The 288358-nt window shown below is 40.8% G+C and overlaps 3 protein-coding genes across 18 annotated transcripts; 1 reads left to right on the top strand and 2 right to left on the bottom strand.

Annotated features, from left to right (window-relative positions):
* Positions 1-5074: 5074 nt before the first annotated feature.
* Positions 5075-55888, bottom strand: LOC121289052 (monocarboxylate transporter 13-like). 10 transcript variants are annotated; one of them, XM_041208002.1, is made up of 9 exons: positions 55744-55888; positions 32052-32097; positions 21234-21331; positions 20825-20915; positions 18325-18579; positions 16525-16668; positions 10531-10836; positions 10033-10428; positions 5075-5569 (listed from the first exon to the last, which is right to left on the bottom strand). In XM_041208002.1, exons 4-9 carry the CDS (start codon positions 20838-20840, stop codon positions 5343-5345), a joined length of 1344 nt encoding a protein of 447 aa, XP_041063936.1. In that variant the 5' UTR covers positions 20841-20915; positions 21234-21331; positions 32052-32097; positions 55744-55888; the 3' UTR covers positions 5075-5342. The 10 variants fall into 10 exon arrangements, with proteins under 10 accessions (XP_041063936.1, XP_041063930.1, XP_041063935.1 ...); XM_041207996.1 differs by having other exon boundaries at positions 10033-10836; XM_041208001.1 differs by having other exon boundaries at positions 5075-5479; positions 10033-10836.
* Positions 55889-69159: 13271 nt separating this feature from the next.
* Positions 69160-90847, top strand: pcsk9 (proprotein convertase subtilisin/kexin type 9). 3 transcript variants are annotated; one of them, XM_041207995.1, is made up of 13 exons: positions 69160-69288; positions 69498-69619; positions 71454-71645; positions 72490-72613; positions 73707-73840; positions 75463-75604; positions 76853-77049; positions 77521-77704; positions 82729-82899; positions 84577-84725; positions 85463-85640; positions 87188-87351; positions 88380-88858. In XM_041207995.1, exons 3-13 carry the CDS (start codon positions 71568-71570, stop codon positions 88581-88583), a joined length of 1725 nt encoding a protein of 574 aa, XP_041063929.1. In that variant the 5' UTR covers positions 69160-69288; positions 69498-69619; positions 71454-71567; the 3' UTR covers positions 88584-88858. The 3 variants fall into 3 exon arrangements, with proteins under 3 accessions (XP_041063929.1, XP_041063928.1, XP_041063927.1); XM_041207994.1 differs by lacking the exon at positions 69160-69288 and adding an exon at positions 89830-90847 and having other exon boundaries at positions 69333-69619; positions 88380-88506; XM_041207993.1 differs by lacking the exon at positions 69160-69288 and having other exon boundaries at positions 69333-69619.
* A 1385-nt stretch (positions 90848-92232) lies between these two features.
* On the bottom strand, positions 92233-287506 carry usp24 (ubiquitin specific peptidase 24). 5 transcript variants are annotated; one of them, XM_041207988.1, is made up of 67 exons: positions 286946-287506; positions 259262-259427; positions 258344-258411; positions 257823-257966; positions 253949-254071; positions 251061-251096; positions 249290-249355; positions 248651-248716; positions 248374-248448; positions 247202-247360; positions 243625-243739; positions 241752-241855; positions 241170-241277; positions 232818-232913; positions 232507-232668; positions 225307-225414; positions 212449-212598; positions 210375-210506; positions 209918-210029; positions 208183-208259; positions 204677-204817; positions 203868-203921; positions 203668-203783; positions 201400-201466; positions 200172-200282; positions 198575-198673; positions 193749-193907; positions 193097-193182; positions 190337-190430; positions 188117-188281; positions 187113-187210; positions 180302-180397; positions 178122-178353; positions 172562-172724; positions 171641-171796; positions 170696-170766; positions 168108-168268; positions 167644-167705; positions 161780-161971; positions 154031-154148; positions 153750-153894; positions 152291-152410; positions 150462-150590; positions 148335-148433; positions 148169-148251; positions 146503-146644; positions 144087-144206; positions 142132-142352; positions 141820-141944; positions 137108-137249; positions 136011-136161; positions 133925-134020; positions 130990-131093; positions 125747-125860; positions 123294-123390; positions 121312-121428; positions 120632-120721; positions 119921-120023; positions 117641-117741; positions 117053-117169; positions 114372-114437; positions 113622-113688; positions 110719-110797; positions 103076-103151; positions 102540-102626; positions 101338-101448; positions 92233-100313 (listed from the first exon to the last, which is right to left on the bottom strand). In XM_041207988.1, the coding sequence occupies exons 1-67, from the start codon at positions 287261-287263 to the stop codon at positions 100251-100253; spliced, it is 7791 nt and encodes a 2596-aa protein (XP_041063922.1). In that variant the 5' UTR covers positions 287264-287506; the 3' UTR covers positions 92233-100250. The 5 variants fall into 5 exon arrangements, 4 of the variants coding, with proteins under 4 accessions (XP_041063922.1, XP_041063923.1, XP_041063924.1 ...); XM_041207989.1 differs by having other exon boundaries at positions 188117-188278; XM_041207990.1 differs by having other exon boundaries at positions 287090-287506.
* Positions 287507-288358: the final 852 nt, after the last annotated feature.

Raw genomic sequence — 288358 nt, 5'->3', positions numbered from 1 at the left:
TTTTGTGTGGGCATGGGGTGGTGCCATAGGTGGGGCTTGAGGAGTAGGGGGTGATGGAGGAGTGGACCAGGGTGTCCCGGAGGGAACGATCCCTATGGAATGCTGACAGTGGGGGTGAAGGGAAGATGTGTTTGGTAGTGGCATCATGCTGGAGTTGGTGGAAATGGCAGAGGATGATCCTTTGAATGCGGAGGCTGGTGGGGTGATAAGTGAGGACAAGGGGGACCCTATCATGTTTCTGGGAGGGAGGAGAAAGCATGAGGGCGGATGCGCGGGAGATGGGCCGGACACGGTTGAGGGCCCTGTCAACGACCGTGGGTGGAAAACCTCGGTTAAGGAAGAAGGAGGACATGTCAGAGGAACTGTTTTTGAAGGTAGCATCATCGGAACAGATGCAACGGAGGCGAAGGAACTGAGAGAATGGGATGGAGTCCTTACAGGAAGCGGGGTGTGAGGAGCTGTAGTCAAGGTAGCTGTGGGAGTCGGCAGGCTTGTAATGGATATTGGTGGACAGTCTATCACCAGAGATTGAGACAGCAAGGTCAAGGAAGGGAAGTGTCAGAGATGGACCATGTGAAAATGATGGAGGGGTGGAGATTGGAAGCAAAATTAATACATTTTTACAAGTCCCGACGAGAGCATGAAGCAGCACTGAAGTAATCATCGATGTACCGGAGAAAGAGTTGTGGAAGGGGGCCAGAGTAGGACTGGAACAAGGAATGTTCCACATACCCCATAAAGAGACAGGCATAGCTGGGGCCCATGCGGGTACCCATAGCCACACCGTTTATTTGGAGGAAGTGAGAGGAGTTGAAAGAGAAATTGTTCAGTATGAGAACAAGTTCAGCCAGACGGAGGAGAGTAGTGGTAGAGGATTGTTCGGGCCTCTGTTCGAGGAAGAAGCTAAGGGCCCTCAGACCATCCTGGTGAGGGATGGAGGTGTAGAGGGATTGGACGTCCATGGTGAAGAGGAAGCGATTGGAGCCAGGGAACTGGAAACTGTTGATGTGACGTAAGGTGTCAGAGGAATCACGGATGTAGGTGGGAAGGGACTGGACAAGGGGAGAGAGAAGGGAGCCAAGATAATGAGAAATGAGTTCTGTGGGGCAGGAGCCAGCTGAGATGATCGGTCTACCGGGGCAGTTCTGTTTGTGGATTTTGGGTAGGAGGTAGAAGCGGGCCGTCCGAGGTTGGGCGACTGTCAGGTTGGAAGCTGTGGGAGGAAGATCCCCAGAGGAGATGAGGTCAGTGACAGTCCTGGAAACAATGGCTTGATGTTCAGTGGTGGGGTCATGGTCCAGGGAGAAGTAGGAGGAAGTGTCTGCGAGTTGACGCTCAGCCTCCGCGAGGTAGAGGTCAGTGCGCCAGACAACAACACCACCCTTGTCTGCGGGTTTGATGAAGATGTCAGGGTTGGATCTGAGAGAATGGAGTGCAGTAAGTTCAGAGAGAGAGAGATTAGAATGGGTGAGAGGAGCAGAGAAGTTGAGACGACTAATGTCGCGCCGACAGTTCTCAATGAAAAGATCAAGAGAAGGTAAGAATCCAGAGGGAGGGGTCCAGGTGGAGGGAGAATATTGGAGATGGGTGAAAGGATCCGTTGAACGGGGAGAGGACTCCTGCCCAAAGAAGTGAGCCCGGAGACGAAGACGGCAGAAGAAGAGTTCAACATCGTGCCAAGCCCAAAATTCATTAAGGTGAGGGTGTAGGGGTATGAAACTAAATCCTTTGCTGAGCACTGAACGTTCAGCATCGGAGAGGGGAAGGTCAGGGGGTATAGTGAATACATGGCTGGGGCTGGGATTGGAAGATGGGGTGGGGACGGAGGGACAGGCAGGGGTGGAGGGTCCTAGATGGGTGTTGGTGTCGAGTTGTTGGATCTTGCGTTCCTTAGCAATTGAGAGAAAGAGAAAAAGTTTCTTGTTGAGGCGTCGGATGAGACGAAGAATAAAATGAAACTGGGGGCACGCACAGCTTTGATAAAGAGTATGGCGGTGCTGCTGGAGGGAGAGGTCGATTGTGTTCATATGGCAGCGCATGGCACTGAGTGTGGATCTCAGGATGCAACGGGAACAGCAGTCCGAGAAACGTTTTATGTCCCGGAAATACCTGTAATCCTGGGTGGGTTCGAAACATGAGGGGTGGAATTTCAGTTGAAATCCACGTGGGGTAATTTGGAGACGGAGACAGTCACTGAGAAAGGAGATATGGCTGTGAAAGCGGGTTTTAGTAAACACCTTGTCAACCTGTAAGGACTCCATCCCATTCTCTCAGTTCCTTCGCTTCTGTTGCATCTGTTCCGATGATGCTACCTTCAAAAACAATTCCTCTGACATGTCCTCCTTCTTCCTTAACCGAGGTTTTCCACCCACGGTCGTTGACAGGGCCCTCAACAGTGACCGGCCCATCTCCCACGCATCCGCCCTCACGCCTTCTCCTCCCTCCCAGAAACATGATAGGGTCCCCCTTGTCCTCACATATCATCCCACCAGCCTCCGCATTCAAAGGATCATCCACCGCCATTTCCGCCAACTCCAGCATGATGCCACTACCAAACACCTTCCCTTCACCCCCACTGTCAGCATTCCATAGGGATCGTTCCCTCCGGGACACCCTGGTCCACTCCTCCATCACCTCCTACTCCTCAACCCCACCTATGGCACCACCCCATGCCCACGCAAAAGATGTAACACCTGTCCCTTCACTTCCTCTCTCCTCACCGTCCAAGGGCCCAAACACTCCTTTCAAGTGAAGCAACATTTCACTTGCATTTACCCCAACTTAGTCTACTGCATTCGTTGCTCCCAATGTGGTCTCCTCTACACTGGAGAGACCAAACGTAAACTGGGCGACCGCTTTGCAGAACACCTGCGGTCTGTCCGCAAGAATGACCCAAACCTCCCTGTCGCTTGCCATTTCAACACTCCACCCTGCTCTCTTGCCCACATGTCTGTCCTTGGCTTGCTGCATTGCTCCAGTGAAGCCCAACGCAAATTGGAGGAACAACACCTCATCTTCCGACTAGGCACTTTACAGCCTTCTGGACTGAATACTGAATTCAACAACTTTAGGTCTTGACCTCCCTCCTCCATCCCCACCCCCTTTCTGTTTCTTCCCCCTTCCTTTTGTTTTTTTTTTCCCAATAAATTATATAGATTTTTCTTTTTCCCATCTATTTCCATTATTTTTAAATATTTTTAAATCTTTTATGCTCCCCCCACCCCCACTAGAGTTATACCTTGAGTGCCCTACCATCCATTCTTAATTAGCACATTCGTTTAGATAATATCACCAACTTCAACACCTATGTGTTCTTTTGTTCTGTTGTCTGACATCTTTTGATGATCTGCTTCCATCACTGCTTGTTTGTCCCTACAACCACACCACCCCCCTCCACTTCTCTCCCCCTACCCAACCCACCCATTCCCCACACCTTAAACCAGCTTATATTTCACCCCTTCCTTGGATTCACCTAGTTCTGTCGAAGGGTCATGAAGACTCGAAACGTCAACTCTTCTCCGCTGATGCTGCCAGACCTGCTGAGTTTTTCCAGGTAATTCTGTTTTTGTTTTGGATTTCCAGCATCCGCAGTTTTTTGTTTTTATCTCTGGTAAAAACTGTGATGGTCGGGCTCCCACCCACCTCTTAACAAGTCAGTGAAGTAGCATCACCATTGTTGACAGTCCTTTCACAGCCATCAAGGATAATTATCAGCACTACAGAAATAATTGTCGCCTACAGCTTTAAAACAACTGGACAAACCTAAAACATGTGCATATTGGGCTGCTGTTTTTGAAGTCAGCGGCCCAGTTTTTGTGGTCCCAACAGTGGTGAGCGCTGATTTGATCGTCACCACAAAAGTGCAACTTTCAAGGAGCTCATATACCCTCAAATCTGCAAGCTGCAGTTTGCCAAAGTGGGCTCCTGGTCGGGTGGAGGGGGGGTGGTGGGGGAGCAGGGGGTAGCGCACTCTGATGGTCCTGCCCAGACCCATCAGCATAAAGTCTTGCGTTTATCCAATACTTACCCCAGTGCTTTCCAAACTTTCTCCCACTGTGACCCCATTTAAAAGCTTGGGCCTCAGAATGTATTTCAATTAGGCAATGCCAGCCGGGCCAGGGCAAGGTAAAATTGTGCGCGCATTATCAAGGGGCCTCGAAGCCAACCCCAGTGCTGTCTCATCTGAGTCTCCGCTCCACAGTCACCATTGCTGCCACAGAGCAGTGGGCACTCACTGCCCCAAATGTTCCGACTACAGCCATCAAAAAAGGTAAGAACGTGATTTAAAATGCAGTCAGTGGAATGAGCCACAGCTTCACCGCTAACCTCACGAACCGGACCAACGTGTCTGTGCTACAATATACATTGGAGAGCTTCCACAGTGGAATGCTTCAGAATATAGATCTCTGAGAATAAATGCATTGTTTTTCTTGGCTGCAAATTAACACCCATTTTGTAAAAGTTAATGGGACAGATTTAGCGTGGTGGCTGTCACATAAATTTGGATGCCCTGCTTCAGCATGCAGCCACTCAGCAGCAAGTTTAACTCTAGGCTGCACATTATAAGCAGCAGGAAGTTTGCATGCTGCCTACATCAGAACAAACAGCTGCAGACTACTCGCCCAACACAATCCCTGCAACAAAAAACAGAATTACCTGGAAAAACTCAGCAGGTCTGGCAGCATCGGCGGAGAAGAAAAGAGTTGACGTTTCGTGTCCTCATGACCCTTCAACAGAACTAGGTGAATCCAAGGAAGGGGTGAAATATAAGCTGGTTTAAGGTGTTGGGTGGGGGGAGCCCCTCTTACCTGTTGTCTTTTTTATAGGTGCTGCTGCTGGTGTTGGTTGCTGAGTTGCTGCTACTAATAGTTCGCATGTTTAGCACAGGAAGCTTTGAGTATGATAAACTAAGAAAAAGTATGGAAGAAGTGATCGAGGAGTTGGAAATTCAGACGTTAACCAGATCACTAAAAGATCTTCTGCAATAAAAAATGCAGCATGGTTGCAGGGAGCTCTTGCACAGGCCTACTTAAATATTTCAGGAGGAATAAAAAAAGTCCCATCCAAACTTTTATTTAAATAAATTACATTTTGTTTTAATTGTGCATTTAGTGAAATCATAAGACAGCTGATCTTCAAACTGGCCTGCCTGGAACTCACTGAAGACCCTTGACACTCTGTAGTGATCTGAGTTTCGATATATTTCATAGCAAGTTGACCTTGCATCCTTTTGTGCACAAGGATTGTCCCACTCAGCCTCCAGCCAGTGAGATCCCCAAATGGAGGGATTCATCTGAAGGGAAGCCCAAAACATCGAGTAGATCTTCATTCGAACACTTTATTCATTGGTTTTCTGTCATTCTGTCGGTTGCAAGCGTCTCTTGCTCTGCTTCTTCCCGAGGTTGGCTTTGAGAAGTAAACTTTACCATCTCCTCTGTATCTTGCCTGGAGCTCTGCTCACGACTCAAGCAGTAGTCAGCTAGGACAAGAAAGCAAGCTGCAATAAACAGCCCCCCTCCAGCAACATAGAACCCAATGCTGTAGGCTCCTGTAATGTCCACCAGAAATCCTGCAATAACAGAGAAACACACACACACACACACAGTCACTCCCAATTTGAAATAAACCATTTTTTGTTTTACCAGGTAGAGCTGGGAATGTTGTGGTATTGATATATTTTGATCTCTTTTACAGAACTAATTCTGTTAAAGACCTTCCTTCATTAATAAACTCATTAAAACAAAAATCTCTATGGTATATCACAACAACAACATGCATTGTGATAGTTCCTTTAACATAGTAAAACATCCCAAGTTGCTTCACAAGAGTATTATTAGACAAAATTTGGCATCAAGTCACAAGAGATATAATGACAGCTGATCAAAAGCTTCTTCAAAGAGGCAGGTTTTAAGGAGCCTCTTAAAAGTACAGAGAGACGGGGCTGGAGAGGTTTAGGGAATTTCAGAGCTATGGCCTAGGCAGCCTAAGGTTGCCAAAATTCCAACATTGGTCCATGTCTTTCTATGTACAATGTCCATCCCTAAATTATACTTCATATGCACACCACAAGGAACTTCCTTTGCCCCACTTACAGGATTATGTGTGAGAGAAAAAAGTGCAATGATCACAAGGATGGATGAATCCACTCTACAATCTCTTGTTCAGCACCTTGGTGCAGATCAATATCTTTGTCAAAGTCACATACATAACAACCTACATTAAGTAGTTGTCAACAAGCAAACCTAGTACTTAACACTGGACTTGGACATTCAGAAATCAAGTGACTGGTATGCCACAAGTTAATCTTCACAAGCTTCTTCACCGTTATATCTTGGTTATCTAGGATTGGCAGCTGCTGGAAGGCTGATCATATATCCCGTGCTTACGCTGATTGGATTATAAAGGCAAACAACCACTACTGAAGCTCTCCGCCATTAACTGGTGGAACATTTTCTATTGAGATGTGCTAAACAGGAGTCATAGAGGCAATTAGGCACAGAACAAGGTCATACAGCCTATGCCAGCTTTCTGAAAACCAATCCAGTCAGCACCATTCCCCCGCTTTACCTCCATAGCACTGCAAGCTTCTGTCCCTCAAACATTGACTCTTGAATGTCTCATGACCAATGAATGATTAGATTGCTGGTGAAGGGAGATATTTGGGGGGGAGGGGGCGCTGGTGGTGATTGCAGGCTGGTAATGAAGGCTGCTTTGGGGTCAAGGTGTTTCCAAGTTAACACACTTGACAATGGAAGATAGCAACCAAGTCAATCTCATGGCAAATCATTTGCAGGGAATTTCCCAGAGGGTTCTTGAGTTCCAAAATTTGAGTTGAAGAGACACAGAAACCCCAAAAAATGGCATTAACACTGTTCACTTCCTATTCTTAAATTGGGGTTCCATCATCCATCCATCAACATTATGGTGGGCTGTTACAGTTGCAAAGGTTCAACGCCCTTAATTCAAAATCTGACCCAGGCAGGTGGGCAGTTCTTCAGAACACTTACCAAGAAGCATGCTGCTCTGTTAGAACCTGGACAAAACCTATCACTAGAGGCTGGGATTCTTCCTCCTTACCTGAAGACAACCATACAAGCCAATGCTCCAAACATGTAGGGCAGTCTTCACTAGACAAGAAGTGAGAAGGTTCATTATTAGGCAAGAAATGAGTGCTTCCAGTAGTACCTCTGTAAACATTTGGGTGTCCCTAAGCCTTGGCGCTGGTTAACATTGTTCCAAATCCTCTGGGCTTGGGGAAGTCAGGTATATCCTCATTAGAAGTGTATGCATCTGCACAGCAGATTAACTGAACTTCTCCTTTACCTGGAAATCTTACTAATTTGATTGGAGAGGTTTCTACAAGTGTCAGTCAACACCCAGCTGACCAGAAAAAAAAATTACATGCCTGCTCCAAAGTAATTTTAAATTCCATTATCATCAGTTGAGATTATAATTCTATGTAAATAATTTCAACAACCTTCTCTTAGTGACATTGCCAAAATGGTCCAAGCCTGTTATCCTCATGAGGTCATTGCCTTGCCTCCACCTCTGAATTTAGATATTCAGGGAAAGAAAGGCATCCCTCATTTAGGTCAAGGAGGCCATGGGCTGGATTTTCCCATCCCGACACAAGGCAGAAGTGCATTGGACAGGCTTCAAAAATAGCCTGTGGGACCTGGATCCAGGAGCTCCAGCCATTTCTGGCACCAAAAATTTTCATCTTGCAGGAAAGGGAGCAGGTTGGGAGTCTGCACACTGCTGTTCCAACATTGCTGGCACCATTGCAGAAATGGACATTTTGGAACTTCTGCAATTTTGATGGAATGGTACGAGTGTTGGTAGGTGACGTAAATCATTCCAGAGAGGTTTCAAGAATCATTGTCGAACCATGGTTTGTAGGTGGGAACCGTATGAAGAGTAAGTACAGATGGTGTTGCTTCCTTCATGGTGAGTGTCATTGTGAACTATAACATAAGCTAGATACATCTTTACTATAGTGAGTGATAATAATGCTTTGATTTGTAAAAGGTAAGTGACCATTAAATAATGTGGTTGCTGGGTTGTCACTTCTGACAACTGGCAAGCTGGCAAAGGAAAGAACAGTATTGTGAAAGTGGAAATCTTTTCAGATTATTCTTGAAATGAAGTGCTATTCTGCACTGAAAAATTTTGAAAGACTAGCCCAGTTTAAAATCTAGACCTGATTGTTTAAATTCAGCTCAGCCATCTGTTTCACTGTTTCAGAGTTTTGGCAGATGGTTGAGCTTCTGACTATCTTCAAACGCTCCAGTGAATTCTGCTCATGAGGGTTTGTTTACACAGTTGTTCAGGGGAATGTCATTACAAATGCTTGGTTGCCTTTCAAACCACTAATGGATTCTGCTGAGCAGAGATGGTTTACATGACTATCTAGGGGAATGCAAGCTTGTTTTTTGATAGATAAATGATCTACTAAAGAGGATAATGTTTTTATGCAAGTATTCAAGTTCTGTTCATTTATTTTGACAGATTTAGGGGTTTTGTAAGACTTCCAACATTATCATAGGAGTTGAGAGTTCTGTTTATAGTGGCTACTGGGTGAAAGGGGTAAGGGAGGTCTTAGGGATGTTGAGGGGATATGGGGGTTTGAGAGAAGTTAGGGACTGAGGGAGTGTTGGGGCAGGGGCAAGGGAAATTAAGGGGGTTTTAGGGGAGTAACAGTGGTATTGAGGTAAAGGGTGAGTGGAGTAGGGGAGATGAGGGGTAGAGGGATGAGGGTTAGGGTGGCCTCACATTCATCTGCAGATCTGGGTCAATACCTCTGCGAATGTAGGTAGACATTTTAACCTGGTCGCCTCAGCCAAAGTTGGCCTTTGCCTCCAACTCAGACCTGTTGCTGGATTCTAGGTCATTCCTGTTATCCCACTAGCCAGCATTCCTGGGTTGGAGGCAGGATCGCAATGTCAGGAAATTTCCCTACTCCTGCCTCAAACATGAAAATCTAGCCACAGGACTCATATAGGGCTGTCCTTTGTCTATGGCATTAATTTTCATTCTGGACTATGATAACCACATTTATATTCAACATATTCCTTCTGGCTGACTTGGTGACAGGCCAATGATACAGGTTTACCTGCACAATATGTATTTTCATCACTATCATTTTTCCTGAAGAGGAAATACTTTTTAAAATGTAATATGCTACTTCTTAAATACCATTTCAATTCATGCCCAACACCATGAAGGATACTGATTCACTTTCACTGTAGCCAGATGCCACAGAACTCACTGGATACATAATTCTAGAGGGTCTAACTGGCCAGGAAAAGTCAAAATGACAGCTCTCTAGTTGGCTCATTTCTAACAGACACAAAAAGTAAACTCTCATCTCATATAGCAGACATTTGAAAATGTATTTTTGGATTAATTAGTGTCAAATTCTGAATGCAATACTTTTCACCATTTGGCCACCCAGTGCCAATGGAACATTACAGAAGCACTCCATTAAGAAATTCAATCCCAAATTTAAACATCCTTTTTCTGTACCAGGGAGAACTTTTCCACCTCCAGTGGAAATCCAAATTAACCATTAGTGCTCTGCATTGAGTAAGATTACCAGTTTGGTCAAGTGAAGAGCAGCTCTGTGCAAGAAGAATATTGATGCTGCCTTATACAGCCCAAACAAACAGTCAGGTGAAAACTAGCCCCCAGAGGTGAATCAACTGCATAAACCTCACAACGTCACACGTTCTACACTGGAATAGCTGTAATAGCTGCTGTAGCTGCAACATCACAGAATCACAGAATTGTTACGGTGTAGAGGGAGGCCATTCGGCCCAGTGTGTCTTCACCGGCTCTCTGAGCTTTTTAATTTAGTACCAATTTCCTGCCTTTTCCCCGTAACCCTGCACATTGCTCCTAATATCAACATCAGGATTCTGCAAGAGGAGGCAAAGAAACCTCCCTATCACCCTACTTGACTGTTTCTCATCATAGATTATAGAACCACTGAAAAATAAAGGCAATCTGACAGTTAATAATAAAAAAAATTACCTGCCAGCGGTGGTCCAAGAAGGCACCCAATTGTCCTGAAGAACATAATCAGCCCAAGGGAATTGTCCAGTTTCTCAACTCCCATGACATCAGTCAGGACCGTGACAATAATGGCCAACATGGTCCCGAAGAAGAACCCACAAATACAACTGAAGATGATGATCAGCATATAACTCTTAGCTACAGGAAAAAGCATGAGACCTATGCTTAAAATCGTAATCATTATTGTTGTAAGACGGATTGATTTCATAAGGCGTAAGTTGGCTAGCCAACCACACCCGAGTCGCCCAAAGAGATCCCCAGCTGACCAGTAAGACATCAATAAAGCTGCTTGAAAATCCGGAATCCCAATGTTTTGAGCATGAGGAATTAAATAGATGGCAGGAATGATGAATCCTACGACAGAGAAAAACCCAAAGAAGACCATACAAATAAACTTTGGTTGTTTCAGAAGGGACAAATCAAAAAAATTAGTGAAGTTCTTCTTATACTCTGGACCTGTGCTACACAAAGCTCTCTGAGAGGTTGAGGCAGATGATGTTGTAGAATTCAGGCATTTCCTCTGTGGCTGATACGGTCTCATCAGAGCTCCACAGACACAAAGATTCAGCTGGATACCAGCAATGATCATCATTGCTTGCCGCCATGACATTAGATCGACAAGCCACTGGTAGAATGGTGTGAAGATGAAGGTGAAGACACATTCTCCACAACTGGCAAGGGCGTTGGCCAATGGCCTCCGTTCTGTGAAGTATTGGGTGACCAGACTTACTGAGGGGATCCAAGCAAATCCATTACCTAAACCTGAAGGAAGAAGAACAGAAATATACATTTTGAAATATCTTACAGATTTGAAAATGACAGGAACTTACAGGAAAATTAAAAATAATTTCAAAAGGTACAAGTTTCGAAAGAAGGTTTGGTTGTAACTCATTTTTTCAGAAAAACCCAACCATCTTGCCATCCAACTGCTCCTTAAGTAACTCAGAGTTTTTTTTAACTGCTCTACCTTGTGCAGAACTTCCTGGCCGTCCCTATATAACAGTATTATTAATTCGGACCCATGCCTCCTTGTCGAGGCAGTGGAGTATGGAAAATGCAGGGATGAAATTAAAATGGAAATTAGGAAAGCAAAGTAAGGGCCTGAAAAAATACTGACAAGTAATTTCAAGGAAAACCCAAAGATGTGTTATAAATGCGTAAGGACACAGAGGATAACCAAGGGAAGGAAAACATGAGCATGATTTCTCAATGAGTACTTTCTGTCTCTCTTCACAAAACAGGGGACAACATAAACATTGTAATTAATTGTAAAATATTGAATGGTATAAATATAATGAAAGTGGAAATATTAAGATGATTAGCATCTTTAGAAGCGGTTAAATTGCCAGGCCTGTATAGCCCAGACTGCTAAGAAAAGCAAGGGAGGAAATAGTGGAGAATCTGACCAGCATTTCTGAACCTTTTCTGGCTACACGCATGGTGCCAGAAGACATGAGAGTCACTAAAATTGCATTGCTGTTTAAAAGTGGAGGAAGGGATAGACTGAGTAATTAGAGGCCAGTCAACCTAAGCTCACTGGTGGGCAAGTGGCTGGAAAAAATCTGAGGGACAGTATAAATTGCCATTTAGGAAGGTACAGATTAATCAAGAATGGTCAGCATGGATTTGTATAGGGAAGGTCATGACTGACTAACTTGGTTGAACTTTTTAAGGAAGTAACAAAGAAGGTGATCGAGGATGTCAATGACAGTGCAATGAAATGGCACTTACTCAGCAATAACCTGCTCACTGAAGCCCCATTTGGATTCTACCAGGATCATTCAACTCCTGACCGCATTCCAGCCTCGGTCCAAACATGGACAAAAGAGCTGAACTCAAAATCTGAGGTGAAAGTGACTGCCCTTGACAACAAGGCAGCATTTCACCAAAAGTCCTACAATCCCCCCATTACGGAATCCAACTGCTCCTCAAGGAGCCTAGGAAAATTGGAGCCCATAGGAAAAGGGGGAAACTCTCCACTGGTTGAAGTCATACCTAGCACAAAGGAAGATGGTTGTGGTGGTTGGAGGTCAATCATCTCAGTTCCAGCACATCGCTGCAGGAGCTCCACAGGGTAGTGTCCTAGTTCCAAGCATCTTCAGCCGCTTCATCAATGACCTTCCTTCAGAAGTGGGGATGGTCATTGATGATCGCACAATGTTCAGCACCATTCGCAACTCTTCAGATACTGAAGCAGTCCGTGCCCATATGTAGCAAGACCTGCACAACATTCAGGCTTGGGCTGATAAATAGCAAGTAAAGTTCATGGCATACAAGTGCCAGGGAATGACCATGTCCACCAAAAGAGAATCTAGCCATCTCCCCTTGACATTTAATGGTATTATCATCACTGAATCCCCCACTACCAACATCTACAGAGGTTACAATTGACCAGAAACTGAACTGGACCAGCCAGATATAAATATTATGGCTACAAGAACAGGTCAGATGCTGGGAATCCTGTAGTGAGTAATTCACCTCCTGACTCCCCAAAGCCTGTCCACCATGTACAAGGCACAAGTCAGGAGTGTGATGGAATATTCTCCACCGGCCTGGATTGAGTGCAGCTCCAACAATACTCAAGAAGCTTGACACCATCCAGGACAAAGCAGCCTGCTTGATTGGCACCATGTCCTCTACCACCAATGCACAGTAGCAGCACTGTGTACCATCTACAAAATGCACAGCAGCAAATCACAAGGCTCCTTTGACGGCACCTTCCAAACCCATGACCTCTACACCCTAGAAGGACAAGGGCAGCAGACAAATGGGAATACCACCACCTATAAGTTCCCCTCCAAGCCACTCACTATTGTGACTTGGAAATATATTGTCATTCCTTCACTGACGCTGAATCAAAATCCTGGAACTCCCTCCCAAACAGCACTGTGGGTGTATCGACACCACGTGGACTGCAGCGGTTCAAGAAGGTGGCTCATCATCTTCTCAAGGGCAATTAGGGATGGGCAATAAATACTGGCCTAGCCAGCGACACCCACATCCCCTGAACAAATAAATATAAAAAAAAGAGCATCAATGAGGGTGGTGCATTGATGTAGTCTACACAGCTTTTAGAAAAGCTTTTGACAAGGACTCACATGGCAACTGATCAGAAAATTAAGAGTCTGTGGAATCCGTGGGAAAATGGCACAACTGCTTTTCCATATTAACAAGAAAGGTCTGAAAAATGTAATTTCCTAACTATTTCTGATATATCAATACTTACAATTTCATTATAAATAGAAAATTAAGAAAATTCTATGCCTAAGTTTCCAGTTACCTAAACTATATATTCTAAGGATAATTTAAAAAAAGAGAAACTTAAATGAGACTGAGATAAAGTGCGAGAAAGAATGAGAGAGGAAGGAAAGGAAAATGGAAAACAAAAAATACTTCAGATAAAATAATAAACACAAAAGTGAATAGTTTAATAGATAAATAGCTTGTGGCTACCTTATTTTATATAAAATGAGCCAGCAAAGACTGGGTTGACAATACAATTTTGTCATCACGTTGCTGACTTCATTTGGCACTACTAGTGTATTATTCAAGTCTAAATTAATTTGAGGTATGGTTTCTTGTTTTTGCTAACTTAAGTGAAAAAGTGGATGTGTAAAGCAATAAAACTACAATGGCATTAATGAACTAGTTGTTCTGAAGGGTAAATAATGATGAAAGACAGGTACATTTCCCAAACTCTAGCCCTTTATAGAATTCAACAGCACAATAACAGGCCAAACACCCCATTAAACCTATGCTGGCTCTCTGGAGCAGTTCTCCATTTAGTATATTTCCCCATACCCTTTATCCTTATTTTTCCAAATCTCGTCCCTCACCACCCGTCAGCATTCCATAGGGAGTGTTCCCTCCGGGATACCCTGGTCCACTCCTCTAACACCCCCAACACCTCATCCACTTCCAATGGCACCTTCCCATGTCATCGCAGAAGGTGCAACAATGGCCCTTTTACATCCCCCCTCCTCACCGTCCAAGGGCCCAAACGCTCATTTCAAGTGGAGCGGCACTTCACTTGCACTTCCTTCAATTTAGTCTACTGCATTCGCTACTCCCAATGCGGTCTCCTCTACTTCGGGGAGATGAAGCGCAGACTGGGTGACCACTTTGCGGAAAACCTTCGGTCTGTCCGCAAGCATGACCCAGACCTTCTGGTTGCTTGCCATTTCAACACACTACCCTGCTGTCATGCCCACATGTCTGCCCTTGGCCTGCTGCGATGTTCCAGTGAAGCCCAACACAAACTGGAGGGACAGCAAGTCATCTTTGGGTTAGGCAATTTACAGCCTTCCGGATATAACATTGAGGTCAAGAACTTCAGACCATGAACTCTCTCCTCCATCCTCACCCCATTTCTTTAATCTCCTTTTTTCTGCACTCATTTTTATTTTTTATCCACTTATTTTTATTTATTTATCTGTGTTTTTATCCCCTTTTTTATCCCCCCTTCTATCCCATTTTTGACTTGGCGTGTCTTAATTGTAATCCACATTGGAACATTCCAGAAACTGATTAACTTGTAATACCATATGTCAGGTGACCTGGTACCCATCTTAAGTGTCTTTACTTGCTGTTTAAAAAGTCCTTTTAAAGCAGTTCAGTATATATTTGACCAGCCAATGAAATGAAAGACTAACATCACACATGCACATGTCACATCATCGTGACACTTCCACCTTACAAGGAATAAAATGCGAATTTCAATACAGACGTCTAAATATTCAGAGAATTAAAAAATAACACATGCACACCCATTCTCGCTTTTAATCTAATTGCATCCATTCTGCTCTAATATGATTTTGGTACCCAGATAATTCTACACTGAGTGAGACTCTGGATAGCTTGGCTGCTTCTTTGCGTTTTCCTTTCAATTGGAAAAGATTAGGCTTGCATCAGGATTCTGAATTTATGTTATTCTTTTAGTTTCGTTAGAAATCCTCTGCCGCTTCCCTGCTATAACTTCAAATTAAGCATCGTTAAAGGGTTCAGTCCTTTCACATGTGTTGCCGGTAACAGCTAACATGCTCTGCATTACCTACTGGGCAAGAACACTATGGGCAGAATTTTGCCCTCAGTTGGCGTGCAAGCCCCACCAGCTTGGCGGCGGGTGGCCAGCTGACCTCCGCCACTGAAATGGGACCCACTGCCATTTTAAGTGGGCAGGCCAATTAAGGTCCGCCCAGTGGCCTTCCCAACAGGTAGCACCATGCGCTTCCTGTGGGGTGGGGAATCCCCATCTGTCAAAGTGCGCTCTTTTGCGCACATCGCGAAAGAGTGCACTTCTCCCTGAGCCAAAGTCTTGTCTCAGGGAGAATACTGACAGTGGAAAAAAGTTTAAAAATAGAAACATTAAAAAATTATTAACATGTGATAATGTCACACGAGATGGGACATGTTAATAAAGAACACATAAACTTTATTAATTTTTTACAGAACGGACATGAAAATTCATCCCGCCAGTGGGTGAAGTTTCATGAGTAATCGGGAGCCTCCTGGGGCTCCTGGCCTGCCCGCCAGCCTTAAGCTTGGCCAGGCAGGTCTTTAGTTACTTTAATGAGCCTGTCAATGGCCTCAATTGGCCATTGACAGGTCAGCGGGGGGACAGCTGATTTCGCTGTCCACCTGCCTTCCTAAAAATTTAAATGGCCCCGGATGACATTGTCATCCCATGTCATTTTCCCCTCAGCGAGTGAGCCCCGCCCCCAAATCGCCGAGGGGAAAATCCTGGTCTATGTACCTCCCATTGGCTCCACCTCCGAGCTGCTTAGCACTGTGACTTTCATGGTGCAAATGCAAATTTTCCTGATTGCTGGCCTGGTCTGCTCTGATCAGTTTTAGCCCCTTGCTGTCCACCTCATTTCATTTACCAGTGGTCAACCCTGCACCAGTTTTCCTGATATTGCCCTTGTAGTTTCCACAAGTGTTGTTTGTTTGGGGGGTATGTTCCCTCCCCTCTTCCTTTGCTTTAGGAATGGGCTTCCCCTTATCCTATTCCATGTCCCCTGAAATGCTAGTGCCCCCCAGAGGAATTTCATCTCCTGCTGTACTCCCCTGTGGCTCTTCAACTGAGAGGGGCATCTTTCAAAGATTAATTGGAGGGACGAAGTCATCTATCTTCTCCATGGTGTAACTGGGAAGGTCAGATGAATGGATATAAACATGGCTACAATCCATTCAACTCAACCACACTTAAAATGTTCATCAAGATCATTGGAATATGAATCCACTTGAAATCAACTAAGGTAAACTTTGATTACTACATTCTACAAAATATCAGCACAACAAAGTTATTACGAACCTGTACACCAAGGGGTCCAGATATACTCAAGGACACTGAAAGGTTAATTTGATTGCTTCTTAACAGTCAACTGAAATGACTCCATTTACAGAATTTCACTCCTCAGATCCACATGTAACCTTAACTCACTCATTTACCTGTGAGAAAACCTGTTGTGAGATACATTGCCAACAGACTGAAGCCAAAGGATCCAAGCAGTAGCCCCAATGAGGACAGTATGCCACCGATGATGATGACATTCCTGTGTGACAGCAGGAGACTGAGAGCACTGGCTACCGGGGCTGCAGGAACATCAATAAAACAGTTAAATAGCAATGCTTATTTTTTTCAGGTCTGTGAAGCATTAATTTTGAATGAGGTTAGAATTGATAACAAAGTTTAACATAACTAGCAAACAACCTGACTGAGTTGGTGTGAATTATTGTGAAGTACAAGATTGGAAGCATAAAATAATGATCATAGAATGGCAATTTTGACCATTGGGTCATGCTAATGTTTTTTCTTCACATCAGCCACCAAGCCTAATCTCATTCTCCTAGTTAGTCCCCATCTATTGCAGAAATGTTAAAAGGGACTACAAGTGTTTTAAGGTCACAATCATACATGCAGATTCTCCTGCATGTACAGTTGCAATTTTTGCATAATTTTGTTTCAAAGTTGATGCCTCAACTTGGAGGTAAAATTACACACAAGGAAGCAAATAGTGAATGAAATCAACAGACCATAAAATGTAATATTTGGTGGGCCTTTCAACAAGAGGACTAAACGTTGACTCAACCGTGACTTCATTCAAAACTGTAACCATATTTTTCTCAATCATAACATTAATGCTCCTTAAACAGGAACTTAATTTGTTGAGACCCATGGAATAAACGGGACGTTAACAACAGGGATTATAAAGATGGCTAAATTGCAGGAAACAGAAGTGGTGAACAGTTGTTTTTCAGACTGGAGGATGGTATATAGTGGGATTCATCAGGGGTTGAGGTCCATTCCTTTTCTAGACCTACTTTAATGACCTAGACTTAGGTGTGCGGGACACAATTTCAAAATTTGGAGATGATACAAAACTTGGAGGAGGATAGTGATACACTTCAAGAGGACATGGACAGGCTCGTAGAAGAGGCAGGCAGGTGGCAGATGAAATTTAACATAGAAGTGTTAAATGATACATTTGTGTAGGAAAGACAATATAAAATTAAGAAAACAAGCAGGGCTAGAGGGAGTATATGTGCACAAATTGTCAAAAGTGGCAATGCAGGTTAAGAAAGTGGTTAATAACGCGTATGGATCCTGCACTATATAACTAGGAGGCATAGAGTACAGAAGCAAGGAAGTTATGGTGAACCTGGGTTTGCCTTAACTGGAACTTTGTGTCCAATTCTGGGCACCATACTTTATAAAGCATGTCAATGTATTGGAGAAGGTGCAGAAAAGCTCAAAAGAATAGTTTGAGGGATGAGTGACGTTAGTTATGAGGATAGATTGGTGAAGCTGGGGCTCTTCTCCTTAGAGAAGATAAGGTTGAGAGGAGATTTTATAGGGGTGTTCAAAATCATGAGGGATCTGGACAGAGTAAATAGGGAGAAACTCATCCCATTAGTGGCAGTCAAGAAACAGAGGACACCAATTTACAAATCTTGGGAACAAAACCAAGACATTTTTACATTGTGTGTGGTTGGAGTCTGAAATGCACTGCCCGAATGTGTTGTTGAGATAGATTCATTTGCAGCTTTCAAAATGAGATTGGAGAATCTCAAGAGAAAAGATTGGCAAGGTAGGGGGAAAAGGATTGGGACTAGCTGAGTTTCTCTCATAGAGAGCTGACACCAAAACAATGGGCCAAGTGACATCCTTCTGTGTTGTAACCATTCTATGATTAATGTGAAGATTACACTTGAAAAGTTATAATACCACGTTGAGTCACTAATACTTACAACACATATGAAACACGGCCACAGTGATCGCAGTGATCCAGGAAACCTTAAAGGCAAATACGTTGAAGTACACCTGGATGTCAAGGAAAATGATTCCAAATATTTTCACAAAGGATGCTGATAGCCCAGTTATAATGAAGCACGATGCTAAAATAACCCATCCGTAGCCACCATCTGTATATTTTGGAGTGGGGGGGCAATTAACGGGCTCCTCAGCAGCTCCAAGTTCCTGTGGCATTGCAATTTCCCTTGAATCTAACAAATAAAAATATTTGTAAGGCAATCATTCAGTTCTGTCGAGTTGGCTCTGATGCAGCGTCACCCAAGATATATTTCTCGGTTAGATGCTGATTGATCTGCTGCTCATTACCATCATTTTCTTTGTGTTTTTCCTGATTTTCAACATTCACTGTTTTTGTTTTATTTATTCACCCGGAATTTCCTTGACATCAGTTATGTCATTGCTGGAACGGAAAGTTACACCGTTCGCCTGACACATGTTTCTGGGATTGGTTAGTTTAAATATTTTTGCTGCCTGCTGTGAATCGAGTGCAGAAACCGTGTAAGTTGCGGAAGAGCACACCCCAGCTCCCATCCCTTTTCCAGGAATTATCTCTGTAACAACAGTGTAAATCTCTATAAGAGAAACTCAGCTAGTCCCAATCCTTTTCCCCCTACCCTGCCAATCTTTTCTCTTGAGATTCTCCAATCTCATTTTGAAAGCTGCAAATGAACCTATCTCAACAATGCATTCAGGCAGTGCATTCCAGACCCTAACCACTCACAATGTAAAAATGTCTTGGTTTTGTTCCCAAGATTTGTAAATCGGTGTCCTCTGTTTCTGAACTGTCACTAATTTGATGAGTTTCCCCCTATTTACTCTTCCAGACCCCTCATGATTTTGAACACCCCTATAAAATCTCCTCTCAACCTTCTCTAAGGAGAAGAGCCCCAGCTTCACCAATCTATCCTCATAACTAAAGTCACTCATCCCTCAAACTATTCTTTTGAGCTTTTCTGCACCTTCTCCAATACATTGACGTGCTTTATAAAGTATGGTGCCCAGAATTGGACACAATGCTCCAGTTAAGGCAAACCCAGGTTCACCATAATTTCCTTGCTTCTGTACTCTATGCCTCCTAGTTATATAGTGTAGGATCCCTATGCATCATTAACCATTATTCAGGTGTCCAGCAGCACAGCATGGCCCAACAAAAAGGTATGCAGAAATCAAATGGTTTGCCTGACAACTTCCATCAGAACACCTGATAGCATCTCTCACAGTTTCAGCTCAGATTAGCACTATCATCCCCAGACTGGTGCCAGCTGTGCCCACAAGACACCAAGCTAGGCAGCTGGCACAAAAGCATAACTGGCTTCTCTGATGAAACCCTCCTTTAAGAGGTACAAGACAGGAGCTTCACACTCTTGAGGTGTTCACCAAACCAGATACCGCACTTAGCCTGCAGGAAGTTGGTTCCCAACTCCCTTAAACACAGGGCTGATCAATAGGGTGGAAAGAAGAGAAAACACTGCACAAGGACAGGTAAGATGGTGGTGCTAGTACACCACCCCCCCCAACTTTTTTCTGACCCACTATTGGCAGGAAGGATACAGGAGTAGATGTAGGCCATTCAACCCTTTTGGGCCCATTCTGCAATTCAGTGAGATCATGTCTTATCTGTATCCTAACTTCACTTCATCTTTGCTCACCTCCCTCAATAACTTCAACTAGTAAATAATCTATCAATCTCAGATTTAAAATTATTAATTGAACTAGTATTCGAACACCTAAATACCACTTCTACCACTCCTTGTGCAAAGAGGAGTTTCTTAACTTCTCTCCTGAATGGTTTGACGTTGATTTAAGATCATGTCCCTTGTCTAGGCTAGTCTTCCAGTGGAAAAGGTTTTTCACTATCTAACCTATCAAATCCTTACCAAATCCTAAAATTCTCAAATTAATTCACCATTGCTGATAACAGTGGACAAATGTGTGGTATACTTCTAATGGATGCATTAATGAAATTTTTCTTAGTGTTTTTCCTTAGAAATGTGTGAAAGCACGTGTCCACTATTACCTGTAAAAGTAATCTTCAGCCCTTGGACTTTTATAAAGGTAATGTAAAGAGCAGGTAAATCAAACGCCAGAGAAACTGATAGCACAAAAATAATTTCTACAATTAGCACTCAGTCTATGATAAATATAATTACCACTCATTCCCCCAATTGCCTCTTGCGGAATGAACTGTTTGGACAGAGAGTTGAGGATAACACCAAGTAATGGGGATGAGGGGATGAAATCGGAAATATTCTTCCAAAGTCAAACCTTACAACGATTGTTTTTCAAATGTAGAACTACATGAACCATATCAGCAACAGCTTTACTAAGCCCCACTTTCTAATACCACGACAGTATTTCCTAAACATACCAAGTGCTAAGGCAAAATTGCACTTAACTTTAAATAATCACTGGCCTGTGCGGTGTAGTGTCCCTTACCTGTTGTTATACTCATTTAAGTTAAAGGCTTTGATAGCTATCCAAGTCCTTGCTGATTAAATGACCGAGTCTGATTCAAGCAGAATGCCTTCTAAGAAAGAAAGAAAGTTTGATTTTCAGAGCCTTTTATGACTTCAGGACGTCTCAACCCACTTTTCAGTCAATTAAATATTATTTCAAGTGTAGTCACCATCCTAGTGTAGGAATCACACCCGCCAATTTGCACATAACAAAGTTCCATGAACAGCAATATGACAAATGACCAGATAATCTGTTTCAGTGATGTTGGTTGAGGGATAAATACTGACCAGGAGGAATACACCAGGAGGAATCTCCCTGCTCTTCTTCAAATAATGCTATGGGATCATTTACATCCACCTGAGACTGCAGACTTGCTTTAACGTCTCACCTGAAAGACGGTATCTCTGACTGCAGCACTTTCTTAGTGCTGGAATGCCAGCCTTGATTCTGACTCAGGATCGAGAGTCACTACCAATTAAGCCAGAGCTGATGCCAGTTTTGTCGTATCACCAGGGGAAACAAACAAAAAAGAGAAACCATTAAAAATTACATCCAAAAGTTTGTTAGGTTAATTTACACTCCCTATACAGCAAGTGGCTCCATTCCAAGTCTGTCAAAATCTGATAAATCGGTTCTGATAGATGCTCTGTTCATGAACACCATTCAGAGGAAACCCCCTAAGTTGTTAAGAGGGAGAGGAAGTGAGGGGACGAAGGTAAATGGGTGGAGCAAAGGACAAACCACAAGAAAGATTGCCATGTTAATTTACAGATAACAACTCCTGATACTTACTGCACGGTACTGATTTCATTGAAAGGGAAACTCTATTTCTCCCTGATATTGCTTCCAGGCCAGAATCATTTGTGTAATCTCACCTACTCAAAGCCAGTTTCGAAGTTAATATTTTCCCATTGCTGACAGCACCATCAGCTGTTCACAGCTGGTCCTGATTAAGTGCGAATGTCAAACTTCTGGCTGAAATCAGAGTCCAACTACAAATGTAAACAAGGCTTGGCCTAAATAGCCAAGTGGTTATGGTACTGGGTTTGTAACCCCAAAATCGAGAGTTCAAATCTCCCAATGGCAAACTATGAAACCATGTAACTTCATCTGAAACAGATGGAAACGGGCTTGTACTCGAAAGAGTTACAAATGTAAACAAATATAGGCAACCCTAAGTAGAGCTAGTGCAAACCAATAAAACAGGTGATTTCAACACACACAATGGAACCATTCCCTTTTACAAGCTGCAAAAATGTAAGGTGATTAAAAAACTGTGATGGTCACGCAGTTCCCAACCAACTTTTTACAAGCCAGTGAAGAGCAGCATCACCTTTGTCAGCCTGTGCAGTCTTTCACAGCCATTAGGAATGATTATCAGCATTATAGAAATAATTGCTCCACCATCTAATCTTGGTTTTTTTTCCGCTTTCCAGTCTGTTCCCCTTAACCATCGACTTCCCTATAATTTAATAATCTGTCTAATTCACCTTGAATATATTCATTGCACAGCTCCCGGAGGTAGAGCATTCCAAAGATTCACGATCCTCAGAGAGGAAATTCCTCCACATGCTGTGCCATATGTTCATCTTTGTGGAGGGAATCAGCCATCTAGCCATCCCAGGCATTGCAATCCCACCTGCTGACCAACAGTCCGCACCTACGCCATCTGATCAGGTAGAAGGGATGGACTGGAGTCAAGGCTGCCGCCTGCTGCAGCAGGCCTGAGGCAGGCACAGAAGCAGGTCGATGCCAGGGCAGCCAAGTTAAAAGGCCCGCCTCCATTTGCTGGGATATTAGCCTAGTTCTGGAGTTAAGTGTGAGGCCTCCTAAAATGCCTACTTCCCCCGCTTCCTTAACCCCCTCACTCCCGAACACTTCCCTCAACCTTCCCCATACCTCACTCATACCCACTCAGACCCCGCACCACCTCCCACCCCCGACCCCCGGCCCCAAATCCCCTCATACAGTAGCTACTATATGTAGAATTCAAGTGCTCTATAATAACATTGGGAGGCCCTTGAAAAGCTTATAGAATTGTCAAAATAAACAAGCGCACAGTCCCCTTTGTCAACTGTGTCAACAGCCCCTGTTGAGCTGAATCCATTAGTGGGTTTGATAGTCAGGCAAGCATCCATGAGATTCCATTGCACAACTTATAAGCAGCCCCTGCAAGCTGAATCCATTTGTGAATTTAGAAGTCAGCCAAACATTCATAATAAGATTCCATTCAACAACTCTTAACAACAAAACTTCCAGAGCTGAATACTTTAAACCTCTGAAGTCAGCTAGAAGCTCAGTCATCTGTCCAAGCTTTGAAACAGTCAAACAGAAGGCAAAGCTGAACTTCAAAGAAAAAATGAAAGCAGAGGGGACAATTGACATAGTTAGATCTGAATTTCAATATTGTCTAATGCAAAACAGCACTTTATACAGGAATAATGTACTCTAATGCATCTGAAGACTTTTTTACTTTCACAATGCTGTTAAATCCAATAGTCACTTACCTTTTCAATACAAGAACTCTAACATCCATCACTGTATTAAAACTTATGATATAGCATTTCCTTGTGACATGGCAAGTTGGGAAGGAAGAGCAATAGTGATAGGGAATTCATTGGTTAGGGGAACAGACAGGTGTTCCTGTGACCGTACACGTGACTACAAGATGGGATGTCGCCTCCCTGGTGCCAAGGTCAAGGATGTCACAGAGCAGTTGCAGAACATTCTTCTGGAGGAGGGTGATCAGCCAGAGGTCGTGGTCCACATTGGTACCAATGACTTAGGTAGGAAGGGGGATGTGGTCCTGCAGTCAGAATTTAGGGAGCTAAGTAGAAAATTAGTAAGCATGATCTCAAATGTAATAATCATCAGATTACTCCCAGTGCCACGTAACAGTGAGTGCAAAAATAGGAGGATAATGCAAATGAATGTGTGGCTGGAAAGATGGTGCAGGAGGGAGGGCTTTAGATTCCTGGGACACTGGGACTGGCTCTGAGGGAGACGGCATCTGTACAAGCCAGACTGGTTGCACCTGAACAGAGCCTGGACTGAGTTCCTTGTGGGGTGTTTTGTGGGACAGCTTTAAACTAACTCAGCAGGGGTGTGGGAGCCAAGAGAAAATATTAGTGAGGAATACCAGGGTGCACAAAATTCTGGGAGGGACAGATAGCACTAGTATAGAGAATAGTAAGTTAATAGGTGAATTCGGGTGAAGGAGAAAATAACAACATCTAAATCAGGGTTACTATGCATGTATGTGAATGCACGAAGTATAGTAAATAAAATTGGGGAGTTACAGGTGCAGATTGCCTTGTGGAAATATGGTGTTGTGGCGATAACAGAGATCTGGCTGAAGGAAGGGCAGAACTGGGTGTTAAATATTCCCGGGTACAGGGTGTTCAGAAGAGATAGGAAAGGAGGAGGGGCAGTGGTATTGGTTAAGGAGAGCATTGCAGTGCTGGAGAAAGAGGATGTTCCAGAGGATTGAAGGACAGAATCAATTTGTCTAAAGTGATGGAACAAAAAGGATGTAACTACATTGCTCAGTGTAGTCTATAGACCACCAAATAGTGAGAAGGATGTAGGAGAACAAATCTGCAGGGAAATTAGAGAGATGCAAGCATTATAGAGTAATTATAATGGATGACTTTAATTGCTTGAATGTAGACTGGGACAGTGGTAGTGTAAAGGGCAGAGAGGGACAAAGGTTCCTTGATTGTGTTCAGGAAAATTTTCTACAGCAGTATGTGTCCACTCCAACAAGAAAAGACGCACTGTTGGACTTGGTTCTTGAAAACGTGGTGGGCAAAGTAGATCACGTGTCAGTGAGGGAACATTTAGGAGACAGTGATCATTGTATTATACATTTTAGGATGATGATAGAAAAGGACGATAGGTAACCCAGAGTGAGAATAGTTACTGGACGAGAGCCGGCTTCGATGGGGCAAGAACAGAGCTGGGGCCAGATAGGCTGAAACAAAAGATTGGCGGGAAAAACTAACTGAACAGTGGGGTCCTTCAAAAAAGAACTGGTTCAGATACAGTCAAGGCATTTTCCATCAAAAGAGAAAGGTAGGGCAAACAAATCCAGGGCTCCCTGGATGAAAAAGAGATAGAAATTAAGATAAAGGAGAAAAATTGTGCTTATGACAGGTGTCAGGTAGAAAATACAATTGAGAACCAAGAGGAGTACAGAAGATTCAGAGGGGAGGTGAAAAAGCAAATTAGAGAAGCGAAGAAGAATTATGAGAAAAGACTGGCAGCCAACATAAAGAGGAATCCTAAAGTCTTTGATAGGCATATGGATAGTAAAAGGGTGGTAAAAGGAGTAGGGCCGATTAGGCACCTAAAAGGGAATTTATACTTGGACAAAGGGGCCATGAATACTTTGATCTGTCTTTACCAAGGAGTTAGATGCTATCCAGGCCATAGTGACAGATGAGGAAATTTTGTCACCACAAGGGTTCAAAATTGATGAGGAGGAAGTGTTGAATAGATTGTCGATACTTAAAGTTGACAAGGCACCGGGACAGGATGAGATGCATCCAAGGATATTGAAGGAAGTGAGAGTAAAATTTGCAGGGGCACTAGCCACAATTTTTCAGTCTTCCCTAGACTCAGGGGGAGGTGCTAGAGGATTGGAGAAATACAAACATTACGCCCTTGTTCAGAAAAGATTGTAAGGATGAGCCCAGCAATTACAGACCAGTCAGTTTAACTTCAGTGGTGGGCAAGATTCTAGAAATAATTATTCCAGGTGGAATTAGTAGTCTCATGGAAAAACACAAGTTGATAAGGAAGAGCCAGCATGGATTTCTAATGGGGAAATCGTATTTAACTAACTTGCTGGAGTTTTTTGAAGAGGTAACAGAAAATGTCAATGAAGTTAATGGTGTTGAAGGGTGCACATGGACTTTCAAAAAGCATTTGACACAGTGCCACACAACTGACTTGTGAGAAAAGTTATTGTTCATGGAATATAAGGGACAGTAGCAACGTGGATACAAAATTGGCTGAAAAATAGGAAGCAGAGAGTAATGGTCAATGGATATTTTTTGGGCTAGAGGAAGGTTTGTAGTGGAGTTCCCCAAGGGTCGGTATTGGGATCCTTGCTTTTCCTGATATATATTAATTATCTAGATCTTGGTATGCAGGGGACAATTTCAAAGTTTACAGATGATACAAAGCTTGGGAGTGTTTTAAACTGTGAGGAGGACAGTGTCGAACTTTAAAAGGACATAGACAAGTTGATAGAGTGGGCAAATAGGTGGCAGATGAAGTTCAATGCGGAGGAGTGTGAGGTGATGCATTTTGGTAGGAAGAATATGGACAAACAATATAAAATGACGGGTGACATTTTGAAGGGGCTGCAGGAGCAGAAAGACCTGGGTGTGTACGTGCATAGATAATTGATGGTGGCAGGACAGGTGGAGAGAGCAGTTAATAAAGCATATAGCATCCTGGGCTTTATTAATAGGGGCATAGAGTACAACAGCAAGGAGGCTATCCTGAATTTATATAAGACACTCGTTAGACCTCAGCTGGAGTACTGTGTACAGTTCTGGGTGCCACATTATAGGAAGGGTGTGAACACATTGGAGAGAGTGCAGAAGAGGTTTACAAGAATGGTTCCAGAGATGGGAAACTTCAGTTACAAAGGTAGATTGGAAAGGTTGGGACTTTTCTCCTTGGAGAGAAGGCAGCTAAGAGGAGGTTTGATCGAGATGCTCAAAATCATGAGGAGGCTGGACAAGAGATGATAGGGAGAAGCTGTTCTCGCTTATAAAAGGATCAAGAATGAGAAGCCACAGATTTAAAGTGATTTGCAAAAGAAGCAAGTGTGACGTGAGAAAATACTTTTTAACACAGCGAATGGTTTGGGTCTGGAATGCACTGCCTGGAAGTGTGGTGGAGGCAGGTTCAATCGAGGCATTCAAGAGGGCAATCGATGGTTATTTGAACTGAAACAATGTGCAGGGATACAGGAAAAAGGCAGGGCAATGGCATTAGGTCATAATGCTCATTTGGAGAGCCAGTGCAGACATGATGGGCCGAATGCATTAACCTGCTCTGTCAGTTTTGTCCATTGTTGCTAGAAATTAGTCTACCCTCCCTTTGCCAACCTTCTCCACGAGCACTTCCAAAGCAGCATCTGAAAACCCTTCCAGCCTGCCAAAGTACTATTGTTCAAAATGAAGCTGATTGTAGCCAAAGTGCTGCCTCTAATGAACATCAGTGCTTCTCAACTCCCAAACTGAAGGATTTTGGTACTTGCTCTCCATAACTACGTAAGGCCTATGGTATTGGAACTGTCAGAACACTGCTGGTCCAGGGACCATGACATGGATAAAGAAATGGACTCAAAATCCTAATTAGTGGACTGAATACGTGGTAAAGGAGTATAATCTGGTTGGAAGCATGAACAACAACTGAAGGATAACTTGTGCAGCCAATAAATCAAAGCAAAATTGTAGGTACTCAGCACTCTCAAAAATTCCATTTATATGACACTTTTAAGTGTCAAAATCTTTTCATAAGTTCCAACAGAACAGGACTGCTGTCCATCCCCTCAGTATCTACCCAACCCCAACCCATTTTTCTGACTCAATGTTCATTTCTTATCCATGAAGGTTTCCAGGTGAGGTTCTGACCAAACAGAGGGAGTTTGTCACTGCAACACCAGCAGAAGCAACCTGAAGATGGCAGCAATGCTACCACTGACTTAGGCCAAGGCCCTCAGTAAGCAAGTGCTGTGCCAAATGAAGGGAAAGCAGGCTGCTACTAGGCCCCATCTTGCCACTTAGTGCACAATCCCAAGCTACTCCGTTTTTTATCCATCATCGATCTTTAATTTTGTGATTATTTTGGATGATTTCTCTGCACCGTGCTTTGTATTTTGGTAATAATGCTGACAATCTGGCAATAATAATGAACTGTGACTTCTGCTGTACCTTCTTGTGATGACATAAATTAAAAGGTTGGCATACATTGTATTGATTTTTTTGTGTTAGGGAACATTCTAAAAAATTAATTATTAAGGTTTGCTGTTGGAATTTCTGCTTCCTCCTCTGTTTCTCCTAATCCCAAATGGCAGGTTGAGGTTGTTTAAACATTAGAACCAGGTTCCTACACCAGCAGCAACATGACTGCAGTACTCACGATGTCGACCTAGCAAGATATCAGAACATCTCCTTGTCACATTTTCAGAGAGAGTAACCAGCTGGTCAGGCCAAAGACCTCAAGTAGCACCATATTTTTCTAGGCAGCTGCTACTTCAGTGTTGGTTCCATATTTGAATGGGATTCAATCCCCCTGGGATCGACTGCAACTTGAATATCGCACTTGATTACTGGGGCCCCATGTGCAGCTTTGTTTGGCACATCCGCAAGTTCCCTTCAGGTGCACCATTTGTGCCAGAGATGTTCGAAGTGGGATTTTTCAGAGGAACCAGCTTAAAATTCTCTAGGGGTGCTTTGTCAGCACACCCTCTGGGAAAGGGTAGAATCACTGACAGGAATTTCTGGATTTCCAAGTTATTGTGCACAAGTGCAGCTTCCAGAAGTTGCAGTCAGTAATGAAAGTTAATGCTGATAGTTTAATTGCGATTACCACAACAAAATCCCAGCCAATAATTTATCTGGCAAGTCTTTCAATTTCAATCTAATTTACCATCTCTGTGGCATCCCATTGAAAGTCAACAGTCCATTGGAACCATGCACATGATGAAATGTTACAGTGGCTTTAATATTTATTTTTAACCGGCTGCTAAATTCAGTATTCTGACCCTGATTAACCCTGTCTCATTACACATTACCAGATCTAAAATAGCCAGTTCCATTATTAGTTCAACAATGTTTTATTCCAAGAAGCCATCCAAATACACTCTATGAACTTGTGCCTGTGTAAATTTGATTTGTTCCTCTCTGGCCATGGGGGAGGTGCCAGAGGACTGGAGAACAGCTAATGTGGTTCCACTATTTAAGAAGGGTTGTAGAGATAAGCCAGGGAACTACAGGCGAGTGAGTCTCACGTCAGTGGTAGGGAAACTATTGGAGAAAGTTCCGAAGGAGAGTATCTATCTCCACTTGGAGAGACAAGGTTTGATCAGGGATAATCAGCATAGCTTTGTCAGAGGGTGGTCATGCCTAACAAATTTGATTGAATTTTTTGAGGAGGTGACCAGGTGTGTAAATGAGGGTAGTGCAGTGGATGTAGTTTATATGGATTTCAGCAAAGTCTTTGACAGGATCCCACATGGGAGAATTATAAAGAAGGCAAATGCACATGGGATACAGGGTAATTTGATAAGGTGGATTCAAAATTGGCTTACTTATGGAGACAGAGGGTGATGACAGAAGGATGCTTTAGTGACTGGAAGCCAGTGTCCAGTGGCGTACCACAGGGGTCTGTGCTTGGTCCCCTATTATTTGTCATTGATATAAATGACATAGATGACTATGTGGGAGATAGGATTAGTAAGTCTGCGGATAACACAAAGATTGGTCAGGTGGTTAACAGTGAGGTTGAGTGTTTTGGGCTACAGGAAGATATAGATGGGATGGTCAAATGGGCAGATAAGTGGCAGATGGAATTTAACCCTGAAAAGTGTGAGGTGATACACTTTGGAAGGAGTAATTTGACAAGTATTCAATGAATGGCACGACACTAGGAAGTTCTGAGGAACAAAGGGACCTTGGCGTGTGTCCATAGATCTTTGAAGGTGGAGGGGCATGTTAGTGGGGTGGTGAAAAAGGCATATGGGACACGTCTTTATCAATCAAGGCATAGATTACAAAAGTAGGGAGGTCATGTTGGAGTTGTATAGAACCTTGGTGAGGCCACAGCTGGAGAACTGTGTGCAGTTCTGGTCGTCACATTACAGGAAGGATGTAATTGCACAGAAGGGGGTGCAAAGGAGATTCACTAGGATGTTGCCTGGGATGATACATTTAAGTTATGAAGAGAGGTTGGATAGACTTGGGTTGTTTTCGTTGGAGCAGAGAAGGCTGAGGGGTGACCTGACTGGGGTGTACAAGATTATAAGGGGCATGGGCAGGGTGGATAGGGAGCAGCTTTTCCCCTTAGTTGAAAGGTCAGTCACAAGGGACATAAGTTCAAGATGAGGGGCAGGAGGTTAAGGGGCGATGTGAGGAAAAACTTTTTTACCCAGAGGGTGGTGACAGTCTGGAATGCGCTGCCTGGGAGGGTGGTGGAGGCAGATTGCCTCACATCCTTTAAAAAGTACCTGGATGAGCTCTTGGCACATCATAACATTCAAGGCTATGGGCCAATGGGGTAAATGGGATTAGGTAGGTAGGTCAGGTGTTTCTCATGTCAGTGCAGATCGATGGGCCAAAGGGCCTCTTCTGCACTGTGATTCTGTGATATGAAAGTTGTCATCCAAGATTATTTGTAGTACCTTTCTTACAAGCCTCCACTATTTCTTGTTTTATACTGTCTTACTGTATAGCTACCATTAGGAGGCCTTTCGACTATAGACTACACCTACCAGTGACTTATTTTCTTTGCTACTTCTCATCCCCATCCAAACTGATTCTTCACCTTGTTCTTCTGAGCCTAGATAATTTCACACTAAGGTACTGACCACATCTTTTATTAACAGAGCTACCCCACCTGCTTTTCCTTTCTATCTATCCTTCCAAAATGTCAGGCATCCCTGAGTTTCAGTTCCCAGCCTTGGTCACCTTGTAGCCTTGTCTCTGTATTGGTTATTAGATCATAACCATTTATTTCTATTTATGCTATCAATTAATATACCTTGTTATGGATGTTGTGTGCATTCAGATAAAGAGCCATTAATTTTGTCTTTTTATCATTTTTTCCCTATTCCTACTCTATATGCTACTGCACTCTTTTATATGTAGGCTTCAAACATTCCTGGTTATCATTCCCCATAACGCACCCCTATCTTTTCCTTTTTCATAAATTTTCTTGATTTCCCTCTTTTGAAACCTCGACCTCACTATATAGTTTAACACCCTTGCAGCCCTAGCTATTTGATTCACAAGGATGCTGGTCACAGTGCGGTTCAAGTGAAACCCATCCCAACAGAACAGCTCTCTTACCCCACAAGTTTCTGATCTCCCCGATTCAAAACTCATTTCTTCCACACCAATCTTTGAACCATGCATTCGACTCTCTGATCTTTTTTACCCTACGCCAATTTGCTTGTGGTTCAGCTAGTGATCCAGAGATTATTGCCTTTATGGTTCTGCTTTTAAATTCAGCCTCTAGCTGTTCAAACTCTTTAGCAGAATCTCTTACCTAGTTCTACTTATGTCATTGGTAACTACTTAGGCCATAACAACAGGATCTTTACTTCCCATTCCAAGTTCTTCTTCAGACCCAAGGAGACATCCTTAACCCTGGTACCTGGCACACAACACAGCCTTCGGGGCTCACACACTCAGCTACAAAGAAGAGTAACTATCCACCCTAACTATACTGTCCCCACTTCTACATTCCTTTTTACTACCTCAGCTTAAGGGACCCCCTGTATCACCATGCTGTGCTCAGTTTACTCATCCTCCTTGCAGTCCCTGGTCTCATTGACACAGCCTACAAGAACCTCATACCTGTTGGACAAGTGCAACAGGTGAGGCTCTTGCAGCACTACGTTCTGGATTCCCACACCTGCCTCACTCATAGCCACATCCTCTTGACTCTGACAACAGACCAAATCTAAAGTACTTAACCTAAGGAGTGTGGCTCCCTCCTGGAACAAAGTGTCCAGGTAACTTTCTCCTTCCATGATGGATCACAGTGTCTGAAACTCAGATTCCAGCTTGTCAACTCTGAGATGAAATTCCTTAAGCTACATTCGCTTACTGCGGATATGGTTGCTGTGGATCACATTAATGCATCACATCACCTGTCCTGCCATCTCTATTGTATTTTATTTTTAACTAATTATGAAATATCACTCAATTGTCTAATTTGTAGTTTTCAATGTTGGGAATAACTTTGTTTAATTTATTAAATGCTTAAGTCTTTACTGTAACATAGCAGACAGTCTTGATTTAACCTTGCTTCTTTATATTTATTTTTTATATATCAAAGAGCACCCACCTCCCTGATTTTCCATACTTGCCAAATTCTCTTGCATTCAAGTGAAACCTGTACTTGGGGTGAAGCTGCTCTGTGTTATCTCTCTTATCAGCAACTCGCTTACTGTTTTACTTACCACAGCTGAAGATTTTATTTCCTGGCTCTTCATTTAAACCAACATCCTAGTTTAGAGAGAGAAAAAAAGAAAGTAAAATACTGAACAATAAAGATGTTATTTACTTAGCAGTTGCTATTCTTTTTATTATTGGTTCATGGGACCTGGTGCAGGAGGTTGCTGGCAAAGCAAGCATTTTTTGTCCATCCCTAATTGTCCTTGAGAAGGTGGTGGTGAACCGCCTTCTTGAACCTCCGCAGTTCACGTGGTGAAGGTACACCCAGTGTGCTGTCAGGGAGGTGAGGCGGGGGTGGGGTGGTAGAGTTCCAGGATTTTGACTCAGCTACTGAACAAACAGATATTTAAACATTGGTTGAGTAGAGATTATGTAAAGTGGGGTTCACTCTCCCTTGGGCTGCACATCCTTAGAGATGTTGTACCAGAGAATCATTTGAAGTTCTGGCAGTGGAAGAGAAGGACGCAGTCTCACAAAGGACATCAGCAATCAGCACATCAACAGGCAGCTTGAAATCTGTAGGTCTGAAAAAAAGACAATTGGGATGAGGCAAAAGAATTAATATTGGCATGGCGAATATATTTGGCAAATAACATTTTAAGTGACAGCAGTTTTGAATCTCCTCAGCCTCGGGCACAAAGACACAGATATGCAAGCAAGGATGAAGAAATTGGGATTGGCCCCAGTTATGTTGGGTTGCTGCTTTTCCCTTTTGGTGAAATGCCGCCAGTAGTTAGGACAGGCGCATGCTGGCAAGTTCAGGCACCTCAGAAAAGATAACAAGATTTCCAGGACCAGGGAGCATCTTTCAGACCATTTACTATGTACCATATTAAAAATATATCCTCAGCTATAGACCAGGAACTACAATGGCCTCTCTGGGGTTGTGAAAGCCACAATATAAATGCAAGGCCTTCTTTTGTTATTTCTAAAAGTACGCAGATCAAAATTGCTTCCAAGTGTGTTTCCATGTTACCAACCAAAGAAGATTTTTTTCACTGGAGCAGAGAAATGCAACTGATGATACACACTGTCTTAGAAAACTTCCAGGACTTGAAGTTAGGGTGCATTGCAGATGTCAGACTTAAAAGTTCACCCATTGTCATGCCATTCTCCTGAACTCAAAATACACTGGAATTCTCTGCTAATCTAATTATTTGGCTGATTTATTTTTGCATAAAAATAAATCAGCATAAACAATCGAGCCCCAAACAAACAGACAAACTCACATCATACATTCCTTCCTCAAAGATGTATATTTCTTCTTTAAAGCTGAAAATTAGAGTTTCAACTACTCCAACTTTTTTTCCAGCACATTAGGGGCATATCTTTAAGAATATGCAATTGGGTTTTCATTAATCGAAGAGCAGAATACTGTGGATGCTGGGAATCTAAAATAAAAAGAGGAAGACCTGGAAACACTCAGGTCCGGCGGCATCCAGGTTGGAAGCTAATCTCCGGGCAAACGTGACACCAAAGGACATTTGAGGATGTTTGTCACAATTAGAAAAAAGTTTACTACAAGGTCAAGTTTGCATTGTAGGCCTGTTGCAGAGATTAGCGGTTATCCTCCTTGCTAGTCAGAAAGCCCTATAGTAATGGTAACCCCCCTGTCAGGAATCAGCTATGTTTCACTGTTTCTCAGCAATGGTTCTTATCCATTAATGTCATTCTGCCTCCTTATCTGGAAGGCATCAATGGGGCCTAGCAGCAGGGTGCACTGGGACGAACTCATGTCCCCTGATGACATAACAAACTTGAAAGCAGGCCCCTCAAGGTCAGTCCTCAGTTTAATGGCAGGCACGTGTTTTATTAGGAGTGTTACATACTCTTAAACACTGTTTTTTAAAACTTAATACTTTTAAACACTTTTGTGAACCTTTTAAAAGCTATTATCAACTTTTAAATACTTCTAAACATTTTTAACTACTTAAAGGGTTTAAACATTTTAAAGTTTTAAACAAACTTTGAAGGCACAATGACTGTTGTTGGGAACATCTGAGGTTAAGGAGTGCTCTACAAAACTGCTTTCCTTTAATTACTTGTATCCCATGTTTATTTTATGCCTTACACTTGCAACATGTGGTATGTTTCTGTAAAACACTCTTTTCCAAGGCTTTTCAAATGACTTCCTGCACTTTTACAATCATGAACTATGTGACTTCACAGTATGGATTCGCAGCTCCTGTGGAAAACCAAGCCAGTTTGTCCAAGATGTTCCCAGCAACTGTCATTGTGCATTCAAAGTTTGTTTAAAACTTTAAAACATTTAAACCCTTTAAGTATTTAAAAATGTTTAGAAGTGCTTAAAATTGATAATAGCTTTTAAAAGGTTCATAAAAGTGTTTAAAAGTATTAAGTTTTAAAAAACAGTGTTTAAGGGTATTTAACATTCCTAGTAAAACACATACCTGCCATTAAGCTGAAGACTGATCTCGAGGAGCCTGTCTTCAGTTTGTAACATCACGAGGGGACACGAGTTCATCCCAGTGCACCTCGCTGCTACACCTCGCTGATGCCTTTGATGTTGAACCGTGCTGCGGCAAGAAGTTCTCACTGCAGCCTATGAACTAGGCAAGGTCACATTTCTTAGGGCAGTCAGAGAACTTCCCTGGATCAATCTTTTCTGGTTTCACCACTGACAGGAAAATCCAAGCCGAAGTAGTATTTATGCTATGCAGACTCTGCAGCACCAGGTGACACCATCAGATGGTGTTATTGTTCCTACCATCCATTTGAATGTGCTGTTAGGGGACCCAGTCTTCAATTTGAAAACTTTCACCCCAATTATACCCAATTAAGTAACTTGTTTTTATTTTTTTGATTTTTCATTCTTTGACATTCCATTATCCCCATTTATAAAGCGCCGAACCACATCTGTATTCCATTTCCATGTTCGTGAGTAATCTCTGCTTTACCACTTCCATTGGCTACTGGCTCCACTCATCCTTCAGAATCTCTCCATCAACTTTCACTGGCATGGGATGCACCTTGTCCTGCTGTTGCTCCAGGGCTCATGTGCTTTTCACCTCCCTACAACGCTTCCTCAAGACCATTTCCCTCATCTGCACAGACTTGTCACTGCACAGAGGATGTGGAGGAAACTGTTCCCTTGGTCCTCAGGTTTCACTCTCACTGCTCCTGACTCCTCTCCAGGTTTGTTAGACCTGTGGGTTCACACTGCCAATATCCAAGTCATCGACCAATCCCTGGATCAATCTTTTCTGGTTGATGGTCACCTCCCAACTCTGACTTGGCCCTAATCTCCACCGCTTTCTGTCCCTCAAGCAGCTCCTCAATTCATTCCCCCTCAACAATACTCTCTGAATCTAGATACTGCTTCACTGATGTTCCAAACAGATTCCTCCCTGGCTACAAATCAACTTCATCCCACCACAGGACCTGGAACACTTTCTTATCATCTTCCTGCACTGTTTGTAATCAATACATGTCCCTCCTAATCTTTGCCATGCCTATGTAACTTAACTTTCCTGTGTCTATTCTCATGCCCAAGCCTATTGCTTTGATTTCCCTTTCTTTTTCACTTTCAGCCCACACCAGATTCTTCTCTCCTGTCTTGTCCTCTTCCTGCTACCCATGCCACCTTTCATTCCTCCTGGGGTATTTTATCCTCCAAACCCTAACCACAACCTTCTTACTTTCCTGCTGCCATCACAGGCTTGAATCCCACTTGAATAAGCAGGCAGCTACTTTCTGTGTGTCTCTTGGCATTCTCTGAAAAGCCCATTAAGTCACCCATCACTGCCATCTTATGATCAGTAACCCCAACTGTCCCATTTCCCTCTCTCACACTCCAGCCTTCCCACCCAGCACATTGGAAACTAACCTCCTTTCTGTCTCACTCACCACATCCATCCACTCCCTTGGATTCCTCTCGCAGATCAACAATCACCATTTCCAATGTATTTCCCTCCAGAATATCCGTTCACTCATGGACAAGGTCCTTATGGATGAATGTATTGACTTTCACTGACAATTGGCTCTTGGATGACAATAACTAATGCTACACTTAAGATAGCTAGGTGGTGAAGGATAGAACTGGAGCATGATCTTTACACACTTCAGTTTTTATTTACACAGAGGCACATATTTATATCACACAAGTAAATTCCTTGTTAATTCCCAGCAGGTGAAGACAACTAGTTTACAATTAACAAGATGCCCCTTACTGAAACCTCCCTGCCTGGCTGTATTATCCAACTGTTATAACGATGGTATCGTCCTTATCACCAAATCAAAACTTGATCTCTCTCGCTAATCCTGTGGTGCCTTGTCCTCAAGATTGTTCCACAATCACCTGGTTCCATTCTTATCGATCTAATCATAGCCAGAGAATCACCAGAAGTATTGACTCTTCCTGTTCCTGCACCATTACCTTTGGTGTACCACAGGATCTATCCTTACCCCTTTCCTATTGCTCATCTATCAGCTTCCCCGCAGCAACACCATCTGAAAACACAGTTAGTTTCCACATGTACAATGATAATACCCAGCTCTACCTCGCCACCACCTCTCTCAACTCTGCCACTGTTGCTTATCTGAAATCCGGTACTGGAGAGGTAGAAATTTCCTCCAACTAAACACTGGAAGGACTGATGCCATTGCCTTCAGTTCCCGCTGCAAGCTCTGTTGCCTAGCTACTGACCCCATCGTACTCTCTGACAACCGTCTGAGGCTACACCAGACAATCTCAGTGTTGGTGTCATATTTGACCAAGAAATGAGCTTCGGACTACATATCCTAGACATTAGTAAAACACCTATTTTGACCTCTGTAACATCGCTCCATTCTGCTCAACCTCAATCAGTTGATTAAAGGGGGAAAAAAAAGAATATGAGAGTAAGCTAGCCAGGAATATAAAAACAGACTTGTAAGTTAGGGGAGTACTGCACTGTTGCAGGTCCTCTCTCTCTGATGAGAGATCAATCTGAGACCCCATCTTTCCTCACCAGTGGATGTAAAACATCTCAACGCACTACTGCTGAAGAACGACAAGGTTCTCCCAGTGAACTAGACACCATTTATTCCTAAATCAATGCCGTTGCAAACAGATTAACTGGCCTTTTACCTCACTACTGTTAGTCAGACCTTGCTATGCACAAATTGCTGGTCCCATTTATCTAAATTGCAACAGTTACTGCAATGGGACTAGTAATCCATAGACCCAGGCTAACGCCCTGAGTAGATGGGTTCAAACCCTACTATGGCAGCTGGTGGAATTTAAATTCAGTTAATAAACCTGGAATATAAAGCTAGCCTTAGTAATGGTGACCATGAAACTATCTTTTGAAGAGCAGGAAACTATCTTTGATTGTTGTAAAAACCTATCTGGTTCACTGATGTCCTTTAGGGAAGGGTGTTTGCCATCCTTACTTGGCCTGGCCTACATGTGTCTCCAGGCCCACAGCAATGTGGCTGACTCTTAACTGCCCTCTGAAGTGGCGTAAGAAATCAATCAGTTCAAGGGTAATTAGGGATGGATAACAAATGCTGGCTTTGCCAGTGACCTCCACATTCCATGAAAGAAAAAAACCTTCAAAAGTGCTCCACTTCTTATGAGGCACTTTGGGATGTTTTGAGATTGCGAAAGGCATTACTAATGCTGGACATTATAAGACAGTTATGTTTTAAACTGTCTCCTTTAACTCAAGGTAAAATGGAGCAACTTGGAGAGGGGATGTGGCCTATTACAAAGTCTGCCCAGACACAAGCTCATTGGAACTCAATTAAATCTGTCTGGAAACAAATCAATGTGACCTGTTTATTATAAGAACATAACACATAGGAGCAGGAGTAGGCCATTCGGCCCCTCAAGCCTACACCACCATTCAATAAGATTATGGCTGATCTACCCCAGGCCTCAACTCCTCTTTCATGCAAGCCCTCAACTCCCCAATATTTCAAAAATCTATCTACTTCCTCCTTAAATACTTTGTGGTATAGCCTCCATAACTCTCTGGGGTAGAGAATTCCAGACATTCTCTACTCTCTGAGAGAAGAAATTCCTTTGCATCTCAGTTTTAAATGAATTTCCCCCTTATTCTGTAATTATGTCCCTTTGTTCAAGATTCCCCCGCTAGTGGAAACATTTTCTCAACATCTAACCTGTTAAGCCCCCTCAGGAATCTTGTACATTTCAATAAGATCGCCCCTCATTCTTCTAAACTCTAATGAATAAAAGCCGAACCTGCTTAGCTGTTCTTAATAAGTCAACCCCTTCATCCCAGGAATCAGCTTAGTAAATCTCTTTTAAATTACCTCCGATGCCAGTATATCCTTTCTTAAATACAGGAACCAAAACAGTACTCCAAGTGCGGCCTCATCAACACCCTGTACAGTTTTTTTAATTCATTCATGGGATGTGGGCTTCGCTGCCTAGGCCAGAATTTATTGCCCATCCCTAGTTGCCCTTGAGAAGGTGGTGGTGAGCTGCCTTCTAGAATCGCTGCAGTTCATGTGGTGTAGGTACACCCACTGTGCTGTTAGGAAAGGAGTTCTAGGATTTTGACCCAGCGACAGTGAAGGAATGGCAATATATTTCCAAATCAGGATGGTGAGTGGCTTGGAGGGGAACTTCCAGGTGGTGGGGTTCCCATCTATCTGCTGCTTTTGTCCTTCCAGATGGTAGTGGTTCTGGGTTTGGCAAGTGCTGTCGAAGGAACCTTGGTGAGTTCCTGCATTGCATCTTGTAGATGGTACACACTGCTGCTACTGTGCGTCGGTGGTGGAGGGAGTGAATATTTGTGGATGTGGTGCCAATCAAGTGGGCTGCTTTGTCCTGGACATTGTCAGGCTTTTTGAGTGTTGTTGGAGCTGCACTCATCCACGCAAGTGGAGAGTATTCCATCACATTCCTGACTTGTCCCTTGTAGATAGTGGACAGGCTTTGGGGAGTCAGAAGGTAAGTTACTCATTGCACGATTCCTAGCCTCTAACCCGCTCTTGTAGACAGTGCTTATATGGTTCGTCCAGTTCAGTTTCTGGTCAATGGTAAACCCCAGGTTGTTGATAGTGGGAGATTCAGTGATGGTAATGTCACTGAACATCAAGGGGTGATGGTTAGATTATCTCTTGTTGGAGATGGATTGCCTGACACTTGTGTGGCGTGAATGTCACTTGCCATTTGTCAGCCTAAGCCTGGATATTGTTCGGGTCTTGCTGCATTTGGAAATGGACTACTTCAGTATCTGAAAAGTTGCGAATGGTGCTGAACATTGTATAATCATCAGCGAACAGCCCCACTTCTGACCTTATGATGGAAGGAAGGTCATTGATGAAGCAGCTGAAGATGGTTGAGCCGAGGATACAAGACTCATTGTAACAAGACTTCCCTATTTTTAGACTCCAACCCCCAAGCAATACAGGCCAAAATTCTATTTGCCTTCTTAATCACTTGCTGCACCTGCATGCTAACTTTTTGGGCTTCATGCACAAGAACACCCAGGTCCCTCTGTGCTGCACTTTTTTGGAGTCTCTCTCCATTTAAACAGTAGTCTGCCTTTTGATTTTTCCTATCAAAGTGCATGGCCTCACACTTTCCTACATTAAACACCGTCTGCCAAGTTTTTGCCCACTCACTCAACCTGTCTACATCCCCTTGCAGACTCCTTATGTCCTCATCACAACATGCCCTCCCACCTATTTTTGTATTGTCAGCAAATTTGGATACATTATACTCTTCCCCCTCCTCCAAGTCATTATTATAGAAAGTAAATAATCGAGGAGTAAAAGTAGTAAATAAATGGAGGTAGAAACTCAAATCAAAATCTACTGAAAGTAAGGTACAAGTTTTAATACCTTGACATAAAGGAGGAGGCAGTTGGCCTTGCTGCGTACAGTCTCTCAGAGTCAGTCAGACGGACAGGTTTGGGAAAGAAGACCCATGACTGGTGCATTGCCAAGCAGAAGAAACAAACTGCTGTTGTGTCAATCACCAAGCTTTATGCTTGGGGTTTTTAGATGCGTTAAGAAGTTAACGGGGAATACTATAGTTTAGTGCATCAGTTGCTTACGAGGTAATGCTGAGTCAATGTTGATTTTTGTTGGTTACAGCAAAAGTCTTAAAACATGAAAACGTCTTGGGTGAATCTTTGCATTGATCACTGAGAAATTCATATAACGTTTTAAAAGTTAAATCGGTCACTACAGGAATTGTAACATAGGCGCTATAGAAATGCAAGTTTTTTCTTACAATTACAGGGAACTAAATTAGGATTCTGAACTGATGAAATAATATTAAATGTATCATTCGATAGATCAAGGTCACATAGCAATGAATAGTAGGCAGCACACACACAAGTATTCAGCAGTTACCCAGCAGGAATTATATTTAAGCAATCAGAGCACCTGACAGGAACAGGCATGATTTCCCCCTCCAATCGCAGAACAATTGCAGGGACTCTGCAGTCAAGTGGTGGAGATTGACTAACAACACAGAAAGACAACCTGTGGCCCTTGCTATCTGCACAAAACTACATTTTGCCACTGAAATCCTGGTGATGAAGTGTCAGCCTGGTCAATTCACCAGATCCTTGTATAGGTGAACTTTTCCCAAGCATGTCCCTTACATATCCACCCACATTCCAGATATCTTGCATAAAACCCAGTAATTCAATCTAGTAGGAAGGATAAATTAAGCACCAACTTGTTTGCAAGTGCTTGAATTGCAGCTTGTGTGGGGTCCTATGCAGGGTAGAGCGGGAGAGTAATTTTTGGTGGAGCAGGCAACGGCTCAGACTCTATCTGATGGGGGAATGTATGTAGCAGATCTTCAAAACTCACCAACAGAACATAGTACATATCTAAAGTTAGGTTTACTTAAATGATGCAGTTGGACTTCCCTCCCACACTCGGCTTGTAGAGACTCGTGCAGCCAGGACATGACACTTCCCTCAGCCTACACACAATTTTGATTGGCTTTCAGAAGTCGAACGAGAAACACAAATTAAATACAAAATAATAATTATTAACCCTGTGAACCCAGGCTCATAAAACTAAACTTAATTTACCCCCTCCCTCACCCCCAACAACGGTCACCCTCTCCCTCACCCCCAGCAATGCACACACTCTCCCTCACCATCGGCAATGTTCACCCGTTCGCCCGACAATGTTCACCCTCCTCCTCATCCCCAGCAATGCACACCCTCTCCCTCGAGAATGCTCACCCGCTCCGTCATCCCTTACAATGCTCACCCTCTTCCTCACCCCCGGCAATGCACACCTTCTCCCCCACCCCTGGCAATGCTCACTCTCCCTCTCTCCCAAAAATGCTCACCCTCTCCCTCAACAACGCTCACCCTCTCCGTCACCTCCTACAATGCTCACCCTCTCCCTCACCCCCAGCAATGCACACTCTCTCCCCCACCCCCAGCAATGTTCGCCCGCTCCCTAGACAATGCTCACCCTCTCTGGCACCCTTACAATGCTCACCCTCTTCCTCACCCCTGACAAATACTCACCGCCCCCCCCTCACCCTGCACATGCCGACATCAGTTGGAAAGGACCCCTCATGGCCTAAGGAAACTAGCAGACACCCGCCAAAGGTCATCCCAGGCAACAATGTCAGCAGCCTGCCTCCACTGCAGCGATCAGCAATGGGGGAGCACCATGGCACAGCACCCAGGAACAAATTAAGGAAACTTGAGGTACAGGGGTGTAAGCTTTTGCAAGTGTTTCATATGAACCAACATTATGCATTTATTAAAATGTGACTTATTGAATAGGAGTGGCTCAGAGCACTGAGGGGAATCATGGTTGGATGATTTTGTGTTAGCCAACGAGCTTGTAACCGCCTGGGGTTATCCAAGGCGTTCTCGGTCATGGGAAGCTCCGCACCTAGGCGTCATGCACTGATGTTCTGCGCTGACATCGCCCAGATGAGGTTGTGGTGTGCCACAATGCAGACCCCCTGGTGGGGCTAATGGCAGATGTCATTCAGCTCATGAGAAGCACCTTGTACGAACATACAAAATAGGAGCAGAAGTAGGGTTATTCGGCCCCTTGAGCCTGCTCCACCATTTAATAATACCATGGCTGATCTATTTGCGTTTCGAGTTCCATATTCCCATCTACGCCCAATAACTTTGATTCCCTTGCCTAATAAGAATCTACCTACATCTGCCTTAAAAATGTTCAGTGACCCCGCCTCCACTGCCTTCTGATGCAGAGTCCCAAAGTCACACAACCCTCGGAGAAAACAATTCTCCTCATCGCTGTCCTAAAAGAGCAGCTCCTAATTTTAAAGCAGTGCCCTTATGATCTGGACTCATCCACAAGAAGAAACATCCTTTCCACATCCACCTTGTCAATACCGTTCAACATCTTGTATACTTCAATCAAATCACCCCTCACTCTTCTAAACTCCAGCAGAAACAAGTCTGTCTAACCTATCCTCATAAGACAACCCGCGCATTCCAGGTAGCAATCTAAAAAAACCTCCCCTGAACCATCTCCAACATATTTACATCCATCCTTAAATGAGGCCAAAACTGCACACAGTATTCGAGATGCGGTTTCACCAATGCCTTGTATAATTGAAGCATAACATCTTTTCTTTTATATTCAATTCCTTTCGTAATAAAGGATAATCTTCTTGATTACATGCTGTACCTGCATACTAACTTTTTGTGACTCATGCATGAGAACACCTAGATCTCTCTGCACTTCAGAATTCCGCAGTCATTCTCCGTTTAAGTAATACTCTACTTTTTTATTTTCCTGCCAAAGTCAACAACTTCACATTTTCCCCACATTATACTACAGATTTTTGCCCACTCACTCAATGTATCTATATCCGTCTGCAAACTCCTATGTCTTCTTCAAAACATACTTCTACTGCCTATTTTTGTGTTGTCTGCAAATTTAGCTACCATGCCTTCACGCCCCTCATCCAAGTCATTGATGTAAATTTGTAAATTGTAAAGAGTTGAGGCCCCAGCACAGACCTCTGCGGGGCTCCACTCGTCACATCCTGCCAATCAAAGACCCAGTTATGCATACATTCTGTTTTCTGACAGCCAGCCAATCCTCTATTCAGGCTATTAAGCTACCCCTTATGCCTTGAGCTTTTATTTTCCACAATAACCTTTGACGTGGCACCTTATCAAATGCCTTCTGGAAATCCAAGTACAGTACGTCTACAGGTTCCCCTTTATCCACAGCCATATGTTAATCCCTCAAAGAACTCTAATAAATTGGTTAAACGTGATTTCCCTTTCATCAAAGCATGTTGACTCTTCCCGATTACCTTGTATTTTCCAAGTGCCCAGCTATAGGGCAGAATTTTCCAAGCCACCAATGGTGGGCTGCGTTTCTTGCTAGTCAGCGGGGAGCTAATTGTAATACATCAGCATATAATTAACAGGCCATCCCGCCAGGCTCTTGGAACCCCATCGTATCGTCCGTCCACATCAGCGGGAAAGCAGGCCGATATGGTTCACAACATCATGCAGGCGACGTGCACTTGGCGCCCTTCACTTTGGGGGAACTGAGGTGTGTGAGCAGCAACGTTCTCCACAGCTCGCCCATTGTTTACAGGCTTCAGGGGCGCCAGGGGAAAAATGATGCCTGGCCCCAGAGGCGACTTCTGAGGGGGTTGAGGTGTCTGGGGACAAGTGCTGGCCAGCCTCGGAGGCGACTGTTGTCGGTGGGGGAGGTCAAGTGCTGCCCTGGTGCTGCATCCCACGCACAGGTAATTGAGGTGGGGGTCAGGGTTAGCAAGATAAGTGGCCACACATGAGAGACGCCTGTATAAACTGATCATGCCTCTGCAACTGAGGCGGATCAGGCGCAGCCACAGTGATATGATTAGGGTCAGGCTCCTAGCCTGCCCACCCGTGTAAGTAATGCGGAAGTACCAAAGGGCCACCAAGTGCTCCATACTTTATCACTCCCACCACCCCCCTGCCCCTAGCACAGACTTAGAGTCTGCCATCACTTTATTGGAGCGCGAAGCAATTGGACTGCACACGTTGTACAATCTCCTCGCCAACCCTGACCATGTAGCAGTCACTGCTGGAGCCACTCTCAGTCCCTTGCAATCTCAACATTCCAGTTTGGACCAGTGTCTCCATGTCGCAGGTTGACAGGGCAGCCATGCAGTGCACTCATCTCTGGCCATCCGAGGGGTGACCATCACTCTCTGGGAAGCATTAAGGGGCAGTTACATAGGGCCAGGAAAGGTGCTACATACAGCCATGATAACCACAGCTCTCTCTCTTTCATGCTGCAGGAGGACCACGTCAGGACCTTGGATCCTGGTGATCTAGCTGTATGCCTGATGGCCTATAGAGACCACAGAAGACGGAGGAGAGAATGACTGAGGCTCCTGGCTACGCAAAGGCAGGAGCAGTAACCTCAAGAAGGGGCAGCAAGGACTCCTGCACACGCTGCCCAGGAGCGACAGTGAGCCGTGGCTGGTTGGTGCCTTGCGACACCCAGGGTCTATAGATGCCGCCTGCCATTCCTGCGGATGACCAAGAACCAGTGTTGCCAATGACTGCGTGTGTCAAGGGACCTGGTGGCTCACATCTGCCACTTACTGCAGGACTTGGCGCCAAGGGGACTTGAAGGACATCCACTGCCAGTTGTTGTGAAAGTGACCGTGGCACTCAATCTCTATGCCAGTGGCTCCTTTCAGGGCTCCACAGGTGACCTTTGTGGGATTTCACAATCTGCCACCCACAAATGCATACATAAGGTCACGGATGCCATCTTCTCCATGGGACACAACTTTGCGCATTTCATCCGGGACAGCCAGGATGCAAGGGCCATTGGATTTGCCCTGATTTTGGGATTCCCACAGATGCAGGGTGCGACTGACTGCACTCGTGTGGCGCTCAGGTCTCCATCGCTACATTCAGTGGACTTCATCAACTGCAAGGGCTTCCACTCACTGAACGTGCAGCTGGTAGGCGACCATCAGAAACGCATCCTGCAGGTATGTGCACGGTTTCCAGGGACTGTGCATGATGCCTACATCCTGAGTCGCTCACAGATCCCAGAAGTATTTTAGGCTGCAGGGATGGCTCCTTGGGCATAAGGGCTACCTGCAGAGGCTGTGGCTGATGGCACCCGTGTGGCAGCCTCAGACTGCAGCAGAGCAACAATATAATGAGGCTCATACAGCAGCTCGCAACTTGGTGGAACAGACTATCAGGATGCTGAATACACAGTTCCGGTGCCTGGGCTGGTCTGATAGAGGGCTGCAATACAGTCCGCAAAGGGTGTCATGCATTGTCGATGTCTGCTGCATCCTTTACAACCTGGCACTCCAACAGGGAGATGAGCTGGCTGAGGAGATGGAGGAGCTGGAGGTCTCCTCCAATGAGGACAACACCAACAGGGATGAGAGTGAGGGGGTCTTCAGTGGTGACGATGATGGGGATGAGGCTCTCGCACTGGCCAGACAAGACAGGCACACTCAGGAGACCCTCATAGCTGCCAGATTTGTGGAGGATGATGACGACATGCAGTGAGGTGTCCCCATAGATCCTCACATCACAGTTGTGAACATTTGACTCCAGTCTGGCTTATGGCAGCACCAATACCCTCTGTGAGAATGCTCCTGTCATGGAGATGCAGTGGAGGCCCTAATAGTCACTCGATCATAGGAGGATGATGACAACATGCAGTGAGGACACTCCTTAGATCTTCACATAGTCTCTCAGATTGTCTGACTCATGTCTAGCCGAGGGCTAGATGCTGGTGCTATCACCTCAGGCTGAAGACGAATGGACTCCTCCATCGTGCCTTGTAATCTGAGGAGGGCAGTGGACATCCCTTCCTGATGTTCCCAAGCTTGCCTTTACAGCTCCAGCAATTGTGACCTGACCGAGTCCAGAGGCTCGTCATGTGACTCAGACTCAGCAACGTTCTGACCTCCTTCAATCCTCCGAGTCTAGAATCTAGCGAATTTTGGAAAGTTAACACCAACACATCTGCTACTTCATTAGCCACCTCTTTTAAGACCCTAGGGTGAAGCTCACTTGGACCCAGAGACTTGTCAGCCCACAGTTCCATCAGTTTGCTCAGTATCGCTTCCCTAGTGATTGTAATTTCACCAAGTTCCTCTCTCCCCTTCACCTCCTGATTTATAGCTATTATTGGAATGTTTTTTATGTCCTCTATAGTGAAGACAGAAGAAAAATATTTGTTCATTCCATCCGCCATTTCCTTATTATTAGTATTAACTCCCCATTCTCATTCTCTAGAGTACAGCATTCACTTTACATACTCTTTCCTTTTTAAATACCTGTAGAAACTCTTGCTATCCATGTTTCTAGCTAGCTTCCTCTCATACACTAATTTCTTTTTTCTGATTAAGCTTTGAATCATTCTGTCATTCTTTGCATTCTGATAATCATCTGACCTGCCACTCATCTTTGCGCAGTTATTTGCTTTTTCCCTTAAGTTCGCTGCTTTCCCTAACTTCTTTAGTTAGCTACGGATGGTGGATCCTCCCCTTTGAATTTTTCTTTATAGTAGGAATACACTTATTTTGAATATTCTGAACAATTCCCTTAAATGTCTGCCACTGCTTCTCTACTGATCTACCCTCTAGCCTAGTATCCCAGTTCACTTCAGCTAGCTCAGCTTCCATGCCCACATAGTTGCCCTTATTTAAGTTTAAAATAATAGTCTCAGACCCACTCATCTCCCTTTCATACTGGATGTAAAATGCAAACATATTGTGATCACTGCTACCCAGAGGTGCCTTTACCCGGAGGTCATTAATTAATCTTATCACATTACCCAATACCAAGTCTAATAAACACTATTCTCTGACTGGTTCCAGAACATGCTGCTCTAAGAAACTTTCTCAAAAGCATTTTATGAACTCCTCATCCAGGCTGCTACTGCCAATCTGATTTTTCCAGTTTATATGTAGATTAAAGTCACCAATGATTATTGCCGTCCCTTTATCACAAGCACCCAATATGTCTTTTTGTATACTTTGTCCAACATTGTGGTTACTGTTAGGGGGCCTCTAGACAAATCTCACTCATGACTTCTTTCCCCTACTATTCCTTATCTCATACAAACCGATTCTACATCCTGATCTCCTGAACCAAGGTCATTGCTAACTATTGCACAAATGCCATCCTTGATTAACAACGCTATCTCTCCTCCTTTACCTAGCTTCCTTTTCTTCTTGATATACCCCTCAATATTCAGGACCCAATCCTTGATATCTTGCAGCCATGTCTCCATAATGGCTATCAGATCATATTTATTTACTCCAATGTGCACTATCAATTTGTTTACTTTGTTACAAATGCTACATGCATTCAGATGCAGAGCCTTTAGTTTTGTCTTTTTGTTATCCTTGTAACATCTAGTCTTAGCTATTGGTGCATTCTTCTTTCTGTCCCTTCCTGCCAATCTCTGACCTTCATTTCCCATATTACTATTCTCCTCTCTTACCTTGTGTCTATTCTTTGATACACCACAACTTTCCACATTTGACCTCTTGTCCCCTCTATTTAGTTTAAATCCCTCTCTACTTCCTTAGTTATGCGGTTCGCAAGAACACTGGTCCCAGTATGATCCAGGTGTCAACAGTACAGCCCCCAACTTTCCCCAGTACTGGTGCCAGTGGCCCACAAACCGGAACCCACTTCTACCACAACAGTTTATCAGCCACATGTTCATCTGTCTAATTTTATGTACCCTATTGCAATTTGCCTGCGGCTCAGGTAATAATCCAAAGATTATAGCCTTTGAGGCCCTGCTTTTGAATTTACTACCTAGCTCCTCATACTCTCTATGCAGAACCTCTTTTCTAGTTGCACTTATGTTGTTGGTACCTGCATGGACCACGACAACTGGACCCTCCCACTGCAAGCTCCTCTCCATCCCCAAGCAGATGTCCTGAACCCTGGCACCGGACAGGCAACACAGCCACTTTGCTGCAGAGAAGAGTATCAATCCCCCTCACTATACTGTCCTCTACTACCACTACATTCCTTTTTGCTCCACCCACTTGAATGGCTTCCTGTGCCACGGTGCCATGGTCAGTTTGCTCATCCACCCTGCAGCCCCCACTCTCATCCAAACAAGCCGAGAGAACCTCAAACCTATTGGACAATTGCAGAGGCTCACACTCCTGACCTCCGGGTCCCCTTACCTGCCTCACTCACAGTCACACCTCCTGTCCCTGGCCACTGACCAAATCAGAAGACTCTATCCTAGGTAGTGTGACTGCCTCCTGGTATAAAGCATCCAGGTAACTTCTCCTCCCTGATGTCTTGCAGACCCTGAAGCTCAACCTCCAGCTCAATGACTCTGAGCCGAAGTTCCTCAAGTCACAAACACTTACTGCAGACGTGTTATCCAGGAGCTCCCACATGCTGCAGCCTTGACACATCACCTGTCCTGCCATCTTTAAATGTGTTTTAAATAGTTACTTAATGATATTATTCACTTATGTTGCTTTTTAATATATTTTATTAACTTTACCACCAATTTGTATCCTGTTTTAAACCTTAGGAATAGGAAAGGCCTTAGCTACTCATCAAACAGCTACCTCCTTTCCCTATAGTACAGCAAGAACCAATTCCTACAGGGTGAGAAAGGTGGAAAAAGGAAACAAACACCATCTTCCCCCTCCTTCACTGAATTCCCCCACTCACCAAACTCCAAGTCTGCAGTCAGTTTCCTCAGCTGCAGTAAAGGGGCCTGTATTTATAGCCAACTGAACTGGGGCTAGAGTAGCTATATTCAACAAGTTAGCTAATTAACTGCTTAGCTCTCACAGCAGAGAGAGAGTTTACCCTGTCTACGCTGCAGGAAAAAAAAGCCTAACCTGCTTACACAGTACTTTCCAGTTACTGCTAATTCAGACTAGATTATTTAAGAACAAAATTAACACTGTAAACTCCCACTCTCACCAAACTCCAAGTCTGCACTCAGTTTCCTCAGCAGCACTCATTTGCAAGGAGTGTTCCAAGTCACCCAAGCACCTATTCCTGTGGCCTTTCAGGTGGTGCAGCAGGCGAGTCTGGATCCTGCAGCTCCTCTTAGTAATCGGCATCAATATCCTCCTCTGAGAATGCTTCACGGTCTAGGATGTCTCTGCCGTCGTGGCCTCCCCCTTCTGCAGTACCAGACTGTGCAGGGGAAAGCAGACAACCACAAACAGAGAAACCCAAACATGGTGGATACAACAGGGCACCATCTAAATTGCTCCTGGTTTCTAAATCTCATCTCGTCTGCTCAATGCTGGATCTGGTGATTGCGTGGCTCACATTGTAACGCTCTTCAGCTTCAGTCTGTGGGATCCTCATCAGAGTCATCAGCCACCTCTTCAGCAGATACCTGCTGTTGCTTAGTATCCATCCTTCAGATAGCAAATAGCCCTGGCACCTAGGAGTGTCCGAAGACATACGAATCACGGCTGCTCCAAGGGTCTCGCTTCTCTCTGTCTAGCCCTGGGCCTGACCTGATCCATGACCCAGAAGACTCTGGCTCTCTCTGACTTTCCTTAACTGTGGTGAATCTGAGAGAGTCATTGGCTCTCCTGTCTAGGGCATTGGTCATAACCCTCATACAGTGAGATAAGGATGCCTGGGAGATGCTTCTAGGAATAAGCCCAAGGCAATGAGATTCAGGACAACTGTCACCTTGAGAGGCACAGGCACTGGGTGGCCACCCATGCAATTTAAGCTGACCTCCACAACCATCATCTTGCAGACAGCTGTCACTTTCTTGTGAGAGATGCAGCCACCAAAGACACTGGCACTCCGACATATGCAAGTGGTTAGAGTACTATATATAGACTCTTCCTGCTGCACAGTCTTGTCTCCAGGTGTGTCCTTGAGGCTGTGAAATCCTGTGGCCATCTGCTCCTTCACTATCACCCAGCCCCTCATGCAGCTGGCCAGCAGGGTTCTGCTGTCCCTGGGCAGCTACTGACCTCTCCCTGCCTCTCCCATTCTCCTCCTCACTAGAAGAGCCTCCAACGGAGTGCACAATGCCAATGGACCCAGCGTGCTGTCATTCCTCTGTCACACCTTTTAGACTGATGAATCCTCCCCAGCTGGAAAAGCCCTTAACCTAGAGTGCCTCCAAGTTCACCTTTCAGTAGATTCACTAGGAGGCCCAATTTTAACAATAAAAAAGTGCTCACACCGCCCCCCTTTACAGGTTCAGCTGCTGCTTCCACTACCTCAGGCCTTTGCTCTTCTGTCCTTCTTTTATCACTGCATCTGCCACTCATCAGAGGCTGCCAGGACTCCACCCCACCCATGTGTTAGCTGTAAAATGGTCTAGGCCATGTTAAATCACTTGGTTAATTGCCTTAATTGGGGTTTACATGGCCTTATTTGGATGGCAAACAGGGTTCCGAGTTCACGCTCTGCTCACTATCTATATTATCACATTCTGTTGTCAGGTTGCCTAATTGTACATTCCTTCCAACTCCAATACTGTCCTTTTTGCCAATGTAAAGCCCTGGCCCATTTGGGAGCAATAAAGATACCCACCCATTTTAGTGAATTGCCACGCAATTGTATAAACATTTATATTAATCACCCCTCCCTTTTATTGCTTCCTTTCTGCTATCTGTATCTCTTTGTCCAGCCCTGGGTTTGTTCTGATCTATTCACAAGGGTCTACATACAAACATACGAATTAGGAGCAGGAATAGGCCACCCAGCCCCTCGAGCCTGCTCCGCCATTCAATGAGATCATGGCTGATCTGATAATAATCTTCAGCTGGAGCAGCAGTTGGATGCACTTAGCAGCATTCAGGTGGTGGAAAGCATTATTGACAGGAGTTTTGGAGACGTGGTCACATCCAAGGTACAGACAGATAGATGGGTGACCACTAGAAGGGGCAGGCAGTCAGTGCAGAAATCCCCTGTGGCTGTCCCCCTCTCTAACAGATTTCCTGTTGATACTGCTGGGGGGGTGGAAATGGCCTATCAGGGGAAAACAACAGCAGTAGCCAGAGCAGTGGCACCATGGCTGTCTGTGTTGTTCAGCAGCGGGGGGGGGGGGGGTCAAAGCACAGAAGAGCATTTGTCATAGGGGACTCTATAGTCAGGGGCTCAGATAGATGCTTCTGTGGTCGTGAAAGAGACACCAGGATGGTATGTTGTCTCCCTGGTGCCAGGGTCCAGGATGTCTCTGATCGGGGACGGGACATTCTGAAGGGGGAGGGAGAACAGCCAGAAGTCGTGGTACACATTGGTACTAACGACATAGGCAGGAAGAGTGAAGAGGTCCTGCAGCGGGATTTCAGGGAGTTAGGCAGAAAGTTAAAAAACAGGATCTCTAGGGTTGTAATCTCAGGATTACTCCCTGTGCCACGTGCCAGCAAGGCTAGAAATAGGAAGATAGTGCAGCTGAACACGTGGCTGAACAGATGGTGTAGGAGGGAGGGTTTCCAATATCTGGATCAGTGGGATCTCTTCCGGGGCAGGTAGGACCTGTACAAGAAGGAGGGGTTGCATCTAAACTGGAGGGGCACCAATATGCTGGCTGCGAGGTTTGCTAGTGTCACTCAGGAGGGTTTAAACTAGTATGGCAGGGGGGTGGGAACCAGAGCAATAGGTCAGCAGGTGAAATAAATGACTGGGAACCAGTGAATATGGCTAGTAGGACTAAGAGGAAGGGCAGGCAGGGAGATAGTACTGAACACAGTGGGACTGGGGGTGTGAAATGCATTTGTTTCAATGTGAGAAGTATAACAGACAAAGCAAATGAGCTTAGAGCTTGGATTAGTACTTGGGACTATGAAATTATTGCTATTACAGAGACTTGGTTGAAGGATGGACAAGATTGACAGATAAAAGTTCCAGGATTTAGATGTCTCAGTCAGGATAGAGAGGGATGTAGAAGAGGTGGGGGAGTTGCACTGCTGGTTAAGGAGAATATCACAGCTGTATGACAGGAGGACACCTCGGTGGGCTCATGCAGTGAGGCAATATGGGTAGAGCTCCGGAATAGGAAGGATGCAGTCACAATGTTGGAGGTTTGCTATAGGCCTCCCAATTGCCGGTGGGAGATTGAGGAACAGTTATGTAGGCACATTTTGGAAAGATGTAAAAGCAATAGTGTTATTGTGGTGGGTAATTTTAACTTTCCCTATATTGACTGGGAATCACTTAGTGCTAGGGGTTTGGATGGTGCAGAATTTGTAAGGTGCATCCAGGAGGGCTTCCTGAGAAAATATGTAGATAGTCCAACGAGAGAAGGGGCAATACTGGACCTGGTATTAGGGAATGAACCCGGCCAGGTGGTTGAAGTTTCAGTAGAGGAGCATTTCAGGAAAAGTGACCATAATTCAGTATGTTTCAAGGTACTGGTGGGTAAGGATAATAGGAGTCCTCGGGTTAAGGTGCTTAATTGGGGGAAGGCTAATTATAACAATATTAGGCAGGAACTGAGGCATCTAGACTGGAGGCTGATGTTTGAGGGCAAATCAACAACTGACATGTGGGGGGCTTTCAAACGTCAGTTGATAAGAATTCAGGACCGGCATGTTCCTGCTAGGATGAAGGATAAGCGTGGCAAGTTTCAGGAACCTTGGATAACGAAGGATATTGCAAGATTAGTCAAAAAGAAAAGGGAAGCATTCATAAGGGCTAGAAGGCTGGGAACAGATGAAGCCAGTGGAGAATATAAAGAAAGTAGGAAGAAACTTAAGCAAGGAGTCAGGAGGGCTAAAAGGGGTCATGAAAAGCAGGATTAAGGAAAATCCCAAGGCCTTTTATACATATGTGAAAAGCAAGAGGGTAGCCAGGGAAAGGGTAGGCCCACTCAGGGACAGAGGTGGGAATCTGTGTGTGGAGCCAGAAGAAATGGGAGAGATACTAAATGAGTACTTCTCATCAGTATTCACCAAAGAGAAGGACTTAGCGGTCGATTTGTCTAGGGAAGAGCCTGGATAGCCTGGATCATGTTGAGATCAAAAAAGAGGTGTTAGGCATCTTGAAGAATATTAAGGTGGATAAGTCCCCAGGGCCAGATGGGATCTATCCCAGAGTACTGAGGGAGGCAAGGGAGGAGATTGCTGGGATCTTGACAGTCACTGGCTACGGGTGAGGTCCCAAAGGACTGGCGAATGGCCAATGTTGTTTCATTTTTTAAGAAGGGTAGCAGGGATAATCCAGGAAATTACAGGCCAGTGACCCTTACATCAGTGGTAGGGAAATTATTGGAGAAGATTCTTCGTGACAGGATTTACTACCAATTGGAAGCAAATGGGTGTATTAGTGAGAGGCAGCATGGTTTTGTGAAGGGGAGGTCGTGTCTCACTAACTTGATCAAGTTTTTCGAGGAAATGACGAAGATGATCGACGATGGAATGGCAGTGGATGTTATATACACGGATTTCAGTAAGGCTTTTGACAAGGTCCCTCATAGCAAACTGGTACAGAAGGTAAAGTTACATGGGATCAGAAGTGAGCTGGCAAGATGGATACAGAATTGGCTTGGTTATAGAAGACAGAGGGTAGCAGTAGAAAGGTGCTTTTCTGAATGGAGAGCTGTGACTAGTGGAGTTCCGCAGGGATCAGTGCTGGGACCTTTGCTGTTTGTGTTATACATAAATGATTTGGAGGAAAATGTAACTGGGCTAATTAGTAAGTTTGCAGATGACACTAAGGCTGGAGGAGTTGCAGATAGTGAAGAGGAGTGTCAAAGGATATAAAGGGATATAGATCAGTTGGAGATTTGCGCAGAGAAATGGCAGGTGGAGTTTAATCTGGACAAATGCAAAGTAATGCATTTTGGAAGGTCTAATACAGGCAGGAATTATACAGTAAATGGCAGAACCCTTAAGTGCATCGACAGGCAGAGGGATCTGGGTGTACAGGTCCACAGGTCACTGAAAGTGGCAACGCAGGTGGATAAGGTAGTCAGGAAGGCATATGGCATGCTTGCCTTCATTGGCTGGGGTATTGAGTATAAAAGCTGGGAAGTCATGCTGCAGCTGTATAGAACCTTGGTTAGGCCACACTTGGAATATTGCATGCAATTCTGGTCGCCACATTACCAGAAGGATATGGAGGTGTTGGAGAGAGTGCAGAGGAGGTTTACCAGGATGCTGCCTGGTCTGGAGGTTATTAGCTATGAGGAGAGGTTGGAGAAACTCAGATTGTTCTCACTAGAGTGACGGGGATTGAGGGGCGACAACATTATGAGTGGCATGGACAGAGTAGATATTCAGAAGCTTTTTCCCGGGGTGGAAGAGTCAATTACTAGGGGACATAGATTTAAGGTGAGAGGAGAAAACTATAGAGATGTGCGGGGAAAGTTTTTAATGCAGAGAGTAGTGAGTGTCTGGAATTCGCTGCCAGAGGAGGTGGTGGAAGCAGGTACGATAGTGGTGTTTAAGAGGCAGTTTGACAAATACATGAATAGGATGGGAAGAGGGATCCAGAACCAGGACGTGCAAAATGTTTTAGTTGACAGGTAATATGATCGGCACAGGCTTGAAGGGCCAAAGTGCCTGTGCCTGTGCTGTACTTTTCTTTGTTCTTTGTAATCTCGACTGCACATTCTGACCTACCCCAATAACCTTTTATTCTCTTGTTAATCAAGAATCTATCTAGCTCTGCCTTAAAAACATTCAAAGGCTCTTCTCCCAACACTTTTAGAAAAGAGAGCTCCTAAGGCTCACAACCCTCAAAAAATTTCTCCTCATTACTGTCCTAAATGGGCGTCCCCTTATTTTTAAACAGTGACCCCTAGTACTAGATTCTCCCACAAAAGGAAACATCCTCTCCACATCCCCCCTGCTAAGACCCCTCAGGATTTTAAATGTTTCAACCAAGTCGCCTCTTACTCTTCTAAACTCCAATAGATAGAAGCTTAGCTTGTAATCTTTCCTCATAAGACAACCCACCCAGACAACCCACCCAATCCAGGGATTAGTTTAGTAAACCTTCTCTTAACTACTTCCTATGCATTTCCTTCCTTACATAAGGAGACCAATACTGCACACAGTACTCCAGAAGTGATCTCATCAATGCCCTGTATAACTGCACAACTCCTTGCTTTTGTATTCAATTCGCCTCACAAAATGATAACATTCTATTAGCTTTCCTAACTACTTGCTGTACCTACATACTAAACTTTTGCGATTCTTGTACTAGGACTCCCAGAACCCTTCTACATTTCAGGAGCTCCACAACCTCTCACCATTCAGATAGTATCCTTCTTTGGATTTTTCCTGTCAAAATGGACAATTTCACACCTTCCTACATAATACTACATTTGTGGAGCCTGTGTGTGTACACTCTGTCCAGCCCTGGGTTTGGCCTGATCCATTCTCCATGCTCTGTGCTCTCTCTCCTGTCGATTGCAGCCCGAGCGACTGCTATAGGCTGGGACTTTAAAGACGAAGCTGTTTGCCTCAAGTGTCCCGGAATATTGGTTACAATAAACAAGAAAACAACTGCACTTGAGTCGGGCCTATAGGATTAGCTCACTTTTCGGGCTCTTTCCCTTTTTAATCGTTCCCGCCCTCTCCAGTACTCACAGTGAATCATCTTCGGCCGGTGCCTTTATTCAGCCCGTTTTGTTCCCGTACAAAGACGTATTAAACGTGTTCGGTATAATGCACGGGATAAACAGTAACAGGTTGTAACAGTCCAAAAACATCTACCAGCCCAAATTAACTCAATTGATGTTCTTTAACTCCTGATTCCCAGTGCTTCCAGTACTCACCTTCAGCTGTATTATTAATTTTCTGAGCTTGCAAATTCTTTTTCATTTCATGTTGTGCAAGAAAAGTGGTTTCTTATTATAGCTTCCTTGTCTACTTTGAAAGAAATGATAAGTATTCTACAGAAGGAGGGCCACCCTACTTGCGTAAACTCTCTAAAAAAAGCTGGTCACACGACTCTACTATCCACCCCCCACGCCCCCAACCCCCGTCTTTGCCTTCCGAATTTATCCTTGCTAAGATCATATCGATCCCCTTTTGAAGGTTGCAAACCGTCGCCCTCTTAGGCAGATCATAACAACTCGCTGAGTTTAAAAAAAATAACCCCTGCCTGATTAATTTGCTATTTATATAAATATGACTCCTGGTAATCTGCCCCACGGCAGAAACCATTCTGCTTATTAACTCTATCAAAGCCCATCTTAATTTTGAACATTCATGTTAAATCCCCCTTAACCTTCTCTGCTCAAGAGGTGAATAATCCCATCGTGGCATATAACTCATTTGTATCTTGCAAGTATTGTATTTTCAATAGTATTTCCTCTGACATCCCATTTTTTAAAAACAAATACATAAAGAAAGAATTGTATTTAGATAGCGCTTTTCACAATCTTGGAAAACATCCTCAAACGCTTTACCTGAAGTACTTTTGAAATATTGTAACTGCTGTAATGTAGTAGAGTAGAGGCTTGCTACATCAGATAAGGCACGAGGGAGTTTGGCAAGATTGGATGGTATTTATTTTCATGCATGAAGTCTGATGAATAAGGCAGATGAGTTGAGGGCACAAATTAACATATGGAAGTATAATTTCATTGCTGTCACAGAGACATGGTTGAGAGAGGGGCAGGATTGGCGGCTCAATATTCCAGGGTCTTCAGGCAAGACAAAGAAGGAGGTAAAAAAGGAGGGGGTATCGCAATATTGATCAAGGAATCAATTACAGCAGTAAGGAGGGATGACATCTTAGGAAGATCCTCAAATGAAGCCATATGGGTAGAACTGAAAAACAAAAAAAGGAGCAACCACATTGTTGGGAGTGGACTATAGGCCCCCAAACAGTCAGAGAGAAATAGAAGAGCAGATTTGTAGGCAAATTTCAGAGAAGTGTAAAAATAATAGGGTAGTAATAGTGGGGGATTTCAACTTCCCCAACATTAACTGGGTTAGTCATAGTGTGATAGGTTTAGAGGGAGTGGAATTCTTAAAACGCATCCAGGAGAACTTTTTAAGCCAGTGCGTAGAAGATCCAACAAGAGAGGGGGTAGTCCTGAACTTAATTTTAGGGAATGAAGCCAGGCAAACAGTAGAGATATCAATGGGGGAACATCTTGCAGATAGTGATCATAACTCCGTTAGATTCAAAGTTGTTATGAAAAAGGACAAGAATGGGCCAGAAATCAGAGTCATAAGTGGGGGAAGGCCAATTTTAATAAGATCAGATATGATGTGGCCAGAGTAGAATGGGGGCAGTTACTTTTAGGTAAATCTGCGTCAGACTCATTCAAGAAGGAAATAGGGAGAGTTCAGGTCCAACATATTCCAGTAAAGATAAAGGGTAGGACCAACAAATCCAGGGAACCCTGGATGGCGAGGGATATACAGGATTGGATAAAGAGAAAAAGCTGAGGCTTATGACAGAAACCAAGGGCTCAAAACAGCCGAAGCCTTAGAGGAGTATAGAATGTGTAGGGGGGACTTAAAAAGGAAATTAGGAGAACAAAAAGGGGGCATGGAAAAACATTGGCAGGCGAAATAAAGGAAAATCCAAAGCTGTTTTACAAATACATTAAGAGCAAGAGGACAATTAGGGAAAGAGAAGGGCCCATTAAGGATCATAGTGATAATTTGTGTGTGGAGCCGGAAGACGTGGGTAGGGTTCTAAATGAATACTTTGTGTCGCTGCTCACAGGTGAAAGGGACGATGAGGGTAAGGAAATCAGGCAGAGGAATGTGATATAATTAAAGAAATTAGCTTAGAAAGGGAGGAGGTTCTAAGTGGCCTGATAGGCTTAGAAGTAAAAAAATCTCCAGGCCTGAATGCAATGTATCCCAGGCTGTTGAGTAAAGCAAGGGAGGAGATAGCAGGGGCACTGGCAATAATTTTCATTATCTCTCTGGCCACAGGAAAGTGTCAGGGACTGGAACACACCCAATGTGGTACCATTATTCAAGAAGGGAGGAAGGGATAAACCAGGGAACTACAGGCCAGTCAGTCTAACCTCAGTGGTGGGGAAACTATTGGAAGCAATTCTGAGGGACAGAATTAATCTACACTTGGAGAGGCAGGGATTAATCAAGGACAGTCAGCATGGTTTTGTTAAGGGGAGGTAATGCCTGACCAATTTGATTGAATTTTTTGAAGAGGTGACCAGGTGTGTAGATGAGGGCAATGCATTTGACGTAGTCTACTTGGACTTCAGCAAAGCTTTTGATTAGGTCCCACATGGGAGGCTGGTAATGAAGTTAAGAGCCCATGGGATCCAAGGCAATTTGGCAAACTGGATCCAGAATTGGCTGAGTGGCAGGAAGCAGAGGGTGATGGTCGAGGGGTGTTTTTGTGACTGGATGTCTGTGTCCAGTGGGGTTCCACAGGGATCAGTGTTGGGTCGCTTGCTGTTTGTGGTATATATAAATTATTTAGACTTGAACGTAGGAGGGTTGATCAGTAAGTTTGTGGGTGAAAATTAGTGGGGTGGTAAATAGTGAGGAGGATAGCCTTAGATTACAGCAAGATATAGACAGGCTGGTCAGATGGGCTGATCAGTGGCAAATGGAATTTAATCCAGTTAAGTGTGAGGTGATGCACTTGGGTAGAACAAACAAGGCACAGGAATACACAATGAATGGTAGGACCCTGGGAAGTACCGAGGATCAGAGGGAGCTTGGTGTGCATGTCCACCAGTCCCTTAAGGTAGCGGGACAGGTAGATATGGTGGTTAAGAAGGCATGTGGGATACTTGCCTTTATTAGCTGAGGCATAGACTATAAGAGTGGGGAGGTTTTGCTGGAACTGTATAAAATGCTGGTTAGGCCACAGCTAGAGCATTGTGTGCAGTTCTGGAATCCACATTATAGGAAGGATGTGATTGCACTAGAGAGAGTGCAGAGGAGATTTACCAGGATGTTGCCTGGGCTGGAGAGTTTTAGTTATGAGGAGAGATTGGATAGACCGAGGTTATTTTCCTTGGAGCAGAGGAAATTGAGGGGGACATGATTGGGGTGAATAAAATTATGAGGGGCATAGATAGGGTGGACAGGAAGGAACTTTTCCCCTTGGTAGAAGAATCAATAACCAGGGGGCATAGATTTAAGGTAAGGGGCAGGAAGGTTAGAGGGGATGTGAGGAAGAATTTTTTCACCCAGAGGGTGGTGGGAATGTGGAACTCACTGCCTGAAAGGGTGGTAGAGGCAGAAACCCTCATAACATTTAAGAAGTATTTGGATGTGCACTTGCGATGCCATGGCATTCACGGCTATGGGCCCAGTGCTGGAAAATGGGATTAGAATAGTTAGGCACTTATTTGACCAACACAGGCTCAATGGGCCGAAGGGTCTTTTCCTGCGCTGTAGACCTCTATGACTCGATAACCTATATTGCTTCATCTTCTGACATGGCTTCGATTTTAAAATTCTTATCCTTGTTTAAAAATTTCTCCGTGACCTCACCCTTCCCCATCTCTGTAACCTCCTCCTACATTGTTCAGATATCTCTGTACTCTTCCAATTCTAGCTTCTTGTGCATCAGCAATCTTAATTGCTCCACCATTCATGGTCGTTCCTTTAGTAATCTGTGCCTATAATTCCCTCCCTAAGCCTCTCTCCTCCTTAAAAACATTTCTTAAAGCCTACTTCTTTGATCAAGCTTTTGATCACCTGTCCTAATATCTCCTTATTTGTCTCGATGTCAAATCTCATTTGATACCAATCATGTGAAGTGCCTTGAGATGCTTTATTATATTAAAGGTGCTATATAAATGCAAATTGCTATTGTTGAGGTCTATATTTTTCCATTTCAATATAGCACACACAGTGATGACAATATTTAAAGCAAAACTAAGTGCATCTTCTTCCTAATATAAGGAATCTGTCTTATAGGCAATCATGTAATGCCTTCTGATTATTTTCTGCACATTGTTTAGTAAACACAATAGAGATTGAATTTTTAAAATGTATCTACCGAAAAATAACAAAATAGTGAAACATGGGGCCTAGTATATTGCTGAAAAAAGAGACATGTTGAAGCTTTACATTTTTCACTCATCAGGACCACCACAAAATTACCAAATTTCAAAGGGAACAACAATTTATATTGCAAGAGGAAATGGTGCTGATTGGTTGGCAAGAGGGCTCTGATTGATTGAGGTATTACCATGGAGAATGCACCAGGGAACAGTCATCCACCAAGCTTTTGTTTAAATTCAGAAAAGTTAAGTCGGCTCTGATTGGTGGATGCTTGCTATAAGGAATGCACCAGGGAACCATTGTCTTTCTGTTTGCAGAGGACATGGCCTTGTGTATGAATATATGTAGCTTCTGGCAAGCGTAAATGAGCCACATTGTGAGCCCAACTGATATTTTTAAATTGGCTGTTGGTGTAATTATTAGCACACTCGGGATTGTTCAATAAGTGCAGTCCAATTGCAGAATCATATCTAATGTTGGACACTATGTTCTAAATTTTGTATGCACGAGCTGGTTGAGTATGGTCAGTTCTCTGCCTGTTGCGGTCTGGTATAAGTTAATATTTACAAAGTGAAATCTAATAATTGCAGGATATTACTCCATTCCATTATGTAATCCAAGCCTTTTTTAACAAATAAATACTGAAAGGAGCTGGCAGTATGATTCAAACTCATAGTTGGACTGAGTTTCCAGTATTGTCCTTCAGGAGACCATGACATTTACAGCACCATACCTGGTATGCGTCTTTCTCAAGGTGCGATGGACTGCGCCCAGGGCATATGTCACCTCTGGATTGAACATCATCTGTTGTGGCTATAGAGGCTGATTCATGAGTGGCAGTCCAACTGCATCAACTCCAATCATGGTTAACTTGAGGTCTTGATTGCAAACATCCTCGTATCTAAATTGTGGATGGCCTGTTGGTCTTGTGCTGATAGCAAGCTCATCAAAGAACATGTCTTTGGGGATATGACCATCATCCGTTTGGCACATGACACGGCTATAGGAATTGCTACTGATTCAAGAGAGCAAACATGTTGGGGATCTCTGCACACTGGTGTAATTCCATATTCGGCCCTTTTCTTGCTGGAGATGCCCAATAATCAGCTGAGGTGCAAGTTGTTCAACCACTTCTCTTGGCTTGCATGAGTTGTCTATACTTCACTACTTCTTCAGATGCTGAGAACACAAGTCTGGCACACAGGGAGCTTTATGTTTTCAGTTAATTTGCTCTTGATCCACACTCAACCTCTCAGCTTTGTCAAGACAACTGCGGCCTGGGTAATCCTGGTGCTGATTTCGGCATCAGGGGACAGGTTGCTGGTAATTGTTGATCCAAGTATTTGAAGTTGTCGATGACATCCAGAGTAAGGTTGTCATTGTTGATGGAAGGTGGACTCTCAAAATCCTGGTCTATAACTTTGGCCTTCCTGACACTGATCGTCAATCCAAACTCCTTGCAGCTCCTGGAGAACCAATCTACAAGTTGTTGCAAGTGAGCTTCAGTGCCAGATGCTAGTGCAGAGTCATCAGTAAACAGCAACTCACAGACTAGTACATTACATAGTTTGGTCTTGGTGTGCAGTCTTGCCAAGTTGAACAGCTTGTCATCAGTTCAGGCATGCAGGTAGGCACCCTCATTTGAGTTGCCAAAAGCATATAACAGCAGCATGGAGAAAAATGTGCCAAAGAGAGTTGGTGCCAGGAAGCTGCCCTTCTTTACCCCACTGCTGATCATGAAAGTGCCTGATGTTGCTACATTATAACTGATGGCACTGTGCATGATTATGTGGAAAGAATGAATGATGCTTAGGAGTCCAGATAGGCAGCCTATTTTCTGCAGAAGCTTAAAGAGTCCGTCTCTGCTGATCAAATTGAAGGCCTTGATGATGTCCATGAGAACAATGTAGAATGGTCAGCGCTGTTCGCGGCACTTCTCCTGTAACTACCTGTAGTAATTATGGTTTTATTTAGTGTGTAATGTACCTTTAAGAATAATACGTGTTAAGGAAGATCACATAATCTGTAGTAACCAATAGGAGTGTAGCTCGGCCTACTTCAGCAGTCAGTGTAGAGATAGAGCTGGAGTTGAAAGCACACGTGTAGTTGCTGCTGAACATATTGTAAATAAATTTAATGTTTCCACCCAAGAAGTGTCTGCAGATCAACTCTATGATTAATAGCAAAACTTGGCCACCCTACCACACTGCCAAAGTGAGAAAATCATGTCAACCATCAATCTGCCAGCTCTGAAGCTGCAGTGAGATTCGGGGTAGATGCGAAATGCCAGGATCTGCAAGCTAGTCAGAGCAAAGTGAGCAAAGACCTTATCCACAGTATTTAACAAGGAGATGCCTCAGCAATTATTGCAGTCACTGCAATCTCCTTTGTTTTCATATGAAGCGACTAAATTTGCATCATGTATGCCAAGGCACAAACCTTCTCTTCCAGCAGAGACATAAAAGCAGCACCAAGTCAAGTATGCCAAGCTCTGTTCAACATAAGACAGCATAAAGATCTTTTGAATTATGGCTTACAAGCAAACAATATCATTTGTGAGCCTTATAGTCCATGAAGATCTCAGGTTTAAATTAATTAATCTTAGGCAGGCTTTGCTCTGATCAGCTGCAATCTTCTCGGTTCAGGAAGGGGAAATTGGTTAGGGTTCCTGCTGCTGATTCTTACCCAGTGAGCCCCTGTTCTGGATGCAGGCGGTGAGAATAAAATTGCACCGGCTATAATATTATCCAAACACCTTTGGCTCTTTCTTCCTAACGTTCATCATAAAAGCCTGACCTTCCTATGAACTACAGTGACAACTTGTGCAAAAAATGATCTGAGGTAGCATACCACGAGCAAACAATGAACCCATTTATTGCTGCTCAATCAAAGAGGATTTTTACTATAAGACATATCACATCGGAGGGCAATTAGATCAGTTGCACCAGACGCTTCTGTAACAAGTGAGCTTTTTCTTAAATAAGACAATAACAATTATTGAAGTTTGTCTAAATAATACACCAGCTTTGAAACAATTCAGCAGCTTTGAAATATCAAAGGGTTAAACAGACATACCTATCAGTTGAGTTCCTTTGATTTGCAAATCTACTGGTAAATATGGAAAACACTTCTAAAAAGGGCTAAAACAAAAACAGAATTACCTGGAAAAACTCAGCAGGTCTGGCAGCATCGGCGGAGAAGAAAAGAGTTGACGTTTCGAGTCCTCATGACCCTTTTTTTTTCCAATAAATTATAAAGATTTTCCTTTTCCCACCTATTTCCATTATATAAAAAAACCCACTAGAGCTATACCTTGAGTGCCCTACCATCCATTCTTAATTAGCACATTCGTTTAGATAATATCACCAACTTTAATTTTAACACCTATGTGTTCTATTGTACTATTGTCGTTGACATCTTTTGATGATCTGCTTCGATCACTGCTTGTTTGTCCCTACAACCACACCCCTCCACCTCTTTGTCTCTCTATCTCTCCGCCCCCCACACACACACCTTAAACCAGCTTATATTTCAACTCTTTCTTGGACTCGAACGCAAGTTCTGTCGAAGGGTCATGAGGACTCGAAACGTCAACTCTTTTCTTCTCCGCCGATGAAGGGCTACCTGATTCTAAAATGTTGCAAGAAATTCACTTGGCTAATATGTTACTCCTATCCATGTTGCCATCTTGTCTATTATGTCTGTGTCAAAATCATAACTCATTGATCCAACATACCTAATTCTATGTCCTTAAAGCCCTTTAAAATAAGTTGTGCCTTTGAAAATTTAGCCTGAGATAGGGACACTCTCATCAATTGGCAAGTTCCAGGATGGGAACAAAAAGTAATGCAAGCTGCTTTCAAGATATTCTGAAATAAATTATGCATTCTAAAGTTTTAATTCAAGTTATTTCTCAATATTAAATGGTCATAATTAGGTAGGTAGGTCAGGTGTTTCTCATGTGTCAGTGCAGACTCGATGGGCCAAAGGGCCTCTTCTGCACTGTGATTCTGTGATTCTGAAAAACCCAAGTAAAACCAAACAAAAAGTAGAGTTCTATAAGATACCTTGGTTCTGATAATTCTACTGGCTACAGATTTAGTGTTGTGTGACATAATACATCAAAATTAATTTCTTTAATCAATCAAATGTGGCCTAAATAAATGTTTAACTTGTTTTTTTAAATTATTTCATGAGATGTGTCACTGGCATGTCAAGATTTGTTGTCCATGCTTAAATAATAGAACTGTGTGGTTTGTTCAGCCATTTTGGAGGGCAGTAAAGAGTCAACCACATTGCTGTGGGTCTGTAGTCACATGTAGGGCAGGCCAGGTAAGGTTGGCGGATTTCCTTCCCTAAGGGACATTAGTGAACCAAATGGGTTTTTACAACAATCAATGGTAGACTAATTTTCAATTTCAGAGTTATTAAATAAATTAGGCTCAAATTACACCATCCACTATGGTGGCATTTGAACCCATACCCCTTAGCCTCACACATTTATTGACATTACCACTGCACCAACCTCTCCACCTATGTAGCTTACACAATCATGGTTTGTCATGGCAATCCCAAAGTAACTTGCCTTCTAAGTTTGAATAGCCTGAATAATGCTTTGAAATGCGTTTAAACCCCCAGGACTTCAAACAATTATCAATGAATGTAAGTAATTTTTATTCTTTCTAATGTTTTGAGGGAGTATGTAAATACCTATTCCATGATCCCATGCTCCCAGTGAGGCACCACACTCATAAGAACCGAAGAAATAGGAGCAGGAGTAGACCATTCTACCTCCAAGCCTGCTCCACCATTCAATAAGACCATGCTTATAGGATTTACACCACAGGAAATCGTAGGCTTTGAGCCAGTGATGCAGTCCTTATGGAACTGGTCAATTGGTGCATATGCTCCAATTAAACTGTAGACCTTCTTGGCCCCTCTCTAATTTAAGATTTGTATTTCCTTGGAACGTTTTCCTACAATTAAGTTTATATACAAGAGCAAGTTATCATTCTTATTGCATACATAACATTTACATATATTATGCAAAATGTAGAATGCTTACAGAAAATTAGAATTGTGGATTACTATCCTCAAAATACCATAAAATCCCAGCAAAACCTTCAATTACATGTAATAGAAATGGAATTTGATTTATTCATCACCATAAATCAGTAACCTAATCATAAACTAATACAATTACAGAAATCAATCCCTGAAACACAGGTAACAATTCCAGAACTTCATGAAATGAAATGAAATTAGACTTAATTTGTTACTGCAAAACAGTGCTTTTGGAGATATATGAAGAACAGTTGACAGACAATGCACAATTACAGGTGATATATGACCAACCCTAATGGCGTGTAATTGTTTTAGTATTTGATGCTGAGGCAGTGCTGAGATAGCAGAGCTGTAGAGAAACCAATGATCTCAAACTGCTACTCACCTCCTTCCCTTTACTTGCCAGAAAGAAGCCACAGATTGTGTTGCCTCCAATAGTTCCTCATGCGACTCAGGAAAAGATTGGTCCTAAGCAATGTTAGGTTGACATTTCCCATCTTTGCTGGGGCTTGGAGGCTTTTGGAAAAGCAGTTTTGTGAGGGTTCTTCAGGCCTCTTACTGAGCTCTTGACAATTTCTTTTAATTGAAGTAACTGCTCGGCTCATTTCTAGTTTAGTTTTGCAACAAAGTATCAGTGATATAAGTTCTCTTGTTGGAGGTATGACAGTGCTAGAGACCAGCTCTTAAAGAATTTCTCCTGCTTAATCTGAGTAATTTTTCCCCCAGGTTGAGCTATGTAAAGTACCTCAAGCCACATTAATAGTTGGACGGTTCAGTCAGGTGTCACCCCAGTGAGATGAAACATTGGGCAGGACCTTAAAAGTTCAGGTGTTGGTAGTATTTCCAGATCCTGACCATGTGGCACGCTGGCAAGAGGAGATCTTCAGGGAGGTGGCCAAACACCAGGCTGCCTCTGTGTTCACAATGCAAGTCAGGTCTGCGAGTGGTTCTGGGAGCCGGGAGGGTCAATGGGAGGGCCTGAGGCTCCAAGTGGCCAACAGCACCGCTGGGATATGTGGGCACTGGCACGTAGCTGGGGGATGCCGAGGGGGCCTTAAGATGAAGAAGCTGTCCAAAGGTGGAATAAAAAACTTAAAATAAACTGCGGCTACAGCTGGAGGTGGCATCTGTAGCAGTGATCCTCTTGAACATGTGGCTCTGGGGGTGGGAGGAGGGAGGTTGAGAAGAGGCCTCGCTGGGCCTCGGCCTTCTGCTAGGAAGCTCCTCCAGTCACCAGCCAGACTTTGGCCCCTCTGGGGGACTTCTCTGCATTCTGGTAGCATTACCAATCTGTCTTTAAGCAGATACCTAATTGTTGATGATTAGCTACCCACCTAGAAGAGCGGATAGGTGATGCTGGTCTCACTCTCCCAATGACAGGTTTGCTTGGCAGCAGGGATGCAATGGGGAGTCAGTTGGTCTGACACAAACCATTCTGAAACAAAAACAGAAAATGCTGGAAAAACTCAGCAGTCTTACAGCATCTGTGGAGAGAAAGACAGGGTTAACATTTCGAGTCTGTATGCCTCTTCTTCAGAGCTAAAGAGAAGTAAAAATGTGATGAAATTTATACTGTTTAAGGGGGGTGGAGCAGGCAAAGCTGGATAGAAGACCAGTGATAGGTGGAGGCAAAGGAGAGATTGACAAAGGTGTCATGAACAAAAGGACAAAGGGGGTGTTAATGGTAGTGGTACGGGCTAAAGGAGGTGCTGATGGTGGCATTAGGATCAGAAAGCAGAATGTGGTAATAGCAGAACAAGGGTAAGCACTCTGGAAAGAACAACATGAACAAGTGACAGTGCTTTTCTTTAGCTCTGAAGAAAAGTTATATGGACTCGAAATGTTAACTCCATCTTTCTCTCCACACCTGCTGAGTTTTTCCAGCATTTTCTGTTTTAGTTTCAGATTTCCAACATCCCTGCAGTATTTTGCTTTTATGAACCATTCTGATTTCCCTCCCAGTCCCACCTCCAACCCCACCTCCATGGAGCTCAAGTGATTCTGCTTATTGTGTTTAGTAAGGGAGAAATCCAATTACTTTCCTCATTATAGGGTTTAACAGGATCCTTATACAGATTCTGAGTGTTAGGTCTGGTCAGCAGAAACTAGGATTATATCTTTCCTTCCCTATAGTGTGTTTCACCAGAAGGGCACGTGATCAGACGATGAGGGACTAAGGCCTTACCCTGAATACTTTTTTAATAGAATAAAAATTTAAAACTGGACAAAGACCTAAAATGGCTGAATCTATGTCTGTCTGTGACCCTTGAACAAAAGAAGCTACCTGACAGTATCAGGGAAAGTCATACATCATTATCCCTGAAGAGCCATTAACATTGTGGGCTGCACAGACTAAATTCAAAGGGAGCTATACAAAGGCCATCTGTATTTCATAACCCAGGCTGGCCAACAAGAGTCTGCTCATCTGCTAAGCCAAAGGACCCTGCAACCTTCCTTTCAATTCTTAATGGTTGAGACATTCAATAATCTCGGGGACCCAGACAAGAGATACACATCCCTTGTCAAAGCCAGAATGGAGAGGTGGGAATCATATGGCATGGAATCCTAGAGTGTGGAACCAGTAATACTGCAATGGGATGGCAAAGTTAGTCTGTCATTTTACTATCTAACTAACAGCATCACAGACAAGGAGCTCTGGCTCCATTTACACTGCTTCTGCTGGAAATTCTGTACCATCACCCACAAGACTGACTCATTTCTGCATGCCTATCTCACTGTGTGAAGTCAGCATCACCAGAAAAGTGAATCATCCAGCATCGGTTTTCAACCCACCAACCTCTATGAAGGAATATCTCATTGGACTTTGATTCTGGTCTCTGGTACCCGCATGAAACAATATTTTTTTTTTTACTGCAGTCTCTTTACTGTAAATCTTTTTTTCCTCTATCCTTCTTTTACCTTACGTTTGCAAAAGAGGCAGTGTTGCAGCCCTCCTCCTGTGTTTTGAATGTGTGCAAATAAACCAAACTTTTGAGTTCATCCTATCTTGAGTTTGCTGCAGGGTTATTAATAGAAAATTTTATCGCACAAAAACCAAGGGGTTGGGAAATACACCTCTGCTTATAAAGAGGGAAACAAATCAAAACACCTTTCTGTTTACAGATGGGTGGTGAGAGGAGAAATTAATGCTGTTTAAATTAACCTCCCTCTGTCCATAACAAAACTACGCTCCTCTCATTACAGCCTCTCAGGCATTGTCCCTTGAAAGGCTTGTACAGACAGTTATAAGACTGTACTGACATGCACAGTTCCTCATTTTTTAAAAGGTAACTGAAACTGGTAGAATGGAAATCTGCTCATTCCAAACTATAACAATGTCCGGTTTGAAGGTGGAGGGGAAGGAACAGTATTGGGACAGTGTACAGAAAAAGAAATTTATATAGCACCTTTCAAAACCACTAGACATTTCAAAGCACCATACAGCCAACTTTTGATGTGTAGTCACTGTTATAATGTGGGAAACGCAGTAGCCAACATTGCACACCACAAACTCTCACAAACAGTAATTTGATTATAACTGGATCATCTGTTTTTGTGATGTTGATAACTCTCCTTTGAAATCATGCCATAGGATATTTTACATCCGCTTGAACAAGCAGATGGAGCGCAGTTTAACATCTCATCTGAAAGACAGAATCTTCAGCGTTCCTTCCGTCCTGCACTGGCACGTCAGCCTTGATTTTTGTGCTGAAGCCCTGGAGTGGACTGAAACCCAGAACTTTGCCAGTCAAAAAGAAGACTACTACCCACTGAGCCACGGCTAACATCCCATGCTGAAACCTACCTGGAAGTGGTGCCCGCTAACAGGGAGTGTTAAAAACAATCTATTCCAAAGTACCGACAAACCTTACTTCGTGAACAAAATTCACGCAAATATATTTATATTCTCTCTAGATACGGTAATGCACACCATGTGGAATTGAATGAATGAATGAGCATAGTTAACAGTAATAACTATAGACATTGTTTGAAAGAACTGTAGCCTTGGGCAGCAAGTATATACGGTGATGTACACTCTGCACAATGCACATGGGATTTGAGTTAATACACTGTAGTAAAAGCTTCTTGCAGTTGGAAGAGTTTGGTTGAGCATTGATTGGAAAGGGGCTGTCTTTCTGAATTCTTGGCGTGTAATTTGATCGCTGTGGGCTTTCCACAGGCAGGTAACGATTCATATGAATGGATGAATGGATGGTCCGATGTGAAATCAGTGGCGTGATCTTCAGACCAGGGACCCTCGTGACGTCAGGGCGGTAACCACACACCTGTCTGAACAGGTATTTAAAAAGCACCACATGTGCCAGGAGCCACTTACAGAGAGCGTTTGCTCCAATCACCAGGGGAGCCACCAACAAAGCCGCAGAGAAGGGAAGAGGCTCCGGGCTCATTACCCTCACCGCACCGACCCCTGCATCCTCAGCCATGGGTGGCTTCACACTCTGGGCGAAGTTACTGATTCTCTTGTGTTTTATATCTTTTACGTTAGAGCTTGAAGGCGAAGAGGAGATCGATCTATTTTTAGCGTTCAATGAGGAGGTCCCTCTTCAGCATTCTGCGACTGATTCATGGACCCACAACAAGCCCGCTCCCTTCCACCGATCCAACATAGTAAGCAATACCTTATAGTTTATGTCGGCATCGAACTTGCTTTCAGTTCATTTAACCATCAGTGAATTCGTTCGCACAGTGAAGCAGGTCCCTTGAACTTTGTAATTTTTTTGAATTTGAATTTATTTTTAAACGCTACCATTTATGTTCATTTTTTTTTGTTAACATGATTAGATTTGCAAGCTGTGTTTTTGTTTTGCTCGGAATATGTGCAAAATAGTTCAACTTTACTGTTTCAAAGAATCCAAGTTGCTACCCTGAAAGGGAACAAAACCTACCAATTTCTTGCGTTCGGTTCTTCTTGTGGATTGTGCAGAGAGGTACAACTAGTATCTTAGTTTGAGATGAATTTCGTGCGCGGGGAACCCAGAGCGAACGACACCCTGAGGTTCATCCCGACTTTACTAAGCAAAACGGTTTGCTGTACCACACATCCAAAAAGACGTGTTTGTAAAAGTGATTTTCTGTCAAACGCGATTAGAGAAATGTCCAGCACTGTGGTAAATTATAGAGGGGGTTGATTACAGGAGGGTTGGATTCCCCGAACCCTGCTTAATGTCTCATTCTAAGAATTATTCCTTCAATTAGTGTGGCACTCTGACAATTCGGTGTAAGTAATTACTTGCATTTTTAAAAATAATGTCCGCATTGTAGTTGTATGGATTCACTGCAGCAAGCGGTTCGCAAATGTTAGATCATACAGGAATATATATTTCTGTGTGATCTATCAGTGGACGGGCAGAATTTCCTACTGTGTTTTATACTGAATCAGAGATATCCAGCTTAGCTCATAGGAGCAGAATTAGTCCATTCAGCCCCTCCAACCAGTTCCAGCATTCAGTTACATCATGGTGGGTTTGTACCTTTGATCCGCGTTCCCGCCTAATAAAGTATCTGTTGCCAAACGCAAAATGCTGCGGATGCTGGAAATCTGAAATAGAAACAGATTATGTTGGGAGCTGTCGGTAGCAGCGGTGGAGAGGGAAACAGAGTTAACGTTTCAGGGTGTGGACTTTTCATCAGTGCCTGATGTTAGAGCTGAACAGGTTTTAAGTTGGTACACAGCTAGGGAAAGGAGGTCTGAAATCAAAAGAAGAAGGTGTTTGATAGGGTACAAGCGCAAGAGTGGCCAAATGACGGGAGGGATGGTGATGATGCGAGGCAAAGGTACAGTACAGGCCTTGTTCTGAGGCAAATAATGCTGGGCAAAAAAGTTTTTTTTAAAGGGACCATGCACAGCAACTAAATTTTAAAGGGAATATTGCCGCTGAGACCTCAGTGTTCATCCAGTCCTGTCCTATTGTGCACTATGATTTTCATCACCTCAACATTGATAGTTGCCTAGGACCTAAGCTCTGGAATTCCCTCCCTAAACTTCTCCATCTCTCTACCTTTATCACCTCTTAAGTCCCTCTTTAAAACCTACCTCTGACGAAGTGTTTGGTCACTTCACATCCTTTTGTGCCTCAGCATCAAATTTTGCTTGGTATGACTCCTATGAAGCGTCTCGCGACATGTTACTATGTTAAACTTGCTACAAGTTGTTGTATCGGAAAGTAGCCTCTGTAAGAGGATACAGCTTCCTTTCAGTAATACAATGAATCCCTTTAGAAGTCAAATCTCACTTGTTGCTGTGAACTCAAATCAGGAGCCAATTAACTGAGCATTACTGGAGGACAGTTTGATGAATTGGAGAAAGCAGCAATTTTAAGTCCAGCTGCTCACTGAGTGATGACTCAATGTGACTGGTTGATCAATGTTATGATTTACAATTAAGGTTAAAAACCATACCATGCATTGACTAAACTACAAATCTTTCTTAATGTATTTCCAGGATGCTTGGAGGCTGCCTGGCCAGTACATAGTAAAGTTGAAAGAGAGTGCTCACAGATCCCAGACAGAGCGCACCATACACAGACTCTGCACTAAAGCAGCCAAGCATGGTTATATGACAGAACTTGTTCATGTTTTCCATGAGGTCTCCAGGGGCTTTGTCATCAAAATGAGCAGCGACGTGTTAGACATGGTAAGGCCAGAGTCAGTCTTGTGTTAGATGAGGGTGGTGGTGGGGCTGTTAATTATGAGAGAGAGAGAGTGAGTGAGAGAGAGCAATGTATTAAATGTGTGTATGTAAACAATAAAGCAATGGCACCAAGTTTTATCTACCAATGCGAGTCAGTTCTTAATGCTTAATCTTGGCAGAGTTCCTGGGCTAATCCATCTGGTGGGTGGAGACAGAAACCTTTTTCAAAGCCTGATTTGCCCTTCATTGGTTGTAAAGCAATCTGGGAGTGTCCTGAGGTTGTGATAGGCACAATATAAATATAAGTCTTTCTCTTTTTTGTAGGTGTCAGCCATGGCTTGGTTGATGGCACTCTTACCTTTCAGTCAAGAGATTATGGTTTCAAGTCCTGCTCTACAGAGCATGAAAATCAAAGCTGACACTCCAGTGCAGTAGTGAGGGACATCTGCACTGTCAGAGGTGCTGTCTTTCAGATGTGACATTAAATCAAGGCCCCATTTGCCCTCTTGGGCAAATGTAAAATATCCCATGGCACTATTTTGAAAAAGAGGAAGAGAGTTATCCCTGGAGTCTTGACCAATTTTTCTCCCTCAATCAACAACAAATTACATATCTGGTCATTATCACATTGTTGTTTGTAGAAGATTGCTGTGCACAAACTGCCTGCTGCTTTTCCAACATTACATCAGTGACTACATTTCAAAAGTAATTCATTGGCTGTAAAGTGCTTTGAGATGTCTGGTGTTCATGAAAGGTGTTATATAAATGCAAGTCTTTTCTCTTTGTGTAAATAACCTCTGTATAACAAATGTGTCTAGAAGTGTAATTTGTGAAATTTTTTGCATAGGCACTGAGATTACCTCATATTGAATATATCGAAGAGGATTCATCCTTGTTTGCTCAGACTATTCCTTGGAATCTAAATCGCATTGCTCCTTCAGACCAGAGAGTGGAACAGTATATCCCTCCAAGTAAGTCCCTTTTACATCTTGGCATTCAAAGTGGTTTCAATAATTAGTAATTAAAGTAATATTTCTGAATTTGTATGTTTTAATGTTTGCTGTTTAGTTTATATATATATATATATTCATGGGATGTAGTCATTACTGGCTAGGAAAGCATTTATTGCCCATCCCCTAATTGCCATTGAGAAGGTGATGGTGAGCTGCCTCCTTGAACTGCTGCAGTCCATGTGGTGTAGGTACACCCACAGTGCTGTTAGGGAGGGAGGCCCAGAATTTTGGCCCCGTGACAATGAAGGAACAGTGATATTATTTCAAGTCAAGATGGTGAGTGGTATGGAGGGGGAACTTCCAGGTGGCGATGTTCCTTTTGTCTGTTGCCCTTGTCCTTCTAGATGGTAGCGCTCATGGGTTTGGAAGATGCTGTCTAAGGAGCCATGGTGAGTTCCTGCACTGCATCTTGTAGATGGTACACACTGCTGCCACTGTGCATCAGTTGTGGAGGGAGTGAATGTTTGTGGATGGGGTGCCAATCAAGCAGGCTGCTTTGCCCTGGATGGTGTCAAGCTTAAGTGTTTTTGGAGCTGCGCCCATCCAGGGGAATGGGGAGTATTCCATCACACTCCTGACTTGTGCCTTGTAGATGGTGGACAGGCTTTGGGGAATCAGGAGGTGAGTTACTTACTGCAGGATTCCTAGCCTCTGACCTATTTACATGACTCTTCCAGTTCAGTTTCTGATCAATAGTAATCCCTAGTAGGTTGTTAGTTTGGGCTCATTAAAGTGTTACTGGAATTTTTTTTCACTTTTGAGTTTAGTATCAATATCAAAGCCTCCACAATGCAGAGTTAAGATTCCTCTGCTCTATTCCAACAATGTGAATTTACTCTAATCTTACAACAGCCTGTACTGCAACAGGCTTTATTATCTCTCCCACCTATCTGGCATCCTTGTGTGTTAATGTTTGTGGAAATCTAAACTAATTTCACTTATGATTGAAAAATAAAATATTGTTTTTCTGCATTCCTCACCCACTAAAGTTACAACTGATTGGAGCATTAACAACTTCTCTACTTTGTTATTTTTATTATGTCTTTGCTAGATAATGGTGATCTGGTGGAGGTTTATTTGCTTGACACTGGTGTGCAGAGCAACCATCGAGAGATTGAAGGGAAAGTCTTAGTTACAGAGTTTGAGAATGTCCCAGAGGAGGATGGTACTCAATTCTACCGCCAGGTAATTCAACTGTCACTGGCTTAGAAATAGCTCAAATTTCCACTTGCAGATATATTAATTTATCTAGAAGAGTAGTCATATAGACTCGACGTTAACTCTATTTCTCTCTCCACAGATGCTGCCAAGCCTCCTGAGTTTTTCCAGCATTTCCTGTTTTCTTTTGTTCAGATTTCCAGCATCCACAGTATTTTGTTTTTATACTAATTTACCTATATTAGTTGAGATCAGGGTGGGAATTAAATGGAGAATTAGGGTAACTGACATTTGGAATAACAATTTGCTTTGATCCCCACCCCCCCACCCACCGCCACCGCCCCCCATTAAGATTTGGTTGGATGTTGAAAGATTGACAATGGAAGAAATAGACATTCAGGTGGATAAGGAGACATTTATGAAATATTCAATAATATACCTGTGTTTATAGAGCAAGCCCTCAGAAAAATACATTGCCTTTAAGTTTCTAACTTTTCAATAATTCATTCTTGGGATATGGGCATTGATGCAAAGGCCACCATTTATTGTGTAATCCTGGTTGCCCCTGAGAAGTTGGCAGTGAGCCATCTCCTTGAGCTGCTGCAGTCCATGTGGCAAAGTACTTCCACAGCACTGCTGCATAGAGAATTCCAGAATTTTGACCCAGTGACAATGAAAAAAACTTGATATGTGCAAGTCATGATTATAAGAACATAAGGAATAGGAGCAGGAATGTACCACATGGCCCATTGAACCTATTCCATCATACAGTACCATCATGGCTGATCTTTGGTTTCAACTCTACTTTCCCATCTGTTCCCCATATCCCTTGATTCCCTGAAAGACCAAAATTCTGTCTATCTCAGCTTTAAAACTAATCAACAATGGAGCAACCACAACCCTCTGGGGTAGAGAATTCCAAAGATTCACAACTCCTTTGACTGAAGAAAGTTTTCCTCATCTCAGTCATAAATGATCAGCTCCTTATTCTGAGGCTGTACCCCTGTGTTCTAGAATCCTCAGCCAGGAGAAACAACCTTTCTGTCTACCCTGTCAATCTGCTTCACAATCTAGTATGTTTCAATGAGATCACCTCTCATTCTTTTAATTTCCAGAGGATATAGACCCAGTTGATGTGTGACTTGGAAGAGAACTTGGAAGTGCTCAATTATGTCATTGTTACTGAATGCCTCCTTTTATTTATCTCATTGATAGGTTATCTTCTTCAGTCCTTTGGATAATTGGGTTATTAGATAGTTTAGAGTTCAGAGAAAAAGCAATCTGTGATTGAGAGAGAGATATGACAACCATCAATACCCTTTTTCTGGCGCACTGCCAGAACCATCATTACTCACACCACTGAAATTGGAAAAGCACCATTAAGGGCCTGTACTAGCCATGTTTATTTGTGTGTATGTGTGCAGAGTTTTTCCTAGAAACAATATTAATTTTTTGAATGAAAGATGTGGCACTATTTCCTGCCGCAGAGAGATGGAAATAAACAAACTGAGAAAACATTCACTTACTCAGGGCTATAAGTTCATTGCAACCCTTGGTTGTAAGAGTGGAGCTGTAACAAAGTGTGCTATGCAGTGCTTACTGATAGTCTTTTCTAATATGCAAATTGTTTTGCTGTTTGTCCTCTCTAGGCTAATAAGTGTGACAGCCATGGAACGCACACTGCGGGAATAGTGAGTGGGCGTGATTCTGGGGTAGCAAAAGGAGCAAATGTCCGCAGTGTGAAAATTCTGAACTGTCAGGGCAGGGGGACTATAAGTGGAGCACTGGCTGGTAAGTGACATCTTTAAATTTGAACCAAATTGAATTGCTAACTTTGAGGTGGGAAGTGGAGGTGGGCACTTTGCCATGAGCAGGAAGGAGAACAGGATGAGGCACACCAGGTCCTTGGCACACATTTTTTATTGTCCAGTTATTGACAATTCTAGGAATAGTTTGCATGTTCATCAGCTTAGCTGGGATGTGGTGCACAGAATGGGGGAGTAAGAGAAGAGTAGAAAAATATAACACATAAAACAGAGAACATGCAGGGTATTGATAACTGGAGTCTAAATAAGAATAATCTTAGATTCAGAGGACTGAGGGGTTAGAAAATCAGAGACAAGGAGACAAGTGAAAATTGAAGTTAAAGAAACACCCTGAGCTATTAAAATTATGGCTTGTGTTCTGCTGCAAAAAAATTGTAACAATTTTTCATTTTTTTTCTTATTGACTATTGGATCCTTGGCTAGATGTATTTTCTTGTAACCTAACTGAACATGGACCACAATGACTTCATTGTAATATTTGAAGTGGTAGTGTGCTGTCATGTGCTTGTATAATTTTGGGTGAATTTTGTGGAAATATTTCATGGTGGTGCAGATAATTTTAGGATGAGGAGTGAGTATGTGTTCTATTTTTTAAAAAAAGACTTTGATTGTACTATATCAGAGCATGCTTTGGAATGAACAGGTTTCAGAGATTAAGAAAAATAGACAATGAGCATTTTTACATATGTTAAGGTATCCATGGCATTTGCACTTCCATGATACTTGTCTTTTGCTTAATTAAGTTAATTATATGATCAAATTGAGTAAATAACTTGCTAGAAGCTCAAAGCTGAAAATGGGGCCATTTGTTTCTTCCCCCGTTGTTGTCAGTTTTATTTTACAGTTTCACATCTGCAGCCTCGCCAATGCTTAATCGCTTTTTATTATGGGGGACCCTGCCTCCCTTTTTTTTTAAAGAAATTATTTCATTTAAAATGTTTAGATCAAGTACCCTGAAATATTTTGTGTCTGGTTTGGGATCATAGTTTCCAGCATTTAGCAACAGGTGTGTTAGACTGAAAGGGGAAGTGCTACCATCTTTGTTTGTTAAAACACTGGATTGGATTCTCCCCTTAAGAGGTGGCAAAGGACCTCAAAGGTGTAGATGTGTCCCAAAGACAAAAGACTGAGACCTAAACAGGTGAGGTTTTGGGTCTGAAGTACAGGCATAGGATACCTTTAAAAACACTGTTTCTGTTCCTCTATTCTTCAGGTTTGGAGTTCATCAGGAAAACTCTAATTCTCCAGCCCTACCGACCTTTGATTGTGCTGCTGCCCTTTGTAGGGGGATTTAGCAAGACCTTGAACGCAGCATGCAGACTATTGGCACGGACAGGTGTAGCATTAATTGCAGCAGCTGGGAATTACAAGGGGGATGCCTGCTTGTATTCACCTGCCTCAGAACCAGAGGTATGTTTGTCATTCCGATAACCGACAGCATTAATAATGCTGCTTCATCCAATGGGGGCAGAGGTGATGGGGGTGGTGGGCTCATGTGTGCCTAAGAAATAATCAAATTCATCGATGACTCATGCTGAGCCTGCTCTCGTGCTACTCCTGATGGCTGGTTGGGTGTTCAAAAGTGAAGAGGGAAAGTAAAAGAGAACAGATTCCCTGCTTATTTTCACAGCCTGCATTGGGGTACATAGTGGGGATTCCAAGAGATGTTTGGCGTGAGGCTCAGAATAAGATATGACACTAAAACAATGCACATTGGGTCAGTTCAGACTGATTCAGATTTGACATGACTCTTTGATCATTGCAGGTAAGAGGTCTATGTGTCACATCAGGGCAATCTAGAATGAGTGGAAACAAAAATGTAACTTGTAAAAATCTGGTAACCAGCTTGTTTTCATTTCACGTTCCACACTAACCTTTTAGGTTATCACTGTTGGCGCTACTAATAATAACGACCAGCCAAGCATCACTGGAAACATGGGAACTAATTTTGGCCGTTGTGTTGACCTTTTCGCTCCTGGTGATGACATCATCAGTGCTTCCAGCGACTGCATCACATGTTTCACCTCTAAGAGTGGAACGTCACAGGCTGCAGCTCATGTGGCAGGTACAGACTAATAATGAGATTCAATAACATTGGCAGGTGGGGTAGTGTAAGGGCACAAATGCTGGTGCTCAAAAGCAATTGGTACAGTGTGTTGGGCATGGGATTGACTCAGTTTCCAGCATCCAAGCAAATTGCCAATTTCAGTTGGGTCATTATAGAAGTAGGCCATTTTAGCCCCTCAATTCACCCACCATTCATTGAGATCATGACTGATCTGTGTCTTAACTTCATACATCTGCCTTTGCCCCATATCCTTTTAAAATTTTCAGTTAATTTTTAAACCTGAGATTTAAATCTGTTAACAATTGATCTAGCATCAAGGGATGCAGAAGAGATTTCCAAACTTCTGCCACCCTTTGTGTGTCAGTGTTTTCCAACTTCATTCTTGAAATGTCTGGCCCTAATTTTTGGGCTATGTTTCTCTATCCTAGATTCCTCCACTGTTGGAAATAGTTTCTCTCTCTCTCTGCTCTTAATCTTATAAATTCCAGGGAATACAACCCTCGCTTGTGTAACCTCCCCTTTAATCCTCGGAGTCCAGGTATTATTCTAGTACATCTATACTGCACCCTTTCAAAGGCCAATTTATCCTCCCTAAGGTGTGGTGTCCAGAAATGAACATAATACTCCAGGTATGGTTTAAAAGCCAGGGCTTTGTATAGCTGTAACATGACATCTAACCCCTTGTATTCTAAAAGTCTAGATGTAAAGACCAGCATTCCGTTAGATTTTTTTGGTATGTTGTCCCTTAACTCTTTAGCCATCCATGACTTTTTAATGACCCATGGACTTGGACCCCCAAGTTTCTTTGGACTAGCTTTTCACTATTTAGAAAGTATCCTTTCATTTTTGGTCCAAAGAGGCTGACTTCACATTTGCCTACATTGAATTCCAGTTGCCATAGCTTTTCCCAATCACTTAATCTGTCATCACTCTTTGGAATTTTATGCTCTCATCTGCGCTGCTTACAATGTTGCCTACCTTGGAAATGTAGTTCTCTAACTCATTATTTAAGTCATTAATAAATACAGTGAGGCTCCAACACAAAACCCTGTGGGATGCCACTGGTCACATCTCATCAGTTAGAGTACCTAACAATTTAGCTCTCAATTTCCTACCACTCAGCCAATTAACCACGTCAATAATTGAACCTCAATTCCATGAACATCTACTTTAATGAACAATCTCTTATTGGGCATTTTTATCATATGCCTTCTGGAAGGTCATGTAAATAACATCCATTGACTGTCCTGTCCACTAAAGTTACCTGTTCAAAAATTTTAGTCAGTTTCTCCAGGTATGACCTACCCTGTGCAAGTTCATGCCGATCAGCTGAAATGTTAAGATGTTCAGTCACTTCATTAGTTATAAATTAGTGTAATTTCCCAACAAATCTTAGGCTAACTGGTCTATAATTTCCTTTCGCATTTCTTAAATAATGCAGTGACATGCAATTTTCCACAGTAAAGTGCCATTATTTCCTTCTTTACTATTAAGTTACTTATGTTCATTTAGATGAGACCCTGATTCAATGTAAGTTTCCTTGTGATATCCAGCATGCTACCCTCTTATTTTACTGTAAATACTGACACAAAGTAAATATTTAACATGTCCCCAATTTTCTTTATTTTCACTTATAATATCATCATTGTCAGGTTTTAAGGGGCCCACATTACTCGTAACCCATTAACAGATTTGCCCCATTTACTGTGGAAACCATTAACTCATCTTATTGAAGTCAGCTTTACCTAAATCTGGAATCTTGGTAGTTGTTTCAAATTTCTCCTTTTTTCACTTGTTTGAATTCAACCACATTATAGTCATTATTAGTAAGTGTTCATGCACCATTAGGCTGTTAAGTAAATCTGGCTTACTGTTCGTTAATTGTTATAAGGCCTGTCCCCTTGGAATGTACACAAGATCGTTTTCAGAGAGGATTTTGAGGAACCAAATAGGGAACAGGTTATCTTGCATCTTGTATTGTGCATTGAGAAAATGTTAATTATCTAATAGTAAAGGGAAGAGCGACAATAATATGATAGTCACTTGGTAGTACTAAACTTGAGTATTGCTGAATAAGAGACATGCTGTTGAAGCTTTTTATCTTATACTCATCAGGACAGACACAAGAATACCAAATTTCAAACAGAACAACAAATTATACTTTTTTTGAGAAAAGGGTGCTGATTGATTGACAAGTCAGATCTGATTGGAGGAGATGTTGCCATGGCAAATACACCAGGGAGCTATTATCCCCTTCCTTTGATTATTCAAAAAAAGGATGCAATATCTAGACATATTCCTTTTGTCTGTAGCCCCTAGCAAGTGTAAGTGAGCTACATTGTGAGCCTGACTGATGATCTTAAATTGATTGTTAAGGTAATTCTTAGCACTCAGGATTGTTCAGCAAGTGCTACCCAATTGCAGAATCACATCTAACATTAAACGTTATGTTCTGAGTTTTGCAAGCATGGGTTTTTTGATTAAAGTCAGCTGAAGGGACATGCTGATTGATACATTCCACCAATCATTGGTACATACAGCCTATGTACCTTGGCATTGCACCAGCACATACTAATCAATGCCCTTTTTTTTCTCCTGCAGTATAACTTGTTGTTCCGTTTGAAATTTGGCATTCTTGCATCTGTCCTGATGAGTTCATGATGAAAAGCTTTAACAGCATGTCTCTTTTCTTCAGCAATGTGATAGATTTTTATACTGAGTTTGAAAGTGATTTAGTTAAGCCTGAAACTAGGGTTATAAATCTAAACAAGGCAAATTATGTAGGCATCAGCAGCAAATTAGCTAAGGTAGAGTAGGAAACCATATTATAAGATATATAACTGTAGACAAGCAATTACTAGCATTTAAAGAAGTAATGCATAATTTGTAACAAATATACATTCTTTTAAGGCACAAAATCCCTACAGAAAAGGCCATCCATGGTTAACATAATATTAGATTAAACAAAGAGACTGATAATGTTGCCAAAAATCAGAAATGATGACATATTGGTAATATCACTGGACTAGTATTCCAGATTCCCAAACAAATGCTCTGGGAACACTATTCAAATTCCACCATAACAGCTGGTTGAATTTAGCTGAATTAATTAATTAATTTTAAAAAATATCAGTCTCCATAATGATGATCATGAAACTATTGTAAACTGTCCTTTAGGAAAGGAAATCTGCCATCCTTACCTGGCCTGGCCTACAAGTTACTCCAGGCCCACAGCTCTTAAATGCCCTCTGAAATGGCCTAGCAACAAATTCTGGCCTTGCCCACATCCAATGAAAGAATACAAAAGAAAGTTGTAAGCCTGAGGATTGGAAGGAATTTAGAATTCAACAAAAGAGGACCAAGAAATTGATAAGGAAAGAGAATGAGCATAGACTAGCAAGAAACATAAAAGCAGATTGTAGAAATTTCTGTAGGTATGTAAATAAGAGATTAGTGAAAGTAAAAGGTGGGCCTATTAGAGATAGAGACAGGTGGAATTTTAATGATGAATAAGGAAATGGAAGAGACATTTTTATCTGTCTTCTTGGTAGAAGACACAAGAACATTTCAGAAATAATGGGGAATCAAGAGTCTAGTGAGAGGAGGAACTTAAATCCGTATAAGTTTTTTTTAAAAAGTACTAGAGAGATTAAGGGATGAAGTGGTGCCAAAACCCTTGGAGCTGATGACCTGCATCCTTGGACTTTTAAAAGAGCTACCTGCAGAAATAATGGATGTATTGGTTTCAATCTTCCAGAATTCTTCAGATTCTAGAACAAATCCCAGGGATTGGGAGGAAGTAAACACAACCCTAGTATTTAAGAAAGGAGGAAGAGAGAAAACAATGAATTTATAGGCTAGTTATCCAAACATCATTAGCAGGCAAATTGCTAAAATCTCTTACTGGGAACATGGTAACAAAAGCACTTAGAAAATCATAACATGATTAAATAGAGTCAACACGGATTTATGAAAGATAAATAGTGCTTGACAAATCTGAGGGTTTTTTTGAGAATGTAACTGATTTTTTGAATAGTGAATGACTAGGAAATGTTTGCTTTCAGAGGGACCTGGGGGTCCTTATACATGAATCACAAAGTTAACATGCAGGTACAGCAAGCAATTAGGAAAGCAAATGGTATGTCAGCCTTTATTACAAAGGGATTGGAGCATAAGAGCAAAGAAGTCTTACTATAATTATAGGACATTGGTGAGGCTACACCTAGAGTTTTGTTTTCATTACTTAAGGGCAGTCATATTTCCACTAGAAAGAATTCAACAAAGATTCACTGGACTCCTTCCTAGGATGAAGGATTAGTGTAGGAGAGATTAGAGTAGACTAGACATATATTTTCTGGAGTTTAGAAGAATAACAGGTGATCTAATTTTAACAAAAAATTCTTAAGGTTTGATTGGGTAGCTGCTGAGAACTGGCTGGAGAATCTAGAATACTGAGTCATGGCCTAAAAATAAGGCATTGACCATTTATGACTAAGAGGAAAAAAATTTCTTCAGTGAAAAAAGCTGTGAATATTTGGAATTTTCTACCCCAGAGAGCCAAGAATGCTTAGTGCTCTAGTATAATCAAGGCAGAGATTGATAGATTTGTGGGTACTAAGAAAATTTAGGGATATTGAGTGTGGGAAGGTGGAGTTGAGGTAAATAATTAGCTACAATTTTGTTGAATGGTAGATTAGGCTCAAAGGGCCAAAAGGCCTACTCCTCTTATTTCTTATGTTCTTACGTTGGTTCTGAGACGCGTGTTTTTCTTTTGCAGCAATATCTTGAACATACTCAAAGTGCACTATCTCTTTGGCATGAGCTCCTCCATTTATCCCAAACTACAAGAAAGCTAAAACACCCCCATTTCAAACACCCTGCCTTCATTACATGATAATACAGCCGAGGCGATTAAAGCACTGTAGTGTTTTTTTTAATCCCTGAGCCAATAGACAAATGGTAATTTAAATCTTTTGCCATTGTGTATAAGATTGGCTTTTGATTTGCTTCATCCTTGACAGGCATTGCAGCAGTGTTAATGAATGCTGATCCCAATATAACTGTATCCGAATTACGTCAGAGACTAATTCATTACTCCACAAAGAATGCGATCAACGATGTGTGGTTTCCAGAGGAACAAAGATTCATCACACCCAACAGAATTGCACGATTGGCTTCTCCTGTACTAACGGGTAAGTTGAATCAGTCATGAAATTCGCAAATGTGATCTAATTGAATAAATCAAAAAGGTAATATCTGTTTCCATGAGTATAGAATCCCAGATAGCATTATAATTTAAAAATAAATCTTCCTAGGCATTATTTAGCGATCTATTACTGAAGAATGTTCTGGCATTTAGACTTGAGTTTCCGGCTCAAAGTAAGCACACTGTGGATTTAACACACACACAGAAGTAGGAACAGACAAAACACAAACCTATCTTTCAACATATATTTTTTTAGTTCAGCCTTTTTGTTGCAGATTCAAATCTCATTTAATCCTCATCAGGAGATTTTTTTTCCAGCTCAGATGGGAGTGTTGAGGTGAAGAAAGAAATACAACTGCCTGTAATATAAAAAGTCTTGTCCTGCTGTATTTTGTAACACTCCGTCAAAGCCTAATGGGTTATGGTGGTGTTCGAACAATCTAGACATGGAGTTCAAATTCTATTCAATTTGGTGATCTGTGGGATAGCTCCAGATAAAATTACGATGCGGTCTGAGCTATGCTAATCAGCTAATTGGGGTTTTGCTGGATGTAACTTGGGAGCAGAGCGAACTTGGGGTGAATTTCACATTCAGAAATCAGGCGAGCTGTCCCGCAACCACCGCACTTACCGAAAATCCAGCGCGATGACATTGCCAACCCAATATCATGATGCCGGTCTCCAACAACACGGAAAAAAGTTTGGGAGTCTTTTACCTCGCTTAAATGAGGTGGCAGACAAGGCCTGTCAGCAACACCACGATTAAATGTACCAGCAGGTTCTGTATTATCCTTAATGACACTTTAAAAATATTTTTTGTGCGTTCAAAATGATTGATCAAGACCCACTCCGAATTCTTTGGGACTTGCGGTTTTAGCCATGACCGCCACACGGTGTTCCGGCTGCAGTGCTGATTCTCAGAACCCTCACATCATTTCCCTCATTTCAGTGTGGAACTGCAACAAAAATTCAACACTATATTTATTATATTAACTCAAATCACCTGAGTTCACTGTGGTGCAGCATTTAAAAACAGCTATGAGAAACAGAACAAAAACAGAATTACCTGGAAAAACTCAGCAGGTCTGGCAGCATCGGCGGAGAAGAAAAGAGTTGACGTTTCGAGTCCTCATGACCCTTCAGCCATTCATCAGGTGGTTCTGCTGAAGGGTCGTGAGGACTCGAAACGTCAAGTCTTTTCTTCTCCGCCGATGCTGCCAGACCGGCTGAGTTTTTCCAGGTAATTCTGTTTTTGTTTTGGATTTCCAGCATCCGCAGTTTTTAGCTTTTAAACTAAGCTCTTATGCAGCTATAATTGGTCGGCTTCCCGCCGAGCAGCTGCTAAATTGGCTGCAACAAGCTTTAGTTTGTCTTTAAAAGGCAGTCGGCAGACTGAGCACTTCCGAGTCCGTCTCCCACACCCCACTGAAAAAGGTAAAATTCGCCATGTGATGCCTATATCTAACATAAGTTACTTGTGTGTAATTTCCCTTTGGGGGAAAATACCGCAGCTCCACTCTTGCATTGAAATTTCCCAGGAAATTTAGGGTGTTTGCTTATGGCGAGTATCATCTCTTCCTGGAAACATTTCTCATCCACACTTAAGTCATGGGGAAAATATGGTGAAATAGTTAAACTTAAATTATTATTCATTTTTCAACAGAGAACCAACTGCTGTGCCGGACAGTATGGTCGAAGCGGTCAGGCCTTGCACACTCCGCTAAATCCGTAGCGCACTGCAACAAGAATGAGGAAATGTTCAGCTGTTCAAGTCTTTCCAAGAATGGAAAAAGAAGGGGTGAACATATAGAGGTAAGAGATGAAGCACGTTTATAATGGTTCAAACAGATCAAGACCACAATTTAAACTGGAACAGTAGAGGGAACGAGCAATATTTGTAAAAGGCTCATTAGGAAATAGAGGGCAGAAGAGATGAAGTTCAGGGATATATAGCACTCTAGCATTATCAGGACCTAATGAAGAGATCTGGTAACAGGGGTGGGTCTGTCCAAAAAACATACAACAGGAAAGACAAACAAAATGCATCATTGAAAGGATGGGGAAAGAGAAATTAGGCAAGGAATTGTAATTCTAGATGAAGAGGAGTCACATGGACTCAAAACGTTAACTTTGTTTCTCTCTCCACAAATGCTGCCAGACCTGCTGAGTGTTTCCAGCATTTTCTGTTTTTATGCTTTAAAGCTACTGGAATTTTAGTTTACTGGAATTGACTGTTGGACTTATTTGGAGGGGAATGGATACAATAGTACAAATAGATTAAGAGTGGAGTAACAATGAAATTAGAGCTAATGTCTTATTGTGCAATCACTTTGTGAGAGTATAATTTGGAGTTGAAGGATATCTGCTCTAGTGTTATATGAAGGTATGATCACTTGTGTGCTTTCATGTCTGTTATCATGGGAAATGCATGGTACAAAACTGTTTTTGTTTCCTTTTGTTAAACCAGAGATTAAAACCTTTGTAACACCTGCAATAGCACCTTTACATTGCATTTTAAAAATCTAATTCTCACTTTATTTGTATCCTAGGAAACCCAAGGGATGAAGAAGTGTATAGCTCACAATGCCTTTGGCAGTCAAGGAGTTTATGCAATTGCCAGGTGCTGCACTTGGCCAAGAGCTGAATGTCTCATTAATACCAGCTCAGTGGCTGATGATGGCACCGTACAAATGGCAGGCTGTCCACATAAGGGCTTCCTCCTTACTGGTAAGTGACGTCAGAACATAGTAGGCGTGGGCTGTTTGGTAGTGACAGAATGTCAGGACACCTAAATTCTGAGTTCCAAGTTTGAAACTTAGCATTGAATGAACTTCCAAATAGTCTACTCACACTGAATAAATCTTGAAATCAAGATAAGAACTTTCAAACAGTTTAAGTCGATAATTGCACCACATAGTGTGTAGGTTCAAATCTTCTGCACCAAAGCTATTCCAACAATTGCAGTGATGGGAGCATGATGTTTGACCTTAGCTTCCACAGACCCCAGAAACTGACTGCCAGGGACTGTTTCCCTGTTGAGGGACCCCTGCTGACAGGGGGGAATGTGGACATCTAGCCCAAGATTGGGATCCACCTTGGCCACTTTGTTGAACTGATGTGAATACTCACTGTTCAAGTTCAGTTGCAGCCCACTGGAATCCTTGCCTTCATCAAACCATGTCCTATATTGCTATCATCATAAGATGGATGGGGCGGGTAGAGAATGTTTGACATGGGGAAAATTGATCACATGGCTGGACTGCTGTTGGATAAAATGGATTTGAGCATATATCAGGAAACCACATTTGGCTGCTTAAAAGAACACTGAGTCAGTCATTTTCCACTGAGACCAAGAGATAGTATGTAGAGGTTCATTATTAATGGTAATCTTGCCTTCAGATACTCCGTTTTAAAGTTGATGATTGTGAAGGTTGTATTATATGCCACATTGCTATAGGTTGTGTAGTATATTGCACTAGTATTCTGAACATCTTACCAGCACTTGCAATTGTCACAGCGACAAGATTTGAAGTCGCAGAATAGGGAGGTGGGGGGAGGGGAGAAAGGGGAGCACAATTCTTTCTCAACACAGAGAAATTCAGTTATTGACTCCAGCATGGCTCCCACAGGTGAGTTACAGGACTACACAAGTCAAATTTGGGTCAAAATCCTGGAACTCACTTCCTAATAGCACTGTGGATGTTCGTACAACACCTTGACTGCAGCAGTTCAAGGCGGCTGCTCACCACCACATTCTCAAGGGCAATTAGGGATAAGCAATAAGTGCAGTCTAGCCGGCAACACCTGCATCCCATAAATGAATGAATAAATTTTTAAAAATGTGGGTGGGGGAAAGAGAAGAGGATGTTTGTGAAAAACATTATGAAAGTAAAGGAGAATTAAGAATATAAGGACCATCTGGCAACAGCATCAGTGTGAATCATGCCTGAACTATATAATTCAAAGACCACTTATCTATTGATCTGTACATTTTGCATAAGTAGCATTTCTCTTCCCTCCCCACCCCCAGTGGCAGGACCTGATGTATTTCATGTGCCAGGACTCCACAGTCCATATAAGACCTCTGAAGCACACATTGCACAACTTTAAGCAATCTGAAAATAGATGCAAAATTTACAGTTCTACTTATTTATAAAGACTGCTTCAAGTTAGTAAAGACAATTGACAGATTCCATTTAATCTACTTCACATGAGACAGCGTGTGTGAGAATTAAGGAAACCCAGAAAGAAATAAAACTTCATTTTTTCTGTAGGCTGCAGCTCCCATTCCTATACAAGATTCAGTGATACAGTGATGCCTCGAGCAAACAAACAGTGTACAGGACAAATGGACATGATCTCACATGCTACTTGTTGCCAAGCACCAAGCCTCGAGTGTGAAGTGAAGGAACAGAGCTCCACAGGCTTCACAGAAAAGGTGAAATTATATCCTAAATATTGGGTGATTTTATTTAAGAGAACAGTTAAAGTTAAACATGAGGACCACATTCTCAATGTAAAACAACAAAGAGCAATGGGCAAATCTTGAAGGTTCCAAATATAGATTTGTTAAAATTGGTTTTGCTGAAGGAAAACTATAGCTTCCAACATCTGTTAAATATTTACAAATCTTTACTAGTAGTAACTTTCTAAACACTGCCTGATGGATTCATTAAGAAAACAAGTGGAGTTACCAGGCAAGTAACTAAGAACCCTTAATTTCACTTCCATCAAATGTTTAACAGATTTGGAAATACAACAGCAGCATTCCACATTTGTGATGTTCCAGTACTTTCTTAATTCTGCCTAAATGCACACTATTAGATGATGTGACATAACATTATCAATTACCATGCAAAGTACCATGCTGGATTCCAGTATCGTAGTCCTAACCTGTCAGTGTCTAGTGAATTTATATTTTCAAAAATACATCTATCCTTAATTACTTATGTAAATAATAAAATCAATTAGTATTAGATTTGTCTAAGTTTTGCACTTATCATACAATTATGGTCAAAGAGAAACAGAAGATAAAACTGCTTTAGCAGCAGAGCCTTTTGCAAAAAGATTCCAGTTTTTTTATAAACAGCTCCCATCTTCCAATCTATAGAAAAGGATATTTCCTATAATTTTAATGGTGTCAGTCCATGGCACAGTTCTGTTTCCATTGACCTAGTTTCAAATAAGACTTGGTAACGTTAAGCTTTGATTTAATTTTGTTTTTGTTTGACTTGTACTAGTTTGGGTGGGTCATCCTGTAATTTTAATAATGCTGACCTTTACAGAAACATTTGCTGCAAGCCAGTGAGGTTGGCTTTATCCTAATCCTATTATTTTCAGTGGTCCACTAGAAATAGGACACTACACCTAAGGCAGTTGATTCTCTCAGGCAGGCAGTTGCAAATTGTACAATGTCCAGATTGATAAGTTGAAGTTTGTTTTACTGAACTGTGTTTTACTTTCCAGGTGATGGTGTCATGTGATGAAGAATGGACACTAACTGGGTGTAGTGCATATTCCAATGGTTCTCACACTCATGGAGCATACACTGTGGATAACAGATGTATGGTAATTTGTTCAGGAAAAGGGAAAGGTACGGCAGCCATTGCCATTTGCTGTCGCAAGCGAAAAAGAGTATTAAAGTACGACCCCAACCTTAATTACAAGTAAAATACAATCAGTTGCCTGTCCCCTCCTCCCTTTTTCTTTTCGCTTTTCCTGCAGGCAGAGACTCTTGTTGAGGTGTGTTTCTATGGGAAAGGGCGGCTCTGTTATTTTGCTCAAGTAGCCATGCTTGCTGCATTAGATTAGGTGGCAAGTATTGGTGAGCTATTTGACTGTGGACAGCTGGGCTTAATCCTATCCTCTATAGACATTTATATACTTTACAGCATCAGTCATTGGATAGCAACTGGACATCATAAACTGCCTAAGTTCCATCTCCCCCCCCCCCCCACAATGTCAAAAGACTACAGCGGTTTTTAATTCAACTTTTTTTTTAAAGCTTTTTTATTCAACACGCTAGTGAAGTGCTGACAGCCTATAGTTTTACAAGATTAAAAAACGCAAATAGTCATATAATCAGTGAGCACACTGATCATGTTCATTGTAATCATTTTTGATTGCAAGAAAAGGAACCGTCACAATTAATGCCTGTTGACTACTAGACAGCTGAAATGAGGAAAACGTGCAATGTATTATTCTGATACTCCATGGCAAACATGTTGTGTACCGATATACTACACCACCCACCTGTAATGTGAGCCTTAAATATCCATTTTTGCACCTGTTCCAAGTTTATTCAAAGTCATCCACTGCAGGCAGCAGTACAAGAAAAACCACACATTATCTCATGCTACATTCATTCGGATTCAATGGTAATGTTTTCAATTTTCAGTTGAGATATTCATGGAGAAATAGTGAATAATGAAACTATTTCTACTGTCTTAGCAATATCATACTCATTTTATTGAAAACACCACTTTTGATGGAATAATTCTATGTATATCGTTAAAAGCAACTTTGATATTGACAATTTTCAGTTCCCATTAAAACTTAATCAAAACTATGGCAGTTTTTCTTCTACTGTTGACTGCGACCATCAGTTTTAAATGAACTGTTAGGTCTAAAAATGGACTCTAAGACCCACAGTAGAGATGGGTGACACAATATTTGCATCTCAAACTATTTATCCTGGAGCAGTAGAAGAAAGCAGAGTAATAGGAAAATTTCAAATCCTTTTGTTTATATCGTTGGAGGGAAAAAGACAGAGCATTTCAACACTTGTTTCTTTACTGAACTAATAAGCAGCATTTTGGTAGGGGAAAAACCCAATTTACCAAAAAAATTATAGTTCACAACAGTGAAAACGCCATTGCTTATTTGTTTTAAAGTTTAATTTTATCCTTTTTTCAAGGATCTATTTTTCTTATTTGCAAATCTCTCTGTCCACCACCTGAGGAGCAAACCAACCAATTGCACTGAGAGGCGAGCTTAGAATTTGTCCATTTCTAATCGGAGACACCCACCACCAAAGCAATTCGGAATGACATCGATATTCTGTTAGGTCTCTTAAAGCTCAGTCATAAGGCTGTAGGAAGTGTTAAACCGATTTGGTGAAGAGAACTTGAAAGTCATATCACTTGCTCAGCAAAGCTAAAGAACTCATCTGGAGAAACACACATTTTAAATAATTGCTGAGACTGATGATTTAAGTTTTATTCATTCACAGGATGTAGGTGCCATTGGCAAGACCAGCATTTATTATCCAGCCCTATACATCTGATTGAAATGACCCAGCAAGGCAGAGGGCAGGTAAAAGTCAATCAACCACTTTGCTCTGGGTCTGGAGTTACATATAGGCCAGACTGGATAAGGGCGGCAGATTTCCTTCCCCAAAGGACATTTGAAAAAAAAACCCATCTGGTTCACTAATGACAATCCAGTAGCTTCATGGTCACCATTACAGATACTATCTCTTAATCCAGACTTAATTAATTAACAATTTAAATTCCTAATTGGTATTTGAATTTATGTCTCTGGATCATTAGTCCAGATCACTGGTTTATTGGTCCATTAATATACCATTACGTACTATATCTATTGAACAGGCAAATTAAATATATTTTGCATGTGAAGGAACATACTTTCAAAAGAAAGAAATTAATTCCTCAGTAGGGTAGGTTCCCTCTAATTCTACATGACTATTGATTATATAATTCACGTTTTATTGGATGCTGGAAGATTAAAAGCAGTAGCTCAGTTGTGCTTTATTGTTAAAGTGCTGCACTTCTCAAAACTAAATTAATAGCCAATGTTCATTAATATAAAAGTTATTCCCTCCATCCAATAATAAAACCACCATGTATATAAATAGCCAGCACCATTGTTCTGAATATTTGTAAATATTTTTGAGGATGTGATCATATTCTACATTTTTGTACTGATTTTTATATGCTTGACACTTTTTAATAAAAAGCTAAAATTCCTTTATTGGTATGAAGTTTTTCTTTTGCCTCCGACACAGATAGGCATAAAACGATAGGATAAACTGAATTTCCTCCACCAGCAGCATTTTAAAAAAGATTATATGCATGCTAATTATGCTTAGCATGTCAACTGCATGTTTTAAATCTGCCTTTGCTATATTCCATTGCTATGGTCAGGTCATTGAAGTGGTAAATAGGTGAAATGAGTAAGGCAATTCAGTAATGAGAATAAAAGTTTGATGTTAGTTGCTTTAAGCTTTCAATATCTAATTTTAAAAAAATTACTTCCCTTTCTCTTTACATCCTACAAGCACATGGCATTCAGAAATGTAAGCTCACATTTAAATAGTCTTTCCTGTGTGTGGAGGTAGTTGCATTTACTTCAAGCTATCCCTCTGATGTACATATGTGTACTATGTTGCTGTAGAAGTTGTTCTACAAGGGAACAGACGCATGGGAACACCACCACCTGCAAGCTCCCGTTCAAGTCACACAATCCTGACTTGGATCATCGTTTCTTTACTGACATTGGGTTAAAACCCTAGAATTTGCTCCCTTATAATGCTGTGGGTGTACCTACATGGGCTGCATCAGTTCAAGACGTGGCTCACCATTGTTCTCTCAAGGGCAATTAGGAATGGGCAATAAATGCTGGCCTGGCCAGCAATACCCACATCCCATGAACAAATAAAAATAAATTCAGTCATTAGTGAAAGTAAATAATTTAAAGGTGATTCCTTCAATCAGTTTGAGTGGAATATTCACCTTATGGTGACCTGGTAATACTTTGGAAAGAAAAGTTAAAGACCCAAATGAAATAGCACCAACTTAGGAAATCCCCCTAATAGAAACCCTTTCCTTGCTGCCAGATGCGAAAGCACTGTCCTGGCTGCAGGCTAAATTTAAACAGTAAAGCTTGGAAAACATGTGAGGGATAACAGTCAAGTTTAGGAGATTTTGCTCATTCTCCAGAATTAGCTATGGAACCATTAAAAATGTTTTTATTTTGACAGTGTGCAATTGAGAAAAATAATATATTTGATGCATTCAGCCATTCCGCAATAGTGTTCTGTCAACAGCTATCCAAGGTCATCTTCTGGTGTGATACAAATAATTGACAGGACCTTAAAAAAGTCAAGTTTGGTCAAAATTAGCACTGAGCACATTTACAGAACACAATTTGATGCTTACCTGGGTTAGGAGGAGGTGCATAATCTTAATTTCAGGGTTAACTGTTTTATAGAGTCTTTGCCATTCTTGGTTCCACTACATAGCAAGCTAGGTTGCTTCAAACTTTGCATATTAAAATCAACACATTAGGTGGCACTTCATTTTTTAAAATCATTTTATTTTATTAAGTTACTTTTCATACCATTTTTTTTTAAAAAGGAAGATTGACATTACAGCATACAAACATTCCCTGGGCAATACAGAACTCAACTGCCAACACATATGGGCAATGCACCATTACTTGTCTCGCATTGGTATTGATTTAGGAATGAAGGACAAAGCCTTGCTGGTTGCACTTTTAGCCTCTTAGGTTAAAGAACAAATTCAATTTATCCCCCCACAAAACACATGGGCTATTCATCCACAAACAGCAGTGTGCCTTTAAGAGTCTTCTTTATGAGCCAAGACCCATAATCTATGAGATACTGGTCAAACATGCAATCTAAATCACATGGACTGGATTTTCTTCTTTTCGTCCTCTCTTCCAATTTCAGAGTCTATGTGGTTATTCATTCAGCTTTTTTTTTGAAATTGTGGTTAAAGAGTTAACATCCTGCAGAACAATAAACACATCTTTCGAAGAGTTGGGTCATTAGAGAGAGGCAGCCATGAGGGAATGTACACTGACCATAAGATCTTTTTTCCCCCAGAAGATCTGCAGCCTGACATTTGTTTTTCCTCCATGAAATATTTTGAAGGCAAAATATAGAACTGATGTACATCATGTCTGAATAAAACACTTCAATACTCAGTTTTCAGAAACATTTTTTCAAGTAAGGTTCAGCATTTTGAAAGCAAACAGTATCTTAAATGGCACACCTGTTTTCCCAGCAACAATGGGAATATAAATGGGATTTTTTTTTGGATAACAAATGTTTTCTCCCAAACAGCACAAGATGATCAATGGCACTGGGAAGTGTATAGATCTCAAAATTATAACTGTCAGAGGAACATAGTTCTTTCCTTTAACAAGAGACTGCAACATACTCGTTGCACACTCATAAATCAGATGATTGAGATGGTTACAAATTTTTTAGAAAGCTAGTGTCAGCAGCTACTTAATACATTTACTAAATCAAAAATATTTTTCAGTGGTCATTAAATCAAAACTACCAAAGTTCTCTCTCAAAGGAGTATTATACCCAGGATTTTCAATAAATTCACAGATTCACTAAGTACTGCTAATCAAGACTGTATAGGATCTGTAAAAAAAAAAACTCCACTGCACTTAGCATAGCCCTTCTTTATTTAATGAAGCCACTATTTTACTCATCTTTTGTCGACCCTGGAGGCAACCAAATTGTGATCAAGGGCCATTTCAAAAGGAAAAGGCACTGTTACACCAAGAACATCACAATTTCCATTTGCATCATAGTTGTATCCCAAAAGGAAAGTGGCTTGGAAATGGGATTTTAATTTCCATTTTGCTATTATCAGTTACTATGCTGAATTAAAGTCAAATTTAACTTCCAATAACTGGGGTGATGACTAGTGTCTGGGAATCCGTTTACGAGAGAATGCTGCCTTTAGTTAAGGGATATCACAAATGCAATCAGTGGATTATGGCAACATAACCTTTTGAGTACTATTTAGAGCTTTCTATCAAAATAAGACAAACAATTCTACTTTAAAATAAAAAAAACACAAATAGTTCCATCAAGTTTCGAGTGCTACTTTACATTACATACATGGCATCACATTCACATGCCGAGGTGAGAGGGGTAACTGTCAGAATCGTTAGTCATAAAGCGAGCTCTTGCTTTATCTTGCTGACAATGACAGTAATCATAAGGATTGTTTTATTATACTAGAATAAAACATACTGAATTCATTTAAACTATTAACTGGAAGATTAGAAAGGCATACAACCTTTAGCCTGTGGAAAGTGGGGTGGGGCGGTGAAGAGTGCTTTGTGTGGGTATAAAAATAAACGTTGTCCATGCGCAATGCAAAATTTCTCAGAGGTTTTGTTTTCAGGCATTGACATAGAAAAAAATTTAAAAGTCCAGTACTCAAAGGGTTAAAAGCTGTAATTATGTTCTCTGTAAGCCATCTTCAATCAATTGAAGATGAGCTATACAAGGCTGGAAAAGATTTCCAATTCTGTGCAAGTTGGTAAGTCACAAAGGAAATTCTACCCTGGCATAAAAGCAGTAAGTGTTGATCTTGGAATACTCACAAATACCTTGTTAGCTCACTTCAAGATCCAAAAATCTAATTCCAACCCTGTCCTTCTGTACCCATTAGACAGCCATCTGCACCAATTGGCAGAAGCAGCAAAAGAAGTGGGTCATTTGTTTTTGATGACTGACCAGCCTAACATTTTCCATGTTAGAATAGTTTGTGTACTGCCCAGAGATAAGTTATCACCTCTAAAATTTGTTCCAATTAAACAATAGCTTTTCTGAAACCTGCCATTTTTGATCTCAGCTAAATTAGAACCAACTGAATGATGCTTCTGAACTGACAAACTGTCTGCCCCTGATGTGATTCCCTTTGACTGGAGACAAAGTTTTCAAACTCTAACTTGCACAAAATGATAAGATTCTAATCTCTGCTCAGCTAATAGCGGACAGACGTTTTGGAGAAATCCAAGCTGCAAGTAATTGCTGCTTTGAACTGGAACAAATGCCTTTTTGGAGAACTTTTAAAAAGCACCATCTTTGTGTTGGGAAAGGGGAAGAACTTCAGTAATAAAGTTAATCAGTTCTGGTGGTGATCCTTTTAATATGTTCAGCCTATACCTCAATTTAGTTTAAACAGTAATACCAAAACTATTTTGACAATGTATTACAGAAAAGTTGATTGACCATAATGTTAGTCATATAAAAAGAGTGGAAGGTAAATATTAAATTGGTTGAAAAAATAAGTGGGCCGTAACACACCTGTTCAGTCAATTTTTGTTATCTAATTTTTCGTGGAAAAGGAAAATACAAACCAATATTAAAGCAGTGCTAGAAATTTCTAAAGAGACTGGGCTACAGTGGTCAGATAATTGGAATGCAGATTACACTTAAGTAAAATTATTGTAATCATAGCCGATCTTGGCGCCTCGACCCAAATACAACTTTTCAGGCCTGTGTTTGGTGTTCGGAGATGGAGCAAAGGGAATGCAGCAAGAACTGAACTCAGGCATCCCTTTTACAAGAGAGGGTAAACACCTCTGCCATTTTTGCTTACTTCCTTGTAGCATTTCAAATATTGTCATGAGGAAGTCTGGTAACTTTGTTCAGCTCATGGACCTGAATCCATGGGAAGGAACAAAACAAAATTTTGGGAGGGAGGTAAAAGAGAAGAAGGATTGTTGTTGGAACCTATTTTGTTAACTTGTTAGATTTAACTATCAAAACCAATAGTCGGGATTACCAAATATGTTTAGGGCTGAGCAGTGGAATAGGTTAAAAGGCTGTTCATGTCAGTAATCTGGATTCAAATCCAGCTCCAACACAAGAGATTAAACAATCTTCCCTCCCGGTTGGCAGCAAAAGTTTCTCAAAATTAGTTTGAATTGATCTCTAAACTTGATTCATAGTGAACATGAGCCTGCCTGTCTTGCAGAACTGCCCAAAGGCTTGATATGGAAAATAGAAATGTCATACCAGTGTTTTTCTGAGACTGGGGATAAGGCACATAGTTTGGGACACAGCAGAAGGATCTTAACTCTGCATCTAGACTATGATACCTGATGTCAAAAGGTGGACAAGTTGCCTTCCAGCAATAACATCCCTCACTTTGATAAGCACAAAGGAACTAAAAGAAGTGGGCACGAGAACACTAGTAACTTTTAATTAATTTTAGTCTATTTTCAATTATGCCCACTTTAACAATAAATGGTCAAACTATGGCAGAACATACCTGGTGTCTACCCCATTGCCGCTGACTTAATTTGAAACAGGTACTGCAAGGTAATTTTTATTTGTTAACACTGACGAGCGTGTAATTTTCAATATTTCTGCCCCTCAGCATTAGGATTATTAAAGTGGAAGTTGGGGATTTGCAATTAATGTTATTGTGCAGCTCCAACTGGTGCACACTTGATGAACATTTAAAAAGACAGCCAACCTAACCAATCCCATTGTCACTACTTGGTGGCTTTTGTTGTGCCAAGGCTTCATTTTGCGATCCAGCAAAAATAAAAAAAAGGCACTTGTGGCCATCGGTGCCTTTGGTTTCGTGGCCCAGAGTGGACACCATCACCTGATGAAAGCCCTACCCCCCAAGATGTATAATTCTTGGTATACTGTGACTATACAGTAAGGCAGAAGATCAAAGGCTTATTCATTGAAATATTGGCAATAAGAAAAAAAACACACCGATCATGGACAAATAAAAAAAATCTCTTGCAACACCCCGCCAAAATAAATCATAAATTGGCACAATACAAAGGCTAAAAAGGTGACTGGGATGCTGACAGCAATTGTAACTTGTGTATTTCTCACTCACCACACAGTCATTCCACTTACACAATTCAGCTCATGCAATCTCATTGGTTTCCAGTGATTCCCAGGAGATGATTTACATTATCCTAATTGATTATTCTGTGGTAGCATTCTGGCGGACTGAATAGTCAGCTGACAATTCAGTAATGAGAAATGATGCTGCAGTCAATCCACAAATAAGCATTCAGATTTCGAAATATTTCCAAACACACTGGAAAAACAAAAACCAATGTGCTCTTAACCCTTTCACCGGCATAAACCTAAATATAGGTCAACATAAATGCCTCCAGGATGATTCACTTGTATTTAGGTTTACTCTGCTACCTTCATCTTTGTTTGCAATTAACATAAAGGCTCACATTGGTCGGGCATTTAAAGTAACCGTAGCCTGCTTATAACCATAATATAATTTCAATACAGTGGATGTTAGCAGTCCAAGGTTTAACAGATTTAACCATTTTGATTAAAAAGAGCTGTTCAACATACAGTAACAAAACAAAGCACTTTAAAGAAAAACAGAAGTTCATTTTTAAACATTATACAAACATCTTTAAAACCCAGTCAGAAAATAGTACTCTACTATATGACCTATTCTAAATTTTTCACAGGCCGGTGAAGGGATTAAAGTACTGTGCACTTGAGCTTTTTTTAAATTATTACAGCATTTAAATAGCAACCCCAGTCCAGCTGCTTACTCCTGGATCCATTTCAGCAGCTGACTTCATAGCTCCAATTCCAATTCTGTTTGGAGAGGAATAATCTTAACGAGTCCACACCGTCTAACAGTCACTGTCCTAGAGTTGGACAACTAACCATTTCAGGTATAGGTTTATATTCACTGGTTGTTTGAATCAAAGTATGGAGGGTGGAAATAGTCAGAGATGTTACAATATTCAGATACCCTACATAATATTGTAGCTTTTCTACAGCTAATTTAAATTTATACAGTATTTTAAAGTTTATACTATTATAACTCTGAGCCTGGAAGGTGATCATTTACCTTTTCAGGTGGAGATGATATGAGGTGCTGCATGATTAGCAGAATGAAACATTTTGGGGGGGTGGGGAGGGGTGCAAAATCTCACTAAATATGCGCTGTAGTTAACATTGTGCTGCGTAAGAATGACAATCTTCCCCCTTTTTTTGCCGGAGACAATAATGATAATTACATTTTAAAATATGGAAAGGTCTGATTGTTCTAAATTAATACTTAATCCAATTTTTAATTGACAAGATGCTTTTGAGAATTATGGTTAGATGAATATTTTCACAATACTCCTAATGGACTGTTCTGCTAATTGTGAAATCTGAATCCTTTCATTCCTCAAAATGAGTGTTATTAATTTTAAGTCTTCTTAGGTAGAAGCAAGTGCCTATCTGGTTTCAGACTGACTGGGGGAGCTAGAAATTAATATTCTTTTGAGAATTACATCATTCATTTTGACATCCCTCTCTATGAATTATTAAAATATCAGATCCAGGAATTTTGTTCATCAGTAAGTCAACTCAATCTCCACTGGGGTTACTAACTTAAAATACAACATTCTCCCCTTGGTTAGAAACTGCTGAGAACCTCTTGGCCAAATCTTTATGAGTCAACACATGGTAAATGCAGATTTAAACTCTAAATAATAAAAAAAAAAATTCTGGACTTAACAGGCATGCATAACCAGTTAGAAGCCAAGGAAGAAACTAATAACTGCCTACAATATTCAAAATTTCCCACTGTAGTTAATCAGAACTTCATCATTTTAAAAATTATTTAATTTATATTTATTTTGTCAATTTTTCAATCTATGCCAAGTTTCTGTTGTAATGATTATATCAACGATATTCCACAGATTACAATTTGTTGCCATCAACATTAATTTTCTCCCATTCCCCTCCCGGTTCAACGTTTATGACTAACACTTACAACATGGCTGTTCCACCAAATACGAACAACTATGTAATGGACAAGTGGTCAATATCAATTATATAACTGACTGTATTATGTCTAGTAAATGGCTGATAGTAATTATTCAAAATTTTAAATCAATATGTCACAATTAATAAGTCTTTAATGGGATGTCAGCGTGTACATGACATGGGACATACTGGAAATCAGCACCCACCATACTGCTGACATTTGAAAGTAAAAATAATTCTCATAAATAATACTCTGCTATAGCACAGGAAGTTTGAAGTACCTGTAGTCTACACTACAAAATGGCCACATGTGGGTCTGTGCCAGCAATTCCCCACATCATAAGCTCATCTCACCAGAGCTACCACAAGAAGATGCAAGGTAAGGCATCTTCAAAAAGAGATGAAAACTCTCAGCCAAGTCAGTATGCACAGCTTCCAATGGATTGATTTACAGAATTATGAGGACTGGCCTAGGAGCAGGTCATCCACCTATTTGGCTGGAGATATTATGTCAAATGGGAGATAGATAAACATAAATATTTTAAAGGCATCTCACCTTCAAAAATGAAAGGACTTTTAAAAGAAAAAGAGCTATTTCAAACTTTTAATCTGTCAGGGCCATGTCATGGTTATAAACTGCCCAATGTCATTTCTGCTGTCTAAGCCCACTGACCAGATTACTGCCTTGTATTTTCAACCAATTATCCAATGATCTGTGTTCAGGAGCACCCTTCTCTCCAAACTTACCAGGGTTACTTCAGAAGCTACACATGACAATGTCATCAATTTATTAGTGTAGGTGAACTTCAGTCAAATAAATATTCCACACTTGCCAATTACATATTCTATTTATGTTATATAGGAGTGAAGAGTGATTTTAAAACAAATTATGATTATTTTAAAAATTGAAAACAGATAAGATACTTTATGATGTGATCAGAATAGGTTTTGTGATCTTATAACATCAGTTATGAATAGTGAAATATCAGTTAATATCACCAACTAGAATTCTTCCCTATGGCCATAAAGATTGGACTTTGAGTTTCTCACAACAAAATATACATTCTCAATATCAACCTAATTGGAAAATGGCTGCCAGTCGTATGGATTTAAAAAAGAAAAAGTTGCCTATATTAAAGTAATCGTCTAATATTTAATAAAGTACCAGGTTGCTATTAAGGTTAAACCATGAATGTGCTGAGTCAGTACATTCTTGTAAACCTAAACTCCTTGCAAAACTCCTGGGACCTACTAAACATTCTAAGACAAAATTTCTGCGACCAAGTGAACAGAATTACCAGATGTTCTATTGTACAAATAAAATTAAATCTATATAATGCATTACCACACAGGATTTTGATACTCTGAAAAATCTGAACTCTGGGAACTATTATACACAAATCAACAAGTTCTCCTTTCCCCAAGACTGTACTAAAACCTTAATCAAATCCTCCGTAGTTACTACTGAAAGCATTTAGATAAAAATTTGTCTTTTTGGATATTCACAAGCACAACCACTAGTTATCCTTTTCCATACAAAACCTTCAAAGAACAGGGGAGGAACTTGCATCAAGTCTGGAGCTTCAACTGTCGACGTTTACTTCACAACAGTCATAAAGGCCTGCTGTCTGCAACCTGGGTGTGTGCACACCTTCCCCAAATTGATTGGTGCCTAAAACCATCTGGTATGGTGCCCAGTCCTTCACCGTTAAAAAGGTTAACCGACACCAAGCAACGATAATTTACTATGCCCATGGCCATTCCAGTCATCTTTATGGATCCATGTCATCAAGGTCACTTTTAGAATCACCAAGCATCATGGGAGACTCGGAGCCCTTAGTTTGAAGAAATGAAGGAAAAGTTATTGGAACATACACATGGCCTTAAATGGCAGTTTATGATATACCAGTGGAGTGATGATGGAAAGGAAAAGCTGGAAAATATGTTGCTTTACCATTGAGAACATTAACCTTAAGTGTTGGCTGCCAAGTGTTATTTTCTCACACACTTGTTCCAATACACTCCATTGTAATTTGAGAAAAATATAGAAATTGAAAATGCACAGCAAGTTTGTCAGCATTGAAAGAGAAAGATAGGTTGGTGGTGCTATGAAGTTCTGGCCCAAAATATTAACCCCTCTTTCTCTTTGAGATGTACACAGAAGATTCCTTGCATTGAAGCTTAATGTTTTGTCTCTATAGGGCTTCCTCATGTGATGACAGAATTCTACTTGTAATAGGTTTGTTTTATATTTAGAAGAAATTATTTGAGACAGTTTCATCATCCATGTTCAAGTACCTCTTCATTATACAAATAAAATCTTCACAAAGGCATCAATTTGAATAGTTCCACTTTTCAACCTTACAGCAGCAAGTCTTTCTTTGGAGACAGATAGTTAGTGAATCTACTGCTCCCACCATTATACCATGCAGTGCCTATGAATGTGAGGAAGGGGCAGGGGGGGTGTGCTGATCAGGAGCAATGTACTTCACCAGCTCATCAAAAAGGCAGCTTGATAGAACAGGAGTGCACTTATTTTCCAAACACATTTTTACAGCAGATCGCTGAAATGTAGCCCTGTAATATTGACAATTCCAACAACAAACTCATTTAGGATTTTTAAAAAAATTAACATTTGTGGCATAGTTCTTTAGATAAAAGTAACTTGGAACTATTGAAATTATTGTTTTAGTATTTGTATTTTCTCTATTTTCTTGTGCCAATTCGGGGGACCAATTTTGTAGACTTGCCATATTTAGTTACAATTATTTTAAGTATTTTCTGCTAAAATTTAATTGCTTGATACATTTCTAATGCAACAATTTAATGTTGAAACTCTCAGTAAGGAGTCCTTCTTACCTGTCGGAGTGTTCTATCTCCGTTCTCTGTAGCAGGGCTGCCATCTGACCCATTACTGCTCCCAGATTGTTCCTTCTCATTCAAAAGGGCTGTAGCATAGGCCAATGTGTCCTGTAATGAAGTATGATCAATCTTAGAGTTGCATGTCTTAACTGTGGCATTTAAATTTAGGCTTTTTATACTGCTTATTTTTTTGGTTAAGACGGAATATCAATCTCAAGAAATACAAAGAAAGCAATGAAACAGGGCAGTTTTTGTATGCGTGTAGCAGGACTTGGATTCATTTCTAAATCCTACCCCTTCAACTACCTTCTATTCTCACTCATGTGGTCAAGAAAGGCAGAATGGAGGCCAGTTCCTGTGGTTCAGAGAGGAAGAAAAAGAAAGACAAGGGAAAGCTACCCTGGGCCATTCCCCACATCCTTGAGGTTCGATTCAAGTTGTTCTGAAATCTGGGAGCAGGTGATCCAGCCCCCAGATAGAGAAAGTAAACTCAGAGCTTTGCAAAAGGGAAGAGAAAAATCAAAATATTTTAGAAGTATTAGTTTGTTCTGGTGATAGCTAACTTACTGAGTTAGATGGTTACACATTCCAGTTGCACCCCTGGACTTGGACATCCAACATTTCAGTGATATACTGAGGGAGTGCCACATTGTTGGATGAGGTATTAAACCAAAGCTCTGTCTGCTTGTTCAAGTGGATGAAAAAAGATCCTATGGCACTACTCAAAGAGGCATAGAGCAGTTCTCCTGACCAACAGTTAATCCTGAATCAACATCAGTAAAACTGATTATTTGGTCATTTATTTAACTGTTGTTTGAGACCTGGTTGCTCCTTAATTGGCTATGGCCCACATATCTCCAAAAGTAGTAGTTGGCTGTGAAATACTGTGTGATATTCCTAGAATCTAAAAGACAATATTTAACTGCAAGTTCTCCCTTCCTTCTTTTGTGAGTAAGGTGTCAGGACCAATGACCAATATCAGAACCAGGATAAATAATTCTGACTCGTTTGTTTTGTAATATTTTTCCCAAAAAATATTTCTCTAGTCAAAAGCCATTGATAGCATTGCTTTTTTTTTTAAACCAGAATGCTATTCCTCTTTCTGACAGTAGGAAAGAACCAAATAAATTGCTACTTGAGTTTGATCTGTTTTGCCTGCCTAGTTGTTGCTATAAGGAAAATTGAGGAAGCTGAAATACCTGTGCTGAAATTGTGCGCTGAAATGTCTTTGCTGTTGAAGTTTCATTTGATATGTTGCTCTGTGGGGCCCAATAATGTTCTGACATCTAAACAGAAAGATAAAGAAAAAGACACAGGCAGTTCAACTGTAGAACACACAAATTGCACCAGTCTCCTGGTAAACGACTACCTCCTGAAATGACATGTGTCTTTAAGAATTGTTTCAATATTTTAGGGGCTCTAACATGGAACCCAGCCATAAGAAACTCAACAGATCTTAGGTCAATAAACAGCTTGGAAGAAGCAGGTGACTTGATCTCACTGGAACATCTGAATTATGAAAACAGCACACTTGTCTTCCTTTTCCTGGATGTTACAGATCACTTGTTTTTGAGGCATTATAACTGAAAATAAAATGTGGCATCAAAGCCAGTTTTGCATTGTTAAGTATGGTTTCTACAATCTGCTTCGTTCTGGTATTATAGTGTTCGAAAAACATTGGTAGGTTACAAGTGGTCTCAAAGTGGATAAATACATTGCTGCCAGTCCTCCTCACCTTCTTTTGTAACCATTGCACAGCCCAGCTCCAGTGGTGAGGATGTTCCCGAAAATAATCCTTAGCAGCTGAACATCTGTTGAAGAGGGAAGTGAATGCTTATTACGTGCATGAGTTTTTGGAAGGAGGCAGGAAAATAGGAAGATTTTTAAAAATCTGGATAGCCAAACAAAATGACACATGTTACCTTCTGGGGCCCAAGTTTAAACCTGAATGATACAGGTTAATCTGCAAGTTTTATTTCTCTCGAAACAAACTAGTGGGATAATTATTCTTGAGTGATGACAGCTGTTCCCAGGTTGGAAAAGGGTCCATGGTCAGGGGAGACCAAATGGGAGGGCAACTAGACAGATGCTTAAACAATCAGGTACAAAATATTGCTGGGCTTTTCATTCATCCTTGTTTAATTAGGCCATTACTGGAATGTATGTTAATTAGTGTATGAAATAGTATAGGCCTTATTTTAGTGAATCACTTCATGGTTCAAAAGTTTGATAAAAAGTAGCAGTTGAACTAAAAGGCTGTTATGCACAGCTTGCTAAAAGACCTTACAGTCTTAGACAAAGAACGGTGGTAGAAAAATTAAAAATAATGAAACTTCTGTAAGTTAGCTTTGAAGGCTAGAGATGGAATGTTGTTGGCGAGTTATGGAACAGGTCATGGAGAACAGCCTAGAATGTGAGAAGGAAAGGATGATACAAGACCTAGGGCCTGATTGATCAAGAACATCAGATAAGTGCGAAGGTTCAAGAAGCTAATGATTGGTGAATGACATTAAGGGCAGACTTTTCAAACCAACAGCTTAGATAAAGAAGTTGACGTTTTATGGGGTATTTCAAAATAAAGTAACTCCTTTATAGAGCAAAAGGCCTAGTCAATAAATCATCCAGGTCCACCCCTGAAAAAGGGTCTAAAGTGAAAGACTTTGCTGCCTACTGCACTGAGTCCTACCAGAGAGAAACTCCTAAGGGTAGATCCATGCTAACACCCTTGGGTTGCTCGAGAAGTCGCGAAGACATGAGGCAACAAGGGGGGATAAAAAGAACAGGTTGTTCATGAATGCCAGCCTTTCTACTAACCAGGGCTGGTACTTGCTACTAGTCATGGCCATACATTTTTACTGTATAACTAGTGTGTTATATTCCATCTTAAACTCTGATTAAATTCAACACACCCACCATACTGATTACAGTTGATCTTGATTGATAGATTGAAATCACTGCACCAGCAAGGGTGAGCATTCTCATTCCAGTTCTTAATGGCTGAAAACTTACAGTATAAGACTAGTCATTACCTTTGCACCTGTAGGAGAATCCCCAGAGAAGGGATCACAGCTAATGAAGGAAAAAAGAAATGACAGCGTACATAGGATAGTTAGATCAAAGCATGTTGTTTGGCCTGTAATTAGAGCAATTCTGCTATTTGCTGTTCTGTTTAAACTGGAAGGATCACACACTGGTGAAAAAGTTCTATTTTTCAAACTGTATCTCCCTTATTTGAATAAATATTGTCACTGAATAGTTGAATCAGATCACCTGGTGGTGTCTTTTTTTGTTAATTTATTCTTTCGTGGGATGTGGGCCTCACTGGCTAGGCCAACAAATATTGCCCATCCCTAGTTGCCCTTAAGAAGGTGGTGGTGAGCTGCCTTCTTGATCCGCTGCAGTCCATGTGGTGTAGGTACAACCGCAGTGCTGCTAGGAAGGACTGCACATAGAATGCAATGGACTCCCACCACACACACCCCCCTCACCCCCAAACCAGCTTATATTTCACCACTTTTCAATTTTTCTTTAGTTCTGGTGAAGAGTCATACAGACTCGAAACGTTAACTGTGTTCCTCTCCGCAGATGCTGTCAGACCTGCTGAGTTTTTCCAGGTATTTTTGTTTTTGTTTCAGATTTCCAGCATCCGCAGTTTTTTGCTTTTATTATAATGGGCAATAAATGCTTGCCCAGCCAGCAAAGGCCTCATCAAAAAAAAGGAGTTCCAGGATTTTTACTCAGTGACAGTGAAGGAACAGTCATATAATTCCAAATCAGGATGCTGTGTGGCTTGGAGGGGAACTTGCAGGTGGTGGTGTTCCCATACATCTGCTATCCCTGTCTTTCTAGGCAGTAGAGGTTGCGGGTTTGGAAGATGCTGTCGAAGGAGCCTTGGTGAGTTGCTGCAGTGCATCTTGTAGATGGGTACACACTGCCACCACTGTGTCAGTGTGGAGGGAGTGAATGCTGAAGGTGGTGGATGAGGTGCCAATCAAGCAGGCTGCTTTGCTCTAGATGGTGTCGAGCTTGGGGGCAAAATATTAGCATGGATAGAGGATTGGTTAGCCAACAGGAAGTAGAGAGAGTAGGGATAAATGGGTTATTTTCTGGTTGGCAAGATGTGATGAGTGGAGTGCCACAGGGATCAGTCCTCAGCTTTTTACAATTTATATCAATAACTTGGATAAAAGGACCAAATGTATGGTTGTTAAATTTGCAAATGGCATGAAGATAGGTAGGGAAGTAAGTGGCGAAGAGAACATATGGAGTCTGCAAAGGGACAAAGGTTAAGTAAGTGGGCAAAAATTTGGCAGATGGAGTATAATGTAGGAAAATGTGAACTGGTCTACTTTGGCAGGAAGACTAGAAAAGCAGCATATTATTTAAATGAAGAGATTACAGAACTTTTGAGGTACAGAGGGATCTGGGTGAACTGGTACATGAATCAGGAAAAGTTGATATGCAGGTACAGCAAGTGATTAGGAAGGCAAACAGAATGTTGTCATTTATTGCATGGGAAATGAAATATAAAAACAGATGTTTTGCTACAGTTGTACAGGGCATTGGAGGGACCACATCTTGGGTATAGAGTTTGGTCTCCTTATTTAAGAAAGGATGTAAATACATTAGAAGCAGTTCAGAGAAGCTTCACTCAATTGATACCTGGGATGGGGGGCTTATCTTATGAAGAAAGGTTAGATAGGCTGAGCCTGTATCCATTGGAGTTTAGAGGAATGAGAGATGGTCTTATTGAAACTTATAAGATCCTGAGGGGGCTTGGACAGGGTAGATGCTGAAAGGATGTTTCCCCTTGCAGGAGAAACTAGAACTAGGGTACACAGTTTAAAAATAAGGGGTGTCCCACTTAAGACAGATGAGGAGAATTTTTTTCCTTCAGAGTTGTGAATCATTGAAACTTTCTTCCCCAGAGAGTGGTGGAGGCAGGATCAGTGAATACCTTAAGGCAGAGGTAGAAAGAATCTTGACTAACAAGGGAATTGAAGGTTACTGGGGGTAGGCGGAATGTGGAGTTGAGGCCACAGTCAGAACAGCCATGATCTTATTGAATGGTGGATCAGGCTCGAGGGGCCAAATGGCCTACTCCTGTTCCTAATATGTAATTTCAAATGTCCTTAAGTGTTGTTGGAGCCGCACTCTTCCAGGCAAGTGGAGAGTATCTCATCACTCTCCTGACTTGTAACTTGTAGATTTTGGACAGGGTGTGGGGAGTCAGGAGTTGAATTACACACCGCAGAATTCCTAACCTCTGACCTGATCTTGTAGCCACAGTATTTATATGGCCATTTCAGTTTCTGGTCAATGGTAATCCCCAGGATGTTGATAGTGGGGGATTCAGTGATAGTAATGCCATTGAATGTTAAGGAGAGATGGTTGGATTCTCTCTTGTTGGAGATGGTCATTGCCTGGCACTTGTGTGGTGTGAATCTAACTTGCCACATATCAGCCCAAGCCTGGATATTGTCCAGGTCTTGCTGCATATAGGCAAAGACTGCTTCAGTATCTGAAAAGTTGCGAATGGTGCTGAACATTGTGTAATCATCAGCAAACGTCCCCACTTCTTACCTTATGATGGACTGAAGGTCATTGATGACGCAGCTGAAGGTGGTTGGGCCTAGGACACTACCCTGAGGAACTCCTGCAGTGATGTCCTGGGACTGAGATGATTGAACTCCAATAACCACAACCTTCTTCCTCTGGGCCACGTATGACTCCACCCAGAGGAGAGTTTTCCCCGTGACTTGCATTGACTCCAGTTTTGTGAGGGCTACTTGATGCCATACTCGGTCAACTGCTGCCTTGATGTCAAGGGCAGTCGCTCTCACCTCACTTATTGAGTTCACACCAAGGCTGTAATGAGGTCAGGAGCTGAGTGGCCCTGGCAGAACCCAAACTGAGTGTCAGTGAGCAAATGACTTCTGAGTAAGTGCCGCTTGATAGCACTGTTGACGACACCTTTCATCACTTTGCTGATGATTGAGAGTAGATTGATGGGGTGGGAATTGGCTGGGTTTTGTCCTGATTTGTATACACAGGGCATATTGTAGCAATTATCCACATTGTCGGGTAGATGCCACTGTTGTGACTGTACTGGAACAGCATGACTAGGAGCATGGCTAGTTCTGGAGCACAAGACTTCAATGCTACTACTGGAATATTGTCAGGGCCATAGCCTTTGCAGTATCCAGTGCCTTCAGCCATTTCTTGATACCACGTGGAGTGAACTGAACTGGCTGAAGGCTGGCATCTTATGATGTTGGGGACTTCAAGAGGAGGCCAGGATGGTTCATCCGCTTGGCACTTCAGGCTGAAGATGGTTGCAAATGCTTCGGCCTTGGCTTTTGCACTTATGTCCTGGGCTCCCCATCATTGATGATGGGGATATTTGTGGAGCCTCTTCCTCCTCCGGTTAGTTGCTTAATTGCCCACCACCATTCATGACTGGATGTGGCAGGACTGTAGAGCTTAGATCAGATCTGTTGGTTGTGGGATCGCTTAGCTCTGTCTATCACATGCTGTTTCCATACAAGTAGTCTGTGTTGTAGCTTCATCGGATTGACACCTCATTTTTAGGCAGGTCTGGTGCTGCTCCTGCACTCTTCATTGAACCAGGGTTCAGCCCTGGCTTGATGGTAATGGCAGAGTGAGGGATATGCCGGGCCTTGAGGTTTTGGTTGTATCCAATTCTGCTGCTGCTGATGGCCCACAGCGCCTCATGGTTGCCCAGTCTTGAGTTGCGAGATCTGTTGAAATCTATCCCATTTAAGACAGTGGTAATGCCACACAACACAATGGAGGGTATCCTCAATGCGAAGACGAGAATTCGTCTCCGCAAGAGCTGTGCGGTGATCAGTCCTACAAATACTCTCATGGACAGATGCATCTGTGTCAGGTAGATTGTGAGGAGGAGGTCAAGTGGGTTTTTCCCTCTTGTTGGTTCCCTCACCACCTAAAACAGATCCAGTCTAGCAGTTATGTCCTTTAGGACTCGGCCAGCTCGATCAGTCAAGTGCTATTGAGCCACGCCTGGTGACAGACATTGAAGTCCCCCATGTAGGTTACTTTCTGTGTCCTTGCCACTCTCAGTGCTTCTTCCAAATAGTGTTCAACATGGAGGAGTACTGATTCATCAGCTGTGGGGGAGGCGGTAGGTAGCAACCAGCAGGAGGCGTCCTTGCCCACGTTTGACCTTATGCTATGAGCCTTCATGGGGTCCAGAGTCGATGTTGAGGACTCCCAGGGCAACACCTTCCATACTGTATACCACTGAGCTGCCACCTCTGGCAGGGCAAATCATACCCAGTGATGGTGATCATGGTGTCTGGGAAATTTTTTGTAAGGTACGATTCCGTGAGCATGACTATGTCAGGCTATTGCTCGACTATTGTGGGATAGCTCTCCCAATTTTGGCACAAGCCCCGTATGTTGGTATTGAGGACTATGCAGGGTCGACAGGGTTGGGTGCGCTGTTGTTGTTTCTGGTGCCTATGTCTATGCTGGGTAGTCCGTCCAGTTTCAAAGACTTCATAGTGGTTTGATTCAACTGAGTGGCTTTTCACTATGAATTTAAGAGTCAACCACATTGCTGTGGGTCACATGTAGGCCAGGCCAGGAAAAGACAGTTGAAGCAGATGGACTTTTATGACTATCAACAATGGTTTCATGGTCAGTATAACTGTGACTAGCTATTTACATTCAGATTTATTAATTGAATTCCACCAGATGTCATGTGGGATTTGAACCTATATCCCCATAGCATTAACCTGGGCCTCTGGATTACTAGTCCAGTGATATTACCACTACGCCATCACCTCCCCATAAGTCTGAGAATGAATCACTGTATCCGAACTGCCACTTTAAAAGCATAAAATGGCAGAAACACTTATCAGGTCAGGCAGTGTTATGATTATCTGAAACCTTAACTCTGATGCTGCCTGTCTTGATGAGTGTTTCCACATCTGCCATTTTTACTTCAGATTTCCAACATATATAGGATTTTGCTTTGGTATCTGAATTGTTCCTAGATTAATTGTACAATTTAGAACATCAGAGCCTTTCACTTGATATCACTTGACCTGGAGTTTCCTTCTTGGACACAACCCAGAAGTTACACCCAAAAGTGCAACTAATGTCAGGTCAAATTTGTTGATGCCAGGTTATGCCTAGTATCCTTCCAATCTCACTAGCATGGCCAGAACATAAAATGGGCATCGATAGAAATAAATCAACCTAAACAATTAGAGCTGAAGGCATCATATATTTCTTTAAGTATGAAAAAGTAAGTTTCAATTTATTTAACCACCATTAATAGACATCAGACAAATCATGTTTTAGAACCTGTGACTGGGGAAGCTTTTGGCTTTTTCATATGACTGACATAAATGCTATCCAAATTTATTCAAAGAAACAGAAAATAAATAGATCTCAGTGAGGAAGAATTTTGTAAGAAGCTCAAATAATTTAAATTAAAAACAATAATGACTTTTTTTCTGCTTGAAAATCTGGTTGAGGTGTTAAAAGATGCCCCAAACAAAGACACTCATAATGAGGTAAAGGACGTGGTCAGCCGCGTGGACTGATGCTCATTTGGGTAAATGATTTGATGAATGGATATAAAAGGCTGAGTTGATTTGAGCACAATGCCGTTATACCCCTAACTCACTTGTGCTCAATTTTCTAATCTTTTAAGTCATACAATTGGTTTGTGCCTATGTTACACACATACCTGGCACAAATGAAGGGAGCTCGAGGCCATCATTGGTGCTATTTTAGGCTACTAAGTACTAGGGAATCGAGCCAAGGCTGTTACTTGTTTGGCAAATGCCACCTCAATTTATGGAAGCTGGTTACAATTGTGCTCTAATTTAACTGCTTCTATTTCACTAACTAACTATGCCTTTGAGAAGCAGCTTTCTTCTTAAAGACACCAAGAGAGAAAACCTAACCAGGTTTAAGTACCAGAACGAGTGGTAAGGTATGGTTGAGCCAAACAGTCTTGGCATTCTAAAACTTCGACTGTGTCTAATGCTTAAGACTCAACTTTGGATACAAGTTTGAGTTTCCTCCTAGCACACTCTGGCCTCTGTGCAATATCCCTCCCACCTTGGATAACAGAGCTTGCCGCTGCCTCAGTTCTACTCATCGTTACTCCTTGCTTCCCAATCTTACTTTTTACCTTTGTAATGCTCACTTAAGTTTTGGGTCACCTCTTGTGCCTCTTACAAGTTCCTTTTTTGCTTCGTGAACCACCTTTACTCGTTTTCCAATGTTAAACTGGTTACGTAAATGCAAGTTGTCCATAAGTAGCCAGCAAAATCAAAGCTTATCTTTTCAAATCAATTTTAAATTTGGAGTACTTACTTCTGAGCTAATAGGACCAAGAATTTGATACACTGGTAGCAGCGGCTGCTGTCAACATTGTTACTCTGGTGCATCAGGGCTGTGGAAATGGGGGAGAGAACCATTAATGATTTAAAACCAGATCACAGCTACAGAGTGGCAGAATGTGCTGTTGGAGACAACAGGTCAAATTACAGATCATTCACATTGGACACCAGCTGGTGTGGTTAAAGCTAGACAGCTGTGTGCAAACTAGAGGGTGCATAAACAACACATGCACACACATGGCAAGAATGAGAGGGGAGGAAGACACAGCTAACACAATTTGATTGGTTGAAAAATATTCAGAAACGTACCTACTTGTGCTTTAATGGGTAAATGCAGTACTAAGCCTTTTATACTTGGAAGGCTGAGGTGAATCCGTGGCATGTGTTGAGTTAAGTGATCTCAGCCAGAATGGCAGGAGTATAACTGGCCTAAGCTTCCCCAGGGAAAGGACAAGAGGAAAACAATAGCCTTCCAGTAGTCCCATGAAAAAAAGTGCATTTGTGATACCCTCATGGCTAGATAATCTGGCAATGCTCAATGTATATGCCATAGCACAGAAACAGTCCTAAACAAAGTTATAAACCTGTGTGACTATGACCATGGCGCATCATAGCTCCTCCGTCTCATATAGCTTCTGACTACAACATTCTCCTCTAACATCTCTTCACAATTACCCAGCTCAGCTGAAATTCCCTTGCTTGGTTTCAAGTCTTACTTATCCAATCACAGTGACAAGATCTCCAGCAAGGACTTTTCTTCTCACCTCGTTACCTGTGGACTGTCCCCAATAACCCTCCGATAACTTCATTGTTCACGTGCTGCTCTTTGCTGACCATCATGAAAACGTACAGTCAGTGCCCAAATATAACTTGACCTTTAGCTCCAGCTCTCGACCACCTCTTTCCACCCTTCCACTGCCTCTAAGTGGTCAGACTGCTTGTCTGATATCCAATCTTGGGTGAACCACAATTTCCTGCAGCTAAACTTGGGGCAGATTGAAATCTTAGCCTTTGCCACAAATTCTGCAAAATTAACATTGGCTCCATTCCTGTCCTCAGCTACAGTCTTGGGATGAATCAATTTGGTTGCAACTTTGACATCCTATTCCACCAAGTTAAGCTTCTGACCCCACAAAATCTCTTCCATTTTCCTAGTATCCCCACATTCCATTAACCCAGCCTTAGCCCAACTGTTGCTGTAACCCTCTTCCATTCCTTTATTACCTTCAGACATTACTATTCCAATACTCCCGTGGCTGGCATTCCACCCTTAGTAAACATCCACTCATTCCAAGCACTGCTACCCAACACCCCTCTCATCCTAGCTCAATATTTACATTGCTTCCAAACCCCTAAAGTTCCAATTTAAACTGTTCATCTTTATGTTTAACTTACTTTTTATTTATTCATTCACGGGATGTGGGCTTCGCTGGCAGGGCCAGCATTTATTGCCCATCCCTAGTTGCCCTTAAGAAGGTGGTGGTGAGTTGTCTTCTTGAACTGCTGCAGTCCATGTGGTGTAGATACACCCTATGTGCTGTTAGGAAGGGAGTTCCAGGATTTTGACCCAGTGACAGTGAAGGAATGGCAATATATTTTCAAGTCAGGGTGGTAAGTGACTTGGATGGGAACTTCCAGGTGGTGGTGTTTCCATCTATCTGCTGCCCTTGTCCTTCTCGATGATAGCGGTCGTGGATTTGGAAGGTGCTGTCGAAGGAATCTTGGTGAATTCCTGCAGTGCATCTTGTAGATGGTATACACTGCTGCCAATGTGTGGCGGTGGTGGTGGAGGGAGTGAACTTTTGTGGATATGGTGCCAATCAAGTGGGCTGCTTTTTCCTGGATGGTGTCCAGCTTCTTGAGTGTTGTGGGAGATGTGAGGGTTTGTGTGAGAGTTAGTGGTGCTGTCCCTTGAGGTGTAAAATCCCTGTGGATGTGTGATGGATTTGAGAGTGAGCGTTGAGAGTGATGAAAAGAGTGAGCTACCCTGGCGGAACAGATGAGGCCATTCATCTTGTAGCAGCACTGGGTGGCCGTCCTTTTTTGCAGGGCACTGGCACTGACCACTGCTGTCACCACCTCTCATACTGGATTGGTGCTGCAGCTGCCCATCCTGCAGCTGGAGCAGGGGTAGAGGACATCACAGCTGGTCTTCATGGTGTTCAAAAGCTGCTTGAGGAACGTGTCACTGAAGCAGGGGGCTGCAGTCTGTGTGTCTTTCGGGGCCAACCTGTCTTCTGTGCGGCAGTCCTGGGCTGGAAGCACTGAGAGGTCTGTGCGTGGCCATACTTTAAATGTTGCACCCAGCGTGATGAAGCAGCGTGGTGATAGCCTGCCTGTCATGGAAACGGCATGTTTCCTGTGAATGCAGTGGGTTTGGGATGATACGGCATGAAAAGCTGTCACTGTGGAAAGCAGATAAAACCCGCCCATTACTGCACTTAGTGCGGATCTGGAATATTCCACCCATAATCTGGCCTCTCGTGCATCTCCCCTTCCACTCGACCAACCACAGGAGGCTGTCCCCTTCCTGTCAGCCCATACTCAGAATTTCCTTTCCAAAAATCATCCACATCTCTGGTTCTCTCTTCTTCTTAAGACCCACCTTAAAATCCATCTTTTTGACTAAGCTTTTGGATAACCCTCCTCAATTATGCAATTACACTTCTATGAAGCACCTTAGGATATTTTTCTTTGTTAAAATGCTATTCAAATGCACGCTGGTGTTGCCGTTGGAGAGATATATGGGGTATAGCCCCATGCGAATGGCACTGAAGAGCTGCCAGTGTTGCAAAACTGTACCCCACAATAAGTAACAACATTTAGTGGAGAAAATTGATCAGGGTGAGGAGAGTGAGACAAGTAACAAAGATGTACCTAGTAGCCCTTTTTCTGACTCAAAAGCAAATTTCAGCCGACGAGATTGCAATGGATCTTCAATGACCTTGATGAAAGGGGAAAAACAGAATAGGTTACCAATGAGTACTTCCTACATAGTGACTCTTCACCTCATGGTGGGTGGGCTCCTGGTGCATTCTTCCAGCTGGCCACCCAAAAGTTAAAATTCAATACTTTTTGTGTTGTCAATTACCACCATCAACTGTGATATGTCAGCCTGCTTTTGGTAGTTCTGCCCATAACAAAAGTAAAGCTACAATTACACAAAATTCATTTATTTTATAACAATTTTTCCTCCACATCATTTGTTAGCTTTCTTCAGTTTTTTCATTTGATCTTTTCCTTCCCAGAAAAACTGTTCCAAACCCAGGAATTACTGCACTGAAAAAATATAAGCCAATCAAGGATCCTATTTTCACTTTCTTAAAGCAAGATAGCTGTGGCAGAAGGGGATAGTCTAGTCACAAGTCTTTTCTACAGTCGCCCCCAGTCAGACTCTGATATGCTTAGTCTTTTTTTGAAGGTGGGGAGTTCCAAGATAGAACACAAAAACAAAGCAACACTGAAGGAAATTGAAGGAATACCAGTTGCTTGGTTCCACTATGACCATTTGCATTCCGACAACTGCTTTTGGATACCAAGGAGTCATGTCCATTCTGACCTATTTGTTTGTTACTTCTTTGCACAGAAGTCTAAGAAAGGCACCGGTTAGAACAGTGTCTCACTTACCAGAATTTCATGCAGTAACTGGAAGATGTTCTTCAGTTCATGAGGTGGAGCTGTCTCCAATTGATTCTACGTAACAGGAAATAGGCACAATCAGGCATACTTTAAAAAGCCAAATCAAACCGAAAATTGACAATTCTTCAGTGAACTTATTTAGTGCAAAAACAAGATCCTAAAAACATGTTGAAATAGCTGAATGAGCAATCCTACTCAAGCACTAAATATGAATGGATCAAACTTCAAATTTAGCAATTAAGCAATAGAGTGCCAAAGTAAGAACATGGCACTTTAATTTCCAAGACCAAGGCTGAAATCTTGCTTATATTGAGGGGATAAAAATCTGCCAAATAGATAAGAATCCCCAATACAAAATTGCTTACAACTGAGCATAAATCATTTGGGTAGCTTTCCAGGCATTAACCATAACTCAGTGAAAGCAGTTTGCCTGAGTTAGAAGGACGTGGATTCAAGTCCTACTTCAGAGGCAAGTATATAACTTAGGCTGACACTTCAGTGTAGTACTAAGGCAATGCAAAGGCTAAACAGAGCTATGTCTGTCCACATGGGTGGATGTAAAAGATCCCAAGGCACTATTCAAAGTGCAACAAGGTATTTTTCCTGGTGCCCTGGCAAATATTTATTCCTAAATCAACTTCACTTAAAAAAATAAAGCCATTACCGTATCGATGTCTGTGCAATCTAGGTGTGCGCAGATTATGCTATTTTAAAATAGTGATTATACTGCAAGGGTACCATTCAAAGAACAGGAAGGGAAATTCTGATGGGTGCTGTATAAATGCAATTTCTTTCTTTACTCACCTTCAGTATGGACTTCAATCTGATAATTCAACTCCCACAAAGAAAAGCACATTATTCATAGGGGAAAAACTACCAAGACACAGCTCTTGCAAAAATATGACCCACAAAGATGTGGGAGGTATCTTAACTTGCCTGGTGGGAAACAGACAGGATCAGATTTGCTTCCAATTTAACATCCCACCTGACTTTACTTTCCATTGTATTTCAATGGAAAATGTAAAATTGGTCAGGGTGTAAGCTGAGCAGTTGATTAAGTTCTATCAGTTTCCTGCTGGGTTAAAAGTTCAATCATTGCCAATTTACAGTTAACCTTCTCCAACCAGGATAAAAGGTGAAATGCTACAAAAGGCTGCATTTTCTCCAAGATTGGAACCATCAGATCAATACAATAATGTTTATGACAGTATACAGACTAAGATAGCTACACAATAAAATATTTCCAAATTAGTTCATAACACAAGAAAAATCAATTTTACTTTATTGGATGGTTCTTGATCCAATAACGGTGGAGATGCATTCTATTACCATTTCAGATGCCACAGTGCCCTGGTAAGAGGTTTAATTCCTGAGTGCTAATTCGTCAAAGTACTTCCCTAATTGTGTGTAATTTTAGATCAGATGAAAACATAATTGTTTTTTTAAATGTCAAACTTCTTCCCTAACTCCAGACTACTCACTGACAGCACTGGCAGGTAGGAGTTACCTTTAACCAGTCTCCATTGAATTTAACAGGAGTCAGACATTTAAACATGGAACAGCATAAGCCAAAAAAAAAAACCCCACTAGATTGGAACATCTTAAGCAGTTGGTCATATTTTTTCTCAGCTTAATATAAATCAAAGCTGTTGAAAATCAAGTGCCTTTTGGCAGCCTCTGTTGCATAGTGTGGTGATAAGCTCAAAGGAGTGGTATCCTAGTGTTCTCCTCTGCTCCCACTCATTTATATCTTTGTTATTCTCACCATTTGCACAATGCTCCTACCTATGGAAGAGTATTCCCATTGCCCTGCACACTCATTACTGCCCTCCTCTATTTGAAACATTTATACAATATTCCTTTTAAAGTGCAATGGTCTCTGCCTCAATTACTTCTTGTGTTAAAGTACTCCATGCTCCAACAACCCTCTGTATAAATACATTTCTCCTAACCCCTTTCCTCACTCTGAACAAAAGTGGACCCAGCACCAACCACAGGAATTCACAAGTTTCAACCATCTCATAGGCTACACCTATTATCTCTAGTCTATCAAACGACTTTCAATCCAAGTTGCCTCATTTTCTTCTATGCCATTCTCTTGAATTTTTCTAACAAGCCTCTAGCAAGATACCTGATCAAATATCTTCTGAAAGTCCATATGCACCTAGTTTATCTTTTTTTTAAATATTCAATCATGGGATGTGGGCATCGCTGGCTAGGCCAGCATTTATTGCCCACCCCTAATTGCCCAGTTAACTGGGACTAGGGAAACTGCACATGCAATATGCTGAAATCCCATTTTTTTGTGACCTGCATCTTCTAAAGCCTAAATTCAATCAATCAATTCTCCAAACATGGCTCCTACATTTGTCAAATATAATTTGTCTTCAATGAAACGATGCTGACTGTTCTTGATTAACCAATGCATTTATAAATACTTACTATTTTTACTTCACAATCCTGCCACTTACTCATTAATGTCTGAGCTTCCAAGGAAACAGCTCTATAAAAAGCTGTGTGTTCCAATGTAGAGTATCTTTTCTGCCACATTGGAAGATGTGGAAATGTTCCACTTTGAATCACAGGCATCCTTCCCTTTTGTGAGTAACAAAAGCAATGCAAAATGCTGAAGGATAAAATGCTCTACTCCAAACAGTCTTGTCATTTACCTTAATTGTTTGTAGCACCTGCACCAAGGAGAAGTGCTCATTGCAGAAACAGCAGTAAGTCACCATCTCAGAGATGACTGACAAAGATCCAGTCAGCTCTCGCATGGCATACATAACCTGAAACAACAAAAGCAACATTTAATAAAAAAAATTACTCACCTCCTTCCAATTTATCACAAAATCATATGGAAGCACAAGTCTTATTTTCAATTCTTATGAATCATGAATTTGAGCATTCATTTTGCACCATTTTTCCAGGAATTTGCACCTTACAAATGGAAGGTCACCTTACAAATGGAAGGTCACCTTACAAATGGAAGGTCACAAGAACTGCCCTCAGTCCTGTGAACATCACACTGTTTCAAAGCTTTAGAAGGTGCACATCACTCAAAAAAATTTTGAATTCCAATATATTGCAAACGCAATTTCCCTAGTTCCAGTTAACTGATTTGACTCTAATAATTTATATCTGCTTCCCCTCCTCTAATTTTAGGAACACATGTACTAACCATTTTACATATCAGTAGAGTTCAATAATAGAAAATAAAACACAAGATGCATCACTTCTTGAGAGAATAAAATAAATACCTCAAGCAGGTAGGCCTGTCCTTCAGGTCTGAAGAGAGTTTCTACATCTGGGTGCAAAGGTACTTGTGGGGTAGGTGTATGCCATTTATACTGCCCAGGATCTTGAACCAAAAACACAAACATATCATTTACTGTTTGTATTCTTCCACTTGTTATTCTTCAATATTAATTCCTTGGTTCCCAAATCTAAAGCATGCAGCTAACATGAAGTGAATAACTGAATAACTTATTTTTAATGAAAAATATGCACTCAATATTGAACAATCCACATTGGGAGCTGCTGACATTTAACTTAGAAAAGCAAAGCATTGATGCCAGTAGAATATTACATTGCATTTACTAGTCCCGATATTACAAGTTTAGAATTTTAGCTGCATCAGGAGATAGCTCAGAACAGAATCATCATAAGCAGGGAGAGGAATGGATTGAAGACTGCCTCCTTTGGTTGCTTTTAATCATGCCCAGTGACTGGTCAAGATGACAAGTTGCTTAACTTTTCCTGCCCTGCTGAAAGTATAGTGAATAGTGCAAAGTGAATTACAAGTAAAGGGAATAAATCAGGAATTAACATTAAATTTTAAAAAAAGCACTTAGTTTCTCAATGAAGCACAAGTTGATCTGAGGAACAAGAGCAGACAGCTTAGTTTCTTAATATGGTATGGGCAACCTCCATTATTACTATTCAATCATAATTTCGTTACTGGTGGAGGTTCATAAACTGATAACATCTATACTCAGAAACTCTTGCTCTGGTTCCGCTTCTGTCAGCTCCTTGAGAAATGAATGGTTGACAGGATTATGTTTGAAGACAACCTCATGAAATTTGCATCGTTTGTGGTCACCTAACACAATGAATTCCCTACCCCATAGCACAGAGAAAATCTGTAGTAATTTTTGATGCTAAGTTAGAAGTCAAAGCAAGAAATTATTTTGGATAGTGAAACACGAAGAACTGTTTACATAGGAGGCAGTAACAAGTGGTATATTCACCATCCATGAGGAAAACTGGTGGTCAGGATATAGGAATCGCTGCTGTCTAATAGAGGGAGATATATTTAATGATGCTCTTTAATGCAGCAAATCTATCCTGTGAGTAACTGAACCACACAGATCAGGAAGGTTCCATCCCAACTCTATGTTGAGGTCATTTATCTGAGTTGGGTGTGGTAGCTGGATAAAAGCAAAATACAGTGGATGCTGGAAATCTGAAATAAAAACAGAAAATGCTGGTGAAACTCAGCATCTCTGGAGGCAGAAACAGAGTTAATGTTTCGAGTCCATCTGGTGCCCCTTCAGAGCTAATTATGGCAGCTGGAACTCAAAACACCTTAGAAATCTCCTTGGCTGTTCTTCAGGTAGAGAAAGCTGGCCAGGGTTTCCACTCCCAACAACATTACATCCTGCAAATGAAGATGTTGCACCAGAGCAGAATCAGGATCAGCAGTGTGCCTTTAACATGTGAACAGCTTACAGTCACAATGAAAACTCTCACATTTAACAACTGCTACTTGAGTGAGGTACCAGAGTTTATATAATACTATTGAATAATATCCAGCAAAGCAAAATATAAAATTAATGTAGTGACTGTCTCAGGAGTAAACATCACTTCAATCTATTATGTAATCAAAGGATTCATTTCAGCACTGTACTACTTCTTGCAATACAACTTCTGCAAAACTTTGTTTCTCATTTGAATATTTCATCTTCTACCTCCCCAACCATATCTTCTTCAAATTGAGTATTTATCACCTGAAAACCATGCTATCTTCCTTGTTTAAATCTCCTCAATGTTACCACTGGTTATCTTACACTCCAAGTGACTCACTGGCAGCAGTTTTAACCTGGATTTAATCTCACCCTGCTCTGATGTCCCCAACCTTCTTTTCCCATTCAACTTCATCTTCTATAACCATCCTGATAAACTATTATACAAGACCTCATTATCTCCAGGGGCATAGTTGCTAATGGTGCAATCTTCGATCATGACAGCTCATTTGCCATACAGGTTCCCAATCATACTAACAAGTCAGTTACTTCTGTTAACTTGCTAAACAATGGTCTTCGTTCTATCTTCAAGGCCTCATCTTCAGTGGTTCTTGGAGAGTATCTCAACTCCACTCCATGGGTCATAATCTCTTTCATTACTTCCTTATTGTTGAGCAAACAAGAATTAAAATCTACAAGGAAGTACAGTGATCCAGAATTCAATGATTCCTAATTTTCTGGCAATATTGACTATAGAGCTACACAAGTTAACCTTGAAAAGAAAGCTCAACTCACCAACAGTCAACAGAGATGAAATGTCTGAGTGTAGGACTAGTGATGCCAAAGTGATATGGAGATACCAGAACTCACGGGCCTGTGCCGAGCTCCAGCGTCGATTCTCATAGAAAAACAAAGCTATGTTTAGTGCTGAACGGTGAAAACTTCATTTGGACGGGTTCATGCCATACAAATATCAAAAAGGTCAAATATTTCGTTGAGAGAGTAAAATATTATCTAATACTACAGCAAGTACAATGGATGCTGGAAATCTGAAATAAATTATGGAAAATACTGGAAATGCTCAGCGGTATCTGTGGAAAAAGAAACTAAGTTAATGCTTCAGGTTGGTTTCCCTCTGTTAGAACTGACCTGAAGCATTAATTCCATTTGTGTTTCCACAGATGCTGCCAGTCCTGAGTGTCTCCAGCATATTCTGTTTTTATTTATATAGAATAGACTGCCAGCCTTAGGATTCTTCTTCTGCTTCATCCAAAGTTAAGAAACGTAGTTAGGAAAATGCAGGAAAGCATTACAATTGATCGACTGAAGACATAGCTAGAGAAAGCCATCCCTAAGCAATAAGTGGAGATTTTATCATATGACCAGGTTGGAATTACAACACTGTTTACTTCACTGGCTAACTTAACGAAAACCAACTAGTAACATGTAGTATTCAATAACAAAGGCTCTAACTTTAGTAATGCCCTATAAGAGCATCATACTTACTTGGTTGTTCTGCCTTGATGGACCCAACAGGAAACAAAGCATACGTTTGAATGCAGAGTGTTTGAATAGTAATTGGCAGGCCTTGAAACCCTGAATGACAAGAAAGTGACTGAGAAGAGAGCAGCAAAACATCACAAACAGTCTAACCTACTTAATCATTTCACAGTTCAAATATGTGAAAGAATCTTCTGAAATCAAATTGCCTGATGTTTGACTTGTGACAGTAGTAGTATTTTGGGGGAAGAGGCAACAAGGCAGGGAACTAAATAAAAGCTCTCACTCATGAAACTAATCAAAGTCCCAAAGGTTTTAAAACATCCAGGATCAAAGCTTAAAAAAAGAGACAAATTTCTAGCTGAAATACTGCAACAACAGATGCTCAGCAAGTTGCCAAAGTAAAGCTTAATTTATTAAATAAAAAGATTTAAACTGCATTCCAATTTACTTCACAGTTCATACACATTTTCTTTGCAGGGCCCTTACCATAAAAATCACAACTGATTCTGAACTTGGAATGATACTCAGCTACCTTGAAAACAATACTTTCAGACAATTCTACTATGGCTAGTTTTGAATAAGTGTACAAGAACTCCCCAGTATTTGAAAACTTAAAATTATATTGAGAGTTAATGTGGTTTCTTTTGGTAGCACAATTAAAATAGACCAGCTACATACTTTACCTTCTGTACAAAGTTGTTGAAAAGGATGAAGTACTGAGAGCAATTTTTACAATTCTCTGCTACATCTTTATCAAGCAAGGCAAGCAGCACATCCAGCAACTGGTCCAATCCTTTGAGCTGAAGAAACAAAATCTTTCTTAAAAACTTACAGCACAATTTAACAATTAAAACAAACACTGCATTGTTAAGAATGAGCAAACCAGTTGTTTGTAATGGAACAAGAAATCTTCCACAGTAATTTTTTGTCTTCTCATTGAATATGCACTCCAAGGGTATCAAGCTTAATTTTTTTTTAATTCATTCATGGGATGTGGGCATTGCTGGCTGGGCCAGCATTTATTGCCCATCCCGAATTGCCCTTGAAAAGGTGGTGGTGAGCTGCCTTGAACCGTTCCAGTCCCATTTCTGATATCCTGGCACTCAGTGTGGGCCAGTTTAGAGTTTGGATTCATCCATTTTTAGTGTGTGAAGCAGGAGTAATGTATACAAATTTTAGGTGCATGGTCTTGTACCTATCTGCACCAATGGCAAAGCAATCACCTTATTAATCATTACTGTATCAGTGTACCTAATAGTTGCTTGACATCAACCTTGGATCAATTTAAACATGCAAAATAGGATCTTGTACCTGTTTTAGAAATGTACTACAGAATGCATGAAAAACTAAGTGGACCAATATCTACAGCAGTTTAAGCAGGGATCACTGGAGGACACTGAAAACACTGTGGGTAATTTTTTTTTATATCCCCTTCTGAGGAGGGTACTCCTCTAGATCAACACTACTGTGATCATCTGCCTGCCTGTACTTGGTTTTCAAACATGTCACTGCTCCATACATTGGAGCTTGCAATTCAAAACCAGGACATAGAGATACCATTACATAGTGAGAATCTTAGTCTCTATTATTGTTCCTCATTTGCTCAGCAATGGAAACTATTAACCTCTATTAACAACAATAAATCCCCAGGTTCTATTAATTCTTTTAGTGGCCTCTCCTTTCTGATCTGCTTCCACTCATCACAGTTTCTGTCCTGGTTCTGCAACAGACATTGGGCTCTACACCCACCCAACCGCATTCCACTTGCCTCCTGCCCTGCACCCACCCAGAGGAGCCCCAAGCCTTAATATCTCTTTCTTCCATAACTGACACCCCTCCCCCCCCTCAATTTCGTGACCACTATTTGTCAGTCTTGCTTTCTCTCCCAAACTTCCTTCTCCCTACCAGGAGATACCCTCCCCATCACCCTCTTCTCCCCTGTTGATCCCTGCAGTCTCAATCTCTCAACACCCATCTCCCACCCACTGACGGAAGTGGGGATAGGGAGGGGTGGTGATGTGTAAAAAAGCATAACTCTCTCAGTCTGTAGGAAGCAGTGCCTAGAACGCTCTGCAGCCCCAAACACAGCACACTGTGGGGTGGATGAAAATTTTCCACAGGTAATACCTTCAACACTCCTGATGTAACAAGCCTCACGTCTAGCCCCCTGAGAGGCAAAGGTTTTACATGTACTATTAAAGTACCAACTAGAAGGAACTTTACCCTGCAAACAATCCTGACCTGGGAATAATCTGATGCTGGTACAAGCTATTAAAAAGGAAGGGTATTGCCATTTTTCAGAACAAACATTCAATAAAACCAATTTACAATCTGCAATGTTTTTCTTCAGGTAGCATTTAAAAAAAATCATTAGTTGTGGAAGAAAGAAATAAGACAACAAAATTAAAGACGATTTTTTATTATTTTCTACTATTAATAATTTTAATAAGTGATCTAGTCCTTGTCTGAACTTTTAATAAATTAGTCAGTACAGGGGCTTTGGGTTTAATTCAGTAAGAATTCTGCAAACATTGAGCTAATTTGTGACCCTATCACATGACATGCAAAAGAAACTGCTTACAGCTCTACATAACACAAACATATGTACAGTAACTATGTTTTTACTAAATTAAGAGCAGGCATTCCACATATGTAATTTACTAACCTTTTCCTGATAAAGCAAGGCACTCTCGAGGGCTTTTTCTAGGATGGTAGCAACAGTTACTCGAACCTCCCGGACAGAGCACTCCAGAAGGAAAATCCTGGTGTCCACGTGCAGAGAAAAACAAAGGGACTTTGTAAAGTCATTTCCTACTTTTCCCTCCCCATTCCCCCTCAAACCGTACTATCCCCAACCAAAGTGTGACCACCAATGGGAGGGAGAAGATGATGGGACAGAGGAGATGATGGGAGAAAGGTTGAGAGATGAGGAGGGAGGGGGTAGAGAAATGGGAGAGGACAGGGAATGGAGGGAAGTTTCCCCTTTTAAAATAACCACCACAAACGAATGCTGTATTTTAAAAAAAGAACATAACAAAGCAAGCGGAATCAGGAGAAAGGGTTGTGATATATCAGCTGCATTGCAAGTGCAAACATATTGGGCAGCACTTTCTGCCTACCGGGCGGGCGGGTCCGACTCAATCTCCAGCAGGCGGGGAACCGACCTCTGCTGGAGAAGCAGGCCTCGCTGCCATTTTAAGTGCAGCCTCAGGGAGATCACTTCCAGTTTTGAAAAACGTTAAAAATAGAAAGAAAAAAAAATCTTTAACATGTCCCCTTCATGTGACAATGAGATGGGACATGTTCATAAATTACAGTAAAACTTTATTAAACTTTTTAAACCCCTACATGAAACCTCATCCCGCTGGTGGATGAGTTTTCATGTTTTTTCTATTGCCCGCTGGGGCTCCTGGTCTGCCCGCTAACATTAAGGTTGGACGGGCAGGTCCTTTAATTGTTTCAATGATCCTGTCATTGGCCTCAATTGGCCATTGACAGGTCAGCAGGGGTTATAAATAGGAAGCCCATTAAGGATCATAAAATATATTTCAGTGCTGGGTGGTAGAAGGAGACCAACATTAGGAGGAGTTTCACTTGAGTGAACGAGTCCTATAGTGTGATCCACACAGCATTACCTTCAACAGTAAAGATATTAGAGTGTCGTGATCAGTGTTTTTAATGTGCCAGACAGATTCAGCTTGGAGCAGTTAAGGTTGTGCAGATTCTGCTTCTAGTATTCTGGTACAGAATAAAGGGAGATTTACTTTTCATTTGGCTGTGTTGTTCCAGATCTGAGGTGTCATAGGTCAGACGTACCCAGGATTTTTGCCTTTAAGGTCACAACAGCATGCACCATGGAGATTTAGGAAACTGCATGTAGTCTGATTACATCCTTGTTAATTTACATATTTATCTAAAGTTGTCGATACTAACAGGACCAAGTACTCTGAATTAGGATTTGAGAGACACACTGATGATTCAGAATTGCAGAGAAATTAAAAATGCAGCAGTATGGCCCAAAGCTAGAAAGAAACTGAGGACTGAAAGCATCAAATGAGCCAAGCTAAATCTATTTTTCCATGTTTAATCTGATAACGTGATAACGTGTCTTAGCTTGCCTTCAATAACACACATCCTGTCCCCACCCCTTTTTGAAAGACTGCAATTTAACCTATCCTTGAACACATAGATGGGCTGATATTAGCTCATCATTACCATGTGAGCCAATGAGCCAATCACAAAGATCAACAGTCTCAAGGACCACCTCCATTGATAAAGAGTTTTAACGGCTAAACATTTATATTAGTGAGCACGTTCACATTCAAATGTACAAAGCAGAATATAGACATTAGCTGGAGGTCAAAATGAGCAGGCTTCTCTGTCGATGCTTTCTGACTTTACAAAATTATTGCAACGAGTCAATGTGGAATACTGCAACTACAACCCCCCAGACACTACTAAAACATGCAACTGAATAATCTTCATTTGCTGATTTCAGAAATAATGAATTTACATTGATATATTTAAACATGAACTTGTGCATCATATTCATCGAAAAGAAAATGAAAACAAGAAATTTTGTCATATTTAAAGAGCAAATTTCATTAGGGCTCCTCCAAATATTGGTAAAAATGTCTAAAGAACTTTTAAGTAATGACTCTGCTGGTAACATTAGAGCAAGTTCCTGAAATTATTACTGATCCTGACTGGGATATACAGAAATTAATATCAAGTTATTGATAGTCAATGAACACTGACACTGGGGCTTCAGTTCTTCCTGCAGCATGTTCTCCCAAATTGTTCTCACATCCTGAGCACTAAGCAGAAAGATATGTATCTTTTTAAATATTAAAAACAATAGCAAGATTTTGAATTTCTTCCCTCCCACAAACACTTCTATTAGCATCATGCAAATCTAAACAAAAAATCTAAGCCATGATGAGCAAACAGAATTACTAACTTGAGAGTAATAGGATTTAGAGAAATCTGTCATGCAGCCACTGGCTTCCTAAAATTTCAAGGTGTAGAAATCCTACCGTCTTCCTTAACAAATCCTTTAAAGTCACTCAAAAGGAATGAGCACATTTATCAAAATTCTAAGTCCGTTTTTAGACTCACTTTATTAGTTCTCGTCCCTCAGATCCAGTCAAGAATTCAATCAGCCACTGGCATGCCTCACAACTATTTGAAAGCAACCTCTCGATGAGGGTAATCCATTCTCCTGTGTCCACCCTGCAATAAAGATCAGAATCATCACGTACTGAAAGGTTCAACATACAAACCCAACTATTAACACAATTCAAAACCAGGTTAGTACAATATATAAAAGAACAAGTGTGGGGGCTTCTAGTGTGTTTAAAAACTAACAAAGCCACACACAAAACCAAATGCAAAGTGCTTCTATAGCCTTCAGACGTCTGTTATGAGGAATAGATATTTCATCTTCTAATGGAAACATTTCTCAGAATAATTCCTTAGACAAAGGATGAATAGAGCAGTTAGAAACTTGGTGGAAGCCCAAAGCTCCTCAGCTGAGACCTGACTAGGGTGTTGCAACATGGCTGATGTACAATAACACAGATCTTGCTTATTACATTTACAAACGACCAGGCAATTAAGATGATTTAATACCTTCCAGACAACTTCTTTCAATCTTTAGATGACATAAATTTAAATGAGGGAAAAGTTAAATTTTAAAAAGACATCAGGAAGAATTTTGTTAAATCAAAGATTGACTACTATCTGCAATTACTTCCCTAGTTGAGGGAGTTAAAGTAGAAATAAAAACAGAAAATACTGTACTCAGCAGGCCAGGCAATACCTGAGCAGTCACTAGGTCAAAAACCAGGAACTCCTTCCTAACAGTAAATGGCTGTATGTACACCACATAGATTGCAGAGGTTTGTGGTTCAAGGCAGTGGCTCACCTGTTCAAGGGCAAATATAGATGGGGAACGAATGCCGGTCTTGCCATATCCCATATCCGAATTAAAAAAAAACATTTCAGGTTACCATTTCTAGCATTTTTGATTTTTATTTCAGATTTCCATCATGGGCATTCAGTCAAATACAATTAAATAATTAGATGCCAGGATGATTGGGGGGGAGGGGGGGGGGGCGGGAGGTTACATGAACTTTGATGTGCTGAATGATTTTTTTCTCATCCTGACTTTCCTGTATATTTATTGCAAGCTTGTTGCATGCAAACTTTCTAGAATTGTATGAACCATTTTGAGAGATTTTATTTCCTTATCCTGAAAGCTGTACATACATGTAATTAAAAATCCAAAGAGCAAATCGCAAGTGAAGCAAATCACTCTTACTAACAAATTTTCCCTCCAATGCTGACTTACATCCATCTCAGTAGTACAGGACCAGGCAATCCTGCAAAAGCTGGAGGGCTAGAATGAAGCAATTATGGACTGCAATACACACCTACCTCATCTCTGTACTGACTGCATACAAGATAAGTGGAGGGGATGCTTAAAGAGGAAGGGATGGAATGCAATCCTTCACTCTTATCCAAGTTCAATTTTTGAAAGGAGGACTGTTCAACTTGAAGAGGTGCACTCAAGGGTAAAGGGTCCTCAGTGATTTACCATCTATATTAATGACTTAGATAGAAGGGACCAACAATAATCCATCCAATTTTGTAGATGATAAAAAGCTGTCAGTAAGCTGTCAGGAGGACACAAAGGCTGCAGAGACAGAAAGACTGGTTAAGTGAGCAATAAGGTGACAGATGGAGTATAATGTGGGGAAGTGTGAAGTGATTCACTTTGGGAGGGGGAATTAGAAAAGAAGACTATTTTTTTAAAAAGGTGTGAAACTTGTAAATGTGGATGCTCAGAGAGATTTGGGGCACTCTTCCAAGAAACACAAATTTAGCATGCAGGTACAGCAAGCAATTAGGACGACAAATAGAATGTTGGTCTTTATTGCAAGGGGATTGGAGTACAAGAATAAGGAAATCTTGCTACAATTGTCTGAGACTTTGGTGAGATCACACCTGGAGTAGTACGTGTAGTTTTGGTCTCCATAATTAAAAAAGGATTTACTTGTATAGGAGGCAGTACAATGAAGGTTCACTAGATTGGTTCCTGGAACAAGGAGGTCATCCTATGATAATAGGCTGAATAAATCGGACTCCTACTTTCGAGTTAAGAATGAAAGGTGATCTAATTGAAACAAACAAGATTTTGAAGGGGCTTGACAGGGTTTCCCCTGGCTGGGGAATCTAGAACATAGAGGCAGTGTCTCAGGATTGTGGGGTTGGTCATTTAGGACTGAGATGAGGAGAAGTTTCTTCACTCAGTGGGTTGCGAATCTTTGGAATTGTCCACCCGAGGGTTGTGGTTGCTCCAATGTTGAGCACGCTTAAGGCTGAGCTAGACAGATTTTCGGTCTCTCTGGGAATCAAGGGATATGGGGAGTGGACGGGAAAATGGAGTTGAGGTAGAAGGTCAGCCATGATCATTATGAATGGTGGGGCAGGCTGGAGGGGCCTTATGGTCTACACCTGTTCCTATTTCTTATGTTCTTATGAAAATTTAAAGAAATTTAGGCTTTTCAGTCAAGACAGACCTTTGGAGTTCCCCTTGAGGCCATACATATATTTAAGGCCATGAAGTGTGCCGATGGGCTGAAATTTTACAATTTCCTTGCCTTCTACGCTCTTGCAAACCACACTTCCTAAATGTTGTGGTCTGAACTATCTGAGAGCATCTCCAAGGGATGTGCACTAGTGAAGCACTGAATGATAATGGAAAATTTTGGTTCATCTTTTCTACAGGAAAAATTTGGCCAGTAAGACATACATTTAGGTTAGAGAAAACTAAAATCAAAAATGATCTTACAAAAAAGTTTTTATTCAAAGAGTAATAATGTCTGGAATGATCTACCAGATAAATACTGCAAAGACATTCATTAGAGGGCATTCAAAATACCGATGAATACCAGGTTAAACAAACCTGTCTTTTTCCTGCGTTTAAGAAATAAAAAACCATATCAAATCCAATGAAGTATTAAAAATTCATTTTCCTTTTGATCATTTTTTAAATAGCAGTTTAAGCCAAGGCAAAGAGGATTTGCTCCTCACAGAGGGTCGTTAGTCTGTAAAATTCTCGTCCCCAGAGAGCAGTGGAGGCTAGGTAATTGAATTTTTTTTAAAAGACTGAATTAGATTGACTCTACTGTCAATCAAGAATCTAAGGGTATAGGGGGTAGATAGTAAAATGGAGTTGAGGCCACAATCGGATCAACCACAATCATATCAAATGGCGGAGCAGGGTCAAGGAGCCGAATGGCCTGCACCTGCTCCTAAGTCGTATGCTCGTATGATAAGACCATAAGACGTAGGAGCAGAAGTAGGCCATTTGGCCCATCGAGTCTGCTCCACCATTCAATGAGATCATGGCTGATCTGATAATCCTCAACTCCACTTTCCTGCCTTTTCCCCATAACCCCGATTCCCTTACTGATTAAAAATCTGTGTATCTCAGCTTTGAATATACTTAATGACCCAGCCTCTACAACCCTTGGCAGGAAAGAATTCCACAGATTCACTGTCCTCAGAGAAGAAATGCCTCCTCATCTCGGTTTTAAATGGGCCCTCTGGTTCTAGACTCTCCCAGAAGGGGAAACAACATCTCAGCATCTACCCTGTCAAGCCCCCTAAGAATCTTATATGTTTCAATAAGGTCGCCTCTCATTTTTCTAAACTCCAATGAGTACAGGCCTAACCTACTCAACCTCTCCTCATAAGAAAATCCCTCTATATCTGGGATCAACCTAGTGATACTTCTCTGGACTGCCTCCAATGCCAGACTATCTTTCCTTAGACAAGGGGACCAAAATTGTTCACAGTATTCTTGCTGTGGTCTAACCTGTGCCTTGTATAGTTTTAGCGAGACTTCCCTATTTTTATACTATATTCCATTTGCCTTCCCTGTTACCTGTTGAACTTGTATGTTAGCTTTTTGGAACTGATGCACAAGGACTCCCAAATCCCTCAGTGCTGCAGCCTTCTGCAGTCTCCATTTAAATAATATTCAGCTCCTCTATTCTTCTTGCCAAAGTGCATAACCTCATATTTTCCGACATTATATTCCACCTGACAAGCTTTTGCCCACTCACTTAACCTGTCTATGTCCATCTGTAGACTCCTTGTGTCATCCTCACCTCTTGCCTTCCCATCCATTTTTGTCTCATCTGCAAACTTGGGGTAGTCATTAATATATATTGTAAATAATTGCGGCCCCAGTACAGATCCCTGTGGCACTCCACTAGTTACAGGTTGCCATCTCGAAAATGCCCCCCCCTTATCCCAACTCTTTGTATTGTATTAGTTAGCCTATCCTCTATCCATGTTAATATACTACCCCCAACACCACAGGTTTAAGTAGCCTTAAGTAGCCTTATGTGCGTTACCTTATCGAATACCTTTTGGAAATCCAAATATATTATATCTACTGGTATCCCTTTATCTATCCTGCTTGTTGCCTTCTCAAAGAATTCTAATAAATTTGTTAGGCATGATTTCATGAAGCCACGCTGACTCTGCTGATTAGAATATGTATTTCTAAATGCTCTGCTATTATATCCTTTATCATAGACTCCAACATTTTCCCAATGACAGATGTTAAGCTAACTGACCTACAGTTACCTGTTTTTTTGTCTCCTTCCCTTTTTGAATAAGGGTGTTACATTGGCTGTTCTCCAGTCCTCTGGGACTTTTCCAGAATTTAAGGATTCTTGGAAGATTACTATCAGTGCACCCACTATCTCTGCAGCTTCCTTTAATATCCTAGGATGCAAACCATCAGAGCCAGGGGACTTAGCAGCCGTTAACCCCATTAGTTTCCTTAGTGCTTTTTCTCGAGTGATGCTGGAGGTGGGAATCAAGCCTGCTGGCTGAAAACAACCCTCTGAATGCCAGCCTTTTATCTGAATTGTACATTCAAGGTAGTTCCAGTTTGACAGACTACACATGGCCGTAGGTTTCATACTATGATCAAACTGTATACAGTGAAACATAAAATGGAGCTCTCTGATGACTGCGTTGTGGCACTGAGTCATACAGACCAGAAGGTCTCAAGTTCAATCTTAAGTTGATCTGGGTTAGCTAGTATAGCAGTAGGAATGCTATAACTGGCCTCAATGTTTTGGGGTTAAGGTGAAAAAAGAAAACCAGTTGGGGGTTCCTGCTCCTGATCACTACCCGATGATCTCTTCTGTGTATGAATATTAGCCGAGGACAAGAAACAGGCTGAAACATGGTGTCTTCTGAGAATGAATAGCCTCTACGTTAAACTCCCTGATAAATGAGATAAATCCATCAATATTCCATGGACATTTTCATACCTGAGTTTTTTCTTGGTTCGCAAATAGGTCTGGAAGAGGAACTGGATGGCTAGCTTCATGCTGACCTTTGCCATTGTTTGGTACATAGGGTGTTTCAGTTTAGTCTATAGGGGAAAAGTGCACCAGAATGAGAAACAGGGAAAAACTGAATTTTAAGAAAACTAAAGTTGCAGAAATTAGAATAAGGGCTAAATTTGAACATGTGTTACAGGGGTGAAAGCACCATACTCACAAGTTCCCATTTCTCTTTCAGCTTTTGACAATTTGCTAATATCTGTTGTAACAAGTAAATATGGATTTCCTCGAGGGGACTTGCCTGTTTCACAGCTTATTCATTATCAACATTGGTTAATGACACTTGCCTAGGCAAGTACAGGACATGATGCTCATCAGGAGCCATGCACGTACTTTGTTTAATTGACATATTTTGTTATAAGGAAATAGAGAAGTTTCTTTCTGCAAGGAGACTGGCTATATTGTAGCACTACAGATACAAGTAAAATGTGAAACTGATGCAGAGGTAATTAGGGGGAAAAAAAAACTTACATTGCTGAAAGTCTGCCCATGTCCTCAGATTGTTCCCCCATGTGCTTCACAACTAATTAGCATTCACTGCACTTCAAAAATAATTATGCAGTTAAACTCAGCAATCAATTGCACACAGCAAAGTCCCAACACACAGGTTAATCTGGCTCTCAAGAAACAAACTGATCTGTTTCTTGGGTGGGGTAGGCCGGAATGCCATCGGCCCTCACTGCTCTCATTCCAATGCCATCACTGGCTTTTTTGTGTCCTCCTGACCTAGACAGACAAACCCTTGGTTTTCATTCAAAAGACAGCAGCATCAACTTTGCTGTACTGCCTCAAAAACTCATTAAAGCATCGACCTGTATTGTGATCAAGTACTGGAATGGATCTTGAACCCAGAAGCTTATGATTCAAAAGCAATGTGCTAACATCCAAACAAAGCTGGATTAAATTTTGACCTCGGGATCAATCCCTGGATGATGCCCTGTCAGCCATGGCTCAGTTGGTAGCACTCTTGCCTTAAGAGTCAGGAGGTTCTGGGTTCAAATCCCATTCCAGGACCTGAGCACAAAAATCAAGGCTGATACTCCAGTACAGCGGCGCTGTCACAATTGCCATCTTTCAGATGAGATGTTAAACAGAGGCCTGTCTGCCCCCTCAGGCGGATGTAAAAGATCACTTGACACCATTTCAAAGATAAACAGGGGAGTTATCCCCTCATATACTAGTCAATATTTATCACCTCAACAGTTATTTGGTCATTATTGCATTACTGTCTGTGGGAGCTTGCTATATGCAAATTGGCCACTGCATTTTTTACATTATGACAGTGACCATGCTTCAAAAGTACTTCATTGGCTGTAAAACACTTAGACATCCAATGGTGGTGGAAAGTGCAATATAAATGCAAGTATTTTATTTACGAACACACATGGTAGTGAGAGAAATTTTACAGAAACAATTTGTTGTTGCACTAATCAAAGTGCTTCAAGGTTTTTAGCCTTTTTCAGGTGGTCATTAAATTGAATTTTGATGAAGAAAATCATAGCTTCAAGTGTCATAAAGTGCAATCTTTTGTTATGGTCTTGCTCATTCTTTAAATGGAGCTCAAATCTCATGCAAAAATTAAATGAACAGATTGCTCAAATAGGAGAAAATCAAAAGACAACATACTACTATCTTTTTAAAACCATGTAACTTTTCTCAATTCATGCTGCACTTTGGACTGCCATCTTTAATAAAGATGTCAATAATAGAAGTGATTCAAGGCACGCTTACACTGCAAGTCAAACATGACATGGCCAGTATTTGCTAAGACCAGCAGCCTATCAAACCTGCTAAAAAAAAGTGTCTTCCCAACAATTGGCTTTTGCTAGCCTCAGCAAGTTTGCAACCATTGTGTTTGTGCTCTGGTTTTGATTGATAGTTTTTTGGGTAGAACGTTCATGAACCACAGGGTTTACATGATAAGCTTTTGTTGGATCTTCAGTTTACTAGGAAGTAGTAGTAACTATGGCAAGAAGTGGCCCCTTAGCACATGAAACTATTTTTTGCTCTGTTAAAACAAAGTTGAGTGCATGCTAAAAAGGACCACTTATTTTGATACGCTGGTTTAATTAATTTTTAAAGTAATGGTAAGAATTAAGGACTGTATTGGTCCAGAATTTGCTGTCCAAATAACAATGAGGTTAATGGTGCTCACTGTTGTTCATACACATATGTTATAGCAACGTCAGGTGAAAGCCAGATGCATGATTAAACTCAAGGTAGCCAAAGGTTGCTGTCCAAGTAGCACTGTTCCACCAGCAGCTTCTCAAGAACAGCATATCACTGTCAGCTTCACTATTGAAATGCACTGAATAGCATTAAGTTGCTGTTTTTGCATGGTAGATACAAGCTAAACTCACCACAGAAAGTTAAGTCTTGTTGCTTCTTTGCCACAGGAAAAAAAAAACCTTAATGTTCAAGAGCAAGTTTAACTAATGGCAGGTGTTAAATACTCTGCTATAGCAAATTATGGCTTATTGTCAATTTGGTCCAATATACCTTTTTGTTACAGTAAACTTTGACTTATCACAATAAACTTCACAAATGAATTATTTTAGTGTGAGCAATGTGTTGCTTCTTATTTGGGTGATACAGCTGACCTGCAATGCTATTTTTAATGCTTTTTCAATGGCTTAATGTTTTTCTCAGCATACCACCACATATTACTTCAAGCATGCAGTTCAAATTTGTAATAACCATGGGCTTGCTCATGGGATCCAACATTTTGTATTGAATATTAAAGATATTGGGAAGAAATTGGTGTTATAGTGGTTAGGTGAAAGGGATATCATTCTTTTTGGATGCCACAGCTAACCAGATGAACCGTCAAACAGTACCTGACCACAGAAAAGACACTCACTGCATTGAGTGAAATCAAGGAAAGCATGAAATTGAAGTAGTCACTGTTGAAAACATCTCTGTTTTTCATGAACTTCAGGTTCTCATCTCGCACCATCTATTAGAGAAAAAAGAACACAGACTAAATGGTTGCAGCTGTTTCCACTAATGGAAGTAATCTGAAGCTTTTTTTTAATCACCAACAAGCAACCAACTATGTTTTTGCCATTATAGAGAGACTAGAGAATTAATTTGCCCTTACTGTAAGAGACAATTAGTAAACACAAACACATTATAGGGTGTGTTATTTCCCAGATTTACCTTTCAGGGAAATTCCTTCCCCTCAACTTCCTCCCAACCCCTTACTTGTGACTAGAAACTGGCCACATGGAAACCGAAAGCGCAATGCATTGTTAAGTATCGTAACTTTTAATTATCTGATACATAACTTCCTTTGACACACTCAAAGGAAATAATGTTCAAAAGAATGCAACATTGATACTTGAATTTCTTTTAGAATCTGAGTTTGGAAAGGAACTGGCATTTCCAATTTGGAAGGAGTCCACGTGGAGCATAAACACCACTGTGGATCACAGCTGGGTCGAGTGGTTCTGTCATACATTCTACGATTCCATAAGTTTGTGATGTTAATCATTCATTAAGGAGGAGGGACAAAGCAAATAAAATATTCTGAAACTGTAAAATATCGGGAAACAAATAACGAAACAAATCACAAGAAGAGCACGAAAGGAATAAAATTTGCATTTTCTGGGGGGAGAAAAATCATAGTAGGTGAAACCCTCAATTGATGAGTTACAAATTAACACACCAACATTCAAGTCTCAGTCATTTTTTTAAAAAAAACAACCTATTGCCTAAATAAAAAAGCTTTTATATCCTTAGGCTGTTAAATGCACTGGAGCAAGTTTGGTATCAATCCATGGCGCATTCTCAGTCAAATTTTGCTTATTTTTGATATGACCAGTTAAGAGTGTGCTTAGACCAAATTACAGCAGCAAGATAACATAGGTGCCCACTGGGCAAGCTAACAAAATTTTCAACTCTAACGAGGTTCTGTAGGTATTTTGCCCACAGTATAATTTCTCATCATCCACTACTATCTCAATGACACTCAGTAGTGTGAAGAATACTTCCAACATTCCATATCATGAAATACTAACAAACCATTGATTTTCTTTTGCCAGTGTTTAAGTTTTAGATTTATTCTTTGTTGCTTAAAAAAGGGTATGATATGTGTTAAAAGCCTTGTCAGGCAGGGTATTTCTTAAACGAACAGCTAGAAATTCAGCCATCAGGAAGGCTGGCTACAGTAAGCTTTATAACAGTGAACACATTAGGTCTAAGGTGCAAACTGAGTTAAAGTTTCCCAAATTTCAGAATACCTGGCAAGCATCACATTTAATTGTCAAAGATTGGCTGTAAATTTAATTCTGATGCAAAAAAATGAAGCCATCTGCTTCAGTGTATCTGCTGGATGATTTATCCAAGTGATATTATGTAGTCCAGCCACAGAAAAAAGTTGTGCTTAAAACTGTGCTGGCCAAATAGAATGTAGGTCAGTTTGCAAATGCAGCATCTTAGATATTTGAAATCTAGGTGTCGAACAAATATTGGTGGCATATTTATTATTTTATGTATGAAGGGTAATAGTGAAACATGTGCTTTATGTCCTATGTTGTTCATGTACCAATTTTATTTAAACTAACATTGGTTTACTATCTGAGTCTTGGTCAGGTCAAGCATATATTTAAGCCACTTTGCAAAGTTAGGGAGAATCATGTATACATTCTAGTAGCTACACCAGTTACTAGACTTCAAAAAATACTTCACCGGTTGTAAAGTGCTTTGGAACTTCCTGACTGTAAAAGGTGCTACATAGATATTCTTTGATTTGTGGGCTTATCTACTGCTTACCTAGATACTGGGCAATAAGGGAGATGGGAGGGCTGCTTACCAGAGTGGCTGATAATGCCGACCCCAAGAAATACCCTAAAACATAATTTTTTTTCCAAATCTCTTTCAATGTATACTTAACCGAATGGATGTGTTATGACTTTCTCTTCAGTTAAATATTGACTGCTTCTTACCTGGTAAATTCTGGCTGGTAATTTTTCCACAAAAAGTCCCTTCTTTTCCCCCTTCTTTACTAGCTTAGTCAACAGTGAAAGGCGGTCGTTGTTCGGCCGATGAGGACGAGGCGACGACTGAGGTGAAACCTCAGGTGAAGAGGGAGCTGACCTACCCCAAAGCAACGAAAAAGTTTTCAGATATTCAACAAATGATGGGATGCAGGGCTAAATTCCAACAGCAGTCTGAGTTTTGCATTAAGTGTATAATTCTTTTGTTAAACTTCAGAAGAAAACAGGCTACAAACAAAAATTGATTCTGGTGTGCATTTAGTCTAATGTCTTCATACTTGGGATACACAGCTTACAAAACTATTCAGGAAAATAAAACTCACTGAAAAGCACTCATGAAAAAAATCGACAAAGTCACTAAAAGAAGCAAAACACTGCGGATGCTGGAATTCTGAAACAAAAACAGAAAATGCTGGAAAAACTCAGCTAGTCTAGCAGCATCTGTGGAGAGAGAAACATAGTTGATGTTTCGAGTACGTATGACCTGTATAAACTCTGAAGGGTCATACGGACTCTAAAATTCAACTCTGTTTCTCTCTCCACAGATGCTGCTACACTAGCTGAGTTTTTCCAGCATTTTCTGTTTTTGTGTCAATGAAGAGAGATACAGAGTTAATGTTTCAGGTCGATGACTTTTCAATAGAACACATCAGAACTCATGAAAGGCCATGTATGTGAAACATTATAATTCTTGCTCCGTGGACGCTGCCTGACCTGCTGAGCGTTTGCAGCATTTTCTGTTTTTATTCTAGAAAGGCAGCCTTGAATTTTCAATCAGCTCACTTATCAGATTCATGATGAAAATGCTGCTCACTAGTAAAGAGTGAAGTAGCATCAGGGAATTATGGCAAATAGAATTCTATTTTGCAGAAGGACTTAGTTTTATACATGAAGATTGGCAGCTTGGATGTGTTACCAGCATCCCTTCAGGATACAAGGGTAAAACACAAATTAAATGCCAAAGGTGATTAAATTCAGAGGTACAGGAATAGTATCAATAAGGTTACTGACATGATTTGTGGAATGTTCATTAAGACTCTACTTACAATGATAGATCCTCTGCCTCCTGCCGAACAACACTAACTCGGCTTTTCTTTGGTAAAACTGGAGAGTTTTGGTCTAACATTCGTTGATAAAACAACATGTAGGCATTCCAATATCGGCGACGGACTTCAGGATAGGGATTTGCTTTAAAAAAAAAAAGACATTTGAAATGCAACCTTGATAAAAAGTTTGGTTCATCAATTTAAATGTATGTGGTGGCTCACTTTAAGGCTGCTACTTAAAAGATTCCATTAAAAATAATGAAAGCTTTTTTTCTGAAAAAGTAAAACTTTCAAAACATTAATAAAATGTGACTTGGGTTCTGAATGTAAAAATTTAACATCCACAGCAGGTCATCATTGAGTTTAAGTGATTTTGATCATTTCTATGATTTTAATTCATTTTTGATATCTGGATGTTGACGTCAAGGATCAAATTTATTGCACATGTCTAGTTTCATTCTGATGATGGGCCATCTTAAGACACTGCAGTCTGTGCAGTGAAGGTGCTTTCAGGTAGAGCCCCAGAATTTTGACCCAGGGATGAGGCTCTGGGAGACAGTCAAGCTATTGAGGATCAAGGAGAGTTGCTGAGATCCTCTCTGTTGGAGAAGGTCATTGCCTGGCACTTGCATGGATGTAACCATCAACATCATCAGCCCAAGTCTGGATGTTGCCTAGATTTTCTTGCATGAAGACGTGGACTGTTTCAATGCCCGAAACACCAAGCAATCATCAGGGAGCAGCTCCATTTCTGACTTTATAATGGAAGAAACCTAACTGATGGAGCCAGCTGAGCCTGAAACAGTACCAAAAACACTTCTGCAGTGACATCCTGGGGCTGAAATAACTGGGTTCCAGCAACTACAACAATGATTCTAGCAGTAAAGTGTTTTCCCTCTGATCTCCAATAGCTTCAGTTTTTCTCATGAAACTTGGTGGGCAGAATTTTATGAGTCGGCAATCACTCGCCGATGCGTAAAATGACCCGTGGAGATGTTGGGGGGAACTCCCGATGTCACTATGCCCGATTTAAATTTTCAGGAGGGCGGGAGTGCAGCGAAATCAGCTGCGCGCCTGCCGACCTGTCAATGGCCAAATGAGGCCATTGGCAGGGTCAATTAAGTAATTAAATGACCTACCCACCCAACCTTGAGGTTGGCGGGTAGATCAGGAGCCCCGGTGGGAACTAGAAAAAACATGAAACTTCATCCACGGGTGGGATGAGATTTCATGTAGGCTTTAAAAAATTTTAATAAAGATTTTGTAAAAATTATGGACATGTCCCAACCCATGTGACATTGTCACAGGAGGAGACATGTAAGGGAAATTTTATTTTTCTATTTTTTACATGTACAACCGATCTCCCTGAGACTGCACTTAGCCTCAGGGAGATGAGTGCACTCTTTCGTTGTATTATAGACCGCCCAATAGTCAGAGAGAATTTGAAGGAGTAAATCTGTAGAGAGATAGCAGACCGATGTAAGGAACAGAAAGTTGTGATAGTAGGGGAGATTTTAACTTTCCACATATTGACTGGGATTCCCATACTGTAAAAGGGCTGGATGGCTTGGAGTTTTTCAAATGTGTTCAGGAAATTTTTCTACATCAATATATAGAGGTACCAACGAGAGAGGATGCAATACTTGATCTCCTATTAGGGAACCAGACAGGTCAGGTGACAGAAGTATGTGTAGGCGAACATTTTGGGTCCACAATGTCATTAGTTTTAAGCTAATTATGGATAAGGATAGGTCTGGTCCTCGAGTTGAGATTCTAAATCGGAGAAAGGCCAATTTTGTGGAAATGAGAAAGGATCTAGGAAGAGTGGATTGGCATAAGTTGTTTTCTGGCAAGGATGTATTCAGTAAGTGGAAGGCATTCAAAGGTGAAATTTTGAGAGTGCAGAATTTGCATGTTCCTGTCAGGATTAAAGGCAAAGTTAACAGGCATAGGGAACCTTGGTTTTCAAGGGATATTGGCGATCTGGTTAAGAAGAGGAGAGAGGTGTATAGCAGGTATAGGCAACAAGAAGCAAATGAGGTACTTGTAGAGTATAGAAAATGTAAGAAAATACTAAAAAAGGAAATCAGGAAGGCAAAAAGAAGACATGAGGTTGCTTTGGCAGATAATGTGAAGGTAAACCCGAAGGGTTTCTACAAGTATATTAAGAGTAAAAGAGTAAGGGATACAATTGGTCCCCTTGAAGATCAGAGTGGTCGTCTATGTGTGGAGCCCCACGTGATGGGGAGATCTTAAACAGTTTTTTGCATCAGTATTTACTCAGGAAACTGGCATAGTGTACAAGGAAGGAAGGGAAACAAGCAGTAGTTTCATGGAACATATAGAGATTAAAGAGGAGGAGGTGCTTGCTGCCTTACAGCGAATAAAGGTACATAAATCCCCCGGGCTTGACATGATATTCCCTTGGACCTTGAGGGAGACTAGTGTAGAAATTGCAGGGGCCCTGGCAGAAATATTTAAAATGTCCTTAGCCAGGGTGAGGTGCTGGAGGATTGGAGGGTAGCTCATGTTGTTCCGTTGTTTAAAAAAGGCTCCAAAAGTAAACCAGGTAATTACAGGCCAGTGAGCCTGACGTCAGTAGTAGGTAAATTATTGGAAGGTGTTCTGAGAGATCGGATATATAATTATTTGGACAGCCAAGGGCTGATTAAGGATAGTCAGCATGGCTTTGTGCGTGGTAGGTCGTGTTTAACGAACCTTGTAGAGTTTTTCGAGGAGGTTACCAAGAAAGTAGATGAAGGAAAGGCTGTGGATGTTGTCTACATGGACTTTAGTAAGGCCTTTGACAAGGTCCCATATGGGAGGTTAGTTCAGAAGGTTCAGACACTTGGTATCCATGGAGATGTTGTAAACTGGATTCGAAATTGGCTGTGTGAGAGAAGACAGAGTGGTAGTGGATGATTGCTTCTCAGACTGGAGGTCTGTGACTAGTGGTGTGCCTCGGGGATCTGTGCTGGGACCACTGTTGTTTGTTGTTTATATCAATGATTTGGATGATAATGTGGTGAATTGGATCAGCAAGTTTGCTGATGACACTAAGATTGGAGGCGTTGTGGACAGCGAGGAAGGCTTTCAAAGCTTGCAGAGAGATCTGGACCAACTGGAAAAATGGACCAGAAAATGGCAGATGGAATTTAATGCGGAAAAGTGTGAGGTGTTACATTTTGGAAGGTCAAACCAAGGTAGGAGATACACAGTAAATGGTAGGGCACTGAGGAGTGCGGAGGAACAAAGGGATCTGGGAGTTCAGATACATAGTTCCCTAAAAGTGGCGTCACAGGTAGACAAGGTCACAAAGATAGCTTTTGGCTTACTGGCCTTCATAAATCAAAGTATTGAGTATAGGAGTTGGGATGTTATGGTGAGGTTGTATAAGACATTGGTGAAGCCAACTTTGGAGTATTGTGTGCAGTTCTGGTTGCATAACTACAGGAAGGATATCAATAGATTGAGAGAGTGCAGAGAAGATTTACTAGGATGTTGCCGGGTCTTAAGGAGTTGAGTCACAGGGAAAGATTAAACAGGTTAGGACTTTATTCCTTGGAGTGTAGAAGAATGAAGGGAGATATGATAGAAGTTTACAAAATTATGAGGGGTATAGACAGAATAAATGCAAGTAGGCTCTTTCCACTTAGATTAGGAGAAATAAACACGAGAGGACATGGCTTTAGGGTGAAAGGGGAAAGGTTTGGGGGAACTTCTTCACTCAGAGTGGTGAGAGTGTGGAACGAGCTACCATCAGACGTGGTAAATGCGGGCTCACTCTTAAGTTTTAAGAATAAATTAGATAGTTACATGGACAGGAGAGATCTGGAGGGTTATGGTCTAGGTACAGGTCAATGGGACTAGCGGAATAATATTTCAGCACAGACTAGAAGGGCCGAATGGCCTGTTTTCTGTGCTGTAGTGTTCCATGGTTCGTGCGCACGCACGAAAGAGTGCACTCTTGATTTTGGGACTCTCCCCCTCCCCACACAGGGAGTGCGTAGCGCTTCCGTGCGGACGTCAAACTGGGTGGGCCTTAATTGGCCCACCCACGTAAAATGGCGCCCGCGCCTCCAATTGGGGCCGCCGAATGGAAGCACGTCTGTACACGCCCGCCCATCAACCTCCCCCCCGATGGGGGGAAAAGTCAGCTCAGTTTGACACTTTGCCAAATGCTTTTTCAATGTCTGAATTTATCTTGGTAATCCTTGATCCTGTTCCTTGCTAACTTAACCAGTTTTCTTTTCTATTTTTAGGTTAGTTACACAGTGGGTGGAAAGATAGAGTGGGGACAGAAACCTGTATTTCTGTAGTTTAAGCATCACAAAAGCAATTAATGCTGACAAACAGCGGGTGGAAAATTGGACTCTTAAGTTAGTGTACTGCCTCTTCCAGTTTCTTTTCCCCACCCTAGTTTGCCACAGAGGAAAAATTGCAAGCAACAAACTTTTCCTTCAGTGCCATTCACAATTATTTTATTCAGGGGATTTTAATGGAGTCCACTTTTCTACTTCATTTAATATTCATGTGTGATATGAATTTGTTTTAGTCATCACTTGAAAATCAATTGAGGTTTTAATGTTTTTTTTCCTACCTTGACTTTCTAATCTTACCATTAGCGAGCCAAAGCCTCTGTTAAAGTAGTAGTTCTGCCGAAAGCAGAAACACAAACTCCTGGAGACGTTGAGAGTTCCAAACTAACTTACATTGATCATACACTTTAGGTCTGTACTCTCCACCAAAACATTCAAACTCCAACGTCTCATCATTTAGATCAAACTCTTCCACCACCGTGTCATTGAATTTGTACCATTTTCCTTTGCCACTAGCCCTGCAGAATCAAAAAGTAGAAAGTAAGCCCAGAACCAGACCAAATTTAGCATGAAGCAAGTTACTCATTAGCTCTGATCGGTTGCAACTCTGCAAAATTCCTTCCTTATGTTTATATTTTCAAATTAACAGCTCGCTGAAATCAAAAAATATTCAAGTTCTTAAACCATTTTATATTCTTCACTCGCCTCCTATCCTTGATGAATGAGTAATAGTGTCCAGCATGTGCCTGGCCACTATGAACAATTACTCCAACCAGCTCATAGTTTTCAGTTGGGGCGCCTTTCTTTCGAGGAGAGCCTCCACCCACATGATCGCCTGTTTTGCCATTTTCACCATGTTCGGAAGAATGCTCTTGCCGTGCCATTCCAGACACCGTATAAGGCTCCATGTTTAAAAGCCAAGGAAACTGGTAAGATAAAGAGGAAACAGATGGAGATGAATTGCCGAGCAGTCCTGAATTCATGCAAGTAATAAACATTGCTATAGGAAACCAAATACTAATAAGCATAGCATATCAATGGACAAATGTATTGACTCAGTGAGCAATTAAATTCTTAATTCACATTGTGACTCTGATATACTATTCAGAGACAAACTACCTTGTGGTGCTGCATCCCTTTTCAGAGATTTTGTTAAACAACTGGTCTTCGTTTGTTTCTTTAAATTTGTGGAGCTAAGATGCAGAAGCTATTTTCTAAATTCAGAATGAATTGAGGGTGGTGAAGGGAAGGACTAAGGTTTAATTTAAAGGGAGACTGTGGCATGATGGTAATGTCACTGCACTAGTAATCCAGAAGCCCAGGCTATTCCTCTGGGGACATGGGTTCAAATCCCATGGCAGCTGGTGGAGTTTAAATTCAATTAAAAAATCTCGAATATGGTACCATGAAACCATCAACTATTGTCATAAAAACCCACCTGGTTCACTAATGTCCTTTAAGGAAAGAAATCTGCCATCCTTGTGCAGTCTGGCCTACATGTGACTCCAGACTCACAGCAATGTAGTTGACTCATAACTGCCCTCTGAAATGGCCTAGCAAGCCACTCAGTTCAAGGACAACTAGGAATGGGCAGCAAATGCTGGCCTTGTCAATGATGCTCACATCCGATAAAAGAGTAAAGAAAAAAAAAATACCCAAATGGATATTTTACATATAGCAGACACAGAAGAAGCAGATGCTTGCACATCTAGACACGGGACTTTAGAAAAAAAACTTTCTAAGTTTTTGAGTTTTACATTACTTATTCTACTCTGGCTCAGTGTCACCAGCTGCCCCCATTAGTTCACTTTGCATACGTTATGAATCAGAGCATCAGCCCACTACCATGGTAAATCATAATGAAGCCCTGAGATCAAAAAGACAATCCTTATCATTGTACTATGGTCCACTGGAACATACCACATGCTACCATGTGATCCTCTTCAGCTTTTATAGACAGGCTGGATGTTCACACTATTAGATGAAGACCCAGGCTATAAACTATTATTTTAATGTAGCACAGACAGAAGAACAGTACTTAGCAAAAAATTTTATAAACACTTCTTTGCACTTTTCTCAACATACTCTGAACCTCTAAACATATGCTCACAACACCTCTCACCACAGCTGTCTACCAAAATGATTACAGAGAAGTGATTATATTCTATGCACAGGTTTGAGCCATGTCTCCATCCCAGGTACAGCTGTTAATCTAGACTCACTACCTAAAATGTCCCTTAGAATTTTTAATTGAATGAAATGCTATTTCACTGTTTTGTGCCGAATACTTTGAATAAGACAAGACCTCATCCAGGTACAACACCTCCAATCAGACTATTTACATCAAGGCTCTCCATAACTATTCCAGCCTTGCTAAGCGATGTGAACATGAGCCAATGAGTAATACAAATTGCCCCCAGTTTACAGAAAACAACTAGTAATAACTGATTTAAACTTGTGTACACTGTTAGCGATAAAAAAGCATAACACTAATTTATTTTGGACAAGAATACATTCTAGACAGATTGTCCCATTATTTTGTACATTTAGATGATGACACACTCATTTAGTATATAGAATATATGAGAAATGATAAGTTTGGTTTTTAATTTTTTTTATCTGCTTAAAGAGTTAGCGCTATATACAGGCTACACATTTACCCTTATTTGTTCATCGTACTTGATAGAACGCCCATTTTCCCAGTCGAACCCGAATCTCATTAAATGGATGACTAACACACTGGGTAGAGACTTGATGCACATTCGCTTCACTGTCGTCCTCTGGAAGAAAAAACACAAAAGGAACATAGTGTATAGGCAACAGCACTCTCATACTGAGGAAAAAAATCCACACGGTGTCATCTCTATTATTAAATCTATCTGCTGGCAATTGTTATTGAAGGAAAACAGAAAGGTGACCACTTGAACACAGCAAGTTTCAGTTCCATAATTCAAGAAATCTTATATCATCACACAATTTTTACCATACAACAATAACTTACCTTTATATAGCACCTTTAACATGAAAAACATTCCAAGGTCCAAGATACCAAGCCATAAAAGGACACACTGGGTAAGGTGATAAAAAGCTTGATTAAAAGAGTAGGGTCTCAAAAGGAAGGAAGGAGAGCTGGAAAGGTTTAGGAAGGAATTTCAGAGTGTGAGGTCTAGATTGCTGAAGGATAGCCATTAATGCAGAGGTGAAGGGAGGGAGGAATGTACAAGAGGCTACGGTCAAAAGTAAGGTTGTAGGGCTGTTTGTAAGGCTGAATAAGTTTACAGGGAGTGAAGTGTGAGACATGGAGGGATTTATATAAAAGGATCCGATTTTAAAACTGGAGGCTAGGTTGGGAAACCAGGCACCAAATGTAGGTTAGAAAGGACAAGGTAATGGGTGGACAGGACCTGCTGTGGATAGGAAATGGGCGACAAAATTTTAGGTAGGCTAAAGTCTATGGAGGGTCGAGAATGCAAAGTTTCCCAGGAGCATCAAATAGTTAAGGCTGTAGATGGCACTAGATGGCTGTTTCAGATGCAGATGACTTGAGAAAGAGCTTAATTGGGTGAGAGTAGGTGGTCTTTGTGAAGGAGAGGAAAGTGGGTTGGAAACTCACTTAAACTACAATGACACATGTCACCAAAATAAAAAGAAACCAGATTTGTGTTAGGTATAGTTCAACTTCTGAAATCATGCAAGATGAAATAGTCAGAAAGTGACAAACACAAATTCTTTCCTGTAGGCCTCAACAGGGGGTAGTTAGCGGCTTTGAACACTTCTTCCATGGATTTCAGATATTTTTTAGTATTAATGCCATAACTGTTTTACCAACAAGCATCATATGGAGAATAAGCACATTTCTCTTGTAACTCATTACAGAGAATGTCTTACACCGTGAGGTCTTATGCCACAAAACATCTTACATGATGTAGCTCTAAGGCAATGATATACAGTGAGCAATATAATGGCATAAACATTCCCTCAACAAATATCAAAAATTCATAAATACAAAAACTTTTAGCAAGAAATAGCAGTGCAATCCAATCTTTCCCTTTATGTTTAAGTCATATCAGGTGGAAATAGTACAATCAGTGACTCAGTGAAAGCACCTCTCCCCAAATGTATAAACAGAAAAGGGGCATAAGACTCCAATATTGATTTGCATGATAAAGGTGAAGGGCAGGCAGGTTTAGCATAGTACAGCCATATTTTGGATTCCACGGTATTTGTGGAGGATGAGAGACTAACAAGGTGTCACTAGTCAAATTGAATGTAGAGGTTACGAAAGCATGCATATGGGGTGGTATGACACAGTTGTTGGACATTCTAATGAACACTAACCATCCTCAGCTTTAAGCTGTATACTGACCAGTATGTTTTTACCTCAGAAATCAGGCAATTGCTTTCTCTCATTTCCCGTTTTTGTCTCATCTTGGCATCCTGCTGACCCACAATTGAGTTTCATTTCATATGTCCCATTTCCATCTGTGAAACACTGATAGCTTCTACTGCATACACATACTTTAGTCACTTCTGGTGTCAATTTGACCATTGGCCTCCTTGTTGCTCGTCCATCCTTCACAAATGACAACTGGTCCAAAATACAGCCATCTGCATCCCGTCCCACACTAAGCCCTGCTTGGCCTTCATCACGTTCTTGCAAAACAACATTGGGGCCTGATACCCCAACCTGAACTCATCCTCTTTCTCAAACCCGTCCATTGCCTTGGTCTACCTTTGCTCTGCAAGTTTCTCCAGCCTTATGTCCAGTCTGCCTGTCTTTGGTCGTCTTAATCTAAACAAATCCAACTCTAGTGCTAAAGGCCACCAGCACCCAAATTTCAGATGTGGCTCTCACCATATTAGGACTCAAACTTCAAAGCTTTGTTGCTGACTTTCTCGCATTCAATTCTAGTGATGGTCAGCAAACAGGGTTTGGTGCAAGGTCCACCGACATGGTCTCTGGACAACAGCATCAAGTACACATCAAGGTAACTTGATTAAAGTCATTCAATTCCTGATCAGTGTGAACTGCTGCACTCCGTTTATAAAAACGCTGATGGCTTTCAGTAAACTTACCTTTTCTTTACATTTCTCACAGTAGTATGCATTGCCTCCTTCAAGCACCTCACCTCTCACGAACTGATCTAGTGAGATCTCCAGGCTTTGGCAGGACGTCACTCCCAAGTTCAGTGCCATAAATGCTTCCTCACGCTCATATCTACAGGAAAAGTTGATTAGAAACTCAAATTTCAAGGGAGTATATCTACTCTCATCTTCAGAGCTAGCAAATGCTAGCTGAATATGAGTGTTGAGCATTTATCTTATTCCATTAGTTAGAAGTACAGTAAAGCCCTAAATAAAATTTGACTACATACCTTTGGTGCACAAATGAAGGCTGTGACCTGATGGAGAAACTATTGAGATTTAAGCTTACTTAGCAATTTATAACAATTATTTTAACGGAGGTAACAGAAGAATGATTTGATACAGGTGGACAATCTCCAAGTGCGCTAGGTTAGCAGAAGATTAAGAGGAACTCAGGACTGGAGCAGGATACTGAAGGTGGAAGGCTCAAATGCACTTCAGAAACCATGCCAAATTTTGGCCTTTGTGAAGTGTTTTGGGTCATTTTGTTATGTTAATGCAATTACATAAATGGAAGCTGTAATTTGGAATGTACAGTAAAGTCCTGCCATTCGCGAAGGTTACGTTCCCATGAAACCTCGCAAATAGCAAAATCGTGAAGTAGGAATATGCTTTTGAATGGGACTCAGTTTTAGAGGGCAGCATTGTTTTGTCAGGTACAATACTCTACAATGACCTGTGTTTCTCTTCATTGAAGCTGTTAGATCTGCTGCGTGTACTGCATATATTTTGCTTCTTGTTTCCGATTTTCAGCACTGGCAGTTTTATTCCCAGCCCATTTAAAAATCAGAGTCAGTGAATAAAGAGAAAAACGCAGGGCCAACAAGGGGTAAAATATATCCTTGAAAATTCCTCTCTGATCGATCCCCCCCCCACCCACCCCGGCCACTGAAACCAGTGGCTGAGACTTTATGCAGGCCAAAGGAATTTTGCAACTACTGCCTTGCAAAGCCCTTCCCCCAACCACAGAGAAAGGTTTTGGAATAAAAAAAAGTAACCAAAAAAGTGCAGGCTTTATTCCGAGGTTGGTAGCAGGCAAGTTCCTGAATGCGCAGTGAGCAGGCTGGACAAAGGGAGCAGCTAAAAATGTCTACCGATTGCGCATTGCTCTGCCTCCCCCACAACGAGTAGCAAGTGGTAATGACCTGGACCTCGCTACCTACGAGGCTGGTGGGAGCAGACAATGAATGATTTCAAAAGGAACTTGGATGGACACTTGATCGAAATAAGCTTGTAGTACTATGGGGATGGAACGGTGAATGGGGCTGACTGGATTGGTGTACAGAGAGGCAGCATAGACTTGATGAGTCGAATGGCCTCCTTCTGTGCCTTAATGATTCTATAAGACTTACCAATTAGCTTTAGAGTGGCTTAGCAGCAGCTTGAGAGAATGCTGCTTACGCCAAGATGAAATGGTCTAGGAGGGTTAGGTTTCTTTTAAAATTACACTATTTTCATCCTCTGCAATCCCAAAAATCTTGCAAAGATTAAGTTGTGGCATTCTTTGCTAAATAAAATAAACAATTCAATAAACCCTAAGGTTTGTTTTTTTAAAAAATACATTGTTGTCAACCTACATGAAGATAAAGCTACTTACCTATGAGGACAATCTTTGCAGATCTTCTGATCGGAGAAGATGCCCTGGAAAGTGTTCTTGAAAAACTGTTCACGTCCAAGTTTCTGTCACAACATAAAGCATTGTGAATGGTATCATGAAAACATAGGAGGATTCTGTGTATGTTCAAGTGTTGTCATGTACCTACCTTAAGGTGCTCATCCAGTTGGTCTATCAGGCTGGTAAAAAACTCATATGCATCTTGCTGCTCACGTACATACAGCTCCTTATTCCATAGCTTAAAAATCTGAGAGAATAAGTGGGCATGCAAAGAATTAATATACAACATTTGCTAAAATATCGTCTGGACAACAGTTTATTTTGTAAGTTACATGTTCAGTTATTTTAATTTCTTCCTCTAGAACATAATTTAACTCAGTAAAGACAGAAAGTAGACAAATGGTTTTCAGGTCTCTCTCCCAGTGTTGCTGTACATTCAGCTGATAGTTTTCCAACTGGGACTCGTTCAAATTATTTCCTCTATGTGAGTGGTGAACTAGCCACAACTCTGAACCTTGCAAAAGCAAGGCTGAGATCAGGAATTAAGTGCTGGAAAAAGAGGAGGTGCAAGAGCAAGCCATGAAGTGGGAAAAGGCCATTTGATTCATCTCTTCCAATTGCCCACTGCAATGCCAATAGAGCTGAAAATCACTGTGGTAGGGTGGAGCAAGGTCATGGAGAGGTTTGAAGGCAAGGACATCAATTTATTGGAGCAACTAGTAGAGCTTGCTAAGGGTGGAAATGGTGGGGTGCAAATGAGGACATGGGTTACAGTATTTTAGGTAAGTTGTCTCTTGTGGAGAGTGGAGTGGGGATGCCTGATAAACAGAAAGAAATTGAGTCAAGGTAAAAAAAAACTCTGCAACGCGAACAAAAACAGAATTACCTGGAAAAACTCAGCAGGTCTGGCAGCATCGGTAAGACCTGCTGAGTTTTTCCAGGTAATTCTGTTTTTGTTTTGGATTTCCAGCATCCGCAGTTTTTTGGTTTTATCTCTGCAACGCGAACAGTGTGTGGGGGAAGTAACAATATTGGGAATGCATCAGATACAGGGTTTGGGGAATCAGCTGAGATCACTATTAAGAGATGGTAGCCAGCAACGTTCAAAGTTTCCTTTAAGACTTGCACAAGCACAGCAATCTTAAAGAAATTGTGCAGTGCAACCAGCAGGCTGTGTAAGCAAAAGCAAAATTCGAGGGGACATTGTTTGACCTTGAAAAGACATGCCAATCAATTCACTGACATATACAGTATAGGTTCACAGGCAGAGCAGCTACTGAAAGCTGCCTGAACTAAGACTGAATCTCAGCATACCACTGTCTGCAAACAGTACAAAGGAAGACGGATAATTTCTTAGCTTGTTACTTCAGTTATTTAAGCTTTTAAGTGAAGTTCTGTGTCAGAAAAACTGTGTTGTGGAATCATGGCACTGACCTCTGGTTAGTTTGAAGGATTTTGTCAATCAGAAAGAAGACTGGACACTCCACTGCATCTCAATGTATTTCCCACTTTTCTGCACAGGTCGAGTATCAAGGAAAATCCTAAGAATCATGTCCTACTTGATTTGATTATATAATTCTGGCTGACATTTCGGTGTACCAATGAGTCAGTTCCGTAGTCAATACATAGTAGGGACTACACTTCAAAGTAATTTATTGTGGAACATTAAGATATCCTGAGTGTGTGACAAGGTACTATTTAAATGCAAAATTCATTTGCATCTGAATTCTTCTCAGCTGCATTTGTTTCAACAGGTATAAATATGATGGTCACATATCACCTACAAGCTCAGAATATAATTAATGTTTACCTTCATTAAAATTCGCATTCGGGGCACGATCTATTTGCATTTTATTCAGGCTGTGGGTACCAAATCAATGTTTGTTTATTCTCTGCTGCACATTCACTGTAACATTCACAATTGATTGTGAAGTATTTACTCAAGTTCCTTAGTTTTGAAATTTCCTTATCTTTTCAAATGTTACAGATTTCCTTCCTGGTTTGACATATAGCAACACACCTACATCCGTCCTAGTATTCAGCATCATGTGCTGGGTTCAAGGCTGTGACGATTAGGCAGCACTATCTGGAATGTTGGACAAGGTTCTTAAGCTAGGTTTCTAAATGATTTGGCTGAGGTGAGATATTATTGTTCAAACATCACATACTTCTCAAAAGATTTGTCCAACACAATTCATGCATTTTACTGAAGAAAATGTCCAATGAATTAATCACTGAAAATAAGACAATTCTATGTTATTTCCAAGTTTCTAACCTTCCAAAATGTCTCTGGGACGTAATATTGCAATTTGCTTTCCATCAAGTGCCCAAAGAGAGACTGAACCTGATAGAAGACATTCTCTTCTGGATTCTCATCATCATCGTCATCTACTGACAGCATTGCCTGTAAGAAGGGACAGAAAAATTGACCTTGAGAGAGATCTAAACCAAACCCTTAGACATGATTCTTTTTCTGTTTGCTACTGTACAGCATTTATTGAAGAGCACTGAGTGCATCATTCACAAGTCAGTTCCTTTTTTGTTATTCATTCTAAGGACGTGGGTGTCACTTATTGTCCATCCCTAGTTGCCAGAGATTGCCCTTGTGGGCCTTGCTTGCTAGGTCATTTCTGAGATCAGTAAAGAATTAATCACATTAATGTGAGATTGGTGTCACATTTAGGCTACACCAGGTAAGAATGTCAATGTTTCTTCCTTAAAAGGACATTATTGAACCAGTGGGGCTTTTTTTTAAAATAATCCTGCAGCTTCATGGCCAATTTTACTGATACCAGCTTTTTATTTATTTTCAGATTTCAAAAAACTCCAATTCTGAAACTGCCCTGGTGATCACTGGATTACTAATCCAGTAATATAACCACTATGCTCTTGAATTGGTTGGAGGATATTGAGCAAAAGAAGAAATTATTTCTGCAAAATGTGTTTTCCTAATCTCTCCTTGACAATGTGCACTGGTCATCTGTACAAGGGACACACCTGTGAAGCAATGAAGGATAAAGATAAACACACAAGTTCCTGCCTCCACAACATCTTTCTGGAGACTTGTGAACTGAATAGGGTGTAAATTATATTGAACGTTGAAGTCTGACGCTAATATGTATCCAGAACAAATTATGACACCAGTCCCAAACTAACAGTGTGAAATTAATGATTTGTAGTCATGGATAGCATCAGAACTATTGGGTTTGATACCAGTGGTTGTTGGCAGTAGAGTGCATACATCAAAACTGATTTGTTTCTTTGAGGATTTACTTTTTTAATACAAACTGTTTAATACAGGGTGTGGTTCAGATTAAAAATATAAATTCCTGTACATTTACAACAAATGTATTATTTTTACACACATTTTTCAAAATAACATTTACCCAAAAACAGAGCATTAATTGCTCCAAATACATTTACCCAAAGCCATTATTAATACCAAAGAAGATGTGCAATGTTATCCTTCTCCGCATGGAATTACTTTTGTTTAGTACCTCTCTGACAGCACGCCAATTCGAAAAATCAATGCGTTAGGAATCAGAGGCAGAAACCCATCTTCCCGAATTCTCGCTTAAAGATAATGGCTGCTAGCAATTAAAAATGAAATATTTTGGTATTTGGTACCAAGTGTAAGTATTCCCAAGCATCAAACGTTATAAACATTGCTTTTGGGTGCAGACTAAAGCACACTCTACTGTTTTAAATTCAACAGAGAGAGATCGGTGTAAAATTTTTCACTTCTTACATCAACAAGGCGCTGAGAGTCCATAACTACTCAAAATATTCCGAAGTTAATTTCATATTCTAGTAAATTTTAAAATTTGAACTAGAAAAGTGAAAATGTTTTTTTATTAAAGTGGTAAGGAATGCTATGAAGGATAGTATTTGCATCTGCAATTCCTGAATCTCAATCTTGGCTGCATCGTCAAGGAGAGGAAGTCATTCCACAGAGGTCTCATCTTCAGCTCCTAGCTGATATCTCTTCTGCAGCATTGAGCTAAAATTATGTTATTGCCCAGTTGGGCAAAGAGTGACACATGACTCAGTAGGTCCAAAAAAAAATCAATAAGGGGCAAAATTAAATAATTAAAACACCATTACCTCTGGTAATCCAGGCTGCATGTAAAGTTGCTGGAATACTGCATTCATATAGCATGTGGCTCCTCCATTCTTCAATCCCACAAACCCAGAGACAGAGCGGCTATCAACAGGTGGCAAGTACTAAATACAAAAATTCCAAGTCCAGATAATAAAACATGCAATGAGTTCAAGAAATACATTACAGTTCAAGTAAACATAAATTGAAAAACATCGTAAAATTGATTGGGACGTGACAGATAAAACTCCTACTGCTAGGCTAAAATAAGACTTCCTGCAGAACAGCTGATACTTCTGGCAAAGTAAGATTTTTAGGGCAAGTTTTAAGATAACAAATTGGGAGAATAAAAGAATTAAAACCTTGCTGCAGAAATTTAAAACAATGCTTTGAACATCAAAAAGCAATATAGTTATAATTTACTCTGAGGGCATAGCAACTTCAATTTGAAAACTTGAACTCAGACTGACTAATATTACCAGAAACGATATGGAAGGGTGCAAAAAGGGACTGCAAAGATTTAAGCATGAAATCACTGCATTTCCATTTTCTAGTTTTGTAAATGATCTCAATTTTTGTGATACAAACATCTGTTGATGGAAAACGTGTGTGAGATGTTATTGATGTTGCAGAAATTAAAACAAAAACTTCTATTCATGTTCTCTGCTGTAATACATTTTCTTACTTTTTTGAATAGATTATTCCTCGTTTAAATAGTCTCCTGCTCCTTTAGAAAATACTCAAGAATCTAATTATTGAAAAGTGACTAATAGCGAGCTAAGGAAGGAGAAGAAAAACAAGTGGATGCCTCTAATTGCTCATGTTGCAAAATCAGAGTGGGGATAAAAGATGGAGGATTTGCACTGAGGAGGAGAAAAGACAAGTCATTGTTAATAAGCTACAGCAATAATGTTTGGCAGTTATTTTTTGCTCAGGTGTTGGAATATGCTGTATTGCAGATTGGCAACATGCATGCTCCATGTTCGCGCTAACCATATGTTGACAAGTTTCTGCTTCCCCTCAAGGAGAAATGTACAACAATGCAAAACACAGATCTAATGATGAAGGCTTTTTTTTAAATGAGGAAAATTGTTACTTGAGGTGACCAATCCAATATGTCTATCTGTATTCACTGAAAGTTTGAATAATTACATATTGAGCCTGAATTTGCATGGAGTGGCAGAGTCGAATTGCTACACTACTCCTAGTTTCCTACCTGGAAATCCAGGCAATCTTTTTTGCCCAACCATCTGACTCAGGCCTGGTAGGGTGGGGTCGCATGCGGCAGTGGGAATCTGTAGCCCAGGTGAGGAGGTGGGGTGCAGTTGGGGGGAACTAAATGCTCTCACCATAGCACCTGGTCGAGTTACCCAGAGACAGCAATGCTTAGAAGACATTTATTAACTTATCATGCATGATATTATGAGGCAAAAAGAAATCACTAAGAGCCATTACTTCACTTACCTCAAACTCCTTTGTAAGTGCAGGGTCAAACTGGTGGTGCATTGAGAGAAGCTCATTGGAGATAAGCTGGAGATTACTCAAAGAGCTATCTGCTAACATAACCAGCACCTCATAAGCAGCAAGTCGGCTATTGACTGTACTGCACCTGAAGAGAGAATGAGAGATGGAATGGAGTCAGCATTTATAATTCTGCATCTTCAGGTGAAATCTAGCCCAGCTTGATGGGGCAACAGTTATGAAACCAATCAGAACAAACATTAAAAAGGACTGGTCTTACATACTTTGGATGAAAATCCTGTTGACTAATCGAGCAGCTCCCAGCTGGACTGCTGCTGGTCAAGATGATTTTCGAAGCACGGAACAGGAAGTCTTCCATGAGCTGTTTGATTAATGATGGTCCTGCATAAAGTCAATCAATCAGTTTAGTAAGATCAAAAACAGTCCATCCCTTGTCTCGTTGGTTCCAAAACAGAAAAATCTGATTAGGGGTGGAATCAAAGGTTAGTGGAGTTATAATCAAGTGGGTTATTTGGCACTGGGAACCAACAGTAGCAGCAATTTAAACAGTTAGATATGGAAATCAATAGATACTCTAGTCTTCTATTTGATGGACGCTGAATCTTTGTTCCGGAGTTTAAAAGGCAGGCTAGTGTGTGTGGCACATGATCTGCAGAAGTGCAGGTCTGATGGAACAATCCACTTTTCTTGTTTCATGTTTTATTTGTGGGTTCCATAGGCATAGAATGCCAAAAGAAAATGGAGTTTCTACTATCAAGGATTTGGCTGGGGAACAGATGGATGGAAGTGGACACCACTTTTAGGATGAATTTTGGCTAACCTTAATATTGACATGGAAGTAGGCATCAGAAGAAGTATTCTTAACTATGAGTTGGAGTGCAGTGACTAAAACAGTGCCTAGTGATGTGTGTATCCCATACTTATAATGTACATTACCTACTTTGATATTTTTCCATGCTCTCTTCATGAAGCTAGACACAATGACATGGTCCACAAGGAACCCCTCCTCCGCAGTGAGGTACAAAAGTACTAATCAACACAATCCATGCAATTTGGACACATATTAAACTGGTACTACCCCAGAGAGAATGGTACTGTGGTTGGGTCAGTGTGGAGTTGTATTATTTGGACAACCATTCTTTCCTGAGTCAACAGGTGATTAAAATCAGCACAATGCTCCCTTTTGTGATGCTCATGGGAAAAAAAGGCAGAAAACAGCAAAGGAAATTGGCCACACATGATGGAGTCAAAGTGAGTCTTGATCCCCGTCTCAAACATGCAACTGATATTTTGAGCAAGCAATTGAAGGCCTCAGGTTAAAGTCCACATGACAGAGGAACATAAGAAACAGGAACAGGAGTAGGCCATTCAGCCCTTCGAGCCCACTCTGCCATTCATTGAGCTCATGACTGATCTACTTCAACACCATTTTCCTGCACTATCCCTGTATCCCATGATGTTTTTAATAAGTAGAAATCTATCGATTTCAGTCTTAAACATACTGAATGATTGAGCCTCCGCAGCCCTTTGGAGCAGAGAATTCCAAAGATTCACCACCCTCTGAGTGAATAAATTCCTCCTCATCTCAGTCTCAGAGTAAGGGCCAGGTCATTTAGGACTGTCCCCCCAGGTTCTAGACACCCTATCCTTTCTGCATCTACCCTGCCCTTTGTATGTATGAATGAGATCACCTCTAATTCTTCTAAACTCCAGAAAATAAAAGGCCTAGTTTATTTAATCATTCCTCATTGAAGAACTCCTCCATCACTGGAGTTAATTAGTGAACTTTCTTTGCACTCCCCCTTGGGCAAGTACATCTTTCCTTAGATAAGGCGACCAAAACTCCATGAACAGTCACATCAAGATGCGAGATAATGCAGTAAGACATCTTTACTCCTTGACTCAAATCCTCTTGCAATAAAGGCCAACATTTACCATAATTGCTCGCTGTACCCTGCATGTTAGCTCATGAACAAGGACACCCAAGTCCCTTTTAAGTTCAGAAATTCCCAGCCTCTCACCATTTAACACATACTCTGTATTTCTGTTTTTCCTACCAAAGAGGATAGCCTCACATTTCTCCACATTGTATTCCATCTGCCAAATTTTTGCTCACTTGCTTAGCCTCTCCAAAACTCCTTGAAGCATCTTTGCATCCTCCTCACAATTCACACTTCCACCTAGTTTTATGTAATCTGCAAACTTCAAAATATTACATTTAATTTCCAAATCTAATAATGGATAAAGATTGTGAATAGCTGAGGCCCAAGCACTGATCCTTGTGGATCATTAGTCACAACCTGAAAATGACATTTATTCGTACACTTGGTTTTCTGTCTGTTAAACAGTTTCCAGTCCAAGCCAGTATATTCCGCCCAATTCCATGAGCACTAATTTTGTTCACTAACCTCTTGTGTGGGACCTTACCAAAAGTTTTCTGAAAATCTAAATATACCACATCCACCGGTTCTCCCCTTATCTATTCTGGTAGTTACATCCTCAAAAAAACTCCAACAGGTTTGTTAAACATGATTCCCCCTTCATAAATCCTTGTTGACTCTGCCCAATCCCACCATTATTTTCTAAGTGTCCTATTTTCACATCCATTATTATAAATTCTAGGAATGTCAGGCTAACAGGTCTGTAGCTCCCCATTTTCTCTCTCCCTCCTTTTTTAAATAGTGGAGTTACATTTGCCACCTTCCATTCTGCAGGAACTGCTCCACAGTCTCTAGAATTTTGAAAGATGACCACCAATGCATCTACTATTTCTGCAGCCATCTCTTTCGATACCCTGGGATGTAGATCATCAGGTCCAGAGGATTTATCTGCTTTAAGCCTCTTGAATTTCTCTACTACTGTTTTTTTTTTAAAACCAATATTGTATTGCAGTTTCTCATTTACACTAGTTCCTTGATTTGCCACTATTTCTGGGAGGTTTTTAGTATCTTTCCCCGTGAAGGCAGACACAAAGTATTTGTTTAGTTTCTCTGCCGTTCCCTTGCTCCCCATTACAAGTTCTCCTGACTCCGCTTGTAATGGACCCGCATTTGTTTTTGCTAATCTTTTCCTTTTACGTACCTATAGATGCTTTCACAGTCTGTTTTTATGTTTCTTGCTAGTTTACTCTCACATTCTATTTTCCTTTTCTTAATCTTTTTCTTGGTCCTCCTTTGCACAATTCTAAAATGCTCCCAATTCTCAAGCTTACGTTTTTTTTGGGCAACATTGTACGCCTCTTCCTTTGATCTAATGCAATCCTTGGATTCTTTTGTTAGCCATGGTTGGAACACTTTTCTTGCTGGGATTTTGTGCATTAAAGGAATATATTTCTGTTGTGAACTATGTATTAGTTCTGAGGCCATTGTCTGTCTACCATCATACTTTTTAACATAGTTTCTCAATCTACCATAGCCAATTTGCCCCTCATACCTTCGTACTTTCCTTTGTTCAGCTTTAAGGCCTTAGTCTCTGATTAAACTACATCACTTTCAAAATTAAATGTAAAATTCTATCATATTATGGTCAATCTTTCCTAAAGTCTCCTTTACAGCAAGATTATTAATCAACCTTCTTTTATTGCACAAAACTAGATCCAAAATGGCCCGTTCCCTAGTTGGTTCCTCAATGTACTACTCTAGAAAACCATCTTGCATACATTCCAAGAATTTGTCCTCCATAACATGAATGCTAATTAGGTTTACCTAATCTATATGTAGATTGAAATCCCCCATGATTGCTGTATTACCCTTGCTACACAAAGCTCTAATTTCCTGATTTATATTCCGATTTACATTACCACTGTTGTTTGTTAGCCTATAAGCAACTCCCATCAATGCTTTCTGCCCCTTGCTGTTTCTTAGTTCCACCCAAACTGATTGTCTTGATCTTTAGAACAGAGGTCATTACAGTACTAATGCCCTCTTTAGTTAACAGAGCTACCCCACCACCTTTTCCCAGCTTCCTATCCTTTTTGAATGTCACACCCCCTTGGATATTCAGGACCTAGCTTTGGTTTCCTGGTAGCCAGGTCTCTATAATGGCTATCATACATATTAATTTCTATTTGAGTTGACAATTCATCTGTTTTATTGCAAATGCTGCGAACATTCAGATAGGGCCCTTAATTCTGTTCTTTAAAAAATTGTTTCTGTTAACTCTGGCCCTATCAGCTGGTACACTCAAGTTTGTAATCGCTGTCTCTTACTGCCAAACTTTGATTATCATTACCTTTATTACTACCTTGACTATTGCCTTGTCATTTCCCTTTAATTTATTCAATCTTCTCTTACATGATCCCTCCCCCACCAGTTAGGTTAAAGCTCTCCCTACTTCCTCAGTTATATGACTCGCTATAACATTGGTCTCAGCAGAGTTCAAGTGTGTACTGTCCCAACAATACAGCTCCCACTTTGCCCAGTACTGGCGCCAGTGCCCCATGAATTGAAACTCATTCCTCTCACTACAATCTTTGAGCGATGCATTCATCTCTCTAATCTTAGTTATCCTGCGTCATTTTGCATGTGGCTCAGGTAATAATCGAGAGATTACCACCTTTTAGGTTCTGCTTTTTTATTTAGTGTCTAGCTCCTCATACATATGCAGAACCTCTTCCCTAGTCTTACCTATGTTATTGGTACCTACATGAAACACAACGACCGGATCCTCTCCCTCCCACTGCAAGTTCCTCTCCAGCCCTGTGCAGATATCCTGGACCCTGGCAATGGGTAGGCAACATAGCCGTCTGGTCTCAGGTTCCCAGCTGCAGAAAACAGTATCAATCCCAGGCTATATCGTCTCTTATCACTACAACATCTCTCTTCGCTCCCCCCACTTGAAAGGCATCCTTCACCATGGTGCCATTGTCAGTCCGCTCATCCACCTTGCAGTCCTTCTCCTCATCCACAAAGGTAGCAAGCACCTCATATCTATTGAACAAAGTCAGGGGCTAAGGCTCCTCCATCACTACATGTTGATTCCCCTTACCTGCAGTCACATTCTCCTGTCCCCGACCACTGACCAACTCTGAAGTTCTGCCTAACCTGGACTGCCTCCTGGAACAAAGAGCACTTGGCGGTGGACACATGCCTGACCCGCTCGAGTGTAAAATGACGCGCATTGACGTCAGGCGAGTGTCTCGACGTCTGCGCTCAGTTGCGCAATATTTCGTTCGGTGGGCATGTGCCAGAGTCAGCAGCCCGCCTGCCGACAATTAAAAGGCTTAAGGCCATGAAGAAGATAATTCAATGAAATTTTTCGCTGCCCGTCCAACCTTAGTGTTGGCAGGCAGGTAAAAGGGCCAAGCAGGCGGGATGAGGTTTCCTAAAGCAAATAAAAAATAAAATAAAAAATTTCAAATTTAATTAATAACACGTCCCTGCTCGTGTGACAGAATCACACGAGAGGTCATGTTTTAATACATTTTCCATTTTTTTATTCAATTTTTTTTTTTAAAAAACACTTCATCTCCCTGAGGCAACTCTGTGCCTCAGAGAGATTATCAAATGTGAACTTGTGAGAAGTTTGTGCTTGGCCCACCTGCATTCCCCCCGCCCGCAGCACTGAGCGCTGCTGCTCGCGTTGCACGCTGGGCAGGCCTTAACTGGCCGGCCAGTGTGAAATCGCCTTCCAGCCTTGATCGCAGGCGGCGGTTGGCTTCCCAACTGCCCCCATCAAGCCCGCCTGACAAGGGCAAAATTCTGCCCATAGTGTCCAGGTAACTCTCCCCATCCATTGTCCACAACTCAGACTCCAGTTCAGCAACTTCGAGCCGAAGTTGCCTAAGCTGCAGACACTTTCTGCAGATGTGGCTGTCTGGGATTGCAGTGCATTCCACAGATCCCCACATGTTGCAGTCACAGCACATCACCAGCCCTGCCATTTCTGTCCAATCTTATTTAATTAGTCAATTAGTTAATAACTGATAACAGATAAAGTAATAGAAAATTGCGCTCACCAGCATGGAGACAAGAATGGAAACTCACCAGCCACTGGAGGCTAAAAAAAAATAGATAAAGGGGCACCTCTTTCCTCCTCTACCCCTAATTTCTACCTGAACCAAATTCCCAATTATCCACTCACAATCTACATCTCACTCAAGTGTAGTGTGGTGTCTGCATGCGAGTTTAAAATCTTTCTGTTTATAATGAACCTCTGATGACTGACTAGTTAACTTAGCTTTCTGCTACAGTAACTAATACCTGAGGATTGCTGAAAAAAAGAGAGGCTTCTTTTGTCGAAACTTTTCCTCTTGCACTCATCAGGATATTTCACAAGAAAATACCAATGCCAGGGAAACAACATATTTATAATGCATGAGAATAGAGTGCTGATTGGCAGAGGCATTGCCATGGCGAATGCACCAGTAGACAGTGACTGACAGTTAGCTGCCAAGCATTGTTTGAAATTTAGACCTGGCACCTTCTCTCTGATTGGTCAAGACATTGTTCTGGAGAATGAACCAGCAAATGGCTGTCACTTATTTTGTTTAGCTGAAACAGGCACAATGTGTGTACATGTTCTTTCTGTCTGCAAAAAACAGGACCCTGTGTTATTAATATATGTAGCTTCCAGTACACTGAAATGCACCACACTGCGAGCCTGACTGACAACCTTAAATTGGCTGTCAGCGTAATTAGTAGCACACTGAAAATTATTTAGCAAATGTTACCCAATTGTGGAATCACATTTAATGTTGGACACTGTGTTTTGAGTTTTGCAAGCACAAGTTGGTTGGGTACAGTCCATACCTTGCTCGTTGTGAACAGAAAGAACATGCTGTTTGACACGATCCGCTAGTCTTTGGGACATACAGTCTACATACCCAGCATGCCACTGGCACTGAAATTCATACACTACATTAAATGTGTGTGTGACAGGCAGAATGTCTTTTTGGCTTGATGGTAGCATCCTGTTCGCAGTGAATATGACTCATTTTGCTACTGCAGAGTAGCAGCATGAAACAACTAGTTTCACCTGTTGCTCAAATTGTTGAGATATCTTACCATTCCACAGTAATCTGAGGTAGACTGGGAACTTTTCAGGACCAAAACTGATAGCCTTGGACCCGTTCATGAGTTTGCGTTATATACAGTGTGAAATGATCTAATCAGGGTAGTCATTACAAAAAACAATTGGAAGTTCTGGTGCCAGAGATATCATGGTGGAGAGACATACAACAGGCCTCAATGGCAATCCCTCCATCTGCATCATATAAAATAGGACAGGCATGAGACTAATGTCTTTATGTTGTGACACTACTTCTCAATTATTGTCTGCAACCTGACTTCTAACATGCAGAGGCTGCAAATATTGTAATGTTTACTTGCATATTGCTAAATCTCTGAATTGGTCTCTGGTAATTGAGGAGTCCTGAGGACAAACAAGGTTAATTTCTCTGAGCTAAGAGACACTCAACAAATATTTCTTCTCTTTGCAACCTCCTCCCCCAACCCCCATTCCCTGCAACAACCCCACCCGACCGCCACATATTCCTTAAAATTTATGTGGGTCCAGTGGCAAGGTGGCACAGTTTCATTAGTGGATAAATAACTTCATTCATTGGGAAAATATAGTACTGAGAATGATTGCAATCCTTTATATAGTTACTCAAATGAGTGTGTATTTGTTCCCCTTAATTTGCCTCTATAGATCAAAGACTTATCACCTGATCCTAAATACTGCAAGTCCCACTCTGTAACCGATACCAGAGATAACCGTACATTGAACCATCCCTGATTACCATCTTTATACACAAGTATTATTAGCTTCCCAGATGATCTGGTTCAGATTATGTTGGTATACTAGCTTGTGCTTTAGCCAATAATTCCTTTCCCCTTACTAGTTTGCAATCTCCATCACCAATGTGCTATTCTTAGCCAATGGAAGATCAGTATACTACAGGATGGCAGTATCTATTAATTATCTCTCAAGTGAGATGAGGACAAACTGGTCTTGACACTTGATTCTGATGCACATTTTCAATAGCTGCTATAAAAATAAATTTACATTACCGAGTAATTCCTTCTCTGGGCCGCTGAGTGACAGAAGAGTTTTGATAAGGCGCAGATGTCCTGCAAGCAGAACATTATCTGACTCGCTAGTCTCTGATTCAGCAGTCCATGTGGGCTCAAAGTTGTCAAGCCAGTTAACCTCATCTTCTAACATGGCTGCAGGGCTAATTTGAAGCTGTTCCATTTCTGAAGCTAAAAAGAAATAGGTGATTAAGTTCAACGCTGATGTCCTTATTGCTGAAAATTAGAAATATCAGTGTTATTTAGAGACTGCACACTATTAGATAGAACACTGTTCCCATATAGTGCTCTGAATTCAGCCCAGACAGATGTGTAACAAGTAACTCCCCTCTCTAATTCATACAACAATCTTAAATTACATTTTTAGGAATTCTAAACTAAATTCCAAATTGGTGTGTATCCAAGGCACAAGCTATTCTCCATTTTACTCCAAACTGGCAACCCTATCCAGGGAAGCCAAAGAAATGGCTGGAGAGAGAAACAGAAATTTGACAATAATGGTCTACAGTGGTTGGAGTTAAAATGCACTGAATGGTAGAGCAGTGAAGCATTCCCTGTGTTATGAAAATATAATAATTTCATAATATTATTGTGATTTATTGCAAAAGTGGGTTAATAGCAAGGTTTGGATTAGTTTGTGTGTGTGAGCGTGTGTGTGTTGGGGGGGATTTAATTGGAGACAACTGGTCTGGAGCTTTTGAGTTATCAAAAAGGAAGCTAGGTTTGACATGCTAAATACGTAAACATGGCTGAAGTTTTACAATGTGAGGTGTAAGGAAAATTTGCATTTTTAGATAAACCAGAGTAGTTGCAATTTAAAAGAGATGGCAAGATGTTATACCTAGCCAGAAGAAGTTAAGCCAAACAGTGTGATTATTTTTCCCAAAGGTTATTGATAATATGAGCATCGTGCAAGATTTACCTTATGAGAAAAGTAGATGCAAAGACATACTGGAACAATGGAATTTACATTTAAAAAGGAGAAACAAGTATAAAGGAGATGAGGTTATGTGTAAGGAGAAGGCATTCTACGATCTGACAAGTGTGAAAAGCTTCCAGTCTCTTTGCATCAAGGAACTGAAGCTGAGAAAACTCATTTTGAATTCTCCTATCAGGGTATCGTGTTGCTTTGCCTGGGGTTGTTTAAATCTATTTGTTTTCTGCTGTTACCTTAACAGAGGTGTAACTGGGAGCCAGATTAAATAGGGGAGTTAGCAGTTAGTATAGTAGTAACTTGTAGACCAATGTATATGTTTAAAATATTTTCTTCTATTAATAAATGTTTAATTTAGTTTTGTAAAAAAAAAACCTCTTCGTCTTGGTGGACTTATTGCTATTGAATTCACAAGTTTCGAAATAAAATACACATTGCAAAACAGTTCTGGCAGCTGTTTCAAGTTTCCCTCTGGGATTTGAGCAGTTCAGCATTTACCATCCACTGTGCCATAACACCTGTATCAAAACTTATCCTATTCCTGGCTAAAAAATGTCTAATGCTGTTGCAGAGATAATGAAGCTGTTCAATTCCTCGGCACTACTTCTCTTACTTGGGCAGATTGAATCGTGGAGCAATAATTAAGGTGAAGCTATACATTTCTAACCATTCCAATGATCGTTTTGCTTTTAGTTTTACCCTATCTCAATGAAGAAGCATTGCTCAATTTGAATAGGTAAAGCATCACAAAACAAGCAAAGCATTTTTAGATTTAATGTGCAAAGTAAACAGGATAATGAAGGGTCAATGATAATGGTGTTAGACTTGGAAAGGCAAAATAAAATTTATTGAGATAAGGAGGGATCTGCTGGCCCAAATTAACTGGCAAAAAGGTTATCAAACAGGACAAAGATCAGGAGTGGAGAACCTTCAAATACACGATAGAATACTAAATGGATATATTACTGTATGCCAAAATGGGCTGCAAAGAAGAGAGCTCCATGGGTAAACAGGCAAAGTATAAACTAACCTAAAGGAAAACACAGAGCTGCTAAGATGTCTCACAGGAAACTCAATCATATACAATATGAGAATTTGTAGCAACAGGAATAGAAAGTTGGCTAACAGGTATGAAACAAAGGATTAACGATATTGCTCAGAAATGGGCAAAAGTATAAAAGCAAAGAGATGACAGATTTGTACAAGGTAATGGTTAGGCCACAGTTAGAGCAGGGTACCTATACAATTTTGACATTCCATGACAAACTGGATATTGAAGCCATGCAGAGTATATAGTGTAGAGATCCCACAATAATACCTGATGAGAAACTATAGTTATAAGGAGCGACCCTAAATATTGGCATTATTGCAACTGGATAAGAGAATGCTAGGATATTGCATGGAAGTTTTAAAGCTCAAGAGTTTTGGCAGGGTGAATAGAGAGGGACTGTTTTTTTCTGGATGGGAAATCAGGGACAAGGGCTCATCAATTTAAAAAAGCAACTAGGAGAGGAAGAAGGGTTAGAATAAATTTTATGTAGAGTGCTGTTACAATATGGAACTTTAAAAAAAAAATTCATTCAATGGACGTGGGCTTCACTGGCTAGGTCAGCACTTACTGCCGATCCCGAACTGCCCTTGAAAAGGTAGTGGTGAGCTGCCTTCTTGAACCGCTGCAGTCCCTGTGGATTTTGACCCCACGACAGAAAAGGAATGGCGTTATATTTCCAAGTCAGGATGGTGAATGGCTTGGAGGGGAACTTCCAGGTGGTGGTGTTCCCATGTACCTGCTGCCCTTGGCCTGCTAGTTGGTAGTGGTTGTGGGTTTTCAAGGTGCTGTCTAAGGAGCCTTGGTGAGTTTTTGAAGTGCATTTTGTAGATGGCGCACATTGCTAATGTGCATCGGTGGCGGAGAGAGTGAATATTTGTGGATGGGGTGCCAATCAAGCAGGCTGCTTTGTCCTGGGTGGTGTCAAGGTTCTTGAGTGTTGTGGGAGTTGCACTCATCCAGGCAAGGGGAGAGTATTCCATCACAATTCTGACTTGTGCCTTGTAGATTTTGGACAGGCTTTGGGGAGTGAGTAGGTGAGTTACTCGCCACAGGAATCCTAGCCTCTGGGCCTGCTCTTGTAGCCACAGTATTTATATGGCTAGTCCAATTCAGTTTCTGGTCAACAGTAATCCCCAGCATGTTGATAGTGGGGGATTCAGCAATGGTAATGCCATTGAATGTCACGGGCGATGGATCAATTCTCTCTTGTTGAAGATGGTCACTGCCTGCCACAAATGTTACTTGCCAATTGTCATCCCAAGCCTGAATGTTGTCCAGGTCTTGCTGTATTTGGAGATGGTCTGCTTCAGTATCTGTGAAGTTGTGAATTGTGAACATCGTGCAGTCATCAGCAAACATTCCCACTTCTGACCTTATAATGGAAGGAAGGTCATTGATGAAGATGGTTGAGCCTAGGACACTACTCTGAGGGGCTCCTGCAGTGACTTCCTGGAGCTGAGATGCCTGACCTCCAACATCCACAACCATCTTCCTTTGTTCTAGGTATGATTCCAACCAGTGGAGAGTTTTCCCCGTGATACCCATTGACTCCAAATTTGCTCAGGTTCCTAGATTCCACACTTGGTCAAATGCTGCCTTAAGGTCAAAGGGCAATCACTCTCTCCTCACCTCAAGTTCAGCTCTTTTGTCCATGTTTGAACCAAGGCTGTAATGAGGTCAGAAGCTTAATGGCCCGGGCGGAGCTCAAATTGAGTATCAGTGAGCAGGCTATTGCTAAGCAAGTGTTGCTTGATAGCATTGTTGATGGCCCCTTCCATCACTTCACTGATGGGGCGGTAATTGGCCAGGTTGGAATTGTCCTGTTTTTTTGTGTACAAGACATACCTGGGTAACTTTCCACACAACCAGGTAGATGCCAGTATTGTATCTGTACTGGAACAGCTTGGTTAGGGATGTGGCAAGTTCTGGAGCACAAATCTTCAGTACTATTGCCGGAAAATTGTCAGGTTCGATAGCCTTTGCAGTATCCAGTACCTTCAGCTATTTCTCGAGAGCACGGAGTGAATCGAAATGACTGACGACTGGCATCTGTGATGCTGGGGGCCTCTGGAGGAGCCAAGATGGAACACACATTCGGCACTTCTGGCTGAAGATTGTTGCAAATGATTCAGCCTTATCTTTTGCACTGAAGTGCTGGGCTCCCCCATCAGATGGGGATATTTGTGGGGCCTCCTTCTCCAGTGAGTTGTTTAATTGTCCACCACCATTCATGACTGGATGTGGGAGGACTGTAGAGCTTAGATCTGATCTGATGTTGGTTGTGGAATCGCTTAGCTCTATCACTTGCATGCCAAACAGCATAAGCAGCAAGTAGTCCTGTGTTGTAGCTTCACTAGGTTGACACCCCATTTTTGGGTATGCCTGGTGCTGCTCCTGCACTCTTCATTGAACCAGGGTTGATCCCCTGGCTTGGTGGTAATGGTAGAGTGGGGGATACATGAGGTTACAGATTGTGGTTGAGTACAATTCTACTGCTGATGGCCCACAGCACCTCATGGTTGCCCAGTTTTGAATTGCTAGAGCTGTTCGAAATCTATCCCATTTAGCACAGTAGAAGTGCCACACAACATGATGGAGGGTATCCTCAATGAGAAGATGGGACTTGGTCTCCACAACAACTGTTCGGTGGTCACTCCAACCGATACTGTCATGGACAGATACATCTGTCGCAAACAGGTTGGTGAACATGAGGTCAAGTATGTTTTTCCCCCTTGTTGGTTCCCTCATCACCTGCCGCAGACCCAGTCTAGCAGCTATGTCATTTAGGACTCGGCCAGCTATGTCAGTAGGGGTGCTACTGAGCTGCTCTTGGTGATGGACACTGAAGTCCCCTACTCAGAGTACATTCTTTGCCTTTGCCACCCTCACTGCTTCCTCCAAGTGGTGTTCAACATGGAAAAGTGGTGTTCAACATGGAAGTGTGCTGATTCCAGTAGGGGAGGTGAAGCTCCGGTATGTGGCAATCAGCAGGAAGTTTCCTTGCCCACATTTGACCTGATGACATGAGACTTCATGGGGTCTGGAGGCGATGTTGAGGACTCCTAGAGAAACTCCCTCCCAGCTGCCTACCACTGTACCGCCAACTATGCTGGGTTTGTCCTGCCAGTGGGACAGGACATATCCAGGGATGGCAATGGTGGTGCCTGGATCTGTAAGGTATGATTCTGAGAGTATGGCTATGTTGAGCTGTTGCTTGTCTAGTCTGAGAGACAGCTCTTTACCACAGAGTATTTGAGGCAAAAGAGGAATTCCACCTTTTACGGGAACAGTAAGATTATTTGAAGCAGAGGAAGATACAGGGTTATGCTGACAGGACAGTGCAGTGGAATTTAGTTTTGGATTGGTTCAGAAAAGTGCCAGCATAGATGTGATAACCTGAATGTAGCAAGTCATAGATGCTTGCAGCATAAAAATGCATGCAAGTAAAATTTTAGTAGTACTATGTTTATTGGTGCCTTAAATTCAATGTTAAAAGTCACCAACTATAGTTATGATTCTGCACAGTAACAAATAACGTAACATTCCAGTACACATTTTAACTTTGATTAGTTCGTTTGGTTGTAATTAACAAATCACATAGCAATTGGAAAAATTTGATTGCATTGTGACCCTCAATGTAGCCCCATGCTCTTGATACGCAAAAACAGTCAGACAGTATTTACTTGGACGAAAAATTGAAATGCAATTCATCAATTAGAAACTGCCAAAAAAATTCATTTCAGAATCAGTCATTTCTGCATGGTATACTGAGGATTTATCTAACACAGAGTGGATGAACTGAAGAAAGAACACGCTGTCCACTTACATTTAACCTATAAATTGATCCATCATACTCACATGTTAAGTCATCCAAGAGTTGGCACCTCAAGCCAAAATATTCAGTACACTGAGACAAAAGCCTGCAAGGCAAGCAAGGACAAGTAATTTGTAAATACAGCAAAATGAAACATGGTCATTTTAAACAGAAACTTAACTTACATTCATATAATGGCCACAGGTAAAATAAATTCAGAGCATTTTGTAGGCAGGTGTTACCCATTCAATGGCATCTCAACGGTTTCATCACCTGTTTAGGTAATTTCTCCATGGGAATGCCTGAGCAGCAAATGAGTTAAAGGAACGGACTAGGGTAACATCTAACCATTGCAATTAAACTCCAAGCTCCAGATTATGCTTAAAATAACGCTATTGGTGATCTTCTACAACGTCATAAAGAAACAGATATTCAGGATGCTTTTGATCAGACTGGGCTTTTATTTTATGATTTCAGTTTTTATTTTATCTTCTGATATCCTTCTTACCTTTGGTTGATTCCACGCATGATGCTGGTTGGGGACCATAGCGGCAGCTGTGTTGTCAGGATGACATGTAGAAGGAACTGGTTAGGTTTCTGTATTTCTGGGTTTGTGGAGGTATCCGTTTGGCTCAGCGTGTACAACTGATCCCAGGCAACTCTTCTGATCTGTGAGTATATGAAACAACTGACATCTTCAAAATACAACAATCCTATTGAAAGGTATAAAATTCTTAGAGGGCTTGACAGAGTTGATATTGGGAGGTTGCTTCCCCTGGCTGGAGAGTCAAGAATTAGGATCTTAGTCTTCCATTTTTCCTACCAAGGTGGAGAATTTTATACTTCCCTACATTGGGCTTCAACTGTCACCTCCTTGCCCAATCACTTAACTGGCCTATATCCCTTCAAAGCCTCTTTGTGTCCTTCTGATATCTACTTTCCCACTTAACGTTGTATTAGCAGCAAACTTTAATGTATTAAGTTATCTAAGCCATTGACAAATTGTAAATGGCTGAGACCCAAGCAATAATTCACGTTACATTGTGCTATCCTGAAATGTCTTGTTTACCCCTGCTCTCTGTTTTCTGTCCATTAACCAATTATCAATCCATGCTATTATTACTCCTAATCCCATGATCCCTAATCATATTTATTTATTCTTTCAAGGGATGTGGGTGTCGCTGACAAGGCCAGCATTTGTTGCACATCCCTAATTGCCCTTGAACTGAGTGGTTTACTGGGCCATTTCAGGGGGCAGTTAAGAGTCAATTACTGATCTGGAGACACATGTAGGCCAGGCTGGGTAAGGATTGCAGATTTCCTTCCCTAAAAGACATTCGGGGGAAATGTTCGCAGAAACAGAGACAAGAGAAATTATAAGGGGGAAGTTTCATGGCCACTGAGGCCAGCTTTCAATTCCAGGTTTTAGTAATTGAATTTAAATTCTACCTGCTGCTGTGGTGAGATTGCTCTGGATTACTAGGCTAGTGATATTACTACTACGCCAACATCTCCCCCTGAATCTTATGTAACAACTTCCTGTGTGGCATATTTATTATAATATATATTATATATCTCCATTAGTTTCCATCCTGCTAGTTACACCCTCAATATATAGATAGATTGGTCAATTCCTCTCTTCTAAGACTCTGCCCAATCATAGTGGTTTTCCAAATGTCCCATTACCAGATCTGTAATAATTGATGCACAGAATCACAATGCAGAAGAGGCCCTTCGGCCCGTCGAGTCTGCACCAACATGTGAGAAATGCCTGACCTACCTACCTAATCCCATTTACCAGCACTTGGCCCATAGCCTTGAATGTTATGACATGTCAAGTGCTCATCCAGGTACTTTTTAAAGGATCTGAGTCAACCAGCCTCCACCACCCTTCCAGTCTTCTCTGCTCCAACGAAAACAACCCAAGTCTATCCAACCTCATTACTTCATAACTTAAATGTTTCATTCCAGGCAACTTCCTGGTGAATCTCCTCTGCGCCCCCTCCAGTGCAATCACATCCTTCCTATAATGTGACAACCAGTACTGCACACAGTACTCCAGCTGTGGCCTCACCATGGTTCTATACAACTCCAATATGACCTCCCTACTTTTGTATTCTATGCCTCCATTGATAAAGGCAAGTGTCCCATATGCCTTTTTCACCACCCCACTAACATGCCCCTCCACCTTCAGAGATCTATGGACACACACGCCAAGGTCCCTTTGTTCCTCAGAACTTCCTAGTGCCATGCCGTTCATTGAATACTTCCTTGTCAAATTCCAGCAATTCCCTACCACAGATGTCAGCCTAACCTTCTACAGTTCTCCGTTTTCTCTGCCTCTCTTGAATAGCTGGGTTAAATTTACTACCTTTCAATCCACAGTGATCGTTCTCAGACGTGGGGAATTCTGGAAGGTCAAAATTAATGCATCCACTATCAATGCATCTGCCTTTTTCAAAACCCATGTAGGCCATCACGTCCAGGGGATCTGTCAAGTTTTAATCCCATGAATTTTTCCAGTACTTTATCCTTACTAATATTAATTAAGTTCCTCACTCTAATTAGAGCCTTAGCTCCCCACAATTTACAGTATGTTCGTGTCCTCTAGACAGACAAAATATTTGTTGAACATCCCTGCCATTTCCCTATTTCCCCCTTAAAATTTCTCCTGTCTCTGCCTCTAAAGGGCCCATGTTTGCTTTCAATAATTCCAAGCTGTATACTAAAAATCCACAGGCCATTTTCAGGAGGCCCAAAATAGTGTTCCCCATTTTGTTGTAACTTTCATATCTCCACTGCAGGAAACCATAAACAGCTGGAGAGTTAGTGAGGGTACTTTTTCACATTTGTTTGACTTGCTCATTCATACAACGTAGCTATCGCTAAACAATCAAATCCATAATGGGAATCACAATCTCACTCAACCAACATCAAGCTCATTTAGCTTTGCCTATGGAAACCTTTCTAATTTCAGATATGATTGCTGCTTGATCTCTTACTTGTTCCACATTATCCCAATAACGTAGCACTTGCTGGTCCCAGAGAAAATCAAGATGCAAACCAGATTTTTTAGGCAATTTTTATTTTCCTTACCTCAGCACTGGGGGATCCAAGTAGTATGTCAATGATAAAATCACTCACACAAGGAAGAATATAAAAAGAACCTAAAACAAAAAAGCAAAATCTCATCTTCTAGTCTATTGCTATCATTGAAAACAATCAGCTATTAATCTCATTTATCACAGAAATTAGCATTGATATTTTTCGAATTCAGTTTGTTAAAATATTTCTGGTTTCCTTCAGATCTCTACTCTCTACCTAATCTTGTTTTACATTTCACCTGCAGTTTAGCTCATGCAATTCTTCTAATCTGCCCTCTATATGCACCACCATATCCTTAAATTTGAAGACAGTGACATGACAGTTACTTCAAATTGGATTTACTCAATTCTGTGCAGCTCCTCTTTCCAAAAGCCAGTTGCCATCAAGATAAATTCCAATTATTTCCAGTTTCTCTTTTCCTGTGAGCTTGTCTATCTGTGGTGATGTTTCCCATTTATCTCAGCTGCTTCATTTAACCAAATCCATACGTGTTTCTTATAATACATTATTAATTTTTAAGTACAACTGCATATAAGCTGTGTTTGTAAGTGGAATTTGGTTAAAAAAAATCTGGATTCAACCATGAAATTAAGTTAGAGGTTTTACAAAAAATATGGACTCTTTTTCTATTCAGTTACTTTGAAAATAAAGCAAATAAAAAAGTATCAATGTGAGGCAGAAATATATCGCCAAAGGGTAGCTTGCTGAACCTTTCTGCAAGAAGTGGAAATCTACCAAGGAGCCTTTCAATTACCATATTTTTACTCTGGACAGAGAAAACAATTTCCACTGAGGACATGTTTTGACAGGTACAACTTTACTTATAAAATAAAATTATAATCTGGTGTTACCACTTAGAGTATTAAGAAAGACAAGTGTCATTTTAAAATATATCCAACTTCCAAAAATAATGAACTGATCTGTGAAGGACATTACCTAATTGCTGACACCGGAGTTGTAAACATGTGACTAGAAGTGATAAGGCCTCTCGGGCAATGAGCGTATCTTTGGTGGAGACTGAGTGCTGTTTCACACAGATGCCTGCATGTAGTGTGGTTGATTCACCTTCACTTCCTGTACTGCAAGTGCTGCCTGTAAAAAGTTAAAACAGTTGCAGTGTTATTCTACTCGAAGGGGTAGTTTACTCCCCACCTTACATTAGGATAACCTGATAGTAAATTGGATACTTTGCCAAAAATAAATTGCTTCGCCTACCCACCAAGCTATGGGATCTATTTGTGATATTTATCTGATACCACAATAGGCATTTAATGAAAATTCATGAAAATAAATCAATGTCAAATCAATGATGCTAACATCAGATTTACTGTATCCCAACAATTGTCCCAAATTTGTCATTGTAGAGAGAGTTCCAGCACAAGAGTGGAGAATATACATTTAAAAATAATGATCCAACAAATGATGATTTCCTGACATGTTACGCTTTGCCTGAGAAGTGATGAGTGGAGTGTATAGAGGTCTCAGGCTGAACAAAGAAACAAACCTGATGTCTAGCCCCAGATGCAAGAGCAACACTGGCAGAGGTCGGATTATGTCAATTACTGATCTTCATGACCAAAAGTGATACTTCATGTGGAGACCACAAAAGAGCACAGAAAATTACTGAGATTTCAAGAGCTGCAAAACAGCCTCTATTTTTGTTTTTGCCAAATTTGGGAGCCACAACTCAAGCAGATTTTCTGTAAATCATCTATCAAGGTAAATATTCATTTTATGTTACTTGTCCTGGTATCTAATTTGAAAAGAACTATTGACAGTGGGACTCAAACACTAAAGCACACAAATAAAGGTTACTCAACCTAGGAAAAGCTTCAAGGGCACACAAGGTTTCCTCACCTGAACTGCTGAGCCTATTTCGAATACCAACAGAAAACAGAAAATTGGTACTCTCCCTAATTGGCTGGCAGCTCCCCACCAGGTCAAGACGTCCAGCAGCTGCTGCCCATGTCAGCCTCATGAAACAGGCTACTGTTGAGGTGAAATCATTCACATCCATTGTCTGCAACAAAGTTACACGTGTTCACATTAACTAAAATACACAAATAATACACCTACTGGACAAATAACTGGCATGCTATAGCTTCAAGGGTGAATGAGTGAGTTTAGGTTGAAACACATATCTTTCCCTCAACGATTCCAGTAACAATTTTTTCAATCAATATTTTATTCAAGAGTTGATAAAACTACAAATTGATTTGTCCCTTTAGTTGTGCCATGACAAGGTTGCCATAATTCCTGACTATCCTTTATGTTCACACATGAGCAGCTAGTATTTTTTTTATTCATTTACGGGATGCGGGCTTTGCTGGCTGGGCCAGTATTTATTGCCCATCCCTAGTTGTCCTCGAGAAGGTGATGGTGAGCTGCCTTCTTAAACCGCTGCAGTCCATGTGGTGTAGGTACATCCACTGTGCTGTTAGGGAGGGAATTCCAGGATTTTAACCTTCAAAAAAAAACTTCAGAGGTATTTGAAGAAAGCTGAATGCCGAAACCCAACTGTACATCTCAAAGGTTTTTTAAGGGTACGAATATAAGAGGTAGGAGTAGCAGCACTTGGCCCCTCAAGCCTGCTCTGCCATTCATTAAGATCATGACTAATCTGAATGTAGTCTCAACTTCACATTCCCCCCTACCTCGGATTACCTTTCACCCCCTTGCTTATCAGGCCTCTATCTACCTCTGCCTTTTGAGGAAGAGAGTTCCAAGACTCACGACCCTCAGAGAAAAAATGTCAATTTTGTCTTAAATGGGCAACCCCTTATTTTTAGACAGTGACCCCTAGTTCTAGATTCTCCCACAGGTGGAAACGTCCTTTCCACACCCACCCGAAGTATGTTATTTAAATGATCTAGTGTTCAAACTTGTGTCAAATATGCCATGAGGGGAAAAATATAAAGATTCAGTACCAAATTTTCTCATGATAATAAAACACTAAACCCATTTTGTGGATTAGACACGACAGGAACATACATAAATAGGAGCAGGAGAATCCCATTTGGCCCCTGCAGCCTGCTCCGTCATTCAAATATTAATGGTTGATCTATCAACACTATTTTCCCAAACTATCCCACACCACTTTAATATCTAGAACTCTATTATCTGTCTTGAATATACGCAAGTGTCTGAGCCTCCACAGACCGCTGGGGCAGACAGTTCCAAAGATTTACCACCCTCTGAGGTGAAGAAATTCCTCATCTCAGTCCTAAATGGCTTACCTCTTATTCTGAGACTGTGTGCCCTAGTTCTCGACACTCCACCCTCACCCCCTTCCTGCAGAATTTTGTATCTTACACTGAGATTATCTCTCATTCTTCTAAATTCTAGGGAATGTAGACCGAGTCTCCTCAATCTCTCCTCATAGGACAATCCTACCATCCCTGGGATGAGTCTGGTGAACCTTCATAGCAGTACATCCTCCTTAGGTAAGGAGACCAAAACTGCACACAATTTTCCAGGTGCAGCTTCACCAAGGCGCTATACAACTGCAACAACACTTCTTTACTCCTGTACTCAAATCCTCTTGCAGTAAAGGCCAACATACCATTTGCCTTTCGAATTGTTTCTTGCACCTACATGTGAGCTTTTCGTGACTTCTGAACATGGATATAAAGGTCCCTTTGGACATCAGCACTTTCCAATCTCTCACCATTTAAGAAGTACCCTGCACTTATTTTACCTATTAACCTCTCACTTATCCACATTTTATTCCATCTGCCAAGTTCTTGCCCACTCACTAAGCTTGTCCAAATACCCTTGAAGCCTTTTTGCATCCTCCTCACAATTCACACTCCCACCAAGTTTTGTGTCACCTGCAAACTTGGAAATGTTACATTTGGTCCTCACATCCAAGTCATTGATATAGGTTGTGAATAGCTAGGGCGCAAGCACTGATCCTTGCGGTACCCCACTAACTACAGCCTGCCAACCTGAGAATGACCCATTTATTCTTACTCCATTTTCTGTCCTTTAACCAATCCTCAGTTCATGCGATTATAATACCCCCAACTCCACGTGCTCTAAATTTGTCTAACTAACCTCGTGTGGAACCTTATTGAAAGTCTTCTGAAAATCCAAATACACCACCATCCACTAGTTCTCCCTTACCTATTCTGCTAGTTGTATCCTCAAAAAATTTTAACAGGTTTGTCAAACATGATATCCCTTTCATAGATCCATATGACTCTGGGCGGTGGGAGGTTGGGGGAGATGGGCGGCTGGAGGTTGAAGGAGGCGGGCGATCGGAGGTCAGGGAGTGAGGGCGTCTGAGGTTGGGGAAGTCCCACGGGGTTGGTCTGGGTCTTTACAATAGTTAATCAGAAGTTAGAAGAGGTTTTAATTCTTCTAACTTTTTCCTGAGTAACCATTACCCTGGCAGAACCATCTGTAGTTTAACGATTTAAACTGCATTTTCGAGTAGTTCCCAGTACAGTACAACTGTCCATAGGATGTGCGCACTCTGGCCAAATGCTGTGCAAACCCTTACCTGGGAACTTAACAGAGGGACTCCCCAGAGCATCTTTGGGGGTACCTTCCAAATCCAACACTGGGGAGCTCAGAAGTTACGGGTCAAAATCTTTGTTTAGCTTCTCTGCCATTTCTTAAATTTTCAAGGCTGTCTATAATGCGTCCACATTTGTCTTTGCTAATCTTTTCCTTTTTACATACCTTTTGATGTTTTTATGTTTCATACTAATTTACTTGCATATTCTATTTTCTCTTTATCAGTTTCTTGGTGCTCCTTTGCTGAATTCTAAAATGCTACCAATCCTCAGCCTTAATACTTTTTTTTAAGCAACTTAATAATTCCTTTGATCTAATACAATCTTTAACTTCTTGTTAGCCATGGTTGGAACATATTTCCTGCTTGGGTTTTTGTGCCTGAAAGGAATGCAAATTTGTTGGGAATCATGTATTAATTCTTTAAATGCTAGTCATTGCCTATCTACTATCATACCTTTGAATTTAGTTCCCAATCTACCCCAGCCAATCTTCATAATTTCTTTTGTTTAGGTTTAAGACCCTAATTTTGGACTGAACTACATCATTTTCAAATGTAATGTAAAATTTTATCATCTTATGGTCACTCTTCCTTAAAAGCTCCTTTACAACAAGATTATTAATTAGCCCTTTTTCATTTCACGATGTTAGATCTAAAATAGTCTGTTCTCTAATTGGTTCCTACTGTTCTGGAAAACCATCTTGTATACCTTCCAGGAATTCATCCTCACAACATTAGGGCTAATTAAGTTTACCCAGTCTATATGCAGATTGTAGTCCCCCATATTACCCTTGTTTCTTGCACCTCAAATTTCCTGATTTACCTGATATATATCCAATTTAGAATTTTCTGATAATTATAATGGCCTGGGCTTTCTGCTCAGCTCTTCCACCGTGGAAGTGAGGCAAATAGAAACTTCTGCCTACTCCTGACTAGCCAAGGTTGGTGCCGGTTGTTTTTTTTTTAAATTCCTCCCTCCAAAATACCAGAAGGCCTCCCAGAACTCTGCTGAAGAGATGCCCCAGTCTGGAGTGCAATTCTAGGTCTCTTTAGTAAGAGGTGGCCAGTGTATTGCCTTCCAAAATGTTTCTTAATTAAGCATTTCCCTCTTTCTTCTGTAGGGCCTTACTATTAGGAATATTTGCACAGGCCCCCAATTCTAGGTCTGGCCCCAGGTACACCCTTCCACTAATTTCTGAATCCTGGATGCTGGGTCCTGAGAGGTGGTCCATGTGTTCAACATTCTTGCAATGCAAATAGTAGTGAACACAATGGCCTTATTTTCATTTTGTTGCTTGGACTGGCAGTTTCTCAGGCTGCAGCTGGACAACAGAAAGCAAATAAAATAGATGAATAACTATTTCTTTAATGAGGAGACTCACCTCTACTGTATTACCACCTTCCCTTTAAAAAGCACCTGGACATTAATGCACAAATACCAATGTTACACAGACTGCACAGTTACAAAAAGTCTTAAGAGAATGATAATGCAGATGCTGGAAATCTAAGATAAAAAACAGAAGGTGTTGGAAATACTCAGTACGTTTGGCAGCATCTGTGGAGACAGAAGCAGAGTAAACGTTTTGAGTGGAATAAAATTCTTCCTCAGAACTTAAGGAAAGTAGAAACGTGATGGCTTTTATGCTGTTGAAATGAGGGAATGGGAAAAAGAGCAAAAGGGAAGGCCTTCAATAGATATAATGGAACAAAATGGAAAGGGAGTGGTAATAGTTGCAGTAAATAAACCATTTGTCCAGAATGAATGTGAATGGCAGAATAATGAACAGCTCTGTCTGAAAGCAAAAACATGAAAAATAAGATCAAGACTGGTGGCACATGGCAAAAAAAGACAATTAAAATGGGGTACAGAGTTCATGGTCTGAAATTGCTGATATCAATATCAACTCTAGATGGCTGTAAAGTGCCTAACTGGAAGATGAGGTGCTGTTCCTCCAGCTTGGATTGAGCTTCACTGGAACACCACAGCAGGCAAAGGACAGAAATGTGACCATCAAAAAAATGGTGGTGAATTAAAGTGGCGAGCAACCAGAAGCTCAGGGTCATGCTTTCAGACTGGGTGAAGGTGTTTCGCAAAGCAGTCACCCAATCTTCAGAGAAGAGTGCATTGTGAACAGTGATTACAGTATTCTAAATCAAAAGAAGCACAAGTAAATCGCTGCTTCATCTGGAAGGAGCGTTTGGGGACTTGGACAGTGAAAAGAAAGTAGGTAAAAGGGCAGGTGTTACAGCTCCTGCAATTGCATGGAAAGGTGCTAAGGGCATGGGGATGATTGAGAGGTAGACTAGGGTGTCATGAAGGGAACGGTCCCTTTGGAATACTGACAGCAGAGGGGAGGGGAAGATATGTTTGGTGGTGGCAGAAATGATGGGAGGATGATCCTTTGAATGTGGAGGCTGGTGGGATGCAAGTGAGGAGAAGGAGAACCCTATCACAATCCATGGAGGGATGGGGAGGCCTGAGAGTTTAAGTCCAGGAAATGGATCAGATATAGGGTGTCAGAAGAGTCACAGATTAGATGGGAAGAGACTGGACAGGGGGAGAAAAAATAGAGTTACGATAGGAAGAAATCAGTTCAGTGGAGTAGGAACAGGCTGAAACAATTGATTTACCAGGACAGTCCTGTTTGTGGATTTTGAGAAGAAGCTAGCTGTTCAGGATTGGGAGAATATGAGGTGGGAAGCTGTGGAGGAAAGATCTCTAGATGAGAAGAGGTCAGTAACAGTCTTGGAAACAATGGCTTGATGGGTGGTGGGCTCATGATCCAAAAGGAGATAGGAAGAAATGTCTGACAGTTAGCGCTCAGCTTCTACAAGGTAGAAGTTGGTGTGCCAGATAACAACAGCATCACCCTTATCAACAGAGTTGACTTTACTCACCTGTATTGCCACTCTGGCAGCAGGTATAATTTCCTCAATTCTGATAGATGATCGATCTGATGTCACACTCATCTGTCTCATTGTTGATTTTTCTTGGCTGCCACACATTGATAACTGTCGACTGCTCTGCCGACTGACATTGCGAAATGGGCGGGAGGACAATGCTTCCATTCCATCCTTCAGGAAATCATCATCTAAAGTAGGAGGCATGGTTTGGCCAACTAACAGAAACCTGATGAAAAAAATAAGAATAGAATGCCCTGGGATTCTAACGATGCCACAAAATTTTGCCATTTTTGTGGAGTGGGTAAATGGGAAGAAATCAAGTTTCACAAATTATTTTAAGGATATAATTATTTTAGCTTGACTGGATTTTGAGGGTGAAAACTGTCTAGAAAGGGACAAAAAGCAGGTTTAAAGTTTGTTATTTGCAGTAAAATCAGTGCAACTGTTTTCTGCCACATTTCCCTACACCCTCAAGTCTTCTGTGATTCCCAAAGCATCCTCACTTTTGTTGCTCAAGTCTGTAGCTTTTGAATGGCTGATTGTTCCTGAACTTTCAAAACAGCCATACTGTTGCACCATCTGGATTTTATCCCTCCTTGGCAGAGACCACATCACCCCTCCCCCGCTAGGAGCTTTCCCTTGATAACTCCATTTAAATATGCAACTTTGCCATGTAGCAACAGGCCATTTTGGCATTCTATTAAGTCAATACTGATATGTACTATTTACCCATGTTTGTTTCCATCCCTTGATACCCATTCCTAAAAACATCTATTGTAAACATGAAAGTTTCAGTTGACCCAACATCCGCATCCTTTGTGGGTGTACTGAGTTCCAGATTTCCACTACCCAATTAGGAAACTCCAGTTGAGAATCCATCACCCTGTCTCAGCAGGCTGATACATCAAAATCCTACACAATCAGATTGCAGTGATGAAGAATTTGAACAATTATTTATATGGCAAAGTTCTGCAACAGGATAACTGTTATTTTCAGTAATGATGTAACCAAGGATGAGGTGTGAGAATCTACTTCACACTGCTGGTCAGATTTCTGAAAACTTTGCAAACTAAATTCCTCCATTAGCTTTCCGTGTCACTTTAATTATTGCATAAAACAATCATACACATCAATACAAACACCAAGCTGGCTGGCACAATTATCTTTAAGTTTTATAAGCAATTATTTTCAGAATGATTTCAATAATTCCAAAAGTTTGAGTTATAGTCTCATCTTCATTACATAGCTACGAGATGCTGAATCGATTTAAAATAAAATCATTCTCAGGATGAGGGCATTGTTGGCAAGCACGGCAAATTATTGCCCATCTCTAGCTGCTCAGAGGTGGTGCAATGGCTTGATACAACGAAGTAGCTTGGAAACTTCAGTGGACAGTTAAGAGTGAATCACTTTGGTATGAGACTAGAATCGCATATAGGCTAGTTGGGATAAGAATGGCAAGTCTTCTTCCCTAAAGAAGATGACCGAACCAATTGAGTCCCTTATGACAATCCACAGCTTTGTGGTCACTTTTACTGATGCCAGCTTTAATTTCAAGGTTCTTTTGTAAATTAAATTCAAATTACCTAACTGCCATGGAATTTAATCTCACTTTACCTGGTTTATTAGACCAGTAAAAATAATCAATATATTAGCATATCCTTGTCAAATCAAGTTGCTTCATAAGAATGTTTGACAAGGTATTTTACATCTACAACACTGCGAAAACAGATATTTTCTTTCACAATTATTAAATGCTACTACAAAATGTCTTAATTCATAGCAATGAATTATGATAATGTTGGGTATTGTGGATATGCCCTTAACTGTACTTTAAGTGTTGGTGTCCAAATGCTGCTGCTTTGAATGGTCAGAACATCTTGATTTCCAATGCAGCTCACTAAATAGTTAAATGTTTCTTCCCTTCCCCTTCTCAAAGGCTTTGAACCCTCACTGGGCTATGCTTCTGAGCTCCAGTCTCTGGTATCTCATTCAAGTGACCACACTTTTTGTGTGAACCTGTACAGAAAGTGCTGTTATCTTATTTGACTGTGGGAAGCACCACATCAGGCCCTGATCTTATTCTTGGCTGACATTGCTACTCACTTCCTTAGCAGCCATTGGGGGAGCCTAGCTCACTACGCAGATGATGGCTTTACTGTTGAGTGACTCACCTTGCAAGCTGTAGGCAGATTGAATAAACTCCCTGCCTCGTCTCATAATCCACCTCAGATGGAATGGAATCTCTTTGCATAACATTCACTACCAAACTGTAAGATAAGAAATGAAATATGTATCGCTTTATCAATAACAGCAATATCAGCTCTGTCTTTTGGGTGATAATTACCAAGAAAAGCAGCAAAGTCACAACCATACTCACCAGCAACATTTTGAACATGCTTTCCACTATAGAATCGTAACCTACATGCCTTATAATGAGGTAATTCGGAGAATAGTCAGAATTACAAAGGAGCAATCTAAAAGAATTCAGGAGTGCCACTTTTATGTTCCAACACCACCCTCTCACAACACTTCTGCTTTGGTTTCGTGGTGAAAAGGGTGTTTCCTGAAAGTAATCAAAGTCTCTTAAATCCTAAAAACCTGCATCCTCATACATGTGTGTGCAGCACCATGCATGTTATTAATCAGTTGCAGTACATAGTGCCCTTGGTGATCACAATGGATGCCTACAATGTTCTGATGTCTCTCAAAAGGCTACAGGTACAACACTGACAGGGCAATGCAAATACAAAGTTACTAACAAGTTAAATGGGTTAACAGATGCTAATACAGAAAAACGCTGAATACCAAAAATACTGAAATTACATACAATTATAGATCTATCTATAAACATACACACCAAAGTTGGGGGAATGATACTTTGGATCAAGGGGCATGTTGTAAGGGAGTTAACATCTAACCACTTTATGGGTTTTGGTATCTTAGCAAGAGGTCCCATGGTTCTGCCTACACAGTCACTGCTGATGCCACAACTCAGACATGCTTTAACCAACCTTAACCATACATTCCAAGAAAGAATTAAACAAATTTATATCACAAATCCCCCTTTTGTATTTCATTTGTTCTTTTTTCTCATATTTTGTTTCATGTAAGTTATGTTCTGAGACCCTACACATTATTACTTGGTAAGGGAAAGCAACAGGCAGCAGGCAGAACCAGAGAAGATGAAAAGGCTAGGCCAAAAGGCAAAAAGTTGAGAGAAAGCACCAGATAAAGAAAGGGAAGATGAAGAGATTAGAGCAAGATGGCAAGAAGTTGACAAAAGAGCAACAGGATGCAAGAACCACCAATGCTGCATGCAAGGGACCAAGACTCTTTAAGGAAGCTTTCGCCTATGGATCCACAACACAATTCAGTCAGACACAGAATATGATATTGGCAGTAGATCAGAGGCACGTATTATGGCACAGGTGATGGTAAGCGTTTAGAAGGAAATTTGAGACAACTGCCACAGCTATTTTTGCAATTTGTATGCTTTGAGATGCAGGCTCTGAATTCAGTAGTAATAAGACCACCAAGCCTTATAGGTTTCTACAAAACTAGACTAAACATTTACTAACAGGAGTACCTCGGGGTAGTGTCCTCGGCCCAACCATCATCAGCTGCTTCATCAATGACCTTCCTTTCATCATAAGGTCAGAAGTGGCTATGTTTGCTGATGATTGCACAATGTTCAGCACCATTCGTGTCTCCCCAGATACTGAAGCAGTCCATGTCCAAATGCAGCGAGACCGGGGCAATATCCAGGCTTGGGCTGACAAGTGGCAAGTAACATTCGTGCCACACAAGGGCCATCTCCAACAAGGGAGAATCTAACCATCGCCCCTTCATGTTCAATGGCATTACCATCACTGAATTGCCCACTATCAACATCCTGGGGGTTACACTGACCAGACATGAACCGGACTAGCCATATAAATACTGTGGCTACAAGAGCAGGTCAGAGGCTAGGAATTCTGCAATGAGTAACTCACCTCCTGACTCCCCAAAGCCTGTCCACCATCTACAAGGCACAAGTCAGGAATGTGATGGAATACTCCCCATTTGCCTGGATAAGTGCAACTCCCACAACACTCAAAAAGCTCGACACCGTCCAGGACAAAGCAGCCCACTTGATTGGCACCACATCCACAAACATTCACTCCCTCCACCACCGTCACACAGTAGCAGAAGTGTGTACCATTTACAAGATGCACTGCAGGAATTCACCAAAGTTCCTTCGACAGCACCTTCCAAACCCACGACCACTACCATCTATAAGGACAAGGGCAGCAGATAGATGAGAACACCGCCACCTGAAAGTTCCCCTGCAAGTCACACACCATCCTGACTTGGAAATATATTGCCGTTCCTTCACTGTCACTGGGTCAAAATCCTGGAACTCCCTTCCTAACAGCACTCTGGGTGCACCTATACCACATTGACTGCAGCAGTTCAAGAAGACAGCTCACCAGTACCTTCTCAAGGGCAACTAGGGATGGACAATAAATGCTGGCCCAGGCAGCGAAGCCCATATCCCATGAATGAATTAAAAAAAAGATTTTAAGCATATACATACGTCTACAATTGCTACTATAACAACTTCCAAATCCCTTAAATAATCTGACTCTATTAAGGCAACAGTAAAATACAAATATTTTAAAAGGCTCAGGCAAATAACCACGATATCCTGAACAATTCAAATCAGTGAGTTTCCTCAACTTCAGTTTGCTGTAGACAGCAGCTTAAGGCTTAGATGCTGACGGCGTTTCATATTTGTTAGGTCTTAAAATGCATTCCCTTGCACACAGTCTTCTCTCCTTTATCCATATTTTGCCCTTTGAATACAAATTCCCATTGTTTCACTACGTTTTTGGACTTTATCTCCCTGATCATTAAGAATTTATCATAATACCAACTTTACCAGTAATCCTTGGGAAAAATAAAAACACTGGGCAGAATCTTCTGTTCGGCGAACAGCACCTGCTCACCGATGCGTAAAATGACATGGGGTGATGTCGGGCATGTGTCCCGACGTCACCCCGCGTCATTTAGATTTTCAGTTCAGCTGTGCACCCGCCAAACTGTCAAGGGCCTTTTAAGGCCATTAAAAAAGTAATTAGCATGATTAATGGACCTACCCATCCAACCTTAAGGTTGGTGGGCAGGCCGGGAGCCCAGGCGGGCTTCTGAAAAAACATGAAACCTCATCCACGGGCGGGATGAGTGGACATGTCAGTAATTTTTTTCCGCCTTCTTTATTGAAATTTTCAAACCTGAGCCGATCTCCCTGAGGCAGCACTTTGCCTCGGAGATCCGTGTGCTCTTTCGCACGTATGCGCAAAAGAGCATACTCCTGGCTCAGGGATTCCACACCAGCACCACCCACCCCCACACACACACAAGGAGCGCATAGCCTCAATTGTCCTGCCCATGAAAAATGGCAGTGCGCCCCCGACTGGGAGTTCCAATTGGGAACCTGCCCGTTCGCACCCACTCCCGCACAACCCCCCGGGGGTGGGGCATCCTGTCCCATTTCTGAACTTCACCTGGCTACATTTGTGACGCATTTCACCCCTTCTTTGAAAACAATCTAGTCTGAGCCATTTAAAAATGCAAATGTCCTTTTACAGCTTACATTCTAAACTTCTCCCATGTTTACCTACTTAACATTTCAAACCTAACTTATCTTCTGTTACATCAAAGCCTTCAGGCCAGCTGCCTTTAATCCAATTAAGTCACAGAAAGACACATATTGACACAGTTACCACTATTTTCCAATAAATTCCAATAACAGTATTATATCTTCCTGAATATTGTGGAAAAGGAGCCATCTTCAATGTACTGCACAAACGGTAAGGTACAATTGCCAACCTTAAGTAAGCCACCTGACTCACTGAATGTTCTTATTGAATCAACAAAATTAAACACTGCTTGAAATAAAACAGAAATGTAACAGCTGGGCAGGATCACCAATAAATCTCTTCATTCTTCCTCAAGAAGAAAGAAATTTTAATGTGCCCCATCATGAAATAGTTAATGTTTCCACAAATAATGAAAATACAGACACTGAAAATGACTGATAGTATTGCCTGGCACTGATGATGAGGTATTCAGAAAATTAACAAACACTGACAAATAGATGTAGGTTTTGATCCTGTAGATTTTAAAAGTGACACTGGGGATGTAGAGAATCATTAGTAGAAATTATCTAGTTAAAATTGCATCTAATTAAATTAGTCAAGCTAAGTCAAGTAGCTTTACTTAAATGAAAGTAAATTCATTGTGAAAAGAATTTTTTGGGGTCAAATAATGGTTTTGAACATACTAATGTGCAAATTTAGGTATAGTATTTGTGGGATTTAAAATGTTAATTGAAACAGTTGTGTGAAAGAAGGTAATGAACTGAATTGCTGAATGAAATCTACTGGATATTTAGTCCATATGCCCATAGGGCAAATGTCTCAGCTTATTACTTCATAAAAACATTTAATCTTGTTTGAAACTTTTATATCTTGATTTTCCAGGCGTAGGGCGGGTAGCCCAGCTTGTACTTAAAACTAGAAAAGGTCTAAAAAAGTTGTAAAATAAGTCCTCCTTTAAAATGTATTTCGTGTAGGATCAATTAAGTGAGAAGACTCACTAGGTTAGCAGTCTCTAACAACCTTTTAAGTAGTTGTTTGGTAGTAGAGAACTTGAGTACTGCCAAGATAAGCAGATGACTGGGCAAAGTAGTAAATCGTCAGAATAGATAAGACAAACTTCATGATTCACTGAACTGTAGGCATAGTTTGTATTAAAGATCACGTCATTCCGTGACTATTTTGTAAACTCATTTGTAATTGCGGACGTACTGAACAAGACATACAAGAACATTGAGAGTTAATGATGAGGTATCACAAAGGTGGTATAAATAACTGAAGGAAACTGTGTATCTTTGAATTGCCTCTTAGAGCATTCTGAAAGAGCATTCTCCTGTATGCATACTTGTATTGAATAAACTGCAGCCTGCTTTACCTACAACTGACTTTGTGTCGAGTGTCTTTAGATACTTCACAACAAGGGGAACCTGTAGATGTGGTGTACTTGGATTTCCAAATGACATTTCATAATGTGTCATATCAAAGTTCACTACACAAGATAAGAGAACATGGTGTAGGGGGTAACATATTAACACGGATAAAGGATTGATTAGCTAACAGGAAGCAGAGATAGCTGGGTTTTTTTTATGGCTTGGTAAGCTATAATTGTAGCAGGGATCAATGCTGGGGCCTCAACTATTTACAATCTACATCAATAATTTGGATGAAGCCATCTAATGTATGGTAGCTAAATTTGCCAATGACAACAAGATAGGTACGAAGTAAGTTGTCAAGAGGAGGTAAGGTGTCTGCAAAGGGATGTAGACAGGTAAGTGAGTGGGCAAAAGTTTGGTAAATGGACCTCTCTGTGGTAAAATGTGAACTTGTCCACTTTGTTAGAAATAATAGAAAAGCAGTATACTATTTAAATGGAGAGAGAGATTACTGGACTCTGTGGTACAGAGGGATCTGGGTGCCCTGGTACGTGAATCACAAAAAGTTAGCATGCAAGTACAGCAATTGATTAAGGCGGCAAATAGAATGTTGCCATTTTTTGTAAGGGAAATGGAATATAAAAGTAGGAATGTTTTATGCAGCTGTACAGGGCACTAGTGAGACCACATCTGGAATACTGTGTACACTTTTCATCTCATTTGAAAAAAGATATAACTGTGTTAGAAGCAATACAGAGAAGTTTCATTCGACTCACTCCTGGGATGAAGGGCTTACCCTAAGAAGAAAGGTTGAACAGCTTTGGTTGATACCTATTGGAGCTTAGAGGAATGAGAAGGGATCTTATTGATACATAAAAGATTCTGAGGGGACTTGACAGGGTAGATACCGGGAGGATGTTTCCACTTGTGGGGGAGATTAGAACTAGGGGACCTAGTTTAAGAATAAGAGGTTTCCCTTTTAAGGCCGAAATGAAGGTAATTTGTTTCTCCTGGGGTCATTAGTATGTGCAATGCTCTTCCCCCAGAGAGCAGTGGAGGCTGGGTCATTGAATTTATTCAAGGCAGATTCTTGATAGACAAGGGAGTCAAATGTTATGGGGGCAGGGGGACAAACGGGAAAGTAGAGTTGAGATCACAGCCAGATCAGCCTTGATCTTATTCAATGGTGGAGCAGGTTCAAGGGGCCAAATGGCCTTCTCCTGCTCCTATGTTCCTATGAAAATAAATCTCTTGGTGTGCTAAGAATGGAATGCGCCAAAAAGAATACCTGAATGAAAGAGGCCAGTGATTGAGGGAATACACAGCTTAAGAAAAGAAGCGGTATGCTATAGTTGATACTTGTGGTGAAAGCTGCTTGAAAAGATGGAGTTCTGATGTTTTCATCATATTTGGATGTTAGGCTATTTATATGGGGGTGAAACAAATAGAGGGAAAATGTGTATTATTGTGGCGTTACATCTGAAAAACAACAAGACAGTTTAGTATTTAGCACAATTATTGAAGTATGTTCCTGCCAATACTATAGAGGCCACATCAAGTTTTCACAACAAAAGCTAATCTTGAAGTTTTAAGCAGATTATTCAAGTAGGGTCTACCCTTCAAAATTTTAAAGCTTTATCAATTCTGGTTTCAAACTCCAAGAATGCATCCGACAACAGATTCTATTGAAAAGCAAATTGGCAGAGTACAATTTCACCTCCTCTTTGTTACATTAGCATTGAAACATTAAGTCAGACAGTTCCTTTTACGCAAGTTACTTAAACGTAGCATACTCCTGACATTTGAAGTCTTTGTTAATGAGTAATCTAACCACAAAAATATATCCTAACAAATGGAGAAAATAAAATCAGTTGGATCAAGTTTTGTTTTATGGTGCTTGTTTGGCAGGTGGAATAAAAAAGGCAATGGGAAAAAGCTGGGAACAACATAATACATGTACACATACAAACCTTAAACCCCCTGCTTTAAGGAAATTTTCACAGAAAGATTTAGCACAGTTTCTTGCCATCTCATCATCTGATGTAGGCATCAGCTTGGAACTGAGAACCTGCACGAACAGCATAAAAGATTAAATCAGCAGTAACCAAATGACTTTCTCCACCAACAACAGGCAATACGCACATATATTTTCAATGAGTGGAGTGAATAAAGGCTGGAAATTAGTCAAGGAAGTGGCAATTTCACATTCTTGAGCATTGTAGGCGTGGGCCAAGAAACAATGCATAAAATAAGTAGAAAAAAATTACATGTTTTTGTTGAAGATGTTTTTCATCGTGTCAATAAAATATCCAAAATTGAAAGAAGTAATTCGCAATTAGTTTGATGCCTTTCAAGATGTAAGGCGAAAATGGAAGACTTGAGAAACATTGCATCAGATTGAGCTATTTTTGTCAGAAGGTTGAACCTGTGAGATATGCACAGGTCAATTAATGCGCTATTTCAACAGGTTTAGGATCTTACTGTTCCTACTCAATACAGTCCCCGGGATTACCTTCACTGCTTGGGAGTTTATGAATGATTTATTTGTACAAACGAACCGAAGGACATTCAAGAGAAAACGCCGACATAGGGAATTAAAACCAGCCAACGTTACAATTTCAATTCAAACCATTATGGTTTCTGCTTAAAATGAGCTAATTTCTACTGGAAAGTTGCTGATAAATCCATTTTTGAGCAGAATAAAAAAAAATCTATCCTTTTAACATGGTTTAGAGAGGGGGATGTAGCTGATGCCTTCTCAAGTTTCTGAGAACAAAATGGAATCAGAGATAGAATGGGTGGATGCTATAAATCTGAACTACAAACATCAGCTATGATGGAAAATAACTCCATATATAACGAAGCTTTAATAAGTCAACACGGCAGCATGAAAAAATCTTCACAGAAAGTTGCCACAAAATGATCTAATCAATTGCAAGTAATCCAAAAGTTTTCCAATTTGACGAATACATACCTCTAGGTTATACAGTACTCTAAAGGTGGACATCCCTGGGGCCGATGATCTGAACAAACTCTCCAAAATAGTGTTTGCGCTAGGCTGATGCTGATGCTGTTGCTTCGAAGAAAGTGAGGGTGACTTCGATGTTTGGTGACTTGAATCAGTCAGCAATGTTTTCTGCTAAGGATAAAATCAATCCTCAGTTTAAACCTGCTATTCTGCATGTCCTCATTCTCTGAACACATTTCAGAGTCCATGTAATGAACAATCTGCCATCCAGGCAGAATAAATTCTGCAATAACTTGGCATGAGGTACTTTGGGGTAGGTATGTGTTCTCCCCAGCCTCTGCTGCATACAAGTACAAGCCCATACAAGTCCACTCAATAATCTTTTGAAAAAGTCAGCAAGGGAGATAGATTGACACAACAAATGGTATGTCCAGCTGATTTGATGAGAGTCAGGTATAAGTAGGAGCAACTGGATATGTTTGACACCAAGCTATGAGGTGCCTGGAACTACGCTCATTCTACAGGTGTGTCGGGTGTGAGGTTATATTTATAAGCATTATATTTTAAATTTTTTTGTCATTCAAAGGTAGAGGTTTAATCAGAGGCCCCCAAAACTACCAAGTTTCATGATACAAAAGTTAAAAAAGAGATTTTGCAGATCCTCAACAGTCACTGATACTCAGTCCTGCAACTCATCTGTGACTCACATAACCCTTGAAAAGAAAATATTTGGGCTGCACTTTTGAAATCACAGATGAAGCAGGTAAAAAGACACACTTCATTATAGGAACATATATCTTTAATTCCCAAATTCCACAGGGCTGCAATCAAAGCCCCAGGGAAACTTGAGCCAGGTCAACTTTTGTTAAGGATATTGACCCTGAAATAAGCATGCTTATCAAGCAAAGCTAAAAATTAGGCAAGAACAGTGTTTCATGATCATCCAACCACAGGGGAGTTGATATCTCTCTAAATATACATTTGATCAGGACAGAAATAGAAAATGTTTGGAAGTAATTGATAATTCTTGTCATGACATTGATATATACTTATTTTGTGTGTTACACCCAATCTGTGAAACCGCCCATATCATGAAATGGGCACTGGTAGAACCCATTTTATGAACTGGGCAAACCCATTGCATGGATCATGAAATAGGCAGTGTATATATACTGCGAGGAAGATGTTGATGTAGTGATAATGTCAGTGGACTAGTAATCCAGAGACTCAGGCTAATACTCTGGGGACATGGGTTCACATCCCATTACTGCAGCTGGTGGAATTTAAATTCAGTTAATAAATCTGGAATATAAAACTAGTCTCAGTAATGGTGACCATGAAACTCATAAATTGTCATAAAAATTTATCTGGTTCACTAACGGCCGTCAAGAAAGGAAAGCTGTCATCCTTACCTGGTCTAACCTACACGTGACTCCAGGTCCACAGCAAAATGGTTTACTCTTAACTCCCTCTGAAATGGCCTATCAAGCCACTCACTTCAAGGGTAATTAGGGATGGGCAACAAATGCTGGCCTTGCCAGCGAAGTCACATGAAAAATTTTTTAAAAATTGCTTGGATTATTTATATTTATCAAATGAGGTAACTTGTTTCAGGAAAGGGTTTTATTTACACGCTTTAAACATCAAAAGCTGTACTATATTCACAAAGGGATTTTAATATGAAAGTTAGGGCTGATCTGAAGGGTTATACTACCCCATAAGCACGGTATTGTACCTAAATGACCTTTTTTGCTGGTAGAACTTTATCCTAATTTGTTTCAAAGTTGCTTAGACGGAGCTAGTCAGAGGATGGATGGTTCTTTCTTGGGCTATTGTAGACAAGTTACCATAGAGTTGGTGTCTGAAATGGGAGGTCGGGCATGTTCTTTATATGGAGGTAAGAATTTTATAGCTTCTTGCTCTTTGTTATAGCATGGTTAGTATTCACCTTCTGTGTGCAAGGACCCACTGACAATATTGTTGGTTATGGTTCTTAGAGATTTGGTTGTTTCAAATAGAAAAGGTCTTCTTCATGCTACACCGACCTAGCTAATATCAGGATTCTTGCACAAAATATTAATGGACTGAGCTACCGTGTTTAAAGTTCAAGGCTCCAGCTTGGGTGCTCCCATTTTCCCACATCATAAGAAGGGAGACGGTTGCTGTGTTTCATCTAAAAACAATTTTAACAACATTGAGAAAATATGAAAGAATGCAGCCACTTACTTTCCTGCCTAAAGCATCAAGTGTATCCAGTGCCTCCTGAATGGCTGGATCAGTAGGAACCAACAACAGCAACTTTCTAACACGCACTGTTATCCTGAAAGATGAATAGATAAATAAACAGGTTTTCTATAGTACAAACCAAAGTTGGAAGTGGCATCAGAATGCAATGTAAGTTAGCAGGATTTTTTGTTTGCACTCTTTTTTTACTTTGCTTTGTGTTACAAATTTTTTAAATGCTTATGAAGCAAAATATCAAACAAGTGCAAAACATTTGGAACTTGCATTTTACAAAAACAGATTTTTTGTTTTATTTCACAGAATTGAATTTCAACTCCTAATCAAAGTAGAAAAGGTTTGTGTTCTATGGATCCCTCAATGCTTGACCTTTTCTCATATGCGACATGGCAGCAAGGTTAATTTGGGAGACACAGCAAAAATTCATCCCGAGGAAGAAGAAGCATACTAAAGTGAGGACAAGGAAACCATGGCTGACATGGGAAATCAGGGACAGTATAAAAGCTAAAGAGAAAGCATACAATGCGGCGAAGAGCAATGGGAAACCAGGGGATTGGGAAGTCTACAAAGACCAACAGAGGACAACCAAAAAAGAAATAAGGAGGGAGAAGATTAAATATGAGGGTAAACTAGCCAGTAATATAAAAGAAGATTGCAAGAGTTTTTTTAGATATATAAAAGGGTAAGAGAGAGGCAAAAGTGGACATTGGGCTGCTGGAAAATGACGCTGGAGAAGTAGTAGTGGGAACAAAGAAATGGCGGAGGAACTGAATAGGTACTTTGCGTCAGTCTTCACAGTGGAAGACACGAGTGACATCCCCAAAGTTCAAGAGAGTTGGGGGGCAGAGGTGAGTATGGTGGCCATTACCAAGGAGAAGGTGCTAGGAAAACTGAAAGGTCTGAAGGTGGATAAATCACCTGGACCAGATGGATTACACCCCTGAGTTCTGAAGGAGATAGCTGAAGAGGTGGTGGAGGAATTAGTGGTTTTCTTTCAGGAAACACTGGAGTCAGGGAGGGTCCCAGAGGACTGGAAAATCGCTAATGTAATCCCCCCTGTTTAAGAAGGGAGTGAGGCAAAAGACGGGAAATTACAGGCCGATTAGCCTGACCTCGGTCATTGGTAAGATTTTAGAGTCCATTATTAAGGATGAGATTTCAGAATACTTGGAAGTGCATGGTAAAATCGGGCAAAGTCAGCATGGTTTCATCAGGGGGAAGTCTTGCCTGACAAATCTGTTAGAATTCTTTGAGGAGGTAATGTGTAGGTTAGACAAAGGAGAGCCAATGGATTTCCAGAAGGCCTTTGACAAGGTGCCACACAGGAGGCTGCTCAGTAAGATAAGAGCCCATGGTGTTAGAGGCAAGGTACTAGCATGGATAGAAGATTGGCTGTCTGGCAGGAGGCAGACAGTGGGGATAAGGGGGTCCTTCTCAGGATGACGGCCGGTGACTACTGGAGTTCCGCAGGGGTCAGTGTTAGGACCACAACTTTTCACTTTATACATTAATGATCTAGATGAGGAAACTGAGCGCATCCTGGCTAAGTTTGCAGATGATACAAAGATAGGTGGAGGGACAGGTAGTATTGAGGAGGCGGGGAGGCTGCAGATGGATTTGGACAGGTTAGGAGAATGGGCAAAGAAATGGCAGATGGAATACAACGTGGGGAAGTGTGAGGTCATGCACTTTGGTAGGAAGAATAGAGACATCGACTATTTTCTAAATGGGGAGAGAATTCAGAAATCTGGAGTGCAAAGGGACTTGGGAGTCATAGTCCAGAATTCTCTTAAGGTTAACTTGCAGGTTGAGCCGGTAGTTAGGAAGGCAAATGCAATGTTGGTATTTATTTTGAGAGAACTAGAATATAAAAGCAGGGATGTGCTGCTGAGGCTTTATAAGGCTCTGGTCAGCCACATTTAGAATATTGTGAGCAATTTTGGGCCCCTTATGCAGGGAAGGATGTTCTGGCCCTGGAGAGGGTCCAGAGGAGGTTCACGAGAATGATCCCAGGAATGAAAGGCTTAACATAAGAGGAACCTTTGAGAACTCTGGGTCTATACTCGATGGGAGTTTAGAAGGATGAGGGGGGATCTGATTGAAACTTACAGAATACTGAAAGGCCTGGATAGAGTGGACGTGGGGAAGATGTTTCCATTAGTAGGAGAGACTAGGACCCGAGGGCACAGCCTCAGAGTAAAGGGAAGACCTTTTAGAACAGAGATGAGGAGAAACTTCTTTGGCCAGAGAGTGGTGAATCTATGGAATTCATTGCCACAGAAGGCTGTGGAGGCCAGATCATTGAGTGTATTTAAGACCAAGATAGATAGGTTCTTGATTGGTAAGGGGATCAAAGGTTATGGGGAGCAGGCGGGAGAATAGTGTTGAGAAACTTATCAGCCATGATTGAATGGCTGAGCAGACTCGATGGGCCAATTGGCCTAACTTCTGCTCCTATGTCTTATGGTCTGTGCCTGTAACTCCCACACCATCAGTGGTCTCGCCACATAAATGCCCAAAGTAAAGGTGGGGACTTTGTTCTTTCAATGGAGAACTGCAAATTACCATTGGGGGTTTCTCACACTAACCATGCATAAAAAAGGTTTTCTCACACTATGTGTAAAATATTGTCAATGCCCAAATATCAAAAATAGTTCTACAGGTCCTAACTGACTGTTAATATTTTGCTTTTGAAACAATATAATTACAAATAAACAACTATTTTATTTGAAACTTTAGACTCACCTTGGTTCTTCAAGGTTGGCAAGTTGGTAAAGCATATCAAACACATTACACACCAGTGCCATCACAACACCAGGCAGTGACTTCTCCTGTTGCAAAGATAAAGAAACTAATCAGAAACATGCTAGCAGAGACCAAAACAAATATATTCATCAATTTCTAACAGTTTAAATCCCACTTGAATATGGAAAATTTAACTCTGTACTGAATGTGCATTCAACAGAAAAGTTACACTAAGTTACAAAATGCAAGACTAGAAAGTACAAATGGTTTAAATAGAATCATTATAGAATATTCAGCACAAACATGTTTAGAAAGCCCTGCTTTATGACTGGTTTCTGGTGACAATAATTTGCACTAAAGAATGTGTCTCTTTCGTTCTATGAACAGCCAAAAGTTGTGCCATCCCATTTTTAAATAATACAGGAAAACAATACACCTCTGCAAACACTGCAGTGGAGAACTGAGGATAATTCAGTTGATTGAAGGGCTAAGGTTCAGACTGCCTCATATGAACATTTGGAAGCCAGAGCCTAAAGCCAAACTCCAGTTTCAAGCAACAACTTTCACTGTCTCAATTTCAAAGAACTTGATGCTGAGGCATTTTGATTGTTTTTTATTAATATCTGTAAAATTTACATAAACTTTGTCTAACCTGTTCCATAGCATAAGCTGAGTTGAACACACCACTGCTGGCAGATGTATCAACTGAACTCCCCGATGCTGTGCCCATCACGGGCGTCTTTATAGTTAATGTTTGCTCATCTGAAAACCCCAGCTGGTGGAGCAATTTTTGATCTTTGTTCATGGTCAGCTAGGAGAACAACACACATGATTTTCATTTTCAGAAAATAAGCAGCACAATGAAGACAATGAGGTTACAAAGCCCCTTGACTTATCTTTGCTATCACTGTAGAACAGGTAATAAGAACTGGATGGAAAGGAGGAATTAACATTTTTTTAAAAATGGGAGATATTGAAAAATAAAAATCAGTGGTAAAACACTCCTGCACATTTCCTTGTTGTTCCCCAGAGACATTATCTTGCAACAATTTTTCCCCCTCATCTTTCACAGCATGGGAGCATCGCTGGCTGGGCCAGCATCTTTGTCCATCCCTAATTTCCCTGAGAGGGTGAGCAGCCTTCTTGAACTGCTGCAGTCCATGTGGTGTAGGTACATCCACAGTGCTGTTCGCAAGTTCTAAGATTTTGAGCCAGTGACGAGTAAAGGAATGGCAACATAGTTCCAAGTCAGGATAGTGAGTGACTTGGAGGGAAGCTTGCTGGCGGTGCTTCCATGCATCTGCTGCCCTTGTCCTTCTAGGTAGTCGAGGTTACGGGTTTGGAAGGTGCTGTCAAAGAAGCCTTTGAGAATTGCTGCAGTGCATCTTGTAGATGGAGCACATTGAAACCACTGTACATTGGTGACGGAGGGAGTGAATGTTGAGGATGGTGGATGGGGTGCCAATCAAGCAGGTTGCTTTGTCCTGAATGGTGTCAAGCTTCTTGAGTGTTGTTGGAGCTGCACCCATTCAGGCAAGTGGACAGTATTCCATCACACTCCTGACTTGTGCCTTGTAGATAGTGGACAGGCTTTGGCGAGTCAGGTGGTGAATTACTCAACACAGAATTCCCAGCCGCTGACCTGCTCTTGTAGCCACAGTACTTATATGGTTGGTCCAGTTCAGTTTCTGGTCAATGGTAACGCCTGGTAACTCCCAGGATGTTCATGGTGGAGGGTTCAGTGATGGTAGTCCCATTGAATGACATGGGGAGATGGTTAGATGTTGTCTTATTGAATATGGTCATTGCCTGGCACTTGTGTAGCATGAATGTTACCTGCCAATTATCAGCCCAAGCTTGAATATTGTTCAGGTCATGCTGCATATGAACATGGACAGCTTCATTATCTGAGGAGTCGTGAATGGTGCTGAACATTGTACAGTTCGTGAACATCCCCATTTCTGACCTTATGATGGAGGGAAGGTCACTGATTAAACAGCTGAAGCTGGTTGGGCCTAGGACACTACCCTGGGGACCTTCTGCAGCAATGTCCCAGAACTGAAATGATTGACCTTCAACAACTACAATAATCATCTTTTGTGCTAGGTACAGCTCCAACCAGTGGAGAGTTTTCCTCCTGACTTCAGTTTTACCAGGGCTCCTTGATACCACACACAGTTAAATGCTGCCTGGATGTCAAGGGCAGTCGTGCTCACCTCATCTCTGGAGTTCAGCTCTTTTGTCCATGTTTGAGCCAAGGCTGTAATGAGGTTAGGAGCTGAGTGGCCCTGGCAGAACCCAAACTGAGTGTCAGTGAGCAGGTTATTGCTGAGCAAGTGCCGCTTGAAAGCACCATTGATGATGCCTTCCATCACTTTGCTGATGGATCACGAGCAGACTGATGGGCCAGTAATTGTCCAGATTGGATTTGTCTTGCTTTTTGGGCACAGAACATACCTGGACAATTTTCCACAGAGCTGGGTTGATGCCAGCGTTGTAGCTGTACTAGAACAGCTTGGCTAGGGTCACAGCTGGCTCTGGAGCACTATAAAATTCTAACAGGACTAGACAAGATAGATGCAGGAAGGGTGTTCCCAATGGCAGGAGAGTCCAGAACCAGGAGTCACAGTCTGAGGATACGGGGTAGACCATTTAGGACTGAGATGAGGAGAAATTTCTTCACCCAGAGAGTGATGAGCCTGTGGAATTCGCTACCACAGAAAGTAGTTGAGGCCAAAACATTGTACGTTTTCAAGAAGGAGTTAGATATAGCTCTTGGGGTGAAAGGGATCACAGAATATGGGGAGAAAGCGGGAGCAGGCTATTGAGTTGGATGATCAGCCATGATCATAATGAATGGTGGAGCAGGCTCGAAGGGCCGAATGGCCTACTCCTGCTCTTATTTTCTATGTCTTCAGTACTATTGCCGGAATGGGGCCATAGCCTTTGCAATATCCAGTGCCTTCAGCCATTTCTTTACATCACTTGGATTGAATAGAGTGAACTGGCTGAAGACTGGCATTTGTGATGCTGGGCATTTCAGGAGGAGGTTGACGTGGATCATCCACTCAGCACTTCTGGCTGAAGATGGTTGCAAATGCTTTAGCCTCATCTTTTGCACTAATGTGCTGGGCTTCACCATCATGGAGGATGGGGATATTTGTGCAGCCTCCTCCTGCTAGTTGTTTGATTGCTCACCACCATTCACATCTGGATGTGGCAAGATTGCAGAGCTTTGATCTGATCCATTAGTTGTGGGATTGCTTTGCTCTGTCTATCCCAACAAACGGCAAAGATACAAACTTACAGCACCCTTTCCATAACATAGCCTAGCACTGACTAAACCTGAGTTCTAAAGTGGAAACAAATACATTCATACATGTAAAATGATGTTGCAAATTTTCGTAACAATCTGTTTATTAGGAATTCTGGCCAACATAAGAGAAGAATATTAAATAGGATGGTCTAGGAATCAGTGTTGGAATCACTGCTGTTTCTAACTTTCAGTGACTTGGTTCAGAAACTCAAGGCAAATGAGTTAAATTGGCAATGCAGTCCAAGAAGGTAGCTCAGATGCTCTCATCAGGCTAGATCTTGATTTTATCCACTTCTGGCCAGCAATGCAAAGCGCCCATTCAAATCCATGAACGTAGGAACAGATTCTGATAAAAGGTCATAGCCCTGCAACTTTAAATATTTCTCTCTCCACCGATGCTGCCTTAGCTGCTAAATATTTCTAGCATTTTCTGTTATTATAGGATAGGAACAGAACTAGGCCATTTAGCCCCTCGAGCCTGTTCCATCATCAACAAGATCATGATTGCGAACTAGCTCCACAGGCCTGCCTTTGAGATGGTGCAGAGGAGCATAAGACTGATCCCAGTGTCAGAAGCTTCTGAGGTACAACAACTTGCATTGATTTAGTGCTTTTTAATGTAGAAAAATGTCCCAAGGTAATTCATAGGAGTGGAAACAAAAAAATTGACACTGGGCCACATGTTGAGATTATTAGGGCAGATGACAAAAAGCTTGATCAAAGAGGTACGTTTTAACAAAGGTCATAAAGAAAGGGAGAGAGGCAGAGAGGCAGAAAGGTTTAGGAACCGAATTCCAGAGCTTCTGGGGCATTGGCAGCTGATGGCATAACTGCCAATGGTGGAGTGATTATATATGGGTATGCACATGAGGGCAGAATTGGACGAGCTAATATCTTGAAGAGTTGCATGATAGAGAGAGGGTGGACCCCAGGGAAGGATTTGAAAATAAGGATGAGAATTCTTAAATTGCTTGATCGGGAGCCAATATAGTTCAGTGAGCACATGGGTGATGGATGAACAGAACCAGAGCTTGGTATGAGTTTGGACATGGGCAGCAGAATTTTGTATGACCTCAAGTTTATGGACGACAGAATGTGGGAGACTGGCCAGGTGTGCATTGGAAGAGTCATGCATAGACTTAACAAAGGCATGAATGAATGTTTCAGTGGCTGACCTGATATTTGTGCGATATTATTCATGTGAAAATAGGCAGTCTCAGTTTGATGACATGGATATGTGGTTGGAAGCACATCTTGGGGTTAAACCAAGGTTGCAAACAGTCTGGTTCAGCCTCAGATAGTTATCAGGAAAGGAGATAGAGTCAGTGGCTAGTGAGCAGAGTTTGTGGTGGATAGCAAAGGCAATAACTTTGGTCTTTCTAATATTCTGTTCAAAGAAATTTCTCCTCATCCAGTACCAGATGTTGGATAAGCAGTCTGACAATTTAGAGACAGCGGAGGGGTCAAGAGAGGTGGTGGCAAGGTAGAGCTGGCTGTCGTAAGCACACATGTGGAAACTGATGTTTTTTTTTGGATGATGTCACTGAGGAGCAATAGGAGTGGGCCAAGGATAGATCCTTGGGAGACTTCAAAGGCAATGATGTGGGAGTGAGAATACAATCCAATGCAGATGATTCTCTGGCTGTGATTTGATAGGTAAGAATGAACCAAGCAAGGGCAGTTCCACTCAGCTGGGTGATGGAGAAGAGGCTTTGGAGGAAGATGGTGAAGTCAACTGTGTCAAAGGCTGTAGATACTTTAAAACAAAAAGGATGAGGAGGGATTGTTCAACATGGCCACATTCTTAAAATGTTGCTCCGTCCAGGCTGGGCACATGTCAGCTCCTTTAAGTTACCATCTGTACACAAAAACAATTTTAAAGACCCATGCACTTGAATGAATAGGCACAACAAAAAAAGGGGGAGCATTGATTGGGAGAGGCAACAAATATGGTATTGCCCACCTCATGACAGCAATTTGTTTTTGAAAAATGTGGAAATTAAAACACTCCCTCCTGATGTAGAAATTTAATACCAATTAATAAAATGATGGTATCCATAGATCCAAAACCTTCTCCCCATTCCTAACCAAACATAATATAGACCTCAAGTCAAATTTTCATCTCTGGCTTGATTATTTTTCCTCCTTTTTTCTTTACTCACCAAACTATCATTGGCAAATATTTGCAAGTTATCCAAAGGACAGTTGACTTGCGATACTATCTTCCACCTGACACTCCCAATAGTCTCGTTGCTGTGAGCCTGTAAAGTGGGCACAATGTCATTATAGTTAGGCACTAGCTAAACATATGTCAAAAGGAAAACCGGCATACTTGGTTGGGATAGGTCGTGTCCAATAAAGATGGTTAAATTTCAGACACTTCTGACCTTAACCTGGCCAACAGGACAAATTTTAATCAAAATATTTTACTGAGGAGGCTTAGATAAGCAATGATTATGTTACATATGAAGTCAGATTTGAACTAAAGCTAGAAAGAAAAATGCAACATTTTGCCAACCATATTATGACAAACTAGAATCAGATCAGGCTCAAAGAATCAAAATACTCTTTATAGGACTAACAGTTTAATGCCTATGACGCTACCAGTGCAGCAAATGCTTTGATAGCATCCACTTCTCTAGGTTGCCAATGAGTTATCATTGCAAGCTGAAGAGCCCAATGTTTCAATGTGTTGTTGAATGTAACATTAAACTCATCACTTCCATAATGTTTTTAAATCAACCTTTAAAATCCACAGTTTTGATTGGTCTCAACAATCTGCACTCCCAATCATTCACTATTTCATTTATTTGAACTATACCAAAGAAGGTCAAGCCATTTGGACAGCTTTTGTGCATCCTCTAGCATGGAGGTGCTTAATTAAATTCTGGTACAACTCAGTTTTCTTTGAGATCTGCAAATAAAACATGACAATACATAATGCTTTTAGTATCCAAAAATGCCTAGATTTTTGCATACACCATACCCTTTAAATTACTAATATTGACTAGATTTCCAAAATCTCTTTCATATTGCTGAAAAAAGACATTTTGTCCAAGCTTTTCATCTTGCACTCGTTAATGTCAGGGGAAGCAACAATCTCACTTTCCTTTTAATAGAGGTGTGGAGCAAAACACGAGCAACAAATTCAAATAAAAATGCACAGATCAGATTTGCACCACCATATTTCTTCTTAATGTACACGTTCATTTTATTTTCCTCCTTTCATTCAATGTTTACTTTCTCGTAGGTTGCAATTTCCTTCTTTCTAACTTGAATTTTGTTACGTTGTCTTCCTCTGATTTACGAAGTTGTAATCATTTGACATCTTTTGTTAACTTTCATTTTTTTTAATCACTGTAATTTATAGAAAGAATAAATTCTTCCCTAAAGCTTTGCTTCACATGGGGAACTAATTGCTAATTTGAGGTCAGAGAACAAAATCAGTAAAACGCAGGGTCTGTCAAGGAAACTGCGGGCCACAAAAACTAGGACTGGCTATCTTGGTCTAGTCAGAATTTGCCTTCTGCAATTCCTATTATAGTTTTCACATGAGTTTATTTGCTTCCCCCTTTAAAGGGGCAATGAAGAAGAAGCTCTAAAAATTAAGAGGTAAAATAGAGACTTTATAAAAATGTAAAAATCATTCTAGTTTCAGAAATAGAGGAAAGAAAACAATTGACTGACATATGGGTTTTCTGTGGAAGATTGAAATATTTGTGTGTGGGGTCACAAATGCAAAAATCTAACAACACTAACCTCTACGCTAAATGTTTCTTTCGTAGATTCGCAGATGACCGAGATAGTTACAGGATGTCCATGAAAAGAGGCGCCGTGAGGTAGGATAGTCCGAGGAACAGAATATAGATCCTGCAGAAAAGATGGTCATAAATTTAACATAAAAGACACCTGAACCCCACATTAAGATAGTCCAGTGGCAAATCACACTGAGATACCAACATCCACACTATTCCAGAACAGAACTTTGGCATACTCTGCAAATTGTCCACAAATTTCCAATGCCAAACAGGGACAAAGGTGCTTCTGTACTGGAAGCAAGGAAACTTATTCGAGTGGATGACCAGAATTTCTCCAAAGACAATAGATTAAGTTAAGGTAAAAAAAAAGGACTTGGAGTACCAAGCCTGTACTTACGATACTGTTTTCTACGTTCAAGTGAAAAATATTAGTACAGTACAAATACCACAGGCCCACTAGCTTACCTATTCCTACTTTTCAGAGTCTTCAAGGCTTATGTACCAATTTATTTACTTTTCTATTTTTTTTTTTTATAAAGGAAAGGTTTAATTGGGCACTTCAACTGCAGAGCATTTATCTCTTAAAAGCTGGTGCTCACCGTTCCCCTCTTCTTCACCCTTCCACTCTGCCCCGACTTACCATATTGGTGCCACTGATTGCAATAATACATCCACTTCCTTTGGGCTCCAGCCCTATTTAGACATCATCCTGTGGTCTTAACTTTTCCATCAGCAGAGCTTTCAAGCCTGTTCACTCTTCCCCCTCTTTTTTGGCCTCTAGCTTTTCTCTACTTTGCCCCTCATCCACCCAGCTTTTATCCATGTCAGATCTTCTTTCCTTTGACTTTCAATATTCTCCAGCTTCTTTCTTGTCCCACCTCTAGCTATGCTTTACCTTCCCATTTAATCAGCTCAATCTCCAAACCACTTCAATTTTCCCTTTCCCCCAGTGACGCTACCTCCTTTAAACTCCAGAGTCACAGTGCTTCAAGTCTGGTTCAGTTGTGCTCTACCATCTAATTCTACTCGAGTTGAAGATTCCACTTTCCCTGTCTCGCCTTCCATATACAATGACTATAGGCGATCAACTACCAAATAAAAATCTTTGCATTGTGATTCATCCTGGTGTAAAATAAGATATTAAACTTGGAGTATTAAATATGAATAAATGAATTTGTGATAGAAAAGGTATCACTATTTATTGGAGATATGGTCATCCATTTGCTCACCTCTATTGTAATCACATATCTTTCTGCAAGCAACAGCAGCCGCTCAATTATGACAAGTTTACTGGACCTATAATTGAGAGGTAAACATTACATAACTGGTAACAGTACCTTGACACGTCCTTACAAAAACAGAATACAATGAGTTAGATGGAGCTTTTTGGTAAACTTAAGTTCCGTAACATAATATTGAAATAGGCACATAACTGAAACATAAGCATACAAAAATGACAGGTGGGGAAAGGCCATCTGGGACATCCAACCTCCCCCACATAGTTGTAATGCCTGAAATATTATTAGATACCCCAGCCCATCAGTAGCCATGTGATCACATGGATAGTCCAGGAGATCCCAATGACCGTGCTTATATTTCCTGGTATTCACGCAAGATGTGACCTCTGCCCTGGCAGAAACTGAGGCAGCCCTCTTTTCAAGGCTTGCTAAGAGTCAACACTCACCACACAAATCAGTAACTTAGTCCGAAGATCCATAATCCTCAGATTAAAGAAACAAAGTCTAACTTCTAACCCTATTTGGACATCATCCCACAGTTAACCTTTCTTCAAGCCTGTTCACTCTTCCCCCTCCAATTTTTCTCTAGTTTTCCCCTCATTCACCCAGCTTTTACCCATGTCAGGCCTTCTTTCCTTCAACTTCCAATATTCTCCAACTTCTCCCAAGTCCTATCTCTGGCTATGCTTTACCTCCTCTATTTTCCCTTTTCTCTCATGATGCTACCTTCCTCCTCTAAACTCCAGAGTTGCAGTGCTTCAAATCTGGTTCAGTTGTGCTCTGCCAACTAATTTTACTCGAGTTGAAGGTTCCACCTTCCTTGTCTTGCCTCCCATATACAATTGCATAGCTTTGATGTACAACTCCTTTGCTTCTCCAACCAATTAATAGGAACATAATCAAATTCAACTATTTTATATACCTCTATCAATTCACCTCAAAGTCTACATATATCTAAAGTGAATAGACCCAGCCCTCCTCTGAAGCTATTCTATATGCTCGATATCACCCACAATATGCAAGGGCCAAAACTAGACTCTATTGTAAAATAAGGTCCAATTATGGTCTTGCCCAAAGATAAAACCTCAATGGCAAAATGCAAACAGACAGAAAAAGCTGAAAAATATAGTTTAAATGTGATTAGCTTAAGTGGCATTTGACACACCAGCACTATCTGCTAAAAATACATTTGAGAGAGTCAGGCAACAGTCTTGTTCCCACACATCATATCCTATGAAAATTGCAAGGAGCAAGAAAGCTTTGAGGAAAGTCAGCATCGCATGGCAAGGGAACTAGGGGCAGGCTGATTCCTTCACATTTTTAATTTAGAAAAGAAGGGAGGGAGGTGGAAGAAAAAAAAAACTGAATGGAGAGCAAATTATTGCCCCATAGAGGTTTACAGAACAAAAGGAAACAACTTGGACCCACGTGGCTGTACCAGCACTTTGGTAAAGCAATCTAAAATTCATCTTAGTGTTCCACATGTGCTCTAGTGCCCTGCATTTTCCTCTGATTCAAACATTTATCCAAATTTTCCTTAAAGATGCAATGTTTCAATTGCTCCTTATGGCAAAGTTTTCCTGATCCATCAATCCTCTGAATAAAGAAATATCTCTTAACCCTCATCCTTTGCAATGACTATTTTAAACTGATGACCTTTCATTCCAACTACAAGAATTATTTACTCTGGTCACTTTATCAAATCCCTTCATAATAAAAAAAAAGCACCATTAAATATTTTATGCTTCACTGCTCCAGTGAAAATAGTCCCAGTATCTTAATTTTCTCCTAACTGTACTTTCCGAATCAGGTAACATCCTGGTGGATCTACAATCTTCTGGCTTTTTTCTCTTTTCTATAATAGGTCACGAAACAGCTCACAGAGTAATGTATGGCTTAAACAATTTTTTCCGGGGTAAGGTGTGAGATAGAGAAGAAAACTAGGTGGTTTATTAACTGGAATTTCAGTTAGTAATCTGTGTCATGACAAACAAATATGGGCGCAAAGATGATTATGGATTGCTAGCTAACTGGCTTATCAATGAGCATTTTCAAGCCTGGAAACTATAGCCCTGATTTTAATCTAACTTGCTGACCATTAATAGGCATCTGAACTAACTCTGATGCATTTCCTGGGTGGGTGTGGTTAAAATCAGAGCAGGTGTGTTTACATTTTCAAAACATGTAACCCACCAACATTTAAAATCTAAAACAGGAGTTTACAGAGCACAAAAATATGAGAATGAAAACTAGATTTACCTAGATGGAGACTGTACAGATGTAGCTACAGTAGGCATGGCTGTAGCTGTCAGCATTTTAGTCGCTCTTGTAACAGCATGTGTCAAAGTGGGGCCCCCTAGTGCTGAACTAGCAACCTGCAACGGCAAAAGATAAGCAAAAAACATTAAAAACAAGATCACAATGATAATAAAACACCACGTTTTAAATTTTCCACTTACTTCCAAACGTTTGTAGCAGTCTGCTATGAATTTCTTATGAAGGGAAACAGAGTCCTAAAAGAGAAATGAAGTAATAATGGTCAGTCTTTGGATATTTTTCCCCATGTTATGCAGACAGGCTTAATATCTTTCATATCTGAAATTCATTTCTGCTGCTTCATCAAGAGCTTCAGAGAAACCAGACTGCTCCAGAATGGATCACTCCCAAGCTATAAACCCAGTTGGAATACAAAAGCTATTTTTCCTCATCGCATGATGTTTTTTAAAAGCACATTTATGAGGAACATTAAGTAGAAGAAATAAAAATGATTCTCATCACATCAGGTAATTTCACATCACAATGCAGAATTTTTAAAAAATCAGCAGCAGTGCGAAATTACAGTTTAACCATGCCAAAGCTAAGTATCAGAAAATGAGTAAAATGTCCAAATACAAATTAATAGGGCATCACAGTTAATGAGCAAAATCATTGGGGCACAATTTTAGTGCTAGACAATTCCCATATCCTAACATAACCTCTCTCAGTCAATAAAAGGTCCTGGGCTTATGCTTCATTTCTTTCATAGGAATCAGAATTATGGATAATGAATTGATGCAATAAACTCACAAAAAAAGGTTCAAGATCTGCAAGTCAAAGAAATCTATGAAGGCAGAAGCAAAGCTCATTTGTGAATGAGCTACCTTCACAGAATGTTAAAGGCCATAAGTAAATTTAGTCAATTTAACAGCTTGATGTTCTTTAAATTAAATTCTGTCATGCTATCCTTGCCACTGACCCATCTCAGACATACTTGACTTTTGCAGTGTACCTTTTTTAAACGCGGATTGAGGCTGATGTAGCTGTAATTAATGATCAGATGGATTGCTTCATGGGCAATTTCTTCATCCGGTGACTCCATTGCAATTCTCCAGATGAAGTCCATTCCTGTTAGCTCCAGCTTTTCAACATGCTGGTCATTGGAAACAAGAATGTACAGCAGTTAATTGTCCCCACCCAAGCAGCAACTCCTTTTGCTTTCTTTATGTTGCCATGCATTTCCTAAAACAGTTCTTCACAGTACAGATTAATGCACTACAGACCCACCAGACCCTGTGAAAACCCACCGTTTTCAAAAAATACTCATAAAAGACAGTGATGCAGCCAATTCCTTCCATGAATGCAATCCAATTATCCACAGAACATGCTCATTTTAATTTTGTGCCATAAGGTCAACAGAGTAGGCTTTGTGACATTTTACATGAGGTAAACCATCCCATTTTGTTTTTGCTGGTTACCTAGCAAAGCACTCATTTTCCCAACTTTTTGACCAGGCTTTTGGTCATCTGACCTAATTATCTCCTTGCGTGGCTCGATTTCATGCTTAATTTCATATTGCTCCTGAGAAGCAGCTTGGTTTTATTACGTTAAAAGCACTTTACAAATAAAAAGTTGTTGATGATATAGGATGGCCACTTATCTGTCTTCTCAACTGAGAAAAGTTTGCAGGGACATATTTTGATTATCACATAAATCATATGCCTATTACATCTACCCCATGACACCTGGATGAGATCAGATACATCTTCGTGGCTGGAATTCGTTTTAATATTCAAGGTAGGTTCCAGCATTAATTATACTCTCTGCTGGCAACTAGTCTCCTGGGAGGGAGGGAAATCCAATGAAGCTACTGCTATATAAAGACAGCCAGAAAATCAGTTGGATCACTGAGACACAGTGCCATGAGAGAGTGAGTGGCAGTGGCGCAAAGGGAGGGGTATATACTGCCCTTTTTAAGGATGATCTAGTTACCTTGCCAGAAAGTCAGGTGCCCAAGAATGCCTTGGAAGTTGCTGTAGCCTGCAGCCAGGTCAAAACACCTACAGGTCACCAACAAGCATCACAAAACCCTTGAATGTGTCAAAGCAGTCTTTTACTACACATGCTACAACCACTTGTTGAAGCACTGAGCTTGGTAAGCGCCCTTAAGACATGCATGTGCGAAAAAACAGTGTTACATGGATTTCAGAACAGGCATGAAATCATGCACTTTTGAACAAAAAAATGGAGGCCCAAAGCAACTAAGGGTCCATATACATGGATCAAAGTGTCATGGACATTTACAGAAAATAACCAAAAAGACCTTTATACATAGAGGACTAGAATATAACAGGGTAGAAGTCATACTTGAAAGCCCTGCTTTGACTACACCTGGAGTACTCTGAGCAGATCTCAGGGAGGATATACTGACCTTGGAGGGAGTGCAGCATAGATTTAAAGAGAATAATACTTGAACTCTAACGGGTAAATTAAAAGGGGAGATTATACAAACTAAGGCTGTATTTTCTGGAACTGAGAAGATCAAGAGATGATTTGATGGAAACGCTTAAGATACTAATGGAGCCGACAAGGTAGAGAGAGAAACTATTTCTACCCATTGGGGAGTTTAGGAATAGAAGACATAGCCTAAAAATGAGAACCAGGACTTTCAGGAGTGAAGTTAGGAAACACTTCTACCCACGAAGGATCGTAAAAGTTTGGAGCTCTTACAAACAGCAACTGACGCTAAATCAATTGTTAATTTTAAATCTGAGATTGATAGATTTTTGTTACCCAAAAGAATTAAAGGACAGGGGGCAAAGGAGGGTAAAAGGAATTAGTTCACAGATTAGCCATAATCACAATGAATGGTGGAACATGCTTGAGCTGCTAAATTATTTATTCTTGTTCTTATGATAGGCATAATTGACCACCCCGGTGAAATGTTGACAATTGGTAAATTATAATGCTTTTTGAAATCTGAGTATGCAAATTATGTTCCAGAAGCAGCTGCCGACTTTATGTTAGTTGACATAATACCAATATTGGTATTTGGACAAATTCAGTTTATTGGAGGGTAAAAGATTGGTAGAGACATTGTTAATGCAAGGGAACATAGATTGTTCAGCTGAAGCACTGTTCACTAAGCTGCTGTCAATGATGCTGTCTGCAGGAAACTGTTAAGAGCCATCTCACTTCCTCATCACCTTAATGTCATTGCCTCCATTATACTGAAAGTCCAAGTCCAAGTCCAAGGTAGCTTCATCTGTTATCTCCTTGCAGAGTGAAGCTATGCAGCACAGAACAAACCACCATCATTAGGAGACACTCTGAGTTGCATCAGGCAGCAGAGTGATTACTTGAGGAGCCCAATGGTTTGCTCAATGAGGGCTCTACTCAAGGCTTAGAACTGGTTGTAGTGCCAATCAATCAGCTAATGAACATGGGTTTCTGAGAAAATCCACAAGCCAAATGCACAGGGGATTGCCTTGATCAAAAGCAGCCAGCTTAACCTGCTGTGAAAAAGGGCGAGGGGTTGGGCGATATGGAGGTTTGACACAAGATGCAACTTCCAGGATGGCAGGCACAGGCTGACATGATGTACTGCTGGTGATCACACACACGTTCCTTACTAAAGGATTGGAAACTTATGTAAGTAACAATGGCAGTGTGAAGGCCACTGGATTTAATGCATGAGGCCCTGGACTTGGGGGAATCCTGCCTTCTGAGAAAAACTTAGTACACTACACTACCACTTGCAGATACCATGGGGAATGTGGTAAAATCATTTGCTCTGGATGAGTTGTTTATTGTAAGCATGAGCTGTAGGCCGACAGGTGTTGCTGATGCCCTGTGGCAGCTGAGGGCAAAAACGTCGAGGGCTGTAGTGAACTTGACCGCAACGGGCAATGCTGTGTTGGCTGTGGGCAGCTGGTTTCAGCAGGTGACATAACTGACAGCTTTCCTAGAAAAGCATAGCCTAATTTAAGCAAATTGTCTCCCAAAATTTTCCAGCCTTTTACTTAAAGAGCAACTTTAAATTATGGGGAAAAAAAATGACATCTCTTCCCGATTTGGACAGCCCCATGATTTGTGGGCAATTTGAAGAACTGTCAATAGCAACCAAAGTGGCATTTGGGTAAAAAAAAAAACTGGCATACGACCTTAACTTGCGGATATTTATCAGGTTCCTACTGGTTATGGGTGGGAGCTCTCAATGCCTAAATCACATTGTGAGAAATTGGCATTTTCTTTAAAAATTGTTGCGCTACTACCCCATTCATGCCAAAAGACAGCGTGGTTGGCAGACAAAAATCACTCCCATTGTTTAGAGAAGAGAATGGGGTCTAAAGGCTTTAAAAAAAAAAAATCAGCATGCAACAACACAATATAAAATTTTAAACTCTGTTCCATTTACTACATCGCTCCATCCTATTTTGACCAGTTATAAAACTAGGGGCAAACTTTAAATGCCCAAGTAACATTTTCAGCAGAAGCACCAAACAAAAAACATCTTACCAGCTGAGCACCTTGTTTTTTCAAACGATGATCAGAAAGGTTTACAATCTCAAAAAAAGTTTTGAAGAGATTAAACCCTACAAAAAAAAGAGAACCAGGATGGATTTAAAGAACTGCTGGTTACTGAGCTAAATTAAATCAGAGTCTCAAGACAAACAAGAAAGGGTTTCATGAGAAAGTTATATGTTGCCGGTTACCTACTTTTTTTTAAAATATGAAATACTACTCTGCCACAGAGTAGGAACTCAATGGTTTGTGCCTGCAATTAGTCACTTCAGGCAATTCCCAAAAGCAAGGAGAAGTAATATTCTTACCATTCCCATACAAACCTTAATGGTCTGATGCAAGTATGAAACAATCAGGTCAGCTGCTGATTCATTTTGGTAGGGGAATAGTACACAAGAGTAAATAACTTTTTAAAATATATTCTCCACAAGTATTAAATAATTTAAACTAACTGCTTCTCCATGTCTGGCTCAACTCCTTGAAGCAGAACAGTCATCAAGAAACGTAACAAAATATGGAGTCTGAAAACTGACAGTGAAAACAAAAACCTGAGTCTTTAATAGCTAAAAAGTGTTGGAAATGCCTGAAGGAAACTGGAATGTTCTGGTGGCTCAAAGCAAGTATACACGTTTAACTTTGATGATCCAATGCAGCAGGTAAATAAAAAGGCAGAAAATAGCACACAACCTTTCAGAACAGAGGAGATATTTTAACATAGACATGATCATGTACTGAGAATGAATGAATGATACAGTCTTGCCTAAACAAGATTTAGACTCTTGACCCCAAGGAACACAAGAATTAGGAGCAGGCCATTTGATCCCTTGAGCATGTTCTGCCATTTGAGAACTTCACGGCCGATCTGATTATGGCCTCAACTCTACCTCGCTGTCTACCGCCTATAACTATTGACTTGTTTACCAATCAAGAATCTACCTAACTCAGCCTTAAACATACTCAGTGACTCTGCCTCCACTACTCTCTGGGGAAGAGAATTCCACAGACTAACGACCCTCAGAGGAAAGAATTCCCATAATTTCCATCGCTAATAAGACCCCCCCCACTTTATTTTTAAATAGTGTCCCCTAGTTCTAGTCCCTCCCATCCAGGGAAACATCCCCTGAGTATCCACTCTGTCAAATCCCCTCAGGATCTTATATATTTCAAGAAGATCACCTCTCATCTTTTCAATACCATTTTAGTGTAGAAACATAGCATACAAACTCTTTTGCGAAGTGTAAACCTTTAATCCCAATGCAAATTATTTGCTAAGGACAGCCTAGGATAGAAATAATGTTGTTACTTTGCCACCCTTTATGCAGAGGTCCAGGACAAATTAAACTAAGTAAAGCAAAAAATACTAAAATGGCAGGGTAATAACCTTACATTTCATCAAGTTCTGTTCCCATACTATGGGAATCTCAGCACTTATTTTCAAAAAAGTTTATGTGCCCCTTTTCACTCGCCTATATCTTCACATTCCAACCTAATCCCAAGAGAAATGACAAACAAATCTCTTAGCAACATGGCTATTTGGACACAAGGTCATTATTAACAGATTGTTGTGCAAAACTTCAAATTACCAGCTACTTATCTACAAAATAATAGTGACAACACTTTAAAAGTACTGCATTGGCTGTGAAGCACCTTAAAACATTCCAAGAATATAAAGTGCTCAGGATGGATGGAAGTTCATTTTTTCTTTGTATATAAATTGCCAACCACTTACCATTCATTGTGATCTCATAGGGTTCCAGTTTGAGGATTTTCTCCTTAAAAAGCTGCTGTTGAATATCACTCTCCAAGTCTCCATGTCCTTTGGTAAACCATTCAAAACACAACTGGAGAAGATTTGTTCAGAAAATAATTAAATTTCCAAATTATTGAATGGTGTTTCCTTTGAAAAATACTGAAGTTTACATGCAATAATAAAAATTTACTAATTGACCAATGCCTTTAAAGAAAATCAAATCTTTTACAATCCCTTTTATATTCACTACAACCATCCCTGAATGCAGAAGCAGTGAGAACAACAATGTCAAATCCACTCCTGGCAAGGGTTGACGGTAAAAAGGGGTTCTAAAGTTAAATGCCAGGGTTATGAAAGGAGGAATATCTAGAGATGTGATAATAGTAGAGAGCACAACAAATCATGCAGATCAATAAATAATACAAAAACGCTGTACCTCTCGATCTAGTTCACAAATATCCGTTCCAGACACCAAGCACTCCCAAATCTCCTTGGCACGGTTCCAGCCTATGTAAAGGCTGGCTTCTTGAAGAAAAAATGCAAGAAACCTCAGGTGTGCTTCTAGGTACTGTGGAAAAAACAAAGACATGACAGTAAAATACCATTAGCACTGAAGCAACAGCAAAAAAGAATTTTGTTGATCCTGGTGTGAAAATTTGACTAATATTTATTCATCAATCGATACCACAAAAAACTTCATTGCATTGCTATTTGTGGGTGCCTGTTTCCTACATTACAACAGTAGCAACATTTAAAAAAGACTTCATTGGCTGTAAAGTCCTTTGAGACATCTAGTGATAGTGTAAAACACCAAATGAATGCAAGTCTTTCTTTCTTTAACATGCTTTAAGTGCTACACAAGGATATTACTTAACAAATTTTGGACATTTGGCAAAATGCAATTATATAATAGGGGAATGGCATTCACATACTGGGGAGAAGAAATACTGTGTGGTGGATTATAGTTTAATTAGGACTGAAATGCATTTTGCTAAAATTTTAAAGAAAAACAAAATTCCAGACTTTCAGAACATAAAAAACCTAGAGTGAAAAAGGACCATTCAACCCATCAAACCAGTTCCAACCAAGCACATCTATCATTATATCAATGCCTGTAATGCCAATATTCCCTGCACAGTGTCTGTTGACCATCTACTTTAGAAACATTGATTATCTTTCCCGATCTCCCTGAAAATAAAGATCAGGCAGTGTTAAAACTCTCCCTCGCTGCCTGTTCTCAACAGATATCAGTCAAGTTCCTTCTGTAGATGTTAATTAACCTCACATCAGCTCCCTTTCTGGGAATTTGTTTTACATGTACTTAACTATTGGGATAAATGTTCTCATTTCTAACCTTGATCGAGACTCGTGAATGTTTTTACTTCTGTGCTTGCTGTCCAAAATAAATAGCTTGCTTCCTGCTTGGCTATATGTTTTATTACTTTGAAGACCTTTTTCATATTTTTCTTCAGTTTAGCAGATATAAATTGTCACTTGAGCCTTACTTCACAACTTAGCCTCCTAAAGCTAATATTCTGGCCACTCTTTGCTGAAGCCTTTCTAAAATCCATAACAAAAAAAATTGGAAATAAACATCAATTAGCATCTGCAATGAGAAAATATAAGTTCTGATGAAGAGCTATATTCATAACATGAACTTGTCTTTTCTCTTCACTGGACACTAACGGAGCTGTGCATTTTCTGATTTTATTTCAACTTAAAAATTCAATCTACAATTACCAATCCAAAAAATTGAGAAAAATCAACGGGGTCAAAGCAGAGAAAAAACAGCCTTGTTTCTGAATATTAAGCTGAGGGAGGAAACTAAATATTGTATATTCTCAATTGAAGAAACAAACAACATTGCCCCTTTAATTCAATGAGCTATTCCTTACTCAGGGTTAAACAGATCTTACAATAATTTTTTTTTAAAAGTTTAAAGGTTCAAATCAGAAATAATAAATCGAGGAATGATCATTTCAGTCAATAGGCTATAATTTAATGTCAGGTGCAGATTAATTTAGAAAGATCAGTTATCAGTGTTAACAAAGTGCTTATGGCACAAGGAACAGAGTTCAAGTCCAATCTGAAGGACATTTCAACTTCATTACAATGAGAACTAGGAATAGCTAATATGAAAAATGAAACTTCCCGCATAAAAACTTAAGAGCAGTGCTGCTCTAGATAAAATGATGGCAGCAATTTTGCTAAAGTTTTAACAGTTCCAAAGGAACAGTCTAAACATCAGCTTCAATAAAGGCATTATAAAATGGCAGCAAGCTGGCACAGGTCAGTGGTCAATAATTCGGGCATCCCAAATTCAAACCTGTATTTACACAGAATGATTTTTGGTTTAAACAAATTTCTAACATCAGACCTGTATAATACCTGCCATACTTTGTGCCCATTCATTTGGTACATAGACTGGTTAACCCCACATTTAAAAAAAAAATTCATGGTTATATTACAAATAGAATGTACACATTGTGAATTTTCCCCAAAGCACTTACATCTTGATGTGTGTATCTACCATCTACAATTGTCAACCCTGTCAATCCTCCTGCACCAGCTGCAGAAACAGCTAGTCGGTGGCAAGCCACAAGGCTACTCGTAACTAGCTTCACTATTTCAAAGTTCTTCTTTAAATCTTGTACAATGCTCTGGAAGAACAGAAACAGAAGAAAAACACTAAAAGCCGGCCACATTTTACATTAAATATACATCACTGAAGGATTGGGTACCATGGTCCTCTCGGCTCGAGAAGTCAAGATAAAATAAAACAGGTTTCCTCTCTTCATAACAGCTGTATTGGCCTTAAGTGAAATCGGTTTGGGCAATTCAAGGCCCCAATACATGAAATATCAGTAGGAAAAGTCACTCATGGAAGCTATAAAGATAACGGGGACATTGGGAAAGAGATATAATCCAGGAATTTAAAGTATGAAGGATGTGAATTAGGCTAAAATACCAATATTATAACAAACTGGCATGGCTCAAAATGACAATCATAATGAAGGAATTCATAAGTCCCATACCAAATTCCTGGCACAAATCTGTTGCATAGATCCAAAGTCAAACACAGTTAAAACTTTTTCACTGACTTCCTTGTAAATAAAGTGACAATATTAATCAAAGGGATAAGCACAAGATGCAAGTGTTCAAATGTAGTTGAATACCCGAAACGTAATGGTTCCAGTCCCACTTGTTCTATAATTGTGCTCACAGTAGAAAGCAACCATCAGGGTGAGTAATATGAATTACAATGCTCAATTGCTACCCTGACTTTTTAACTCTTGGAATAACATAGGTGAAAACAATGGCCCTGAACTTCCGTGGAATGACAATCAGTGTCGGATTGCCATTCCGTTCCTAGCTTTTTACCCTGAAATCCAAATGCTCCTTTCTCTCCCGACCTTCCAATTCAGGCTGGGCGACAAACGTTTAGTGCAATGGATTCACAAGGCTTCGTGTTGAAGGCTGGAGAGTTGGAGGTAAGGGAGCTACGCCCCCTTAGCACTAGCTGACATAAAGCAGGTAAATTTAAAGGACCAGCCACTTTGAGAAGCCAGGGAGAAAGTAAGTTTGTAAAATAAGTGGGTTGTAAGATAAGTGGATAGGATTAGGAGTGGGGGTTGGGTGCAATCTTGTGGGAATGTCAGTCCTATAGTTACCCAGGAGTGGTTTTAAGTCTCTAAACTCTTCCTGGGTAACTATTCTGGTAAAACAGCAAGAACTATCCAAAGTTTGCGATTTATATCATACTTTCAGATGGTTCCAACTGCAGGGCAATTGCCCAACAGAAGTTTAAACTTCCCAAGCAATTGCCATGCAATCCTTACCTGGGGACTTCTGGCAGGAGTTTCCCAGTGCATCTTTGGGGTATCCCCACCCCAGTTACGATGCCCCAGAGCTCGGAAGTTACGGGCCAATGTTTTCACTGGCACTTAGTAGATTTAGAAATACAGGAGCTGCTTAATATTTATAATTTTAAAAGTTGCTAGAAATTGAAAGAAATCTCAGATATGATCCTCAAAAATCCACAGATAGCACCAAGTCCAATGTTATCAGCCCCCAAATTTGCTGCTCAGCGTTCTGACACCTGCAGAAAGCCATTATCAAAACAAGCTAATAAAGCATGGGAGCACAGCTTCTGCTTTTTTACCAAGCCAGAAAGGAAGTGGAATCAAATGAGGCACTCAAAACTACAGAATACTAGCATATGCCAAATAATTTAATGCAGACAAATGCAAAACACTGCATTTGGAAGGGAAAAAAACAAACACACATACTCTACGAATATGCTAAAATAGCATTGGATGAAGCTGAAAGAGGCCTGGGATTCTTAGTGGACTGCATGCTTAACAGGTACAACCAATAAGAGTTACAATAAACAAAGTTAATAGGATCTTGACCTACCTAACTAGAATAGTAGAACCCAGAGGAATCAGGAAATCCTTCTTTACCCAGAATGATCAATACTTAGAATGGAGAAACGATTGAGTGCCATTATTGGGGGAGGGTGGGGAAAGAGGTGGGGGGGGGGTGCAAAAAGAGGTTCGAGGGCCTTTTCGGATGCATGAATTAAGATGGGCCTTCACTGACTCAAAATCTCTTTGATCTTGCAAGTGATTATGCTGCTATTATAGAGGTCAGAGGGGGGAGAAACTGAGATGGAATTAGAAGCTAAAACACTAGGAAGGCAGAGGAAACATAGGCTAGATAAGAAAGTAGTGAATTTGGCAAGGCTAAATCGAATATAGTTTAATGCAAGGAGCCTGAGGAATAAGATAGGCAAGCTGAGGGCACAGATAGGCACGTGATATCATAGCTATGACGGAGACTTGGCTAAAAGGGTAGGATTGGCAGCTCAACATTCGTGGTTATAGGGTATTCAGACGAGATAGAGAGGGAGATAGAAGAGCGGGGTGGGGGGGTTTGCAATATTGATCAAGGTATCAATTATAGCAGTGAGGTGGGATGATATCTTGGAAGGATCATCAAATGAAGCCATATGAATAGAAGTAAAAAACACAAAAGGGGCAAACACACTGTTGGGTGTGAAGTATAGGCCCCCAAACAGTCAAGGAGAAATAGAGGATCAAATAAGTAATCAAATTTCAAAGAAGTTTAAGAATAATTGGGCTGTAATAGTAGGGGGTTTTAACTACTCAAATATTAACTGGGATAGTTTTAGTGTGCAAGGTAGGGAGGGAGGGAGCATAATTCTTAAGTTGCATCCAGGAGAACCTTTTTATCCAATACGTAGAAAGCCCAACAAGGGAGGGAGCAGTTCTGGACCTAATATTCGGAAATAAGCCTGGGGAGCATTTTGGAGATAGTGACCATAACTCAGTTAGATTTAGGATAATTATGGAAAAGGATAAGGTTGGGCCAGAAATAAAACTTCTAACCTAGGGAAAGGCTAATTTTACTAAAATGAGATGTGATTTGGCCCAAGTGGACTGGGAGCAGCTACTTACAGATAAAACTATGTCAGAGCAGTGGGAGGCATTCAAGGAGGAACTAGCGAAAGTACAGGACAAATACATTCCCATAAAGACAAAGGGGGGACCAAGTCCGGAGAACCCTGGATGTCAAGGGGCATAAAGTTTAGGATTAAGAAAAAGAGAAGCTTATGGCAGATACCGAAGGCTCAGTACGGCAGAGTCCTTAGAGGAGTATAAAAAGAGCAGAGGGGAACTTAAAAAGGAAATTAGGAAAGCTAAGAGAGAACATGAGGAAGCACTAGTGGGTAGAATAAAAGAAAACCCAAAGCGATTTTTTAAATATATAAAGAGCAAGAGAATAACTAGGGAAAGAGTAGGGCCAAGCAGGGACCATAGAGGTAATCTGTGTGTGGACCTGGAAGTCAAGGGGGCAGTGCTCAATGAATACTTTGCATCGGTCTTCACAATGGAAAAGGATGACGCAGATATAGACATCAGGGTGGAGGACTGTGAAATATTAGAAGAAATTAACAGAGAGAGAGAGAGAGAGAGAGAGAGAGAGAGAGAGAGAGAGAGAGAAGGTACTAGTGGGTATAACAGCCTTAAAAGTGGATAAATCTGCAGGCCTGGATGAGATGCATCCCAGGCTGTTGAGGGAGGCAAAGGAAGAGATATCAGGGGCCCTGGCAGTAATTTTCAAATCCTCTCTAGTCACAGGTGAGGTACCAGAGGACTGCTAACGTTGTCCCATTAGTAAAAAAGGAAATTACAGGCCCCAGTCAGTCTAACGTTGGTAGTGGGGAAGTTTCTAGAAAGAATTCTGAGGGACAGAATATATCTGCACTTGGAGAGACACGGATTAATCAGGGATATTCAGCATGTTAAGGGAAGGTTGTGTTTGACAAATTTGTTTGAGTTTTTTGAGGTAACTAGGAGTGTTGATGAGGGTAATGCATTTGATATGGTGTACATAGACTGTAGCAAGGCTTTTGATAAGGTCCCTCATGGCAGACTGGTTACGAAAGTAAGAGCCCATGGGATTCAAGGCAAAGTGGCACGTTGGATCCAAAATTGGCTGAGAGGCAGGAAGCAGGGGGTGATGGTAGAGGGATGTTTTTGTGACTGGAAGTCTGTTTCCAGGTGGAGTTCCGTGGGGCTCGGTGCTGGGGCCCTTACTGTTTGTGCTGTACATAAATGATTTGGACTTACATGTAGGGGGTATGATCAAGAAGTTCATGGATGACGCGAAAATTGGTAGGGTGGTAAATAGTGAGGGGGATGGCTGTAAACTGGAGGATATCAATGGACTAGTCAGGTGGGCAGAGCAGTGGCAAAAGGAATTCAACCCAGAAAAGTGTGAGGTAATGCACTTGGTGAGGGCTAACAAGGCAAAGGCTCACACCACGAACAGTAGGACCCTGGCAAGTACTGAAGGTCAGATGCTCTTGGTGTGCATATCCATAGATCCCTAGCAGGTAGCAGGGCAGGTAGATAAAATGGTTAAGGCGGCATATGGGATACTTGCTTTTATTAGCTGAGGCATAGGATACAACAACAGGGAGGTTATGCCGGAACTGTATAAAACACTGGTAAGGCCACAACTGGAGTACTGCATGCAGTTCTGGTCACCACATTATAAGAAAGATGTGATTGCACTGGAGAGGGTGCAGAGGAGATTTACCAGGATGCTGGCTGAGCTGGAGGGTCTGAGCTATGAGGAAAGGTTGGATAGGCTGGGGTTGTTCTCCTTGGAGCAACGAAGGCCCAATAGAGGTGTATAAGATTATAAGGGGCATAGATAGGGTAGCTAGGAAGGCACTTTTTCTATTAGTAGAGGGGTCAATAACCAGGCGGCATAGATTTAAAGTAAGAGGTAGAAGGCCAAGAGGGGAGTTGAGAAATTTTTTCACCCAGAGGATGATGGGAGTCTGGAACTCACTGCCTGAAAGGTTGGTTGAGTCAGAAACTCTTGTAACATTTAAGTATTTAGATATTCACTTGCACTGCCGTAGCCTTCAGGGCTATGGGCCAAGCGCTGGAAAATAGGATTAGTGTAGTCAGATCTTTGTTGACCAGCGTGGACACAATGAGCCAAATGGCCTCCTTCTGTGCTGTAGACGTCTATGAATCTATGAGGTCAACTTAACTCAAATTCAGATCCTAGGCATGGGCTGGCACCCATTAGGGCCTACCAAGTCTGCAGATGTACTAGTGGAGACTAGTTTTTAAAGTTGCAGTATACCAGCAAAAGGCACTTTGTCCAGCCAGAAGCACCCTACTGATTAAAATATTGGCTTGGAAAGCTATCCGAAGCTGATCAGGATGAACCCCATCCCTAGTAACAGTCAAACCCTTCATGTCTATCAAGTGAGCCAGGCTAGCTGGTCTATCAACATTTGCCAGCCTAACAGTGACTACTTCAAAAGTAGTTATTTGACTATGAAGGACTTTGGCATGTACAGACTATATAAAATCAAATAATTTATTTTCTTCAATAGTGCAGATTTGCCTAATGCAGGTACCAGATTAGCAAGTCTACCACAGAAGGATGGCTTAATTCCAATCTTTCACTAGCATAAACCTTACCATGAAGACACTTCAACCCAAAGGGATTCCTGCCATGAAAGGTACCAAATAAATCCAAGCTCCTTCTTAATCCATTAACCTACACTGGAACGTTGTTATCAATAAAGGAGGAATAAATTATATTTTGCCCCTTCTTGGGAAGGTCCTGGAAGACTGCAGCCAGACAAAGTTAATCAGGATCCCAGGTATTGATAGGAAAATAATTTGGATGGATGTTGCTTTTATCTTCCAATCAATATCTTTGAGATTTTGTGGTAAACTGTGCAAAGCTAAAACTGGGGACACTGGTCAGTCCATTATTCAAGATGGCGAGTTAGATATGCTGGTTTCCCAGATGAGTCTGTAAACACCACAACATTTGCTACAAGAAGGCAATTCTTCCAAGACTGCCTAGAAAAGACAATCCGAGGTGTTACTATCTCATCCAACACGTGATTGTGCATGGCTCATGGTCAAGTTCTTAAATCACAAACTAGGGAATAAGGGTTTATTACAAAACAAAAACTTGTCTATTGTAAACACTGAAATTTACCAGCAACAGATTACACCAACATCATGAGTTAATTTCATAAACAAACGTGATGATTTTCCTGCAAGAATTCTTAGTTTACCCTTTTTGGATTCAAGGTACCGGCCCAATATCAGCAGACAATTAAGGAAAGAAATTGAGAGGCTGGTGTAGGAAAGTTCATGTTTAACAATAACTTTTTAGTTATGTGTAATGACCAAGTAATCAAAGCATATGAATCAATTAACCTAATATTGTATTAGATTAATATGCTGTTCAACTGCAAGCGCTGTTCAAATTCTAAGTGTCATCCAGGGGCCTAAGCAGGGAGATGGAAGCTATGCACTGGCAGCCACCTAGATTGTCAACTAAAGAAACTAACTAGCTTGAACTGGTCTTGCTGTAGCTGGGCTCAGCTAGTCCCTTGGATTAGAACATATAAATTCAGGCATTCTCAAAGCAACCAGCACTGGGTGTGTGGCCCTAACACAGTGAGTGTGTTTGGGGAGGTGAGGTAGTTTAGCGAGGAGGGGAGGGAAGTGCTCCTTTGCTTTTTCTAACTTTTTCATCTGTAGGAACTGGTTCTTGCTTTGCAGCTTGAGTTGCTTTGGCTCAGAGTCATTGAGTTGCAGATTGAGTTGTGGACACTGCGACACAGCAGGGAGGGGGAACGTTACCTGGACCTTTTGTACCAGGAGGCAGTCACACCGTTAGAATAGGATCTTCTGATTTAGAAGGTGGTCAGGGACAGGAGGGTGTGACTGTAGCCGAGGCAGGCAAGAATACCCAGAGGGCAAGAGTGTAGGAGTGTCAACCTCAGTTGTCCAGAGAGTTAAAGGTTCTTTCAGCTTGTTTGGATAAGAGTGGGGGTTGCAGGGTGGATGAGCTAGCTGACCATGACATTTTGGTACAGGAAGCCATACAAGTGCAGGGAGCACAAAGTAATGTAGTGTTAGTAATGTTAAGGGGTATGGACTGTTCTATGCAGCAAGGAGCGAGAGTCCAGACAGCTATTTTGCCTGCCTGGAGCCAGGGTTCAGGACATTTGCTTAAGGCTGGAGAGGAACTTGCAGTGGGAGGGGGAGGATCCAGTAGTTGGCAGAGGATCCAGTGGCCATGGTCCATGTAGGTACCAACAAAGGAGGTTCTGCATAGTCAGCAGGAGGAGCTAGGCACCAAATTAATCTGGACCTCAGAGGTAATTTCTGGATTATTACCCGAGCATCTGAAAATTGGCATAGTTCAAATAAGATTAGAGAAATGAATGTGTGGCTCAAAGACTGGAGTTCGTGAAGTGGGTTCCAGTTCTGGGGCATTGGCACCAGTATTGGGAAAGTGGGATCTGTACCATTGGGGCAATCTACACCTGAACCGTGCTGGGGATAGTGTCCTTGCAAGTCACACAACTATGGAAGTAAAAATGGTTTTTAACTGAATAGGGCAAGGGATTAAACTTGGGAAGATGTGGTAAACCAAACAGTAGGGACAAGGCAAAAGAGAAAGGTACTAATATGGGAAGTGATAAACAGGCCGTGACAGGAAGGGACAACAAGCACAAATCTAAGAGTAAATTAGCAATTAAGGCTAGACGCTACAAAAACAATAAAAAGAGCAAAATTAAAAGCTCTATATCTAAACGTATGCAGCATTCGAAACAAAACAGATGAACCAACAGCGCAAATAGAAATAAGTACGATCTGATAGCCATTACAGAGACATGGCTACAGGATGACATCGATTCGGACCTGAATACTGAAGGGTATGTGACATTTAGGAAGGATAGGAAGTTAGGAAAATGTGGAGGGGTGGCTCTGTTAATTAATCCTGGTATTAGCACATTAAAGAGGGATGACCTAAACTCAGGAAGCCAGGATGTAGAAGTGTTTTGGGTTGAGATGAGAAACGATAAAGGCAAGAAGTCACTGTGGGAGTGGGGTACAGGTTTCTTAATTGTAGCTACACAGTAGGACAGAGTACAAAAGAGATAATGGGAGCTTGCAGAAAGGTACAGCGATATCACGGGGGGTTTTAATCTACACGTAGACTGGAAAAATCAGATGAGCAAAGATTGCGTGGATGAGGAGTTCATAGAATGTTTTCGGAATAGTTTTTTTAGAACAGCACGTTTTGGAGCCAACCAGTGAGCAGGCTATACAAGACCTGGTATTCTGCAACGAGATAGGACTAATTGATAACCTCATAGTGAAGGCATGCCTAGGTAGCAGTAATCATAATGTGATTGAATTTTACACTCGTTTTGAGGAAAAGACATGTGCCCCCAAGACCAGCACTTTAAACTTAAATAAGGGCAATTATGATGGCACGAAAGCAGAGCTAGCTAAAGTGAACTGGGAAATTAGGTTAAGAGATGGGTCAATAGAGGCTCAGTGGCAGACATTTAAAAGGGATATTTCAGAATACACAGAATAGATATATTCCAATGAAAAATAAGAAGTCCAAGGGGAGGGCCCACGATCCGTGGTTAACTAAAAAATGTTAAAGACAATATCGAACTTAAAGAAAAAGCATATAGTTGCACAAAGACGGGTGGCAGGTTAGAATATTGAAAAGAATATAAAGAACAGCAAAGAATGGCTAAAAGATTAATCAAGAGAGAAAAAGAGTACAAGAGAAAACTAGCTAGTAATATAAAGACAGACAGTAAGAATTTCCATAGATATTTAAATACAAAGAGTTAATCTAGTGACTGTTGGTCCTATAGAAAGTGTGTCTGGGGAATTGATAATGAAAAGTAGGGAGATGGGGGATGAATTAAACAGGTATTTTGCATCGGTCTTCATTACAGTGGACACATCCCAGAAATAGCTGTAAATCAGGAAATGGAATGGAGGGAGCAACTCAGGAAAATTACAATCACCAGGGAAATGGTATTGAGCAAATTATTGGGGCTGCGGGTTGACAAATCCCTGGGCCCGGATGGGCTTCACCCTAAGGTTTTGAAAGAAGTGGCTCCTGAGATAGTTGATGCATTGGTTTTAATTTTCCAAAATTCCCTAGTTTCAAGGAAGATTCCATTAGATTGGAAAATAGCAAATATTATTATTCAAAAAGGGAGGGAGACAGAAAGCAGAAAACTAACATCTGTCATAGGGAAAATATTAGTAGCTATTACTAAAGATAGCAGGGCACTTAGAAAAATTCAACGCAAACAGGCAGAGTGAACATGGTTTTGTGAAAGGGAAATCATGTTTAACCAATTTATTGGAATTCTTTGAAGGTGTCACAAGTGCTGCAGATAAAGGGGAGCTTTATGGTGGATGTACTGTATCAAATGCCTTCTGAAAATCTAAGTAAAGTGCCACATCAAAGGTCATTGCGGAAATAAAAACTCATGGTGTAAGGGGTAACATAGAAGATTGGCTAGCTAACACAAAGCAGAGAGTTGACATAAATGAGTCTTTTTCTGATTGGCCTGATGTGACGAGTGGTGTGACACCGCGATCAGTGCTGGAGCTTCTATTTTTACAATTTATATAAATGACTTGGATGAAGGGGGCTTAAGGTATGGTTGCGAAATTTGCTGATGACACAAAGATAGGTAGGAAAGTAAATTGTGAAGAGGACATAAGGAGACTATAAAGGAACATAGATAGGTTAAGTGAGTGGGCAAAGATCTGGCAAATGGAGTAAAATGTGGGCAAATGTGAAATTGTCCATTTTGGCAGGAAGAATAAAAAAAGATTATCTAAATGGAGAGAGATTGCAGAGCTCAGATTCAGGGGAATCTGGGTATCCTAGTGCATGAATCATAAAATGCTAGTATGAAGGTACAGCAAGTAATTAGGAAAGCTAATAAAACGTTATCGTTTATTGTGAGGGGAATTGATTACAAAAGTTGGGAGGTTATGCTTCACTTGTATAGGGAAATGGTGAGGCCACGTTTGCAGTACTGCATATAGTATTGGTCTCCTTCTTTAAAGAAAGATATAAACGCGTTAGAAGCAGTTCAGAGAAGGTTTACTAAACTAATACCCAAAATGGGTGGGTTGTCTTATGAGGAAAGACTGGACAGGTTAGGCTTGTACCTACTGGAGTTTAGTAGAGTAAAAGGTTACTTGATCGAAACCTTTAAGATCCTGGGAGTCTTGACAGGGTGGATGTGGAGAGGATGTTTTCTCTTGAGGGAGAATCTAGAACTTGGGGCTAATGTTTAAAAAATAAGGGGTCACATATTTAAGACAGAGACGAGGAGAATTTTTTTCTTAGGGTTGTGAGTCGTTGGAACTCTCTTCCTTTCAAGGCAGTGAAGCAGTGTCTTTGAATATTTTTAAGGTAGAGGTGGGTAGTTTCTTGATTAACAAGGGGGTGAAAGATTATCAGGGGTAGGCAGAAATGTAGGTTGAGGTTACAATCAGATCAGTAATGATCTTATTGAATGGCGGAGCCAACTCAAGTAACTAAGTGGCCTACTCCTGCTCCTAATTCTTATGTTCATATATCCTACTTGATTGTAATTAATATCACTGTTTCCATGTGGCTGCATCCTCTTTCTGTGAATAAGTAACCGCCCCGTTTCTTGACAAGTGAAATGTACCACGTGGCCCTAAGACTGTGCAAAGCTACACTTGCATAGTTTAATTGCAGGCTGTTGTTGCAAATACTTTCGAGGTTGAACGGACATCAGTCTGGAACTGTTACAATCCCTAGCAATTAACACTTATCGATTTATACTCGTTACCTATGACTCAAAGGTGTGAGGAGGACAGCTATGAGATTTTAAGCCTTCAACCCTATGTCTTAAATTAGTTGTCTTTTAACTTGTAGTACCTTAAAAAGCAGTCATTTTCTTGTAATTTATATAATGAGCCTATGTATTGCTTTGGTTCTATAAAATCAAGAATTAAGCTGTAATTAGTTTTGTAAATAGTTTTCTCTCTTGTTACTTATGAACTAAATATATCCTGCTGCATTTTGTAAGTGTATCTTGCTACCTCATCTTTACAAACGGATTGTCTTAATGCATTGATTTTACACATGCTTTGTGTAATATTTATACATGAAGTAACTTGTAATTTCTGTATTGAAGGCTATGTGCCACTCTGTTCTCTTTTGTTATTTTAATTAACTTGTGCCAAGCATCAATAGTCACAATGTAACTCAACATCAGTGAAGTAATTCTTTTTGCAAAAGCACTGATAAGCGACCTGTCTTAATGAGAATTCAATAGGACATCCAGTATTGATACCTATATCTCAGTTAGGCACCTGGACGATTAGCCCAGAAGTTAATCATCAGTACTTGACACCACATGTTCACTTATCTCAAATAAGCTGACAAAGAAACCATTTTAAAGGCGCTCCATTATCTTAGTAGAAAGCCGTCACATTTAATGAAAGGCAGAAAAACACTATAATGAGGAAACTGGCACCTTAACCAGTCAGGAGATAACAGGAAGTGACATCTCTAGATGACCATCACCCCATGAAACGAGAGACTAATTAGGCACCAGCTAAACTAATCAGAGACTGATCATGCACTGTCCAAACCAGAGTCCAGAAACATCACTGATCACAAGGGCGGACTATGTATCATAAAGGAATAATAAACACATGCTTCCAGCAGCAAGACAAGCAGAGTAGGAAGATGAAGAATTGAAGAAGTTGCAGGGAAGAGAGATTTCATGCATGATGTGAACAGAAGAACAAAGTCCAAGGGACAGGAGCCAACCCATGTGTCGAATGCTTCCAAGGCTGAACTGGGTGTCAAGACCAGCATGATGTCAGTAAAGTCACTGTCTAACTTTGTTACTTAATAAACATTTCCTGAGTTACGTCACTGACTAGGCTATCTTGTGTTGCCTGAATGTTCAAAGTTTCAAAAGAACAAATTAATAGTGAGTTAAGACTCATAGAATTAGAGTCCAGACACCCCAAAAACTCTGAAAAATTAGTCCAGAGGCTTAGTAGGCACAAACACAAATTAGGGGTATAATATCATAGCTCCAGTTGTTCTAATTGTATTGAGTAAGGCTCCATGCTGGCAGAATGTCACTATTTCTGTTCTCTAATGTTAACCACTAAATTTTACTGTGGTTCCACTTTCTTCAATCTGAAGAAATGAGCATAGTGATTTTCTGAAGTGGGCTGGTGCAACAACATGACGACTTCACACTACACAGTCATGTCCAGAACTCTCTACTTCAATTGTCTGAAGCTGAGCCCATGTGTTTTAGAAGAGGGCCAGAGAACATGCTAGACTTCATCCAAAGAGAAAAAAAATGACTGCATCTACCATCATATATCTTCAGTTTATTATTCCAATATTTTAGAGTTCTGGGAAGAACTAATCCATGAGCCTCATCAGCTGAGAAGTGAATTGCTAAAATGTTGCAGAAAATAATTATTACTTCATCAGCATTAAGATTGGGGAGTGGTGAAGTTACCATCTGACATGCATGTTAATGCATGTGTGGTGCTCTGAAAATCAATGTGGGAACCAGATAGTGGCAGTCAGAATATTAAAATATCTAAAGAATGTTGAATTGTGATTAAATCTTACATGTTAATACAGTACATAAAATGAAAGCTCTGAAGTGTTGCCTGGAATGCTCATTTAAATTGGTTAAAAAATTTCTCAAAGAATACAACAGCTTTAAAGTGCAGAAACCCTATGAGTAGAATTGGAATTTTACTGCTTCAGCCATCTGCAGCACTGAGCTGGATGTCAATGAGAATTAGTTGCTTCGTGAGTATCTTGTCTGCCAGACTTACCTTTAATAGCTTTCCTCTTATTGGATTAAAGTTCTAGAACCCTTAGGTTCCTCCATCTTATTCAGAGACCATTATAGATCAAAATCCACTTTTTACCTTGTCTTGTTTCTGACAGCTCTGCTTGATGAAGGATCTGGTAATCTCATGAAGCTGACGCAAAGCTGGAACCACCCATACTGGCTGCTGGTTATTTTGCTGGGAGGACTGAGAAGAAAAAGCACAATTTGCAACACAAAAAAAAATCCAAGAAGCTTTTACTGCAGTTCGAACAATACTAAATACTTAAAATATTTACAGATCTACTGGAGATTAAAATTTAATTCCCATTCAGTGAGTGCATCAGCAGGCATCAATGGAATATAGCAGCCTGGCTGACCACCCTTTACAAATAAAATTATCTACTTTGCACACAGAAATTAATGTTTATAATTAAAACAGCATTACATGTTTCAGTTATCAAACAAGAGTGGGGAAGTGGTGAATATCATCACAGGCTTCAAATGGCTCCTTAACCCAAGTTTATCTGTGCAGTCCTCGCAATTGGGAGATATTTGATCTCCAAGCCAGGATCTATCGTTCTAGGCCATCTTTTGCTCCAAGAAGAAAACTTTAAACATGAAAAGCCATATTTTATTTGAATGAGTACTGATTGAGTGTTTAAGAGCTTTCAGTTATGAAGCTAGACATTATAAAAGTGACAGTTTAACATCAGCAGAGTTACTAATCAAACAGTATTGCAGCTTCTTCAAAGCAGTTGTAGTTACTAACTCACAGTGCCAGTTCTCAGCTTTTCAAATGCAACAGTGTTAAAATATAGAAACAAGCCTATTCCCGAGTTTTCTTCATATAGGTCACGTTGATTAATCTTGCTCCCTCGCTTATCCTCTAAACCATAATATTCCTCTTAGTCAAGAGACTATTCTCCTTTTAAATAAAGTCAAATAAAGCATAATAAAGTTTATTATTTGCTTAAACGGCTTGTGGTAGAATATTCCACATTCAAGTATTCCTTTAGTTCAATCCCAACACCCACCAAATTGTTATGCATATAGGGAGTCAAATTCATAATCTTCAAGTGAGGTTTGGTTAGATGATGAGGTATAACTCGACTGAGGCACACAGGCATAATTTCATCCTCATTTTAATGTCATAACTCTTCTCAAACTACATTTCTCTGAAACAAACTCTCTCAACTCCCCCTCTTTCTTATTTCTCTCTAACATTTAGTTTAATTTGCTTTTTTAAAAACTTTCACAGAACATTGCTGAAAAAGACATGCTGTCAAAGCTTTTCCTCTTGCACTCAGAGCAAATGCAAAAAGCTAGAATCACATTTATTCATATGAAGCGACCTGTCCTCTGCAAGCAAAAGGAACATGTCCAGGCATTGCACTTTTTTTGAATTAAGCAAAAGTGTGGGGGACAATAGTTCCCTGGTGCATTCGCCACGACAATGCCTCAACCAGAGTCGATTTGCCAACCAATTGATACCCTTTTCTCATGCTGCCTTTGAAATTTGGCAATCATGCATCTGCCCTGATGAGCCTAAGTGGAAAGGTTTTGACAGCATGTCTCTTTTTAGTAATACTAAAATTCTGTACTACCAAGCAATTATTTTACAGAATGCTAAGTAAAGGCTACCCATAAGTGTGTAATTAGAAGTCATATTTTCTCTCACAAACAAAGTCTTTTTTCACCATTTTCATTTTGCATGCTACCTCATCCAAGGTTTTAAAATTTGTCCTCTCACTTTATTTTAATTATATCTGAAAATTTTTGAACAGAAACTACTGAATGAAGAAACAATCCTTTGCATAGCTGAGTGGTGCTGATGTATCCAGGGAAATTAGAAAGTCTAGATGCAGTTAAAGTGCTTAATTCAAATTCTGCTCTCGGTAACACAGTCTGAGGGGAGAATTATCAACTCCTAACCCAGATTTTTTAGGAATGCCGGAGGCCTTCAGCAAAACTTGAATTAAGGCTTTAAAATACAAAAGAGAACTCCAAGCACAAATCTAATTGTGTTATTGTGAATTGTGTAATTTGTTGAAGTTTTGTTTTATTTTGGTTACATCTGTTAACTTCAGCAAAAGAGAATTCAGTTGCTGAAGAACAAAATGGTGGGTGAAAACATTTCAGACTATTTTGAGAGAAATGTGGCTAGACTGTGCAGTGATAGGCTTACATAGGCATTTTTTACCATAAATGGGAGCACAGGAATTAATAATGAAAAATATCAACACAAATCATGACTAGTCTCTCTTCATAATGTTGACAAATATACATACAATTTGAAAGAGTAGGCCAATTGACTCTTTAGGTCTGCTCAGCTATTTGATAAGGTCATGGCTGATCGGATTGTGACCTTAACTTTACTTTCCTGTTTATCCCTCGTCAATCAAGAATCTATCTAATTAATGGCAAGAATGATCTAGAAGATGAATCTGTAGAATGTTTTCATGATAGTTTCCTCGAGCAGTACGTAGTGGAAACAACTAGGGATAACGCTACCTTAGATCTAGTATTGTGTAATGAAGCAGGATTAATTAGTAATGTCATAGTAAAAGATCCACTGGGAAATAGTGACCATAATATCACTCAATTCCATGTTAAGCTTGAAAGTGATATATTCTAATCGCAAACAAAAATCTTAAACTTAAACAAAGCCATTAACATAGGTATGAGGGGAAAACTGACTAAGGTTAATTAAGTAGACTGAAAGGTATTGAGGTAAATGAACTGCGGAAATAATTTAAAGAAAAACTTCAAAATGTTCAACAAAAATACATTCCACTCAGTGAACTTTAGTTCTAAAGATCAAGATGTAGAAATGCTTGTGTAGAGATAAGAAATAGCAAAGGTAAGAAGTCACATGCGAGAGTAGTTTATAGGTTCTCTAACAGTAACTACACCGCAGGACAGGATGTGCAGTAAGAAATAATGGGGGCTTGTGAAAAAGGTACAGCAAAATCATAGGTGATTTTAATCTACATATAGATTGGATGAATCAGATTGGCAAAGGTAGCCTGTCTCAAATGTCAATTTGCTCGTGGCTCAGATAATACTCTCTATATTATTACCTTTGAGGTTTGTTTTTTAATTTAGCCCCTAACTACTCATACTCCCTAAACAGATCTTCTTTTCTAGTCCTATCTATGTCACTGGTATGTACGTAGCCCAAAACAACTGGGATACTCCCCACCTCCTTCCCCTGCCCCACTAAGAAATTGAGATCTTTAATAAACAGGCATTTTCTAGATTTTATAGGATTAACTAAACAGCCTTGATTCTCTCTCTGGAAAGAGTATTTCTAAACACTTTGACCTCTAAACAGTCTTAGTTCAGGCTTACATGTTGACATTCCTAAGAATGGCATCTTGTACACCCTTTTATCTATGTAACTGTTTAGAAAGGGCCAGGATATGACCCTTAGCAAGATGTAAACTAAAAAGCTGACCTCGAGCAGAATGACGCACAAGGTGGGTGGTAACCGCTCTGATGTTTTGAGTACTTGTCCTGTATTCATTGGCCAGAATAGTTAGATAGGTGATTGATACTGGGTAAGCTACCAGCTCCCCAAAAAGGGTATATATATTGGTGGTGGTGGTTTGGGGGGTGAGGTGCAGTGCTCATTGAGCAGCCTTCATCAGATGAAAGATAGACCAGAGGGGGAGGAGAAAGATTGAGAGATCAAGGGAAGAGTTTCCTAACAATTTGACTAGAGAGCAGAGTGCTGTTATCACAAGCTGTTGCCAGTCGTATATGTTTTCTAATTCATTATCATATCTAAACTGTTGTTTCTTAATAAACCATCTTAAAATTACTTATGACTAATCGACTACCTATTTAGGTATCTGTGGCCCCCAAACTCTGAAATCTTACACCACTGCAAGTTCCTCTCCTGCCCCAAGCAGATGTTCTGAACCCTGGCACTGGGCAGGCAACACCGCCTCTGGACTCTTGCTCTCAGCTACAGAGAATAGTGTCTATCCCCCTGACTATACTGTCCCCCACTGCCACTACATTGCTATTTTCGCCCCTCCCTCCCCAACACTTGAATGACTTCCTGTACCACGATGCCATGGTCAGTTCATTCATCCTCGCTGCAGCTTCTGCTCTCAACTATACAAGCTACAAGAACCTCCAATCTGTTGGACAATTGCAAAGGCTAAGGCTCTTTCAATTCTCCTTTCTCGATCCCCATTCCTGTCTCACTCAAGCCACACCCTCCTGTCCATGACCACTGACCAAATCAGCAGACCCTTTCCTAAAGGGTGTGACTGTCTTCTGGAACTCTCGCCCTCCCAGATGCATCGCAGTGTCTGTAGCTTGGTCTCAAGCTCACCGACTCTGAGCCAAAGTTCTGTAGACACTTATTGTAGACATTGTTGCCATGGATCACACTGCTGTCCATGAATTCCCACATACTGCAACATATCACCTGCCCAGCCATCCTTATTGTGTTTTAACTAATTACTTGCTTAATTTTTAATTTAATTAATTTAATGATTTCCTCGTCATTGATAACATTATGCTGAACCTACACTTCTCCACTGCTTTTTAAATCCTTTCTAAAATAGGGCACCCAAAACAATACTGTACTCAAGACTACAGCCTAAGCTCTTAAAATTCTAGAGGGGTGGAACTGAAAAGCAAATAAATTGTTATATTTGTATGAAACCTTACTTAGATCACACTTTGGAGTGCTGCGAATAGTTTTGGTCTCCATATTATAAAAATGGCATAGAAGCACTGGAAAAGCTGCAAAAAGATTTATGAGAATGATACTGGAACCATGAACATGGAAAACTGAATAGGTGGGGGTTCTTTTCTTTAGAAGGAGGGCTGAGGGGTGATGGGAGGTCTTTAAGATCATGAAAGGGTTTGATATGGTAAGCATAGAGAAGATGTTTTCATTTGCTTGGAAGGCCAGAACTAGAAGCCATAATTAAGAAAGTCACCCATAAATCCAATATGGAAAATTTCTCTCCCCCAAGGATTGTTTAGCTTGTGGAAGACATTACTACCAGTGATTGAAGTGAACAGTATCAATACATTTAAGGAAAAGTTACATAAGCAAATAAAAGGATAAAAGAATATGTTGATGAAGTTAAGTGAAGGGTGGGAAGAGGCTCGTGTGGACACAAACACCAGCATTGACCTGTTGGACCAAGTAGCCTGTTTCTGTAATAATTTTGTCATACAGTTTGGACACGCCTCTAGATATAAAAAAGCAAGGGTTCAATTTTCCTTAACAATCTTACCTGCTTACACCATTGTTTATGCAAAGTTATTCTGTAATCCATTAATAAAAATCTTACCACTATGAGTACCACTTTCCTGGTTCTTTTATCTAAAATGGATTATTTCAGAACATTTTTTTTAAACCATGAATTGGGGGGTATCTGTCCATCCTGTTAACCTATGTCCTCATTTCATAATCCTCTCAGTTTTCCATACCATTAATTTGCTATCAACAAATTTTAAAATTGCTTCACATTACAAAACCTAAGTTGCTCATGACCTTGTGTCAGCATTCCTGGTGAACCACAAGGTTCACTACATTGCAACAACTGGGGGTCCAGTTAATGTGGGGGGGCGGCAGGGGGGAACATTAGGGTCATCAAATTAATGGTTGAGTAAGGCAATTTTTACATTTTTTCTATAATCTTTTTATTAATGCACTAGAATTTCACAACTCTACAATACTTGAGGGGTGAAGTATGGGTCAACTGCACCTTGCGGGCAGCCCCAGATTTTGAGAGCACTGGGATACAGTCCTGGAGATTAACCAATACATTAATCACAAGGTGTGGAGTGCTTTGAAGGGGGCTATGGGAAGGCAGAATTAGTTGGGCGGGGTGGGGGGGAACAGACGGTGCGTGGGTACAATGCAGAGGAGGTTGTAAAAGGGTGAGTTTTAACTCACTGATTGATTCTTGGTATCTGTCAGCAGTGAGGAGAATGGCAGGGATGGACCAGACAGAATTGGCTAGGGAAAGGATGGGGAGTGGGGGTAGTTGACAAAAATCCAATGTCCAGAAGCATTGGCTTGTGACTAAGGGTTCTCCGTAGACATTCAGTTTAGAGTTTTGCTGCTGATTCCTGGGTGTGTACCCCTTTTTATATCTGACAGCTATAAGACAATGTGAACATGCTTATTACAAACAACAAAACACTGGTAGTAATTAGAGCTTTCAAAGCTTGACGCAGGCTTTTTTTTTATTTGAAAAACAAAAGAATAAAGACACTGTGGAACTCTAACAACCATTAATAATTAGTATGTTTGTATTTTCTAACAGGCGAATAGCAGATGAGATAATTGGAAGGTGTTTGCTTCAATGTTCAGGGTTTTTTTTATTGAACTCAAGTACAATGAGAAAAATTCTGCCTTAGCTAATGCGCTTTTTGAACCGTAAGGCATTAGAGAGGGTGCAGAAAAGATTCACACGAATGACTTCAGGGATGACAAACTTCAGTTAAAAAGATTGGAGAAGTTGAAACTGTTTTCTTTGGCAAAAAGAAGGTTCAGAGGAGATTTGATAAAGGTATTCAAAATCATGAGGAATCTGGACAGAGTAGGTAGGTAGCGGAAGGATTGAGAACCAGAGATCACAGATTTAAGGTAATTGGCAAGATGAGGAAAAACCTTTTCATAGTGAGTGGTTAGGATTTGGAATGCACTGCTTGAAAGTGTAGAGGTAGAGGCAGAGGCAATGGAAATTTACAAAAGGGAATTGAATCATTATCTGAAGAGGGAAATTTTGCAGAACTAAAGGGGAAAGGGCAGGGGAGTGGCACTAAGTGAACTGCTCCTTCACTGGGCCAGCACAAACATGAGGGGCTGAATGGCCATCTTCTGTGCTATAACTATTCTATGATTCTAAAGATCACAAAAAAAACCACTGGCATGTAAACAGTAGTTGCTGTTATCATTTGGATCCGGCATTCTGTTGAGGAGTTATACATATCAGGCAACAATACTAAAAGCAGTCCATTCAAACAATGTAAATTGGCAAATACGAAACAAGCATAAGTAATACTAGGTTTGGGGGTTAGTTGCCCAGGGCTTTAGGGATGTGGGTGATGTACAGATTAGTTTGGATATATAAAGGGAGGCACGTGGAATTAAAATTATTGCACGTGTGGAGCAAAGAAGGCAACATTGACTGGTTAGGCTGAATAACTTGTTTGTACTGTAACTTATATTTAATTCTATGTAATGTTTCCCAAGTTCATTTAAATCGAGTTTAAATAAACTCATTCAACGTATTATTTCCTCCAAAAATTAACCTACCTTCTTAATGTCTTCTATACATTTGATGATGTAACTTCGCTTGATTTGCTCCTTTACTGCATATGCTTCACTAAGTATGGTGAGGTGTTCTTCCAGTGCCTGCTGGACCAAGTTAGTGGGTAGTGCTGGTAAATGGGCAAGTTCCCAAAGCACCTCCAGCACCTGTTGTTGGGGAAAGAGGGTAGGGGAGAAGGAAATATATTTTAAAAAAAGTTTCTTTAAAAAAAAACACCAGCACAAGTTCAAATTCCACCCCAAAAATCACTGATGCATTTGCAAGATCTCGTCAAATCTGCCATAACGGTTCTTACCTTTCCTGTGGTATTTTCAGAACGAGCTTCTCGGCCAATTTTACCAATGAGGCTGAGCAGCTTTTGTCGGATTCGGTCACTTTCAATCTCCCAACTCTAAACAGGAAGAGAGAGAAGATGAATCTGCCAAAAGGAATTATTCTATCACAGATCAAACTGTTTTCACACTTTGAGGTAATTTGTGTGGTAACTTTTCACTAAACATATGTCACTGGCATATAAGTAATGTGCTGTACAATACACAAAGTACAATATCCCAGTCTAGTGGAACCAAACCTGCAATGCAAAGTTGCCATAACAAAACTGCAGACATAAAAACAAGGCTATGAGGACTGAAATGAATTTGTTCTGATGGAAGGTTACAGACCTGAAGCTCTGTTTTTCTCTCCACAGATGCTTCCAGACCTGCTGAGTATATCCAGCATTTTATGTTGTTACTTTCATTCCACTTGGCCTCTAAGACAATGGTTTTTATGACAAGCAAAGGCCATCTCCAGACACTTCCTTGCATTATTATTCATCAGCCAAATTCCTCCCAACTCTCTTCTCACCTCTGTTCCTTCTGGAAAAAAAAGCCTCTCTCCCAATTTTACATTCTAGCAGTCAACTCCTGAGCACTTGGTTTACTATTTGGCATACTTTTGCAGCTCTCGATTTGATTAGTCAGAAGTCATTAATTTTTCTAAGTTAGTTTGAGAAATTCAAAGAAAAATTAAGAAATATCCTTCTCAAAGATGATACTCCTGGGTAGCCTAATTATGTAATTTTGTTGTAGCATTATCTGAGTTTAACACTCATTCATCCCTTTGTTACCTCTAGACCCAACAGTTCCAACGCACTCCTGGCTGTTTCTCACATTCTGTTTTCCGTAAACATTAGATCATCCAGAATTCTGCTGGTTGTGTCCTACCCCTTAGCAAGTCCTATGTTCGCTGATGTACATTAGCTCCCATTCAAGCAACATCTTAATTTTAAAATTTCCAACCTTGCTTTCAAATCCTTCCATGGCCTTGTCTCCCATTCCCCCATCTCTGTAATCTCCTCCTGCCCCATAACCCTCTGATGTATCTGCACTTTAATTCTGGTCTCCTGCACACCCCTAATTTTAATCACTCCAAATTGGTGGCCGTGCTTTCAGTTGCGTGAGCCCCACACAATGGAATACCTCTGGAATCCCTACACCCCTACCCCTCTTTACTTCGCTTTTCTCCTTTAAGCCACTCCTCAAAACCTAATTCTTTGACCAAGCTTTTGGACATCTGACCTAAATCTCCTTAGATGCTTGGTGTCATACCTTGTTTTATAACAGACCTGTGAAATGCCTTGGGATGTTTTATTATGTTAAAGGTGCTGCATAAATATATGTTGCTGTTCTAGTAATATGGCCTTCAGGAAGGAACTCTATCAATTTCTTTTTTACAACCTAAAAGCAAATTTAACCTAGCCTTTTGTGGTAATTATGGTTTTATCTATGTGTAATGTACATTTAAAAAGAATGTTATAAAGGAAGATCACATAATCTTAGTAACCAAAGAAGAGTAGTGAGGGCTACCTCTGCAGTTAGCAGTCAGTAGTATAGAGACAGGGTTTGAAGTGAAAGCATACATGCAGTTGCTGCTAAGTACCTTTGTAAATAAACAATGTTCTCCACCTAATAAGTGTCAGCTGATCAACTCTACAATACTAACTCGGCCACCACTTACAACAAGTGTGTGATGAGGATCCACAAGATCCAACACCAACGCTATGTAGAAGGATGCTTAGGATGTTACTGGATGCAGCATTCGTTAAGTAGAAGCACATACAATTTACTCGTAATCTGAAATTCAGCCAAATAGAATTTAACAATGAACAAAAGTGAAAGGGGAATGTGACAACTAAACATGAAAGTCTCAATAAATTTTCAAAACCAATTAAGTCTATTATAAGCTTTTTTTCTGAATCCTCTTCGTTATAATGCAGTTATCCAGCACAAATTAATGCATGTATTTTTTGGTTGGAGGTAGGGCATAGAGCACTGCTGCACTAAAAAAGCAGATGGTCATGTCTAACTTCCTTGCACAACTCTTGGCAATGTAAATTGTCAGTGGTGGGGTGGAGACAAAGTAAAAAGTTCGGAACATATCACTTTATGCAACTCAGTAAATGTTTATGAAGTAGCATAAGCAGAATTCTAGTACCAGATTGTTCACTCGTTCTCTGAGCTTTGGGGAAAAGTAAAAGCAAGGCCTTTAATGGCAAATCCATGTAATCTTTAAATCACAAAAATTTACACCATAAAGGAGGATACTCAGCTTGTTTTGCCGCAGAAGGCCCTTTGATAAAGCAATTATGTTTAGATCCACATCCCCACTTTTTGTCTGTAACACTAAGTCTCCATGCTCAAGTACCGGCCAATCCCCTTTTAAATTTTAGGTCATCAGTTTCCACTACCTTTTCAGACAAGGTGCCCAATTCCCATTGAAAAATTTCTCATCCCACTTCTTGTTCTTTTACCAATGTTTTTTGTTGGAGAGATTAATGGCTATAATGTTATTGGAAATTAATTTTTAAAATAGAATTCTAGTTGGGGTCTGTGCCCAGGTATGTGTCTGTGTGCGTCTTAATTGGATTAAAGCCAGCTAGTCTGGGTGCTTTGATGTATAGTAGTTTTGAGATGTTAATTGGGTGAACAGTAAGGAGAACGGGAAAGTAAAATGTTCATTTGCATTTGTTGAATGAACCATTTAAGACTGCGAGTAAAATCTTGCACCTAGCTAGAAGAAGCCAATGTGTTTATTTTTTCAGCTAATAAAATTGGTGCTATGAAAGGGGTTTTATTGTTAGAAGAGCTTATGTTCAACAGACCTAGTGATACAATGCAAAATTTACATTCAGAGGGAAAGCTAGGTATATAAAGAAAGGAGTTTTTGTGTGTAAGGTAGAGGTATTTAAGGCCTATCCAGCCTGTATGCCTCCAACCAACTTGCAAAGCAAGCCTCATTTGGAATTTGTAAGCTCAAATGTGCTTTGCCTGGTGTCTATTTAAAGTCTAAGGGCTGCTGCTGCCTTAGTGGAGATTTACATGGGGGTGATTAATTTGGGGATTTGTTAAAAAGTTATTATAGTAGTAATTTGTAGCCATGTGCATGTGTTTAACTTGTTAAATTAATAAATGTTTAATTTACTTTTATAAAAAAAACCACAAGAGTTGGTGGTCTTATTCCTACTGAATTCAAAGCCTGCATCTCAAAATTACAAATAGCAAAAATGGATTATGACAGTTGTTTCAAGTTTCAAGTCGCAATTTGAACAACTCAGCCTTTACCATGGGGGCTCTTGGCAGGATATATTTGTAATTCCTTGATTGGTTTGGAATTTGTGAATCTCAAGGCTATGAGTACAAGAAGTGCTTTGAATTCAGGAGTTGGTGAGGCTTTTTAGAAGTGGTGTGACTGCAAAAATGGCTGTATCCATGCATGAATCTTTTTTGGAAGTAGAAGATATAACTCTAACTGGGTTACAAAAAGTAACCAAGAGTAAGTTAACACCCTACATCATATCAACAATTTCCAGTTCCCTGGCCCCAACCGCCTCCTCTTCACCATGGACGTCCAATCCTTGTACACCTCCATCCCCCACCGGGATGGTGTGGTCGCTCTCCATTTCTTCCTCAAATAGAGGCTCGAACAATCCCCATCCACCACTACTCTCCTCCATCTGGCTGAATTTGTTCTCACACTGAACAATTTCTCCTTTAACTCCTCTCATTTCCTCCAAATAAAATGTGCGGCTATGGGTACCCACATTGGCCCCAGTTATGCCTGTCTCTTTATGGGGTATGTGGAACATTCCTTGTTCCAGTCCTACTCCAGCCACCTCTCACAACTCTTTCTCCGGTACATCGATGATTGCTTTGGTGCTGCATCATGCTCTCGTCAGGACTTGGAAAAATTTATTAATTTTGCTTCCAATTTCCACCCTCCATCATCTTCACATGGTCCATCTCTGACATTTCCCTTCCCATCCTTGACCTCTCTGTCTCAATTCCTGGTGATAGACTGTCCACCAATATTCATTACAAGCCTACCAACTCCCACAGCTACATCGACTACAGCTCCTCACACCCCACTTCCTGGAAGGACTCCATCCCATTCTCTCAGTTTCTTCGCCTCCGTCGCATCTGTTCTGATGATGCCACTTTCAAAAACAGTTCCTCTGTCATGTCTTCCTTAACTGAGGTTTTCCACCCACGGTGGTTGACAGTGCCCTCAACCTTGCCCGGCCCATCTCCCGCGCATCTGCCCTCACACCTTCCTCCCCCTCCCAGAACCATGATAGGGGCCCCCTTGTCCTCACTTATCACCCCACCAGCCTCCGCATTCAAAGGACCATCCTCCTCCATTTCTGCCAACTCCTGTATGATGCCACCACCAAACACATCTTCCCTTCACCCCCCACCCCCGCGGCATTCCGCAGGGATTGTTCCCTCCGGGACACCCTGGTCCACTCCTCCATCACCCCCTACACCTCAACCCCCTCCCATGGCACCTTCCCATGCAATCACAGAAGGTGCAACACCTGCCCCTTTACTTCCTCTCTCCTCACCGTCCAAGAGCCCAAACACACATTTCAAGTGAAGCAGCATTTCACTTGCATTTCCCTCAATTTAGTCTACTGCATTCGCTGCTCCCAATGCCATTTCCTCTACATTGGAGAGACCAAACACAGACTGGGTGACCGCTTTGCGGAACACCCTCGGTCTGTCCGCAAGCATGACCCAGACCTCCCTGTCGCTTGCCATTTCAACACTCACCCTGCTCTCTCATGCCCACATGTCCATCCTAGGCCTGCTGCATTGTTCCAGTGAAGCTCAACGCAAACTGGAGGAACAGCACCTCATCTTCCAACTAGGAATTTTACAGCCTTCCGGACTGAATATTGAGTTCAACAATTTTAGATCATGAACTCTCTCCTCCATCCCCACCCCCTTTCCGGTCCCCCTTTTTTCCAATAATTTATATAGATTTTTCTTTTCCCACTTATTTCCATTATTTTTAAATTATTTCCATCCATTGTTTTATTTTTGTCTTTTAGCCTATTTCAATCCCTTCCCCTCACCCCACCCTCACTAGGGCTATCTGTACCTTTATTATCACATTCCTTAGATAATATCACCAGCTTCAACACCTCTTTGTCCTTTTGTCTATGACATCTTTTGGTGATCTCCACCTATCACTGGCCCTCTATCCAGCTCTACTTGTCCCACCCCCCCTTAATCCAGCTTATATTTCACCTCTTTTCTATGAGAAAGAAGTAGAAATGCAAGACTCAAACTGATTTTCCTCTAATCAAATTGGATAATGAGAGGATACTTGAAAATTTAAATGTAATATTTAGTTACCTTCCAGACAACTGTCAAAGTGATTTCAAAAAGCTAGTGCAGTCACACAAACATATTTGTGGGAATAAGTTGGGCAGGACGGATTTAGCTGTACTTGTGTTTGTAGCACTTTCGTCTTTGATAAGGCAACATCCTTATAGACTAAATCCGGCAAAATTATCACAAGTACAGGAAGAAATCGATTTTGTGCTTCAAAATGATATCATTGAGTCTAGTTGCAGTAACTGGAGTTCGCCTATTGTACTGGTACCGAAACCGGATGGAACACAAAGACTGTGTGTGGACTACGGAAAGGTGAATGCAGTGACAAAAGCGGATTCACATCCTATACCACAGTTGGAGGGCTATATTGAGACAGTGGGACAATCAAAATTTATCACTACGATCGACTTGCGAAAAGGATACTGGTAAGCACTGTTATCGGAGAGAGCAAAGGAGATATCGGCTTTTGTGACACCAAATGGACTATTTCAGTTTAAAGTCATGCCATTTGGTACTAAGAATGCACCTGCAACATTTCAAAGACTGACAAACAAAGTAATTGTAGGTCTAAGCAATCGTGCTGTTTATATTGATGACTTAATAGTTTTCAGTCAGGCTTGGGATGAGCGTTTACAGCATCTGGAAAAATTATTTTCTTGCTTACAAGTAGCTAATTTGGTGATGAACTTGGCTAAAAATGTATTTGCAAAAGCACAAGTTACGTATCTAGGCCATACCACTGGACATGGTGAGGTGGCTCCAATAGATGTGAAAGTCAAAGCTATCGTGGATTTCCCAGTACCTACAACAAAACGAGAAGTTCTGAGATTTCTGGGCATGAGCGGATTTTACTGGAAATTTGTACCAAATGTTAACAGTGTGGTTGCTCCACTGATTGAACTATTAAAACACAAGAAGTTACTGGAGTGTCAGAAGGCATTTGATAGTTTAAAAACTGTATTAACTATGACACAAGTTGAGGCAGTACCCAATTATGCCAAGCAATTTAAGTTGGCTGTTGGTGCAAATGACATTGGCATTGGAGCCGTACTGTTATAAAATGACAACACTGGACTTGAAAAACCGAAAGGGTATTTTTCACAGAAGTTGAATACACAGCAGAGAAGATATTCAATGATTGAAAAGGAGACTTTGGGTTTGGTGTTGGCATTGCAGCAATTTGAAACCTATGTGGCAAACAATCCGTCAGAAACAATTGTTTAAGCAGACCACAATCCTTTAAAGTTTCTGGGCAAATTTCGAGACAATAGTGCAAGACTATTCAGGTGGAGCTTATTACTGCAACCATTTAATCTACAGATAATACACGTTGCTGGATGAGAGGACCTGTTTGCAGATGAATTATTAAGAGTTTGAAGCTTAAAGGAAAATTGGACATTTTAAAACCTGGACATTGAACTGGAATGATTTCTCTGATACCAAGGATTTGTGTATATATGTTAATGTACCCATCTGGTAGCGTAAATATATAGTTAAGTATAGGAGAGCATGTAAGATGGGTTAATAAAAATGAAGCAGTCTTTAAGAATTATGATGGTTCATTTTTCAATAAGGAGGGAGATGTCGAGATTAATGTCTATAATGTTATTGGAAATTATTTTTTAAAATAGAATTCTAGTGGGGGTCTGTGCCTAGGTGCATATCAGTGTGTGTCTTAATTGGATTAAAGCCAGCTAGTCTGGGTGCTTTGATGTATAGTAGTTTAGAGATGTTAAATGGGTGAACAGTAAAGTGTTGATTTGCATTTGTTCAATAATCCATTCAAGACTATGGGTAAAATCTTGCACCTAGCTAGAAGAAGCCAAACAATGTGTTTATTTTTTCAGCTAACTAATAAAATTGGTGCTATGAAAGGGGTTTTGTTGTTAGAAGAGCTTAAGTGTAAAAGACCTAGATACAAAAGATACAATGCAAAATTTACATTCAAAGGGAAAGTTAGGTATATGAAGAAAGGAGTTTGTATGTATAAGGTAGAGGCATTTAAGACCTAACCAGCTTGTACGCCTCCAACCAACTTGCAAAGGAATCTCATTTAGAATTCATATGGTCAAATGTGCTTTGCCAGGTGTCTATTTAAAGTCTATTGGCTGCTGTTGCCTTAGTGGAGATTTACCTGGGAGTGATTAATTTGGGGATTTGTTAAAAAGTTATTACAGTAGTAATTTGTAGCCATGTGTGTGTGTTTAGTTTGTTGTTAAATTAATAAATGTTTAATTTGTTTTTATATAAAAACCACGAGACTCAGTGGTCTTATTCCTACTGAATTCAAAATCTGCATCTTGAAATTACAAATGGCAAAAAATGAATTGTGACAATTTTTCAAATTTCCCTCTGGGATTTGAACAACCCGGCCTTTGCCATTAGCTATATCATAACAGTTTTAAGTCGATGACTTTTGGTTAATGACCCACTGAGCAAAGAGAATACTTTATCCTCTAACAAAACCTCTTACCTTGACCTCATAACCTGTCTGTTCCAAGGAGAACAGTTCTAACTTTTCTAATCTCTCCTCTTAACTGAAGTCCCTCATCGTTTGTGGCCTACTGACAAATCTCCTCTGTATCCTTTCTAAGGCCTTTACATCTTTTCTGAAGTGTGGTGTCCAGGATCATCCATATACTTCAGCTGAGGCCTAACCAGTAATTTAAGAGGTTCTAGCACAATCTTTTTGCTTTTATATTTGTTGCCTCTAACTATAAACACAAGTAACCAACATGTTTTAACCATCTTATCAACTTGCTATGTCATCTTTTAGGATTTGTGTGTATGGACAGTAAGGACTATCTGCTCTACACTTTCAAAATCATACCATTTATAGTCTACTTTTTTTTGTATTAACTCTCCCAATGTGCATTCCTTCACACTTTCTTGCATTCATCTCTATCTGCCATCTTCTGCTCAGTTTATCAAAAGCGCATATGACCTTTTTTTTTAAAAATTGGCACTGAAACAAGCTGGGCACTCACCTTTTGTATCAAGATGAAAAGGTGGTTCAGCTGATCACTGTTAAATTTGGCAGCAGCAGCAGCAATGATGGTGTGAATATTTTCAATGACAGTTGAAGATTGCCCTGACTTAATACAAAACAATGCTATTAGGTTTTAAATTACATCGTCTTCAAGTCACAGTACATCTGTCCTAAACACAATAAATCTGTCCTTTGCTGCAATATGTTCATCTCTCTGACACCCTCTCACCACATAAAATACAACCTTACTATTACCACATAAAAAAGAACTTTGGAATTTTAAACAACGCACTTAATTTTAACATACCACTGTTCGCATAAATTTTAGCCATTAAATCACTTCTTCAAATAGCTTCTAATGTTAGCTCTAAGTAAATTACAATATTGTGACTTTTTCAGTCACATCAGTACACTTCAAAGCAGCCTTCCTGGATTCAACTCCATGACGTGTGATAGTTGCTATGCAATGCTCTCAAAACATCTGAAAAATTAGGTTAGGACTTAAATCCACCAAAAACAAAAATTCCTCTTCCTTGAAACCGGTTGTAATATGTAAATCATTGCCAGCTTTACTTAGTACCTGAATGCGCCAAATCTTGGTAAGTTCATCCATAGAGAGTTTACTGCCCAGCAGTTCAATAATTCCCTTTATTCTATCACAGTACTGTGCTTGATCAATGTTTCCTGTAGAAGTTAAATAAAAAATTGAGTTTTTCTGAATGTGGCATAGAAATGGAATTGTCTAAATTAGCATACTTAAACAGATCCAGTCAGAAGACAATGTATTCTAGGTGTGGGGCTTCTATGCCCATCAAGAGTAGCTCTGCAACATCATTAATGATGGAACTGGCCAAGTTCTGAAGGGCACAACTTCCAGACTGGACCTGTGGCAAGTGATGAGAAAACAAACACACAGAAAAAGCCTACTTGCCACATATGTATCTGCCCGTGACAATAATGGTAAGAATGAACATCACACTGCCCCTGTGGAGACAAAGTCCCACCTTCACACTGAGGACACCCTCCATTGTGTTGTGGCACTACCACCACACTCCACGGGATAGGGTCTTGGTGAGGCCACACCTGGAGTAGTGTGTGCAGTTTTGGTCTACTTACCTAAGAAAGGATATACCTGCCATAAATAAAGGGAGTGCAACGATGGTTCAACAGGCTGATTCCTGGGATGGCCAGGATTGTCTTATGAGGAGAGATTGGGTCAACTAGGCCTGTATTCACTGACATTTAGAAGAATGAAAGGGGATCTCATTGAAACGTATAAAATTCTGTCAGGGCTGGACAGACTGGATGCAGGGATGATGTTTCCTCTGGCTGGGCAGGGGGGGTGGTTGGGGGGGCGGGGGGGGGGGGCGGTGTCTAGAACAAGGGGTCACGGTCTCAGGATACGGGGCAGGCCATTTAGGACTGAGATAAGGAGAAACTTCTTCACTCAGAGGGCCGTGAACCTGTGGAATTCTCTACCACAGAAGACTGTGGAGGCCAAGTCACTGAGTATATTTAAGAAGGAAATAGATTGATTTCTAGATTCTAAAGGAATCGAGAGGTATGGGGAGAGAGTGGGAGTATGACATTGAAATGGAGGATCAGCCATGATCATATTGAATGGTGAAGCAGGCTCAAAGGGTCAAATGACCTACTCCTGTTCCTATTTTCTACGTTTATATGATTCAGAACAAGTCTAACAATCCAAAACAGGGCATCCATGAGGCACTGGGTCATCAGCAGCACAACTGTATTCAACTATAATCTGTAATCCCATGGCCCAGCATGTCACCTAAATATTGAAATAAAACTCCTCACTAGTGGTGCTGCTATGAGAGCTAAATGACATACACCACCAGAAAGATGGATTTTATTTATCATTTTTAACAATGCTACCATGACGCTGCCAATATATAAATATGTCTCGGCACAATATATGTATTTGGGTATTGTAGCAGCAATCTCACTGTGGTACAAAGCACTAGTACATTACCGAGCTGTACACCTCTCCGTCATAGCAGTAACTTAAACAGGCTTTAAATTTCCACTTATTGATTAAAATTTAAGCTGAATTTGCTGGCACTAGCTAGAGAATCAGTCGGTATTTTTGAAATCGTTCACTGTTAAAGATTTCCGAGTCTTAGATTCTAGAGATTTAGTTGATTTTACAAAAACGGCCAATTTTTTCCACCATAGAGACTGAAGGTACATTTAATTGCAATGATAATTCGCAACCTATTCACAATTCAATCAGAAAATAGACACCCCAAAGTGTATGCATGTGTATAAATTCAAAAGTCACAAACTAGAATTTTTTTTTAAAAAAGGGAAATAGTAAATCATCCTCAATAAAGGTCTCAATACAGATATTGCTGACACACCAGTTGGTGCAATTGCAGCAGGTTGAGAAGTCTAAATTACATATTGTTAATTTCCCCTCAAATCTACTGTACCTTCAAGTGCTATTGACAGTACGGAATTTTCTACCAGCCAGTCCAATAACCGGTCAGTATCAATTGCATTTTTCACAGATTTGGATAAGGTACTGTCTTCAATCAGTTTAGTAACCTGAGGAATAAGATGGAAATATTCTGGTTATTTCTGAATGAACTTCTCAAAAAAATTGTCTCATTTTTGACAGGAGGGAGGAAAAATTAACCTATGCTACAAGATGCAGACAAAATATATAAGTGCATCATTTCATTCAATGCAGATTATACAGCTAACTTCAGATTTATGACCATTAATCTTGGTATAATTTGATGAGTTGAAACTGCCACTGATGCTTTGAGTGTCAATCCAGCAATTTCCCATTGGAATGAGAAAAATGCTGATATAAGCTGAAAGAACACAAAAAACAAAAGAATGAGAAGACAAATCAGCCAATTCAATTCATTTTTTAAGTCTCTTTCAGAAGCACATTGACCTACTTACGCCTCAATTGACGAGCTCAAATCTCTCTTCTGCCTATAAACACTGTCCGTTTTGCTTTTAGTACTTTAAACACTATACTGGCAGTCTATTCTGAAATGACCAAATTGTTAGTGAAAATAAATTACTAAAATATGGCTGCGCCACCTGTATAATTAACAATTTTAATTCTTGATTTTATATAAGCATTTTTCCATACCCACTTCATTGATTTTCTTTGCGTGTGCAAAATACCAGCAATCTGTGCATATTTAATTATTCATGCAGAAATTGTGTTTACAGGAAGATTTTTAGTATCAACTATCTCTGAACAGAATCATTAAAGTATTGGTACAAACTGTACATTGTGTTTGAATCAGAATTACAAACAATGTTGCTGAATTCCAACATTCACTATAACCTGTTCACCTACCACCCTCTGCTTTCTATAATTTAGCCAATTTTTAAATCAGGTCCCTAAGTTACCATAAATTTCATGATACAACCTACTTTAAAGATTCAGATCTAACACCTTTATTAATGAAAATATGAGTACAGATTATCCCACTGGATAACCTTCATCTGCTAATTCAATTATCTTGTCAAAGAACAACAGCAAATTGAAGATATGGCTTGTCTCTAAAATCATGACAACTTTATCATGTGGCAAAGTATTAATTTACAACGTGCAGAAACAGCAGGAATAACGGTGGCTGTCGTTTGGCGGTTAGTGTTCAGTTGACATGTGCCAGAAGAACATAAGAAACAGGAGCTGGAGGAGGCCATTTGGCCCATCTAGCCTGCTCTGTATTCAACAAGATCATGATTGTTTTTCTATCTCAGCTCCACGCTCCTGCATTATCCCACATCCCTTTGTTATGATTCCCAGCTGATGTTACTACTGGACAAGTCAGATGCTCGAGTAGACCCTGGCTTGATAGATCCTAACTTTTATTTTTTGTTTAGAAACATGTCAGGCAGCTACTGAACAGAGTCACAGAAGTCAGCTGAACTTTTAACAAAAGAATAAAACATTTATTCAACAAGGGATGAACAATATTACAATACTCCTTCACCCACAGCTATACCTTTACAGATAAATATAGATTCGTAAGGATGACACAAGTTACAATAGCTATCTTATACTCAAGTATTCACAGTAACTACACAGTCCATGTAAACCAATAGGCGATCTGTAGTCAGACACACCATACTCTGAAACCAAGTGACAGATGGCATCCCAAATAGGTGCTATAGATCTCCCATCAACTCCACCCCCAAACACTTGTCGTTTGTGCCAACCAGTCTCATTGAACTGGCAGAACTTGAGGGGTTTCCAATCTCCACTCTTGTAGAACTCGCTTTGGAATCTTCTCCCAAACGGCACCGTCTCTCAGATGCCTTCCACCAAGGTCCACCTCCAGGGTTTCAAACTCTTTTTCCGACGTTCCTGTTCCCTGGATCACCAAATACATTCAAGCTTTGCCTTCCACACACTCTCTCTCTCTCAGGTGCTCAGCCATGCCAACAGAACACCACTGCTTCACATGCCTATAACTAGGAGTCACCAACCTTTGGTGTCCCCTCGGATCTTCTGGTTTCTTGCAAGCCTACTTTGCCTTGAGTCGGCTTCCTGAGGCTCTCTCCAAATCAAAGCCTTTCCCTCTGCTTCTAGCTTTCACTTCCACTGAACAGAATCTTGTTTCGGATTCCTTTCCTTGTCCTTTGACTTAACTTAAAGGGCCTCCTGGGACCATTTTCCTTTTCCTTTAAGACCTGCTCCCTGCAGTTTTCTCTCTCAGTAGACTGCTAACAACTTGGTATCTCCTTTGAAATCCAGAAGTCACTCAACATTCACTGCTACTTTAACTTTATTTAACTCACCTAAGAATCTCAGACTTATTTTCCTCAGCAATCTGCTAGTATGCTCAGCTAGAGATTTACTCTGCTCCCTTCACCTTAAAGCATAATCACCAACTGAACTCAAATTGCTATTTGCTTCTGGGTCTGTGGGCCCCATGTTGCTAGGCAACAGCCCAGTTTTTCTACTTTGTTTTAACTTCCCTAAACCACTTCAAGACTCATTAAAAATGAAGGTACACAAGCTAGCCACAAACTTGTAGGCAACATTCTTTAAAGTGAAACTAGACCCACGTTTCACCCTTTTAACTCCCAAATAAAATATATAACTTACTTAAACTTGAAGGAAAAACTTAAAATTACAGCTTATTCCTAACACCCACAAATACAACTTACTTAAACTATATCTAGTTCCTAACACCTCAGTAACAAAATATCTGTCGACTTCTGCTTTGAATTACTTAATGACTGAGCATCTGTAGCTCATTGAGGTAGAGAGCTCCAAGGGTTCATTACATTTTGAGTGAGGAACTTTTTCATCTGTCCTAAATGGCTGACCCTTTATTTTGAGACTGAGACCTCATGTTCTAGATCCTCCAGCAGTTTCTTAGCACCTACCCTATCAAGACCCCTAAGGATTTTTTACAATTCAATTAGATCACCTCTCATTCTTCAGAACTCCAGAGAATATAGACCAAGGCTACTTAATCTCTCCTAGGACAATTCCCCTCATCCCAAGAACCAGTCTATTGAACCTTCATTTCCCTCTAGGGACAGTATGTTCTTCTTTCGTTATGTGGGCCAAAACTGCACAAAGTACTCCAGGTGTGGTCTCATCAATACCCTGTATAATTGTAGCAAGACTTCTTCACTCTTTCATGCTCCAATCCCTTTGTAACAAATGCTAAATACCAGTTAGCTTCCTAATTGCATGAAGTGCTTGCACGCTAACTTCATCATCCTTGCACATGAATGAAAACATTTCTCACCATTCAAAAAATATTCTACCTTTTGGGTTTTTCCTACCAAAATGAATAAACTCATACTTTACCACATAATATTCCACCTACCAAGTTCTTGCCCACTCACCCAATTTGTCTATATCCCTCTGCAGGCCCCTCATCACTTGCTACTCTGCCTAAACTTGTAATGTAATTATCGATGCTCAATAGTTCAAATCTTCAGAATCTCAGGTCAATCTAACCACTAATCCAGTAGTAGTCAAAACTATAAAGCCACCAAAACAATGAATTATGTTACCTCTTTCAGTGAATTCATTTTTGCACTAAAGTGGGGAGTTTTCAACATGCGCAGGAGTATATCCAAACGGAGGTCATCCACTACTGTTACCAACTCTGGCTGAAATCGCATACACAATAATTTGATGGCAGAGAGGAGCTCTGGAATGGTGACAAGTTTCTGGATTGGACAGGAAACAGAAATTTAAAAACAAATTTTTGCAATTTTCAAAACAAGGGCTAAAAACGTGCTATGCTGTAACATGCAAGACAAGTGAAAGCTGGCCCTCTCTCTTCTTTGGGCACAATACCTTTGGTGGAGCCATTCTACTCTTTGGGACACTTAGGAATTACAGTTAGCCTACAAGTTAACCTGTACCAAGTGTTGCATGGGGAACCAAACTAGATTACATCTGGGCATTAAGATGCAATCTCACTGCTCTCAGGACAGTTTCAGCATGATGAATATGGCTGAGATTCATAAATGAGAGCTTGTATTTATCAAATGCCTTTAATGGAATAGAATGCCATAAAGTGCTTCACAGTAGCAATATATAACAAAACTTGACATTGATTTGCAAATATTAGACCAGGTGAGGTAGACTTTAAGGAGCCCCTTAAAGGAGAAAAGAGAGAGATAGAGAGACAGTGAGATTTAAGGAAAGAATTCCAGAGTTTGGGGCCATGGCAGTTGCAGGAATGACCACCAATGGTGGAATGATTAAAATTGGGGATGCTCAAGAAACCAGAAATAGAGGAGCGCAGATATCTCGGAGGGTTATGCGGCTAGAGGGGATTAAAGAGGAGAGGTGAGGCAATGGATTTGAAAACGAAGAATGAGAATTTTAAAACTGAGGCATTGCTTAACGGGGAGTCAACGTAGGTCAATGGGTGAATGGGTCTTGTTCTGAGTTGGGGCTCGGGCAGCTGAGGTTTTCGATGATCTCAAGTTTATGGAGGCCAGCCAGAGGTGCATCATAGTAATCAAGTCTAGAGGTAACAAAGATATGGATGCGGGTTTCAGTAGCTGAAAGTAGGGGTATGTACTGTCTGTGCACACTACAAATTTGGGGAAATACCTCAAGGTTCAAGAAGAAAATCCAGACTTTTTAAAATGTTAGAAAAGAGATTAAGAGCAAGGAGACAGAACACTTGCTTTAATGAAGGCAACTCAGAAAAATCTAATGAAGTTACCTTGTCTTTCAGATCTTTTTCTTCTAAACTTTGTACATATCGAATCATTTTATCAATAACTGGGTCCAGCATGGGCTGCAAAAGAAAAAAAATGCAAAAAATATTAAATTTTTATTTCAAGTTCACTACATTTACTTTGGAACAAATATTATGGGCCTTAAAAAAAACTTATGCAATTAGCTTGGTGTAAAGCTGATGCAGTCTCAATTTTCCTCATTTATTACAAGTCAATTTCTATTTTAACTATTCTACTGAAGATTTTACTGGTATTGCTTACCTGTACTACTGTGGGATTTAGATATTCAGCACATACCCCCAAAGGCTGCACCAGTGCAGACACAGCCTAAAGGAAAAACGCAATAAAGGTTTAAACTAGAAGTAGGTCCAATAGTAACCAAGCAGGTTTATGCAATGCTATTAGGTCTATAGTTTCCATCATTTTAGCAATTATTAGTAACGGAAAGTGAAAAAAATTATGACAAAATATCAATAAAATGTTTTCCCCTTCAGATAGCGCTTTGCAATCAAAGTTTTTAAGATTTGATACTAACAGCATGGTAGCATCATGGTAGACCCAGTTACAATATGAAATATGGAGCAATACACAATAATGGAATGTACATTTGCATTCATGTACACCACTGCACTGTACTTAATTGGCATTGGATAAAAAAGTCCTAAGCACAGGGTTTGGTAAGTGGACAATTTCAAAGCAGAGTTTTATAAGATGATGGAAATGTGTTGTATAAGGAGAACTATCAAAATAGTAAATTAATCGTAAACTATCTACCACAAGAAGGGGTTAAGAGATTTAAAAGATTGCCATACAAACTGCATTTAAAATGTACTTGTTTAAAGTGCATCCAAATAACCTAGAAAAGGTTTCCATTACATTGTTTTGAAAGTAATTACTTACTGCAGTTTCTATGTCTTCTGCACCAAGCTTCAGCTGGATTGCTGAAAACCCACCCATTTCTCCAAACTAGAAAATAAAATATAATTCAACAACTAATTTGATGATAATCGTTTAATGCAGTTGTAGTTCTAAAACAAAGTTAAAATACAGAGTGGAGCTGCTAGATGGAAGCCAATTTCTCTAATTAACCAACCATAACATTGTACTCTAGCATTATCTGGGAGTAACTTACATGGATAGCTATTAGACACTGAATCAGTTGGACACATGCAGGCACCAAACCTCTCTGTTGGATGTTTTATCAGAGTTTGTACTTTCCAATGCCTTTGCTGTTAAGGTTGAAGTTTTTCTATGTAGTTCCAAGCTCCATATCATAAAGAAACATTTACAAAGGTATAATCCTGAAGAGTAGTTTATAACATAGTTAAGAGGTAGGGGAGAAGACAGTAAAGCCTCTTGTTATGTTACTGAGAAGTTGGTTCTGCTAAGGTGCGGAGTCAAACCTCCTCAGTCTTGGAACAGTCCAAGGATATGAAAACCATCAAGGCCAATTGATACTGGGTACATATGAGGTACCCTAAGGTTGGATGGGCATGTCCATCAATCAAATTAATTAGTTTTTTAATGTCCTTAATAGGCCGTTGACAGTTCAGCAGGCGCGCAAGCCAATGTCCGGACGCACGCCCGATGTTTCCCCACATCATTTTATGTGTCGGTGAGTGGGTCCTGTCCCCGCTCACCGACCAGAAAAACCTGCCCCTAAATCTTGCCTGTAATGTGGAGACCAAAACTGACATGGAGGGCTCCAGATGTTCCACGTTCAAGGCCAAACAATTTCAACATAACAGCACTCACTATACATTTCAAGATTTTACTCTATTTCTTCACCACCTTCAACTGACAGTTTTAAAATCTACTCACCAAAATGCTCGGATCTATTTCCTTGCCTGTTATTTCTAGCAGATCGCTGTTTAATATGGAATCTACATTCTTTCCTCTTCTGTCTAAATGTATGACTTTACACTCATCCATGTTGAATGTCAGCTGGCGCCCCGCTATCCAGTCAACCCAGATCACTTATTATGGCTTGCTGATTAGCATCTTAGGCCACTCCTTCAAATTTGATGTCACCTTGGACAAAATTCTATCTTCAAGATACCACCTCCCCCTTTGAACCAAAGTTGATTATCTTGTATCACATTTGTCCCTCCAAATGATCCTGTTAACTATTGCAATGAACTCTGAAAAATATTGATGACAGCATCTACAGTCAACTCTATCACTGCCCTTGAAAGAAACTTTTGAGTTTTCCAGGGCCTTGTTTACCTTCATTTTCCTAAAGCTTTGCACTATTGCAAGACTATGAGGATACAGCAGGGGAGTGAATAGTTCTTTCAAAGAGCTGGCAGAGGCACAATCAGCCCAATGGCCTCCTTCTCTTCATTGGTCTCTATGTTTCTATTCCTTCATTGTATTATTAAAAAGTTTCTAGGGCAAAAGCAAATAAAACAACAATTCAGCAGTTCTGCCACGGCCCTCTCCTCGACACCACCTTCGCATTGCCCTGATAAGAAGTCCAATGTTCCTTCTGTACCCTTCCCTGCAGTGTTCATTATATAAGAATAAATAATACAGTAAGATGGCCAGATCATTTACAATACATATACAGGGCTACAGTATCATTTAGGTTCATTTGCAATCTGACAAGTATATATGAAAAAAAGTGAGGTGGGTGGGGGAAGGGGACCATGTAAAGTAGTGGAATACCTACCCGATTAACCAGATCTATAAGCCATCCATGAGGTTCCTGCAAGAACAAGATAAAAGCAAAAAAAGTCAATTATAATCAGCTAAACTCATGAAATAACCATATGACAAAATGAAAACAACAACTCACAATCTATACCACCTAGAAGGACAAGAACAGTGTGGGCCATGGGAACACCATCAGCTGGAAGTTCCCCTCCAAGTCACACACCACCTTGACTTAGGAAAGTATCATGATCCTTTCAATCCCTGGGCCAAAATTCTGGAACTCCTCCCCTAACAGTGCTGCCGGAGTGCCTTTACATCACATGAACTGCAAGAAAGTGGCTCACCACCAAGTTCTCAAGGGCAATTAAGGGTGGGCAATATATGCTGGCCTTTTCAGCAATGCCCAGTCCCGCACATAAATGGAACAAAAAAAAAATCAGGGCTAGCCAGCAATGGAAAACAAATATTGCTTCATGGGCTACTGAATGAACTCTGCTATTACTGTATCACGTATACTCAATTTCAAGAGCTTTTTCCCATGGCAATTAGTAAACTCTATCAGCAGTTTTTATTTGGTGACAAGGGATTAAATGCAAGGTGGAAACTACAATACAGAAACAAGTTTTACTGAGTGACACCAGAAAAATGTCACCAGAAAGTGGTTGGATTCCAAACATACCACACCATCCCTCTGAAATTGGTGATGCAGTATGAAGAGACACAGAAGAGTAAATGTTCACACATTATTTGACATAACACAAGCAGAATAAGCAGCAGCTTTCCTTGGTGGTTCACAACTAGCTAAAGAATAATAAAATGCATTGGCCCAGATTTTGCAACCGGCAGCAAATCAAAGGCACCTGCCATCAACCTCAAAGAAAACTACCACAGCATCTAGTGATCTCCGTGGTATGGATTTCACCTTTCCTGATGCTAATTTGAAACTAGAGCCAAGTCAAAGGGATCTCCTGGCATCCAGCAACAGTAATGTCATCAAGCAGGGAAAGCAACCAATCATACTGAATAATTCTGAAAGCAAACCAGGGATTAAAAACCTTTTTTTTTAAAAAACAGCATGAAATAAAGATAGAGCCATATCTGTCAAAAGCTGACATTAAAAATCATTTGTTACATTAAAAACTATGGAATTATCATAATGGAGAAATCTGACATCACACAAACATAACATTAATTTTCCAGGGCTAGGGAGGTTATTCAACAGAATTATGAACTCAGTACACCATTAAAAACCTAGTTACACCTTATCAACAAGGTGTGATGTGGAGGTGTCAAATGATAGCTTTAATATGAACATACATGAGGAGCAGGAATATGCCATTCGGCCCCTCGAGCCTGCTCAGCCATTCAATACGATCATGGCTGATCTGATTCTGGCCTCAACTCCACATTACGCCTATCCCTGATTGACTCTCTTGTTAGGCATGAATCTAAGGTTATCTACCTTTACCTTAACAATTTTCAATGACCCTGCCTCCACCGTTCTCTAGGGAAGAGATTTCCAAAGACTCATGACCCTTAGAGAAAAACATTCTCCTCCTCTCTATCTTAAATGGGATCGCCCTTATTTTTAAACTGTGTTCTTGAGTTTTAGCCTCTCCCACAAAGGGAAACATCCTTTTAGTATCCACCCTGTCAAGCCCCCAAGATCTTATATTTTTCAATAAGATCACATCTCATTCTTCTAAACTCCAATGGATACAGGCCCAGCCTGTCCAGCCTTTCCTCATAAGACATCAGTGAAGTGCCAGACAACTGTAGCCTCAAGTCCATGTGTGCGCAATGTGAACTTAGATATACCTTCCTGCTCTCATCCCAGGTCTCTTTTGGATATTTCCATAGTGATAGTTTCTGAAAAATTAAGTATAAAAAATAGAAGTCTGCAGAGGTTGGGGTGGGGGAGAAAAAAGGTGGAAATCTTGGAGACACAGTACTACATTCAGCCCTGCCCATGTCTTCAGTCTGGTAGAGAAATAGGCCTATAAGTCAAAAGAATCACGCCATGGACTAATAGCCCTTTAGAGATCAACTTGGGTCTTACTTAGTCAAACACCTATAACTTTAAAAATAGTCAAACTGAATAGCCATTCCCATATTTTGTATTTGCCGTAATATTGCTGTTGAGTGGCATCACGTTCTGAACCATACAGTACCAAGTTAGAGCTTATGGGCAGAATTTTCCCCCCCGTAGGGGAGGGGGGTTGTGTGGGAGCGGGCGTGGACCAGATCAGCACCCCCAATCGGGTCCGCACCGCCATTTTACATGGGCGGGCCAATTAAGGCCCGCCCAGCGTGACGTGCGCCTGGAAGCGCTGAGCGCTCCCTGTACGGGCGGGGGGTTCCAAGTCAGGGCCCACTCTCTTTCGCGCCTGCGCACGAAAGAGCACAAAAATGTCTGAGGCACAGAGTTGCCTCAGGGAGATTAGTTGAAGTTCCCAAAATTTTAATAGAGCAAAGAAAAAATTAAGACATATCATGTGACAGCATCATATGAGCTGGGAAATGTCAATGAATTTTTATTAAAAATTTTATTCAATTTATAAACACTTCATGAATCTTCATCCCGCCCAAAGGCAGCCTGGGCTCTTCGCCTGCCAGCCAACTTTAAGGTTGGACAGGCAGCTCAGTTTATTAATTTAATTGATATTTAAATGGCCTTAATAGGCCTTTGATAGTTCGGCTGGCGCACAGCCAACTCGGCTGCGCCCCTACCGAACTGAAAATCTAAGTGACGCACGGTGACATCGACATGCCCGCTCAACATCACCACACGTCATTTTATGTCTCAGCGAGCGGGCCCTGCCCCCGCTCGTCAAGCCGAGGGTTCAGGCCCATGTCTGAGTAGACAACCATTTACTTCCTCACGTGCAATACTGTCCAACGCACCTTCTGTAGATTGACTGGTGGTGAGATGGCATACATTTTGCCATCTCCAAAAACATCTGCCCAATTCCTTTGGCACACTTTCATTCGGTTCTTGAAATGGTACTCGTTGCCTGGATTGAAAGCCTGGAAATCAAAACAAAATTAATTATCATTTCATGTGAGGTATAAACTAGAGTCACTTAAAAATGCAAGGCACAATTATTTTAGAGTGGCAAAACGTCAAAGCATTAATACTAAAGCGGAAAATAAATTCTCTGAATCCTTAATTTACTTCCTCCTTTTCAGCACCATTACTGGTTGCAATTCTCTGTACAGATTTTCATGTATATTCTTTTGCATCTGTCTACAAACTGAAAGAACTGGCGTAACCGGACTAGATTTTCCTTCTATTTAGTGAATCAATTTTGTGTTGCACACGGTAAATAGAACATAACATAATTCAGCTCCTCTAAATTTTACAGATAACAATTAAATAACTTTCTGTTGTTGGCTGAACTTTAAAGGAGTATTAACAAAGAGGAAAGAAATTATTTCAATATACTCCACCCAGAAACATCAGTGGCTAGAATAGTTGCAGCAGAGGAAACTGTTTGGCTCATCATATCCATGTCAACTCTGCAAAAGCAACTCAGCTGGTCCTATTCACTGATTTTGCCTAATAACCTTGCAAATTTCTCTTCAGGTGCTTATCCAACTTTCTTTTGAAAGTGCAATTGCATCTGACTCCACCACACTAAGGCAGTGCATTACAGATCCTAACCACTCACTGTATAAAAAAATTCTCATGCTTGCCATGGCTTCTTTTGCCAATCACCTGAAATAGTGTCCTCTGGTTCTTGGCCCTTCTGCCAATGGGAAGTTTCTGCCCATCTACTCACTCTCGATCCCTCGTGACTTTGAGCAACTCTTTCAAATCTCCTCTCAACCTTCTCTTCTCAAAGAAAAACAACCCCAGCTTCTCCAATCTATTCATGTATCTGAAGCTTCTCATTCCCAGAACCATTCTTAAATATTTTCTGCAGCCTCTCTTTAAAACCTACAAATTCTTCAGAAAGACTGCTGCCCAGAATTGGACACAATAACCCAGTTGAGGCTGAACCAGTTTTATAAAGGCTCACCATTACATCTTTGTTTTTGCTCTCTATGCCTCCACTTAGAAAGCTGAGGACCCATTTGCCTTTTTAACTATTTTAGCAACCTGCAAATAAGATCTGATGGCCTAAAAAATACTAGGTCATAATATAATACATCAGGGCCAGGGACTCTGCTTTAGGTGCAATCATCAATTTGTGCTAGGTTTCCAAAGTGAAGTTATGGTTCAAGTTTCCACTCAAACACATCTGGATATTGCCAAATGCAAAATCTTCCATGAACCAGCATAATTGGACAGTGCTCTTCAGAACGTAATTTTTAAAAGAAAACATGTTTGCATTAATGCTATGACCACAGCCGGTGTTAATTGCTGTGCAAACCAAAGGGAAACATAGCTTACGGGCCACAATTTTTTTTTTGTACTCTAATAGCAAGAAGATGACATACCAATCTCAGCAGTTAAGAGGTCCAGTAACACTTTTGGGTTTATAAAATTAAGAAATTAAAACTTAAGCACACAAGGTTACAATTGCAGAATTATGGTTAGTCTTACAAAACATTCCCAAAACACTCTACTTGGTTAATCCATAAGTAACACTTTCAAGGTAACGCTCCCTAATAGATATTTAAATATGGAATCCAGTAATATCACACAAGGCAGACTGCTGTAACTTCGATAAAGGTGTACCACGTGACCTGTACTCTCTTCCCTTTGCTATGGAATTCACTTCAGAATCAAATTACTTGCTGCAGCCCAAGACTTTTCAACAGCTCCAGTTATCTGTAGCCAACCCCAGCTTAACAGCTCGACAGCCATCCAACTTAAAAGCTACCTCTAGCTCTCTCTACCTCAACAGCTATCCACAGTAACTCTATTATACATTTTTCCCCATTCATCCCATTGTTCTCACACCCCTTTGAAACGCAAACCCTTGTCAACAACCTCTTAACTTAACTAAAATGCAAATGTTGGATCTAACCTATTTACTTGTACCTCAAACTTAACACCTTTAACCTTTTCATGTTTCCAAATACACACACACACACACACACACACACACACTCCATTCTCATAAATAACCAAATTCCTTGATGTATTTAAGAATGGTAAAATTATGTACTGATATTAATGCAACTGAGAATGGGTTAGTCAGTGTCTAGTCTACCACTTGTGTTTAACCCAATTTTAAACAACTAAAAGCGACTCCAAAAACATAGAACCAATTACACTGATAAAAGGTAATTAGTTTCTTAGTGATAGTCATTTGGTTGTACAGGATTTGAGCATTGTTGAAAAGAGACATTTTTTGTTGAAGCTTTCCGTCAATTCGCAAGAATACCAAATGTAAAGGGAACAACAATTTATACTATACAAGAAGAGTGTGCTCCTTGGTTGGCAAGTGGACTCTAATTGGCAAGAAGAATGCACCAGTGACTGACAGTTAACTGCCAAACATTGTTTAAAATACAGACCAGGCAGCTTGACTCTGATTGGTCAAGGCATGCTCTGAGGAACGAGTCAGCCAATGGCCCTGACTTATTTTGTTTAGTTGAAACAGGCACAATGTGTGTCTATGTTCTTTCTGTCTGTAAAGAACAAGACCCTGTGAATTATTTTATGTAGCTTCCAGTACACGCAAATGCACCACACAGAGCCCGAATGACAATCTTAAATTGGTTGTCAGCGTAAATCTTAGCATATTGAGTGTTATTTGGCAAACGTCGTCCAATCACGGAATCACATCTAAAGTTGGACACTGTGTCTTGTAAGTATGGGCTGGTTGGGTATGGTCTGTAACTTGCCCATTGTGGACAATGGAAGGGACGTGCCATTCAATACGATCATACTTTAGGAAGTATGGTCTACATACCTAGTATCACACTGGAACTGAAATTCATATACCACATTACTCATTTGCATGACAGGCAGAACGTCTTTTCGGCTTGACGGCAGCATCCTGTTAGTGGCGAACGCCACTCGTGTTGCTGTTGCATAGTAGCAGCATGAAACAGCTAGCTTCACCTGTTGCTCAATTTTTTTAGATACCTTGCCCTCCCACAGTAATCCGAGGTAGGCTGGACACTTCTCAGGGCTGAAAGTGACGGCCTTGGGCCCATTCATGAGTTTGTGTGATATTCAGCGCAAAATGATCTGATCAGGGCAGCCATTATCCTGCAGGATGCCTTTGATATACCCCATTTCAGCATTAAGCTTGTATGGTGAACAAATGGCCTGGGCCCTACTTACAAGGTTGCCAATAAGACCAATCTTATTGTGTGTGGGACTGTAAGAACCCCAAATTAAGTGACAGTCATTCACTGGTTCATTCCTCAGGATAATACCATGATCAATCAGAGTTAAGCTACCTGGTTTAAATTTCAAACAATGCTCGACAGTTAACTGTCAGTCACCATCAACTGGTGCATTCTCCATGGCATCGCCTCTACCAAAGTCCACTTGCCAACCAATCAGCACACTCTTCTCAAATAGTATAAATTGTTGTTCCCTTTACATTTGGTATTCTTGCAAATTGCCCTGATGACTGCAAGATGAAAAGCTTCAACAAAAAATCTCAAACATGTCTATTAGTGTCTTCATGTGGCCAGTTTTGTGTTTCTGGTACATTTTTGCACAAAAGATTCAGAAGCTTGATTGGTGGTGCAACTTGCACTTGAAATTCCTCAATCTTTTATGGTTTAGCCAACTGTACTGAACAAAGCCGGAGCAACCTACAGAAAACCAAGATGTCTATATTTATGGATGCTACAATTGTCTACATACCATGGTGAGCACTCCCATAAGGCCGATGGGAATTGGATCCTGTTTGATTCGCTCTGCAACCAGATCTACTAAAAGCATCACCATGTTGTAGATTCCCTCATGGATTTCAGTACCCCATTTATGGACAGCATTTGATGTTAGTAACTGAGAAAAGACCAAGCAAAATAATTTACATTCCCTGCAGGTTTAACTGTTGAATGCAATAAAAAATTGAGTGACAAGTCAAGTAATACATTTAGCAGTCTATTCAGCAGCTGAAATAATAATTTGATAAGTTTAAGACTTTCATGTACATGCTCACAATTTTCTCCAGTTTTATATCATTCAAGTGATGCAATACTCGTAACACACAAAATGATGCACTATCAGATCAGCATCTCCCCCTCACCCTGAAAACATTCTTACAAAGTATTTGGAAAAGATCAGAGTACAAAGCATAGTTCAATCCTACAAGTTGGGATGCAGATAAAATTTGTTTTATGCTGATTATCTGAGTGTCTAAGATGCTTCTTTTACCTTACCTTTTTAAAAGCTTCTGGCATACATCGATCTGTAAATCGTTTGCAATTTTCATCAGCATCAGCAAGACCTGCAGTGATCAGACATAGAAGTCAGAGAAAGGCAAGGATAACAAAAACTTCTGGTAGCCAAAGTTGGTCAGTCTAATGGGGACAAATGTGGGGATTTCTCACCTGCCTGACCGCTTTAAAATCTAACTCATGTACCATTGCATGAAAAGTAGAGGACAGATTCTCAGATACTAAATATAACAATTTTCTCAACCATGTCCCATTTCTGTCACCAGGTAATTGGCCTGCTCCTAGACCTCTTCCACTCTGTAATTTGTCAAATGCACAGATAACATCAGGGTGATTCCACTTCTGATATTTTTTGGCAAGGGTACTTTCAGTTCCCAACTAAATTAAACGCTTGGAAACAAGGCATTTCACTCCAACATAAAAACAAGGTTATCTAGGGTTACCTTGATACCTCAGCAAGTGACTTATTTATATGGATGGGCAGGGCAAGTTGACAAGACAATCAAGAAAGCACAAAGGATGCTTAGTCTTGCAAGTCATGGACGTTTTCCTACTTTAAAGACTAAGTTATTCCTGACAACAACCAACAGTCTCGCTATACCCACCACCCCGCATTCCCAGTCTCGGCAAATGGCCAGTCTGCCACAGGGGTGTGCAGGAGAGACTCTCCATTACATAACTATGTGTTTTTAATCCCACAATCTGATCAGTTTTCTCTAACATGAAGGTTACCTGTCTACTGGTTGATACCACAAGCAGAAAATGCCTGTTCTGCCCTATTTCCCCAGTTCTCATTCTCCATATATGGTCTGTGCTAGCAAGCAAATTATTTCTGGTCTCACGTATAGGGAAGCAGACAAGCTGCTGTAACTTGGTGCCTTGAATCCTTGCAGTACTTACCAAGCCGTGCTAGGCACGTGGATGCTATCAGGCACTTGCCCAATGACTCTTCACGTTTGTAAGGAATCGACCAGTGATCAGTAAACACTCGACTTTCCAATTCATAAAGATTTGTGGTGGGAAATTCGATGCTCCCTGAGCAGTTTCCATTCTCATCATTGCTCCTCTGCAACAAAAGAAATCTAAATTAACACAAATTAACTATTACAGTTGATAATTTTCTCATTTTTCCTTCTTCCTAGTATTACCAGCAAAACTGTAAAAATGTTCTCCTCTGCCATTAAGCTCACTATATAAATATTTACTACTTAAAAACAAGTTAATCTTCAGTTCCATTATAAATAATTAATAAAAACATCTCCATTTTGGTTCACGGGGAGCTCTGCCAAGCAAATGACACCCTCAGCCAGCCAGTCTCTCAGCTATATCTAGGTCCTCACCTCCAGCCAAGAGGGCAGCTCCTCTATTGAAGAGCTGGAAATAAGCAGCCTGGAAGACCCGTTACAGCACTTACCCACACCCTCAACCAGCGCAGAGACACACACCTTGGTGGGACCTAGATCTAGAGCAGGTTCAGGTTCACAATCTGAAGTCACCGCATAGACATGTATCCGCAATGGAAGGAGACAAGTTCAGCCTAGCTCCCTGACACATGGGGGGACTGCCAGGGGAGAGGCATCGCTGAGGTCTGAGTCAGATGATGACCTCTGGATTTGGCCTTCCAATCCATCGTGCAGAGTCAGCAGAAGGCAGCGGAAAATCACGCAGACCTGTTGGAAGCTCTCAACAGAGTGGCATGCGAGGCCAAGTGCATCCGTCTGCTCTCTGAAGAAGTGGTACCCACATGTGCATGTATGGATGTCTCCATGGGAAGGATGGCAGACACCATAAAGAACTTGTTCCAGCAGGACGTGGAGATGTACGCAGGCCTGCACTCCATCGCAGTGGCAATGCGAAGGGGAAACGGCACCTCGACATCCCTCCAGGTGCTCCTTCCCCTCAATGAGTCAGGCTAGGGCCCTCGGGTACTTGAAAGGAGGAGGAGCGGCAGCTGGACACCCCTGGGTCATCCACTCAGGAATCTCAGAGGCTGTCCGCTCCCTCCAAGTCCCCTTTGCCTGTGACCCCCTCAAACTTGTCCTCTATCACCGCAGAGGAAGCAGCTGGCCCACAGGAAGACAGCCAAAGCTAGCTGGGGCTCCCAAGGCCTCAGCTCCCCAGAGGACCCATGCTGAAGTCATCAGGGGCAACAGGGCCAACAATCGCACAGGCTGTCTCCACTCCTGCTGCAGATGTCAGGGCAGCACCTAGAAGTGTTAGGCCTAGAAAAGTTAAATTCTGCTCACAGTTGGTGCACGGGTAAACACATTTTGTCACTTTATTATCTGATTATATTCACTTTCACTGAATAATGTGCAATGGTGTCTTTCAGCTTCATTTACAGGTCTTGCAAGTCCTCCCCCTGCATCCGCCTGCCCCACTACAGTTCAGCTGCACATAACCAGGCCACGAGTGATTCTGGAAGAAGAAATGTGCGTGTGGCAGGGCTTTTCAGAGCCTCATGCAAGCACTCTCCCACACGTGAATCCTTCCCCCATCAAGCTCATCTGTGTCCCGAGCATTTTCAATGCTGCCTACTGGGGTTCCCTTTCAGTTGTCCATCTGAGCTGACCTGCATCTCCACCCATCTACCGGTCACACTACCATGCAGCACCTGTCCCTGCCTACCACGGGTCTCTTTTCACTTTCAGATTTGCAAGCATGGTGTGATCAACATTCTTCTTCAGCTCCCCCCATTCTTTCCTCTCCCCAGTCACCCATGCCCTTTCCCCCAACACTGTTGACCCCCCCCCCCCACCACCGCTTCACCTTCCACCTCCCCACTGTCACCTACCAGCCACAACCCTTTTCTTTCAGGAATGTCCAGATAAAAGTGCATGTTCCCTAGCTTCCTGAAAATCCCAGCCCCATTCACATTAACCTCTGACCTCCTCCTTCCCACCCCCAGGGTCCATGCCTGCCTCAGTGTCCCCAACAACCGCCCTTGCTGTCCCTTCTACCGATACCCTCGCACCCCAACACTCCCACCCTACCGGTTCACTCTACCTTCTCACCATTCCTTCCTACCATGCGCACCCTTATTTTGTTCCCCAGGAGGCAGTCGGTGGCACCCGCCGCTAATGCAGACTCCACAGACCCCGCCCTTCCAGTGACCTGGAAATACCCCTGGCGCGTGCACGCACGCACACACACACACACCCCTCCCCTCCTCCCCACCTTCATAACCCCCCCGACATACCTTTCTCTCCCAGTGAAACCTAGACTTTCCTCTCTCATCCACCTGGTATATCTTCCTCTCCCACTCACAGCTGGACCTTCCTCTCTACCCCCTTGATGATCATCTGCAGCAAACCATGGCAAGGACACTGTGTCCTGAAGCAGACCCTCACAGTAATTTTTCACCTTCCGTGAGCTGTTTTGCTGTGGAGCCATATCCATGAGAATCCACCCAGCATGCAATGGATGCTCCTCCAGTGTCCTGTTGCTGTCAGGCTCCATCTACTCCTTAGATGCCCGCAGCGTGAGCAAGGCCCTGACGCTAAGTAGCGAATTCTGCAGGTCACACGTGTCAGGACACGTTCCACAAGGGCATGTTTACCTGCCGATGTGGGTGGTAAATTTGATGTGGGAGGATGATTCTGGCGAGCTGGGCTTATAATGATATGCAGATGTATTACAATGATCTGACGATGGGAAACGCAGCCCGCCACTGACGGACGCAGCGGACGGTTGCAAACTGGTTTCACGACAGCATGAAACCAATTTTTGGCCTTCCTGCCATATTGTCCGCTCACACCCACCATGACACCCACCACCAATGCAGGCAGACGATGCCGCTCTCAGGATTAGCTGAATAGTTAAGCTAACCCATCATACTTAACAGTGTTCCTCTTTTTTTGTACTTCAATTTCCATACACACTGGATTAGTCAGGCACCTTACAGGGGACCACCTGGAGCACCATTCAGTAACAACCATGGTTAGGCAATTTCCTCAATTACAAAGAATGTAGTCTAGGCCAAATGAGGCAGCAGTAACACCAAACACAATGAGAAGGGTGTTTACACACACACACACACACACACACACACACACACACACACACACACACACACACACACACACACACACACACACACACACACACACACACACACACACACACACACACACACACACACACACACACACACACACACAACAATAGAGGTCAGAAAAGGAAAACAGTGCATTAGTGGAGTGGAATAGAGTGAAGGTCAATGTGAGCTTGCCACTTCAAGGGTTTAGAATATGTGATTCATTCAAATCAAGAATGTATGACTTTTACTCTAAATATGCACAATTTCATAATTGTGCAAAAAGAACCAACCACACATTTCCAATGCCTCAAGGTTCAATTTGAAAATTGCTCTGATGCACATGTGCATCTTCACTCAAGCCTATTTTACCAGCTCCAGTTGTGCCTTTTCTGTCTGATAACCTGCATTAAAACTTGGAATACTTGTACATATCCAATAAAAGTATACTTTTTGGATTGCTCCCAAGCTCCATTGTACTTTCAATTTTGAGGAAGTCATTACTTTACGTGTCACCTCTGTAAATCACAACCATATCTAATCTATACTGTGGAGACTCAAATTAACTAGATAAATTAATCTAAGATTGCTATATCTGATCCATTCGTCACGCAACTTTCAAAGTTAATCAGCAGCAGCAAGAACTAGATTAAAGCTTTAAATGTCAAAAAACAATATTCAGCCAAGATCTGATGCGAAGGGCTTGCAACTGCATATGGGAGCTGTAGCACCAATTACAGGGCACACATACAAGACCAATACTATTATATGGATGTCTACAGGCGAATTAAATGGATTTCAGCCTTTTCTGGAAGTTCAACTTCCACATATAAGCAAACAGCCCAACATCTCAACCAAAGGAAGTCAGGCACTGCGTCAAGGAACTGCCCAACCTTTTCCATTCTGTGGGATACATAGGTGAGTGCCAACAATCCTCAGAAGCCACATATAAAGTTTGATTCCATGCTTCCATTCATTTGAGTAGATCTCCATTTGCTGATACAGACAGATCTGGTAGTCTGATGGTGGGATTTATCAAGTGAGGCAACATCCTTTCAAAATCTCCAGGTCCACATAATTCAGGCAAAGTATATGAATAATTTTAAGCACCAAGAAAACGGAGTTGTATGGATTAGCTGGATTGCTCGAGCGGTGTATGGGCCACCACCCATATTTGAATACACCACAATACAAGACATTTGTCATGTAGCCTCCTCCTCTTCCCCACATTCCTCCTATTAATACAAATCAATTATACCAAAATAGTTCTGAAAGCAGAAGTGGGAAGCCTCGTAAGCCATTACGGGAATCTCATGGCTATATGGTGCTTCTCAATCTCAAGCCTATATTGCTCTGGAAAAACATAGGCTAAAATTTTGCAGTTGTAATGACAGTAAACCATCAGCATTCGCTGTCATTACAACTGTGAAACTGACAGATTCCTGATATCCACACATGTACAGTTAAACACAGAAATCTTGAAGTTGTTGCCAGTGGTATTCTTTCTCCGAAGGGTGCAAAGTTCCCGCAGATGGAGATCTAAAGAAATCACATGAAGTGACTTTTATGCCACTGGTATTGCTGATAAAAACCTGAGAAGTTACCCTTCTTGAATGAGGTGTAACTGGGTCTTTAATGGCATACTAAGTTCATAATTATTACTGAACGACCTCTCTGGCCCTAAAAAACTAGCTACATATTTTTGGAATGTCAAATTTCTTAATTATGATAAAAATTCTAAAGGTTTTTAACAATTTTTTGATAAGCTCATGATAATTCAGCTTCTATCATATTCCCCAATCCTTATTTTGCTCTGTAAAATTTATAATTCTATCACTTTGGTGCTGACCACAAAATGTGGGTCTATAGTCAAATTTCTTGCCTTGCACATTAGGGTGAATTTTTCCACACTCCAAAACCAACATTGATCCTTGCTTAACAGAATTATATAGAGAAATCATTGCACTCAATATGCAGAGATCTCCACTTTAAAATTATTGATTTTAGATGATGTAAAATCTGGAGTGCCACAAATCATGCATCCTGACGACTTGTTAGTGATTCTCAATTCTGTGCTTCCACCAGAGTCAAAAAAAAAATTACCTTAGTGTCAAGGGGGAGGAAAATATGTCCAGAATTTGTGATAAATGTTCACCAGCATTACTGTGTTCAATTCTAGAAACGCTTTAGGAAAGGTTTCAAGGCCTCGGAGAGGAGGAATAGCGGTGATTTACTAGAATGTTACCAGGCATGCAAGATTTCAGTTAGATGAACAGACTAGAGAAGCTGAGGTTGCTCTCCTCAGAGCAGAGAAGGTTGAAAGATTTAAAGGATATGCAAAATCATTAATAGAATGAGTAAGGAGAAAACTGGTCCCAGCGGTATCAGGATCAGTAACCAGAGGCCACAGATTTAAGGCATTTGGCAAATGATCCAGAAACAAGACGTGGAAAAATTGAGCGTGTCAAGTTGTTGTGATCTGGAATGCACTGCCTGAAAGGTTGATGGAAGCAGTGTTAATCAGTCAGTCAGCATGGATTTCAAAGATCCAGGTGATGTCTGCCCATCCTTATAAAACTCTTTGAAAACAGGCAGGATAAATAAATGTGGTTTATATAAATTCATAAAATTATTTAACATTATTAAAACATGTGTCAAAGATATATGATATATGGCTCGAAAAATTGAAAATGTAAACACATGTCCAGGAAGAAGGTTAAATGGAAGAAGGCAAAGGGAGGCGGTAAAAGGAGGTTTTGGACTGGAAAGATGCAGTGAGGAGTGTTACACAAGTGCATGTGTTGGGTTGCTCTTCCTTACTGTATACATATTTGGATTTAAGAATTGTAAGGAGGTATAGCAAATCGTGACGAGGATTGTGAAAAACTTCAGAAGGAGATGGATAGCCTAGCATGATGAGAGGATAGGTGGAAGGATGGGTGGTAGATGTAGTTTAACACAAAAGTACACACATAAGCACATACAAATTGGGAACTGGAGTAGGCCACTTGGCCCCTCGAGCCTGCTCCACTATTCAATAAGATCATGGCCAATCTCAGTTTGGAAGATGATAAAATACACTTTAAATAGTAAGACTTTAAATGGGGTGGAGAAACAGAGGGATCTTGACATGCAGCCAAAAAGATCACCAAGAGGTTACAGCACAAATAGATCAGGTCAGAAAAGAAAGGAAAACTAAATCCTTAGTTTTAAATTGAATGTTCAGTATATAAAAGTAAGAAGGTAATGTTGAACTTGTGCAATGTGCAGTTTTGAGCACCCGTTATAGGAAAGATAAAAACAGCACAGGTTGATTAGAATGTTACCAGGAATGATTATTGATATGAACAGAAAATCAAGATAAGGATTGTTTTTCCATCAGAGCTAAGAATGTTAGAAGTGACTTGATGGTCTACAAAATAGCGGATGTTCATGATGGAAAAGTGAGCATAAATTTAAGATAATCAGAGAAAGAATACAAAGATAGAAAAAAAATCCTGTACTCAGAAGCAGACTGGAATGGGAATGCTTCGCCACAAAGTTCTTTTGAAGTTGCTTGGAAAGGGGCATAGCCTTGAAGTGAAACAAGATTAGATTGGTGGCTCAAGTGGAGAAAGATACCAGCACCAGCTTGATGGGTTGAATAGTCTGCTTGGATTGTAACATTCTCTGGTTATATGTTAAAGAAAAAGAAATCTCCAAGTCAACATATTGGCCCAATATTCCCTAAAAATTTGCACTGCGACACAGGTAAATGTGGCTTAATGCTAATTTTATAAGCAAAATGTCAAAAAATTCTGGAGCAAATGACTTGTGCTCCTTTTCCTCAAGCCTTTATGCCATTCTGCACAATTGACAAACTCTCTGCTGCTTACTAACATCGTAGTCTCCTCTTCCTCCCCACTTCAGATTTTTCTGAATTTACATCAGTTCTGAATAGGATGCAAATTTACATCTAAAACTTTAAGCAAAATGGGGACCAGTCAGATTTCTGATGTATTATTCTGATTTTTATTTATGTAAATTATGTTAAAAGTTTGTCCTAACAATGTATTTTCTGTATCTTTGAATACATCTTTACTGAACTGGAATGATTTGAAAAAACTTGCACGATTGCAAATTGTATACATGTTGGGCCTAGTACTACACACGATTGTCACTTGTTTGACCGTAGTTTTTAAACTGTGTGCTAATGAGATTCTCAGGAAATTTCAGCATAGCTCACTGACTGGCATAAATGGCATAACAACTGGCACACATCACTGAAATGAAACTGAGCAGATTATTTTTTTTGAGTATGGAATGTCTTTTGAAACTTGCACGCCCATTATCTGCTAAAAGTGAAACTGATGTTGGTTGTGTGTTAGTTATGCCATTTCCAAAAATTCAAGACTATGGTCTTCAAATTACACACTTGTAAAATAAAATTCCCCAAGTAATTCGAAAACAGTTTCAATTAAAAAAGCAAATGGCATGCTGTACTTCACCACAATTAATTATATTGATAGTATTTTTAGAAAGATTTCTGAAGAGTACTTTCCTCTAATGGTAGGGATGGCTAGATAGTGTTCCAGCTATAAGATATAAACAGATGCAGTCAATTAGGAACATTAGCAGTTATTTTTCAGCAGTTGAGGCAGCATCCTTGCCTTAGATTCAAAAGGTTGTGGATTTAAGTCCCATTTTAGGTCACAAAATCCAGGCTGACACTCCAGTGCAGTACTAAGGGAGGGCTGCACTGTTGGAGGTGCTGTCTTTTGGAAGAGACATTAGATCATTGAGCCTGGACTTCTGCCAGGTGGCAGAGTCAGATTGCCATTCTGCTCCTACTTTCTTACATTTAAATGTTCTCAATCCTGCTTTGCTTGACCTTCCGACTCAGGCCAGGCAAGAGCTGTGCAGTGCAGCAGACTCCTGAATTCTTTAGTTGAGTGCTGCTGCATTGGAGGGAAGGAGACCACACCCCTTTTAAAAAAAAACAGCACTGGCTGCCATAGAGCAGATAAGTTTAAACGTTCAGCCAGGTTTAAAGTTTTTTGACAAGCCAGGCAGAAGGGAAGTGTGTAAGGTAAGCGGGTAGGATTTTGAGGGGCTTGGGTCTTGGTGGGCATTGGTGAGAGTCAGGAGTTGGGCCTTTTAGGGTGAGGGTGAGTAGGGGTAGTTCCTTGGGGGAGGGCTGGGGGAAGAATTCCATAGCGGTTTGGTTTGTACAGCAATTACCCAGATGTTAGAAGTGGTTTTAATTCTTCTAACTTCTTCTGGGTAACTATTGATGAAATGCACTCAGGACCATCCGAAGTTTGCAATTTAAGTTGCATTTTCGGATGATTCCAGTGCAGGGCAATTACCCCTGGGAAGTTTGCATTCCACAAGCAATTGCTGTGCAAACCTTACCTGGGAACTTCTGGGAGGGGTGAGGGGTTGATCCACCCCTTGCATCTTTGGGGTACCCCCAGATCCTCTGCCCTGGAGCTCAGAAGTTACAGTCCAATATAAAAGAACCTATGGCACTATTTTGAAGAACAGGGAGGTTCTCCCTGATGCCCTAGTCAACATTTGTGCCCAGGTATTTAATACCTAAACACAGATTTTCTGGTCGTTATTTTATTGATCATCATGGGAGATTACTGTGTACAAATTAGTGTCCATGTTTCGTAAATTACAACAGTGACTGCAGCCAACTAAGTACTTTTGAAGTGTAAAATTATTTTGGACGTCCAGAGGTTGTGAATGGCACTAAATAAATGCTGGATTTTACTACTTCTTTCTCTCTCCACAGACGCTGCCTGGGTTGCTGAATATTTCCAGCATCTGCTTAGCACTAATCAAATTAGTATAAGACAAAAAGGATTTGATATTGGCTGCCAATATACTGCCACTCTTGCATTAGTGCAAGAAGCTTCAGTATGTACACTGACGCACAAGTTGGGACACCTTGACACAAAAGAATTAAGACAACTTTAATATCCCAATTCCACTCCAGAATGCTTACGAAGGTCAACTCAAACCACTTGGGATTGACATAGTGAGGCATAAATTAAGCAAGTCCTCATTGTGAGTCTTTTTTCATTCTCATAAACTCTTATTCCTCATATCAGTCAAGAGACTCTATATGCTATCCCACTGTGCTATCAATCACAGTTTTGGATCTTGCTTCCATATGTAATTTAATAACACCCAGCTCCTCTTTTCCACCTCATCCCTCAACCCAATAACTATCTCCAAGCTGTTAGGCTATGCCTCACATTGGCATGAGTCAAAACTTTCTCCAACTGAGGATCCAAAAGCCTCCCCCTTACTACAAGCTCCACACCAGTACTTGGTTCAAGCTAAACAACATTGCACAATTTTTGCATCGCAGCTACACCCAAAACTTTCTCCCACAAAGACTCAGGCAACATTTTCCTCAGCCTATCTCAGCCCCTCTCCCACTGAAACACAGCCATGCTATTATCACCTCTAGATTTTGACTGCTCAATATCCTCTTAGCTTGGCTCCCATACTTCAGCCTCCATAAACTCTTCAACAGAACTTAGTTGCAAATATCCTATTTCAAAGTAAGTCCCAATGATCCATTATTTCCATTTTTGTTGCTCTACATCCCTGCACCCAATGCATTAAATTTAATACACAGTTTTCAAATCCCTCCACAGTCTCATTACATAAACTCCTTGAAACCTCCTCTTGTAGCCTTTCTTTTCTGACTCTGGTGTTTTATGCATCCTTAGTGAAGTCTATGTTATGAGCTGATGGTCTAAACAGATGGCTTTCGTAATAGAATAAACTCCTTCCTCCATAAGTATAGTTAAGAAAGAAAGAAGAATGGAATGACAAATTTTCTATAAGATTTCTAATATTGAATGAATGAAACAGTGGGGAAATTTGAAGCACTGTGCATAAAATTTAATGCATTGGACAAATTTTTGTTCCTACAATGCAAAAACTAAATGAAGAACCATGACGCTAATCAATAACACCTTTGAGATAAATGCAAATGGAACACTAATTCCCAGATAATATCCACTTTCCATGACAGCTGTTTTGCATTTTAGTATTGAGAAATTGTCTTCAAAGTGTCAGCACACTTTTCAGGGAAAGGGGGAAAAAAATGACAATTTATACACATTTTACAGCATCAGCTGGATCCTTCATGGGGAATTTCTTTCCTCAATTCCCTTGTTTGTTTGAATCAATTTGTTTATGCCCTTCAATTCTAGCATTTAAATTTAAAATTTCTCAATCAAATATTCTATACTATGTCTGAATTTAAATAATTCAAATAAACTAAAAGACCATTATCTTACTTAGGTGCAGGAATTTTAAGCAGTTTTTAAAAGGATTAAAGTGATCACGGTTGAAAGGTGTATGAATTCAACTATTATGCCTAAATAAAACATTACAATTCTCAAACACTACTTCTCTGCGCTTATAAATCTTCAGGAACCAATTAGTACAACTGAAAGACAATTTGTAAGCATCCCATGCTGCTTAACAGTGCATTTCTTGTAAACAAGGTGGTGTATTAGAGTGTAAACAGCAGAAATTAACCCCATGGATTAAGAACAAGAGCTAATAATGTGTTGTGATGCTATGGTCAAGAGCTGAGACCATGTATAATCAAGTGAATGTTCCAACAATGTCTAACTTCGACAAGTGATTATCTGGAATGTATTTATAAAAGTTCACAAAGCCTGGATGATGATAGCACAATGCATAACCAAAGCATCAGGGGGACTTGGAAAGTGTGTGGTTTATAAAAAGCACAGTGAAGCTTCATGTATGCCTCACAATAAAATAAATTAAGATAAGTTTTAGAAATGTTGGATTAATATAAATGGCCTAAACATCAAATTATGCTTGCTTTCATCTACCTTACCCACTGTTCTAAGAAAGGATCGGTCATTAAATCTTAAATATTCTAGTTTAGTTCCATTCACCATTCCTCAAAGAACGAAGCAGTCCATGCTTACATGCAGGAAGTGAACAATATTCAAGTTTGGGTTCATAAATGACAAATAACATTTGCACAATGCATGTGCCAGGCAATGACAATCTCCAATAAGAGATAGCCTAACCACTTGCTCAACATTCAAAAGCATTACATTTGCCAAGTGCTTCATAGTCAACATCCATTGAGCAGAAATTCAACTGACCAACCACATATGTGCTGTGACTACTACAGAAGATTGAAAGTTGGGTTTCCAATGGGGATGGTGGAAGCAGATAGTATTGATTCATTCAAATGGAAATTAGATAGATTTCTCTCAATTTTTTAGGGATACGGTACTTGAGTTATTTGAGACAAGGCAAATAGCATTGTTTGTCAGGACAGATGACTTTTAGGCTATTGTTCTCAATCCTTTCCACCATTGGGGGTTCGCTCACCTCATGCCTCCGTCAGTTGTAGACTGATTATTACATCATGTGACTACCAGATAGTACAAGGCAAACTAGATAGACATTTTTTTTTATTCTTCCAGCAATTCCTACACTTCTATTCAGCACAAGTCATCTCTTGATTCCTCAGAGCTTCTCTATCACTCAAAAGGCACAAGCCAACTGTGTGGTGGAATTCTCTCCTCTTGCCTGGATGGATGCAGCGGCAATCAAGTTTAATGTAATCTGTGACAAAGCGATGCACTTGATCGGCAATTCTGCCACTAACTAAAACGTTCACTCCCTCCACCAGTGGCGCAATGTGCCTGTAGTGTGTACTATCTACAGAATACAATGCAGCAACTCACTCAGGCTTCTTCAACTGTACTTCTCAAACCCACAACCCGCGCCATCTCGAAGAACAAGGTCAGCTTGTGCATTGGAACATGATGACCTGCAAGGCCCCCTCCAATATGACTTGGACAAACATCACTTTTCCTGTCGCTAGGTCAAAATCTTGGGACTCCCTACCTAACAGCACTATGGGGGCACCTTCACCATACAGACTATAGTAGTTCAATAAAGCAGCCAACCGCCGCCCTCTCATGGCAACAAGGAACGGACAATAAATCCCAGCCTTGCAAACAACACACACATCCTGAGAATGAATTCAAACTTGGCCTCCTCAGACTTGTCCACCAGAATAGTACAGGTCAACTCTCTCTTCAGCACTTCTATCACAATACAAAAAACTCATCTGCTCAACAACCTCTGATGTTAGTGGGGCAGGTAACTGAAAAAAAGAGAGGAAAAGGAAGAGAGGAAAGTGGTATCCCACTATATTTTGTAGTGTGTGCCATCAAATATCTCATGTATAAGATGGTATTCTAGACAAACTTTTGAATCGTTGCTGTCAACACAGCTTTCGCACATCAATTTTAATAGGAGTTGTTAATCAGAAGTTTCATGCCCAGCTACCAAATCCTTTTGCATAAACCCAATTCCAAAAGTAGAACTGATGCTTTCTATTTACATTGTGGCTATTTACTGGAAAGATAAAAATAGATGGTTACTATATATGTTGCTAGTAACCTTTTGGCCTATTAATGTCATTGCGGTGGTAGCAAGTGCTTAGAATGCCAACAACTGGCCAAATGCCAGATGAGGTCCATTTCAATCTTACACTTTCAACCCTGCAGTCTGAACACAATATGAAGTTGATGCTTTGAATTAAATAAGTTTTTTGCATTTGTGTGCATATATCAAGTTATGTAACTTATACAAATTTACAGCAAATAATTCAGAAACCTTTGGAAAATTGAGACATATGTGTATATGTATATACACACAGTGGCCAAACTGTGGCGTTTAGAGTGAATTTGAGTAGAACTGAGGCTGCATGGTTATAAATGAAACCCTTTGAAAGATAGGGAGATGACCTATCTCCCTTATATACATATACACACAAGCGCGCACACAACTGGAAATTAAAAGACAATTATATTGTTGTATCTCTGAACAGATTAAGTGGCTCCAAGAGATTCTTGGATCATAAACAATTCCAGAGTATATTCTCCTTTGGAGAAGGAAGAAATTTTCTTATTTAAAAACAAGTGTTTGCTTGAATTGTTCTGCTCCAACAAAATGGATCTCAGGTTAATTGGTTTGACTAGACAGTAATTGGATCAATTTTAAATTGGAAGGTTACTGGCAAAGAATTACACCATAATTAAATCTTTCATTAATGCCAGGTGAACATAGCTCCTTTTAAAATGCTGTTGAAACGAGGCCATCAAGCTGATTTTAACACATCAAACAGCACAGTATCTATTGTTAAATAACTGCCAATACTATTTAGTGGGATGTAAAATCTCCACCATTTATCCAGAGCCACTTAGTCCTTAGCAGAGGGAGGAGAGAGATAGATACAGATTGGCCGCATTGGACAAAATTGTAGCATTAATTTAGACTAGGAATGCCAAGGAGTAATGACAGAAAAGTGTTTATCCTTAGCTGTGTCCCAAGTTTGTTTTGGGTGGCCCATGAATTTGTTTTACAGGAACAAAGTACAATTTCAAAATTAGCAGACGATATTTATCTTGGGGACATGGATAATATTGTCAAATGACTGCAGCAATATACAGTAAGATATTAATAAATGTGCAGAATGGGCATGTAATTGGCAAATTAATTTGAAAATACTTAAGTGTGAGATGTTCCATTTTGGAAGGTAGAATAAGGAGGACATATACTGCTTGGATAGTGAGTTTAATTGGATCAGGAGCCAAAAGTATTCAGGAGAACAGATAAGCTACCACAAAGTAGCAATGCAGGTTAATAAGGGCTTTAAACAAAACCAAACCAAGCACCAGGTTTCATTTCTCGAGGGACAGAACAGAAAGAGTAGAGAAAATTATGTTAAATTTTCTGTGATCCTGGGTTAGTGGTTAGTTTGTAATTGGAGTACTATGTACTTTGCTGGTCTCTCCATATTATAAAAAGGATTAGAGACAGTGGAGAATGTGGAAAACAGATTCACATGGATGATACCAGTCAGGAAAGGATCAACAAACTCAGGCTCTATTCACTAGAAAGGGGAAAGTTAAGAGGTGACCGAGAGATCTTTCAAATTGTGGAAGTGATTATGGTCTTAAGGGAAACCATTAACTTTTCAAAAGAAATTCAAACTCCCAGTTATTAACTAAAAGAATCATGCCACAAGATTTTATGTTTTAAACAAAAAAACATTTACAAGAATTAAACAAACCAAGTATAAACACTTCGATTTTTAAAGCCAAGACACTCCCGATTCTATTTTCGTTTCCACCCAAGCATTCCACCATATTTTACAGGACTTGGGGTTTCCTTCATTTCTCCGGAGACCCAACCTAGGTGTGCCACAGCTCTCAGGAATTCATGCTGATGCTCCTCAGCATTCTAGCTTTTTTCCAAGGTATGAATTTTCTTGGGGTCGGTCTACTAGCATTCAGTCAGTTAATGCTCTAACTCTCCTTAAGCACCTCAAGATTGTGGACACCTCAGCTCAAGCATGAGTTTCACTGCCTTCTTGCTTAGTGGTCTACTGCTCCAGACAGTTTGCTCTCTCTGCCTGTTTCCAAGCTGTTCCAAATCTGGACTTAAACTGCCTGTTTCAAAGCTACTCCCAAGCTGACTAACTGTTTCTGTGAGAAAACACACAGATAGACCTGAAACAAAAGACTACTTTTCCCTGCAATCTAGCCCCACAGCAACATGGCAGACCTGGGATGTCCCAGATGAGATTTCAACTAATTAACTTCAATTCCCAAACTTCTCCTTCGATTGGAAAAGTATGTGGATACCTTAAGACCTTCTCTTGTTTACCCATTGCTTCCAAAACCTTTTTTGATCTGAGAAAATTAGATTAATATTTAATAGCTCTAATGGCGACAAAGCAATCCTACCAGACTTACTAATTCCATTCTGAAGCTATGAGAAGACCATCTATTGTTTATTATTTTCACACCTCTAACTCCTGGACCATCCTTTGAATGACAATTATCTTAGGGGTGTTGGCCAACTTCTCAAACTCAGTTTTTTTCCATTTATCTTGCATTTAACACCTCATTCTCCAGCTTAAAAATTATATTCCCAAAACATATGAAACATGAAATTAGACATTATCGCAACAAGTTTGATAGGCAGGCATACAGAAGATTTTCCTACTTATGGGGGAGTCCAAAACTAGGGCCCACAAATAAAAGATAGTTTCCAATAAATCCAATAGGAAATTCAGGAGACAGTTCTTCATCTACAGCGGAAGCTAAATGCACTTAAGGGGAAGTTAGAAAAGCACATGGGGGAGAAAGGACCAGAGGAATATGCTAATAGTGTTAGTTGAAGTGGGGGGGGGGGGGGGGGGGTGGGGAGTAGAAGGTGGCTCATGTAGACCATAAACACCATCATAGACCAGTTGGGTCAAATGCCCTGTTTCCATGTAACTAATAAGGAATTACCATGCTCCATTAGCCCGCATGTACATCAGTTTCTCAAGATCAAATGAGCTGAAATCACTGTGCAAGAACATATTTATAAGCAGCAAGGACAGGATTAGGTCAAGCTTAAAATATTCCTGCAAGCAACAGCATCACATCTCTAAATGGACTGCAGAATTTATAATTCACTGCCAAGTGTCTGTTAAAGTACAAATACTAGCCTGAAATTTTAAATAAAGGCTGCTTTAACAGCACAAACACCACTTTCCCCAGTGAATGTATTATAGTTTCCTAACATTATTAGATTTCATCTACCCTCTCACAACAGATATTAGAGTCCAAATAAGCACTAGAATGTATATTTACAAATGGCTTCACAAAACATTGGGTTTCCAATCTCTGGTTGCGTGGATTCCTACAGGTTTGATTGCCTGATGGTTTTTTCAGCTGGTCACAATAGTCGAGCACAATCATGGACAAAGTCACAGGCAAATTTGGGTTTCCCGCTCTGCCACATTTCCAGTTGTAGAGCAGATCTAAAGAATTTTAGTCTTACCTCATTTTTATTGGTCTAGGATATGCAAGATTGATGGGTGGAATTCCTCTGGCTACTTGTTTTGAGCCCTAGTGACACTTGCATACCAACATAGTGTAGACTGACTCACTGGGCGTCTTCTGTGACAACTTTTTTTTAAACCATTCAAGTTTGATCATGTTTTATTGTTGTGGTTATAAATCTTCTTTTTGGGGTGAGAGGGTGGGAAGAGGAGGGAAAGGTTCCCTTAAATTCCAGCGTCTGCCAATTGAGATGATGCACTTTGTTTATTCCAGTGGGGCTGGCCCAATGCAATAGAAATTAGGACACTGCCCAACTGCAAAATAGAATCATTGTACCATCAGTGTCCAGATGGAACTGTAAGTAAGCCTTGATTTGATGTCTTGACCTGGAAAAGCCAGATGTCAGCAGCAATTCAATTTCTGATGTGTCCACAATTAGTTTTCCTACAAAATGACTTCCTCATTGTGTATAATTCATATTCCTCTTCCAATTTATATTATCTTGTATTTACATTCATTATAATTTCCTGTAGGACTCAGTAGTGATGCAAAACACTTAAAGGCCCCACGCTTAATTCCATGTTTTGCTTCGAAATGTCTCTTTTCAGTCTATCGGATATAGATTCCATCCACAACAGAAACCAGCATTTGAACCTAATTAACCCCAATTGTCAGCTGCCTTGCAATTAGTTTACTGCAAAGTGGAGCAGCAGAAACTAATGGCCACTTTAAATAAGGAATTTTAATTGCTACATTAAACATTGCAATATCTAATTTACAATCTACCTCTGCATAACACATGTTAGTTGTAATGCTTTGCATAAAGTACAAACCAAAACATATGGAGAACTTACAAACTTTATTTGGATTATTGGTAAATCCAATTTAAAAATGCATTCTGATACATGCCTTTAATACAAGCTATGACATCACAACACAACTTGTCCTGTTCTCAAACACAGTCTCCTTTGTAATGGCAACTTATACATATTATTCAGCATCTAACATACACAGAGTTGAATTTGAGATTTACACACACAATTATACAAAAAACTTTTGGCTCGATTATATTATCATCGTTTTTATATGGCTTGTCTCCTCAACATACCTTCTAGGACCCACTGGAATTATTTTCTCCACCAATTACTGGGAGTGTGGCATGGGTGCAGAAAGGAGAAGCTAAGATACTAGGTCTGTGGGGCCTCAACTCAAGAACCAGAGGTGCGCTTGGTTGGGAAGGTGATCTCCACCTGGTCCCACTGATTGTCAGACAAGGCCATTAGTGGTGTCTGACCAGTGGTTGCCACCATCCCATGTGCTCGCTCATGCCCCAGGATTCCTCCAGTGTCTCCAAGTGACCCAGCTACAGCTCCTGGAAGCAGTGGCTCCAAGGTCCAGAAATTTGACCCAGTGCTGCTGCTGAGTCAAAGGGTTCAGGAGTCCAGTGGGCATTCAAGAAGCATACAGGTCGAGTATAGCTGCATGTTCGGCATGCATTATTCACTACTTCTATCACTGTGGCATGGGCACATAAGAAATAATGGAAACTTTGTGGCAAACTTAAAACTTAATATGAAGGTACTTTTTAAAAAAAAAAAATAGGGTTTAGGGGCTGAATCCAATCAGTTAAGATAAAGCATAGTTTTCACTACTCATAGAATCTGCCAAGAAAAATGTAGAAAAAATGCAAAGTCTCACATTAACATAGTTTTGTGAAGCGAGAGCCTTAAAATCAGACTGTAAAAGCTTCTATAGGTATGTAAAAAGGAAACGATTAGCACAGACAAAAATATTCATTATAAGCAGAGTCAGGATAATTCATAATGGGGAATAAAGAAATGGCTGAGAAACTAAACAAATACTTTGTCTGTCTTCAGAAACCTCTCAGAAATAATGGAGGATCAAGGGACTCGTGTGAATGAGGAACTATAAGGTATTATTTAAAAAGTACTAGAGAAATTAATGGGACTTAAAGTAGGTAAATCCCCATGTGATCTATATCCCAGAGTGGCAAAAGAGGTAGCTATAGAGGTAGTAGATGCATTGGTCATCTTTCAAAATTCTATAGACTCTAGAATAGTTCCTGCAGATTGGATGGTAGCAAATGTAACCCTACTATTTAAGAAAGGAAGGCGAGAGAAAATGGGGAACTACAGATCTGTTAGCCTGACATCAGCAGAAGAGAAAATGCTAGAATCTATAATAAAGGATGTGATAACAGGGCACTTAGAAAATAATGATAGGGTTGGGCAGAGTTATAAAAAGGAAACCATGTTTAACAAATCTGTTGTGGATTTTTTTTGAGGAAGTAACTAGCAGAATAGGTACAGGGAACTGGTGGGTGTGATATATTTAGATTTTCAGAAAGCTTTTGATAAGGTCCCACACAAAAGGTTAGTGAACAAAATCAGAGCACATGGAATTTTGGGGACTATGCTGGCAAGGACTGAGAACTAGTTAAGGGACAGAAAACAGTAGGAATAAATGGGTCATATTTAGGTTGGCAGGCTGTGACTAGTGGGGAAATACAAGGATCAGTGTTTGGGCCTCAGCTATTCACAATCTATATCAATGATTTGGATGTGAGGGTTAAATGTAACCTTTCCAAATTTGCAGATGACATAAAATTAGGAAGAAGTGTGAGTTGTGAGGATGCAGATGCTTCAAGAAAATTTGGAAAGGCTAAGTGAGTGGGCAAAAATTTGGTAGGTAGAATACAATGTGGAGAAATGTAAGATTATCCGCATTGATAGGAAAAGCAGAAATGCACAGTATTTTTTAAATGGTGAGAGGCTGGGAAGTGTTGAACTTCAAAGGGACTTGGATGTCCTTGGTCACGAGTTACTGAAAGCTTACATGCAAGTACAGCGAGCAATTAAGAAGGCAAATGGTATGTTGGTCTTTATTGCAACAGGATTTGAGTTTAGGAACAAAGATGTCTTACTGCAATTATATAGAGCCTTGGTGAGGCCATACCTGGAGTGTTGTGTGCAGTTTTAGTCTCCTTACCTAAGGAAATATATACTTGCTATAGAGGGAATGTAATGAAGGTTCACTAATTAATTCCAGGGATGGAGGGATTGTCCTATGAGGAAAGATTAAATAGACTGGGCCTTTATTCTCTGGAGATGAGAAGGTTGAGAGGTGATCTCATTCAAACATACAAGATTCTTAAAGGGAGGTAGATGCAGGAAGGATGTTTCCCTTGCCTGGAGGGTCTGGACAGGGGACACAGTCTCAGAATAAGGGGCAGGTCATTTAAGACTAAGATGAGGGGAAATTCCTTTACTCAAGAGGGTGGTGAATCTTTGGAATTCTCTGCCTCATAGGGCCACATAGGCTCAGTCATTGATTTATGTTCAAGACTGAGATCAATAGATTTCTACATATTAAAAACATCAAGTGATACAGGGATAGTGCAGGAAAATGGTGTTGAAGTAGAAGATCAGCCATGATCTCACTGAATGGCAGAGTGGGCTCAAAGGGCTGAATGGCCTACTCCTGCTCCTATTTCTTATATTCTTATTCCACTCACACCGAAACACATTAATAATAAAAACCTGTTTGGAGAAGGGAAGAGTGCAACTGCAAGTGCATCATAAGCAAGTCTGTGATACTAAATCTTGGAAAACAACCTGAACTACACATGCTATCAAAGGTGGGAATGGGAGGGTGAAGAAACATCATCTTTAGTCTGTAATGTGCTTTCTGTGAAAAGGGTGGGGGAAATTGAGTTTCCACTCTAGGCTATAGCGTGTTTTGTGGTGAGGGTTGGTGTTAAGGAAACACCGCCTGTAGTTTGCTTTCTTTTCAACTGCTTATCAGCACTGTCACAGGACTAGCAGCAGGTTCCTTCTCACATGTAGGTAATGCATTTCTCTGAGACACATGGGGAAGTGGGAAAGTGAACTAAAACAGTGTTACAATCCACACAGTTAAGGACTGACTCATCAGCACCAACCAAGTTCAATTAATCTCTAGGCTGTGTTAAATAACAAGCACAATTTATGTGAATCAAGTCATCAAAGTATGGCAGGATATTAAGATATCTGATCAAAATATTTCACAAATGCATGGTAATTTTCAAGTTTCAATTTTTAATGCATCTCAATTAGAGGTGTGGTTTCAGGAAACTTCTTAGCAAAACGCACGTGTGCTAACAATGCAACTACATTGACTGCATGAATCAATTTATTCAAATGCGTGGCCTGCTGTAGATAAGGAATATCTGTACAAGACCAAAAAAAGGAACTAAAGGTTTACTGGAAAGGAGGGAAAATAAAAAACAGAAATCATGTTTCAAAAGCAATTTATAGGGTTTAAAAGCAAGTTAATTATCCACTGCAGTGGTTCATTGTGCTCAGTTGCTGATTATGCTTATTTGTTGACTGAATTAAACGATCCTCAGAGTCCAGCAATTTTGTGCAACAGTACAAACACTGGAGGAAGCCCAGAGATGGAAGTGGGGACATGGGGGTGGTCACAGCTGCCACTCAGACTCAGTGAACAGCCTTGTCCAATTATCAGCGACACCAGCTGGAGATCGCCTCCCCATCCAAACCCAACCTTAGTTCTTGAGTCAAAACCCACAAACCACGGATCTCATCAAGTTAAAGATGGCAACAGATTTCCTTTCAGTGGAGCCGTTTAACAGCAGGCAATTAATATTTATGGCGCATAGTAACAGAGACTTGCTGTTTGCCAGACTACCGCCAAATGCACAATGGTACTTTTTTTTTTGAGTGGGAGGGGGTTGGAGGTAGATGGTGCAAGAGCTGAGGGCCCAGGGAGTACATATTCACAAATGCATGAAGGTGGCTGGACAAGTTGATAAAGCAGTTAAGACAGCATACAAGGTATTTGTCTTTGTAATTAGGGGCACTGGATACAGAAACGAAGAAGTCGTGCCAAACCTTTGCAAATTATTAGTTAGGCCTCAGTTGCAGTATGATGTACATTCTAAGCACCACATTTTAGGAAGGACGCCAAGACCTTGGAGAGGGCAGAGAAGGTTTGGCAGGGATGAGGGAGTTCAGTTGTGTGCAGAGATTGGAGAAACTGGGCTTATTATACTCAGAGCAGACAAGGTTAAGTGGAGACCTCGTGGAAGTGTTCAGAACTGAGGTGTTTTGAGAGAGCAAATAGGGAGCACCTGCTTCCTCTGGCAAATGGGTTAATAACCAAAGGTCATAGATTTAAAATGATTTGCAAAAGAACTAAAGGGAAATGAAAAGAAATTACTGCACAAAGAGTAGTGATGATCTGGAATACACCACTTATAATTTTTCTTATATTCATTTGTGGGATGTGAGCATCACTGACAAGGTGCCTTTCTGTCTGATAAGCCTCAATTTGTCTAGCATTTGAAAGAATTCAAGATATATTAATGATTCAGAATTTTATAGATTAGAAAGAGTGGGAGTTTCTTTAGTTATTACATTCAACTTTGGAAAGCAGTATTCAATTCAAGGGTTTAGACAACTGTAATAACTTAGTCTTGTTTGTAACAGTCTCTGAATTCTATGATTTACTGACTTGTAAATTACCCCCTCATCCTTTCCATCTCCACAATATTATATGATGGCAGCAGACTCCAAAAGAACTTTCATAGGATCGGATGTTTAGAAAAGGATACTTGCAAGGTCCTAGGCATTGATTATTGCGCTGGGAATCATTAGCTGACGACAGAAGAAAATGGCAGCACCTCCTGTGGGCTGATGCGCACCACCGCAATAACCAGTGGCTACAACAACTTGGCAACAAACACCAAAATCAAAAACAACAACCCACAATGATACTTGGTGGCTTCCTGTGTGGCACTTGTGACATAACCTGCCTCTCAAGGATTGGCCTTTTCAGCCATCAACAAAGGTGTGCCATATGAAGATACCCCACCTGAAATGGATTTGTCTGTTGTGTGCCCATCTTCTTACTTGAACGGAAGGAAGCCAGAGAAAAGAAAACTACTAAAATATCACTAAGATCTGCACTTGAGTGTCTCCCTGGATTACACGCTGAACTTGTGCACTGAAGCTTAAACACAGAAATGTAACTAACTGAGCCAAGCTGATATCTTACAAAGATTTTGCTTTCATGAGCCACTGACTTGCATATCATGGAATTTTATGGCCACATACAGAAAGAAAGATTGGCCTTTATATAGTGCTTTTCATGTTCACCAGACACCTCAAAGCACTTTAGAGCCAATGAAGTACTTATGAAGAGTATTCACTTTTGTAATGTAGGAAACACATCAACCAATTTGCGCACAACAAACTCTCAAAAGTAGTAATACAATAATGACCAGATAATCTCTTTTCTGTAACGTTGATTGAGGGACACCAGGGAAAATTACACTCCACTTCTTTAAAGTAATGCCATGTGATCTTTTACATCCACCCAACAGGCAGATGGGGTCTCATCTAACAATTCGTCCAAAAGATGGCACCTCTGACAGTGCAACAGTCCCTCAGTACTGTACTGGAGTGTTGGTATTGATTTTTGTGCTCAAGCCCTAGAGTGGGATTTGAATCTGGAATCTTGTGACCGAGAGGCAAGAGTGCTACCAACTGAACCAAACTTGACACATCAAGTTGCTTCAGTTAATTTGCACAGATGGCAAACTGCAGTGATTAGCAAATCTAGGCATGGACTCAATTATCCATCAGTGATGTCACTATGCGAACAGTCCATTCAGCAAGCTCACAAAGTTCAAACAGACAAAAAGTGAGGATGTACATAAATGCAAATAATCTAGGTTTCTACAATATTTGGGGCTGTTGGTCAGAACTTTTAGCTGCAAATAGCCCACAGGTCATTGTTTAGGCACAACTGCTTTAGGCATTGACTTCTCAAGCACAACTTCTTGGGCACTAGGCAACCACTCAGTTAGGTGGTTATGCTTCATCTGTGGCCAAAACAGTGAACACTAACAGATAATTCTACCAAAAAAATCTTCATTTTCAAGTAACTGGTCAGCAATCAGAGCCCCTCCCAACCATGTTATTAAGGCCAAATGTTACATCCCAACTTCTATCTCCAAAAGACCAGTTCATTCAGTATAGGCCGGCGATGAAACTTCAAAACCTGATCTGTGCAAATTAGTACTACTCAAGGTTCTGTCTTTATCCACTGGGCCATAAGGCCAGTACACTTAATGCAAACAAATCTGCCAAATAGAAACAAAACAAAATCACGGAAAAAAAAAATCTATAACTACCTTTCAACACATAAGATTTTCTTTGAAGCATTTTGTTTGTGTTCAGCATGTAGTGTAGCATTCTATATATACCTTGTTTGACCCATGACCTACTACAGATTCAGAACTGTTTCTCAATGCACTTTAAAACCCATCTGCTTTTCTTGCTGAGAACATCAGAGACACATTCACTCTTAGAAAATCAAAAAACAAGTATGATTGTTTCAGGATTTAGGAAACAGAACATATAGAAGTCTCAGAACACGAAATAGAAAGCAAATGAAAAAACATGAGTGAAAGCATGCAACAAGCTGCATAGGAAATATTACCAAAATAGAAAAAGAGACAAGGAATGGATGACAGATGGAGTACTAGCAATCATGATAGAAAGGGGAAAGAAAATAAACACTCCCGAATATGATGAAATTGAAAAGAAAATAAAGAATGCACGTATGCAGGCTCAAAAAAAATGGTATAACGAAATGCATGAAGTAGAACTGGTGCTGGAAAGGAATCACAAAATGAGAACCATGCACCAGAAGATGAAATCTTGATGGACAGAATATATAAGTTAACTGTACAATGATCCAAGTAGGTGACCTCTCAAGATATGGAAGCAAACGATAGACCAAGCATTACGATATCAGAAGTAAAGAATGCTTTGTAATTGATAAGTCCAGGAAAAGCTCCAGGCATAGCTAAAGTAACAACAAAACATCTAAAAGCCCTTGGAGGAACAGAATTTGTGATCAAATATACACCAAAGGATAAATTGCAAGTGACTTGAGACATTCATTATTTGTTAAATTACCCAAGAAACCTAAAGCAAGGAAGTGCAATCATTTTAGAACTATAAATTAATGAGTCACCTCATTAAAGTGATCTTGAAAATAATAATAGAAAGAAATCATAACACATTTGAGCATAAGTTGGTGAAACACAATCTGGATTTAGACCTGGAGTAGGAACAAGAGGGGGAATGTACAACCTCAGGACAATCTTCTATAAATATCTAGAAGTAAACAAGAATATTTACATTTGCTTCATAGGCTATGAAAAAGTATTCAATCTCGTTTATCACCAAAAGCTAATAGACGTGTTACTGAAATGTAACATTGACAGTAAAGATGAGGGGTTTATCCAGAGCCTAAAGTGGGACCAAATAACAAGCATCAGACTAGAGGGTGGACAATCAGATATGTTTCAAATGAAGAGGGGAGTACAATAAGGCTGTGCACTATTGCTAAAATTATTCCATCTGTACACAGAACAAATATCCAGAGAATTAGATGTACTTCCAGGAGAACTTGGAAGCAAGAATATAACAAACTTGCGGTATGCTGACAACACAGCGCTACTTGCAGAATGAAATGAGGCCCGATAAAATATTGGAGATCAAGTAAAATCTAGAAGCTTAGAATAAGGGTTGAGTATGAACATCCAAAAGACAAAAAACAGTGGGAGTTAGAAGGAATACATTAGAGAAACTAGAGTGAAAATTGAAGTGGATGGTGTCACACTGTAGATAAGTTTGTCTATTTAGGACAAATGACAACAGAAGATGGTAGATGTGAAGCCAAAGTCAGAAGGAGGATAGAGACAGCCAAAGTAATTTTGTAAAGGTTGTGATAACAAGGAAAAAACTCATAAGCTACTACATTCTATCCACTTTCCTGTTTGCCTCAGAAACGTGGACAATAGGTAAAGATCTGTGGAAGAAAATAGAGGCCTTTGAAATGAGGGTGCTAAGGTATATGCTTAAAATTCCATAGACCATAAGACCAATGAAGAAGTGTTTGAAATTGCAAGAATGACATCCAGAAAAGAAAACATCAGTATTTTGGCCATTTGATGAGAGTTGAAAAGCCACAGAAATCTCTTCTGGAGGGCAAAGTGGGGTCAGCAGAAAGATAAATCAACCTAGGCATAGTTGGATGACAGATGTCACGAAGTGGTTGAAGACGAGCTACAGTGGACATGTGAGGATGGTGCAAAACTTGATGTGACATACCATAACAGCAAATCTCCTGGTAGGGAGCATTGCAAGCAGAGAGAGCTTTTCTAGTAAATATAAGATATAGACTGAATCAAGGTACATAATGATTGCTATGGCTATCTTAACTTAGCATGCTGCAGCTACCTGGCAAAAATTCCATGGTTCCCTTACACTCTTTAATTACATTCCAATACAACTGTCTCAAATAACTAGAAAGAATAACTTTGGATTGATATGGCACCTTTCATTATTTCAGGGTGTCCCAAAATTGTTCACAGCAATAAAGTAGTTTTGAAATGTAGACACTATTAAGTAGGCAAATGTTGCCGATAATTTACACACAGCCTTCTCCCACAAACAGCAAAAAACAAGTAATTTTTCTTTTAAAATGACATTGGTTCAGGGATAAATATTGGCCAGGGCGCCAGAAGAAGTCTCTACTCTTCTTTCAGTAGCATTGTAGAATCTTTCAGATGCACCAGGCGGAGATTTCAGTTAAACGCCTCATCTGAAATGTGACATCTCCTGGCAGTGCAGCACTCCCTCAATATTGCATTGAAGTACCAGCTTAGGTTATGTGCTCAGGTCCCTGGAATTTCTCAAGATTAACTTTGTGCTCAATGACAACTGGCAAAAAAATTAAACATTCTTCCACTCTACACTTAGTAGTCAGCGATGGTAATAAGTTAGATATAACAGTGCCTCGATCTATCTTTTAACTCAAATATCATATCTTGCTTTCATCACAAATGGGAAAAATCATGGATCTCATTTAGACAATGATCTTTGATAGAATAAGAAAAGGGATATCTGGCGTGATTCACCCAGTTCCAATCCCAAAATGTGTAAGACTGTATGGAGGAAACTGGATGCTCACTGAGATATCATGGGCACAAACTTTCATTGTCATGGTAGCACTCTCACCTTGAGGTCATAAGGTTGTAGGTCCAAATCCCATTCCAGAGACCCGAGCATAAAATCTAGGGTAACACACTATTACATAGAGGGAGTGCTGCACCAAAGGTGCCATCTTTCAGATGAAACATTAAACCAAGATTCTATTTGTATCCTCAGGTGAATGCAAATGATCCCATGATGCTGTTTCGAAGAGCTGGGGAATTTTCTTACTGTGTCCTGCACAATAGCCCTTCAACCAACATCACAAAAACACACAATCTCATCAGTATTACATTCATGTTTGTGGGAGTATGCTGTATGCAAATTAGCTGCTGCATTTCCTACTTACAACAGTGGCATTTCAGAAGTATTTAATTGGCTGTAAAGTGCTAGTGGGTGTCCAAAATCTGTAAGTGGTGCTATATCAATGCAAGTCTTTTGTTTAATTATTTTTACCATATTAGGATACAATATCCTGAAGCATCACATTATACTTTCAATCTCAGTCACTGTTAACCTCATGGATAAAAACAATTCATGGTGTAAGTCATTAAGATCACTTACATTACCTATCTTAACAGGGCAGGCTTCAGGATGCATGAGCAAAAGAACCTATTTGAAACATATTGGTGGCTAAATGCCCCATCTAATGTGATGCAGACAAAAAAGCTGCAAGTTTAATCAATGGTTTGAATTGAATTAGCTCATACTCATTAGGATGGTGATTCGGTCTTTGTAGTTGGATTTTGTCGCCCTGGGCGAGGTGAAGTCAGAGAACTGCTACTTATCAGCGCTTCACTACAACTCCAGGAACATGAAGATATGTTTCACCTAAACATGTTCTTAAACTGGTAGAACAACTTGCCAACACTCAGCATCTTTGCTCTTATACAAAAGCAAGAACATAAACTAGCCTACTGGCACCTATGCAATTATACCTCAGCATGAGTCAGTGCTCTGAAAGAGAAAATTAAAACCAGCCACAAACTGATAATTGCTTTATCCGGGGAGATGTTTTATCTGGGGGAGATATTTAATGTTATGAGCCAAAAAGCAGTTGCATGGCATGTTATCCCTGTTGTTTCTCTAATATCAATAGACAGGCACATCCAGTGTAAGACTGCAGCAGAGAGGGTACGGCTATTTCCAATGGTAAAAAAGAATTTAGTCTATAGAAAATTTAAAATTGACACTTCAGATTTTGGTTCTTCAAAATATACAAATATGCGAATTCCCCAGCGTACCATCACACTAGCGCGAAAATCATCATGTGAATCCTTGTCTCGGTATGCCTCCACTTCTGTGAAAGTGACAGGTAATGTTGGGACGCCACAGTAATGCATTGATAGAGCCGGGAGTTTTTAATCTCACCAGTTCTTCTGTCGAATGACTCAGAGGACATGATTCAGAGAATGGAGCTAAACGAAATAAGCTGTCAGACTACAAAATAAGAACCAGTATAAAGCTACTTGTTTCTATGGGAGCCATGAAGTCCCCAGGGAATGCAAGTGATGACAGCTCATACTCTTATTAATGCAGTAAACCTTACCTCCACTTCTACAACCTCGTCGTAGGCGGGTGGAGGGTCGAACCCACTCCTGTAGTCCCCTCCTCCTCCTCCCCCACCACTCCCTCCACCTCCTCCTCCACCGCGGGAACCGGTTCCACCACCACCACCTCCTCCTCCTCCCACCTGGCGATCGCCGCTCTCCATGGGCTCATAGCCGAGGCCAGGGCTCTCGTTGGTGAGGAGGGCCACAGCCTCGTTGATGTCGTTCTTGGCCATGCGGAGCGCCTTGCGGATGGCGGCGGGCTCCGAGAAGCCCATGCACAGCAGCGTCGTCATGTGCTCTTCCTCCACGTCCATCCTGGCAGACACAGCCTGTCACTTCAATCCTCCTCTCCCATAGAGACTCTCCTGCACAACTCTCCGACCTCAGGTTGACTGACAGCACAGCACTGCGCCCGCTCTTCCTCTCACTATAATGTGAATGAAGAATCCCTTGTCAGCCTGACAGTTTGCTGAACTAAAACTCCAGCACCGGATCTGGGCCACTGGACGCCATGTTGACAAGAACCTGCTTCCGGTTCCTACTTCGCCGAAAGAAGCCGCGCCCACTCCACCGGAGGTGACGCAGTCGCCGTGGCAGTTCAGCTGGGTTAAGGCGCTTCACCGCCATCTTAATGAGGGCGCCCCGCCGCCATCTTCGTGAGGGCTCTTTACGCCATCTTAATGAGGGCGCCCCGCCCCGCCCCGCCCTGCCGCCATCGCAGTAAAGGTGCTATCTCCTGTGGGGAGAACGAGTTAAGGTCTCAGTACCGCATTAAAATAGGTCATCGACCTGAAACTTTAACTCTGTTTTATTCTCCACCATTTCTCCCTGAGTATTTCCAGAATTGTCTGTTTTTTTCAGCTTTCCAGCATCTGCAATGTATTTTGTTTAATTAATGTAGAGAGTCTTGGCTGCCAGTTAGTGAAAGCATCTTCCTGCCCTGGAGCAGGAAGAATGTGAAAAAGTTGGGTAAGGTGGAGATGAGGAACTTCAGTTACGGATACAGTTGGGGAAGCTGAGACCATTTCAGGATCCATCAAGCAGTTACAATTCGCAGATGGTCCTTCTATCTTGGACTCTAGGCGTGGGACTTGGTTAGTAGACATACTGTCGACATACTCTGGTATCCGCTTAACACTTCTTTATTAGTACTGCATCTAAACAGGTTACAGAGTAGACACGTAGCTCCTAGGCATGATTCCAACCTCTCTTGAGAGAATCTAACATGACTGACTAACGTCAGTGATACATGATCATCTATGTCATAGATTAGCATGTCCCATCTGTTAACCCTTTATACTACATTTCGCCACAAGTATATCCTACTTTTTAACAACAACATGAAACTATGTCTTTAATTTTTTAAATTGCATTTCTATTTTGTCCCTTTTACCACCACAGATTCTACC

The sequence above is a fragment of the Carcharodon carcharias genome, chromosome 16 (genome assembly GCF_017639515.1).
Source record: "Carcharodon carcharias isolate sCarCar2 chromosome 16, sCarCar2.pri, whole genome shotgun sequence".
Lineage (NCBI taxonomy): Eukaryota > Metazoa > Chordata > Chondrichthyes > Lamniformes > Lamnidae > Carcharodon > Carcharodon carcharias.
Note: the sequence above shows the minus strand (reverse complement) of the source record. Positions and strands in the feature narration are given on the sequence as shown.

What these genes read in the sequence shown, in the direction of transcription:
- LOC121289052 (XM_041207996.1), bottom strand. An exon ending in GGCCGTGTTTCATATGTGTT is followed by an intron (nt 16,669 to 18,324) that starts GTAAGTATTAGT and finishes ATGTTCCTGCAG; the next exon opens with CCCCGGTAGCCAGTGCTCTC. An exon ending in CACAACAGGTTTTCTCACAG is followed by an intron (nt 10,837 to 16,524) that starts GTAAATGAGTGA and finishes TTCTTCCTTCAG; the next exon opens with GTTTAGGTAATGGATTTGCT.
- pcsk9 (XM_041207993.1), top strand. Translation starts at nt 69,434, where the DNA reads ATGGGTGGCTTCACACTCTGGGCGAAGTTACTGATTCTCTTGTGTTTT. An exon ending in GGAACAGTATATCCCTCCAA is followed by an intron (nt 72,614 to 73,706) that starts GTAAGTCCCTTT and finishes TGTCTTTGCTAG; the next exon opens with ATAATGGTGATCTGGTGGAG. An exon ending in GAAGGGGTGAACATATAGAG is followed by an intron (nt 84,726 to 85,462) that starts GTAAGAGATGAA and finishes TTTGTATCCTAG; the next exon opens with GAAACCCAAGGGATGAAGAA.
- usp24 (XM_041207988.1), bottom strand. Translation starts at nt 287,263, where the DNA reads ATGGACGTGGAGGAAGAGCACATGACGACGCTGCTGTGCATGGGCTTC. An exon ending in TTTTCATCTTGATACAAAAG is followed by an intron (nt 232,914 to 241,169) that starts GTGAGTGCCCAG and finishes CTTCCTGTTTAG; the next exon opens with AGTTGGGAGATTGAAAGTGA. An exon ending in GACAGGCCTACCTGCTTGAG is followed by an intron (nt 117,170 to 117,640) that starts GTATTTATTTTA and finishes TTGTTGTTTCAG; the next exon opens with GTTATGTATGCCATGCGAGA.